General features: G+C 41.4%; 14 protein-coding genes and 2 long non-coding RNA genes across 31 annotated transcripts; 9 read left to right on the top strand and 7 right to left on the bottom strand.

The window, feature by feature from the left end:
- Positions 1 to 2,497: 2,497 nt before the first annotated feature.
- On the bottom strand, positions 2,498 to 6,498 carry chpf2 (chondroitin polymerizing factor 2). The gene is made up of 4 exons (XM_029528707.1): positions 6,089 to 6,498; positions 5,200 to 5,764; positions 4,881 to 5,063; positions 2,498 to 4,421 (listed from the first exon to the last, which is right to left on the bottom strand). Exons 1-4 carry the CDS (start codon positions 6,358 to 6,360, stop codon positions 3,150 to 3,152), a joined length of 2,292 nt encoding a protein of 763 aa, XP_029384567.1. The 5' UTR covers positions 6,361 to 6,498; the 3' UTR covers positions 2,498 to 3,149.
- Positions 6,499 to 7,159: 661 nt separating this feature from the next.
- abcf2b (ATP-binding cassette, sub-family F (GCN20), member 2b) lies at positions 7,160 to 14,033 on the top strand. The gene is made up of 16 exons (XM_029528708.1): positions 7,160 to 7,275; positions 8,869 to 9,022; positions 9,820 to 9,970; positions 10,089 to 10,301; positions 10,419 to 10,601; positions 10,750 to 10,921; positions 11,183 to 11,278; positions 11,377 to 11,479; positions 11,689 to 11,784; positions 12,082 to 12,201; positions 12,308 to 12,397; positions 12,478 to 12,588; positions 12,686 to 12,748; positions 12,905 to 13,033; positions 13,127 to 13,330; positions 13,431 to 14,033. The coding sequence occupies exons 2-16, from the start codon at positions 8,894 to 8,896 to the stop codon at positions 13,545 to 13,547; spliced, it is 1,977 nt and encodes a 658-aa protein (XP_029384568.1). The 5' UTR covers positions 7,160 to 7,275; positions 8,869 to 8,893; the 3' UTR covers positions 13,548 to 14,033.
- On the bottom strand, positions 13,934 to 22,382 carry LOC115060683 (uncharacterized). Of its 3 annotated transcripts, none has more exons than XM_029528704.1 (17): positions 22,242 to 22,382; positions 21,142 to 21,248; positions 20,880 to 21,019; positions 20,584 to 20,744; positions 20,288 to 20,446; positions 19,745 to 20,195; positions 18,998 to 19,099; positions 18,287 to 18,377; positions 17,710 to 17,933; positions 17,381 to 17,623; positions 17,198 to 17,296; positions 16,801 to 16,994; positions 16,535 to 16,709; positions 16,274 to 16,430; positions 16,029 to 16,182; positions 15,683 to 15,794; positions 13,934 to 15,587 (listed from the first exon to the last, which is right to left on the bottom strand). In XM_029528704.1, exons 1-17 carry the CDS (start codon positions 22,260 to 22,262, stop codon positions 15,412 to 15,414), a joined length of 2,766 nt encoding a protein of 921 aa, XP_029384564.1. In that variant the 5' UTR covers positions 22,263 to 22,382; the 3' UTR covers positions 13,934 to 15,411. The 3 variants fall into 3 exon arrangements, with proteins under 3 accessions (XP_029384564.1, XP_029384565.1, XP_029384566.1); XM_029528705.1 differs by having other exon boundaries at positions 18,287 to 18,350; XM_029528706.1 differs by having other exon boundaries at positions 20,584 to 20,693.
- A 9,068-nt stretch (positions 22,383 to 31,450) lies between these two features.
- Positions 31,451 to 55,294, top strand: slc4a2b (solute carrier family 4 member 2b). Of its 3 annotated transcripts, none has more exons than XM_029529600.1 (23): positions 31,451 to 31,671; positions 36,138 to 36,310; positions 43,112 to 43,277; positions 43,361 to 43,587; positions 44,452 to 44,576; positions 45,314 to 45,534; positions 47,485 to 47,621; positions 49,010 to 49,190; positions 49,283 to 49,418; positions 49,984 to 50,179; positions 50,295 to 50,403; positions 50,523 to 50,707; positions 50,854 to 51,070; positions 51,154 to 51,360; positions 51,504 to 51,652; positions 51,807 to 52,001; positions 52,319 to 52,546; positions 52,703 to 52,792; positions 52,891 to 53,057; positions 53,152 to 53,405; positions 53,508 to 53,677; positions 53,955 to 54,128; positions 54,698 to 55,294. In XM_029529600.1, exons 2-23 carry the CDS (start codon positions 36,251 to 36,253, stop codon positions 54,776 to 54,778), a joined length of 3,675 nt encoding a protein of 1,224 aa, XP_029385460.1. In that variant the 5' UTR covers positions 31,451 to 31,671; positions 36,138 to 36,250; the 3' UTR covers positions 54,779 to 55,294. The 3 variants fall into 3 exon arrangements, with proteins under 3 accessions (XP_029385460.1, XP_029385459.1, XP_029385461.1); XM_029529599.1 differs by having other exon boundaries at positions 49,984 to 50,185; XM_029529601.1 differs by lacking the exons at positions 53,955 to 54,128; positions 54,698 to 55,294 and having other exon boundaries at positions 49,984 to 50,185; positions 53,152 to 53,401; positions 53,508 to 53,658.
- A 10,207-nt stretch (positions 55,295 to 65,501) lies between these two features.
- On the top strand, positions 65,502 to 93,872 carry nrbp2b (nuclear receptor binding protein 2b). Its single transcript, XM_029528694.1, has 18 exons — positions 65,502 to 66,255; positions 86,375 to 86,497; positions 87,143 to 87,244; positions 87,337 to 87,426; positions 87,873 to 87,913; positions 88,008 to 88,102; positions 88,257 to 88,280; positions 88,378 to 88,464; positions 89,000 to 89,055; positions 89,142 to 89,237; positions 89,509 to 89,641; positions 89,756 to 89,858; positions 89,955 to 90,005; positions 90,106 to 90,241; positions 90,581 to 90,634; positions 90,833 to 90,896; positions 91,352 to 91,407; positions 91,577 to 93,872. The coding sequence occupies exons 1-18, from the start codon at positions 66,136 to 66,138 to the stop codon at positions 91,661 to 91,663; spliced, it is 1,518 nt and encodes a 505-aa protein (XP_029384554.1). The 5' UTR covers positions 65,502 to 66,135; the 3' UTR covers positions 91,664 to 93,872.
- A 644-nt stretch (positions 93,873 to 94,516) lies between these two features.
- puf60b (poly-U binding splicing factor b) lies at positions 94,517 to 102,286 on the top strand. Of its 7 annotated transcripts, none has more exons than XM_029528688.1 (12): positions 94,520 to 94,580; positions 95,158 to 95,254; positions 95,465 to 95,560; positions 95,957 to 96,046; positions 96,532 to 96,582; positions 97,753 to 97,914; positions 98,054 to 98,146; positions 99,417 to 99,630; positions 99,712 to 99,944; positions 100,532 to 100,646; positions 100,869 to 101,116; positions 101,203 to 102,285. In XM_029528688.1, exons 3-12 carry the CDS (start codon positions 95,483 to 95,485, stop codon positions 101,500 to 101,502), a joined length of 1,584 nt encoding a protein of 527 aa, XP_029384548.1. In that variant the 5' UTR covers positions 94,520 to 94,580; positions 95,158 to 95,254; positions 95,465 to 95,482; the 3' UTR covers positions 101,503 to 102,285. The 7 variants fall into 7 exon arrangements, with proteins under 7 accessions (XP_029384553.1, XP_029384552.1, XP_029384551.1 ...); XM_029528689.1 differs by having other exon boundaries at positions 94,558 to 94,639; XM_029528691.1 differs by lacking the exon at positions 95,158 to 95,254 and having other exon boundaries at positions 94,518 to 94,580; positions 99,712 to 99,902.
- Positions 102,287 to 102,709: 423 nt separating this feature from the next.
- On the top strand, positions 102,710 to 159,762 carry scrib (scribble planar cell polarity protein). Its single transcript, XM_029528677.1, is given in 45 exon segments — positions 102,710 to 103,486; positions 103,562 to 103,778; positions 126,040 to 126,157; positions 127,507 to 127,585; positions 128,244 to 128,333; positions 128,886 to 128,942; positions 129,260 to 129,323; positions 130,167 to 130,241; positions 130,418 to 130,562; positions 131,097 to 131,215; positions 131,344 to 131,543; positions 131,655 to 131,872; positions 132,100 to 132,215; positions 132,569 to 132,694; positions 132,859 to 133,044; positions 133,177 to 133,536; positions 135,275 to 135,337; positions 137,192 to 137,281; positions 137,377 to 137,454; positions 137,592 to 137,909; positions 139,244 to 139,324; positions 140,923 to 141,171; positions 141,634 to 141,744; positions 141,855 to 142,148; positions 142,419 to 142,607; positions 142,764 to 142,883; positions 143,485 to 143,541; positions 144,633 to 144,713; positions 148,305 to 148,376; positions 148,522 to 148,575; positions 149,152 to 149,202; positions 149,376 to 149,498; positions 150,171 to 150,281; positions 150,657 to 150,707; positions 150,867 to 151,055; positions 151,380 to 151,539; positions 151,623 to 151,842; positions 151,929 to 152,018; positions 152,103 to 152,285; positions 153,319 to 153,471; positions 154,066 to 154,205; positions 154,329 to 154,366; positions 154,839 to 154,913; positions 156,556 to 156,610; positions 157,752 to 159,762. Coding segments are annotated over 44 exon segments (5,745 nt in total). The 5' UTR covers positions 102,710 to 103,486; positions 103,562 to 103,619; the 3' UTR covers positions 157,889 to 159,762.
- Positions 159,763 to 160,047: 285 nt separating this feature from the next.
- Positions 160,048 to 165,441, bottom strand: kif9 (kinesin family member 9). The gene is made up of 19 exons (XM_029529652.1): positions 165,346 to 165,441; positions 164,715 to 164,886; positions 164,383 to 164,489; positions 164,070 to 164,300; positions 163,697 to 163,780; positions 163,516 to 163,608; positions 163,232 to 163,379; positions 163,084 to 163,148; positions 162,913 to 162,990; positions 162,686 to 162,754; positions 162,354 to 162,458; positions 162,199 to 162,254; positions 162,010 to 162,097; positions 161,769 to 161,887; positions 161,254 to 161,433; positions 160,973 to 161,181; positions 160,432 to 160,596; positions 160,257 to 160,336; positions 160,048 to 160,155 (listed from the first exon to the last, which is right to left on the bottom strand). Exons 1-19 carry the CDS (start codon positions 165,439 to 165,441, stop codon positions 160,048 to 160,050), a joined length of 2,253 nt encoding a protein of 750 aa, XP_029385512.1.
- Positions 165,442 to 170,774: 5,333 nt separating this feature from the next.
- LOC115060782 (uncharacterized) lies at positions 170,775 to 172,945 on the top strand. Its single transcript, XR_003842294.1, has 5 exons — positions 170,775 to 170,821; positions 171,677 to 171,745; positions 172,346 to 172,381; positions 172,562 to 172,630; positions 172,837 to 172,945. It is a non-coding gene; the product is annotated as an uncharacterized LOC115060782 (long non-coding RNA).
- Positions 172,946 to 173,713: 768 nt separating this feature from the next.
- On the top strand, positions 173,714 to 174,994 carry LOC115060783 (uncharacterized). Its single transcript, XR_003842295.1, has 4 exons — positions 173,714 to 173,760; positions 174,212 to 174,256; positions 174,584 to 174,658; positions 174,842 to 174,994. It is a non-coding gene; the product is annotated as an uncharacterized LOC115060783 (long non-coding RNA).
- On the bottom strand, positions 174,915 to 179,451 carry cdv3 (carnitine deficiency-associated gene expressed in ventricle 3). 2 transcript variants are annotated; one of them, XM_029528871.1, is made up of 5 exons: positions 179,045 to 179,451; positions 178,240 to 178,316; positions 177,303 to 177,439; positions 177,041 to 177,203; positions 174,915 to 176,910 (listed from the first exon to the last, which is right to left on the bottom strand). In XM_029528871.1, exons 1-5 carry the CDS (start codon positions 179,228 to 179,230, stop codon positions 176,784 to 176,786), a joined length of 690 nt encoding a protein of 229 aa, XP_029384731.1. In that variant the 5' UTR covers positions 179,231 to 179,451; the 3' UTR covers positions 174,915 to 176,783. The 2 variants fall into 2 exon arrangements, with proteins under 2 accessions (XP_029384731.1, XP_029384732.1); XM_029528872.1 differs by having other exon boundaries at positions 175,016 to 176,910; positions 178,240 to 178,313.
- An 816-nt stretch (positions 179,452 to 180,267) lies between these two features.
- On the bottom strand, positions 180,268 to 220,146 carry tmem108 (transmembrane protein 108). The gene is made up of 6 exons (XM_029528870.1): positions 220,018 to 220,146; positions 219,022 to 219,577; positions 196,762 to 196,845; positions 185,313 to 186,581; positions 184,283 to 184,434; positions 180,268 to 182,695 (listed from the first exon to the last, which is right to left on the bottom strand). Exons 3-6 carry the CDS (start codon positions 196,799 to 196,801, stop codon positions 182,579 to 182,581), a joined length of 1,578 nt encoding a protein of 525 aa, XP_029384730.1. The 5' UTR covers positions 196,802 to 196,845; positions 219,022 to 219,577; positions 220,018 to 220,146; the 3' UTR covers positions 180,268 to 182,578.
- A 712-nt stretch (positions 220,147 to 220,858) lies between these two features.
- topbp1 (DNA topoisomerase II binding protein 1) lies at positions 220,859 to 230,710 on the bottom strand. Its single transcript, XM_029529152.1, has 27 exons — positions 230,570 to 230,710; positions 230,282 to 230,416; positions 230,035 to 230,178; positions 229,609 to 229,790; positions 229,254 to 229,447; positions 228,937 to 229,113; positions 228,646 to 228,812; positions 228,367 to 228,530; positions 227,805 to 228,049; positions 227,376 to 227,710; positions 227,028 to 227,200; positions 226,656 to 226,867; positions 226,112 to 226,428; positions 225,805 to 225,987; positions 225,586 to 225,701; positions 225,379 to 225,502; positions 224,577 to 224,732; positions 224,354 to 224,450; positions 224,041 to 224,242; positions 223,729 to 223,958; positions 223,446 to 223,588; positions 223,205 to 223,295; positions 222,551 to 222,714; positions 222,031 to 222,159; positions 221,833 to 221,922; positions 221,377 to 221,538; positions 220,859 to 221,098 (listed from the first exon to the last, which is right to left on the bottom strand). Exons 1-27 carry the CDS (start codon positions 230,693 to 230,695, stop codon positions 220,970 to 220,972), a joined length of 4,587 nt encoding a protein of 1,528 aa, XP_029385012.1. The 5' UTR covers positions 230,696 to 230,710; the 3' UTR covers positions 220,859 to 220,969.
- Positions 230,711 to 231,995: 1,285 nt separating this feature from the next.
- On the bottom strand, positions 231,996 to 260,483 carry dnajc13 (DnaJ heat shock protein family (Hsp40) member C13). Of its 3 annotated transcripts, none has more exons than XM_029529149.1 (56): positions 260,333 to 260,483; positions 257,546 to 257,626; positions 252,616 to 252,691; positions 251,750 to 251,899; positions 251,249 to 251,290; positions 250,944 to 251,144; positions 250,597 to 250,803; positions 250,121 to 250,216; positions 249,836 to 249,927; positions 249,417 to 249,583; positions 248,780 to 248,859; positions 248,497 to 248,666; positions 247,163 to 247,262; positions 246,948 to 247,055; positions 246,676 to 246,831; positions 246,535 to 246,591; positions 246,325 to 246,446; positions 246,044 to 246,119; positions 245,751 to 245,846; positions 245,500 to 245,640; positions 244,493 to 244,510; positions 243,460 to 243,542; positions 243,220 to 243,373; positions 242,987 to 243,090; positions 242,732 to 242,891; positions 242,569 to 242,631; positions 242,369 to 242,470; positions 242,085 to 242,189; positions 241,571 to 241,773; positions 241,348 to 241,432; positions 241,102 to 241,256; positions 240,823 to 240,868; positions 240,559 to 240,713; positions 240,220 to 240,421; positions 239,992 to 240,107; positions 239,689 to 239,767; positions 239,469 to 239,604; positions 239,114 to 239,298; positions 238,934 to 239,008; positions 238,719 to 238,838; positions 238,116 to 238,511; positions 237,913 to 238,026; positions 237,513 to 237,629; positions 237,162 to 237,339; positions 236,967 to 237,058; positions 236,778 to 236,877; positions 236,602 to 236,676; positions 236,396 to 236,508; positions 236,138 to 236,307; positions 235,974 to 236,016; positions 235,712 to 235,885; positions 235,442 to 235,621; positions 234,896 to 235,036; positions 234,652 to 234,795; positions 234,439 to 234,538; positions 231,996 to 233,212 (listed from the first exon to the last, which is right to left on the bottom strand). In XM_029529149.1, the coding sequence occupies exons 2-56, from the start codon at positions 257,611 to 257,613 to the stop codon at positions 233,115 to 233,117; spliced, it is 6,786 nt and encodes a 2,261-aa protein (XP_029385009.1). In that variant the 5' UTR covers positions 257,614 to 257,626; positions 260,333 to 260,483; the 3' UTR covers positions 231,996 to 233,114. The 3 variants fall into 3 exon arrangements, with proteins under 3 accessions (XP_029385009.1, XP_029385011.1, XP_029385010.1); XM_029529151.1 differs by having other exon boundaries at positions 244,493 to 244,507; XM_029529150.1 differs by lacking the exon at positions 244,493 to 244,510.
- A 2,136-nt stretch (positions 260,484 to 262,619) lies between these two features.
- On the top strand, positions 262,620 to 267,349 carry lztfl1 (leucine zipper transcription factor-like 1). Of its 2 annotated transcripts, none has more exons than XM_029529332.1 (10): positions 262,620 to 262,860; positions 263,166 to 263,290; positions 263,432 to 263,626; positions 264,400 to 264,457; positions 264,810 to 264,881; positions 264,986 to 265,051; positions 265,141 to 265,218; positions 265,525 to 265,701; positions 266,072 to 266,175; positions 266,311 to 267,349. In XM_029529332.1, exons 1-10 carry the CDS (start codon positions 262,858 to 262,860, stop codon positions 266,327 to 266,329), a joined length of 897 nt encoding a protein of 298 aa, XP_029385192.1. In that variant the 5' UTR covers positions 262,620 to 262,857; the 3' UTR covers positions 266,330 to 267,349. The 2 variants fall into 2 exon arrangements, with proteins under 2 accessions (XP_029385192.1, XP_029385193.1); XM_029529333.1 differs by lacking the exon at positions 262,620 to 262,860 and adding an exon at positions 262,970 to 263,017.
- Positions 267,350 to 272,726: 5,377 nt separating this feature from the next.
- LOC115060902 (C-C chemokine receptor type 9-like) lies at positions 272,727 to 276,515 on the top strand. Of its 2 annotated transcripts, XM_029529044.1 has the most exons (3): positions 272,727 to 272,798; positions 272,978 to 273,037; positions 273,855 to 276,018. In XM_029529044.1, exons 2-3 carry the CDS (start codon positions 272,984 to 272,986, stop codon positions 274,905 to 274,907), a joined length of 1,107 nt encoding a protein of 368 aa, XP_029384904.1. In that variant the 5' UTR covers positions 272,727 to 272,798; positions 272,978 to 272,983; the 3' UTR covers positions 274,908 to 276,018. The 2 variants fall into 2 exon arrangements, with proteins under 2 accessions (XP_029384904.1, XP_029384905.1); XM_029529045.1 differs by lacking the exons at positions 272,727 to 272,798; positions 272,978 to 273,037 and adding an exon at positions 273,069 to 273,780 and having other exon boundaries at positions 273,855 to 276,515.
- Positions 276,516 to 279,747: the final 3,232 nt, after the last annotated feature.

The raw sequence follows: 279,747 nt of genomic DNA, 5'->3' as shown, positions 1-279,747 counted from the left end.
TTGGATGATTTCACGACGACCTATGCATGCTCCATGCACATGAATTACTACATCTGACGGGACAGTATGTGTACATAGAAACAGCTAGCATAGCAGTCTGTGTGAAGAGCAAGAGACTCACCACATTTGTTGAAATGCCTTCTGGAAACTTTTTTGCCAAAAATGATATGCCCTACCAGCAACTAACTGTAGGTGTGATTTTTCTGAACTGTGTTTTTGTTACTAGGACTAAGTTATATTAACTGCACTCACTAGAGGAGAATCAGTAGTCAATGGTAGTATCTTATTCCTGTGTCTGACCCAGAGTGATTAGTCTTTTTATCACCGGGGCATTCACATTGTTGTCACTGAGTCACTATCCCCCTCATGTGGAGGAAACTAGAAGCTGCAACAGCATCTGAGTATCTGGCAGAAACGTTGACAGACTTCTGCATCTCCTCTTACAACACCTTGGCATACAGTCAATATGTCTCTCCCAACTCCCTGCATGTGTTTCTGAAGAGCGGGACCTGCTCTTTCTCTCTGTTTACACTGTTGTCAGCGGGTCGCCGACAGGAGGATTATAATATACATAATACTGTATAACTGTAAAGAGCAAAACTTGTTTGGTGATTACATTTTACAAGAAGAGGGAATAAAAAAAAAGGGAAAACAGCTGTGACATTGTGAGACAGCCTGGATGTAAATAAAGAAGCGCTTGCCAAAGTTTGTAAATGCCATGATATCTGAAGTGTCTTTTTCTCCCCCTCACTGCCATTTTTATGTGCCGACGACTTCACTCCCTCTGTAGGGACGGGATGTGATTACATTTCTCTGCTTTGCTGCAAAAATTTGCATATCTCAAATTGTTGTAATCCGCTGACCCTCTCAAAGCTGCATACAGACACAGGAAAAAGTTTCTCATTTAACTCAGCAGCTCCAATAAACGATAAGATGTCATGGGTGATAAGACTAGCAGAAACTCAAAAGTGGGATAACAGTCCTTTTAATGTCAAAGATACAATTAACGTCAACTGTCACATATATTTTAAAGGAATCAGGGATAACATATATACAGTAAATGTCAAGGACTTAAGGTAATGCATTCTGCAGTCTAAATGCCCTTTATCTCCATCTCAAAAGGTTACAGTACATAGAAGTTTTTAAAAAGGTCATCTAAAAGTGAAATGAGCTGCATTTATCAACACATGAAGACACAAACCTCAGTGGGTGATTTTTTAATGATTATTTTACTGCATACCTCATATGATTATAAATATTGCTGTGTGAAGTGCCGCTGTAAAAACAAATTTATATATAATGAGGAGAATCTCTCAGGATTTAGCTTGTTTTTCTTGAATATTTTCATTCCAGCTGCCAACATTACTGTCTATTTTTCCTGTCGCTGCACAAATTTGTGTTTTATTGGCTTTGTTCGCTCTAACTTGGATGTTTGCAGTTATGGACAAATATCTCTGAGACACTGTCTAAGTTTTGGCTCTCTGTGGTATAGCTGGAGTTTTATGTAGCCGTAATTCTGCTGAAGACATGAAGAGTTGCTCTGTGTGTGGCCTGTTAGTTAAAAATGGATATTCAGCTTTAGAGGAAGTTGCTGTGCTGCTCTTCCAGCTTTGCTCAAACGGTTTCCCCTGTTATTGAAACAACAGGAACCTGAGATCACAACCGACCTGGTCCTGGATCATGGCAGGTAAAGGACAACCCAGATTTTCTGATTATATTAATACTTTTGCACTCTGCTACATTTCCCTTCCTCAGAAGAGCACACTCTCACATCTGCAGTGTGGATTTGGCACTCGAGCTCATCGGTGGGTTAAATTTTTTTTGCATGAGTGGGGCGTTCCTCAGAGGTGGCAGACAGGCTTTTTATTGTTCATTGACTTCACCACAAGGAAGCAGGTGAGGGCCTTTCCGCTGTGAGCGGCAGCCACGCTCCCACCTCAGACAGAGCCCCTTTCACTGCACTTCTCCACTGTTCTCCTCAGATGACAACCCCTCACATGGGGGAGGTTGGGGGGCCTCAGTGCCGTCGTCTCACCCTTTCAGAGCGGAGGAGGCCATGTGAAGTGAACCATTCAGCATGTTCGACCACCTCGCTGTGAAGGTTAACCACCCGCACCACGTCGGACCTCGGCGAGGTAGACACGACCCTCCCCCGGGCACTGGGTTCATTTCTCTCCCCAAAGACAGAAACCCAGGGAGGCCCAGGCAGGGGTGGAGACGAGGCGGGGTGGGCTGCGTCAGAACAAACTGGCTTCGGGGGCTGCAGTAAAGTTTCTAGCGTAAACTGGGAAAACTCTGAGACGCATTACTTTGAACACGAGCACCCTGTCAAGTGGCAACAAGGGTTTTCTGCCATATTGCCTTTTTTCAGCTCTGCCAAGCAGATAACATGTAACTCCAGGAATAACTGCCCAAGCATGCTGTATACAGATCCTATTAACAGCTGTCATTCTGTCTAATGAGATGAAGCTCTCAGAAGGATGAATGAAGAAGCGAGTCACGGCAGAAATATCAGTCTTTTAATACCTCTTTAAAAAAAAAGAAAAAGAAAGAACATATCTTAAAGAAAAGGCAGCCACTGGCTCCAGCGTGTCCCGGTATTATCTTAAAGGCCTTCACAAAGGAAGACTTATGGCTCAAGTTTCTGTCCCAGTTTACATTTAACGATAAAGGGCTTTTGTTCATTTATTACTTCAAAACAGAATTTAATTTATTTAATGGAGTATAAATATTGTTCCTCTGCTCAGGAAAACAACAGCTCATCTATATTCTGTGACTGTCTTTATTCCATGTTCAGGGAGCTGTGTGAGAAGACACTTTCATGACTCATAATTCGTCTAGACATGACAGAGTCAAAGACATGGATTCATAAGCTAGGAGTGCTTGTGGGTACTGAGAAGAGAGATTTTCCGTTGGAGAATATGACTGAGTTTTACCAGCTCTGTCAAAATGTCCTTGCACAGCAATTTTTTTTTTTTTTTTTTTGGGGGGGGGGGGTGTTTTGTTGTTAAGCTGATCACTTGTTTCTGACAGTAAGTTTGAGAATTTCAGTGTATGGTTCACACACGAGCCACATTAAAATTCACATTATTCTGTGTGACAGTGTGCAAGAGGCTTGGACATTCCCACTTGGTTCCAGTGATCCAGATCTAGGTGCTGTTGGCCTGCTCTTGCTCAAAAAGAGCCATGGCTAGATGTGAGCGTGAGCCCAGGCCCTCCAGGTTGCTGAGAACGCAGCGGTGGTAGATATCCTCGCTGAAGCGTGGGTTGCATCCCCGCCGTACGTATTTCTGGATCAGCGCTGGCTCCACAGCTCTGAACACGTGCAAACCAGAATACCGGACGAATATATCGTACACGTCCATGCTCTCCAGCAACTCCTCGTTGTCCAAGATATCAGCAGCCATCTTGGTCCGAGCAGTCATGTAATCCGCATTGTAGAAGCAGGCTTCATCAAAGACGTGGCGGTCGAAGTGGCCATCTCGCAGTGACTCTGAGGCAAAAGAAGAGGAAGCAGAGGGCTGCTGGTCGCGGTAGACGACGGCAGGGCTGTACTCCTGGAAGTGTATGGGGAAGAAGACCTGCCAGTTGCTGATGGCGTTCATTCTGCAGCGGTTCAGGAAGTCAGCGTTGACTTCAGTCCACACGCTGGACAGGAAAAACAGGGTATCAACCGGATGCTTCTTCGAGATGATGTCCATCAGCTTGACCTGCGATGGCACCTCCGTCTTCACGCTGATCCAAGGAATCTTCACATCGCCGTAGCGTTTCTCAACCTCCCCGATCATGGCCTTGATGCCGGCAAATACATCAGTCTGGCTGACTCGCTGTGCATCGAATGGGTCGTATATGAACAAGAATGTGAGTAAAACATTGTCATGGGTGTCAAGAGTGTTCATCACATACATGTCCAGGAAGTTGCTGACAAAGTCCTGATCCTGTGCAGTGACAGGTAGGATGACCTGCACCCGTGTTGCTTCTGTCACATAAGGCATGGGGATGATCTCAACTGCGCTGAGAGGTCGCAACAGGTTGACCCGTTTGATAATGACCTGACTGTGGCCTTTCTGAGTGTAGGCCTCCAGGGCGAGGTCCAGCATGTACTCCATACCACGTGTAGGATCAAAGCGCCGGTACCCGTTAAGTAGACGGCGTTTGCGGAAGCGCAGCTGGGGCTGGTAACGCTCGTTTAGACGCTCCACTGCGATTTCCAGAACTGCATTTACATCAGCACGGTCCACTCCTCGTATCTCACACTTTGGAGAGCTGTCAACACATGAGTAAATATGCTCCTCTGTAAAATACTCCCAGTTTATAACCTCAAAACGGGTTTTTGGTTTGAAGGGAGGGTTGATTCCTATCGGCCATGTGACTCCAGCCTTCCCCTCTGGTGTCAGGTCGCTCAGGTTGCTGATCTGCATCTGACAAGTACATGAAGAAATCACATGTATTATCAAAGTGACCAAAAAAAAAAAAAAAAAATCCCTTGAAATGATGCATGCTCTCAACAGCATAACAACATGTGCCTTCATGCCACATTGTGTTACTCTGTGTTGTCAGCGGCGTTTTAATTAAAGTCAATGCAGCCTAATTAACTATCATCAGCAGCTACTTTAACAAAACAACAGGTTTCTCATGCAGATCTTATTCATGATAATAATACTGGCAGATAACATTTCATGTCCCAATAAGACAGCCTACACTTTTCTTGGCTGTCAGTCATGTTTAAATACTATATCCATCAGGAATTTCAGTATTGGTTTAAAATGTAGGTGTGGTGGAGAAGATAACAAACAACACCTACAGAACAGGCTGGTTATACACCCTTCAGACAATTTGTTTCTAGATATGAATAAAAAATACTGTAAAGCATCACAAACCTGGAGCTGTTGGATCTGTTGGTAGGTCCATTCCAACTCGATTTGGCTGAAGCGTTTGTGTAGGCGGTACATGAGATTTGGTTCTGATACAGGATGGACTGTGAAGGCATTTTTGAACTGTGTACTGTCTTCACGCTCTGGATCGGCATTTTTCCCAAGTTCAAAGTAGTGATAAGTCATTTCCTGTGAGCCACAAAAAGATACATGTTAGATGCCAATGTAACTGTGAAAAACATTAAACTGATTAAAATATTTTTGTACTTTTATGTTTCTCGAGCATTTACCAATATTAATACCAATGTATTTTTCTTTTTCTTACCTGATGCACCTCCACACAGCTGAGACCAAGGTAGTCAATAATGCAGCGGCCCAGCCACTCATCAGGTCTCACACTGAGGATATCATTACGACAGGTGTCAAGGTGAGGCTGCAAACGGGCCAGCAGACTGCGAGACAGCAGATAGCCATAACCTCCGTGGCAATAGCGCGCCTTCTCCTCCCCACCAATGAACTCCTCTGCTCTGCCCATATACAGGTCCTGACCTGCACTGAGGTGGCCAACCAGCTCAGACAGTCGATCTGCCTGCATGTAAGTGTCGTCCTGAGCTAAGAAGAACCAGTCGTAGTCTGAGCCATAGTGCTGATGGAGGTGACGCACCGTCTCATACATCAGCCACACCGGGCGGTCATCGCCGTGGGCAATTACAGTCATGCCATGGGGCACTTTGGGGCTGCGTAAACCAGTGAAGAAAAATGTGCGGTGGAAGTGGTGGGCAACAGTACGGTTCACCGCCACGGCCAGCGTGTTCAGGGTGGCCCGAGATGTCAGCACACCCACCAGCAGCCGATCTCTGATGCCCAGTTCAGTGTGGATATATCGAGTTCTGGAGGACAAAGAAGTTAAAAACAAGAACATCAAAAACAAACAAAAGGAAGTATATGTCCTATAACAATTTTATTTCCATCACAAGAAACACAGATTGGAACAAAATCAAACAAACTATTTACAGATAAAAAATGATCAAGTTTGCCATCTATGGGATTTCAGCAAAGACTAAATCCCCTCAACTAAGTGTTCAAACAGATTTATCTACTTCTTATCTATAAACCAGCTGCATTTCAATCATTGCATCAGACATTTAAATCCAAGAGGTGGACAGTAAGGCTGTGCAGTGTTTCTAAGAGGAGATATCTATCCAAACACTCACCTGAGGACTTTCTTGTGTGGCTTGTTCGGGTCTTTGTGATAGGGCACTATACGTGGCTGGTAGTCTTCATCTCCAGCTCCATCCCTGGAGCCTCTCTGGGCGTCTCCTCTGCCCAGGAAGAGCCTCCCATTGCCCAGCTCGGACCTGCAGGAGTCATCGGTGTCCCCCTGCGTCCAGGACACCATCAAAAGGCTGAGACTGCAGCCCAGAGACAGGCCGAGGATGAGCGGTAGGGCAGGCCTGAACAGGGCCAGAAGCGAGGAGAGACGCATGTCTGGCAGTAACGAGCTGCTCTCAACGGAGCAACTTTACATTTCAGCCAAAATGAGCTCAGCACGTTTGACCTTTAACCCCGAAAAGACCTGCCGGGTTAACTTTAGCCTCCGATCGGAATGAGCTAGTTTGTCTTAAAAAAAAAAAACAACAAACAAAAACAAAACAAAAACACAACAACAAAAAACAAACCCAAAACAAAACAACCAATGACAAATCCGAACACCGCCGATCCCTCAAACGACTTCACTGCCTTCTAACACTTAAAGCTGCCCGTGTCATCTTTTTTTTTAAGTTTCTCTGGACGTGTTTTGTCATCTGAGCTAATGCTACGTTAATTAGCCAAACTAATTTTGACTACCGTTAACGGCTAACTGCTACTTCCTAAGCGAGCTAACCAGCGACGTCACCTCGAAAGAGTCCCCCGGTTCGAGTCCACTTGCATCCAGTTAATCGGCGATTAAAATATACTTGTGGATAAAAAAGCGAGAGGACTTCGGGGGTGTTTTGTTGCTCGCCTCATCGGAAACCGGACGGGCTGTCGCAGCGTTGGGTGTCGGATAAACAAACATCGAAAGGCGGGCTAGCATGTTAGCATCACGGCCGTCGGCGTTTAGAGCAGATCCGTCTGCACGATCGGCAGCTTGAAGGAAAAGATCCCACTCCTCGTCGTCGGTGCAGGTAAAAGGCTGTCAGGTGTGTCCTCCATGTTCTTCGGTTCTCTTCACTTCCTCGGAGAAGAGCGGACACACCGTCCCTCTCAGCCCGTCAGCAGCTGCAGCATCTCCTCTGACTTGGCTTTAAAAACACAACAGCCACAACGACACAGTAACACAATCAGGGCAACGTGCATGGCGGAAGTGTGCGTGTGAGCACGGATCGTTGGGATTGAGGGGTCGGTTTGACATCCTGAGGTACTGATTAGTTGATAACTAATTAATAAGTGATGGTTTTAATGGGCTGCATAGATTTCTAATTTTTTTTTTTTCCTGCTGATCAGACAAAAAATAAATAAAATCAATCAATCTGTATTTGTAAGAAAATCCTGATGTCCGTTTAATTAATCTGCTAATCATTTAAGAAAAATATTTTTCAGTTGCAGCCTCTTTTGATTGAATCACACTTCCTTGCCCGGAGTTTGCTGTAAGTTTAAGTATAAATGAAAAAACAGTATAAAACAATTGAGGTCTTAAACTTAAGTTTAACATGGCCAACCTCTTCAAAGATAGCCCCATAAGATGTATATTGATGGATGACTAAATGTTCCCAAAACCTGTAATCTGAAGTTAATTGATGTTTAATGAGTCAGTTGTTAGAACCCACGTGATTTCTTGTGCAAAACGACTGATAGCAAGTCCAGTCCTGCTCAACACATTTCCCGAAGTTCAGAGTTTGTTTTCACATTTTAACTGAGCTTTTCCTCTTTCAGCTGTTATTTTTTTCTGTACTGGTTCATATGCAAGATGTACTGTATGTAACTTTATTTAATTCAAACACAATTTTCTGGTCATGTTACATATATTATGAATAGCCCAAAGGGTTTTTTTGTGTTCTATTTAAATTCTGTACCCACATTACATTATTTCATATGTGCAACTTATGCAGATATTTGAAGCTAAATTTTGAGCTGGGAGACAGTGACATCTGTGCTTATGAGCTCATTTTATCTTAATTCATCAATGCAGATGGATGATTGAAGCAATACCCACCATGTTCCAATATTGCGTACATAAATTTGAGACTCAATCTTTGTGAAAAATGTCAATTCGGAGAGATGATTGTCTATCCATTATGGTCTTTAAATCATGGCCAGGATTATCAAAATAAAAGACAAGGCATTGCATAGAATATAATTACATACAAAGGGCCAATAAAAATGGTTTTAAAATACATAAATCAGTTTACCACAACTGTCTCACCAGCTGGGATTGGTAGTGTTTAGTACTAAACCTTGTGTTTGATAAACTCAAGATGACCTCATTTTTAGAATCATTAAACCAGCAAATAAATTTATACTTGTTATCTTAGAATAGATTGTGAAATAATCCCACAGCCACAAACATTTCTCTAGCTCTAGACCATGTAGGTCTCTGAAGTAACATTCCCATTGCTGCATTATAAGCTACTTGAAGTCTTTGTAAAGTTGCTTTTCTGTAGTTTCAGAATCAAAAATACTGTTTTAATCCCCAGGGGAAACTCAGTCTGTCACAGGTGCGCCAGTACAGAAATAGAAATGAGCATCGAACATTACAAGAATATGTACACACATAAGTTAGAATATTGATAGATAAAAAAATCCATTATAATGATATTACTATTAAGTTGAAAGTCAGACATAATTAAGGTGAGTGGGCTTATGTGAGGTAAATGAGTGGAAATATTAACAAAGTAGTGCAGTATGAAGTGATGCATACATCACTGCACATCATTGAGCCATTTTTTTTAATAAATAAGATCTTTTATAAATAAATAATAATAAATAAAAGTGAATTTATATTTTACTGCAGTCCCAGGAGAAGAGGGGGAGGAGTCATGTCCCCTCTCCGCCCCTTTTGTCCATATATGGTCCGTCTGGCGGTTTTGGCGAGCTGCTACATCCACCCGGCGAAAAGTGGACACGAGTCGTCGGTGTGCTCGGGAGACCAGTTGCTCTTTATCCAGGTAAGAGAACCCTTAATGGCGGCTGACAGCGGCTGGTCCGCCGGGTAACGTAGACAGGCCACCGCGGGGATAAACAGCGGGGTTTGAAAAACGCCGGTTAGCCCCGGAATTAGCCCCTTTTGCCGCCCGCCGTAGCTAACCCGGGCCTCGCGTCAAGCTAGCTTCAGCGGCTCAGGCCTGTTAACTGTAGCTATCTTAGCTTCGCGGCTAACGGGCCGGATTGTCTAAATCCTCCTGATTTATCTGTAATGTGTGACACTTTGTCCCGATCCGCCGACTTCATTTTATCGGTGTTGTCGGCGGCCAATCGCCGTGAGGTGACAGTCTGCCGTTTAGGTTTGCGGCAGCAGCTAAATTTAGCTGTTAGCATTTGGGCCGGCAGGCTTCATGATGTAAGGAGACCAACGTGCGAGCAGGTGGGATTGAAAGGAACTAAAATGCGGTCTTGGTTAGCCTTGGCACCATAACCATCACTGCTTTCCAGGCTGTTGGGCCCTTTTTAATACCTTTTTTAGTTCGTCTCTACGATCTGCTGTGAACTGAAAATACACCAGCACATTTTTGCCGAGGCTTGCTTCCTTCTCCCAACGCCGCTGTGTGAATTATTGGTGTTTTTAATCATCCGCTCGTAATGACAACGATGAAGTTAAAGTCAACTGTCAAATGCCTGAACTACTACGATTCTGGCTCCTGTGATATTGATCAATATTTATGATCTTATTGAGGAGGTGTAATGGTCGATCTATATTTGTCTTTCCTTCCCTTTTTTTTTTTTTTTTTCAATGACTCTTCAATAGCTTTGCACAACCATGCCATCTGACTTGGCCAAGAAGAAGGCAGCGAAGAAAAAGGAGGCTGCTAAAGCCCGTCAGCGTACTAAGAAACCTGATGAGGTAAATGGGGAGAGTGAACAACCAGAAACCCAGCCTAATGGAGCCGAGAGCAACGGTAAGAGGAGCACTGGTCTTTGAATAAACATTGCCATTATAGGTTAAGTTGTGAACTGTCATTCCTAAGTCACACACCAGAACGCAAGCAGGTGGTAAACTGTGTTTTTGTTTGACAGGTATTGCCAGCTTAACCAAGGAGTTGGATGAGTTTGAGCTGCGGAAGACAGAAGCACGGGCGGTGACAGGTGTTCTCGCCTCACACCCCAACAGCACTGATGTCCATATCAGCAGCCTCTCACTCACCTTCCACGGACAAGAGCTGCTCGCAGACACCAGCTTGGAGCTTAACTCAGGCAGACGCTATGGTCTCATTGGACTCAATGGGACAGGTAAATGGTTCCCTCTGGCACAGCATGTTCCTACTGAGTGTAATTTCCATACTGCATACTGACGGATATATAGTGACAATGTTTTCTGTTTTGTTTTTTGTTTTTTCTCCTCCTCAGGAAAATCCATGCTGTTGTCAGCCATTGGACATCGTGAAATTCCCATTCCAGAGCACATAGATATTTACCACTTGACCCGGGAGATGGCCCCCAGTGACAAGACAGCTCTGCAGTGTGTTATGGAGGTTGATCAAGAGAGGATTATGCTGGAGAAAGAGGCTGAGAGACTTGCCCATGAAGATTGTGAGTCACAGTGATGTGCCATGCAGTAGCACAAACCTAAGTTTCAGTATTGCTGACCTGAACAGAAATAGTATGTTTCATAACTTATTTACTATTAGAAATAAATCAAAATGATGGAAATTCTAAATTGTCTCCCATCTCCTGCTAGCTGAGTGTGAGAAGTTGATGGAGCTGTATGAGCGTCTGGAGGAGCTGGATGCAGACAAAGCAGAGGTGCGAGCTTCACGAATCCTCCATGGTTTGGGTTTCACCACTGCTATGCAGCAGAAGAAACTGAAGGACTTCAGTGGAGGATGGAGAATGCGTGTTGCTCTGGCCAGGTATAGATAATGGGCTTGGTATTACAGCCTTCATTGATACGTGCATATGCTACTTTGTACCAAGAGCAGTTAAATGTGCTGTATTCGCACTGACCTTGTTGAGTTTGGACTGCAGTGCAAAAAATGCCCATGTTTGCATATTTGTATAGCTGAATTTAGTTCTCTCTAAAAGAATAAGAAGATAAGCTTGTGGAAATGGTTTTCACATCTACAAAATAAGTTTTCTGTAAATTCAACTTAAACTATGAATTATTTTTGCAGAGCCCTGTTCATCAAGCCTTTCATGCTGTTGTTGGATGAACCCACTAACCACTTGGATCTGGATGCTTGTGTGTGGTTGGAAGAGGAGCTCAAGTCGTAAGTTTACATCTTGCTTAAATGGCCTGAACAGTCATGTGCACATAACATTTATACATGGAGATTCAGTCATTCATGTCTCTAATGGTTCTTCTCAGGTTTAAGCGAATCCTTGTGCTCATCTCTCACTCTCAAGACTTCCTCAATGGTGTGTGCACCAACATCATCCACTTACATCAGAGAAAGCTGAAATACTACACGGTAAGAAGACTTAGTTGACCCCCTGCAAAATGAACGTGTATTGCTAGAAAGGAAAACAGCATCAGCATTCCTTAGAAGTTCTTAAAGCATCTTGAATGAACTCTGCCATCTCATCATGCTAAATAAGGAAACCGAAGACTGGCTGTTACTAATTATGTGTCTGTGCGACTCCCCGGTGGATAACCATGCATATCTATTTTTATTTTAAGGGTAACTATGACCAGTATGTGAAGACCAGAGAGGAGCTGGAAGAGAACCAGATGAAGCGCTTCAACTGGGAACAGGACCAGATAGCACATATGAAGGTAAATGGAGGACACCATGTGGTGGAGTTTGACCACTGCAAGTAGCAGAGCTGTAATTTAATATATCTGTATCAGCTAAAACATGATTCTCTAAAGGTGAAATATCATACAACCAAAGCCATTCTGTTAAGTAATGTTTCTGGTGTTGTTTGACAAAATGGTTATGTGACAGTGGGCAACAAACCAATACACAACTTCTGGCGTTTCCTTTTGTCCTTAAAGGTCACATGCTCTTAAACTCATCCAAAAAAAATCATGAATATTAATAATAATTTTGTATGCATCCCTGCCATCCAGAATTACATAGCCAGGTTTGGTCACGGCTCTGCCAAACTGGCACGACAGGCACAGAGCAAAGAGAAGACACTGCAGAAGATGGTGGCGTCAGGCTTGACTGAACGAGTTGTGAATGACAAGGTACTGTAACATAGTTTGGTTACTGATGGGCTTGAAGCGGTTTGGGAATTGGCAACACTGGGCAAAACGCATGTATATTCACTTATAACGCTGCTGTCTCCCACAGACTCTGTCATTTTATTTTCCTCCCTGTGGGAAGATTCCTCCTCCTGTTATCATGGTTCAGAACGTGAGCTTCAAGTACAGTGACAACACAGTGAGTAATTTTGTAGCACAGATGGAGCTTTTCTCGCTGATATGAATTTCTGAGGCTAACTCTGTCCATGTTTCCTGTAGCCACACATATATAAAAACCTGGAGTTTGGTATCGATTTAGATACACGAGTAGCTCTGGTGGGGCCCAATGGAGCAGGGAAGTCCACGCTGCTGAAGCTGCTCATGGGAGAGGTTGGTACAGTCCAGTTCTTTGGTGTCCTGCTACACTTTGCAGTTATTCTTAGAATATTAAACTTCAATGTTTTTCTTTTTCTCTTCCTCTCTGTAGCTCCTTCCAACCGATGGCATGATCCGCAAACATTCTCACGTCAAGATTGGCAGATATCATCAGGTGAACAAACTTTCTAAACTTGCATTAGCCTTAAAAGCAACTGGAACATCACTGCAAATTTAAGTTCTCTCTGATTCAATAGGAAACATCAGTTTCTTCTTATGAAGTGTCTTACAACAGTAAAACTGACCGTCTCTGTATGTGGTCATGTTACAGCATCTGACAGAGCAGCTGGAGCTGGACCTGTCTCCTCTGGAGTACATGATGAAGTGTTTCCCTGAGATCAAAGAAAAGGAGGAGATGAGGAAGATCATTGGACGCTACGGCCTGACAGGAAAGCAGCAGGTGGGAACGAACAATTCCCGAGAACACAAGATGCCAGAGGAGTGTAAAATTCTCTTTATCTGTCTCTAAAGTGACATTTCAAAAACCTTCCAGGTCAGTCCAATCAGGAACCTGTCAGATGGTCAGAAGTGCCGGGTGTGTTTTGCCTGGCTGGCCTGGCAGAACCCACACATGTTGTTCCTCGATGAGCCCACCAATCACCTGGATATCGAGACTATTGACGCATTAGCAGAAGCAGTCAACGAGTTTGAGGGTGGCATGATGCTCGTTAGCCACGACTTCAGACTAATCCAACAGGTACTTATTATTGTTATTATGGTGTGTTTTAGTGCAAACGGCTGAAAACTAAAAGCGTTTAGTTAATCAGCTCACTTATAAATCTTGGTCTTTCCCTCAGGTGGCTCAGGAGATCTGGGTGTGTGAGAATCAAACCATCACAAAGTGGAATAGGGACATCCTGGCATACAAAGAGCACTTGAAGTCAAAGATTGAAAAACAAGCGCATGACATCTAAAGCAACATCACTTGAAGCCACTCCTTTATCTTGCATCATGTATTTGACCTGCAAGCTCCTGAAGGGATGAATTGGGTTTGCATTGCAGGAAATGTCCCAACAAGAACTGACACAATATCTTATGCATCTTATTGGACACGTCTCTTGTACATGTTGTACTGTATTTCCATCTTGGTTTGACAGTGCTGAACCCAACCCAATCTCTCCTCCCGTCACCTCAGGCTGCACTCTGATTGGCTGATTCACCCGAAGCGTCTCAGTGCATTTTGGAATGCATTCCATTGTGCTGTCTTCATAGAAAACTTTTATTTTTCCAAATGTTCTGTTTTATCCCAAAATGTATGCAGCAGCTTTTAGGTCATATTTTATGATATTTAAAAGTTGACTTTTTTTTTTTTTTTTTTGTCTGTGTAAAAGCAGTTCTGCCTTATTTAACAATGTAATGCAATAAAGGTTTGTCTGAATAAACAGAACATAAAAATGGCATATTTAGACTGAAGACTTTTATTGTTCATTTTAAATTTAATGAATACAGCGCTTGTATCCACAAATGAAAAGCTTTTAGGGCAAATAAAATATTTTACATCTGTTAACAAGAGGACAAACTTGGAAGTGAAAAGTTGCTTTGGATTCTGATTTGTGAGCCATCATGGCTGCATAGATCCTTTCTCATTACAGTCTCGACACTTTGCTGCTCACCCAGATTTCCAGGTAACCAAACAGCTAGGCTGCCCAACAAATGTTGGCATTTCTTAGCAAACTAATGTTAATAAAAGGAGGTAATCTGAAAGCTATTAATTATAAAATAAACTGAGGCCAGTACATCTCCAGGATGCTGTTAATTTCTTAAGTTACTTTCTTAAAATGAATAGCAAATCAGGTGCAAATCCAGAAGTTACAAAACTAGAATTCTGCCATGCTTTCTAAAGCCCCTTTAGAAAAGCAGTGTTCAGGTAAAACTGGAATGGAAGTGAGTTGTTCAATGTCCAATAGGAAACTCATCCAATCAGAATGTGCAGCAGCTTATAAACTAACATCACCTGACTGCTTTTGACATCAGAGCTCATGTTACTGTGCTAAACTGAACATTAAGTTGGGGAACAAATGATTTTACTTGTATGAAGTAAACTATTGGAACTCAAGTGTTTATGGTATTCATCAGATGACATCAGTGGAGCTGCAGCAGTGTTTGTTGCATGCAAGAACAAAAACTGAAGTTAAACATGTTAGACCTGATGGAAATTAACGTCGTGGTTTTCTCAATTCTTCTTGTAAATCCAATAGGAAAATAAATATAGCTCAAAATTCAATGTTAGTTCTAATACTAAGTGGAAAAATAATGATTGGAAGACATCTGTCAATACATCCCTTCAAAATATCAACAACCATATTTGGTTAAATTGACAATATGATAATTAGGCTGCCGTTCTATTTCTAGACATGTTTCTATTAGTTATTACAGTCTGAAAATACATGCAGCGTTACACATTTCCAACATTAAATATATTTCTGTCAGTTCAATAGATGCCAACCAGGAGAAACACAGTTACCTCCAACCGATAAGCCTGCACATAATAAAGCTTTAGAGATACAGAGTCAGGTGGACAAAGGGCTGCAGTGTATGCAAGTAAATACTGATTGAATATATGTAAACCTCCTGTTTAAGGTTTCAACTTAGCGTGCGTGATTGACAGATTAGTAGCACTTGCTGGAGTTGAAACAGTGCAAGTTGAAGGAGTGTTTCTGTCATGCTGATTCCAGGCGATCCTGGTGGCAGCATGTTTCAGGGGCTAAAAGAGGACAGCAGCAGTCAAAGGTGTGATCAGTTACTAGAAGTTTATGGACCAACCAAAGGTATCGAGGCTCACTGGCCTTCCCACTCCTCATCTGACACCTCGTCAGGGGGTATGACACGAGTGTTGCTGGCCCGAACGCTGCTGATGTTGGAGAAAGACAGAAGGCTCGCAATGCCCATCAGACTGACACCGGTGCCATCCAGGTTCACCTGAGCCAGGCGCATGTGTTTGAGAAACTTCAGACCTGAGTAAAATAACAAAAACAAACATTTACATTTTCATCCTCTGAGATCTTGCCAGACAAAGAAAAAGACCACTGGGTGCAGTGTGTGACCTCACCGTGGTCTGTGATCCGTGTGCGGCTGAGATTGAGCTTAACGAGCTGGCTGCAACGGATCAGGCCCCTCCGCACAACTGTGTCTCCCACCTGAGTGCTGGCTAACCCCAACACCTGAAAAGAAAGTCAAACACCAGCACATTATCATGCATACAAAATGTGTGCAACGTGGATCTGCGGTCTCTTTTGTAACTAAAGTATGTGAAGTGACGACTGTTCCTTCTATCAGCCTTGGGATAAAATAAAACCAGTAGAAAATGTGATTACATTGTAAGTCAACCCACATATTATTACAGGGGCTTCAAATTAAGCCCTTACTCAAACAAACGGTTTCAGCAGTTAAATCACCTGAAGGTGCGGCAGAGAGATGATGAGCTCCGCCACCCCTCGGCTGGTGACTGCTGTTCGGTCCAGACACAGCTCCTGGAGCTCCTTCAGGCCACACAGGGAGGGAAGCCCTGCATCTGTCACCTGAGTGTTGCTGAGTGACAGCTTCTTCAACCTACACAGAAGACACACATTATTTTTACCTCAGTTGTATTGTTTGGCTGAAACACAAAAGGTAGATCATTATTTGGCACTATGGCAATGACCTCGTCAGGTTGGAGAGCTGTTTGACTCCCTGGTCTGTGACTTGTGTGTAGTCTGTCAAGTCCAGTTCTGAGAGCAGAGACAGGCCAGAGAGGTGGGACAACCCGCTGTCTTTCACAGAGTGGCGTCCAGGAAGGGTAATGTGAGTCAACTTTAGACCTGGAGGCAGAGTAAAACTTCACTAAGACCTTAATTGACTCAACGCAGACTTTGACCATTTTGTTTCACTTTGTCCGCTCACATGCAGTTTCTCAGTTACAGACCTGAGATGATCTGAAGAGCATCATTGCCATCTGCAACAGGAATTCCTGCCAAACTGAGGGATGACAGGGCAGGGAGGGTGGCCAGGTACTTCAGTGACATCTCTGTCACACCAGTTCTATCCAGGTTGAGAGTCTGCAGGCTTGACAGCTCTGCCAACGCAGAGACATCCTCCACCTGAGATAATAAGACACACCACGACAGGGAAATGTCAAGAGACCGTTGACCACGACATAAGCTAAAAAAGATGCCAGTGGAGCTGAAGTACCTTAGTCTGCTTGATGCTGAGAAGTCGGAGATGTGGCACACTGGTGGGAAGGACCACTAATGTAGCTTCTGTAATTGCTGTCTGGTTCAGGCTCAGCTGGGAAAGGCAGGACGGAGCAGACTGGAGATAAAGCACCATCCCAGCATCAGTCACTTTTGTCTGGTCCAAGGACAGGAAACGCAGATGCTTCAAGTCTTCAAGACAGAGGAAAAATATCAAGAACATCATAAAGACAAAACTCTATTAACAAGTACTTCAGAGCAGACAGAGCAGATTATGTTGAGATCTGGCATTCTTGCACGTAAATGCAATTGCTGGTAAAGTGGTGTTACATAATGCATTATCCTCCTATAATAACAGTCTGAGCTTTGTTCATAAGACTCTTAGAGGTCCCAACCTCTGATGTGCTGCAGACAGGAGTCCGTCAGTTTGCTGCAGGAAGCAAGGTTGAGGTACTGGAGTTTGACCAGGCTGGGCAAGACTGAGAGACCAGAATCTAGACAGATCAAGTTCAGGAGGTTAAAATCAAAGTAGCACAAGAACTATTCTAGATGCTACATCCTAGAATAAAACTTTATACCAGTGATTAGGGGTGAGTTCACAAGACTGAGATGCTTCAGCACTGTAAAGGCCCTTAGCTGCCGCAGGAGCTCGTTGGTGGAGTAAGGGTAGCAGTTAAGAACAAGCTTCTGCAACGGGCAGCCGATGAAGAGTTCCAGAGTGCGTGGACGAAGGAGCCGCTCCTGGGACATGTAGTTGAGCAGAAGCTCTGCCAACTCTGGGGTCAGACCTGCCAGACTTCTGCTGTACTGCATGCTGGGAGCTGACAGAGTAGAGACGGTGAGAGTTCACAAAGACACACTTTCCAGAAAAAAGCCTTACAGCTGGACACTTTACGTGGTCTCTCACCAGTCATGAGTTGCACAGTGGCGCGGATAGCCAAGGCACATAAAGGGGGCACGCTGGGTGTCCTAAAGGGTCTTTTAGGTGGAGATGGCTGTCCCTGGGAGCCACGGGGGTCTTCTTGCTGAGCAGCTCTTTGAAGACGCTCCACTGCAGCCAGACCTGCAGCTACAGGGGCTACTCGACCATCTGCATCCTCAGGCTCTGCTGGATCCTCAGCTGGAGCCTCCCTGAAACAACAACTGTTACATGCATGCTGAATTTACACATAAACTACTCCTCTGTCAAATTATGGGAGTGCCGCTACTCCCTCTGCATCTGCCCACATACCTGTAAAATTCATACCATTCCCATCATCCTCAGCTGTACGTTACCAAATATATCAATTTAAAACAATGAACCAAGATGGTGATGAAAAGAAAGACGTTCTAAGCATTAGTTTAATAACACTACCATGATAACAGTAACATAGTTGCAATGATTTATTGACATTGCATAGTTAAATTTTTTCTGAGCCACCTGCCTGCTGCAGCAGTACAATTAGCAGCAATAAACTTGAGTGTTATTCTGTCTGGACACCCACCTGAGTCGATTGCCTTGCTCTGGCCAGTGGTGCCTGGGCTGAAATCCTCCTCGAATCCTGTTCTCTGGAAAGAAAGGCAGTCTTGGCATTCCTGTGAAAATTCCACAAGCGACAACTGTAATCCATGAGGAGTATCACCAAGAGAAAACTCAAAATAGTCACTAAGATTAAAAGAAGCCCATAAAGATCATTTGATCATTTTTATATTTACAGTGGAAATATTTGAATATTCAATTCCACACCTCTAATAAGCATCTCATGGACCTTTGATTCTCCTACGAGACCCTTTGACTGTGAATAATGCTTTCACTCTTTGGTCTGGCACACCTTCAGAAATCTGTATAACAACCACATGCTCTGAAAAACCAAACTTGAATGGCTGAGCGGCTGTAAGCTCTCAGAGAACTCAACCCTTCTCACTGGTGGGGCTTAAAAATGCTGACCCTGTGCAGTGTACATTTGACAAGAAAGGCCATTCACCTACATGTTTCCTAATCCTAATCTTTTCTGAGTATGACACACATTACTAGGGCAGTCGGTCTAAGGTTCTGTACACTTATGCAATGTACAGTAGAAAAATTGCAAAGCTGCTCAAACAGTAGTTCCATGTGAATGAAAAGAGGTGCCATGTGGCACCAGGAGGAGGGGAGGAGGGAAAGAGAAAAAGGTCAATAAAAGGATGAAGGGCCTGTAAGACAAATGGAAAAGTACTATTGAGCATGTGAGGCGGTTCTTCCTCTTCTTCTTGTTCCTCATCAACTTCTATGTCACCAGCTTCTTCGGCATCACCAGAAACTAGCCTCTGACCTCGGCCTGTTGAGCACATACAACAGATACATGTAGCTGCGAACTGTAATGTTCAAGAAGTAAAATTTCAAGTCACAATGTCCTCAGACAATGTTAGGTGACTTATAGTCAAAACACTTCTATGGCCTGAAGGGTAATGAAATTCTTCCAGCTGAGTCACCACAATAACAGATGAACAACTCAGGAAAATGTGCGTTAGTCACATAAAAAAGTCACAAGGTACAAGCCTGAATTCATGGTGATAAGTTTGCAAAAACTCCTGTCTTTTCAGCGAGAAACATCCAATCACTAAGCTTACATGTGGCCAAGCCAAACAGCATACTTACTGGAAAACTGGACAAGCAATCTGCAGCTTTAATTACATAATTTTCAGAGCTTAGCGACTATGGGAAAGTGTTATGTTGCCACCTATTTCACTGGAGCATTTTGAATTTGCTGCAGCTGATTCATTCCAAAACTGTTCAAGGGCTCCTGCACATTCGAGTTTTTTTTACTGAAATCTGCTTAAGTTAAGAATAAAACATTTTCTCAGGAGTAAATTCATAATGTCCAAGGTGTTTTTGTGCAGTGAAAATCGTTAGATTTTTTTTTTTGCTGTAATCCTATTTTTTATTTATTTATGCAGTTATTTACATAAAATGCAGTCCCTACCCCAAAAGTGAGATGGCCCAGACAGTAAAGGACCAGCTCCTGGGATCCCTAAATAATTCACTGCCTCTTCCCACAGCTGGTTGGGTAGGGGTGGGGGTACAACGGGGTTCTGCTCTCCTGCCACCTCCAGGTCTGGAATAGGAGGCTGAGGAGGCACAGCACACTGAGATGGCACAATCTGTCCTGCCACTGGTGAAACTGCAGGACTTGGTGGATCCTGAGGGGTTTCTGGTTGAGTGGTCTGAATACAGAGTGCAGCATTGGGTGTGAGGCCAAGAGATCGCAGAGAGCAAGCGAGCTCTGCCTCCCCAAAACGTTTCAGAGGGAAACCCTGAAGGAGAGAGAAGGAGGGTAGGGAGGGGTGACGTCCGGTGATGTGCTCCACAACGCTGCGCAGAGGGGCATCAGCTGGGAAGCGTTCACGCATTGACTCACCGGATGGCAGCCGAATCTGCAGTACAACACAACATGAAATTTAAAATTAAGTTCTGGAATTTAGTCACACACGTGATTCAGAAAAAGAAAAGATCGTTGCGGCCTCACCATGAGGACGCAGTTGTTATCAACATTTGTCTGAATCTTTCCTCCAAGCTTCTGGCCTTGGCCACTAGGAGAAGATATCTCTGTGGCAACACTTGTCTGGGTCTTTTCCTGCAAGCTCCTCCGATCTTCAGCTATCCGCTTTAACACCAACTCCCGCTCCTAGTCGTACAAAACAAACAAAACAAGATGTCCTCTGGTCAGATAAAAATTAGACACTAAAAAGATTTTGTCCTTTCTGTGTGATAACACAGAAAATGCCGATCTGGCTGAGTTAGCACTGTTCGACACCAGCTGACCTGCTTCTTTTGTCTTCTCTCTGCTCTGGCTTCCTGAGCAACACGTTGTCTTTCTTGCGCTTCAAAGTCACTCTTGTCTTGTTTGATGCGTGACTCAACTGGTAGTGGTTCTGGGGACAGGTTACATGATTGTGACGGTCTCAGCACCAATGAAGGGCATGCTGTCATAATCAGAAACAGTTCAATGAGATCAGTTTGATTTCTAAACCATCATTTCCTTGATTAACATACAACGTAAGTACATTTATTATCGGCGATCAACTCTGATAAGATGGAGTTAAAACTTTGTGCCATACCTCTACTTTCAGTGGTGGACATAAATGACTCCGAAGTACTAGCTGCCTCTTTGGGTGGGTTGAAAACAGAAAATGCTGTTTCAGCTGGCTGTGATGGCTGCTTGACCAACCGGTGCCGTGGATACTGACCATGTAAGAGCCTATTTACGTATGAGAGAGGGCAACAAACCTTATGGAAGGGTATTGTCTTCTTGAAAAGACAAGGACATCTCTGAGTGGTAATAACCAGAGGGAAGTGAGAAAAAATTATGGGACAACTCACCAGTCAGCTGCCTCTGGCACAGAGAAATGCCCTGCCTGCACAGCCGCCTTGATCTGCTCCTCTGTGAAACCCATCTCGCTGAGGATGAGGAATAGCTCCCCAATAGTCTGCAAAACCAAATGAACCACAGACCACTGAGCAGCTGTAAACAAAGGCTGACCAAGCTTCCTTTGTGGTGATGTGTTTTCCCTTATCAGTGATTGTAAAAACAATGACTAAAGTACAGTTAGTGCTGTTCAAAATGTCTTCATTACTCAAATAACATTCACTCATGATTTTCGGGACAGCCTGTGGTCTAGAGACAATTTTTATCATTAGTTGGCAGTTGTTTGTTGTCTGTGATGCATTAAAAATGCTTATTATAAACTTTTCTGTTTGCTAATGACATCTTTTGTCGTCTTTTACTGCTGTTTGATTAGGAATTTATTATAATTACACTATACATTCATATCTAGTTATAACATTCAGTGACAGATGATTATGTCTTCATCAACATATGTTGCCTCTTTACATCTTTGTCCTGTTTTTGGTGACTGAATCTGCTTTTTTTTATTATTTTATTTGTCCTTTGCTGTCTCTGCCTTTTCCAAACATGAAAGAAAAACTATTCCCAATCCCATATTGTATTTATAGCAATTTTACAGCTGCATGCTGGAACTTTAGTACAACATTGTAGTGCTGCCTTTACCTTTGAAATAATGTTATTACTCTACAACCTGATATTGTTATTCCCGTTTGTCCTTCAGTAAACAGGACTGAGGCTAAAGTGCAGCTTCTCCTGTTCCACCTTCATGTTGACTCATGAAGTTTTGAGTAGTTGGTCAGCTTGTGTCAGGGCAAAAGCGTTGATTGACGGTGAACTCAGTGAATTTAGTCTGAAGACAAGGTAAGGAGCCATCCTGCAGTCACAGTCCGGTGTGCTGTCATCTCTTTGGCACACTGAGGTTTGTCAACAAACGGCGTTAGCATGGCGGCTAGCGGCTAGCAGCTAACGGCGGCGAGGCTAAGCTAAGAGCTAAAAGCGGCTAGCCGTGGCTGGTATTTTATTTTTTAAGCGGTGTGGTGTCTCGTCAAAGTCAGCCTGGTGGGTTGCATCTTACCGGAGAGGCAGCAGAACTCATACCGCCGCTTCAACTTTACTCCGGACAAGACGACGAGTGGAACTAATGTCACTTTAGCAACTTTGTGGACTTCCTGTGTTGGCGGTGCAGCGCTGCCTGCTAAGCTAGCTGAGCGGAGGATTGACAGCATGTAAACAACGACCCGGCCTATCAACGCTGCGGACAAAAACGACTCTCTGCAGCCCGCAAATCCCGTCTGCTCCCCCGACATGACGGACATGTCCCGGCTCCAACCACCGTCCGGACTACGGACAAACAGCCGTTTGTTTAGGAGCGGTGATGGTGGATGACAGCAGAGGCCAAATTCAACGTGAAGCTGATTTATTCAGATAAAAAGAACGAAAGTGATGGTTATTATTATCATTATTATTATTAATAATAATATATGATAATAATGGATTTATACATCTGGTGTCATTAGCATGGGCCCGTCAATAGGGGACGCTGTGACTCTGTGCAGATAAATCATAAAGTGACCTTCATCAAATAAATAAATAACATTAATAACATAAATTCATTGTCCAGACAGTCTGCAGTCTTTCAGACAAGTGGGATTGTTTTTATTAATTACAGACGTCTCCATACAAAGTGCGCCCAACAAAAACAAAACTATATATATGTATATATAAAATGTTGGCATGAGAAGAATCTGCCTTTTAAAGAAGAAGATTTTTTTTTTTTTTAAAGATGAGTCAAGGTTGTCACATTGTGATTTCATGTGATACCAAACTAAGGATGTTGAAATCAGGGCTAGATAAGGTCAAACCATCTGTTGTAGGAGTCATTTTTTTCTTCTTATCGCAGAAAATTGTTCTTCGGAGCTCCACCCAAATGCCATGGGTTGTTGTCATGCTATATATACTGTATATATATAAAGTGAGCAAAAAGGCTGAATATTACTTGACATAGAATGGAGGATTTGTGTGTATCAGTATAATTTGTTAATGAGTTCATTTGGTTCATCATTTTTAACAATGCTGCAAGCAAAATGCTCATTGCAAGTGTAACATGTCATTTAGTGAGACAAGGCCTTTGTAAATTTTATAGTGAACAGTTTGACATGTGGGCTTCAGAAAAAAAAGTTTCTTCCTATAGAAATTGGAAAATATATTTCATATCTTTATCATTTTATCCAACTACCATTGGAAATATAAAATAGATTTTACATCCGGCATTTTGACATGTCAGAACAGGAGCAACACAGATATAATCAGCAGCACAAATAACCCACCAGTTATGTTTAAGTTGTGATGGAGGCCCCAATTTTTTTTTTTTTTTTTTTTCTTAAAGGCTGCTCACTTTGTTCAATACAAACTGGGCATCATGGACATGTTCAGAAAAAGCAGGGTAAGGAAGCAGGTTGAGCACCCTCAAAACAACAGATCATGTAGTACAACAGTCAGCTTGTGATTTAAAACTACAGGAGTTTGGACTGGTTTATAGGCGAAGGGACTAATTATGGTAAATGAGGAGCAGGTGTGCATGCAGGCGACTCCAGAACAGCAGGAAAGCTTGAGTACTCTCACCTGCCAGGAAGGGCAGGACAAGGTTATGCCCTGTATCTGAACATAACACAGTGGCTTTACTTATTTAAGTCTTCATAAAATGTAATGGATATTCAACATGTTACACCCCCCTCCTGACCTGTTAAGGATGAGTCAGTAAAGCAGGAACTGTGTTAAGTCTTGTGGAAGCTGCTAAAAAGGAAAAGGTAACACAAGGTCTAATGTAGATGTTGTTATACAGCCTGCTGCCCAGATTGTAAAGTGTTGAGTTTAATTTATAATTTTGTTGTATACTGTATAGACAACATTCAATGCACCTCACATAATCTAGGCTTGATGATGAGGGATTAAACCATAATGTGAATATTTCAAAGATCCTTTTCTGATTTAACTCAGTGTTTAGTTATGATGATCGAGTACAACACACAATGAAAAATAAAAATCCAAACTTTTATTTGGTGTTGAACATTGAAGTTCTTGTGAGGTCATGGTCATCATAACGGAATAACACCCACCCCCAGACTTTCATCAGAAATATGATTCATCATTCACGCAGGCGCAGCGTTTTTGTGTCTGAAGGTGACAAGGTGGCAGAAGTAAACGCGACACCGGAACTACATCTTAATCACCTTCAGAATGAAAGGTATCGAACTGACATACGACCTTTTGGTGTGTGTTGTTTATTCTAGCATCATCTTTGAATATCATAGTTTCACAGAAGCACATGCAAACTTGTTTTGTGTTCACAGAAATTAAAAATTAAATGAGGTGTTTGAATGAATTGTTCTATTTAAGGAACTCTCTAATGGTTTACTTTCAGTAGCCGATGTTTCAGAACAAAAACATTTAAATAAAGAAAGGAAAGAGATTAGAAAAAATTAGGGGCAATAATAATAATCTACTTTTTGCTGATAATATTCATGTTCATGTTTTTTTTTTACAGCACATCCTTTTTACATTTGGTTAAATAATTGAGTTGTTTATTTATTCATCAGGAAACTATTACTTCACCCTGTGGCGTTGAAGAGTTTTAATTTGGAAAGCCTTCCCCGGAAGTCAGAAACGCTTTAATTGCAGCACGCTGACGCCGGTTCAGCGAGTCATTCAGCGGAGTTGGAGGTGAGTGTCACCGCTGAGTAAGTAAGCGATGAACGGCTGTTTGTTTGTCAGATATGCATTTCTTTTTTTTATTTCTGTCATTATTTGACCCGGCCTCAGTCTGGAGGTCGTGAGCTGGTTTGGTTCTGGCTGTTGTCGGTGTTTCCCGTGAAGAGAGGCGGCGGTGACACCGACGGACCCGCTGACCGGGCTGCCGGTCCTCCAGCTGGGAGGACTCGGCTTTCTCTCTCTGCCTGTTGACCAGCTTAAAATAAATAAATGTTGAAGTAAAAAAAAAAAAAAAAAGGCGGAAATGTGCTGAAGATGTGGCTGGGCTGAGGAGTTTCTCCTCCTCCGGACAGGGAGGGATGTGATGCTGCTTTAGTTTTAGTCCGCCAGAGGAAGCCTCGGTGTCTCCTCTGTGTTTGGGTTTATATCCTCAGTAGCTGACCCAGACATTCAACAAGGCAATGTGGACAACCGGGGGTGTGGTCATCTTCCTTCATCCATTCATTCATTCATCCATCCATTCATTCATCCATTCATGATGAATGAGCAGCTTTGTGTGTCTTTTTGTTTCTGAGGTCATAGGTTGACATTGGCAGATATGAACGCTATTATTTACACATGTGGAAAGTGTAGATGGAGAAAATAGGACTGATGTATCTGTTGGCAGCACACAGTTCAGCAGGTGAGAGTGTCTCCACAAGGTTTTAATCACGATTAGTTGATTAATCGTTTCGTTGCTGAACTGGAATCGACTCAGCGACTGTTTTGATTTGTGATGAATTATTTAAAAAAAACAAACAAACAAACAAACGTGGCAAATGCCCTGGCTCCAGTTTCTGAAATTTATGTTTTCTGGTTTTCTTGTCCTTGTTCCTATAAACTTAATATTTTTGGAATTTGAGCATTTGACTAAGTCAACTTTTTTTTTTTCCCTGGTAATACCAGGAAATTGGTAAGGAACAAATGACTAATCAACAAAATAACAATCCCTTACAGCCCCTGGCATGTGTTCTGTTGTGTAGATGTGGCAAAACAGGAAATTAATGGTGACATAATACATTGCATAGTTCTACTTAGTATTCTCCTACTTTCTCCATCCTTCACATGACCGAGGGTGGGCGGCTGTGGTAAATAAAAATGGCTTTGACACAGGTGTGACTTGTGACACTATTGATTTGGTGCAGAGGAGTTTCTGCTAATCTCATTGGTTCTGCCTGCGCTCAGATTATGTGCTGTTTTTTAATTTTTTTTTAAAGAAAAGTACCAGACTGACAGGAAATGTTCGACAGAGAATGCTGTTCAGCTTCTCTTGCTCAATGCAGAAACTCACAGTCTGGCTCATATCGATAGTTGTCCTGCTTTATTTCGTTGGAAATTAAGAGAACTGCAATCACTTCAGCTTCGCTTGAGCTGATATTTGTGCCCATTTGAAACCTCCTATGGGGTCTCTGCAGTACCCCAGTTTGTGAGCTATGCTCCCAGAATTGTTTATGAGGCAAATGGATGTCTGGAAATGTCCCCAGGCAGGATGGAGGAAGGATGTGTCTCTTCTGCTGACTCATAACTATCATCTGCATGTGCGCTCGGGTTATCTGAAGAGACATTTTACTCAGAAATGCTGAGACACAGAAAAGCAATTATCTTTTTTTTTTCCCTGAGAATATTAAATCTAACCAAAAATAAACATCCTACTTTAAAAAAATCTATGCAGTGCATTGACTCATAAGATAGCGGAATCAGTAACGTTTACCTTGGTGAGTCTGACCTCGTTCAGCCTTTGAAAGATGTTTGCTTTGAAATGCCAGTGCCTGTTTATTTCTCTTTTCTTTGTTTTGTACAATCTGTTGTGACACTTGAATGCATCAGATAATTCCATCTTATCTCTGTGATCACAGTCTTAACTTTTATTTGTTTTTTGTTTGCCTCAGTGGAAATTGTCAAACAGACTTATTTTCAACTGATTTGTGACGAGACTGGTGTGTTTTCCTGGATTGGGGGGAAAAATGTCAAAGCACAAACGGTTGAGCAGAGCGTCTCCACATTCCTGTTATGAATTGCTTGGTCATGCAGAAGAGAAGGAAGAAAAAGAGCTGTATCGTAAGCATTATTTTTCATATCATGTCCTGTTGGTTCTACGTGTTTATTTTACCTTCCTTTTGCTGATAAACAGGCTCATTATTTTGTCTGTAAACACATCAAGCCACAAAAATCCATCTTAACTTAAACACTATTATTTTAGGCCTGTTTATTATTAGAGATTGTGGAGTCACATCATTCCTCTGCTCTCGCCAACTAAGTTTCATTTAATTACCATTAAGCGCTTTGGCATTACACCTTGGAACATGCAGTTTGGCCTACAGTCCTCTCACTGAGCTGTCTGCAGTTTGTAGTTTTATTCAGAGCATCTAATTATACACCAATTAACATAAGATGTAGTTGGACATCTTTTTTTATTCCCACTTTCACTGTTGTTGTCCATTCCCCAAAGGGTATAAGGTTAAATTCTCGTGCCTTTTCTCAGCCTTTACTAGTAGATCTTGTGTTCTCTGCCACACAAGCATAATCACATTATGTTGTTTCCCAGGAAATGGATAAATAGTAGATTTGTATTTGACTGTAGTATGAGATTGTAGTCCTTTGTTTGGGTCGTGGGAGCCCAGGGGATCTTTTATTCCTGTTCCAGTCTGAGTCCCACTGGAGTAAATACAGTTATTACAAGTGCAATGGATTTTGGATGCACAATTACCATGTTTCTGTGAGAGGACTCTCTTAACTTTTATGCTGCTGCTGCAACCTGAGCAGCTGTGGATGCAGTTCAGCACGTAGGTGCCACACCTTAACACTGCTGAATCTCCTGTTCGTAATATACAGGGAGGACTTTTAGCCATTTAGCTTTTTCTTTTATTTAAACTGAATCAGTCTCTTTTGGACAGATTTTTCTAATTTGTTCAGATAATTCATCATGGCCTTGTAATTCCTATTTATTAGAAATACAAGAGAAGCACTCTTAAAGAACACAGTATCAGTGTCAGTCAGGATTTTTTTCATGGCCCAGCTGATAGAAATGGCCGTGAATGATAAATCCACCCACCCCGAGACACATTACTAGGAAACTTGTTGCTGCCAACCATGTGGATTTGGCATTGAGATGTTTGACAGATGAATAATGAATCAGTATCCACCAAAATAGGCTCTGCCTTCTTCCTGTCCAGACACTGGTTTAAAAAAAAAAAAATCTGTGTCATGACTTGGAATCCATGCACACCTCTCTGCTAAGCTGGATAAATAAACCTGAATATGTATGCCCTATATTTCTTGGTTTACACTTTGCTTTGTCAGATCTATGGAGAGCTGTTGCTACCACATACACATGCATACAGCATTTACCTCTTCAAGGTATAAAAATGCCTGACTGGTGAGTGCTCTTCCTTTTCTGGAAGGCAGGACAATGGGCAGGCCTTATGTAAGCTGCTTCCCCAATCCCTCCTCACCCCAAAGACAGGTGCTGTGTTAGCCTTAAGCACCGCCATTGCTGCCTGAGGCCTGTGGCAGGACAAAGAGTGAGATAAAGATGGCCATACACTGACCGAGTGCAGCTGTCAGCTCTGTCAGACTGGACCTGCTCCAGCGAGTGCGTGCACATAACTTAGCATGGCTGTGTTGAAGTGCTAGACTGAGTGAAGCTGGTGTTGCCACTGCTCTGTGAAGAGCAGAGCAGAGCAGGGTAGGTAGAGATGTCTGCACGGTGAAAGGCTCTGGACGTGGCCAGGTGACCTCGAAACTGCAGAGCTATTTCAGGCTACAACACTCAGAGGCAACAGAGGCGCAGCTATCAACATACACTGCCTCCAAATCCCCACTGAGCTCAACAGACTGGGCAGCTGTCAGATGTACACAACTACATTGAAGTCAAGTCTGCATTGCCAGGCTTGTGCAGACATCTTGGCTGGGTGAGAGCACTAAGCATGATCCTGGTGAGTTTCTCTCAATTCAAGTTTTGGAAATTTGAAATTCAGCAGCAGCTGCACATGATATTTTATTCTCTTTTTAAAAAAAAAGAAAAAAAAAAAAGAAAAGTTTGTCCAGAGTAACAGCACTTCTGTGTGCTTTTCTTTACGTCTACAGATATGGCCTAGTTTTAGACATGAAGGGAGAGAAGAATAACAGGAAGCAGGAGGGAGAATTTCCAAGTTGTTAACACTTTAGGTAAAAGCTAGAAAAACTGAAGGGATTTTATATATTTAAAAGAAATCTTGTAAAATGTTATTTTTATATTTTTATTTCTCAGCACTGAAACAAGTTTTGAAATGTGCATGTGATGGGTTGGATGATGAACAAAGTGTTTTATTTCACCCCATTCAGCCAAGAGCAAAAAAATTTGCCAAATCCTCCAAACTGGAGGGCTCGACTTAATTTTTAAAGACAGTATATTTATTCTGTGCAGGTTTAATGCTGTGAAACAAGCATCTCATCTATTGTTCATGGTTAAAGGCTAGATGCACATGAAGTCATACCTTTTTTTTTTTTAAGTTGACCACAGTGGATAATGTTATTATCAGCACACAATTGGGATTGAGGACAACACCGGACTTTGAAGTCATGGACTTCTATTTTAGCTGCTCGTGGCTGTTGACTGTGTTTCTTTAACCCGCAAGACATGCATGTGACTCCAAAGTGAGCCCTCATCCCTGAGGACAAACAATTATATCTTACACACATGCAATTCAGGCTCCTCCGGGGGTCGGGTGTTTCTTTAGCCCTAAGACTGATTCATGTAAGCTGATGAGGAATGTAGCACTTGATTATTTGGTGAACGGGTAAGCAACGTGTTTAGATCACAGGACTGTTCTTTGTTCGCTGCAAAACACAATTAATCTGGCGGCTTTTATGACTTTAGGTGGGATTAATTGTGTAATAGAATTGATTCCTCTGTGACATGACAAGGTTTTTTTTTTTTTTTTTTTTTTCCCTCCCCCCCCCCGCTGATTGCCAAAATCAACCGCTGCCACTGAGAACCTTAGGCACGCCAGTGTGTATTTAATCCTAAATTTACCCCATAGCTGGTATTTTACCATTAGGCAGGCAATCCAGGTAAAGGGCAACAAAAAATTATTAAACAAGCCATGTGGCCATTTCAGCAGTCACAAAAGTATCAACTGTCCTTACAAGTTAATAATTAGACATATTAGGCAACATGCTATTGCTTTCCTGCTCATTTCATTAACAGGGCTGATGTATTAACAAATGAGTAAACATCCTGTGCAGATGTGTAAACATCCAAAAACATACAGATCCAAAAGTTGTGTTTTGAGATGTATGAAACTTGAGTACCTAGTGCTTATTTCAGGATATTCATTACTTAATCATGACATTAAAGATGCTCAAAAGCTTCCTGGCAAAGTTGCAGCGACCTTGATAAAAAGATCGTTTTCCAATGTTCTAAAAAAAGAAATGACAGAATGTGTCGCTCCTTGTCCTGCAGTCTGTGCTATCTGAAAAGAAGGCTGTCATTCATTTGCCTGCATACTGTATGGTGGCAAACCAGTCTTTTTTTTTTTTTTTTTTTTTAAATGCCCCCCTTCATGCTGCCCTTAACAGTTTTTAATGTTAAACTCCTGCCGTTCACCAGACGGTCATAGCCTGTGTCACAAGAGGAATCTATGCCACTGTTGGAGTAGGTACAGTTTTTCCACATGGGGAAACTGTGAGAATCCTCATGTGGTTAAAAGATCATACAACGTTTGTGCATGTTTTGGGGCATTGCTGCTGCGAGTGAATTTCCAGAGCAGCAGTTTCTTCAAAAGAAGGGATGACAACACCACTATGTCACCACAATCAAGACTGCAATACCTTGACATCTTGCAAGAGTCGCACAAATGAGACATCATGGTCCCTCCGTTGATGAATCATCAACACTGTGTTACTCAGATTTATGGGTTTAAGTGTATCAGTCTTTTTATTTATTTTATTGCCATGATAATTTTTCTGCAACATTCATGTCCCCCTCAGGGTGAAGTTTGATAACTTTTAGCCCTCTGATTTTTCTTCTAGTGCCATCTTCAGGACAAACTCTTAAACGGTCCAAAACTTTACTCTTTTGACCAAAACTAATCGCATTCCTGTGAGATGTTCATTCTGTGCTTATCAGCAGACATGCCAAATTAATATGTTTATCCTCATAAACATTAAGAGAAAATTCACTTTGAGTAAGTAGTTGAGATTTGTAACGAGTGATGGATGGCAGGTAGACACTGATTTTCTTTTAAAAGTGAATGGATAGACTGTTCTGCTTTGTCTATATGTAAAGTGCCTTGATGTAACTTTATGATTTGGCACTGTACAAATAAATCTGCTTTGGTTTATATACTGATGTTTATATTCACATAAAGCTTGATGTTGTGCGTGCATGGGTTAGGGAGAGAGACAGACTCCTAGACTTGTGTGTCTCAGCAGCAGCAGCCTCTGAGTCAGTGTTGAATAGGTGCTGGTGTCACATGGCTACTTGTCAGCAGACTGGAGGAGGAACATAATCCTGTGGAGGAAGGCTGCTGTTATCAGCTGGTGCATGTTGGTCTGAGAGAGCACTCCACTTGGAGAGAAACTGGACGGCACATCATTGCTCGGTACGCACACTTCACATCTCTAACTCTCACTTCTTTTGTCTCCCTATCTCTCTGTTTTCTCCCTCCTGTTTGCTTTTCTCCTGCACCCTGACCAGTCCCGGGTCGCTCTTCACGGCAGAGTTCAGAATTGCACTACAATGTCTGCGGTGGCTTCTCTGCAGTAAGCACACAAAGGTAAGGTTGTCATGTTTTTCAGTTGTCTTATTTGTCATTTTGTGCGTGTATTTTATTTATTTTAAAGATTTAATTGATTCTTTTTTTTTTTTTTTTCTGTTGATGCATGTTCATCCTTATTCAGGTGATCAGGGCTGTTATTCTAATCAAACTTAACCTGTTCGTGTCACACTTTCTTAAAATTCAGTTGACTAGGAGAAGTAGAGCTGAGTCAGAGCTTGACCATGATGAACTTTAACAGTAAACAAATCCTGATCAGTGTCACATCCTACACAGCAGAAAAACTTTTGGACAAACATGCTTTCTCATTGTTATTAATCCTGATTTGGAGCCTTTTAAAGCCATGGTTCTTAATGCTGTGGCTGAACATTTACAACTGCATCAACAGACAAACCTCGTTGGTTTTATTTATTTATTTCCCCCCCAGCTCTTGTATGTATCTGTAATAAGCAAGTGTTAAGTTTTCTTTGAAGTTGTGTTCAAAAAGCTAGTGTGTTATTGTATTAGATAAAAAAAAAAATAATAATAATAATAATAAAGTCCACAAATTATCTCCATGCAGCTGGGGACTATCACAACTGCACATTCATTTTTGTGGCCAAGTTTTATTCCCAGTTCTCTAATGAAACCTTCAGCTGCTCCTTTCCTCTGTCATTGTCCTGCTTTTGTAAGTAAAGGCCAGTCTGCTGGTTGAGGTCTGGATTTTGTAAACACGTTTCTATTTCTGGGCCAGCATTTTTATTGTCAGTTTTTATATTTTATTGAACTGTTCTTTAATTACGCCTTTTTTGATAGAATAGTAGATGAGCATGCAGACTGTGGTCAACATTCACGTGCCAAGCGTCCAACTGAAGCTGAGCCAGGCAGATTACTAGTTTTAGCCGTATGTGGGCTTGTGTCGTGAGTTTGAGCCTGGCTTCTAACCTCTGTCCAGCTGTCTGGCTGCCTCACTCCTTTACTGTCCACAGGAGGTGGAACCTCCACCTTTTTCTATCCATCATCTAAAGGTCACATCAAATGGCACACGCAAAAGAAAAATTAACCTGTCTTGCTATATAGGTTGTGTCTTGGGATGAGAAATTCTTGCCATTTGCAAGATTTTTAGAGGAGATTTTGTGCCAACTCATCACTTCTCAGGGCTCCTAAAGCGGCTTTTCTCAAATTTTAAAGGATAATGATTAAATATCAAGTTAGTCACTTGAAGGAAAACAGAGATAGAGAAACAAAAACTAAAGTGCCATGTATGCTTAAGAAAAGGAAGAATTCTCAGTTCTTACAGTGCAACCTCATCACTTTTTTTTTTTTTTTTTTTTGTGTGGCACACATACTGACCCCCCCCAAAAAAAAACAAAAAAGCCAACTCCCTGCTCTAATCAATCACTTCACTCCCTAAGATATGAAAGCAAATGTCAACATTGGGGATATTCAGATTGATTTAAAATAAAGTAGGTTTACCTCGACTTTATATGATCAGACTACATGCAATGGGGAAGTTGGTTTTGTCAGAATCACTGTAATGTTACTTCAGAAGCTATAAACAGCAGGCCACACACCAACAGCTGTCCTGTCAGTCACATATGATGAATTCTGACCTTTGAATGCAGAGATACTTCGTACTTAAGGAGAATTTGTTTCTTACATATATGTATACATATAATGTGATGTCTGAGATATACATTTATAGGTGATATGCTAGATCATATTTTAATTTAAACTGACATGGGCAAAATTGTGCTGTAATTGCTGTTTTCCTGCTGTGGATGTTATTTTTTTGATAGAAGGTAACATCGTTACATACATGAAATCGCTGTAAACTGTATTTGTAGTGTTTTCTCATAGATTGGAGAGGCCATGATCAAAATGACAGCTTGTTTTTCTGTTAATGTTAATATCACGTAGTAGACATCATTGGTTAATAATAGATTTTGGATGAACCCAAATTAGCTCTGGAGCATAGGTCCTGGTCCATGCATAGGCAAAGTTTTCAGTTAACTCTCTCAGAGGTCTGTCTTTATAAACACTACAGAGACTCCCATTTCCATTATTTTTCATGAAGTTTGTTGCTCCTCCTGATCGGCATCAGACTGTAGCAGTTACCTCTTCCTGTTTTCATGCTTACTTCCCCTGAGAAGGATAGTTTTCCCAAAACCTTGTGCACACACTCGAGGCTGTGGTTAAATCTAGTATGGAAAAGTTCTGAAGTCTGGGAAAATAAACTCGTTACTTCTGCTCATCTTCTTGTGTGAACAGCCTGTGATGTGCTGGACCTATGGAAAGACATGATTAACGTCTTCCAGGATAAATACAGAGCATCTTCTCCTCACTTCCTCTTGCACTGTCAGCACTCATCCTTGTCCTTCTCAGCATTTCAGTTCTTGCACAAGAACAAGCAGTTCCTCTAAAGTCAGTCCCCTTACACACTGATTGTACCTGACTGCAGTCAAAATAATACAAAGGGTTCGGTGCACTATGGTTTAGATACTATTTGCCTACCAAGCCAATTGCAGTTGGTATTATTATTTTCTTCTTCTGATTGTTATTGTTATCTTAAAGGTATTATTACAGACATGCCCTGGGGTAGATTAGCTGGTTCCCATGGTTTTTGCCCAGGATCCCAGGGATCTGTAACTTTATCCCTGTGTAGCCAGCTCTCCCTCTTCCACAATGGTGGCGTCTAGGTTTACTGAGAAAGCAGTCATCAAGCTAATGCCAGGAGACTGCTTTATCAAAATTACTTTGTGGATTGCAATGTCTTAAAGCAGCGTAAGTTGTTATTAAGCAGTAAAAAAGCGGGCTCTGATGAGCAGTTTGGAAGAGCAAAGAGGGGTGTTGACAAAAAGTGTGCAGTCAGGTCTCTTGGAAGGTAATGTCTTTGTTTTAAAAAAAAAAAAAAAAAAAAAAAAGTTCACTCTGTTAGTCTCCCTCCTTTCTTCCACATCTCTTGTCATACTGTACTTCTATGAAACATTCGTAATCCGTCCCTGCCACCAAGGTCATTGATGTGATTGTTTTCCAGCATCATTGAGGCTTATCTGCTCTTTGATAGCTGCTGTCAGAAAGCCAGAGACCTTTTGGCAGAGCGTTGTTTCTTACGGCGACTCGGAGAAGTGAACCAAAAGAGGGCCCTCCTGCCTGAAGACCTAACAAAAACCGCTGCTCTGCTCATGATGGTGCCCGTGAGACACATTAAGATTTAAGGGCAGTTTCTCTGTCAAATATTAAATATATCAGGGGAGGGGTTCTTGTTTGCTTCATTTAGTTTAAATATATCATGGCTGCTACCATTTGGACTTTAATTTCAGTGTGTATGCATTCACATATTGATCTCTGCAGCCCAGTGGTGGAGTTCAGTTACATCGAGTTATTTTCATTGAAGTAGAAACAAGTAATTGATAACGAAAGCAATACAACTGTGACCAGCATGTGTGCATTATGGCGCTCCTTGTTATACCCTTTTACATCTCAAACTGTCTCTGGTGGATTCCTGTGCTTATATGTTGCTTAGCTGAGACTGACAAATGAAAGAGTTGGAGGTGAGCTTGGGCACGTGCCACTGCTTATCAAAGGGTCCACTACACAGTAGCATTATGTTATCTGGCCCTTATCTGAGTAATGGTTAATGACCTTGAGTGGTGGTGAGGAAGTACCGAAGGGGCTTTTAAATCATGAACCACAGTAGTAAAAATTAAAGGCAACAAGTTGTAATTTATATAAGCCTGTTGGGAATGTCGGATAAATGCAGCTGTCCGGTTTTTCCATGTTATCACCAACATGATACGAGTTTCAGCCATTACTGTGCCTCAAGGGGAACCAGCAGACTACAAGGTCCTTGAGGCTTCCATTAAAGTTGATTACCTCACATTTAGATTACACATCAAAACAACGACAGTGTAAGAACAGTGAAGCGCTGTGTCTCTTGCTTCGTTGGTTTCAGCAGGCTGGCTCTGAACTGCAGAAGTGCTGATTCATGATTTTAATTGGAATATATATATATATATATATATATATATATATATGGACACAATATATTTTTAAACAAATAGAGGTGCACTGTCGCTGATCCATCAATTACAGCACACCTAGTACATTTCCAGGTGATGCTCTGAGACTTGAACTTCATCCATCTTTACTTCTTGGTCGATTCAGCAGGTTTTTGACTGGAGTTTAAACCTTCACATGATCAGTTGAACTGTGACCGACTAAGGCTGGTTTTAAATGCCATTCATTGGCCTACTTGTATGTTATATCTTTATGTATGTGATCATACTCCTGCTACAATGTCATGAAATGTATCACATCCTCATGTAAATGTGGATATCCTCTAAGTATATATCACCGTTTTTACTTTACGACTGTACTTCATATTCAGAGGTTATTTGCCCAAAGCTTTCTCACTCTTGTTTTGCCTCAAGTTATAAATTTTCATTTTTGTGTGTACTAACGTCTGGATTTGTGTTTGTCTCCAGGTTATGCTGCCCAAAAGCTGTCTGAGTCCCAGTGAGAAAGAGAAGGGCTAAAGCCGCAACTGATCCAAACCAGCTTTCCAGATCCTCTCCAGCAGCGACTCCACTGCGGAGCCATGAGCAACCCGGGCGCTCCCAACCAGATTACAGATGCCGTGGCAGCGGTTATTCACAGTGTAAGTCCACACGACCACACACAAAAGTTCAGTTTGTCCACTCATGTCAGGCCTCTGTAGCCTTGGGGAGATAAAACACACGATGCAAAGTCTATGACCCCTGTGGTGAATCAGGTTCAACACTGCTCAGGAGGAGATGGCACTCTCCTTTTAACAGACTGGGGTATTTTTATTTATGAGACTGTAGCTATACGGCACAAATATTTCACTTACTTGAATTCACATTCGCCCACATTTTTGCTGCATCAGCTTTCTCTGTCCCCTCTGGCATTAGAGTGTGTATTTTGGATGTACCAATCCCTCCAGAGCCATGTGTGTAGAAATCAAGTCGCATCTTGGAGCCAGCTCCCTGCTTCTGTGCTTCTGACAGCAAAAATAAAAATGTTCAGAATAGCTCAAAAACACTTGATCTGCTCAGAAAGCTGCTGCTGTTCAAAGCACAATTTCTCTTTATGGTATTTTATTTTTTATGATTTCTTTTTTCAGTGGCATGCCAGTGAAATCCAAAAATAATGCTGGAACATGAAAATACAAACTTTAATTGCATGGCTGCTGGTAGTATTGATGTGATAAACGGGGCTGAAAAAGCTCGCGAGGGCAGCTGGGCAGCAGCCCAACAAAGCTGCATTCCTCGACTCAAGAGCTCCTGAGTGAGTTCATCTCAGGATCATTGAGATGCTGAAGGCGAAAGTGTCACAGGCTTGACGAAAAAAATCCAAACATTAATAGTTTCATATTGGTAGATATCCAGTTAATATATAGTTTTTACTGATTTGAGCTTTTCTGATTTACTGAGCAGAAAAGAGAAACAAAAACTCACTTCCCATCCAGTAACATGTGATACTCTGCTTGGATGGACCTTTCATCAGGTTCATGTTTTATTGGACTCTGGAGAGATAAAGTGAGGGTAGGTGTTGGTAGCACCCGTGTTGCAATACCAATATAGGAAACGTCTGCTTTTCCTTAGTTTTGCGTTTCTGTTGACGCTCAGTCAGCTGCTTCCTTTCCTCATATTCGTCCAACTGTGACAACCACTGCACGTACAGTACCAACGTGGAAGGGGCTTCCTCGCTCAACGTAAACAACACAAGTGTTGTCCAAGTTTGAAACCTGATCTCAGCAGCTAAGGCAAAGAATGCAGCGTATGTAGCAGGTGGAAGTGACTCCATGACGCAGAACTACTCATCCATGAAGGATGTGCAGTCCATTTTACAAAATAAAGCCGAAGTGATTGAAATGTAGGATTAAGTGATGACATAGCATTTATCTTGCTTCCTCATTGTCCTTAATTACTTTGAACAAAAAACAAAAAAAAAACAAAACATTTTTATTTTTATTTTTTTTATATACAAATACATAAATCGATTAAACTAGTAATCCCTGCTGGGTTAATTCAGTTGACCATCAACTTGTACACATATACAGCTTAAACTTTTAAAAGGTAACAGACAACATTAAAAAAAAAAAAAAAAAATTGGATGTACAAAAATAGTGTCTGTTTTCTGTCAAGCCTGTTCCGAACTTGCATGTCTTCAGTGTTAATTATAAGCAGGATGACAGTTCACTGAGGCATACTGTACTACAATATAATATTATAGAAGAAGATTTGCCAGCAGCAGGTAGCCTGCTGATCAAGAGGCACAGTAAAGATAATAATGTTTGCTGTATGACTCCCTTGGCAGTCATTGGCTGCTCCCTACGCCTCCAACACAACCAAGTTAATTATTGTCACCTACACAATGTGTGTTTGTGTGTGCGTGGCCACGGAGAGTTCAGGTGATCCTTTGTGGATTTTTGAGGGCTAACATTGTGAAATGTATGTCTTCCTCCTGCCCCGGAGATCTGCCTGGTCATGTGACAGGGGCTAAGTGAAACCGGGAAACGGGTTCCATTTAGGTGGCCATTGGTTTTACTTTTCTACTTTTTCTTTTTTACTCCAAAAAAGACAAATACAGTGTAGCTATCTTGGTATACATGAGGCTTCATCAGTACTCCAGTGTGTAATTTCATGGACTATCTATATGCATTCAAGGTGAGTTTGTTCAGTTTGTGCACTGAGACTCAACATAACATGTGAGTCCATGGCATGGTTTGCTGTCTGTCGGCGTGTGTTACAAGTCGACTCACTCTTATCACCCTTAGTCAGTCATTAAACATAATAAGTTGAATTTGAAGGTTTTCAAAGCCTAAATGTAGCTTGTCTTTTCTACCTTTGGTAAATTTAAACACCTGAGGGACTCTATAGCTGGTTAATGTTCAGACTTGTTCTTGAATGGCTGAGTTCCACTTCGACTTCGTCAGCTGCTCAATGACTTTAACCAATTATTGCCATCCGAGATAATAATTACAACCCAGTATAATCTTAATGTGTCACTTGTTACAGATGCTCATCCACTAATGTCAACAGACGGATTACAAAATATTTTTTGACATATTTTTTTTGGACACTTCAACTTGTGGTCATCAGTTTAAAAAAAAAAAAAAAAAGTTCTTGCACAAACTATATGGTGTTACACATTAATCAGTGAGTGGAAGGGATGCTTTTGGGAGGGCTTTATTTTTGTATGGAAGTTTACTAAATCCCATTCCTTTTGTGGTCCTTATGCTAAGCTAAGATAACTAGCTTCTGGAACCAACAGCAGACGGATTCAGTGCACACATATGAGCGATAACCTTTAATCCAACTGTTTGAAAGAAAGTGAGGAAGAGAATTTACCAAAATGTCAGCCCATTCCTTTGAAACAGAATCATATCCAAAGCTTATCACAGGTTTAATGTCTTGTTGTTCAGTCAAAATCAGTTTCTCTATGCAAATTAATATTTTAAGGCCTGAAAGTGTAAAACTGTCCATTGAATTACAACGTTTTAGTTAATCATCTTTTACCAGTCATATTTCTGAGGGGAGGGTGGACTCTCCACCTACAGGTTTAGAAATACTGGCTCTAATTATGTTGTGTATCCAAAATATCTTGCCGTCATGTCCCATATTTTATGTGCATCTGTATTTGCAAGTTTTGAAATCAGTTGTCCTACAATAGGAGGATCTGTACAGTACAGTTTACACCGCTTTCCCTAATGGATGTTGGACCAAATGTACAGCCTATGACGTGCGTCTGGTTTCCTCCTGCGAAAAATTCCTTGGTAATGCAGATTTTCAACCAAGATAAGGCATGAAAACACAATAACATACATAAATAATCCAAGGGCATAACCGAGACAGAAATCAGAAACAGTCAATCAGAGAAATGTTTATCCACTGTCAGACTGAAGAGGCTTTTATTGTTAAACTGTGAGAATATGACAGCGTGAATATTTGTACAATTTTAATTTCAGCAGAGCAAATGGTGGAAACCTGCCCCTTTTTTTTTTTTTTTTTTAAATTATGTCATAGGAAGGTTGTGAGAATCCCTGCTTGCATAATCCTAAATGCAGTCGGCTGAGACTTCAGTATAATCGGGTTATAAGATCCTTTGCTATGATCATAATCAGAAATCCTGAGCATATCATCTACTCACATCTCCTCGCACATTCACGCTAGGATATGCAGGAATGCACCGACTCAACAGCCACACTGACATGTTCGCTACGGCGTTCCCAGCCTGCTCACCATCTTCCCATCAATGCTGACTGTGTGAGATTTGAGCCTGCGTCACAACCCAGATAATCTTCTCATACACACAACCTGTGTAATACGACATACTAACAGGAAGTCTTACTGTAGCTGATTTATCTCATTTATCAACTGCATATATCCACACTACAGCTCTTCCTACTGTAGCTGGAACCAAACTGGATATGGATATGTTTCTAATCTCCAGCACACACCTTTTGTGTCAATTGTCTATCATAAGAATTAACTTTGAATAAATATTGGTAAGCTTTTTCTGTCGAATTAGCTTCTGTACAGCCTGAATCTTCTTGATGGAAGGTTTTGAAATCTCTTCGCGAAAAATTCCACACAGCTGACGTGTTTTTGTACAATTCATCAACCTGAAATATTTAGTTTTAGTCATTTGTCATAATGGAGTAAGTTGTGTGTTTTTTACCTGAATGGGCCACACCACAATTGAAATGCATTTCTCTCCAGCCTGTTGCTTAATACATCTTTTTCAGGCTAATATTGACCAAAGTTTTTAAAAAGTATGAGATGTTTGGTTCCTTTTGCATTTATATTGCCCTTCAAGGTGCATTGAATAAAAGCACCTTTAGTCAATATTTAGGCTTCATGGGGCAAAGTTAAAATGTGGGGATAAATGTCAGTGAGGTTTTGTTCATAGCTGTTCAAACACAGCTTGTCCTTTCAGTTGCCATTTGTCCTCAAAGCGAGAATGACAGTCTTGTTTATTCTGCACTGGCACAACGACCAGGCTGGCGAAGGTGGCAGAATAGCCGATAGGGCTCTGATTAAGGTATCACGAGGCTTTGATAAGCAGAGGGGAGCAGGATATCTCCTGCCTGCAGTTCTTAATAGAGGTGTCGAGGGTCAGAGCTCCAGTGTTGTCATGGTGGAGGCTCCTGACACTTGTCACCAAAATCCGCTGACTTTGATTAAGCTCACGTTGCAATGAGCGAGGTAAGTTTCCTGCTGAAGCCAGAAATTATTACTCGTATTCATTGTCTGGTCAGTTGTGTTATTTATTTATTTATTTATTTAACTCAGTTCTTGGCTTTTTTTTTTTTTGTTGGGGAAAATTCTCTCACCTGCTTGAGAATCCCTCACACGTTGCTCCCACCTCTAGGGATTCACTGTGAAACCATGATATGAATGAGAGCTCTGTGAAAATAAACTGCTGGATTGTGTAGCAGCGCTCTGAAGGTTTCAATCTTCTGGCGAGGGTACGTGCAGTATTGATATAGTGAAACTGGTGATACTTCATGTTCTTTTTACTTTTGATATAACTCAGTCAGAAGTTCACAGATCCACGCTCAAAGCACTTTACTCATACTTTCAGTGTCAACTGCTGCAGTGAAGTGCTTAAATGTCTTTGCTGTTTGTTCTGGAGGTCACTGAGCTAAATGCAGAATTTGTTCACTCCTCCTGTTGAATCTGCTGTCAGAAAAAGAAAAGGCTTGATGAGGAATTGCACCTTCAGTAAATATTGAATCTCTGCCGAGCTTTCTGATCCGTCTCTCCTTTTTACTCATAAGTTTATCGGCCCACAACCCTAACCCAGCCCAACACCGGGGTGTCTGCTGCTGTCACCTGTGTGTGGCATGTAAAAGCAGGGCAGAGTAAACGGCAGCGGTCAGCGTGGGTCATGGGAATCAGTTTTTCACACTTTGTGATAAATTAGATCACATCCAAACAACCTGTTGAGGCTAATGTTTGATGGGTTCTTGAGTTTCCAGCTCATGTATTCTTATCTTGATGAATCTGAGCTTAATGTGTTCGAAATGGAACAGACTGGATGGCTGTGCACAACACTGGTTGCTGAAGCTGTGTGGTTTCCATTGTATGTGTGTGTTGGGCCAGGTTTTTGGTCTCAGTGCAATGTGTCAGTTGAAGTTGATGGAAAACTTTATTTGATTTGATTATATTATTTTTATTTAGCTAGTTAGTTTAGTCCATTAGTTCTCTTTGGGTACTGAGCCCTCTGATAAATCTGATGGATTGAGAGAAACTTAATGGCAAACAAAAGGGGAGACAAAAAACAAAGTCCTGGTGCACACATTTTGTATCCAGTTCTTTACTACAGTATTTGGTGACATTTATGTTACCTTAGTCTAAGTTTAGAGGAGACCTCTGAAACATGACACAGGTCCCCAACCAGTCCTACACTCCTATTTTCATAAGGGCCAAAAGGACTTGTTTGTTTCCTTATGTAATAACATGAAATGAAATCAGCAACTACAGCAATCAAATAAATCTCATGTGTGAGTAAAAAGGTTTCCTGTGAAATGTTGAGAAATAAATTTGCATACAAAAACAATGAAAATACAAATTATACTTAAGGGGCACTACAATTGTGAAATTAATCTTGTTTGTGTGTGACCAATCTGCCGTGCGTGAACTGATGTGCGTTTGATGCAGAACTAAGCAGCAGCTGCGTGTGGAAGAAGAGAAATTATATTTCATCACGTTTTCGGTGGCTTCCTGCAGCACTGAAGAAAAACTGATACATGTTGGTGCTTTTGAGAACTACCTGAGGGAGAATCGGATGACCTATGGCCCTCGAGTTTTGGCACAGGAAGGGTTTGACGCAGGGCCTGAGGCACCTGCGCGGTAGCCATAGCAACATTTATTCTGCCGTGAGGTGGCCACAGTAAAATCATGCCAGCCAGAGTTGATCCACTTTCTGTATCGCTCCAGACAATTCCTATCATAACATCCCACCGGCAGAGACGGAGCAGCAGGGTGCCATGTCCTGCTGCAGGAAAACAGATCTCTTATCACCCACATGATCCTTGTCACACCACAGCGTGGAAAAAGAGTAACTGATCAAAGCGTGCGGCTATTGTTTCCAATTTAAAGCTTATTTTCAAGAATGCATGAATGAGGGGAGCCGTCATGTGGTGCCTCGTCTGTGGCATATTCACAGAACCACAACTCCCTCTAGTGTTGTTTTAAGGCAGAAACACCGTCTCCCAGATCCACACACACTAAATTGTGAGCAGGTTTGTTTTTAAGATATTCTGAAAAAGACAAGACAGGATGATACCTGCAGTAGTGAAAAGAATTATTTTACTGTGTTGTATTAGTTCCACCATGTCTTGTTTATTCACTAATGAATGTACATGTCTGTAGTGATTCAATTAGCACAGTTTCTATTTATCAATTTGTTCTTCATGTTTGTGTTGCAGCCAGAGGCTCCTGCTGCCTCATCACTACACGGGACTCCACGCTCAGAAGACGATGATGGGGACCTGAACAAAGCTCTGGGCGTCCAGCGCTTCCAGCAGATCCTCACCCAGGCCGCTGCTTTACCTGACGAGCAGCACCACAACTACCATGAAGAGGACATCGAATGTAAGCGTGCAGAAAATGAATGGTTGTTGTCAACATCCAGCCATAAAAACAGAAAGCTAATCTTTCTGTTGTCTTCTCTGCAGACCGCCGTCACTCTTCTCACCACATCCACCGACCTCTGTCCAAACTTCCCTCTGAGGGACGCAGGAAGAAGGGCAGCAAGAAGAGGAAGAAGGACAAAGATCACAAAAGCAGCCACGTCCTCAGCAGTGGCCCCATAGAGGAAGGCGAGGATGAAGAGGAAGAAGACGAGGAGGCGACAGAGATGACGTCTGCTCCATCTGAATCAGAGAAAGCCAAACACGTGGAGGTGAACATTTCATTTGACTTAATTATTTTAGCCCAAAAATATTCTAACACAGATAATGTTTTGGATAATCTAATGATTCATCAATGATCTGAGTGTGAAGTGTGAAAAGTGTCCATCAGCCCAAGACGAATATTTTTTTTCCCTTTTGAGTAGTTTAGTGCCACACTTTCTGTTGAAAATGAGAAACGCCTGTCACTGCGGGTGTAAATGAGGTCAAAGCGGATGTTTGTCATTTGGCTGTGACTAAACGAGTGATCAGGAATTTGCTCTGATACCCAACACGATCAGTCACTGTTCTAACCTTACCATATTTTCCTCTATGAATATTTCAGCATAGCGTTAATCATTAATCAGTGGTTTTTTTGTTTGGCTTTTATTATGATGCGTCACAAAACTGGACCAAATCTAACCTCATTAGAATGTAAGTGAATAGTGTCCACTGTAACATCATTTCCTGATGTTTCATTGACTGGCTCTTGTTCTTTTGCTTAACTGTTTTTATTTTCTCATTTTCTTCATTATAAATATAAAATGGATATTAGCAATGCATGTGAATCAAGTGGGACATGTGTGTCTTGGTCTTTTGGATTTTTTTTTTGTCCTCAGACTTACACACATCTAAATGCAAGTGTGTCCTTGCAGATGTGATCTGTTGTCCCCATTTTTCTGTGTCACAGTGCCACAATTTTTAAATGCATGTCACTTATTAATTTGACTTCTTTTGTTATCAAAGACATGTAGACAGAGGACTTTGTTCACATGCCTTTGTCCATTGTTTGGCTCTCATATCGATGTTCTTCATTAGATTTGTCAGTTCTTCATTAGTTTTTATTCCCTCTTATTATGGCTTTATTCCCTCCGCAGTTCTTTGTTTCAGACGACGAAAAAGTGGACAGTCGGGGCAAAGAGAGCCCTCGATCACCCCGAGAGCTCAGTATTGTACCGCAGTCTGGTGTAGCAGCAGATGCTGAAGATGCAACTTCCACAGAGTGAGTGCAGTTTTTTTAAAAACAGAAATGATGAGAAGGTTTATAATCATGCTGAGATGATTGCATAATACAATTTTTGTCACGCTGCTGAAAGGTTCTTAAAGCGACTCCTCAGGCACATGTCTAATTGGTCAGCGAGGTACACACTGTACGTTACCATGTCTCAGGCATCCAGTGGGCCTGCTGGGCCTGATCTGATGGACCAGAGTAATCCTCTCCTCAGACCCATATATCACCTCTGGCTCTAGACAACACAACACACCTCAGTTGCCCCAGGCTCCACCTGTGACATTTGCTTTTCCGTCGGGGTTTAATCAGAGCTTTACGCACTTTTCTCGATTCCAGTTTGCTGTAGGACGAAGCAGACACAGGATTTTTATTTAGAACACATCTTGATAAAAGACGAAGAAAAGTCAAGTACTTTACTTTCTTTGCTATCTGGGGAAAGGACAGTAAGTTCATCGTATTTACTTTTAAGGTGCTTAGTTTTTCACATTTTAGCAAGATTTGTTTTTGTTTTTTTTTTTTATTAAGCTGAGAGATGCACTTGTGTTATTAAAGGAGCAGCAATAAAATGGTCTAACAAAGCGCAGAGAGAAATAAAATAGAAAAGTAAAAGGTGGGTTCACACTTTTAAGCCAAGTAATTCTTTGTGTAAAATCATCTATTGTCTGTAGAGTTTCTGAATTAGCATTTTCATATAAATAAAAATCTGTGTTTTGCTGTTTTTGATCTAGTAAACCTGTTTCATCCGGCACGTCCAGCCCCTCTCCTCAGTCAGGGCCACCGGAGCACATACCTCTGGCCCGGGTGTCGTCAGCCAGCCGAAGCTACGACCTCCAAGAGCGCCGGCGTACGGGCAACATGACGGGTGCTGAGGAGGCGAAGTACCAGCGTATCCCCACTGATGAGAGTGAGGCTCAGACGCTGGCCTCTGCCGACCTGGATGGCATCAAGAGTGAGTACAGATAATGGCACTCTGGAAATTTGAAGCTCAAAATAAAACAAAATTTTAAAAATTTCCAAACTCCATTAGATGTCATTGTTGACAGAGATGCATAGAAATGCATGTGCTTAGTTTGGAGAGATTATTGTTATAAGTCTGTCGTTAAAAAAAATAAATAAATAATAATAAACTTGAACCTTTTTTCTACCCATCTTTTATTAGTTGTCCTCTAAAGCCTTTATTCAGCAGGGAGGTCATGTTACCTCTTGGATCTTGGATGTTTTTTGTCTTCATTACTACTTGAATGTGAAAGTTGTTTTCGTGTCCTCCTTCTGCAAGTTCCCGTACTGTTGCTAAAAATACATAGCATGCTAGCAGCTAGCTGCCACAACCATGACAATAGTTTGCTTCTCACAACAGTTTTTTCCAGCATGTGTGGTTTCCTGTTAGTGCTTTTCTGTTTTTTTTTTTTCTTTTATTTAATAATATCTGCATTTTTATTGTGAGGTTGGACAGTAACTATAATGCATTCTTGCCCCTGGCTTCATCCAGAAACATCAGTATGAGGGAAGGGGCCACTTTGAGTCCCTTCCACATTGCAGTCTGCTCCCTGCTGCCCTGTGACGTTCCCGGGCCCCCGGCCCAGCGTGGGGTTGTGTTCAGGGCTCAGGAGATTAACGTTAGGGAGCTGACCCTTGAGCAAAGAGCAGCAGCTTATCAGAGATTGTGGCAGACAGGCCCACATTATTAAATTAGCCGTTCCCGTTGTCAGCTGAGGCCCTGGACTCGGGCCCAAGCCATCATGTTAGATAAACTTGGATCTAAGTCCTAAACCTTTCATATTTGGTGGAGAGAAAGACAAGGAAGAGAAAACTGAAGGCTTTGTGGCACAGAGTCCAGCCTCCCTGCTGGTTCATTACCTGTAGCTGTATCCTCTTTTATCTGCTTCCCGCCACCAGAACTCATCCTGGGAAAGTCTGTCCCTGGCTGCTGCTCAACAATAGGAATTATTAGATCAGTCCCTCCCCTTTTGTTCGACCTGAGCAAATTAACACCTCTGCTCACTGAGGCATTCTGAGAGTTTCTGCCTCTGTGAGGTCAGATGCCGGTCAAGTAATTGCAACTTTTTCCGAGTTGTCACAACTTTAGTGCAAGTCACACACTTCAATTTGAGAAGGGGGTCACGTAGTCAGATGGCTGTGCCAACACTAACCCAATGCCCACCTCCTTCGCCTTCAAGAGCTACGTGCCAAGCTCAGAGCTCATTTGACTCAAGGGGCTGCCCTAAACTTCACTCACACACCAGTGAGCACATCATGGAGTGAACTGGAAATGGACCTACTCAGTAAGAGTTGAAGAGATTGTGCAAGGAAAGCGAAGAGATGAGAGCAGCTGAAATTATTATTTCTTTTTTTTACCTCAGTCAGGACCACCTGGTTTTTAGTTAAAGAGGTAAAGTATTGATGAGGACCCTCAAAAGCTTCCCTACTTGTTACATGGGAATCACAAGTAGAGACAACGGTAAGACTCTGATATTGGCAAATTATTTGTACTCTCATTCAGTGCCAGCAGGTCCATTTATCTTTGAACTTCTAAGTACTTTCTAGTGCGTTTTTTCCACATCCTTTTCAGCGTCTGCTCTTCTGTCAGCATGAGTAACTCTACTCTCTGCTGTGGGACTATGGAAACAAAAGAAAAGTGACCTGCTCCTTTGTACCTTGATGGGCTGAGATTTGACCTCAGGGTGAAACTTTTAGCAGTCTGAGGGCTGTTTGTTACTGTTTAACAAACTCTGCAGTATTTGGACTTTGGTTCTGTGTGGATTTGATGTATACCAAATTTTCTGTCCAGTTTCTCTCTAGAGGTATTTTTGAAATGGCTATAAATTGTTGAAAGCTATTTCTCCCCTGCCTCCTCTGGATGTCCTCAACACGTCTTGCCGTCTTCTCTTTCCTCCACCAGGTCATCGTTTTGAAGATGTTCCTGGTGTGCGCAGACACCTGGTCAGAAAGAGCACCAAGGGACAAGTGGTGCACATCAGTAAAGACCACAAAGAGCCGACCACTCGCAGCCGCAAGCAGGACCGGACCCCACATGAGGTGAACCTTTTACTCACTTATCTGTCCTCTCCAGCTTTACAGCAAGATGTGCATTACTTAATGTCAGCTAGTGCAGAACGTGGTTGGAGCTTCTGTAAGCCTGAAATCCTAAAACTATACCTGAGAATGTTGGAAAAACATTTTTTTTTTTTTTTTTTTTTTTTTTTAATTGTCATGGATTGCACGTTTTAAATTCTTTTACATCTGTTTTGGAATATAAGATTGCCAAAGACTTTTGCTACCAATTTCCTGTTTGTTGGAGGAAAAAAGCCAGATAGAACCTTTTTATATAAATACTGAAGAAAGAGCCAATCATTACTTTTTTTTTTTTGGCTTATATCTTAATATTTACTTTCAGCTTCAAAGTCCGATTAATTGACTCAAAGAATCATAGTTAATGCAGCGCTCCGACATCTATGGATGGGATAGGGAGGGAAGGACAATTAAAAATGAATGAATGGGTTCTTACCTTTCACACATGGAAAAGAAAAAAGAGAGAGAGGAGCTTAGGTAAGCAGACACCAGGAGCTTCTGGGAGAGGGAGTGTTATCTTTTATCAACACACAGCCCCCAGCAGACTGGATAAACAACAGGCCTGTCAGATGTGTTATGTGCCTTATGGGTGTAAACGTGTAGGTCCCATCCTTTGTGCCACTGTCAGCTGTATCAGTGTTTGAGTACTCTCCTGCACCGTCTCGCTCCTCCAGCCGTTACCGGTGGGTTTTCGCCGCTCTATCTTGCGGCCAGGACGCCTCCTGCAGGACATGTGCTCTGGTCAAGTGTCTCTGTACCAGCAGGTGAGGCTGGGTGACCAGCCGGAGTCAGGTTTGACTCGTGTGAGCGTGATTTCACAAGCATGCAGAAGGCGTACAACGGCACATGATGGCAAAATAGTGGATTTTTTTTTTTTTTTTTTTTTTATTTCATTATATTTTATTTATTTACACAGGACTTGACTGACATGCATGGTGTTCAATTTATAACCTGTAACAGATATTTCATGCTGTAAGAACTGAGAAACACAGAGAAGATTGTCATTTAAAGTCATCATTGGCAGTTTTTCTGTGTTTTTGTCGCATATACTTGTGTTTGCATACTTGTGTTGAGTGAATTAAAAAAAAAAAAAAAAATCACTTGGGTTCACAGGGAGCATGGAGGCTGTTATCTGATGTTGACATGCAAAAGGCTCCACTGAAGCCACTGCTGTCAAACCAGGTTTGATTGTTTCAACTGGCAAAGTACAAAAGTGCTTTTGCCATGAAATTGAACACTGGGCTCAAACTGAACATGCATGTTGTGTGATCCAGACCCAGACAGTATCGATGCTGTCTGCCACATCTCACCTACGTCTGTGTGTGTGTGTGTGTGTTCCTGTGTGGTGTTCCCAGGTGTTCGTTGAGCTGAACGAACTGACCATGGACAAGAACCAGGAGATGCAGTGGAAGGAAACGGCCCGTTGGATCAAGTTTGAGGAAAATGTAGAGGAGGAGACGGACCGCTGGGGGAAACCTCACGTGGCTTCTCTGTCTTTCCGCAGTCTGCTGGAGCTCAGGCAGACCATATCACATGGTGAGAAAGATGAGCGTTGAGTCCATGTGTAATTTTTAAAGGTCAAACCTCCAGTTCATACAGTACTGAGGCCAGTGTGTGTCTGTTTGTAGGTGCGGTGCTCTTGGACCTGGACCAGAAGACCCTCCCAGGCATCGCCCATCAGGTGGTCGAGCAGATGATCATCTCCGACCAGATTAAAGCTGAGGACAGAGCCAATGTCCTCAGGGCCCTGCTGCTTAAACACAGGTGACTTGCCTTCTGGACTTGAGATGATGAAGTGACAAGTTGAACACAAAAATACTGGCAAACATTTTGCTAATGAGTTAATTTGTCATTTTCGAAATCATGATTTGTTTGTTTTCAGGTATCTTTCTCTTAAAAGGAGCATATGTATGTTTTCTCTGCCTTAGGTTACAACAAACTGAATATTTCGGATGAGTGTTTTTGGACATTTGAATAAATATAAGACATTTGAAAATGTTGAATATAAATTAGCAAAATATATAAACGTTTTGACGTTTCTGTGGTTCATGTGATATGCATCTTATCCTCTAGGCCGCCGTGACGCCCCTCATGCTTTCATCAACAGTGTGCATGTTGACTAAAGGCCACACACTGACTCTCAAACCTAATATTGGTTCATGCTGCAGATTTTTGCCAGTGAAATCTTCTCGACTGTGAACAAACAGCTCTTGAACAGTTTTTTTTCCTCTCACTGCTGCGTACTTCCTGCTACTAGGTGGCTTCATGCCTGGTCACTTCCTCTCTTCCTCCTGCTCAATCTCTCTCTGCCTCCCCCTACTTCCCCTAGTCACCCGAGCGATGAGAAAGAGCAGAGTACCCCTTTCCCCAGGAAAATCTCCGTAAGCAGCCTCAGCAGTCCGATCGCACACCACCACAGCGGCAACCACACCAATCAGCCGGAGCCGTCTGTCACCGACCCGCTCATGGGCACCACCCACGTAGTGGGAGAAACGGACACACGCATCGACGTGGAGAAGAACGAGGTACAGGTAAGTCCAAAAACCCATTCATTCATGTTTTCCAAAAATCACCAATACAGTTTTTCATCTAATTTTTTATTTTTTTTTTTATTTCACTTTCTGTGCTGCTTGTTTTCAGCAGAAGGAGCCGACCTTAGTTCCTTGCATGCACAAGTCCAAGTCCAAACATGAGCTGAAGATGCTGGAGAAGATCCCTGAAAATGCAGAGGCCACACTTGTCCTCGTGGGTGAGTCCTTTAAAAGCCAGAAAACACCTCATTTGAAGACAAGCTTACAGTAAGACAGCAGCACAACTTCAAATCAAAATCGTCTTTCATCTTTGGGTCATCATCTCGCTGTCTTCTAGGCAGTGTGGACTTCTTGGAGCAGCCCACCATGGCATTTGTGCGGCTCCAGGAGGGCGTGGAGCTGGAGTCCGTCTTAGAGGTCCCCGTGCCTGTCAGGTTCCTCTTCGTTCTGCTCGGACCGGCCACTACGAGCATGGACTACCACCAGATAGGACGCTCCATCTCCACGCTGATGTCTGACAAGGTAGCAAGGGATTTCTCTTATTTGAATACAACGTGAAGCAATGAAATTTCCCTTTTTCCTGCCACCCTAATGATTCATACTGTCACTTTTTCCATGGCTCCTTATCGCTTTACAATTAAGAGTCAAATTATGTTGTATACTTACAGCAATTCCACGAGGCTGCCTACCTGGCGGACGACAGGCAGGACTTGCTGAACGCCATCAACACCTTCTTGGACTGCAGCATCGTGCTGCCACTGTCAGATATGGGAGGGGATGAGCTGCTGCGCTCTGTTGCTCGTTTCCAGAGGGAGATGCTGCGCAAAAGGGAGGAGCAGGGGGGCAAACTGTCAGCCAAGGTGCAAAAAAGCTTTGAAGAAAAAGGTAAGCATCTGCTCCGATACCTGTAGCTTTATCATTTCATCTGATTTTTACATGACCAAAATCTGTTCTTCCCCGACACACAGAGGCCCTGCTCACACCCTCCAAAAAGTCAGACGACCCTTTAGAACGCACAGGACGCCCCTTTGGAGGGCTGGTACGTGACGTGCGGCGACGTTACCCAAAATATGTGAGCGACTTCAAGGACGCCCTGAACAGTCAGTGCATGGCTGCTGTCATCTTCATCTACTTTGCTGCCCTTTCCCCAGCCATAACATTCGGAGGCCTTCTGGGTGAGAAACCGGAGAGTCGAGCAGCTGCCTTAATTCTGTCTCGTGTGTCAAATCCCATTCATGATTTTGTAATGATGTTTCAATTAAGTCTACTGAAGGAGCTTTAAACCCCTTTTTTGTTTTCATTGTGTTGCTGTTTCTAGGTGAGAAGACAGAAGGTCTAATTGGTGTTTCCGAGCTGATCGTTTCAACAGCAGTGCAGGGTGTGATCTTCTGCTTGCTCGGAGCTCAGCCTCTGCTGATTGTTGGTTTTTCTGGACCCCTGCTAGTGTTTGAGGAAGCCTTTTACCGCGTAAGGCCTGCAAATGAAAAATCATGTTGAAATTCAGGTTGTAGGATCATATCCGGCATTCAGATGTGATATCCATTTTCCCGTCCAACTACATGCAAATATCCACTTTTTCCCCTAAAGACTAATAGTGAGTGACGGCTCTGTGTCTCTACAGTTCTGCAAAGCGAATGAGATAGAGTACCTAACTGGCCGAGTCTGGATTGGGTTTTGGCTCATCATCATTGTGATCGTCACCGTGGCCTTCGAGGGCAGCTTTCTGGTCCGCTTCGTCTCCCGCTTCACTCAAGAGATCTTCTCCTTCCTCATCTCCCTCATCTTCATCTGTGAGACTTTCCTCAAGCTTGTCAAGGTACACTTGAGACCTGAAATAAAAACTCCTGATTACAAAAACTTTTTGTCGGCACATTGGGGGATTATGACCCTGATGCTAAACTGAACAGACTAATCTCTGGACGATATTCTTCTGTGGTTGCCTGGCCACAGAAGCTAAATGGATTGAGAGTTTAACTATTATCCAGGCTTAGGGTTTTGGAAGGTGTTCTATTTTTAGAGTTTTACGGAGGCTTTTTGGCTACAGGCAAATTTTAATTTCCCAGAAAGTGTGTTTGTGAATACTCAGTGATGAACTGTTGTGTATTCATTTGAACCCTCTGTGTCACCGGGCAGATTTTCAAGGAGCACCCACTGAAACGCTGCTACCTTGACAACAGCACAGAAGTGGACACTGCAACGGAAAATGTCACCCTCACGTTCGGCAACAGCACCCAGTCTGTGCCAATGAAGGTCCTGGGCGAGCCCAACACTGCGCTGCTGTCTCTGGTGCTCATGGCTGGGACCTTTTTCATTGCTTTCTACCTGCGCAAGTTCAAAAACAGCGCATTCTTTCCAGGCAGGGTAAGCGGCTGAAATTACTCTGACAATATCAACATATCTGTTTCCCATTTCAACTTCCCAACGTCACAAGCAAGGATACATAATTAGATTCAGTGCAGTCTTCTTCGTTGTCCTAAAGTATGAGAACAAATAAGACAAAGTGTTCTTGGTGTTTAGTTTCGCAGGGTGATTGGAGATTTCGGGGTTCCGATTGCCATTCTAATCATGGTGCTGGTGGATTACAGCATAGATGATACATACACACAAGTAAGACTCACCAGACTGAATCGTTCTCTAAATGTAATTGTGTACATTATTACACAGTATATTATATATAATATATTATATTGCCATCCTCTGTCTAGAAACTAAGTGTTCCCAGAGGTTTCTCGGTGACCAGCCCTGAAAAACGCAACTGGATTGTTAGTCCTCTGGGTTCAGACGGTGAATTCCCCATTTGGATGATGTTTGCCTGCTGTTTACCTGCTCTGCTGGTGTTCATCCTCATCTTCATGGAGACACAGATCACCACGTGAGCTCCGAACCTGCCTCCATCTCTGATTTACAGCATTAAAGTCAATGTGTGTGACAAACCCTGCCGTCAACATCTGTTCGCCTTCCCGCAGCCTGATCGTGAGTAAGAAGGAGCGGATGCTGGTGAAGGGCTCCGGTTTCCATCTGGACCTGCTGCTCATCGTGGTGCTGGGTGGGAGCTCGGCTCTGTTTGGCCTGCCATGGATGGCCGCTGCCACCGTCCGCTCAGTGACCCACGTCAACGCCCTCACTGTCATGAGCAAGGCCGTTGCCCCCGGAGACAAGCCTCGAATCCAGGAGGTGAAGGAACAGCGGGTGACCGGGCTGCTGGTCTCCATCATGGTTGGTGAGTGGCGACTTCTCTTCATCAGCTGCGTTTTTCTTTGGGTTGGTCACCTTTAACGTCGTCATGGTAACTGTGTTGCCCCGCCCCCGTCGCCCTCTCCAGGCCTGTCTATCGTGATTGGTGACCTGCTGCGTCAGATCCCCCTGGCTGTGCTCTTTGGGATCTTCCTCTACATGGGGGTGATGTCTCTCAACGGCATCCAGCTGACAGAGCGGATGATGCTGTTGCTCATGCCTCCCAAGTATCACCCTGACCACACCTACGTACGCAAGGTGAGACGCAGGCTGATCGGTGTGTGTGTTTTTTTTTTTTTTTTTTTTTTTTTAACTTTACTAAATAAAGTTTCTTAGATGTCAAAGTTGGTCAAAAAATAGAAGAATAAAATTCTAATTGTGTAAAAGTTATACAGCTACCAATGAAAGCTTTTATTACTTTCTGGTTTAGTCAATTAAATGATGTTTAATTGATGTTTTATTAAATATCCATCACAACTTTGTAAAACCCTAAACGTCTTCCTGATGTCTGACCAATGAGCTGTGTTCTCTGCAGGTCCGTACGCTGCGCATGCATCTGTTCACCTGCATCCAGCTGGTGTGTCTGGCTGTTCTGTGGGTGGTCATGTCTACACAGGCTTCTCTGGCATTCCCCTTCGTCCTCCTACTCACCATTCCTGTCAAGATGTTCCTGCTGCGTCGCATCTTCAACCACAGAGAGATCGCTTGTGTAAGTCAATCACAAGAGGGCGCAACGACGCCGAAACTGCAGCCTCAGCAGTAACACAGAGCTACAATTTTTAGGACGGCGGTTATTGAAGGCATTATCCTTTTTAAATCCTGTTTTGACTTGATCCAGAAACGATCCCTGTAACAGAGAGACAGATCTAAAAAAAAAAAAAAAAATTGATTCGACAGTTTTATACAATATATTATACTGAATTTCACTAACTCATCAGACTTAGAGGAATAGATGACAGGAATAAGTCATTTTTATTTTGATTATAATCCTTTTTTTTTTTTTTGTACATTTAGTCACATTTTATGATACATTGCTTGAATTGTATTTTTGTAAGTTAGTTTGATATGCAGTTCTGATTTGGCTGTCTTTTCGTCATGCTGTGACAAATCATCAGACTGAATTAATCCGAAGGTATTTTAATATTCATGTAATTAAATGTGCACAGCTTAAAGCAGCTGCTTTGACGAGGCCATTGTTACTGCTTAGACCAAAAATGAGGGATTGGAAAGATGAAGAGGAAACAGTCGTTAATGGTAACATCTCTGTGCCTCTTCCAGCTGGATGCTGACGACGGAGAGCCAAAGTTCGACGAGCGCGAGTGTCAGGACGAGTACTCGGAGATGTACATGCCTGTGTAGCCCCCGACGAGCCCTCAATCCACCACTTCAGACCGAACCACTGACGAATGGAGCCCTCGGTGTGAAACACTCACAGATATTTGATGCCACGTCACTGTGCACCACCAGCCTCCTTCATCACCGTGCGTACAGTGTAGTACATCAGAGGTTTGTTTGTTACCTGGGTCAACGTTTCACTGTTTAAGTAGCTTTTTATTGTAAAGTAGGTGGCTTTTCGGATGGTTAACAGCACTTTGTGGCACAAACAATGAAGTCCTACTGAGGAGCTTAAACTCTTGTTAGTTTGTATTTACGCATTATATGCTTTTTAAAAAAAAGTATTTCAGGGGACACGAGATTCCAAATCCTACGATGTGATCTCAAGCTCAAAGTTAAACGCGATAAAGGTAGATAGATTTGCAAGACTGATTAATTTTTAGCCCTGAAAGGTTGCTCTGATTCACATTGAATATTTGGAGAATATATGGGATACATTCCTTTATATTGTCATGCTTGTAGGTTTTGCTCTTCTGGTTTGCTGCCTTTTTTTTTTTTTTTTCATGTTTTAATCTCACCAAGCGCCTTATGAAGGAAATGAAAAAGTATGAGGTGTTAACGTATACAGCCGATCACTTTACCCTCCTGCGAGTTAGTAGCACCTTTTTAAAGACACCAAATCTGAACTATGACTGTATTTTATGGAACCATTTTATCGCCTTAGCATCCTCGTAAACAGCTCATTTATCAGTGTTGCTGTAGTGTACTTTGTAATTGACTGCTTTTGATTCTTTTTTTTTTTTTTTTTTTTTTAGCCTGTCCTTCTTTAACTATTACATTTTTTTTTTCTACTCAAATGCAGCCGTTTAGACAAAAGTTGGGCTTTTATGTGAACTTTTGTCGCATCAGTGAATGAATATGACCATCAGAGGGCGATCTTGAAGGATTGTGATGAAGATGTACCACAAAAAAAACAGTATAGAAAAATGCATTTTCTCATTACACTAATGCCATAATATGGTAATAGCACATTTAAAGTATAAGAATAACACAGTGGCGTATTAAATATAGTCTAAATTTCTTCACGCACATGCTTAGGGGCAATAATGATACTAATGTAATGTTTTGAAGTCTCACTTGGTGTGGTTCATTTATTGGGAATCGCTGTAATTTATTGGTTTCTTTGTGCCAAATCATGTCTCGTGTAAATATTTTCATGGTCAGAACAATAAGCTGCAGTTCAGTCATCTCAGATCTCCCAACTGTTTAGTTGGTAAAGAAGTTTCAGCCTAATTGACAAATTTTTCAAATCATTACATTCCTTGGTTAAGCTTGTTTTCTTTTTGGTCGTCGACTATCTGTTCTAACATTTCATTCGTGAACTTGGTCGACCGGCTATCCACACAAGCTGTGTAGACAATTTCAATAATCATGCAGAGGGAAGGCTTTTAAAAATATAAATATACGTGTCTTTTTTTTTTTTTTTTTTTTTTTATGTCATATTGTATCAGTGTGACATGATTTGGCCGGCTGAAGCTTTAACTCTGTCAATTACCTTAAATTTTTGTTACTTAAGTGTGTATTTGAGATTTTCCCGTCTGAACTGCTCCATCTCTCGCAGTGATCTTGTGCCTGTTTGGTGTCACGAAATTGCACAAAATCAAGTGCCTGTGGGACCATGAAGTGACCAGCTACAAATGTCTGTTGTGTTTGTTAGAACAACATGCATCGAAACAGCTTGCACTTTTGAGACGTTCATTTAAAAAAAAAACAAAAAAACAAAAAACAACTCTTATTTATCTGTTGTAACATGAAGCATTGTTTCTGTTTTTTGAGAGTTTGTCACAGGATGTCACAACCTTTTTTTTTTTTTTTTTTTTTTTTTTTTTTCCTGGTGTACACACACATCTGGCTGCATCATGGCCATGACAATGAAGGGGGATATTTATGAGAACGATGATGTTGGTTTTATGTCTGCTTATTGTGCCTGTGGATGACAATGAAGGTCTGTGCGTGTGTTTTAAGTATTTGTCAAAGTTGTGAAATGCTGATAGATTTTGTTGATCAATTTTAAAAAGCAATACAAAGTCTGAGAAGCTATTGCTGATGTTCCCATGTACAAAAATGGCTCAAATATTGATGACAAATAAAGGTTATTTTCTATTTATCCTGGCTGTTGTTCAATTCACATTCAGCCCCAGATAAAGTCTTGGATTGTTTAGACCTGCTCGCTCTGATAGACAGTAAAAAGGATATTAAAGCAGGTTACAGATGTTCTCATTTGCCCTGCCAGATTTTCCTTTTTCCCGTTGACAGATAGATAAATGACTTCGAGGAAGATGGATTATAACTCTTTCCAAGGATCACAACGAGGGGGAAAAACACGTCTAAGATCCTCGACCTCGGATTTTGACCTCCACTGTGAGGCAACACCAAAAGCGGTTTGTCTGGATGGTTTCACCCACAAAAAAAAAAAAAAAAAAAAGCAGAACTGGGTGTACTGTCCTTGAAAGCAGCACAGAGCGGGTGTTTCGCTGCACTGTCTCACCACCCCCATTGTTGCAGGCTAAGGAGTTGGAGATGGCTGCTTTGTTGTTGCTGCTGTTCAGCGTTGGAGCTTTGTTTTCGTCCTCTGATGCGCAGGACAGTTACCGAAAGCTTCCTGATGTCTACCGCCAAGGAGTGGATGTGGCTGTGGACAAAATCAACACTCGGGATGGAATGCTGCACCATTTTCTCTTCTTCAGGACTGTCACAAAGTCAAAGATTGAGGTATTGTTGTTCAGCTTGTGTTTCCAATTTGCTGTTGATCACGGGGTCTCTAGTGAGTAACCTCAGGAGACACTCCAATGGTCTAAGAATGAGGTGATTTTATCATATGTATTCTTTTTAATCAGATTCAATCCTCTTTTGTCTCCCCCCACCCCCCCCCCCCCCCCCCCCTCAGTCCGGGTTTGATGTGAGCTACATTTACCACAACTTCTACCTTAAAGCCACAAAATGCAGAAGAGGAACAGCTGACTCCTCAGCCTGTCAGTTCAGGAACGACAGAGTAAGTTTTGTCTTTCTTTCTTTTTTTTTTTTCTTTTTTTTTTGGGGAACATGACTAAAAACAGAAATGGGGGCGACAGCCTGTCCTAACTTGTCTGTGCTGTTTTGTTTGTGTGCGCTCATGCAGCCGCTGATTGACTGTGCAGTCTGCTACAAAACGTTTGGAGGACAAATTGAGCCAGAGCCCGCTCCGTATGTTCACTGCATCCACAAACCGGTCCTCACAGAGGTCAGTCTGTTCCACATACGATTTCAGTTAACTTTATTATAAATACTAAAACCACACTGTGAGGTTTTGTTTTGTTTGTTGTTTTTTTACATTTTGTCCCATTTTACATGTGAAATCCAGGAGATAAAGGCAGAAAGAGTGGAGCACTGCAACAGAATGGCTTACAACAGCGGAGCCTTAACTCTGCTGGCATCAACTGGAACCAACTGAACTTTCTCATGATAGAGTTGTCTCAACAATCCTGTTTGTGTGTCATACTTTAACGATTTTTGTGTCTTTAGCAATTTGTTGTTCAGCTCTCACCCAGTTGATTAAAGTGTTGACTTAACTGCATATTGAAGAAATAAAGTTTGATTTAGTAAACAAACAAAAGTTGAATGGAGTTGTCTGACCTAATCTGTCTCTTAAAAATCAAAAAAATCCCTCTGCCTGCTTTTATCCTGTGTATTTCCAGCTTCTTACGTTTAACACATTTAACAGCCAGAAAATAAAAAATGTTCCAGAAAAATCAGAAATGATCAAATTTCTTGGGAAAAATTTTCACTTGGATTAATATGCACATTAGTGCACAAAAAAAAATGATGTAACACAACAGGAGTTTTGGTAGAGTGTGTAAAAATACACCAAATCAAAGACAGCAGCAGTTCTTAAAATAAAATAAAGCCATCATCAAGCAAAGCCCTGTTGAAACTTGCCTTAGTAGTGGTGGAGGTGATTTCCCAAAGAGTTTAAAATATTTAATATTTCATGAAAAAAGTCTAAAAAAAATAAATGAAAATGTGTGTAACGGATCTACCATTTGTGAACCCCATTTTGGGAAGGACAGATTTAAACCTCGTGCAGGAGGTGTCACCTTTGATGACGTCCAGTTGTCCCACATTCAGCTTTCTCAGTGCAGACAAAGCTAAACCAACAGGCTGCTACATGTAAAAGAATGAGAACGCGGCTTTTTCGTATTGACATTTTTACTGAAGTAAAACATTTGCTTCCTCTACAGAAGCTCTGACTCACATGGATCCACAGATGTTTGGACACAGGTTCCTTAAGCAGCAGTGGAAAGTTGTTTTGTGACTCACTGCGTAGTCACTGTCATTTCATTAAGTGATTCGTTAACATTTAAAGAAACATTTGATTTCCCATAAATGAGCTGCTAGAGAGCCCATGAAGCAGAGCCAGATGAGTTCATTCACCTCCCTGATTATCTCGCTGCGTGTTGGGCTCATATCCAAAACTTGGATTATTAATGTAATCTCCGATGTATTTAGGCATTTAGGAATATGTGGGTAGTTCTACCTCTACAGGCGGTTTTCCACTAAAACCTCCCTCAGTGTCTCTGTGTTTAGTCCCATGCTGGTATTACAGGAAGTGGAGCACAATAAGTAAACATTTGGATGAGGAGGCCTGAAGACAGGGAGCAGATTTAGTTTCACTTGCTACTCCAACAGCCTTAATAGGACTTGTTTTGTTGGTGAGCTCTGGTGTTTCAGAGCGAGGGGGGAGCTGTCCGTCTCACACACACTCACAGGAAAATGGCTGCAGGGCTGCTGGTGCTGGTCTGTGCTGGAGCTGTGCTGCTCTCCGCCGAGGCCCAGGAGCCTTACGAAGACCTGCCTGAGAGCTACAGGCAAGGGGTCGATCTGGCTTTGGAGCAGCTCAACTCTCATGCCGGGGTGCGCTTCCATCTTCGCTTCCTAAAAAGTCTGGAGAAGAGAGAAATCGAGGTAAATTTGTCATCTGAGTTCATGATTTTATTTTGACTTTAAACGGGTGGATATATTTCTTTATGAATGTGTGTGAAATCTTTTTTTTTATTAGATTTAGCTATTTCATTATGGGATATATGCAAATTTCACTAGACATACCGTCGTGAAATGATTTCACAACAGTCCCAATTGTTAAATAAATATAAACCCCAAATTCAACATTTAATTCTAATCGTAAAAAAAAATCACTTTTTGGATCTGCAGTCAGGATTTACGTGGCTCAGGGATATTCTGGTTCGTACTTGTTTTCACATCTGCTTCAGGTCAATGACACTTTGAGTCATGAGATGTCTGCATGTTTTTCAGGAGAGATTTGGTTTTGGCAAAGTGGAAAATAAGAACAAAGTGTGTTTTTGCAGAGAAGGACCACATTCATGCAGATACTTTCAAATTCAGCAGCATGAAAAAAACAACTATCCAGTTTTTACGGCTTTGATATTGAAAGCTTTTGGTTCTTTTGGCTTGAAGACAAGATCCATGTGAAATATGAAACAGCTGCAAATAGTTGAGTGAGGCCGACAAATACAAGAATGTGAGCTTAAAGAGGTCACTTTTTGTGGAGACATTTTAGTGAAAGAACAGATTGGAGAGAAAAGTGCACATTTTAATTCATCAGTGAACTGGCAATGTTATATTAGCAGTTCATAAACATGAGAAAATAAATATGAGCTGGTATCAAATGCAAAAAATGTTGAAAGACCAGAAGACAAACTTTCACCAGCCTTTGGGCTTTGTTTTCTATTCCTATCTATTTCTTTCTATTTCAATTTTATTTTTTTTTTTGGTGCATGTATTGAATATAGACTCAAATCTTGATAATTTTTTTTCACAGTTCAGTGTCGTCAGAGGATGAACCCGAGCATGTGGTGCAACATCCATTTTCATGTTTTCTGACTGACTGTTGTTCTAAATTAATCTCCAATAGCAATTATTTGTTGCAGGTATAATTTAATTATTGTAAACACTGAAACATAATCATTTGTAAGGTCAAATCATTTTTAATTTTAATTTTAAGTCTTGCACGTTAGTCCTTTTACAACTGCACCTAAATTTAAAGTTTCCACACTTGACTTCATTGCAGCTCACATTAAAATGAACGCCTGCTCTCTTCCAGCATGGATTCCGGGTTAAATACCTTTACCACCGCTTTCACCTGAGGCCCACTTCGTGTCCCAAAAATACCCCTGACCCGAACCCTCAAAGATGTCCCTTCAACAAGAACAGAGTGAGCGGATGTGAAAAAGAGAAGCGTTGGTTTCTGATTTCTCAGAAGCATCCTTCAGCCCTGACCCTTCCTGTGTCTCTTTGGCTCCTTCACAGCCGCTGATGGACTGTGCAGTTTGCTACAAAACCATAGCGGACCAGATGGAAGCCACACCGAAGCCGTACGTTCACTGTATCCAGAGGCCGAGACTCACACAGGTGAGCGATGCTTTTTAAGATATTCCAAATTATTCTGATGACATTTGTGTTGACATATAATTGAACTCTTGCTTCTTGCGTCGAACTATTTCTGATATTTCTGAGGGTTGTACTTCAGCGTGGATAAACTCTGACCTCCCTCTCTGTGTAAATGACACGACACACAAATGATGCCTGACCAGAATCCTTATGTGGGTTGTTTTTTTTTTTTTCAGGATATGATAAGAATGAGGGAAGAACAATTCAGCAAAATGCATTACAAAACTGGAGCTCCAACACTTTTGGCTTTGTCCTCTCGCTAAATAAGATATTCTCAATAAAAGTGACACGTTTAATAAGATAGCCGCTTCACCACATAATGTACCTGACAAAACTTTCAAGATGCTGCATGCTACAATGATGATATCTGCTATGTTTTTGTACGTTTTGTTATATTTGTTACATGAGGGCAGTTCAGTCTCTGTTTTCATTTACTGTAATTCAGGTTCATGTCTAGTCACGTCTACAGCTTGGCACTATATATTTGTTGGCAACAAATTGTGTGACTTGTATTAAACTCGCACAGACTTGTCAGAGCTTTTGAACTGGTTATTATCCCGGCAGTTATTGCATTAATATAATCCACTTCTACAACTGACACCCACTTTCAATTCAAAGCGTGACTCAGTGTGGCTGGATAAAGGAAATTTGAGCCTTTATTTATTTTCCACCATAAAAGCAGCTGCAGGGGAGCAGCACAAACACAGACCCCAGACACTTTCATTCATATTTAACTCTTCTATTACAATAGAAATCACTCGAAAGCATCAAAGCTGCTAAACGTAAATTAAGTCTGTTAATTCAGAAAAAGCAGCAGTACCACAAATTACGTCTTATCCTGGATTATTTTTGATGCCATCGAGCGCTGACACAGACAACGTGGCTCCAAATGACTTTAACAACAACACATATTTTCAATCCTGAAACTACAACGGAGGCTTTTTAGCAGCTTAGCAGGCCTCAGTTCACTTCACATCAAGAGGGTAAGACTCAAGACTCCACTTTTTGTTCAGCCACAAAGAATACATCTTCTCCTCACATTTGATTCTTAACTTTTCATTTTTAATTTTTAATTTATTTTTTTGCTCGTCCAAAAGCGTTAAACAATCACACACACATTTTTTCAATCACAGAGTTTGCATCCAAAAGTTTATTGCTGTTTGTTTTCACAGAAACTTAATGGCATCCTTTGTGGACTTGGCAACCAGATCTTAGCAAACACTATAAAAAAAACATTTCCAAGACTTTTCAAGACATGATTTCTTATCTTCTATCTGTGGTGAAGGAAACAAATGTCACTGAGTAAATATGGTGAATTTAATTCCATATAATAGGCCTTGGTGCTGATCCGCTGCTCGGAGGTGATACTTTGTACACTGATATTTAGATTTTTACTCGGAAATCAATTTGAAAGTTTGTTCCTCATCTTGTTTCACTTCTTCAACTTGTTGTGTAACATGTGTAGACACTGCATTTTGCAATTGAAATCCGAAAACGCTGAAGATGCAAAAGCTTAAGTTACACTAGAATAATCCTGACCCAACAATGGAGAGGAGATAGGCATCTCAGGGAAAACAGCATGTCTGAAATGAAAGCAGAAAATCTAAAGCTGCACACGTTGGAGACGGGCTCCTCAGAACTGGTCTGAACCGACAAATCAGTGCAAGGTGCACAGCTTGTGTAGAGGGAGCACGAACATGCTGTCTTAAAACGTCAACATGGCAGAGAAGATGACTTTGGAGTACACGGGAAGGTTGAACAAAAAGTAAGAGAAAGCTCACACCCACTACACTCAGAGTTTGAACTCCTTTCCTCTGGCCATCGATTCTGGGTCACAGAAATGATACAAGATGTTGTTTATTCCCTACGCCGTACAAGATGTCTGTTACTTGTCTTGTTATCTGTAAGACGTAACACAATCTGCTCCGACAGTCTGTTTAAGTGTCCTGGGTGGAGGTTGTATCTGCTGCTCCTTTCTAAACGTAGGAACACTGTTTTCTGCACAGTCCATCCAAATAAGCAGCTGTTCATGAAGGCTGCTGCTAATTCACACAATTGCTGCAGTATTTGCTGGATTAGTTGAAAATAATAATAAAAAAAAAAAAAAGAAGAAGAACTTGATGATCATAAAACTGTTATTTTTCAGCATTCAAAGACATTTCTCCTCGTCCAACAATCTGAATCGACCAGAGTTTAATTGCAGATCTTTGAATTATATAATCATACGGGACAGGACCAAAGAGTGAGAGTCAGTTAAAATTAAAGAAATTATTGCAGCTGCAACAAATTACCACAAGATGTCAGACTGATCCAACTGTAGCCACGTGCACACACTGACCTTTGGATGTCTGGAAGAGCTGCATTAAGAAAAGTGAACATATCAATATTCCTCAATGAAGGAACTTTTGGATTCAAATGTTCTCCGAATCATCCAGGATTCAGTCTGTATCCTGGATGATTTGCACATCTGCAAATGTCAACCCAGCCAACACAGTGAGTTGAAACTGATTCTCACAGGGTCTGAAATATTAGGTGGCCTGCGGTGAAATGAAAATAAAGATTTACAGATTTAGTTGGACGAAAGCCTTCAGTTAAAGACCATTTGTTACTTTCAGACGTTTTTCAAACGCTCCTGCATGAAGACTGAGAGAAAAACAATTTGTCCTTCGCACTACAAAGTGACAAAAACCTCCGAATCAAATGCAACTTATCAGCTATGAACAGAAAATTATTCAGTTCAATAAAGAATTTCAAAAATGTTTTAATCAGAGCAGATTTTCGCACTTGAGGCCTGCAGAAGGAGACTGCAGCGGTTGTTCTTTATAATGGAGGTGCTATTTCTAAAACAACCATTTGGTGTCCTGGACGTCTAGACAGCACCATTGTCTGCTGCACTCCTCTCCTCGCAGCATCAGTAAATCTCATTATCAGTGAGTGGGATTGGCAGAGCACTCACTCTGTATGAACACTGAGCGCTAAAAATAGAGGAAGGTTGTGATTATTATATGGATCTGTGATTAAACCTGAACTGAACTGAAGCCAGTTCCACTGAGGTGCAGATGAGAAGTTAAAGTAGAGAAACACAGTTTTGGTTTTCACATTAAGTGCAAATACAACTGTGTGAGTACACTTTGAATTGTGCTGCTGAAGTGTCTCTCAGCTTTTTCTCTGGATGACTTTTAAAACAGAACCACTAGATGGCAAACTGGGATTTTACTAAAAAAAAAAAAAAAAAAAAAAAAATCTCATGAAGTAATCAAACCCTCATCCTGGAGACTTGGAGAGACAGACAGTACCGTAATGTTTCTTGTATGAGCTCAAGGGGATTGAGGCTATGGAGCTGTGGGCCTGTTGAAGGGATTTATCTGCTGATTTCACTTAAAAAAAAAAAAAAAAAAATTTAAATCAGTGCTGCCAGCTGTAATTCCTCCCACTGGGCGAAGAAAACTCCTCAGACTCAGGAAAGATTTTGAAGAAGAACATGTTTTTGATTGGAAACAATACCAAACTGAACTCTTGACATCGATTAAAGACGTATTCAGCTGAACACAGCCTCACCAGCTTTACTGGCACAGAGATAAGAGTTGGTTTGTCAATGACGTGATCCGTTTAACTGTTTTTCAACTAATTATTATGAATCATATAAAAGATACTGGTGTGTAGATTTAAAGTAATTGTTGATCCGTCATCTCAGTGATCCTTCAAACTGAGCCACATTAGACACCAGGCCTTCCTTATTAACATACAAAGGTGCTTCTGGTTTTTATGATCATATAAAGCAGCTCAGGTGTCCTGTTCTGGTTTGTCTAAACATACCTGTCACAAAACAGAAAATAGGGAAAGCAATGGACGCAAATTCATCGTTTCATTCAACCTGCAATACAAAAACCAATCACACACAGATTAGTGATCGGGCTGACTGTCTGAAGTGATGTCACATTTTTCCTGAAAATAAAAATAAAAATTATTAATGGCTAAAGAAAGTGAGATAAACCAAACACTGAGTTACATAATTTTTTTTTTTACAGGTTTACACTTTTTTCCAAGCATCCAAATCTTGGCTCTGATTTGGGCCTTTGATTCTGGATTCATCGACAACAGGTGGAAGCGAAATGTTAAAAAGTGATCGTGTTGGAATTAAACAAATATATCAGAGTGATGTTGTCTCATATGGACCAAAACTCTGGGCTGGCTCCACAGTGAGGTGGCTGTCCCTGCTGCTCTGTGTGCGCATTTAGCGGGGTGTTTACGGTTTTGTGCCCCCTCCCTCTGCGCACTGAGGCTGGCAGGAGTCCTGCACTCCGGCTCCAGATCCGACGATGACGCGTGCGGGACGCCGTCCAGAAATCCGCTCAGCTCCGTGAAACAGCCGAGCCGAGCCGAGCCGAGCCGAGCCGTGAGCGCCCTGGACGGCCCGGGGGAGCGTTTTTGGTGCACTGCTCCGGTCTGAAGGGGGGAGAGAGCGCAGGGGAAAACCTCGGAACCATTTCTGCATGCAGCCTGCAGGGCGCATGAAGTCTGGGATTTAATTTCCACCCAGTCCGGCTCCTCCGGGGAAACGTGCTGTGCGCACACCCCCTTTTTGTTTTTTTATCCTTATTATTTAAAGGTTGGCTGATTACTGACTGAGAGCTGACTGCTCTGTTCATCTTTTTACAAGATGTTTTGAACACCAAGGTTGGTGTTGTCGGGAGGAGTGTGTGTGTGTGTGTGTGTGTGTGTGGAGGGGTTTCTTCATTGCGCAGACCAGCGGCGGGCCGTCTCTGCGCTGCCGCTCCGTCTCGTCTCCTCCGCCGCAGCGCAGAGAGACACTGACTCCCGGGCTCGGAGGAAGGAAAGGAAGTCCGGGCTGAAAATCTAGAAATATACCTTGGAAAATGACGATGTCCGTCCCGGAGAGGAAATCAGGGTCGGAGGGGAAGGAGGAGGAGAGCGAGGATGAGAGTGAGATCCTGGAGGAGAGCCCGTGTGGCCGCTGGCAGAAACGGAAGGAGCAGGTTGGTCTGTTTGTGTTTGTGTGAGATAATCAGCCTGCTCATTTTCACCACAAAGGGCAGTTTGACTGATGTAATGTGTGTGTTGTGTGTTTCACCATCCTCACTCCCTGACACCTCCCTCCATTTACTTAGCCCCCATTAAAATCTGTTTCAGATGGCGACAGGAACAGTTTGCTTATTTCACCCAGGATTTCTGTTTTTCCTCCTCATTCCTCAGTTTGAGCTCCATTTTACAACCCAGACAGACACTTGAATGACACGCTCAGTGGTGAATGAGATGAATGAGTGAGAGGCAATGAAAAGTTGATAAGTCAGTTGTGTTTAAGGACCAAGCTGCAGTTCAGACGACTGCTCATGAGATAATTTACTTAAATGCAACCGGCAGCTAGTTTGATAACTGATCCGTGATCCAAAATATCAAACTGCCTTCTTTGGTGTCATCTTCAACTGCTTATCCATTTCTGGGTCACGGGAGCTGCTGGAGCCAATCCCAGCTCACACTGGGTGAGGGGGGGGCGGGGTCACCCTGGAGAGGTCAGCAGTCCATCGCAGGGTCAACACACAGAGACAGACAGGGACCAACAACCACGCACACTCACACTCAGACCTACAGACAATATAGAGTCACCAGTTAACCCAAACGTGATGTGTTTGGATGGTGGGAGGAAACCCAAACACATCAAACCCCACACAGAAAGGCCTCAGGCCGGGAACCGAACCCACAACCTTCTCATACATTTGAAGGCTGGTCATTGCAGGGAAAGCACGTCACATGCGACAGTTATTGTCCACACATAGTAGCCTGGCGTCGTCTGTTAATCAAAGCACTGATGAAAAGATCGTGAAAATCAAGTTGCAGCTGCCGGACTGATGATTGGTGAGCTGCAGCGTGACATAACCTGCTGGCCTCGTCGAAAGGTTCCTCTCATAAATAATCCTCTGCTTGTTTCAGCAGCAAACATATCACACGCAGCGTGGCAACATTACCAGCTGAATTTTACAGCATCATCGCAGCCGGCTTGGAGTTGTTTGCAGAAGTTCGTTCACTATCAGACATAAAAAGCCAACGGCTGTTCTGAGGAGCAGCGGGTGTCGCCTCCGCTTACAGCTGCAGATAAGGTGAAGAATTTAAGCTGAAGGTTATCTTCTGCGAGCACACAGTGTCTCTGCCGTGCTGTGACCACCCGACCTTATTACACTGTATTCTTCTTTTAGAAAGACCCCCCCACACACACACACCCATACCCTCCTACCCTGCTGTTTTTCCACCCATTGATTACTCGTCTGTATTTTCTGGGCTGCCACCGTCTTTTCCATTTACCCCCAATAAGAGCGTCAGCCATGTCGGGCAGTTTGCTATCGCACAAATTCATATTAGTACATCCTGAAATGGAAATTACAAAACAATAAAATGCCATTGTTGTTCTGCATTACATGTGACATGGGCCCCCCCCCAAAAAAAAGTCACCATCATCAAGACTTTTAGACCTCAGAGAACGAGCGTCTCGCCATTTTTTTTTTTTGGATTGATTGGCACGACCATAAAGTGTTACTGTAATCATATCAGGCCATTTATGAATAGCAATATTGAATTACAGTCAGTTCATGTTACTACTTCTGTTTATGCTGTTATTGGACCTTCTGCCATTCTCACCAGTTCAAACTAAATTTATTGTGGGACGGCGTATTCGCTTAATGCTCACCTTGATGTGTAACTCAAGGCCAGACATTTGTCCGACTTCTCACACTATTTGTTTTTCTCCGGACCACCATAAACAAAATGAACCTCTCTAATATGACACCCATGTGCAGATGTTTCCCTGCTTCAGCTCTCGCTGTCAGCCCTGCAGGCTTTGGGTGTGTCTGAGTGGCAGGCAGCTTGAGATTCATATGAACAGTATGAGTAAATAAGTCAGTAGGTGAAAGTTGAGGATACATGCTGCTGTATCTGTTATTCAGCTCAGCCATTAAAATAAACCCGGGCCACAGTCACATGGTCAGCACATGGTATTGTTTTCTTGCATGGCTGTTTTTCTCAGCAGCTTTAGATTTTCACACTGGAAGAACGTGTTGCCTTTTATAGTCGGCGTGTCCCTCTGGACGCGACACACCGAGCATTTATTTTTCTCAGGTGCTGCTTCTGTGATTGGAGGGCACAAGTTCTGCTGAAAGTCACGCGGTTTTTGTGCCGGTGAGACTTCAATGTCGCGCAGCAAGATGACAAAAACTGACACATTTTCTTCCTGGGAACAAATGTAATACACTGGATAGTCATTTGTTTGCACAACTTTGGAGCCTCCTGATTGTGAATGCAATAGCTCAGCAATTTCTTCATATTTGGCACAAAGATTAGCTGATAAGATTTCGGTTGTCAAAAGTCAAGTTCATGGTGACTTCAAAACACATAGTTTTGTTCTTTTAGACTCTTCACATTATGCGCACACATTGACTTGGACTCGGGGAACACCTGATTAGAAAGGTCAAAATTTAGACACAACTTAAAAATCCACTGAACAATTATGATTACAAGTACAGTTATGTATTTCACACAATTCCTCGGTATGCAATAAAATGAGTATGCAAGCCAGAATATGATTTGCAGTCTACTTCTTGGATTGACATAAGACAGTCAGACTTCCACATAAAATTACACAAAGGTAATGCTTTGACTTACAAAATGTCGCTGTTGAGACATGAATCTGGCCAATCCAGTTCGTATGTTTGTCTAATGATTCAGTCCTGCAAAATATATTGTGCTCAAATGTGGAAACTCCGAAGTTTTCAAACACTGCAATGAGGTGTGAGGGCAAAGATCTCTTGAGAGGATAAGATGGCCGCAACAGCAGCAGCCTGAGAATCATCACATTTTGAAGTTTTCTTCCATATCACTGATAGTTATCTGCACACACACGGGGACACTGTAAACAGGAGAAGCTAATATCTAAATAAATATCGGAAAAAACAATAAGGCCCGTCACAACATGACGCCATTTGTCTGGCTCAGACAGCTCAGAGCAGAGGGAGGTGGCTCCATCAGAGAGATTGTTTACTTGAAGTCCAGCTTGGACATCAGATTATTACTGCCCCTGTTCTGATCTCGGCTCCATAATGCAGCAGGATAAGCCCCCTGAAGTGAACGCTACGGCCCGTCCTGCTCGTGGTGCACAGGAACAGCTCAGCACTCATTCCAGTCTTTGTGCCATCTTCTATTCCCCCGAATCTGTCTCCGTCTGCTCACAGACAGCATGAAACGAGACAAGACTGCGTCCGTTCATCATGGTGTTAATGCACCGATGAATGTGTCGGGACGAACTTGATGGGCAGATAATGTTTTCTGCGTTTGCACGTTAACCCAGATCCCATGCATGTGTCAGCGCTCACATGGGGCTGAGGAACCGAGTGGCACGCGTACAGCAACTAGAGTTGGTAAACACGGTGAAATCTATTTCTATTTGTTAGCATTGCACTTCAATATTTACTTTGTGGAAATGTTCAAATTCAGGGTCGGGGTATTGTGTGTTTGTACTCACTTTTGTAACTGTTGTACACAACTACACAATACTCTTCTTCCTTTTCTGACATGATAGTAGGAAGTTAAATGTTCTTTATTAATAGCAGCATGATTGTTGATTGTGTTGTTGTACGATCTGGTAAGATATCTTCATCAGACTCTCTCTTGATTCACTTAATTCGTCAATTGTGGTCAAAAAAAAAAACTTGTTATGCTTTTGCATTACATGAAATGTATGTTTTTGTCATGTTTGCAGAGATTTTCTTTGTTTTACATAATTTTAAGTAGCCTCTGCCACAAAATATAGAGATTTAAGGGAAAAAAAGAATGATGATTAGAATGATATCCAAGAATTCAATACAAGAGAAAGTTGGAAACTAGTATATGCAGCTCTGTCTTCCAATAAGTTACCGCCTCTCGTAACGTGTGATTTGTGCGTCGTGTGTACATTATGGGCTCTCTGTCAGTTCTCTGTCGTGATCATAGTAAGAAATGGACAAAAGTAAAACCAGCCCCAGTGTGAGGTGAAATAAAAACATGTAGAAGCTTCATTTCTTGTATGTGAAGGGTTACATACAGTTCACCATTCATATGTTTTTTTTTTTTTTGTTTTTTGCAGCTTGTCAAAAGGGTGAGGGCTCGGGAGAAATACCGTGTTAAATATCAGAGGCCTTTGGCACTCTCTGTTGGCACACTGATTGTGCACTGATGTCATTGTGTATATCGCTAAACCTCCAGCAGTTTTTGTATATTTTCTGACTTTGTAGAGATGGCGCCATTAAACTGGGCGAATGCCCCGCAGAGCACTGCCCGTTAAAAGCCCCCCCGTCGGGCTGCCTTTCCTGCGGGAGCCTCTTAATGACCCACAACACAGTCCTTAATAATCCAGCAGCACAGGCATGCCCGTCGGTTTGACAGCTGCCCTACGAGGAATGACATCCACTCAGATTTCCCTGGAGGAGACACGAGGAGCCGACACAGTCAGCCTTGATCCACCTGTTAACATGCTGCCCCCCCCCTCCAGCTTGTTGCTTCGCGATTACAGGTTTTCTGGGAAAATCCCTTGATTCTCCTCATTCTCGGTTGTTTTTAGCCACACTTGTGCCTGTCTGCGGCTTGACTGCTCCCCCACTTTGGTTCATACAAAAATATCTTCACCTCTGATAAACCGGCTTGTGCAAATATAGATTTTTGCCCAAGGAGGAATTTTAATAATTTTCAGATCTGCTGACTTTTTCTTCCATTGTTTTTAGTGAAATATTTCAGTAATAATTGAGGTTTCGTCATAATTCAGCACCGTCAAGCTTACCTACATATCAAAAAGAAATATAAGTCTTTAGGGATAGGACACATACATATCTGGGATATGTATGTAGCAGTGCAGGTGTATCGCTGAAACGTTAGCACGGTTTCATCTATGTGACAGTCAGATGAACGTTAAAGTGGTCTGATGGTGGAAATAGACCTGTAACTGATTTATGAATGCTTTAATGACTCTGTGTAATTTACCTTGTCACATCTGGTGGCATACTTTGTTTTATAGCCGAGGTGTCTTTGACCTCGCCTGTTAGATTGGACTAAAGATAGCATTCAGTTTTTAGCTGTGCATTTTTACGACTGCTGTTGTAAAGTTGCACTACACACCTCTGAGCCACAAGGCTGTTCAAACTAGAACAGCAAATTAATGGGGTCACGCATTGTTGTGTTTACATGAATGTTTACGTAATTATTGTCTTTTGTGCTTTTGAGCGCACAAAGAGCGAAGATGTCAGGGTCACACAGACGAAAAGCTCAATACTTCCTGGTGTTTACATTCTGCACGGGTTAACTCATCAGCCGACATCCTGACAATGAACAGCAGCTTGCTAATATCTAGAAAGAAGCTTCCACCCACTGATGTTCTGTTAGTAAGGAAATGTGTGGTTGTTGCAGCCAGTAATCCAAACCTGTGTATGATTTTTTTTTTTTTTTTTTTCTCTTCATGAGACGATTTCATCATAAAGGTTTATATCTCAGCATGTCAGACTAAGTAGATCAGCTCTCTCTGTAGATGACTGGCTTATTGACCCAATGACTGATTTCCCCAAATCATGTGCTACATGTGTCCTATAATTTAGTATGTAAAAGCTTTATTTGTTCCTACGTTCCCTTCCACCACAGCTATGGCATGTTGGCTAACCCCTAACCAACAAAATGGTTTCCAAATGGCTTCAAAATGACCAAAGAGTACTGAGAGTGAATTAAAGTGCAATGCTATAACAAAAAATAACAAAAACAACACAATTGAGTACATTTAAATGGAAATGTGCAGCAAAGAGGAAAGCTGTCAGGTAAAAGTGGAGGTGTGTTGAAGTCTAAGTTTGATATATTAGCTCTGTAGCAGGTTTATGGTCTCGATTTCTCGAAGTCTGGTTAAGTGCAATATGATGATAGTTTTTCAAATTGTGGTCACATTTTGAGGAAAATAGATGATAAAGCAGGGTATGCATTAGTGTGTGTTGACTGTGATTGACAGACCTGCGGGATAAAAACACAGAACAGGTCAGACTGCCCCTCCCCCGTTTTTCCAAAAACAAGATAACATCCAAATTGCAGTCTTGAGGTTTTAACACGGCAGAAAAGAGAAGAAAGAAGAAAATTGTCCACAACCGCCTTCCTAGATCAAAGGACAGTTTCTTTCTGTGTGTGACAAGTTGTGCATTGTTGGTATCTGTTTTGGACAGGGACTGGATGGTTGTGGTGTGTGAAATGTGATGTTTGGACAGTTGAAAACAACGAAAGAATAAGCAGCTAAACATTTCAGGTCACACAGTATATTGTAACTTTTTTAACTTTTTTAGGGGGGTTCTCAAAACCTGCTGTTGTGATCTTCAGAACTAGGTGACAAGTTGTGAAGTTAGGCCTCTTGGGGGGGTCAACAGATATTATGGGATGTATGGAGAGGTGACTGTCAGCATTTTCCAGTCCAGCTGTGTGAAATCGAGCCACCCAGATTTTCTGCCAGTTGGACAAGAAGCCTGGCATGAAAAGGAATCCTCTAGGAATAGCCGACAAGTCTGCGGGCTTTCAGGAAACTGTCATAGCAGTTCACGTCACATGACATCATGCCTCTGAGGAATAATGCTGTTCACTTTCTTAAGCAGGCTCCACACTCAGTCAGCAAGTCTTTTTGAAGGACATTGGTTTCTTAGAGCCATCTTTTGCCACTTCTGGGGGAACATTTGTTCTCAGGAGCAGGAACCTTGCCAGTTCCATTTTGACTTCATGATACAGACTGTGTAACCGCCCAGAATTATTCATCCCACTTCGATTCTCAGTGTCTGTTGCTGAGTTGACCTTTTTGTCGACGTGCACTAAAATGAAGGAAAACACTTCCCCTCAAAACGCACCGCTTCAGCTCGCTGACACTCATCTTCTGTACTGCACTGTCTGCAATTTATCACTTATCAGTACATGCATCACCACCTCTCCATCGCTGCAGTTCCAGCATCAGCTGATTATCAGATATTCTTTTTTGTGTCCCCGTGTGGAGCCAAATGGAGCGAAGCCTGACTGAAAGCGCCTGCTCTGACCTCAGTGACTCTGATGTGCTCTTATTCACTCGGTCCACACTAACGGTCATATAAAATCTGTACATCCCCTATGCATGTTTCCATCCATAACCTGAGCTCGAGGAACTAGAATAGAAAATTTTTCCCTTTCCCGATTCAGAGTTTTGCAAATTGCCTTGTGACTATGATCCACACAGAAGTGGAGTTATAATAACACTCTGAAATCACAGTTTAGTTCCTGTCATGGAATGTGATGTAAAGCCTTTAATACTGTAAGTGCTTTAGCCCCTCTGCTGTCTGCACTAACTCCTGTCTGATTCCCATAACTTCTGATTTAAAAGGGCTGATGTCGGAGCAGGGACACCATAAAATCAAAGAAGGTGCAGCTCTGGTCAGGTTTTCACGCCCGTCCCCACCTGCACTGCTTTAAGACAAAGGCCAGCATTCTCCATCAGTCATATTCAACTTTGAACAAAGAACTTGACTACCAGCCCAAAAACATTACACAAACCCTTAGTTTGGCTCCACAAACATGACTTTCCTGTGTTTCATTTATCAATAAGGGAGGGACACTGGCATGCTTTTACAACTTCAGGGGGAGCTTTCGTCACTCTGTTGATCAGCTAATACAGAATCTCCGTGTTGGTTCATTCCTTTGTGCCTAACATCAATATCCAGTGTCTTGACCTTTGAAAGCAAATATGGGATAGCTGCGATATCTGTGTGTGTGAAATAGGCACATAAAAAGGACAGTGTGTACACATTCAAAGGTTTTAATATGAGTGAGAGCACTGGCAGTTTCAGGGTTGCCTCGGCACATTTATCATATAAAATATGGTGTGATATTCTGCAGTACATTCATTTATCTGTTAAACCAACATTCACTTGATTTGTTTCACTTGTGAAAACACGTTGCCATACGTGCTGTACTCAATTCTATCTTGTATCTGCCTTTGTTTTTTTTTCCTGCTTAATCAGTAACCAAGTGAGAAGATGCTGGCAGAAAAACTGAACTGTTATATCTTCAACTGGACTCGTTTGTTATCATTTGTGACAAAAAAAAGGGCTTTGTCTTACTCACATTACCTGTCTCTGACTGAATAGAAATAACTTACAGCTTGTGCTTCTCAACCTGAAAACAGACCTTCACATTCTCATAAAATCAGCGGGCACCTAATTTGCATTCAGAATTTGAATGTGTTTTTGTTTTGTCATGCTGAAAGCAAAGCAGGTTAGTCTGACAGAGGAGCCGCAGCTTAGTTGGAGGTGATTCCCAGCAGCCATCAGTCAGGGGCGCGCCTGATGAATTAAATATAGAGACCGTGAATAAAAGTCCCCCGCCCTGCTTCACACTAATAAACAGGACTATAGTATTAGGTACAAAAGGTCACGTCCCCTGCTTTTATCTCAAGGAATAAATCTTTTGCACCATGAAAAATGAAGAAAAACTTAAATAATATCTGATCTGAAATTGAAGCAAAGTGTCCTCGAACCATTGGAACATCTGAAGAGTTGTTATTTCAGTCAGTCACTAGTATGTTTCTCATGTCCGGTATTTGCCATTTGTTTTATTGGCATGTTTCTGTTTCCATATTTGTAGTTCTGGAAAAGGAACATCATCCATCTTGGTCCAACCTTCAAAACCCTGACTGACTGATTTTTCCTTTATCGATGAGAACAACTAGACTTGTATGAATTGTTCCAAGGACGCTATTACACACAAACATTTGTCCAATGATATTTAAAAGTTTACTGCATTTTCTTCCTCTGGTCTGGTCAGAAAAGAATTTAAAAGGGAAAAAGTCCGCATTGCAGAGTCATCAGGCTTTCAAATACTTGGAAGCAGATAACCCTAATTGGAATGGACCCATCTCAGCTATTGATTGCATGGTTGTTGTGATTAAAGCTGAAACAATCGCCGCCGTGATAACACTCCATGTTGTGAAATCCTACCTCAGAGGTAGAGTAAACCGCTGTGTGGTGGATTGGCGTAGAGAAGCCTTTAATCAGCCTGAACTATCTGGATGCTGTTTCATCATTCACAGTTACCTGAAGCGGCACACTCCCCACAGACAGTGTTTGTTCTTCGGCGTGCACGCCTGCTCCAGTCTGCTAATGACAACACATTATTGTCCTTGCTCAGGATGCGTTGTGCAGGAACTGCGGACAGGTAGGCAGGGTTAGAAAAGCAGACGGGAACCCTCCCCTGGGTGACTAGTATCTATTCAGCTCTCTCTGTGGCAGCGTTATGTAACAGTAACAGACACAAAAAGCAGCTTGCCGTCTCCATGCAAGTCTGCCAAGAAGCTTTTGTTTGAGCACGTGCTGAAATGCCGGCTCAGGTTGACTCTCACTTCTCAGCTTAATCTTCCTGGAAGATAAACACTACATGATAAACACATTTCACTTTTGCTCTGCCATCTTATTCACAGCTTCTCCTTTAGGCCTCTCTGTTTCTCCACATGGGGCCGACTTAACAAGCTCAACTTCAGCCTCTTGACTAATTGAGGCCTATAAACACAACAATAGCTGCGAAGGAGAAACTTCTGCCCAACTGCATTCTCATGCTTTTCTTAAGTGGCTTCTCCTGCTCGGCAGTGTTGTTTTCTTACTCCTGCTTCCTCTAATGGAAGTGTTAGAAGCTAATGCTCCAGTTCTGCGCTCATCCGAAAGCTTTTAACTGTTGCTGGCTGGCTACTGTGGTGAAAACTCAAAAAAAAAAAAAAAAAAAAGCCGCTTCACTGGTTGCCAAGCCTTTTCAATCTTTACCCTGAGTCACCTCTTTTGCTTGTTGGAAATCTGTACTGCAGTAACCTCTCCTGGAGATGCAGCATGTGGGGGGGCTGTTGCTGCAGCTCACATAACATATTGCTCTTCCGCTGGTTATGTAGTAGCAATGAAGCAAGCAGTGTGTGTGGATTTACAAGCATGAGTTGGGTAATCCAGTGGGCAGAAACGACCCTGCTTTATGGAGTTTAATACTCAGGCAGGCGCTGCCAGACTTTGTTAAGCTTCTCCAGGAACACAGTCAATTGCAAATGTTTTTTAAAGAAGCAGGAACGGTGGAAGGAAACATGCGTGCCTTTTTAGCAGCTTAGTGAGAACCACCACCTCTGTTGAAAGAAGTATGTGAAAATGTGTTACCGACTGCTAAGTGGTCCATCTGTTTCATAAACCTTACCTGTTTGAAGGACTTCCTTTGGTGCTAGAGTTGCAAATGTGTGAGTGAGTTTGTGGGTAACGCAAATTGACTACAACCAAAATGTAGAGCCAACTTGGGCTTAGAAGCCTCGCAGGTCAGCAGTTCAGTCCCAGTGCCTCTGCCTAAACTCTGAAACCTGGTGACCTTTGACGTCGTCTCATTCCTCAATGAGGAATGAAACAGCACTTTGTGAAATTACAGGCATTTCTGTGGCCAGTGAGGTATGACGGGTGAGCATAATGCGTAGTTTTATCAAATAGACGGTTCCTTCTCACTTTTTTAATGAGCAAATCATTAATTATGTTGTTTAATTAAGAATGAATGAAACCCCGTCACCATATGAGTGTATAGACTTATAAAAGGTGCTTTTGTTTGATTTTTTTTTGATTTCCCTTCACATCCAACATCAAAAACATCAAAAATGTGTGCCTCAGAATTCAGAATTTTACACAAAGCTTCTACAAGTAGAGTTTTATCTTAACAAAAGCAGAATAAAGAGCTGCTAATGTGAACTGTGTCTCTGAGGAGCCAGATTTTTTTTTTTTTTTTTATCTCCAAGCTTCTTGTTTTGGCTTTATGGGACAATGTTCATCAGCGTTAATTCTAGCGGTTGCAAGTTCAGTCACCAGGAATCTGCCGAGGATAAAAAGGAGCATTTAGAAGCTCATCAGAGGGGTATTTTCATCTGGGGTGGAGGATACCAATGCAAAGTGAAGAGAGCAGTCGATATTTAACATGCAATCACCAAATGAATGTGAATGTCTCTCTCTCTGTATCTACTCAATGTGCAATTATACAGCTCTTTTTATTTTATTTATTTCTTTGGTAACTGGTAGGCTCAGATTATTGCAGTGTAGTTATTATTGCACAATCTTACTTTGAAGCGAAGCAAAATAAAAAAGTGCACAAGTAAAGTATAAGTTGAGTAAATGCAGTTACTTTCCACCACTAACTGCAGACTTGTGCATAATAGGTCTTAAAATCTCTGCATGACAGCGCATAATAATCTGCCTTTCTCACTGTGGGGAAACCTGGAGCCGTTCTGGATTTGAGTCAGAGTCTGGAAGAGGTTCAGAGGTTTATAAAGTGCCATCTCAGGATGGAAAAGCAGCTTCACCTGATGGCAGTAGAGTAGAAATGTGGTTATTATTCACTTAGATGAATGTGATATGAGTGTGATGTAAGTGTGTGTATGGCGAACAGCTGTGGCATCGGTTATTTCCTCAGAGGAGAGAAGAGCTGTTGATGAATCACATGGATTTTCTACAATCATGACTCAGCACTGGATCTATAGCTCTGCAAGGGCTTTGCAATTAATAAATCAGGCTTTGTGAGATTATATAACAATGCTGGCCTGAAGGATTGTTTCCTGCACTTGTATGAAGCTGCATGTTGTTGCTGCTGCACAACTGAAGAGTGAGATAACATCTTGAGTGAAAGGGTCAGACTACTTCAGCATATTGGATCGATTTATTACTCTGGTAACACACTGGAGGTATACTGAACCCTTTTAAAGTGTCAGGTTTGATTGTCATCAGCTGCTTTTCTCTGGCTTCAAACAGTAGCACAAACTTTTTGTGAGTTTTACACAGCTTCTGCCTTCAGCACAAACTAACGGTCTGTGCTGACAAGACTGGACCTTTTCACCTGAGGAGCACACGATTTATTAAAAATGACACAGCCGACTGCTCAGCCTCATTAACCTCGGCCTCCCCAAGAGCGAGAAAGGAAAGGAGGCATTTGGCCTCACCACAGGACAGATCAAATCTGTCCCAGCATATAATTGAGTGTTGTTTCAGGCAGTGCATTTTATTGCTAAGGATAAATTTCAACTCGGGCCCAAATGCGATTAAAATAATTTTCGGTAATTTGATGATTTGATGTTGCTGACAAGGTAAAGAGGTTTGCACTGATGCTTTTATTATGTTTTTAAAATATGGTCACACCATACAGCATTTATAATTAATACATACACAGTAAACTGACCACAAATGAATATATACACAATCAGTGCGAAGCATTATTGTAAAATTTATATATCATGATCCAGATGATATCTTTTTTAAATGGCTTTATCACATATGTGGCTATTGTTAAGTCAAAGTCACTTTACAAACAAGTTTACTTTCATCTTTCAAATCAGAGAAGCCGATCAAACATGCTCTTTCATCTTGAGTGTTTATTGTGTGTTTAAAAAGGTGAAAGAAATGTCAGAGTTTGCACAATTTTGTTTGAGCTGCCATTGTGTTGAATGTGCATATATTTTGTGCTCAGCTGTGATTGTGACATTGTGCCTTTGCTGCCTCCTGTCCTTTTGTTCTTACATTTGTCCTGTGAAATGTCTGCAGCAGATTAGATAAATAAGTGCAGCGCTGTCAGAGCTCCCGCTGCTTATTTGAGGAAAAAGCCAGAATATAGAATCGTGTGGCGATAACGGAGGCAGATAATAATTTATCTTGCTGTTTTATGCAGGTTTAGCCTCACACAGTAGAGGAGAGGCAGGGGGTTAGTGAGGCGTGATAAGGCAGCCTGTTGCTCACACGCAGGCCCATTTTATTCACTCTCTGAGGCCATGATACAGGTTCACATGATGTTTGTATTTGTTGTGTTAAATGACGAGAGACAGACGGACACCATCAAATGCTTGAATGAAACATGATTTGTGTAAACATGCTTCTTGTCTCTTAACGTCATAAGAATCTTCCAATCAGTGAAGGAAGTTTTAAGAGTCCTTAAGAGGTTGAGTAGAAAACTGAGTAAACACGAGACAGATAACATGGCCTCTAAGTCCCCTGACCTTGTGTGTGTGTGTTGAAATGGCGCCAGAAAGGTTCAGAGGTTTGAATTTTGACAAAGTTGTGTTCAGCGTTCAGAGCAGGCAGATTGGAGCGCCTTAATGATGCTCTGAAGTGGAAATAGATCTTCATCTGGGCTGAAATAATGAATAGTTTGTATTGATTAGTGGTGACAGAAGTGTGATGGAGCAAATTTTCTAAATAGCTGTTTCCATGTTAAATACTAATATCTACTGATTGTCTCTTTTATACCAATGTAAATGGAAAATCTTTGAGTTTGTGACTATTTGCAGATATTACTTTGGGGGTTTGGGAATATTTTTATTGGAATTTTTCATTAATTGAGTTTTAGCTCCTAAATATATGTAAATGGATGATTGCAAAATGAAGTAAAATGATGTAACTTAATGAACAAATAAATGTATTACAGTGACCCAGAAGAAAGATGGTGTGCAATCCCCATTAGAAGGAAAATAGCCTTGTAAATGGCAATTATGAATATATAATGATATTTAATCTTGAGAAACATTGGTTTGTGTTTTTGCAGATGAATAGTTTCTCCAATGCTCTTCATGTTGTGGTCAGAGCAGTATCTTTCCTCTTGAATGCCGTTGTGGTTTTGCCGTCTCTCGTCCTCTGCCTTAAAATTCTGCAGCTTTGTCACAGTGACAATGTGAGTGAGGACAGCGGACTGACTGTAATCTTGCAGCCTTGGTACAGACTGAAACAAAGACACAGTTGATTTTCCCTCTCAACTGAAAACACAGCTCCTGCAAGAAGGAAACATTTTCTAATCTTTTGTGGAGGCATCACAATGCAGAGTAGATGATTTGGTCGAATCTGAGTGTTGATTTCTTTCTTTCCTTTTTTGCTAAAATTGTGATTAAAATCACAACAAAATAATCATTTCCTCTTTTCTGCTGCAGTGGAGCTTAAAGATAAAGGTTAAATAAGTTTCTCTGTCTTTGGCTGTGTTTTGACTGCATTGGTTCCCGTTGCTGTTTGTTTTTCTGCAGCTGTCCTTTCTGTATCCATCTGCTCAGCTAACCCACCTTGCTCTCCTGCATTCCTCTGTGTGGGTAGCTTTAACTGCTCCAAGAGAAAATGAGCAAGTGAGACGTGAAGAGAGGCAATCAGTCTAATATCTGCTCACGAGGTGGTGCGACCCTGTGTCCCTTCTGGAAGAAGGACACAAGAATCCTTCATGTTGTGGAAAGTGGAGGTCACGGCTGCGGATTCATTTATATAATGTGGGGCATGATTGGAACTAATCAGGGAAATGCTTCAGAAAATCCACCATACACGAACATAATCTGTCATCTAATTGAGAGTGGAGAGAGTTTTCCCGGGCCCCCTGCTTGACTTTCCCCGGCTGGTGCCATCACGTTATTCGTCACGCTGTGTGGAAGCGGGCACATTATCTCAGACACTGACCTGTAACATCCTGAGGCGACAGAGAGAAAGATGTGGAGGTGGGCAGTAGAGCGGTCAGCAGTCGGTCAGTGGCACCGACCAGATGGGCAGAAACAGGAGAGTGAGTCTGCTTTTGAGACTGATTCAGTCTGAGTGGGTTCTCTGTAGATGGGTGGTTGTTTCAGACAGTTCCCCTCAGGATGAACTGTAGCTTCAGTCCTGCTGCTGCAAAACAAAACTAACGATGCCATCAGCTTCACTAAATGTATTTAGCAATCTGATGGAGATGCTAAACCATCTTTTTACTGTGTGAATGAAATTAAAATAACCATTTTTTGACAGCTTGCAATGATTAACATTAGCTGCTTATCCAGATTTAATAAATTTAGATATTCTGTTGCCACAAATCAAAAACATGCTTTTAGTTGGAATAGATTTTATCTAGAAGACCAGATATATATATTTTAGGCAATTTTGAGGCAAACTCTCAAAGGTGCTTATGAAAATTAATATTTTTTTCTGCAGGATACATTGTGGCAGAGGTGGCATCTTTTCCTCTCTCTCTACCGAGAGAGTTAGAGATGATTTTCTCTACCTCTCCCCTTTTCTGCAACATTTCAGTCAAACTCTTTGATGCTTCTGCTCTTTGATGGCAGCGAAATCTCAGAGCGAGAGAAAGCACAATGCAACAGTGAAGGAAGTCTGTGCTCATTTACATACAGTACACCAGCCTAGCAAGTTGAAATGCAGATTTCTTGGGTGTAGCCTTTCCTCTATCAGATCTAGTTATTAAATATTAATACTGTGCAGAGTATAAGCTCATCGTCAAGGTATGAGATGTGGGAGGAGGACCAATAGAGCTGAGATTCTGACATGTAGGAGACAAAGCTCTTTGTCAGGATAATGTTTGGACCCACACAGTCTTAGACAAAGGCTCTCTTTCATTTAAGATGGCTCAGTTGCAAAGAATCATGGTGATAGAGCTGCCATACTGTTTATTCCTTTCTTCTAATCCTCCCTCTGTCTGTTCTGTCTCCAGCTCACTCAACAGACACCTTTTTCATTTCACAATTATTTTCCGGCCTTGTAACACCAATCAAATGCAAAAGCAAATTTTATCTGAATCTTCATAAAGCTGTCACTGCAGATGGTGTGACTGGTGTCTGAAATCCTCATATTGTAAAGGAGATGGGTTTTCTTCTGCTGGGATTTGGATCACAAACCAGTTTAGTTCTGCACAAAGAGCTGGGTGTGTCTATAAACACACTCAGATGCAGATTTGTTCACATGGATATAAAATGGCTGAACAGAAAGTCTTGCACAACCCAATTCATCAACGACACAAACTGCCTCCAAAATGACCATAGTATTGGCTTCCTTTTTTATCAAACATCAGCGTTGATTACCTAATAAACTGGTCACTGAGTTTATGACAAGTTTGAAAAGTCAGTTTCTGTTAATGTGTAATATATACAGACATATTAGCTCTGCCTGTGAGAAATTTCTGTCGCGTTCTGTTATTTTTTTAATGGCTATTTTAAAAACATTTAACAAAAGATAAGGCACATCTGCATTTTTTTCCCCTTTAAAATATAAAAAAACAAACAAACAAAGATTGAATTAGGTCTGTCCCAGCGGTCCAGGGGTTTAAAGCATCGACTGCGAACCAGGTCGTCCTCTGTTCCAGACCAGCTGGGAACCCTGACTGCATTCTGTTCCCTATCTGTCTATTTCCACTCGTTTCCTGTCTGATCTCTGTTGTCTGAAAAATGCATAAAATGCCTGAAACAGCCTTAAACCAACAAACAAATACATAAAATACACAACTCACTGAACACTGAACTGCGATTGTGGTTAATATGCTGTTCTAATCAAGGAGGGTTTAATGTTGACCGGGATGATTTGGCTTTAAGGGACCTTCTTGGAAGTTTTGCTCCATCATTAACATTAGCATTAACAGCTGTTTATTTACCAGTCTGGAAAAACCTGTACGCGATTATTCCTTTACTCACCAAGAGCCGTATCCAGTAGTGCAAAGGGCTGCTAGTGTTAGCCCTTGTTTATCACATCCCGGCCCTTGTCACTTAGCGAATTGACTCCAGGCTGCCTTGACGATAGAAACCAATCGTTTCTTAGAGGGCACATTGTAACTTCTTGTCAAAGACAAAGCATTTGGCAAGCAACAATCACCTTATTCTAGGAAGCAACCATGCTGACCAGCAGAGGAACAAATACTGATAGTGCCTTTAAATTGGAGCTGCATAATGCTGTGTGTATTACTTATTTGCTATTAATAATTTTCCTACTCGCAGTGGAGTTATAAATGCTCGGTAAAGGCATTAATGTGTGTAGTCACAGTAAAGAAGCTGACCAAATGTCCTGTATTTAGTCATCCATAGTCTACTGTACTGATCATACTTAAATTAGTCGTTTTTCCTTACAAACCGAACCTTTTTCCTAGAAGCAACACATCAGCATGGAGTCAGTGAGACGTGTGCGGATTGATAGTGTGGTAAGGTAATTAGGGGTTTGCAGTGGATCCAGTTTTATCCGGCTCAGACGCAGATTTCACAAACATCAGAATAGAAGTTGGTGTTGTTTTGAAATGAACACAGGATCCCCTGAATCACTTTCCCCACCCTCTTCCCACCTCCCTGCCCAAGTCCAATCAGAGACCAGCATCCAGTGTGCTGTTTACAAGTCTCATGCTACAGCGACCAGGCAGTAGCCCCTGCTAAAACCCTGCTGCATTGGCGACGCAGGGACAGGGGAGCGAGTGTTTCTCAACATGCAGGAAAAATAAACAACAGCCAAGCCCAACGCAACTGACATGAGTCCTTCCTGACAGCTTTGGAAGTGGAGGAGTTCCTGCTGCTGTCAGCAAGTCACAGTAGCTCTGTAATGCCAGTAATCAAGTGATCATATGCTGTTGAGTGGGAGAGTGGTGGGACTATATATGATGTCTCCTCTGCTGCCCACCTCGTCTGTAAAGAAGCCGAACTATAAGTCCAGCAAGAAAGAAACCTCGTGTCTGGAAAACATTTCTTTCTCCAGGGGTTGTATTGCTTCATGAGGTGTCTGAAATGTCAAAATATAATATCTGAATATTTATTGCAGCCTCTGTGGTCGCTCCGGTTGCTGTTTGGCACAGTTAATAAACCTCGTCCTGTTGAGCCGAACAGCGAAAAAAGCTGTTTTTGATTCTGTTCGTCGGTGAGTTAAAGATGGTGATGTCACCGGGCATGGTACAAGTGGAGCGCTGTAGGAAAATATCAATGGTTAGCATTTAGCAGTAATAAACAGTCATTTAGGGGAAAAGAGGAGCTTCAGTAAAGGTCATTCAGATACTCTCCTGTCATTAAGCTCTGTGCCAGCTCTCAGCTGCTCATCAGAGATATCTGAAAGACTCCATGCAGGATGGTGATGAGAGCTGTCAGGCGTTCCTGCAGGTTTTATAAATGACGCTTTTTTTTTAAAGCAGGTCCACCCACAAAATGTTCACTCTATGTGCAGATTTGGACTACTTCTTCATGGTTTTGGACACAACTCTTCCAGTTAATAGGAACCTTTGTATTGCAGCTCTCGGTGATATTTGTGAGGGAACCTTTTGGTCTGCTTCAACATGAAATGCCTCAGAGTTTTCCCAGTTTGGTGTGGAAGAACTTTACTGACCTCAACCCAATCTAACACTATTTGGGAATAACTGGAGGGTTAACTGCAAGCCAAGCTTTTCTCTATTCAGTTCACTTCCTTGTGTAGAATTTGCAGCAGTTTACCACTCAGGTCAAAACACAGAAAACACACAGAGAAAAAGCAGGTTATGTTGAATTGTGCGTTTGGTGGCCCATCGGTCAACATCCATGGTGAAGCCATATAGAAATTTCTAAAAATTAAGTGAAGCAGATGTGATGGAGGATTCAGAGAAAACAGAAATTCTTAAAAACAGCAGAGTTCACTTCCTAAGATGTGGTTTTATAGCTTCAGCATGCTAATTGATTCTTTGTCACAGAGAGACCACAGATCAGTCAGAACACCGCTGAATTGTTCAGACAGCTTCTGTCCTGACCTTTCTTTTATTTCCTTTTAAACCAAGAGTAAAATGACTGAATCATCCCACTGTTCATATTTCACATCAGGACACAACGTAACAAAAAAAAAAAGACAGATTGGGATGTCAGCACCACACAGGTGGACACGTCATACATGCCATGTACTGCTGATAGCTGAAAGATGCTGATGACAGGCTTGTTATCTCATGTACTGACGATAAGTATGTTGTCAAGCGTGTTATTCCTCAGGACCTGATCGGGAATGAAAAACAACATTACAGTTTAGTCTGTCCATACTAATATCAACAATTCTGTGTTACTAACTACAAACTCATAGTTTGCTGATCCTCAGAAGGCGTTAGAGAGAACATGTATGTGCATGTGTTTGTATCAGAAGCTGAATTAGTTCCGTTTGGACCAAAAGTAGTGGACTGCAGGCTGCAGACATTACTGTTGTTGCTGGTACAGCTAAATAAAACACGTTGTGAGACAGCCACTGTGTTGAGCTCTTGAAAGCAAAGGCTGGAAAATGACAACTCTTGGTTTGTGGGTGAAATGATTTTCTGTCACTTGGGCTAGTTAGCAACGTATTTTGAACCCAATCCTCTTGGTTTCCTCACTGCACCACAACGTCTGCTGCCCAGAAGCCAAGGTTACATCAGGTCCACCCCAGCTGAGGCAGCAATATCCTCTGATGAGCAGTTTTTAGCCCTTTGCCGCTGTTGCATTAACGCCTTCTCATGCAGTGATGGAGCCTCAGGGTGTCAAGGTCTGTCAGATTACAAACCCAGTCTCGGGTTCTTCCTTCTACACCACTCAGCCCCTTTCTTTTTTTGGGCAGTTCTTGGAGCTCTTATGCCGACGACTCCATCTTGTGTCCCGTGTCTCATCCCTCTAAATCCCACACTCGCAATCCCCTCACTTCGCTCTCTGTCTCCTGCTAATCCATCTCGTCCCTCCTAACACAAGCTGCTGCTCATCCCGCCGCCCCTGTTCACTCTTCATTATCATCTTATAGCTGATGTAACCTCACCGGGGTGAATTATCTTCCACATTCATTCCACGTCATTTTCTTTCCCATGCATTAAACTGAAACTGGTGACGTTTATATGTACGCCTTGTGTGCTGGCTTTTTAATACATATATCCAGATTCAGCTTTATTAAAGAAGCTGCCAGTGTCAGAACTATGTGAATGGATTAGGTGACACTTTTATGGTTATTGTTGTCACAGCAGTGGTTGGGGAAAAAAATGTTTTCTTACTGTTTTACAGAGCACTTGATGTTCTGCTGCTTTGTTTTGCTGCATGCCAGAGCTTTTAGGCACAAAACACCATGTGCTGTTTTGGAAAACCATGATGTTCCTTTTCATTTGTCTTCATTCTCACTGGTTAGTTGTTGGACTATATGTTTGGATTTGAACTGACTGCAGTGGGAGTGTCGGTAGAATGTCTTGGAATCAGTTGAACTGTCCTCATATGTTCATGTGCAAAATTCAAATTTGCATCTGACAAATTGATTTTTTTTTTTTTTATATTTAATCTCTGCCATATAAAATTTTGGTCAATAGTTTCTTACAGCTCCTTTCTGCCCCCCTCAGGTCAGCCAAGGAAATGTCCCAGGTGTGGAAAGTGCCTCTCTGGCCATGGACACAGAGGAGGGTGTGGAGGTGGTGTGGAACGAGGTGCTCTTCCTGGACAAGAAGGTCTTTAAAGCACAGGAGGTAAAATGGCTCCTCCTATCCAAAACCAAAAGAGGCTGTATTCACATATTTTCTCTTCATTTTGAAGCTGAGTTGACGCAGACAACACAGTACTTATATTCCAGAATGACTGAGGTTTCTCCATGTGGTGTTATTTATTGACCATTATTGCCCAGTTGGTCTTTGCTTAGATGGTTTACCTGCAGTCATTCTCATGTGATGGCAATCTTGCTAGAGAGAGAAATCCAGTTTAATATAATAGAGAACAATTTCAACAGCTTCTCACTGCTTTCTAATTTTTCATGACCTTTATTTAAATGCTCAACCTAAACCTGTATGCAAAATATCGTATCACTCTCTCTCGTGTAAACTGCCACCAGGTATTCAATGATTTCATGATTGTTTTTCTTCTTATTCATATGTACTTTTCTTAATTAAATCTTTGATAAAAAAAAAAATCCATCACAAGGTGTTGAGTTAATTCTAGCAGACTAATGAGATGAACACATATTGACTAAAGAAAATTTTTAGTATTTTTTCTAAAAATGGATTTAACCAGTTATCCATCTAAACTGCTGATGGCGTAACTTTAACTGTATTGGTAAAGACCCGATGGGGTCTGTGAGGTTATGAAGATGTGAACCAGTTTGGACGTATGTTTTCTAGGAGAAGATCAAGGAGATGTTTGAAAACCTGATGCAGGTGGAGCACCCGAACATTGTTAAGTTCCACAAGTACTGGCTAGACATGAAGGAGAGCCAAGCCAGGGTGAGATGTCTTCTTTTTTTTAACTTTTGTTTTTCCACACACACTGGGACACACGTGTGAATGAACTGCGGTTCCCTTCTCCATCTCCACAGGTTATATTCATCACAGAATACATGTCGTCGGGAAGCCTCAAGCAATTTCTGAAGAAAACTAAGAAGAACCACAAGACTATGAATGTGAAGGTCAGTGTTTTAAACTGCGCTGAAACTTTTACTCATTGTCTGTCTGGTGTGTGGTGGTGACACAGTGCTGCAGTGCAATCGCTATTCAGATCCATATTTCCTGCATGATTAGAGGTTATGTAACTGGATGCCCTGGTGGCTCAGTTTTCCCAGACACGCAGTATTTGATCTATATTATTTTTGAAATTTAGTTAGTTGGAAACCTGGAGTTTATCCAGCATCTTAGGTTTTTCTTTTAAACTGTGCTATGAATAAATTTTCAAATTTGATAATTCAATGCCAAAAATATATTTTTAAAGTGTTGTACATATAGCATTGCCCTATATCCTTTAATCCCTGAGAATGAAGGAGAGTTAATGCACTTTAATGTATTACAGGAACTGAAACGTTTTTATGTGAGCTGCAGAAATACTTTAGAGAAATTCATGCTGTTTTCTGTAATTTAGGCCTGGAAAAGATGGTGCACTCAGATTCTCTCTGCACTCAGGTACTGACTGATTTATTCCACACAATTTTAACATTAATTAAATGTGTTACTATAGCCCGAGCTATTAACACAATGTTTAATCGATTAATTGCAGCTATCTACACTCTTGTGACCCACCAATAATCCATGGAAACCTGACATGTGACACCATTTTCATCCAGCACAATGGGCTCATCAAGATTGGCTCAGGTCTGCTCCCAGCAGGGCTTTATCTGTTACTACAACCAGCTGTGACCACCGATATGTTATCTCACACTGTGGATTTTTGGATTTACCTATATAATCTCTTCAGTTTTACAAAACTGAATAAATATTTCAATTATGCTTAATTTTCTTTTCACAGTGTGGCATCGGCTATTTGTTAATGGTAAGAAATAATATAAGATCATTTTGTTGTAGTTACATGTGTCATATCAATCTACACAATCTTATCTATCTACATTATCTGTTTTCTTTTTGACCAGTGTTTCCAGATGCCAGTGTCCATGGTAAAGGGAGGCAACATCGTGACGAGCAGAGGAATCTTCATTTTTTCGCTCCAGAATATGGAGGCGAGTGTACTGGAGCAAAGATTGTGTGTTGTTTTCCACAGCTTGGTTCTATCGTCATGCATACTTAGCTGAAGCATTTACCCCAAAATTGAATCCAAGCCATTACTTACAGTTTAACATCACTGCACATCCATTTTTCTGTAAGAATGCTCTGTAGAAATTGTTTGTAAAGCAAGTCAGCAGAGTTTTTCAGCAGATGACTGTGTAGCATAATGAGCTAAATCTAGAAATCATTGGACTCACAGTACAATTGATGGGCCACTTAGTCTCCTAAACACGTGGCTGGAATCATCAATCTATTTACAGATGGTCTGTGCTGCTTTTTGAACAGATAGATCAGTTAATTCTTTGTTTATAATAAACGGTTTACCTCATTCAATTATTTTTAATAATTAAGGGATTTTTGATTTTATGATGTTTGACTCTTCTCCTCCAGTGACCCAATGAAATATAGCAACACATTTTTTTTTCTTGACCTTTTCTATTTTCTTGTTGGTATTTTTAATTCTTCTCCTCTTTACTTCTCTATCTCTAGCTGGTGAAGATGATTATGCCATAGACATTTTCTCCTTCGGCATTTGTGCTCTGGAGGTGAGAGAAAGAGAAAGAGATAGTTGTCGTAAGAATCCCATCGGTGTGTTCATGTGTGCGTGTTGACAGATTATTTGTACTTCTAGATGGCTGTTCTGGAGATCCAGGCAAATGGAGATACAGCTGTGTCCAAGGAGGCCATCGTCAATGCAGGTCAATCTCTGGAGGACCCTCTCATGAGAGTGAGTGTCAAAAATACTTGTCCTAAATATACACCAGTGCAACCTAGGAAACAGAGAAAGAGACAAACCATCCCACTCTTCATCAACACTTGGCTACACAATCTGAGTTATTTCTACGTTTACAGTATATCAAAACATCTTACGCGCACTGTGAACACGTTTCACTAAAACATGAACGAATGAATCCTGAGCACAGACAGTTGGTTGTTAAACTGGGCCACGGTGGGCACTCATGTAAGTGTTGGTCTCAGCATCTGGTTGCTTTCCACAGGAGTTCACGCAGTCTTGTTTGCGACATGAAGCCAAACTCCGTCCTACAGCTCATGACCTCCTGTTCCACAGAGTCTTGTTCGAGGTCCATTCCCTTAAACTGCTCGCCGCGCACTGCCTCATCAATAACCAGTGTGAGTTTCTCACCTTCAGCTTTCACTCTCATCTTTTAGAGATGGTTGCACGATTCAGATCAGTATGGTTGTGAAATATGAATAATTATCCCTGAACCTCTGTTACACCAACAGACCTGCTTCCCGAGAACTGCGTGGAGGAGAAAACTAAGTCCTTTGACCCCAGCGCTGTCATGGCAGAGATTAAACATGAGGGCAGACAGGGAGTTCAGCTCAAGTAAAATCAGATAACCTGCATCTTGTATCTTTGGTTGCTTGTGGATATCTCATACGCATCAAGCATAACCACGACTGCGTTTTTCATATTTCATAGATATTCTCATGTGTCTCCTTTGGAACTTGACAAGTTTCTGGAGGATGTCAAGTAGGTGATTTTATGACACTTGGATTGCTTTGTACGTGTAATTACTTCATTTTGTGGCAGCAGCATCAAATTAAACACATTATCCTTTCCTTTTCCTCAGGAATGGGATTTATCCGTTAATGAACTTCGCTTCATCGCGGCCTCATCCAGTCCCCCGTGCGCTCTCGTTGTCTCAGGAGCAAGTTGAGACAGTTAAGACGCCAACTCCCGAACCGCAAGAAACAGAAACAAGGAAGGTCAGCCCTTTAGACATTACCACGTACAATCTGGGTGACTTTACAGAGAAAACATGCTTATGACGAAACACATGAAGAAAACAGTACATGTGAAGCTGAGAGTGTAAAAGGAGGATATGTTTACACTCTATTTTCTGCAATACGGCAAAGATGGCAGTATGTGCTCACGCTAGGAAAAATCTTTTTATTGGTACCAGTTGAACAATATTTTTTGTCAATACATTTTCCATTACAGTGTTTTCCATGTCAGAACTTCTTATGTTGTTGTCTGCTTTGCTTGCACGAGCTTTCGTGCATATTTATTTATTATCCTTTTTTTTTTTTCTGCTGATGTTGTAGGTCATTCAGATGCACTGTAATCTGGAATCAAACGAAGAAGGGACCAAAACTCATGTGAGTGAAATTGTATTACAGGTACTTTGCCCATTTCAGTATAAACACATTTGTTGGGCCATTTAATGATCAAGCATATTGATATTTTTAAACCTATTAACCTTGTTCTGGCAGCTCTGTACTCACCAGGTGCATTTATGTTACAAGTTCAACACAAATGAAGCCTTATTTAAAATTGACTTTGTACTTTCTCCCCAGCTTTCTTTGTTTCTGAAGATGGATGACAAACTTCACAGACAGCTTAGTTGTGACATCCTTCCAAGTAAGTCAACTGCTGCTGCACCTGTTATAAGGCTTTCGTGATTTAATATTTTTGTTACTGTCAAAGTCTAAACACCTAAAAGACTGACATCAGTTTAGACTCTCAGCCCAAAGCCTACTGGTTCCTACTGAATTTGTAAATCTTTAAATGATGTTCATGAATACTTAGATTTTTAAAACTCAAAAATGAACTTTTTAAGCACTTAAAAAACAGCTGGGTACTGTAATTTTTTGCCATGTCTGTGGGAAGGAAAGAACATGTGATAACGTGGAACCATGTGGTTCAGAGATTTTTATACTGAGTGAATTGAGGACAGAGGAATAAGATAAATCAGGCTAAATGAGCAATACTCTCCAACTATATGCTTTAAAAATTGACATTGTGCATCCTTTGTAGGCTTATTCTTATTACAGGTTACTGTTTTGTAATTGAAATATTTAATGTGAAACTTTCAGCTGAGACCTCCAAAGACCTTGCCAGTGAACTTGTTCACTACGCCTTCATAAATGAGGTAAATAAGAAAGTGTCCTTAATTTTGCCTTTGATCATCAACAGTGGATAAATGATTGAAATTAATCGATTTTTTTTTTGTTTTTTAAACAACTCGCATGAAGTAATGCTGGCATTTCATGCTGAGTCTTGAAAATTTCACACTTAACAGTCTTGTGGTTTTGGTACAGGAGGACAGTGAGAAGGTGGCGGGGTTCCTGGAGGACGCCATCTGCCGACACCGAGTCCGAGCACTCGCCTCTGGGAGCACACAGTGAGGAGTGGTCACAACAGCAGCTGGCCCAGACAGAGGGGCCTGGGACATTGACCACATGGATCAAAAAAGGGAGAGGGCAGCAGGCGGGATCAGACAGCTGGGAACAGAGGGGAGTGGAGGGGGCTGACCCAGCTGGGGGTAAAACGGGGACTCATACAGAAGGATGCTGGCTGTGGTCAGCCAGTAAATCATCCCAGACAGAAGGAGGAATCGCTAGCAGTGAGAGGAACCAAAAGCACCTCTGGTTTGAGGACCGGAGGCATCATGGCTGTGTTTAGCACTCCCACAAAGCAGTGGAAGATTGACAAACCCCCTGCCTAAAAGGGCTATCATGCCTTAAGATATCTTGACAACTTTTCCATAATGCCACTAACCAGAGTAAATTTGTTTTCCTTACAAATGCAGCAGCTGTGTTTTCAGAAGGACGTTCTTTTGCTCATAAGCCTCGGTTTGCACTCCATAGTCCACTTAGATCAGTGAAAACTCGCTCTCCGTCCTTTCCTAACCAGATCCTTCACTTTATTACTGTTTTAGGAATTCCATATTCCATCCAACATGCACTGTTATATTGCATTCACCTGACTTATTTATTTCTGTTCAACTGTGAACAAATGAGGTGTTGCACAAGCCTCTTCTTTATTTTTGTTTTGTTTTTATACAGAGTTAACACACCTCACAGCACTCTTGGGTTAAAGTTTATTTTTGCCAGAGATAAACACACCACGCCTAAATGTAGTGATGAGCAATGATGGAATAATGCCTCTCTTATATCCTGTAGTGCTCTTAAGGGTTTTCCCTGCGGAAGTGTTCTGAAAGCCAAAGACTTGCAAAGTGCCTGATATGGCAATGTACTTTGGACAAAGTTTTACAGTGAAATTTTACCCAATTTAGCAATCTGGAGTTTAATTTACTAGAGCTGATTTTAATGGTTTAAACCTATGGATTCAGACTAGTTCCAATCTCTTGTTATGAACTCAAAGTTAGTCTGTGTGAATATTAAAATAAACTTACCTCGGGGTAATGGAAGCTCCATTAAGAGCTGCAGCTACTCTATATTATATAAATGGATTTGATGGTAAAGCTCTCAGATGCAGCTTGTATTAGTTTGGGAAGAATTTAAAAAAAGGAATACATCACAGGAAGCCTGTGATTTAAAAGCATAATCTTATGTAAATTGGAGTAATGTGACTGTTGGCGACGTGATCTCAACTCTTATCAGTAAAAATGCCATTATGTTGATAAATGTTGATGCTAAACCTGTTTTTGCTGTTTTCCCAAAACTATCTGAGGACATCTTTCTCAGGCTCAGTTATCTTTGTAAATGTGTTCAGAGGTATTTCAAAGGCAAAATCTCACCAAATTTTCTGAAGACTTAATGTGTACATATTTTGCCACATCTGCAATCGATAAATAGAGCTATTATGGACAAGCATTTCGCAGCCTCCAAGCAGATTCCCATGGACTGCTGAGGCTAAAGCACGATCTCTGATAGGATGAAGGGAATATTTTTTGCTTTGAACACATTCATTTGCCAGAAGTTCATCTTATTTCAGACAATATTAGACTGACCCTTGGAATTGATTACACTGCAGCCCACACAAACAGAAAATGAAAATTCATCCTTTCAGCTCTGCTGTTTTTGTTTTTTTTTTTCAGACTACCATTTGAGTGGCTTTTTCATTAACAAAACTGGACAAATAAAAAAAATAATCAAATGTCCGCTCAGTACTCAGCAGTATACTCCTGTTTGTCAGACTCACCTAGCTCTGCTTCATTTGTTTCCTGGGTGTGTAAAATTGAGGTTTCATAGGTTACACTGCTGTATAGTCATTGCTTAAAGTGCTTACTTACTATACTCTGTATCAAGCCTTTTTATCAATGTGTCTCTGAAGACAGGAACCCGGAATTATCCCAGATATTCACCTACTATAGGCTGTGGTGTACATATTTGTTTGTGGCTATTAAAAGGGTTTACTTTACAGAATTTCAATGCAAAGCAGTGCCACTGTTGCTCTCATTTGATCTAGTGACCTGCATGTCTTAATAACCTGCAACAATTTTGAACTTTGCATTTTGCTTTTGTCAGTCACAGTTTAGTTACGGATGGGGACTTGACCAAGAAAATGAATGTTTAGACTGTACAAAAAAAAAAAAAAAAAAACAAACCCAAACATCTATATCAGTCTTACTTTATGTCAGATATTTTCCCCCGTGACTGTTGAATGAAACTTGCTTTTGGATGTGTTCCAATTAAACCTTTGTTAAATATTGTAGCTACTGCAATTAAATACATGACAATAAACTATATGTAAAATGTTGGTTATGTCTGAAATTATTACTAGATTAGATTAGGATTTTGCATTTCTCATTGCTACGCTACTCTTAAGACTATATTTTGATTTTCCTCCCTACTAATTAATTCAGTATTTCCTGTTTTTATTAAAAAATATATACTTTATATTGGCAGCAACTCCAGTCTGGTAACATACATGATAATGCAAGTTATGTTCCCTCATCTCTGTCCTTTATGTGATATTATAATTAGAATATCGATAGTTGTTTCTTGTTCTCTTAATTAAACAGCTCCTAAGGCTGTTACAGACTTTGGCTTTGGATTATGACTTTAATTATCCAGATCAATTACAGGCAGCAAAGTTTGTTTGTTTTTTTTTGCATTATCCCACTATAGTTACTAAAGAGTTATATTTGAACCTTTGCTGTAACATAATCTTATTTCGTAGCGTGGCTGTAAAAGATCTCTGGACGATCAAGGTCACCGCGATGCTTCCTTTTCTCTCGTCATCGCGAGAGTTCTGCTATCGCGATATCTCCCGCTGCAAACGTCGAGACATCCGTTAGCGTTGAGGTGTGCGGCCCTCTCCGAGAAGGCGTGCTTCATGGCGGTGACGGAGACTGCGGTAAATAAATTCCTTGAAAAAGAGACACTTTGACAGGTTTCAACCGCGCTGGTCGTCGCGTAAGTAATACGCGATGTCTGGGAGAATGCAGTTGCACCAAATGTGCCGTAAATTGTCGGTAGATATCACCGGGGAAGATGCATGTTACTTACGCGCGCCACGGTAATGAATGGCTAATACGAGCTAGCTCCGTGCTAGCAACAAAGATAGCGCCGTCGTAAGATAAAAAGAAAACAGGCCTCGCTCATCATGCAGCAAATTTTGTATGAATTGTGCGCTTCAGGTTACTGAGCCGTAATAAATACGATTCATTTATAATGTTTCTGCCGACATGAGTGAAACATTTCTTCAACTGAGCTGTAACAGTCGCCCGTTGTTGCTATTTTTTTTTTACCTAGCTTGCGTATGCTACGACGAAAGTCATCATTAGCATTCATTTGCATCGAGCTAACATTAGCAGATCAAAATCTGGAGGAAAATGGGGCGGCTGTATGTGGACTGTATTGTTAAAAACATCAAATACAAGCTGCCTGTTTCTCTTTTTTGTTAGTCTGAAGGCATTTTTTATTTCCCCTAGAATTTGTTGAATTGTTAAAGCTTCCCCATCAGTCCTCTTCCCCTTGGGGGCTTTCCTGCCTCAGTCTGGTGGACCCAGCGATTAGCGGGTTGCGTAGGTAAGGAGACTGTCCGGTCCCACCTGGTTGAAATCCGGGTGTATGATAACATATTTAACGATAAACTGTGCTGTGTGAGGTGATTTGATTTAAGATTGCTATCCAGGAAGTTTATTATTGGGAATTATAATCATGGAAATACATAAAAACGGTATTTTTTTTAGACTGAGTTTCTTACCTTTTGAGTGATTTGATGTTTCTTAATTGCAGGGAGGTGAAGCTCTGACGATGGAGAATGGACAGGGCACAGGCTCCAAGCTTGGCCTGCCGCCTCTCACTCTTGAGCAGCAGGAGGCACTTCAGAGGGTAGGAAATCCCTTAGCTGCAGGTCTACCTGGATTCACACGTAGTGTTAATGCTATTTGGAAATTGAAGCATAACTCTTAATTAAATCTTCTGTTGATTTCTTAAACCTCTATGAAAAGCCAAATTCTTGGCAATGCATATGCCTACTTAACACACTTGGGGCTATAATTTAGACTTGAGAAAGAGAATGACCAGATACTGATGCCTTTTCAGCTTTAAAATAACTTCAAAGTCAGAATAAAATTATTGGATTGTCCTGTTGATGTTTAAAATAGTTGGGTGGAACATTTCCTATAGGATCAAGTCAACCTGATGCATAGGCTAAGAAAGGGGTTTCCAGAGACCACAGAATATAGGCTGTCATAAAAATTTTAATGCCTTTTTCTCCTTTACCAGGCAAAGAAGTATGCCATGGAACAAAGCATTAAGAGTGTGTTGGTGAAGCAGACCATTGCCCATCAGCAACAACAGCTCACCAACCTACAGGTGAGATGTGCAAACTGGGCCAAACAACACATTTGTGATGCGGCTGTCACCTGTGAGCCTAGAAAGACTATCTTAGCCTTTTTATACATCTGTTTCAGAAGTCTCTTTTTGTTTAGCTCCTTTGGAAGTCTTACTCCCTACTCTCCCATGCTCGGGGAAAAAATAAAAAATAAAAATCCACATGCAGACCATGTGCCGTTGCTTTTGTTTCTGCTCTTTTTCAGATGGAGAAGATCGTCATTAAGGACTTGGTTATCATGTCAAATGCTTTGCACTTTTAAATGGGACTTGTTTATGTTTATTGCTGTGTGGTGATTTGTAAATAAGATAAGGGAGGCAACTTGTTGTTTAGAGGGAGGGTTTGAATATCGTTTTAGCCTAACCGCTTTTGTCTATCTAGCAAAGCAATTACCTTTTTGAAAAAACAAAGCTAAGGGATATCTAACCTACTTTTCAGCACTTTTTTCATCTTTACTGTCTTTCAGATGGCAGCAGTGACAATGGGCTTTGGAGATCCTCTCTCACCTTTACAATCGGTCAATAGATTATTAAACTTTTTTTTCTGTGCGCATTCCCAATGGAAAAGGACTGTTACCCTTCTTTTACTGGTTGCTTTGGCAACAATCCCTGCCTTTTTATCTAACCCAAGAATGCATATTTTGTAAGAAAACATGGCTCTCTACTGCTAGTGTAACAGCGACCATGCTCGTAATTAAGTGAGAGATGAAGGACCGTTGTTAGTCATTGAAGCACTTGTTCAAGTTGCAATGGATTCATTTGCATTGTTTTTTTTTTTTTTTTTTTCTTTTTTCTTTTTTTTTCTATACGATAGCCAAAGTTCTCTGGCTGTCAAGGGGATTTTTAACCGATTTTCTTAAAGGTTCCTAAGTGAGAGAAGTCACGTCTCTTTGAAAAATATGCATTTGCTTTATTTAAGAACAGAATGCTTGGCATGGGACGAAAGAGGGATAGCAATCCCTTTAATGGACCAAAATGAGAGAACTGCTGGAACAGGGATCTTTTTGGCCATCTCAAAGTCAAGTTGTTTTTGTTTTTTATTCAATGAACTAGTCACTTTCCCACTATGTCATTAATCAGGCACATGCTACATTTTGTTGGTAATAGAAAGAAATGAACAGAAGCAGACTGACTTAAAGGCATCAATAAACACAGCAACTTCTGGTGGTTAAACCATCCCTCCCTTTAGACTTGAGAAGAAAGTTTGAAATGCTTTCATCAAGACTTTGTATGGATTTCGTTTGAACTCCACGATTACTTTTGTTACCTTACTTGCATCCCTGGACTACAGGTCAGTTACTGAAGCCAAGTGTTTGTGAGGGCTGTGCATGTCAATCACTTCAGTGTGTTTTCCTCCATATGTCTGTTCCATAGAAGCAGAATAGAGGCCATATTATTATTATTATTAATACAAATGGCCGCATCAATATTTTATTATTGTTATACATGTTAAATTTTTTTTTTCCTCTTCTCTCTCTCTCCACAAACATATTTTCATTAATTACAGTATCCCATTATTAGCATATTTATCTGCCCAGAGCCCCTAACATAGAATTGGCCTCTAACTATTTTTGGGGAAAGCAAGCACAGTAGAAAATACACATTTATTATTAGTGGTTGTGTGTTTGTATTTCTTCCTTTCTTTTACTCTCTAATGCTTATCGTGTGTTGTTTTTCCTGATTGGTAGGTGGCAGCTCAGCGGCAACGTGCTCTAGCCATCATGTGTCGGGTGTATGTGGGTTCCATATACTATGAGCTTGGTGAGGACACGATCAGACAGGCCTTTGCCCCATTCGGCCCAATCAAGAGCATTGACATGTCTTGGGACTCTGTTACAATGAAACACAAGGTAAGTATCATTTTACAAATGTTATGCCTGATGCAAAGTCTGTTGTTCAGCTTTGATGTAAATGCAGAAGATTACAACCAAAAGGTGCTGCAGTGTTTGTACAAGATCTGTATTTCTTGTGTTTTGTTTGATTGTGTAGGGGTTTGCCTTTGTGGAGTACGATGTACCAGAGGCTGCTCAGCTGGCACTGGAGCAGATGAACTCAGTCATGTTGGGGGGGCGAAACATTAAGGTAATTTATCTTAAGATATGAGTATCTCTCAAGTTATTAGGAAGACTATAACAAAACAAACCAAATGAATATCTTCTTTTCTACACCAATTTCTTTTTTTCTTTTTTTTGGTGTAGTTTGATTTAACAGGAAGTTGGATTCCTTCTTGGAATTCTGGATGCTAAGTCAGTTTGATAATTAGCTGCTTTTGTGGTGTTTACATTTTTATGAAAATAATTAACCAATTAACTAATTTCTCTCTTTGCTTGTCTGTCTGTTAATTTTCAGGTGCGTGTGTGTGTGTCTGAGTGTGCGCTAAGTGTACTGTCTGCTTGTGTTGTGTGTTATGCTTCCATGATTTCATCAAAGTTTTAGTGACCAGTTGCAGTAAGATGCCCAGCGGCGCATGGCGTTGCTCTGTGTCCATGGTGTGCTGATGATGGGCTGCGCCTGGTTGGTGTTGCTTGGCCGCCCCATCTGTAGTACAGATCCCAGTCCCACTTAGATGCTCGTCTTACACAGGGAGTTGGATTCTCTTATCCAAAAAGGAAGTTGTTAGAGTGCGTAGCCATAGCCTGAGACATATATTGCTTTCCTCTTTCGGTGTTGCCACCAGCTCAGCTAGTCACACTGTGTGTAAGTCTGGTAGTGTTGAGAGAAAGCTACACTTCATTAAATAGTCTTGCAGGTACTTAGAAAATCAACTTTGTACATGGACTGTATTGACATTTAGTATTAATTACAAATAAAGACACTTAGTAATCATTTGGTACTAAGCGAAAGCTGAGAATTAGTCAAATTCAAATTATTTCAAGATTTAAAGTGAAGAAAAGTGACCAGATAAGTGCCAAATCTTAGTGCTACATTAGGGCGCAATAAGAAGTGCAAACGATCAACATAGGTGAGAACATCCACAATTAAGTATTATAAACTTAGTTTAAAGTTTGCTTAGTTTGATACCACTCCCAATTTTTTTTTTTTTTTTTTAATGGATTTGAAGTTGGACAATTTTGTACCTGGTGGCTAGGATTAGGTTCAACACAGGTCTTAGATCTAAGTAACTACTCAATCATGTCTCCAGGTGCATTGATGGCAATACGTGACAGTATAACTAGAGTTTTTGACAGGGCAGCTTAATGTTATTGTTAGAGGTAAAAAGTGGCTTTGACTGAACTCGGTGGCTGCCGAAAGTTAGCACTGGAGGGACATATAGATTTTCGGGAGTGCGTTCCGGGGGTTTGTACTATAAACCCCTTACTCAGTAGCCCTGCTGGTATGATCTGTGCTATAGGTTGGGCGGCCAAGTAACATCGGTCAGGCGCAACCCATCATTGACCAGCTGGCAGAGGAGGCACGCGCCTTTAACCGGATCTACGTGGCATCTGTCCACCCTGACCTGTCAGATGATGACATCAAGAGTGTGTTTGAAGCATTTGGAAGGATCAAGTCTTGCACGTTAGCCAGAGACCCCACTACAGGGCGACACAGAGGCTTTGGCTTCATTGGTGAGCGGGCAGGCCCTCATTCGCTCGTACTCCTGTCTTGCTATTGCTCTGCTACTAACTACCATTTTCATCCCCTTACAGAGTATGAAAAGCCTCAGTCAGCCCTGGACGCTGTGTCTTCAATGAACCTCTTTGACCTGGGGGGTCAGTATCTACGGGTGGGCAAAGCAGTGACGCCGCCCATGCCCCTACTGACCCCCACAACTCCTGGTGGTCTGCCACCAGCTGCAGCTGTGGCTGCAGCGGCAGCCACTGCTAAGATAACGGCCCAGGCAAGTATGAATCCCTTCCAAAGGGATTTAATGGCCTTCCAGGTAAATATAACCCAGATCTAGCTAGAATTGACACCAAAAGCACAGATAAAATGGGCATATAACTTATATTGATGTGACTGGGAGAAGGCCAGTTTTGTTCAGATAGCATAAAATAGTTGCCCTGATGTGTCAATTTAACAGAAAAATAAGAATTTCTCGGCTTAACTGAGTCCAGTTTAATGGGATGAAATCAAAACCTAAATCACAAGATGAAAGATCTGTTTCCTTTTTGCGTAGTATTCATTGTGTAGTAACATTAGTTGTCAAAGCTCCTCCCATTCACTGATTGGGTGTGTAAGCTAAGAGTCCTCTCTTAGTTAGCACATTGACAGCTAACCAGACAGTTTTGTTCATTATAGAATGCTTTATGGTGTAGAGTTTTAACATTACTGCTGTATACTGATATGCTAAGGATAGTCAGTGATTGTTTAGTAAACTTGTATTGAAATATTGTTGGTGACCTTAATTCTCAGTAGAGAGGCAAGGTTGAGCTCACTGTGCCATGCTGTATGATCGTTGACTGTGCTGCCTTGTGTTGTGTTCTGTGTGTTTCCCTTACCTAATGTCTTCGGCCCCCCTCTCTTAAGGAGGCTGTAGCCGGCGCATCAGTCTTGGGGGCGTTAGCTGCGCCCCAACTACTTGGTCAGCAAATGGGAATACCTCAGGCTGTTATGGCTGCCCAGGCACCAGGGGTCATCACAGGTATGTATACAAAGATGAGTTTTGATAAAGTAATTTAGGAAAGAAAAATGTTCAAAAACAGAAGAATAAACAGCAGGATTAATAATTTACTTGACACAGGGTGACTGGTTGATTATCAGCTCAATTCTATTTCTTTAAATATATCATTAGTTATTTGAATTATTTTTTTATCAAATATCTGTACTGCTAACTTCACTGACTGCATGACTGTCTTCTCCACAGGTGTGACTCCAGTGCGCCCTCCCATTCCAGTGCTTCCTCAGGTTGGTCTTGTGAACCCAGTGCTCGCATCACCACCAGTCCTGTCTAATCAAGCTGGTGGCTCCAACCAACAAGAGAAAAAAGAGGAGAAGGAGGAGATGCTTCAGGATGGTACAGGTCAAGAGATGTTGAGTGACCAAGAGCACATGAGCATATCAGGCAGCAGTGCCAGACATATGGTGATGCAGAAGCTGCTTAGAAAATCAGAGGTGAGACTCAAGAAAAGGTTTGTTGAAAATTACTTTTTGACCAAACAGAATTTTACTGATTGTGTTTTTGTGTTCCTATTCTCCAGTCTACAGTGATGGTTCTTCGAAATATGGTTGGACCAGAGGACATTGATGATGACTTGGAGGGCGAGGTCACGGAGGAGTGTGGCAAATTTGGCTCTGTCAACAGAGTCATTATTTACCAGGAAAAGCAAGGAGAAGAAGAGGATGCAGATATAATTGTCAAAATCTTTGTAGAGTTTTCCATGGCCTCAGAGATGAACAAAGCTATCCAGGCTCTCAATGATCGCTGGTTTGGAGGTCGCAAAGTTGTCGCAGAGGTGTATGACCAAGACCGTTTCAACAGCAGTGATCTCTCTGCATAAAATGTGTGAAATGGTACACCAGAACCCATCCCCAAACCTGTTGCCCAAACTCATTTCAGCCACAGTCATTGCAGCTAGAGATGTGGGCTTCTGAAATTTGTAATTATGTTTTTATTTTCCTTTTTTAAATTGCTGTTGATATTAATGTTAAATGCCCCATTCGAGGGATTCTTTCAGAATACTGTCAGATTTTGCTTTGTGATCAGTGAAGACTCCTTTTTTTTTTTTTTGTGCAAGTTAAAAAAGAATTTTTGTATTCCAGTCTTGTATAACATTTTACGTTATCTTCTAGTTCCTTTTGTTTTTCTTTCATGGAAATGTTGGGACATGTAAACACTTATTTCTTTTGATTAAAGGTTATTGTTTGTCCTCAAAAAAGTGTGATGCTAATTTTTTTGGGGAAAGTTGTAAATGGGGAATTCTATTGAACATTTATTTGCAAATTGCTTCTGTGTTCTGGTTGCAGAACATAGTATTCAAAGCAACCAATGCTTAATTGGATTAGTACCCGGGTGGCCAACTTCTCAAACACCTTACAGTTATCTGACTTTGAACAAAGGTGTTTTTGTTCATGGAAATTTGTGAGGCATTAGTTTGTAGAGATTGTAAGCAAATACTGTGTTTTACCATTATTTCAATGATGTTGCAGGGACATACTTGTGACTAACCTTACTAATGCAGTTGTTTCTCAAACTGCATATTCATAGGATGTCTTTTTATACCTGCACCTCTGCAATAGCTTTATACAAACACTTCAGGGAGAGAGTACAATATGGTTATTTGACAAAATGTCTGTATTATCACCTTGATGAGAAATGTAACTGTTTTGACATTAAACAAAAAAAAAAAAAAAACAACAATCACCTCTTGGTTTTTGGTCAATATTAGATCTTGGCCTAGATGTGTGGAAAATATTACTTCACACATCGACACAAAGCCACGAATAACAATTTATTGGACACACCAGAAAAAGTGAGCAGAGCGCAACTTTGCTGAAGGTAATTAACCTTAAATCGATAATTTACGGATACAATGACTGAGAACAGCTCAAACTCTCAGGTGAAGCGGACTCTCCGCCTCCAGATGGAGCCCTGAAGCCACTTGCGGCCTCCGCTTCGGCGGCGCTCCGGCTCCGCTGTGGCCCAGCCCCCCACCCTCCACACCGGCCTCCCTCTGCTCCACAAGGGGAGGGAAGTGCTGCTGTTGGCTGAAGCTCCTGGCATATATATATATATATATTTTTTTTTTTTAAACCTACGTCGCACCGGACGAGCGGTCACCGGGCAGTGTCCTTGGCGTGTTTATTTATTTTATTTTATTTTATTTTATTTTGGGGGAGGGTGGGTGTTGTTTCCACAGTCTCCGGTGAACGAGGTGCTTTTTTTTTCTGTAGCTTTCGTGATACAGGTGTTAGCTAACGGCAGCTAGCCGCAAAAGCGTCCAGCCCGCTAGCTGTTAGCTAACGGTTACTAGCCTGCTAACAACACAGCCGGTGGGGACGAGCTCATCCCTGCGCAGTAGCCGCCGGGTTAATCTCCGCGGATTCGCTCAGTGGGGATATGCTATCTGTTGCTGTTGTTGTCTTTCTGTGATACTCGTTTATCTCTAACTTCAGCGAAGTGGTGGTGGTTAGCAGTCGCCACTCATGACCGGGCCACCTCAAGCAGCGCTTCTGCATAGCTCGGTCGTTGGCCGCATGATTTTCGGCGGCGGAGCTTGGCACTGATTCGGGGATGGTGGCGGAGGCAGATCGGGCTAAAGTCGCTCCGGCTGTGTGAAGAATTGAGGAAGCAGCTTCAGCCGACTGGGAGGTCTGGGGTTTTGTTTATGTTAATTGTAATTCCGGGGTGGATGACGCCGGGACGAAGCTGACAATCCGTGAGCGCCTCCGAAGCGAGCTGGGAATATTGCTAACAGATCGGAGAGATTATTTTAGTCTCTAAGTGGATTTCGGCCTCCTTTTCGGGGACGTCTTGGGGACACGGTGAGTGCTTTGACATTGACTTAGCCCACTCCTGCACAAAAATACTGTCTGACCCAGCGACCTTCCTTGCCTCAGCCTCGGATGCGGAGATTTCAGTAGCACCGGCAACCAGATCCCCCCTCGGCGGCCGGACATGCTGAAGTGTATCCCCCTGTGGCGCTGCAACCGCCACGTCGAGTCGGTGGACAAGCGGCATTGCAACCTGCAGGCTGTCCCCGATGAGATATTCCGCTACAGCCGCAGCCTTGAAGAGCTTCTCCTCGATGCCAATCAACTCAAAGAGCTACCAAAGGTATGCAGGATTCACACACACACACACACACACACACACACAAACAATATCTCTGCGTCAATCTGTGACTGCATAGGTGCCATGTCGACGGGTTTCTGTGCTGAGTTCACCCTGCACCACATCACACTTCTTGCACACAGTTTGAGTCACATGTGTAAAAAGGGAAGGTCACTGTCGGGTGACATGAGAAATAAACAAGAAAATAAAAAAAAATAGCTTGCACAATGTTACCTGCTCGGGTACTTCCTTAGCACAGGTACCTCCTTCATTGGAGGAGGGTTTGGTCACTCTGGCCTGCAGCACTTTAACAGCATTACATGATGATAATAGAAATTAAGGTTTGGTTCATAAATATTCAAGTGGAAGAAAGCATTAAAAGTGCTGAGCAATGTAAATAATATATTTTTTACTCTGTTTAGACAATAATCCTCTTGAGGAAGTCTTGGTTAACTTGATTGAATGAAAATGTGGATCATGGTGAAAAGTGGGCCAAAGAGATGGGATGTGGTGTCAGTCTTGGGCTTTGTGGTTGTAAAGTGTATGGTGGTATTAAAACAACTGGCTCACACCAGGTTGCCTATAGTAATGGCATCATTTGCTAGTTGGAGTGGATCTCTGTGGAAAGGCATGTGTGGAATGAGTTGCCATGATGTCCACACCCGCAATCCCACTATTTCAAAAATGTCAAAGGTTCTCTTTGCATGGCCAATTTTATTTTAAGGGGAACAGGGCTGTTGTCAGTCTATAAAACAGTAGAGCACAGCACTTGTTCACTGGAAGTTCCCCTGTGTTTCATTGTATATAAGGCATTGTTCACAATCAGGACAAGGAACTGGCTGTGATTGTGATGGAGTTGGGATTTGCCAGTAGCAGACATTGTCAGTGTCTCTCGTGTCATGGCTTTAGGCTTGTGGTGAAAGGAACAAGTGGCACATTCACTTATAAAGTTTGTTAACAAGTCAAGGTCAACAGAGGCTCAAGTGCTGGCACAGGGCTGCCTGTTACCTTCTGGGAATCATAAACAACACAGCTTATTCTGTTCATCATTTGGCAGTGTATACACATTTGTTACATTTTCGGTGTTTGGTAATAAAAGGTCATATTAAGAGCAAAGAAAAGACCACAAAGTTAGGCTAATATGATCATGAAAAGAGTTGTTTTTTATTGTTTTTTTTTTTTTTACAAACACATAGCGAAGTGTCCGTGTTGATTTGATGAAAGAGACGGAGAAAGACACGTATGCTCCATAACCTGCCACCAATGTTAATGGGATAGGGCTGTTTTATTGGCACAAAACCTGGAGCCTGCTTTGCTTGATGAGGCTTAGCTACAGACAGACAGTGCATTTCCTCCACTTACTTCATACCACAGTCTATCTGGTGCATGGCCTCTGAAATATTGGCTGTGATGGATATACAAAGACAATTTACCGGCTCAGTATCTCTGTGTGGTGGCTGGATTCAGCCAGGAGACACAAATGCACGGTGACAGAATGTCTCGTGCGGTTGTGGTGAATACATAGCGTGCAGACACAAAGCATATGGGCTGTCTCTGGTCCTCAGAGTCAGCGGGGTTTCATCGAGGGAGCAGTGTGAGAGGTCAGGCCCATACAGGGTTTCAAACAAGACTACTGACTGTATGATGATGGTATTGCTATAATGAGCTCACAAGTTAATGAGGATCCAAATGTCTATTACATTGAGTCTTCCCTCCTTGTCATGTCACTGTGTATTCAAGTCAACGATGAGTCTGAACCTCAGTTTTCTTTTGGCTATTTTTAGATGTCAGTCTAACATCCCAGGCCATTTTCTTTGGTCATCTGTTCACTGCATACATCTATAATTTAAGCCGCATTCCATGACAAACTGTCTGGACAATGTTAGCATGTGTGTTTGGCTGCACCTTCATGCGCAGCATATGCCATAAAGTGAGAGTAACCAGCTCAGAGGAGACACCTCCCCAAACTGTCACTGCCACTGTCTGTCACCTCTTCTAAAGTGGTGCTGCTTACTGTCCTGGGACTTGTTTTTTGTAAGGTGAATTTGTGTGCAGCAACATTTTTAAATGGAAATATACAATGATATAATCTATTCAGTCATTAAATTGTGTTTAACATATTTAATACTCTGTGAATAAATACAGAACAATAAAGAATGACTTGTAGCTGTGTTAAACATAATACTGTTGGGTTGGATGGCCTGACTCGTATTTGAAGGGTTTTAACATAGTGAACAGATGGAGATTTAGATGTCCTGACAGTTTCTTAAGTTTGCTGTGTGCCACCCCCACCGCACTGCCCACCAATCTTAGATTATGCTCACTGCAGTAGCAGCATTTCCATTTGCCACTTGAACAGTTGAGGTCTGTAGAGAAAAAAAAAACATTTAAAATGATTGCATTTGTCCAATATTTGGCATTACATTGAATTGTAATATGTAGTACAGTGTACTTGATTAGAAATGAGTTTAGGGAACGTGTTAAGTGTGTAGTTTGTTAGGAACTCCCCTCATGTCCATATACCCTTAGCCATAGCTCTTAATGCTGCATTGTGGCTGTTATTGGCCAAAAGCTAATTTCAGATAGCCCTCAACGGGTTTTTCATTTGGTTAGTAAGACATCTGTGTGTGCTCTCCAGGAGTTCAATTACAGGAGTCATACTGATAATTAAAACACTCAAAACCAAACAGTGCTGAGGAAAACTTTGATTATTTATTTTTTTTCTAATTATATAAATTGGCATACTTTTATGTCTTTTGAATAAAACCATTATTTTTGCCCAGGTTTTTCTGTCAGTTATTGTTTTTCTTGTGAAGAATTAAAAGCGAACTACACAAAATACATATCTCTACACTTATTCTGGAATTTCATTCGGACAGTTTGCCCTGAAGTGATCTGAATTTCTTTTTGGTTTTTGCCCCTTTTTGCTGAAAAACTAACCCTGCTCTAAATATTCTGTAGAGGAAGAGGGAATTATCTTTTTAGCCATTCTCAAGTCCCATGACAGGTTACAAAGAAGTCCATTCACCAGTCCGATTGCCCCCCCACCCCTCACATATCCAATATCATGGCTCTTAGTGTTTCCTGTGTACATTGTACTGCCTCGATCAAGCTTACATTTAGCGTATCATGACTCAAGTTATCTTTTTTAAGATTTATGGTGGACCAGCTCCAGCTGTTTAAAAGTACAAGGAGAGTCTTTTTTTGGAGGAACCAGATGAACTGCAGGTGTAGTCAGAAGCAACCCAAATAACAGGTTTAACACAGACTCAGTCTTTCTACTTGTTCTTGTTTTGGCTTTTCCAAAGTTGAAATAGGGAACAAATCCCTAAAGGGTGTGTCTCCTAAGCCTGGTGCAAAACAGGTTTTATGTCGCTCCTAGTCTTATTGCTTAATAAGACCTTTTAGGTACTGTTGGGCAGTTTTGCTACAGTACTAATTTCCTGCCACAACCAGAAATATGACAACTGTTAAAACCAATAAGTGGCATATAAGGTTGTGTATCAAAGTGTACACATGCCTGATTTCACAAGTTCAAAAGCTTTTGGTTACACCCCATGATTGGTTAGACTGAATGAGTGGAAGTCAGGCTTTGTCTAAAAATGATGTTTACATACTTTGTAGTCTGAGTAAAGTGGAAGTATATGTCCATAGTAAAGAGGAAGGATGACTATGCAGTCTTTTTAATCCTCAGCTGTCACCAATGCCTTCTCTGTGCGTCCTAACAGATCTGTGGCTAAAGGGCAGATTAGGGCTTCACCCGGCCATGAAAACGCCCCACAGCACCACAGTTTTGACTCACTGCGTATAGACCAGTGCGATTCAGTGAGTGTCTCCTCTGGGACTTGCTTTTTCTGCCATGTGGTTCTCTGTTCGAGCACATAAATGCCCCAAAAGAAATCTGAATGCTTTTCTCTCGGGTCCCTCGTGTATGTTCAGCTTCAGGTCAGGCCATGTCAAACCAAAATTAGGCCCCTTCAATCAGCTCTTGCTGAATGTGAATTGGCCTACCATTGTTTACCCAAGCTTTAGTTGCGTTGTTGAGGAGGATTGGGAGAAAGTTTTGTCTGATTTGACTGACTGATTCGCCGCCCATTTCCTGTGAAGTTCCTATTAAAGATGTCAAGAAAATTTGTTTGTTACGCCCTGAGAAAAGTTATCCTTAATAATCTAGGCCATGTACACTATACACTATATCCTTACTGGCTTACTGTTGAGTTCTGCCTTATGTCTTCCTCCCTCAGTTTCAAATGAACTCTGCAGAAAAGCCCTGGTTTGTCTGTCCCCAGCGAATGGCTGAACTAGGCTGGGACAAAAGATAAATTACACCTGCTACTGGCCTCTCTGCAGTAAAACCACATTGCTACTTTGGATCAGCTCTTTGTTTCTGTTGTGCCTCTCTCTCTTCTACTTTGGTAAAGCCTGTTGAGGCCAGCAGCACTATTGTTCACAAAGTGTAAAAGAATCTAAAATAAGATTTGTGGTGTGAATGTTTTGACGTAAACGACTGCTCCTGAGGATTAACCCTACTCCTATTGTGACTGTATAGTAGATTGCATTCATAGCAAAAACAAGGCAAAAGCTTTTTAAAAAATAGTTTGGTAACCAGTCTCCCCCGATACATCGCTCTGTCCCAGTCCCTGAAAACAGAGATCAGGCTAGTAGAAACAACATTGTGAGAGATGTGAATTTCTTTTTGATGCAAGAGCACATTCAGCAGGTTTCTTTGTCTGGGCTGATGACCAGCTGGTCTCACATCCTGCCCCCCCTTCCCCCAATCTGGAGGGACTAAGGGGGTAATAGGAGGTGTGTGTGTGTGTTTGTGAGTGAGAGAGAGTGAGTATGATGTGGTGGTGGTGGTAGTGGTGTATTTCATTCTGGAGATGGATTAACAGCAGAAGGGAGTGGTTGGGGAGCTCCAGCACCTCACCAGTGGAGCTCAGCTCCACTGATCCTCGGTCCTCAGGGACTCTGGTGTTGGATCCATCCATCCATCCATCCATCCATGAACAGTGCAGTCTGGGCTGACATGCAGTGTCAGGTGGGAAAGAAGAAGAAGTCAGAGAACGGGCCACAGCGCTAACAGCTGGTACCCTGGAGTATTCTGCAGTTTGTAGATAAATCTTTTGCTTTGCTGTATCTGACGAACTCACATTTAGTTTTAGAAATGTTGTGTCCTTCCTGGGAAATGGCAGCATGCCAACCGTATAATATCAGGCCTACAGTGTGAAACACAATGCTGCTATGTGGCAGTGATATAGGCAGTTACCCATAGTATTTATATAAACCTGCTCATCAGCTGTGGCAACGTCCAGGTGTGTGGATTTCATTTTGTTTAATAAACAATGGCCTGTTGCTCAGCGACTTTGCCCTTGAATTATTTTTTCCCCCAGAATTCAAACCCTGGTTGACACATTAAATGGGCAGATGACTCAATAATGGAAATTATCACTGCTTGCAACTTTCCAAGGCACAGAAATAGAAGCCTCCAATTACATCATTGTTATTTGTCTCACCTTGTCTGGTCCAATTGACTTTCAGTGATGCATAATTTCCTGTTCAGTGTATCGAGGTCAAATGATATATATCAAATGATTCCTACCTCACTGAAGTGGCAGTTTGATTTTGACCTTGCATTATCTCACCACACTGCCATGCACTCTGGCCTTGGTTGCCAGTCTCAAAGGTAAACACGGAGGCAAAGCTCTGGTGAATAATTGATGGCGGTGGTGACGGTGGCAGCTGTTCGTGATAAGGGAGAGTCTGTGGTTCTACTGCATGTCCTGCTGGAGCACTGTGATAGGACAAAAGATCTGTTAGTACTGACATTAAGTGCACACAAATAAAATGAGCAAGTTCATGCCACAGCTCATGCCTGCCTGTGGGAGTGGTACACTCAAACTTATTTCAGACATTTCCACCTTTTTCATCTTAACTGATACAAATGTCTTAAGTTGGCTCTTAGTTCAGTCGTTATCAGATGATTCACTCTTATCACAGTAAATGTCTGAAAATAACAAACAGTTCTTGTTGCAATTCCAAAGTGAAATATTTCCAAATTTTTTTGTCCAAACATTTATCTTTACTCTGCTTGCGTAAACCCCCTCTTTGTGGTATTTGCAGATATTCATCAGATGGGATCAAAAAGTTATCACTGCGATGAAGACATGAAGCTTAGACTGGTTAAATTCATCCCTGACATTTCCCTTGGGTTGGGTGCTGCTCCTGAGCCTTTTGATAGTACAGGAACTCAGGAACTACACTCATAGTCACAGAAATGGGCTTTCTGAGGCAAATCTGTCAGGGTGCTCATGTCCCTGCAGGGGAATAGGTCACCTGGGATGGCATAAAAAGTGACCACAAACAAATGCTGCCCTTTATCTGTTGACCACACACAGTCATTAAAGGCCTCTATCTGTCACTGTAAAACCTGATTGACTTCACAACCTCAGCCTGATGTTCTTTGTCTATGAGTGGCTTTGGGATTGCCACATTTAGCTTTACAGTAGATTTGAAAGTAGTTTTTGAACAGTGCTTCAATTCAGTAATAGTAGTAGTAATAGAAATTTCAGTTAAACTAATCAGCAACCACATCTTCCAGACAACAGCTACCACAACAGAGAAGCTCTGCTTTTATATAGTGTTGATAAACAGGTGGCCAGTCCAGACTAACGTTTTGAATGGGACAGTCCCTGCTTCACAAAGCTCTGGTTTGTTTTTCTGTGGAGCAACCCAGCTACTCAGGCAGTGTCTAGGTTGGGGCTCGTCTGTTTTTTTTTTTTTTTTTTTTTTTTGTTGATGCCTGTGCTTTTCTTGTTGATTCCTTTTTTGTTGGGAGCGTCTCAGTGAGCAGGAAGTGGGAATAATCAAGTGAGCCATGGAATGCCCTGTTTTGTGGGACCATCTCTACTCTGGATTTTTTTTTTTTTTTTGAGCATTCAGGGATGTTAAAGTTTAGGCACAAAAAAACGGGAGATTTGAGAAAAACTGGTGCTCGTTCTATTGTTGTGTTCCCCCACAATCCTCTCCCTCCTTAAACAGCACTGTTTTTATTTTGTTCCCTGCCCCTCCCTCTTTCCTGTACACACACTCCAAAGCTCACAGCATCTCTAACTGATAGTGTTTATCATAAGTGATGTAAAACTCCTTGTTTCTTTGCAATCCTACAATATGTTGTACCAACCTGCAGAGGAATGTTAAGCCAAAGAGCTTTTGAGTCATGATAAAGGACAACAGTAGTAAACTTCAAGCTGCAGCCATGTTTACTTCAATGCGCTTTACTTGGCTCACTGCCTGTGAGCTACTGGACTCCAGAGGGGAAACACTTGGTTTTATTTGGGGAATATTTTTCCCAGCCCATCTGATTTGTGATTGATGACTGTCTCTAAATTTCTATGTTGTGCATTTCTGATGACCAGAAGTGTTTGTCTACTATTGAACAACTGTGTCACCCTATAGTGCCACAAATATAGAAAAGAAAGAAATTATTGAATTAAAACGTTCATAAAATGTTATACTTGATCACCAACATTGATCCATAATGACCATGAGCTAATGTGGCTTGGAATAAATTTAAAATATGTAATAATATATGCGATATGAGATCTTGGCTGTGGCTATCCTAAAGAGCTTCCTAGTGGCAGCTGGGCAGCCTTGTATATGTTTCTATAAATACTTAATCCACACATGTATATCTTGGATAAAATTGTGTTTCAGTATCTCCAGGCCTGTCTGACAAATTACAATTGGTGTACTATGCAATGATGGGCCCCAGGGCACAGCTCAGTGTTCCTAATTGCTCAATGTATTAATGATGGATGGATTAAAAAGGCTGTATTGATGGATAATAATTTATAACTTATCTAAATTGCTGTGTTGTGTACTTCCAGATTGATCTCAGTATTGATTTTTGCCTAACCATGTCTGTATGTGTTAGGGCAAGGTCATGAATGGGTGATTATGTGGGTTATAACAGCTATAATAATGTATTTACTATTACAGATGTAATTCCCTGGCAGTGTTTTCCAGTCACTTGCTGACTAACAGTCAACTACCCTGGGTTCTATCAAGCTCACTGTCTCCAGTGTGAAATCACAAAAGCAAGGGTTTCTATAACTTTTTCAACTTGAAAAAAAAAAAAAAAAAAAAAACCCACATATTTTTCAACTTCCAAAGATTGATATGCAACTCAATGCATATCACACAAAATAATTGACATACATTTCTTGGATGCTTGCTTCAGTCATAAAGTCACAGAAATGAATGAAATCTGTAAATATCCACCCTTGAATACCTAATGTGCCTAAAATCACAGCCAACAGCTCTGTGGCAGTGTTGAAGCTCCTCCAAGAGGCAGCCTCCATGTGGGATGGGAATTGAGTACTGGTTCCAAATTGTCCAACCCATCAGGATCACATGCCTCGGGGCTTATCAGTTCCTTTTATCAAAGCCAGTATGTTTCTCCTGACAGCTGCATAATGCAAAATGATGCCAATGCAGTTGGAAACTTACATCAAGGAGTGATGGCGGGCAGGGAGCAAGAAACCTTCCAGTGTATTAATTTCACAAAGAAAAACTGTGCCAGTTGCAATATCAAGTAAGAGTGGAACCACCAGCAATATCCTGAAACATTTTTCAATATATCAGGGACTTGACTTTGGGAATACCATGTATTTGACTCAAAAGTGTTGTTACTGGTACCAGTCATATTTTATAATAACATTAGCGCCACACAGCGTTGATATTGATAACCTGTATACTTAGTTTTTCCCCTTTTAAGAAAACTGATCAGAAATTGACACCAAACTGAACCAAAAACAGAATCAATTATCAGCAAAAATTATGCCACATGACCAGTTTCAGGCTTCAAACAGTGAAGGGCTGATGGGCGAATGTTTATGTGCATGACGGAGAATAGATGTGAGAGGCCAATAGAAAGCACAACAGGGGTCTTTGGAGACAACAAAGCAGCACACACAATCATACAGTGATAAATAACAAGCGAAGCAGTAACAGGCTTGTAGGGGAGAGGGAGATGTGTGTGTGTGTGTGTGCGTGCGCGTGTGCGTGTACATCAGCGGGCCTGTCAGTCAGCTAGCCCATGAACTCCTCCAGTCTTCTATAGTGCACAGGTCCAGATTTATTGTTCACTGGCCGTTTAACTTTATTTGTGTGTGAATATGATGGCCTTAGTGATTAACCCTTCTCTGCCTTGTCTTGTGTTGTGTTAAAGTCTCAGCTTAAAGATTAGTTAACATGGTGCCAACAGGGCAGCTGGAGCTGATGACTGATTCAGTAAGTGTTAATAGTTTGGGCATTGTTTATGGTGAAAGGTCAGTTATTTTAAATTGTGGAATTGGAGCAATTCACAGTGTAAGTCTGTGTTCATTGTCTCTGCTTTTATTCTCTCAAGGGGCAGCTTCTGAATTATATTTCGTCCACCATGGATGTATGAGTTCAGCCAAACTTCACAAAACAATATTTAGGTTCCTTGGGCATTACAGAAAATTAAAACCTTTTGTGTTTCAACTTGCACTTGTGTTTTCTAGTCTTTAATTTAAAATAAAGACAAAGGATTTCCCTTAGTTGTGAGACACTTAATATAACTGCCATTTTAATCAAGTGCCCCTCCAATTTCCCTTAATAATGGTTTTTGCTGAAGTGTGAACCATTGAGGGAGTAAGCAGCTTGGTGTGCTCTGTGTAATTAAGTCAGCATTGCTGTGTTTGCACTGGAGCACATGACATCCGAGGAAATGCAGGCATGCCTGGAATCTCCAGGAGCTTGCCCTGCCCTGTGGAAGCTCCACTCAGTCACCCACATACACTTGAACTCATTTTACGTTCCTGTTGGTGAAGCCCGCACACAGGCCCTATACATAGACTGACCACTGAAGCATGCATGATTTGCACATCTTGCCTCAGTTGAATTATCAGGCTTAATTTCAGCCTCCCCTTGTTAAATATGAGTCCCATCTCATTCTTACAGTGTTGTAATTAAGCCAGCTCATATACTTCTGGGCCTGGAAGCACAAATGGGAATACAGTAATAGTGCTCAGCTAAAAGGCTGTTCATTGAGAGAAGCTTTTCCTACAGACTCTCCCATTAAATCCTGATGAAGTGATAATTTGGCTGGACTGATTTCTATGGCCTCAAATGATAATATAATGCTATCAATGCATATTGCACAGCAGAAAAATGCTGATATGAAAGATGTAGTTCAGAAACAAGATATCCTGCAGATACCAACTGCATATCAGCCGAAGTCACAGTTCATTATGTTTTTGTTTTTTGATGGCAGGAGTGTTTGTCCTTTGTGTTAATTATCCAGTTCACATTTCTGAACAAACACCAGACTTGTTCATCAGCACGATATGCATTGAGCTTGCTGAACTATCAATAATGGTTCCGTTTGCCTGTCTTTCCCACTTCTCTTTGACTGCAATATGCTTTCACTTTTGTGTTTTACAGAAGGTAAAATTATTCCATTAGGCTAGTTGAATTTTTGAATTTCCCCTCTCGATTCCAATTTAATTTTATTGTCCTATAATGACAATAAAGGCCAGCCAACTATATGGAAACCTAACGATAAACTCCACCCATTGCAGTTATCTGGTTTGACCAGCTAAAGCCATGACCAGTAATTGTGTTAAAATGATCTGGTTGTCACTGCCAAGCTATTCCTTTAACCCAGTGCTTCACCTACCCTCTGCAGGTTGACACTTTGGCACATCCAAACAAATCAGCCAGAAATTCTCACAATTTGTAACCCCCAGCTGTAAACATATGTGGACGTGTGATGATGCCACAGCTACAAAATGTGATATCTGCAGTTTTTAACAGCTTTCTCCAAAATGTATTTTTAGGTAAACCAGGCTCATTATGTTGGGCATGCAAAAGAGTGCATTTCACACAGCCTCTGGGGATCAGCATGTGCTTGCCTGTGGGCTTAGGGCTAGTGTTTTGGTCGTTCCTGGCGTTGATCCTCTCTGGAGTCATGTGGGAGGAGTGTGCAGAGAAGTCTGTAATTATTCTGTCTCCCTGACATATTAATGGGGGCTGGCTCGTAATCCTAAGTAATGGCATCCTTGTCTTGTATTAAGGATAAGAGCATGTGCTTAAGTGTCAAAGGCTATTCAGAAATCCACAGAAAAGAAAGGAAATGATGGCAAACATAAAATCAGATAACATTACATTTTAATGGTTCTGCAGTCTGTGATGATAAAATGCAGATGTTCACTTGCTATTTTCTGTTATCTTATACAGATAAATTGCCCGAATCAAGCGTGGCTCAGCTTTCGTTTCATTGTCAGTCGAGCATCACTAGCATCACATCACTGCTTCCTTGTTTCCATGGCTTCTTCATTAAATAAACGCTGGTCTCCGAGGCAGTGGATCTCCCAGGGCCAGGGCTTTGCCTGATGTGGGAGAACATTTACTCTGTGTTGACAGGGAGAGATACCAGATGGGCCAGGGCTTCCCCTGTCACTGCAGAGTTACTGCACCTCCGTGAATGCACAGAGGCTTGAGCGATTGCTCTTCCATATCAGCGTACAACACAGTAACCCAGGCCTCTGCCCGAGCCAAACAGGTCATACAGGAGAGACAAAGGGCAGACCTACTTGTCTCAAAGTCACAGTTTATCCTCTGGTTCTGAAAGAGCTACAGGCAGTAAGGCAGAGAGGCGTTATAGCAACACCTAAAGTGGAGCAGTTATTTTTCCACACGGGCAAGGATGCCAGATCAGTGAACTAGATGGAGGTGACTTTGTTGCCCTTGTGGACTACTTACCGAACTTAGTCTGATAACCTTATGCACTTTTCTGGACTGTGCTAGAAATGTTTAAGATGTGACATTTAAGATGCATGATTCTGTGCAAATACCACATGCATGAGGGAGACACTACATGTGATAAATTAGCTAAATTATTTTGATTACTTATATTCTGTCTCCCCAATATTTTGACCTTTTTTAAAATGTGTTTTCTCCAGGACAGTGGTAGTCCTTGTGTAATTCTCATCTGTTGGATCCAGCAAAACTGACAGAAGTTTCTTGGCTCATCTCTGTACAGCACAAGGCGAGATCTTGATCCCTAAGAGGGTTACTTTAATTCGAGATTTGTGGTGAAGTCATAAATATATGCAAATGAATCAGTGTGACAGCCAGGATTCACACTATCTGTCAGTTAACTTCAGTGGATGGAATGAGAAGGCACTTTTCTGATTTGTATTTTTAGCAACATGCAAGTATTTTTTCCATTTTTTTCCCCCTTTACTGTTATTATAATGTGAATTCATTAGTCCTTGTCCTTTGCTAGTCTTGCTATGTACTCTATCAGCATTGTTGTGCAATGACTTCAGCTAAAATATGTTGTAAAACAATGATCACTGTGCGGCATTTCAGAGCTTGACAGAATTAAAGCTTAGCTGTTTAAAAAATATCTGGCCTAATAGTTCAAAATTTCAATTGGCCTGCTGCCATCCAACTGCCACAAGGCACCCAAATATGTTTGAGAAATATTTTGCACTCTGTGGTATGTCAAAAGAGAGAGAAACAGCGAGAGAAAGACCTGTGTGAAGCCTGCTGCAAGAGGGAGAATGCCAAGACCGTTACTGGAAAACGATAGACACTGAGCCGCATGATCCTGTGAGGGAGGTCACAACCTGAACACACACAATGAATCAATTGTAGTTCAGACTGCTTGTGCACTCATTACACACACAAGTACTTTCACTAAGTTTCTTCCCAGGTGTAATGCGCATTGCCCTTTTAGCAATAGCTGTTAATTAGCCACACGGTGCTACTCAATTTACTGTTTTCTTTAGCTTGTTACATGGCTTTAGATAAAAGTGCCTGCCAAGATGTGAATGAATACAGATGATCATAAAATATGTGTATACTGAGTTTGTACAAATTGACAAGATCTTCTGTTTTCTGTCTGAGAGTCTTGGTACGAAGGTCTGAATTTAGTCTCTTTCCTCATTACCCTCCTTTCCTGTCTCTGTATGAATACATGTCTTCCTCAGAGCCTGCTTAATGCAACTAAGTGTTCCTTTTACTCTTGCTAATGCTCTATTTGTGTTAAGTGTTGACAGTTTGCTAAGCATCCAGGAAATGACTTTAGATTTTTATATATAGTGTGTGCGTGTGTATCTATCTATATATATATATATATATATATATATATATATATATATTGCCTGAGACCTGGCAGGCAACACATACCGGATCCAGCCCATCCAGGAAAGAGCCAAACGTCCTCTGGACTATAAACAATAGGGCTTCTGGTTTTGTGTCATGTTTTTTGAGAACAGAAAAAGAATAAGAAAGCATGTGATGAAGTTGGGGAAAGGGGTGGAGATAGGAGGCCCTCTCTACAATTCCTGAGTTGTCCCCCCCCCCCCCCCCCCCCCCCCCGTGTACTCCTTTATTCCAGCCGTGTGACAGCATGGCTGGAGAATCTGAGGCCATTAGCTCACTTAAAGTCTGAATGTGCACTTTGTCCATTAACATATCGGCAAATAAGTATTGCAAACAGGCATTCCGGCCCTACCCTTTGTGTTCACTTTGTGGTAATGCTTTGCTCCCTGACTCTTCAGGCACCTGCAGGACCAGTCATCCTTTGCAGTGTTGGTGTTGATTAAGCCACGCCTTCTTTGGACAGACCTTTAGATTTGGTTCCTCACTGCAGAAAGCTCCCAATGTGTTGCTCTTTAGTTTTTCACTCTTCCTGAGCCCATAGTGCAATTTGAAGTTCTAAATAGTTTTCTGCTTTTTCAAATGTAGAAGGGTGGTGTTAACAACACTCCCTTGATTGTCTAGCATTGGCATTCTGATGGTCAAGTGGAATATAGACTTTCCGAAATGTGAACCTGAAACAGACTGCAGGTGTAAAAGCTCTGAAAAGATCAAGTTCAAGGCTTTCAGCTCAGCTGCTGCTTTGAATTTGGTTTGGATTGCAAATCTGCACTCGGGCTCCAACTAACTCTATCCCTCTCTGTCTGTGTGTTTGTGTTAATTAAGTTCTGGACATGGTGTCTCAGAACTGGTGGTGCAAGCTTTTCTATGACTGTGACAGTTTTAGAAACCAAAGCAGTGATTACCCCACCAATATGGCAACAGTGGAGGGATTACTTGTCTATTTTTAAAATGTTGGATTAAAATCGCTTTACTGCACCAAGCAATTACTATTCTTGGTTATGTTGCCATATGTGCCACATTGTTCAACATTATTATACATTAATCGTTGGAAGTTAATATAGTTTAATGCGCTGAACCATTTACACTAATAAAATATGCCTCTCTTTGCACTCATTGTACCTGGATGGAATGAGTAGCACAGCTAACAAAAACTGTCCTTTTTTCTGTTGTGCATTTTAAATAGGAATGTGAGAAGCCTATAGGTTGTTTGAAGATCCTGTTAAGCATTTGAACATTTGTGTGTGGAGGAACCTCTTAACCATGTCCACCTGTTACCTCTCAATCTTCTTTCAGCTCTCTGGAGCTGACATTAACAGACAAAAGTGTGATATATGCTTTCTGTTTATTTTACAGTGCATGTTGGTATTGTATGTACAGCTGTCATGTGGCAATCTATAAGATGACTACTCAAAGAAAGGCTGAATTCAGACAGGATGGTCTGAAACACAACTGTTTTGTCAACTCAACAAAACGCCACAACATTCCCAGGAGGCAAAAGGGGGAAAAGCTGTTGTAGTCACTGTGGTTGTTTATTAACCATGCTGACTTTGGAAAAGCATCTGGCCTTCACAGTAGCTGAACAGAAACACAATTTCACAGTAGTTTTATTTGCAGTGGTTATTTTGACGTGTTTTAGGCTACAGTATTGTCTGTTATAGTATGTTTGCTATAGTTTGTTAATGAAAAGAGTGAAGGAATACCATTACAGTTTGTGTGTTGTTGTTTTTTGTTCGTTTTTTTTTTTTTATAACTTGGCACATCTTCCAAATTCCCCTGTTTATACAAGCAATTATGCTTTCAGGCAGCAAGCATAAATAACCAAGTTGGTTCACATATACATGCACAAACTGTGTACATTGAAACCCCTTCAGCGTGGGCCATCCATCCATCCATCCATCCCTTCCTGACTGAATCTTTCCTGACTCATGCTCAGTGAAGAAAACATTGCAGCACAACAAAGCACAAGATTTTCCAGGGGCCAGAAAAGCTGTTTTAAAGCTGAAGTGAGTCCCAGCTTTGGGATAGGCAGAAACATATTTTAATGATCAGTTTATTACATTGCCATTGTCATTATTAACTATTCTGATGGGGATTAATTTATTTTCATATGTTTTAAAAACGTAAAGAATGTAAAGAATTTGATGTGTTTTAATGTCACAAATAATAGACAAAAAAAGGTCCCAAAGCAATCTACTTCAATTATGGCATTATCTAAGTGGTTAAACACGATTTAAATGTAAACACTCAAACGGAGGATTGATAGAGAAACTGTGAGTACATTAAATGAAATCTGACAACAAACTAATCACAGCTGTCTGAAACCAGCAGACTTTTCTTTTGGATTATGCTGTTTTCGAAGTAGCTCCTTTCATTCGGGAAATCTCAAATAGAGCACACTTTGTATTTTTACCTCAGCATGCAAATTTGAGTTGTACTGGCATGAACATAGTTTATGGTTTGGTTTTTTGCAGCTTCAGCTTTTATCTCCTTTCCTTTTCTTATTGTCAGAGCAGATCTTAGCTGCAGCACTTCAAAATGGCTAATGTGCTGCTTGGCTTGACTTTTGGCTCTGTTTGCTCTCTGCACAGATCAAAGTCACCAGAACAGGTGTAAGTAGATGGGAGTTAGTCAGGTTGTCAGTCATACTGGCTTTACCACGCCCGTCTCTCTGTGTGGCCTACTCTGCCTGGGGGACTGGAGCCAGATAAGGGTAGCGATGACTGAAAGTGCCACTTAAATGAAACACAAACACTTGTGCACCTATACACGCTGTTGTATAATAACACACCAATACAAATAAATGGGTGTAGAAAAATGGATTTTAAAATTAATAGAATTAGCTGTGCCACTTTGAATTAAGAGCACATAACAGACTGTAAGTGCACTTCACTGTGTGCTGTTTGTGGATTTAGATGCACTTGGTTGTTTCTTTCTATTCTTTGTCTCTCAAATATAGAAGCATACACATCTAACTGTCAAGTAGAAGAGGAAGAGTGTGTGGGAGATGTAGGGTGAGGGCAGAGGAAGTGGAGTGTAGGTTTATGTCTGTGGGTAGGTGGATAGTAGTATTGTTGGTCTGATGTGTGTGGGGGGGGTTCTGATGAAGCCAAGGGGAGCTTTATGTTCCACATTGTTACAAAGCAAAGTGGAACAGACAAAAGCATATTAACGATCTGTTGATTTGCTGTGTGTTCTGGTTATGATAAATATATTGCCCCACTCATCTGGCAGGGAGAAGGGCAGTGAATTTACAGTCTGTTGAGATAATTTTTTGGTCAGTGGCTTAAGTCTCTGTCCCCATTAGTGGAGCAGAGTGTCCACAGCACTGTGGGAATCCATTGTTTACCCCCCATTCTTCATTAATAATCCACCATCACTCCCTTTCTCTCAGCTCTCATCCTCTCTCCTTTTCTCACAAGCTTCCTTTTCTTCTCTATCCTGTTCTCCCCTCTTGCCTGCTCTATCCCTCTTAGTCATTCCTGCCTTTTGTTATCCTTTGCCACTCTCCTCTTTCAAGACTTCATCCTCCCAATTCTAGCCCTCTCTCCTCTCTGTGGTGCCCTTTTGGACAATGGAGGAATCTTCTGGTCTGACTACAGGGTGGGGGCAGTGAGGGCTCTCCTGTGAGTGACAGCCCTGTGTGGGGCTGGCTGTTTGGCCTTTGTCCTTCTGCCAAGGAAAATGGAGGGAACCCAGGGGGGTGGAGCAGTGGGAAGGAGGAGGGGGGAGGACCTGTATGGGTGTCATTCATGAGTAGAGGTTTTGGGAGCTCTGGTTTTCAAACAGCGCTCTGCACAGGGAGGGGGGGGGCTGGAGGGGGGTACACTTTGGCCAAGTAGAAGAGCAACATCAGTCCATATTTGCTGCATTAGAATAGACCTTGAAGTGACTAAGCATGTAGTCTTGCAGGAACATGTGCTTTTGGTTTCAAATAACTGTACACTGCAGATATTTTTATCAGTACAATGATTCCAAACGCACAGCTACCTTCTGCTAGAGTCACGCTGTGTCTGTGCTCATTCATGTACTCAAGTTTATACCACAACAATGACTCCAGCTATCTATAGAAATGAGTGCACTGTAATGAGGCTCACCACACGAGTGACCAACCAAGTTACTCAGTCATCCAAATCCTCTCAGCTTTTTATTTCCCTGGACACTGAAAGAGTCCAAGCCAGCACCAAAGCATGTGCTCCCCCCTCCCCTCTCTTTGAGCCCCTCACCCAAGTTGTGTGCACACAGTATGTGTAGTTTGTGAGCATTGTGAGGGAATGGATATTGAGAGGAGCTGGGACACAAGGACTGGGTCAGGACTGGGCAGATTTGGCAAAAGACTAAGAGGCTTGGGCATTGGTGAATAGGAATTCCAGAGGAATGGCAGAGGAAAGGAAGTGTGTTAGAGTAAAACAGAAGAGGGGAGGAAAGAATAGAGAGGAGTTTAATGATGGTGTGTAATTTGACTTCCTCTTTGTAGCAAACTTGGAGATGAGTTTGTCCATTGATTGAATACCTAGACAAGCTGAGACCTGATCATGTTGGTTCAGCCCTTTTTTGTTTTTGTTTCAGCAAATGCCAGGATTTTATGCCTTTGTTTCTGCAGAAGTTACACCACCCCCACCACCCACCACCCCTCAGTTGCCAGAATAAAATACTTGTGAAAACTTTGAATATTTATACTGTAGTTTTAAACAATGAATCTGGCCTTAGTTTGATCATTTTAGGACCAAGATGGAGTTGTGTGTCTGTACTTTCTCCATGGTCTCCTGCACACTAAGTAGACCCTGTAAGTAGAAGGTTGAAATTAGTTATTTGTGTAATAATGTGTGTGTGTGTGTGTGTGTTTGTTTGCAAGGCAGCAGCTGCCTGTTCTGTCTGTAGTCTGATGGCATGATTGGAGGGAAACTGCTAAATGGAGTCACTTGACTGGAACACTGGGGCCTCTGTAAAGACTGGACACCCTGAACCTACAGCAGAGCGTTACTCATACAGGGAGCATACAGTTTACTCGTTTCACAAACACATCCACATACACACTTTGCCTCTTGGATATCTGTGCTCATATTTTAATTAGTTTGTCTGGAGTAACGTCAGGCCCACAAACATTAGCATTCCGTTGCGAATTTATAGTCTCTTAGAGGGCATATAAACACACCCATAAACACTCAAACACACACCTACTCCTGCTGACACACATGTATGTTAATTTGTTGCATGTTGCCCTCTCCCCCAGACGCACACCTCAAGTGCTAGAGTTCTGGGCACCTTAATCCAAAGTAAAACTAAGACTATAAGACTTCACACCAACACCAACACCATCGGAATGGGATCTCCTCTGCGGGGACTTAAGCATGCGTGCACACATACAAACACACATCTCAGGGAAGATTCAGTCACTCTGAGTGGAATGTAAGCTTAGCAGGATGATGCAGAAAAGATAAAACAAAGCATTTTACTACAGTGTTTCTTTTGCCACAAATTGCTCTCTCACAGGTTACACATGGGTGACTGTACTTCATTTACTGTATAATAATGTCTGTGTGTGTGTGTGTGTGTGTGTGTGGGGGGGGGGGTTGTTACTAAGTACCTGCACCCATTTCATACCAACTTGATTTGGCCATGTTTGGATGTTAGGCAGACCCAATCCTCCCCTTTGTGAAAGCTAGTCAAAGTCCAACTAAATCTTTCCCTCTGTGTCAGTTCCTAAAATGCCTTGATGTTTTAACCCCCCGAATTGCTCTGAGGAAGAGAATCACTGATCTAACACTAGATTTCACACACTTATCAACAAGTGATTAGTGCTGATTTCTCAATGTTGATGCACCCCTTTTTGTTTTAGAAATAAATGCCAATTATTTGCCTTTTAATTCTGTTCACTGAAGTGGCACAAGTACTTTAATAGTAATTATATGCCTTCTTAATGCAAAATACTTAATACAAAATTTGTGTGTACCATTTTCATGACTCTTTGCAAGTGGGCTGTGCTGACTAGTATGGTATATATTAGTGTAATTGCTCTGAAACCCCACACTGCCCTCTGCTGACATGGCTATAATTTACCCACCTCCCCCACCTCACTCCACAGTACTATATCCTCCTGTTCACAGCTTCACTCCCTTCCTTAACCAAACAATTCTTGCAGCGCTCTCATTAAAACATCCCAGTTGAAAGGTTGTAAAGGAAATGTAGCGCAGGCTCTCACCAATGTGCCGCCTCAGTCTACAAATGGTTATACAAGCACAGGTCTGTAAAGGCTGTCTGAGTAACTGAGCAGGCTGTCGTGGCTTACTAACACAACGGAGAGGCGGTGACACTGCTCCCAGTTGTTATTCCAATTGACCTATTGATCCGTATAACACTTTGTTTGTTTTTTTTTTTAAAGTACATCAGTTGGTGGGAAACGGCAGGAACATCAAATCCATTTTTCATAAATGAAATTTGCCATTACTGATTTTTCTCAAAGCAGCTGAATGCATCAGAGAGCAGATTGATGAAAAATATCAGTCTTTATTAGACAAGTTAATTTGTTATGTAGTGGTCTCTGAGAAAGGAAAATGTTACTGGGTACACCGGCAGCTTCTCTGAGAGTAGACGGAGTGAATGACCATCTTTGTGAGTGTTCATAATTGCTTGTGCACAGGCATGATTGCATTACTGTCTAGATTTCCGTCATCACTAATTGGTCTCTGGATGATATCAACATTGGAGAGGAATGCGCTGGTGATGATGCTTTTATTGCTTAATTGGTTTAACTTGAACAGAAGAGTTACTTATTTTCTGTTAGTAAAATGTCATGTTGTACTTAAGTTTGTTATCCTCAGCCATAGCAGGCTTTTTAGGGAGTTGGACAATTTTCTTCCTTCGTTTCTGTGGTTGGATTTTATTCAATTTTTTTTATCTCTCTCCTCCATCCAGTGATCATGTGTCTTCAGAACACACTCAGCCTGAGCGTCACCTGTTCTCCTAGTGAGGTAGTCTCCACTCCTGGAGGCCAGCTCCCATCTGGGCCTGGCCCGAGTCACATGGTCGCCCTCAGCTCCTATTTCTTATTCCTGCCATCTAATACCTCTCACCTGCTACTCATTGAGCCAACACCCTCTTTATCTCAATCTGCCTGTATCCCTTTCTACATTTATCTTCTCATTCCTCATCCTGTTTCACACTCCCATCAGGTGGGAACGCCAACTGCTAGGCTATTACTGGGAAATTTTCACTATTGGGAAGTCACTGACATTCCCTTTTGTGCACTGCCAGCGTAACCCAGATAAGAAAACACTACAAATCCAAACAAAACACACACACACAAAACTTGTTAAAAGCAAGTGTCTGTCATTGTGGAACAGAGGGGAGCTGAAAATCAACATTCTTCTCTTTGGCAGCATAATTGTAGAGCTGTCTCCCAGCATGTTGTATTGAGTGTGTACATGTGTGTTGTCAAGCAAAAACTTGACAGTAGACATCAAAGGCGTTTTTTTGTTATCTGATTTATAGCACATTATACAACAGAGGACTGAAGAGACCGGAGTGCATCAGTGCTTCATTTTGAAACTTAAATCTGAATGAAGGAAGAGAGCAGAAAGTGTCTGGATTTTCTAATTGAGAGCATTCATCTGTATGGTTGTTGATGAACTAAGGATTTTTTTCTTTGCAGGACACTGCTAAAAGTCCGATTTTAAATTAGAATTAAGGTTTAAACTCCAACCATGCAGACATTTGTATTCAGGCAGCATCACTTAATAATGAGTTTATGCAGAAAGCAAGATTCTCAAGAGTCTTCTGCCTTACAGCGGCTGAGAGGTTGACTGGCTTTTGACACTGCAGACAGTGAGTGCACTGTGGGCTGCAGCACTAGGGGCTGATTGAGGGGTTAATAACTGCATAGTTTCTTCCCGTTATCCTGGCTGCTCCTCGCTAGCTTGTCTTGTCTGTCCATCTGAGCTGCAGATGACACACAGACACACACACAGCTCTGCTGGCGGAGGAATGTTTCTGAACGCTGTCCTGTCCAACAACCAGCCTCTTGTGAAAGCACTTGGCACAGCCACAGCCGGAGCACTCTATCCTCGGCTCTCCTATCGAAAGCCACTTTGTTTGGTTGGTGTTTCCATGGTGTGGAGGAGTTTTTGGGGAATATGATGATGGAATGTTGAAAAAAATATGGCCATGTAGACGACCCTCTTCTGAAAATACAGGACAGTTTGTGTTAACTCAAGAGTTACGCTCAGGAGACAGAAGACTGTCCACAACATTTAGAGAACTACTGTAACACACTTCGTAGGTTATTGGGCCAAAACCAGTACACTATTTCGTTTCGTTTTCGCTTTTATTTATCATTTGAACAGCAAGCAGGTCATTGCCTCTGTGTCGTTGCTGCTTTTCTTTGTTTTATATCACTGCAAATTGAATGTATCAGTTTTGGGCTACTGCACAGAAAATACAAGATACTAGTAAATGCCATTCTGGTTTTGCAATTGCAATTTTTCACTATTGTGTATGTTGTAATAATCAATCAAAGATCAGCAGTTGAATGGTGAAGATCTGTAATTGAGAAGTTTGAGTCTGCTACTTGCTTTTTCATTGATACTTAAATTGATTTACACTGCTGTATGCAGGTAAAATTTTTATCTCAAAAAAGTTAATTTAAAAGCAGTCTGCAGCTATTTTGCTCATATTCAAATTATATTTTTGAGTTTCAAGTGATGCATTCTCTGGTTCCAGCAACTATTTGAATTTTTTGTTCTCACTTGCCTTACATCTAGTAAATGAAATATCTTTTCATTTTGGACTATTGACAAGTTAGAATAATAATAACTGGATATCCAGTTATATCCTCATGAGCTGTGGGAATTCATGATGGGCATGTTTCCTGTCATCGTTAACATATTTGTTTGTTTTTGTTTGGATTAGATTTTTTTACAGCCAGCATCTTAGTGTTTAACACTGATGCTTGTTACTTGATGTAACCTGATAATATCAAATATTGAAATTGAATCATTATTCAAAATAGTGACTAGGAACTGAAGTGTTTGTTCTGATTTAACTAATGTGGTGTCATGTGTCTCTACAGCCTTTTTTCAGACTACTGAACCTTCGGAAGCTTGGCCTGAGTGACAATGAGATCCAGAGACTCCCGCCTGAGGTGGCCAACTTCATGCAGCTGGTTGAGCTTGACATCTCCAGAAATGGTACAGAAATACCTAAACCAGTGCACCATGCGCTTCTGTCAGTGCTCTACTTTATCTGCTTTCAGGACCACCTATTAAGACACAGTGGGCCCAATGACATGATTCAAAATAACCTCTCTTGTTCACAAAACAACAAATATCTGTAGAAGAAATTTCTGCCATGTAGTGATAAGCAGCCTGACCGTAGGCAAATCAGTAGGAGAACCAACTATCCATCAGCAGCCATTAGTTAAGCACTAGCTGGCTTATCTGGTTCTCTTTGCGAAGATGCCAGTTTGCCCACAGGCACAACAGACTATTCACACTTTTCTACGCCATTGTAATATGCCTAAGATGAACAAAAGGAAGAAATTCAGTGATACCATCTATATCACAGAACTATCTCGCACCTTCTGTGTCCTTTTAAGTTGCACTCACACACACAGAGACTCAGAGGCAGGAAGGGCCGGCATGGTAGATAGGAGACATCTGCTCTGCTACACACTGCATCAAGTGCTGCTAGAGCAGTGTGCAGTGGCCTTTAAGGGCCTTACCCATCTGTCTGCCTGTCTGCTTCCCTGCTCCTTATGCAGGCAAGGCCAAGCCAGATGAGTGTCATTGGCTGCTTGGCTCAGTAGGGATTTCTTAATGTGCACCTGCAGTGTCCAGTGGTAGAAGAGCCAGATAACAGGTCAGATTTCTACTTAGGTTCTGTATGTGCACCTCACTGAGCAGGCAAAGCTGAATCTGAGCCTTTACTGAGTCTTAACATCTTTATCAATTATATGCCACCAGTTCATAGAGTAAGTTGTAGTGGTTGACTTGCCTTACAGTAAGTGTTGCCTTGAAAATTATTTTACTTCAGTTGTGCTCTGAAAGTTTAAAATAAAAGTGAAACATTGAAGAATTGATCAATTTAAATGAAACCATCTCTCTATATTTATATATACTAGATGTCTGATGTGTTCCCTTTTGTATGATTTGTCACCAGCGTACAAGGCTGAAGCAAGACGAAGACACTTATGAAATACTGTTAGATATAGAAGTGTGGTAAAGAAGGTTTGACTGTGACTGGATCAGGGAAAAAAACAATTCAATGCAGAGTGATTTCACATTTTGACAGTTTATTTTTTGGGGGTTGAAAGTGTAATCTACACTATGAACACATCCCTTGTTACAGCTTTTACCTTTTTCTGACAACCTTTCCTTTCTCTCATTTCTCTGCTTTGCCCATCTGGTTGTGATTACAAAGAACTTAAATGATTCAGTTGATAGACTACAACAGCCCTCCGTTTTTTTTCTACATCTGTGTCTCCATGGTTCTGACTGCTGTCCTCCCCAACCCCCCCACCTCCTCTTTTCTCCTGCAGAGATTCCTGAGATCCCTGAGAGCATTAAGTTTTGTAGGGCCTTAGAGATCGCAGACTTCAGTGGAAACCCCCTCTCCAGGTAGGTGGATTGGAACAACCCGTCACTCAGTTCATCGCTGTGAGAAAATTCTGTGCTTGCCCAGATAGAACAGTGGAGGGGGGGGGGGGCAGCAGCACTGACAGGAAAAATGAAACAAAGCATGAAGTGTGTCATTTGTCTGCTCTGATTGCTTTTCCTTACCATTTTAAATGTGTAGTGAGTCATATCGTCTGTGTGTTTGAATGTATAGTCTACACTTCATGCTGATTTGTGACTGCAATTCTTGGAATCATTCAGATGCTAAGAAATTATTATACACAACAAATGTCTGGAGGATAGCATGCTTTGTGAGACATCACACTCGCTCACCAAACATGGATGTGAATGCAATCCATGTGTTGTTAGCCTAGGATGCCAATGATAGCATCTGCATCTTTAAGTTAAGTCACTTTTGAAAGGTTCCAAGTTAAAACCTTTCCAATTCTCACAAGGCTCTTCATAAGCGAAGTCGAAGTCGGTGCGTAAAAAATGAGACTAGCTTTGACCCTGAATACTTAAACAGATGGGACTATCCAGACAGCCAATTCAGGTGATCCAATGCATTTTACAACAGATCCCAATGAGACTCTCTCCACTGATTTATAATTTTTTTTTTTTCTTTTACCCCCCTTCCCTCGCCCCTCTCTTTCTGCCACAGATTGCCGGATGGTTTCACTCAGCTCCGAACACTTGCTCACTTGGCACTCAATGATGTGTCATTGCAGACGTTGCCCAACGACATTGGAAAGTATGTGCACATATACAATAGCTACTTTCAGAAAATTTTGCATTATAAAAAATTTCCTTAAGTGCTGAATATTTAAAGAAACTGTAATCAATTTATAAATGAGTAGGTGGACAGCAAGCTGTCCACTTGCTCAATTAGTAATTGCACAATTACTCAATTATGCAACAAAAATACCAAACACTTAAGTGCTTTTAAAATGTGAGGATTTCCTATCTTTTTTGAATATTTTTATTAACTCTTGGTTGGAGAAAACAAACAATTTAAAAATGTTACCAGACTGAAGAACTAAGACATGGATAGATCTGTGATAATTAGGAGACTGAGCAGTCTTTCAAGGAGTGTGATTCTGCTGCCCAGTGGGCTCCGAGGCAGCTGGGCTGTGGGCCACTGCTGTGTTCAGACAGATGGAGGAGCCCCTCACCATGCCAGGCGGCCCAGAAGAACAGACCTGCCATCTGACTAACCAACCTGCCTCTCCTCTCCCCCTACCTCTCCTCACGCCGCCTGCCAACTGCAACCCCCTCTCTCCTTTTTCCTTTCCTCCTTTCATAGCCTGGCAAACCTGGTGACGTTGGAGCTCAGGGAGAACCTGTTGAAGTCTCTGCCCACGTAAGTGTCATCTCCCTTCAGTGTACATGTGCTGATCTTCATCTCATCTAATTTCCATCAAGCGCAGTAGGCATCTGTTGTGTGTGTCACTTCCACCTCTCCTATTGCAACAGTTTCTTTTTAGTTGCAACATTCACAGGTTGGCTAAAACATCTCTCAACTGCAATGGTCATTTATTTCTTATACTCTTAGTGTCATGCAGCCATCAATGTGAATGAGTGGTATATTGCATAAGTTTGTAAAGCTCTGCTCCAGCTTCTTTCATGGTCCATATTTGTGTGACTGAGAACTTGTACTATTTTCTGTTATGTATTCAGGTCACTGTCATTCCTAGTAAAACTGGAACAACTGGACCTGGGCAGCAATGAACTGGAAATTTTGGTATGTGAATAACTTGTATCATTTAATATTTCCAAATATAACACATCATTAATTAATATCAACATTTAGAGCTCAAATTTAAACTCGTAAAGCTGTACCTTTTTAAAAAAGAAAAAAAAGTAATTTGTGTTGTCACTGCTAGTGCTGCGTACACACACAGTGACATGACAGGTTTCTCAAAAATCTTTGTCACGTTCCCAACACAATAATTATGACCGAAGCCATGTTTACCGCAAAGAAATACAGCCTGTCTGTCAGACCTCTGAAGCCATGCCTGCACTGAACTCCAGGGTGAGCACAGCTTTTAGTGTGGGAACGCCCACCTGTCACAATAGGACAGGGTAAACAATACCTCATGACTTGACAGGGGCGGAGGCTGGACAAACAGTTGACATCATGATGAAACATTGCCTGCCTGCATGTTTGTCATGAGCCACTGCTCCGCTTACTTTGTTTTTAGTTTAAATCATCCCTCAGACTTTAAAATGAGTTTAACTCCAATTTTGGGAGGACTTGAACTCAGTGTGCCTGTGATTATGATGAAGAGCTGCATCTAAGCGTCCTACTTTGGTAGCTAAATTATTTAATTGAAGTCTATTTCAATCATAGTCCTTAAGGAGTCTCCTTGAGAATGTGATTCTGTGGTTAAAAACTCGAGATGAATATTGCTGTGATCTATTACCATCAGCTGTGTTTCCTACAGTATCTGTCTTCTGTTTGCTTTGTCTCTTGGTAGTTTTCCGCTGGATCAGATTTCTCATCACTGTGTGTTTCGGGCACTCACCTCACTGACTTTGCACTGCAAATATTAACAAAATGTAACACTCTGCTCTTATCTCTTAGCCGGATACACTTGGTGCTCTTCCCAACCTGAGGGAGTTGTGGCTGGACCGTAACCAGTTGTCCTCATTACCACCAGTGAGTACCATTTTGTAACAAATATGTTGCAAGAACTTTTCAGTAGATATTGTTGCGCAACTACACATTGGAAGAACTACTTCCAGATAATGTCTTCATCATGTTTTGATGTGAACATAATAGTTCTATTGTCTCTGTGGCTCACACTAAGCATTATAAATTTTTTGTCTGTGCAGGAGCTGGGGAACCTCCACAAACTGGTGTGTCTGGATGTATCAGAAAATCGTCTGGAAGATCTTCCCTCAGAGCTCAACGGCCTCCTTGCTCTTACTGACCTGCTGCTCACACAGAACCTGCTGGAGGTCATCCCAGACAGCATAGGTGAGAAATAATTACTTTTGGCATTTAATTTTTTTCCAAAATATGTACGTATATATTTCTCTCCACCCATGTGTATGAGAAATCACAATTTCTCATTTACGACATTTTATCAGCAGCTACTATTATCGCTCCATCCACCCTATCCCTGCATCGTTTCTTTTAGATGCCTCCAGGGTATGATATCAGCTTGTTTTTAGGTTCATTATCAGTATATACCATCAAGCAACATCTTGTTCAAGTTCATGCAGGGACTTGGCCAGATACTCTTGGCCAGCTAAATAAGATCAGCACTGCTCTCTAGTGGAAAAAAGATGTCAGTGCCATGTGACACAAGAAATTACAAAAGCTTGACATCTGTTTTTGACCTGCACCACTTCACTGTATTTAATCATTTAAGATTATCTTGATCACTCACACATAAAAAGCACATTAAAAACATAATTGGATACAGATAAGCGATCACATTAAAAGTACTTCACACTTTTTCTGTTGTACTGCTGCAGCTTGTTAAATGTGGTTGTGTTTTGTCTCCAGGATGTCTGAAACAGCTGTCTATCCTGAAGGTGGACCAGAACAGACTGACCCACCTGACTGATTCAATAGGAGAGTGTGAAAACCTCACAGAGCTCGTCTTGACAGAGAATCTTTTACAAGTAGGTAGATGCAATCTGACCCAGTTGGGATTTATGCATTCCCATTAAAATGTGTGCTCCATTAACAGCATTATGTTTCATTATTGATTTCGATGAGTCTTAATGGTCCCTGTCTCCCTCTCTTAAAGTCACTTCCACGCCCGCTGGGCAAGCTGAAGAAGCTGACCAACCTGAATGTAGACCGCAACCGTTTGGGCAGTGTGCCCAAAGAGCTGGGTGGCTGTTCCAGCCTCAATGTTCTCTCACTGAGAGACAACCGTCTAGGCAAACTGCCTGCTGAGCTTGCTGATGCCACTGAGTTGCATGTGCTGGATGTGGCTGGAAACAGGTAACCTCACTTGACACAGTTTAAAATGTAAAAGGACTGAGTGGATCAATATCTTATTTTTGTTGCTGAAAAGGAACAGTGGTGGCTCATCTCCTCCGATCTTTTCTCCAGGCTACAGAATTTGCCTTTTGCCCTGACAAACCTCAATCTGAAGGCCATGTGGCTCACAGAGAACCAGTCGCAGCCAATGCTCAAGTTCCAGACAGAGGATGATGAGCGAACGGGAGAGAAAGTGCTGACCTGCTATTTACTGCCTCAACAGCCTTCCCCGAGCCTTGGTGAGCAGCACTTAGTTAATGCCAAGCAAAGTTACAATGGGCTTGTTGTTGGTTTTCAGTAGAGGGGAAATTTTAATCCCTCTTTGAGCTTCTTTTTGTTGTTGTTGTTTTTTTGTTGTTTTTTTTTTTTTTGGTGGAGGTTTTTGCCAGTTAGTTGAGTGCTTGCAGCTCATCAAACCACAAGTCTATTGTTGAAGCTGTCAAATCAAAAATAATCTGCTGCCATTACCTCAGTTTGACGTCCTCCTCTACCGGTACTTTTCTTTCCTTTTCCACAGAGAACTTGCTGCAGAACAGTGTGGATGACAGCTGGACAGACAGCAACCTGAACCGAGTGTCAGTCATTCAGTTCCAGGAAGAGACCAAGGCTGAGGAGGAGGATGATGAGACTGCTGCAGAGCGTAGGGTGAGGAAACTAAAGAATGCATCTTCTTCTGTTGAAAAAGTTTTTATGATTTGCACTCTTGCTAATGATCAAGATAATGTTTAACTATGTTATTGAGCTAATTATGACTGAAGCTTTGGTGCTCGGACTGAAGAAGCTTTCAAGTCCAAAACAGATAGTTTTTTTCTTTTTGTTGTTGTTGTTTTTTTGTTTGTTTTTTTTGACAAAACAATCTTACTCTATGCACAATGAAGGTTATAAATTTGAGTGTTTTTTATATATATATATATTTGTTGAGCATACCCATACTAATTCACATTTGTTGTCAAACGCTGGTAAAGGAAAAGTTTCCTTTGCTGCAGGGTCTTCAGCGGAGAGCAACACCACACCCCAGTGAGCTGAAGGTGATGAAGAAGGTGATTGAGGAGAGAAGGAATGAAGCTTATACATCCAGACCTGATGGAGAAGAAGAGTCCCCTGACCCACAGGTACGTCAGACAAACAGTCATATGATGATGTCAGGTCTGCAAGTTGTGTCGTTAATTTTTAGCAAGTTGAGTTTTAGAAATGGTCCATTGCAACTTAACAATAAGTAATTTTATATCTGTGCTGTTGGTCCTAATCAACTAAAACTTGCGCTGTTGGTTTTCAGGAGAAACGGTTCAGCGACCTCTCCAACCAGAGCCACGACTCCCAGGTCTCCAACAGCACACTATCAGCCACCTCCCACGAGGGCAGACAAAATGTGACTGCCACCTCACAGAGGGAGGACCTTGTGGATGGCCACTCCCCTCAGGATGAGGAAGCGCTGGATGAGATGGAGGTGGAGTATATCGAGGTGAATAGAATATTAATTCAGTCTTCAGACTTGGCTACAGAAAGAAATTTATATTAGAGGATATGTTTATTGAGATGATGGATAGATTTAATCAACCTTTCTTTTTAAACTGTAAAATCTTCCCTTCTCTAGCCCACTGTGCACTTTGCAGAGGAGCCTATCATCCGTGGTGGGGATGAAGACGACGACGAGGATGGGGAAGATGGCGAGAGGAGCGATGAGGAAGACGAGAGACCGGCTTTTCCTGCAGAGAAGCAGCGTCTGATCAGGAAGGACACGCCGCATTACAAGAAGCACTTCAAGATCACCAAACTGCCCAAGCCAGAGGCTGTGGCTGCACTGCTGCAGGGCTTCAGTCCTGATGGCCTCAACTCCTCAGCACAAACTGCTGAGGACGAGGAGGAAGAGCAGAGTATTGGCACCTTACAGCCCCATCACAGAATGGAGGAGCTGGAGGACAGCCGACAACAGGCCAACTCCAGTCAAGTAAAGGTAAAGGAGAGATACCAACAGGGCAAGGACGCAATTCAGGGATGTGGTAGGTTTATCTGGGAAGAAATAGGCATATTATGAGTACAATATCACTCTCACAAATACCCCACGTCTGTATTTCCCAAAGACAGACATACAACAATATGTAGACGTTGTATCATAGATTCATAACACACCAAATCAGTTTATTAGTTCATTTTTGCCTGAGGTTTTCTATTTGTAATAAATTAAATATAATAAGTTTATATTTAAATTGAATATATTTTGGCTTGTGCCTTGCCTCTATGCAAACAATTAATACTGTATGCATAGACTAGCATTTTGCAATTTGCAATGGGAGTGGGCTGCTAGCACTAATTAAGGACATGGCATTGCATGCAGGGTCGTGGTGGAATAGAGTCTACATTTGTGTTGTAAAGCAGGCAGATATCCCCCCACTCAGGAGCTGATTTTGTGGTTTAACCACAAACTCACCAGGTTTTCAGCTCGGAATGGCTTCCTCAGATCTTTGCTTCCTCTTTGCTCTGTCTTGCAAAGGCAAGATGTCCTTTTTTGAATTCCTAGAAACACTTAGCAAAAACCTTACAACATTTCAGTAGCTTCAAGGGATGAAGTCTCTTACATGGAACAAAGATAAGACTTTGAAGTGTGCAAGGTTGCCTCTTGTCCAAATTGAAATAAAACACATGATAATGCAAGCTTAGCTCAGCTTTTCTTGCACAAACTGGCCCAGTTCAGTACTAAACTTCTCACCATGCTATTAGCCATCTCCTGATTTAATTGAATAATTAGATTTCCACGTTCTGCTTATATAACATTGGGCGTGTATGTTTGTGTGAATGGAGTAAGTGAGTTCTGCTCAAGGAAATCACTCCCCATATTGATCTTTTGTATTTGGGGAAATTTAATTTCTATCTCTTGATTTATCATGCTAATTCTACAAATCATCTTTTTTCTGATCATAAATCATGTCAACCAAATCTGTTTTGCATATATTTATGGATGTGGGTTTCTGCGTGTGAGTGTGTGTGAGTGTGAGTGTTTGTGAGAGTGAGTGAGACTGACTGACTTCAGGCTAACCGGAACATGTATCGGCAGAGTTGGAATATAAGATCCAGATCAAGATATTGATCCCTTATGGGATGCTTTTAATACAGAGGGCACAGCAATACATGTTATTAATAATTATGAGTTATTACAGAGGATAATATTTCTCATTGTTATTTAAAATTTCAGCATTTCTTGTATAGTTTTGCATTTTTTAATTATTATAAATGCCTTTTTAAATGTAAAAGATAAGTAAATCTGATCTTTAACACCTCACAGTCCTTTATTTAAGTAGGACTGTCGTCTAAATTGGGCCTTGCTCCAGGAGAAAACTGCTATTAGTGTTTAGAGGCTGGGTTTATTCAGGTTTGGGGAGCTTTCGCCTTCTCTTGTCTGCTCTCTCTACACTGTGTGTTTTGCACTATAGCTGAGCGCTTTGGTCTTGTCTTTCCATCTCTGCCTGTATTTGCTTTTGGTGGCTGGGGAGTGAGTGTGGGATTGCTTCTGCTTCAAGCTGGTCCCCCCCAGTGGACTTGTAGGTCCCACAACCTGCAAGCAGACAGTGGAGTGTTTGATGCAATTGGAGTTTAATGCGAATGCGAGAGTGTGTTTCTGTTTTGTGCGTGTGCAAGCGTCATTTTATTTTGGCCTGACTAATCCGCATGCCTCTCGCTGGTTCCTGTCCTAACAGGGGGTGTCATTTGATCAAGTCAATAATCTGCTGATTGAACCTGCTCGAATTGAGGAGGAAGAGGTCTGTACCTACTGTTTCCCGTCCAGTCTGTTTTTCTGTCCCTCACTCACCCACCCATTTCCCCCCACCTGTTCTCAGAGGGAAAGGAAATTTATGGTTGATTCCAAGCCAATCACTAGGGAGGGACCCTTAACCACAATTCATTTATGGGCAGTGTGGCAAAACCTGGTGCAAGAGCACAGAAGATGAAATGTTCCAAACACTGGAGGAAAAGTTCTGCTGATGGACAGCATTAATTGTCAGGGTTGGAGTGGATACTGTGAAATAAGCTTTACTGAATAGCTGTTCACAAAAACGTATATTTGTGTAAATTTAAATAGATAAACTCCTGAGGCATTGTTTCTATCTGTGTCTGTGTGTCTGTGTCAGTGTGTCATCAACCAATGGACAAACTTTCATAGACTGTAATTCCGAGTGACTGCTGCTTCTTTTACTTCTGCATAAACTGTAAAGCAAATATATTAATATTACTATATAATGTAGGTGCAAACATTTTTTTTCTCTTGTGAGGTCCAATTTTGAGGAAAAACCGATTTGCAGATGTCACAGCACTTGAAACAAGAGGGCCTTCCTCTATGTTGCCTGTGTTTAATTTTCCAAGTATTCATTTGCCCTTATTTGCTACCCACAGTTGTGTTGTCCCCTTTAAGTTGAAAATGCTTGAACATTTTTGGTTCCTTTGTTCAGTTAGTTTTTCATCCAGCCATTTTGTTAAGAAATGCTGACAATGCCTCACAGATCTAAAAACATATTGTACAATTTCAAGTGTCTGGTTCTGCCACACTGAGCCTCTCCTGCCTCTGCTTTTGCTGCTTTGCTCCTTTTCATCCCCTTTCAGCAATGTGTTGCCCTGGAGTGAATGGGCTGGTTACACTGATAATGATTTCTGTCACCTGCTCCCTACAAGTGTTCATTATCATTATTATTATTATTATTATTATTATTATTATTATTACTAGTAGTAGTAGCAGTAGCAGTAGTAGTAGTAGTAGTAGTAGTAGTAGTAGTAGCAGTAGCAGCAGTAGCAGTAGTAATACTACAGGTGTATATATAACGCTCTTATTGCTGTTGTATATATCATTTAGATTTGTTTTCAACTTCTGTTTTGCATGTCTTGGTTTTTAAAATTGAATGTGATTGTGCATGAATACTGCACCTTGTGGTGTGTAGTCTTGATCGAGAAAATGAATTTTCCTTGTTACAGACCAGTCAGGGATTTTAATGAATAATATTACAGTACATTACAGTACTCAAAAATGTCCCCATCCAGGACAGCACAATCTCTTCATCTCTGACTGTGAAAACTTCCCATTTTCCCTCCACATGCCCCTCATTTGACCCTGTCCCTCTTCCTTTTTGCATGGCTTGCAAGTACACAGAATATATATAGTCTCCTTTTTAGTATTTATCTCATATTTTACAGCTTTTTTTTCCTACCACACATATGCATCATACATAGTACAGTATGTAAGGGTCCAGCTGCTGAGGGCTCCAGACTGTTCCTTCTGTACTGACAAAAGTTCCAAGTCTAATGTTAGTCACGTGGTTGACAAGTGATTAGAGCGCATCAGATTTTGGTTCATATTGACCCAAACAATCTCAAATTAGAATCATTTACATCCTACTTATATTGACCTTTAGGCTTCAAACTAGTGTTCTTCCAGCCATCATCCCGATAAGATCGACACCACTTTCTGGCAGAATGAGGGAAATCACTTAATCAAACAGTTTAAAGTTAATCTGAAAATGCGTACAAACTAAAAACCTAACCTTCCGTCCCCAATTTGTCTTGAGCCAAATGGTGATTTTGCAAATCTTCAATTGTATTTGTCCTGACTTCCCCCTCCTTTGCAGCACAACCTGACCATTTTGAGGCAAACAGGCGGCCTAGGTATCAGTATAGCTGGAGGGAAAGGATCCACGCCTTACAAAGGAGATGACGAAGTAAGAGCTTAACCTGGAATAGGAATGTGTTCAGTAAATCAGAAGTTGTATCATTTAAAATAATTTTATTTGCTTTGTTTCAACTGTGTCTGCAGGGGATCTTTATCTCCAGAGTATCTGAGGAGGGTCCTGCAGCCAGAGCAGGAGTTAAAGTGGGAGATAAACTCTTAGAGGTAAAGACCTGAAGAATCAAACCACCAGTGTCTTTTTTGTCTTTCACAATTCTTTCCTCTGTTTCTCAGCAAGATTTTTTTTTTATTTTTATGAAGAACCTTGTAATCAAGTTATTCCCTCTATTGGTGTATCCTAGGTGAACGGGGTAGACCTCCATGAAGCAGAACATCACACAGCAGTGGAAGCTCTCCGTAGCTCTGGTGCTTCAGTTTCAATGACGGTGCTACGGGAGCGTATGGTGGAGCCAGAGAATGCCATTACCACCACGCCATTGAGGCCAGAGGATGACTACTTTCCCCGGGAAAGACGCAGCAGTGGCATTGCCTTCAACATGGAGTCGAGTCCTACCGGACCTCGGCAGCGGCTGTCCACCTGCCTGATCCGCAATGACAAGGGGCTGGGATTCAGCATCGCAGGGGGCAAAGGCTCCACACCCTACCGCACAGGAGACACGGTGAGACCTGCCATGCCAGAGTGATGTTAACTGCACCTATTCTCTTTTCTTACTTGTGACAAAAGAAATCTTTAAAGACATATAAGATCAGGGTGTCAATAAAAACCGCTTTCAGTGTATTACTGTGTATTCATAGGAAGGGAATTTTTCACCTCATCTTTTATATCTTTACATACAATTTTAAAATGCGCTGTTCCCTTTAGTCTCAGGACTTTGGCTATTCACACATTGTTTAAAATTTCCCATTGAAGTGCAAAACTGCATTCGAATGAAGTCCATAGTAGATTCAGATCACAGGTTTCAGTTGAAGCAGAAAGATGATATGAAGAAAGCATGCAAGGTTGCAGACACAATCTGTCAGCCAGTAACTAATGGGCCTATTTATATGAGGTATGGTCTTGAGTTTGGGAAGGTGGGTCACAAAGTGTTTGCAGTAACTGTCTCAGCCACCAGGATCTGCGTTTAGTCATCACCAGGGAGACGGAGATATGAATAGCCAACCGTGACACTTGATATGTTCGCAGTAATTGGGCGGCGTGAGGTGTATATTTGGGCCAGTGCAATGCTACATTGCAGCTCATGCAGCTCACCAAGCCTACATAAAGGAAAGGACTCATAAACTTATGACTTAGGCGGTTCTGACTGTGTAAGTCTTGCCTTTTGAAATGGACGCCATGACTTGATTGCTTGTCGGCTGATGTGAGGAAGTAGTGCTGTAGACTTTGCTCCTGCATGTGTTAGCACATTATGGTTTTGTGTGGCACTGTAGGAGTTCAGCTGGATTTTATTTGGTTTAACAAATTGTGTAATTTAGCTGAGCAGAGGGGACAAAGTTTTTCTGGGCTTTTTAATAAGTGGTTTGTGCAGATGAGTCTAAATGATACTATCATGATACTACACGCATCAGTAAATGTATGTATGAGTTTATTTGTGAATGACCTAATATCAACATTAGTGGAGCTCTGGGTTGCTGTGGGTTCTCATAATTGTCTATTTAGAAGCTACTGGCTGTATTGAACAAAAGGATCTATTTTTGCCTGAGGTCCTCACTGTGGGATATGACATGCTGACTGAGTGGTAACTCCCTGACTAAACAGCTCACAGTAGGACACTGATTCATCAAAGGATTGCAGCTTGTTGCACCAGCCCCCCCCCCCCCCCCCCCCCCCCTTTTTTTTTTTTTTTTTTAATACGAGCAGGTCAAATTAGCAGCTCGTCTTTTATCTGCAGTCCTCCCTTTTAAAATGGAATGAGAAAAAGTACATTATGTTATTCTGAGGTGTCCGCAGATGTTCATAAAAGTCATAAACATGCTTCTTTTCTCTGATTTTTAGGGAATCTATATCTCTCGCATTGCAGAGGGTGGAGCAGCACACAGAGACAGCACACTGCGTGTAGGCGACAGGGTGATCTCTGTGAGTACTACCATTCCATCCCACATCTCCATCTGGGCCGTTGTAGTACATCGGATGATTAGTAGTGAAACCTTTCCTTTATGCTGTTTTCATAGATATGGGAATGTTCTTTTGCTTTTAAGACTTTACATTTTTCATTTGGTGTTGCCTCATGTTGGGAAGTGCAGTACATTTTGATTAATTGTATGTTGATATAGGAGCTATAGTTAATGGTGTTTTGGCAGGCTAAAGAACACAACCTGATAATTTATTTCATATTAATCAAGATCTGGAGCCTGTTTCCTGCTTTTGTGGAGAAGTTAAAGCAATATAAACTCACTTGGGTTTGAGCCCATGTTGAACACATCCAGAAAATTAATCAGTTTTTGCATTGATGCATCAAAATTCATTCATTAATAGCTGAAATAGTATAATAACGAAATACTCATACCAACCTTGCCAGACTGAGACTGTGTAGCTGTATTTGTTAAGTAATGCAGCGTTTAGTTTTTTGTCCCTAAGGGCTTCCTGCCCAACATATCTATGCTCTTTGCTTAGTTTCCTTTTTCAAACTAAGCTTGGCTTTGCTGTCCATTATATGTTCCTTTTGTGTTGCATGTTTTTACCCATTATTGTTCACTCACTATTATTGTAAATTCAATGACGACGACTCCTCAACTACACCCAACGTGAATCTGCTCCTTTGTAAACTGTAACTCTGCTTTCTTTCCCTTCTTTCTTCTGGCAGTTTTTCCTCTCTCTCTTTATTTTGTGGCTATTTTTGTAGGCCGCCTTTTCTCCTCTCTCTTGCACACGCACTCTCCGTCTGCATGCCCACTAATGCATTAAGTGCATCTCTTTGCCTTGCTTGGTGATGGGGATGGTGTAGGGGTGGAGTGGGCTGAGCCTGTCGGCCTGCTGCCATGGTAGACACGTGTTACTATGACAGCGGCCACGGCAGCGATTCAGCCGATGGTAAGAGCTGGTACTGTCGGGTCAGTGCTGACCTCTGCTTGTCAGTTTGGTCAAGTTTTATACAGTTTTTACAATTGTGCATGCCTGAAATCTGACCCTTCTTTTAATTCCATTAAACAATGTTAACAAGACTAATGACAGGCACAGAAGGGCTCTCCTTCATGCCTTTGTTGACTTAAGATCAAACTTTGTGGACAAACTACATGCTTCCACTGTTTTAAGTAAATAAAGGCAAGAAAGGGTGGGAACATATTCAGCCTTTTCCGTTAAAAGATGCAGGGCTAGTATTCATTTACTGATTTTAGGGAAATAAATGGAAACCATAGCCTTGCCTGCTCATAACTTCTCCCTTAGGGAAGCTCTAGTACCTTATATTGCCTGCAGCAGCCTGCTGTTACCTCTGCTCCCTCTTTTTCTCTACCTGTTCCTGTTCTCTGTATAGGTGTTGGTTCTTCTTTAAATAAATGTACTTACTTTGGTGCACTCATAAAATCTCTGTGGATTGAAAGCACAATGTGGTCGATGTTAAATAAATCTTCTGATGAGAGACAAATGTTCATCGTGCCAATGGCGAATGTGGCCAGCTGTCACTGAGTGTCCTTGTAGGCTGACTCAGTCCGTGACTGGTTTTACTGTCAATCCAGATCAATGGTGTAGACATGACAGAGGCCAGGCATGACCAGGCAGTAGCGCTCCTTACCGGCACCTCCCCCACTATCGCCCTCCTGGTGGAGAGAGACCTGAATGCACCAGGGGGCTCTCCGGGTCAATCCCGGGCACGGGCCCACTCTCCTCCACCCCCAGAACCCTCAGATTCTCCAGACCAAGAGGAGGAGGGCCTTTCCCTCCATGGGAACCACCTGAGTCGGATGGAGGATGAGTACCCCATTGAGGTGAGACTTCAGTGACAACATTTATGCCAAATAGCTTTTTAGCATTAGAGCATGCTGTAGGTTTACTCAGTGGTAATGTTTGTTCTTTTGGCCCCTGCCCTACCATTAACGCTTTCCAGTTCCAGAGAAGATGGTGCATGGTATGAAGACATATCCTAATTTCAATAATGGTGTAATATAGATGGTAGACTATTCATACCAGCATCATCCCCAGTCAGAGTATACTGCAAAGATAAAGCCATTCAGCTGCTTAGAGCATTAGAAACAGCTTGGCTTGTGTTTGTTGGACAAATTATAGAAGTAGGCAACCCCAGATGGCTGACTGCTACAAACATGACAGCTTGCTGATTTATTTGTTCAATAGTTGGCAGTAGAATCACAGCCTGATATTTAGTTCAGTAATTTGTGTAGCTCTCGTCTGCTCTCGATAAAATCCTTCTTTACTGCTTCTAATCCTAACAGGAAGTGACTCTCATGAAGTCAGGTGGTCCTCTTGGCTTGAGCATTGTGGGAGGCAGTGATCATGCCAGTCACCCATTTGGCATCAATGAGCCTGGGGTGTTCATCTCAAAGGTATTGTTATACAGCAGATATGAACTTGTTTGTTTTTTTTGTCTTCCTGAATATTTCTTTCTCTCTGCTGTTGGCTTGCATCTCACTTTCATTCCCCATCTCATGTTCAGGTGATTCCTCATGGTCTGGCATGCCAAAGTGGGCTACGTGTCGGGGACCGAATATTAGAGGTGAACGCCATTGACTTGCGTCATGCTACTCACCAGGAGGCTGTACGAGCCCTGCTGGCCAACAAGCAGGAAATACGCATGCTAGTGCGGAGGGATCCGTCACCTCCGGGGATGCAGGATATTGTCATCCAGAAGCAGCCGGGAGAGAAGCTTGGCATCAGTATCCGTGGAGGGGCAAAGGGTCATGCTGGAAACCCCTTTGACCCAACAGATGAGGGAATCTTCATCTCAAAGGTACTTAAATTTCAAACTTCTCCTTTCATTGTTCAACATTTGAAGACTTTTTGAACACGTTAGGAACAACTGAGAATTTTTTTTTTTTCTTACTCGCTATAAATGCTCCAGCCACCAGGTTCACTCACATTTATTCCAAGTAAATCAATGTAAATCATCTAAAAAAAAAAAAAAGTTTTGAAATGTGATTTTTGGGCCATTAAATTACACCATTAATGTTAAAACCGGCAGCATTCAATCACAGTCTGGGTAAAACTTATGTTCAAACAGGTGAGTTCAAGTGGAGCTGCAGCAAGAGATGGCCGACTGCAGGTCGGCATGCGGATCCTCGAGGTGAACAACCACAGCCTGCTGGGGATGACGCACACAGAGGCAGTGCGAGTCCTTCGTGCTGTGGGAGACTCTCTGGTCATGCTGGTGTGTGAAGGTTTTGACCCACACAAAGTTGCTTCTGTCGAGGTGAGACTCTATAAAGAGTTCATTTCTTTACCCTTACAGATGAACTGAAAGGAAACAACACCGTATAAACTAACTGATAACTTGCTGTAAAGCATCTGAAATTTTGATTTAAACTGGAAAAGTTGCAATCAAAACTCTGTTTGGGTCTCTTTTCAGGCATCTCCCGGCATCATCGCCAACCCATTTGCAACTGGCATTGTGCGTAAGAACAGTATGGAAAGCATCTCATCTATAGACCGAGACCTGAGCCCAGAGGAGATGGACATCATACAGAAGGTACAATTTGAATTGAGACTTTTGAAAACAACATGCACATAAGGTTGGGTACAAGCTGTCATGACCTCATGGAACTTGCCGTATTAAGACTCCTCAGGGCGCCTAAAAAAATACAGTTCTGTGCTCCGTCACTAGCAGCCACAGAACTGCTCGGTATCATCCACATGCCATTCAACACAACACATGAATCAAATGTTTTGTTCAGCAATTACATTCCACCACCACTGTGCTTCGACAGCAGTTTGGTGTCAGCAGGTGGAGTGGCGTTTGACTCACCCCAACCATGCACACACCACACATACCCATCTTTCTACCGGAGCAGCCAGAAAGCGCCAGCGCAGTTGTTTATTTTGCTCAGATTAGCTTTTGGGAGGCTGCCCGTACCAAAGGAATGTAGCGCCCTGTTAGTTTATCAGATGCTAGTTTTTGTTCCTCGACACACTTTTATCAGTTGTGTGGTTTTAGTTGTACAGCCTTTTAGGGCGCACGTGTATTTCATGTTGAAATTTACTCCAGCTAGCAGCACTGTCACCACGATTTACAAGACGAAGAGTAACTCTTTATAGGTCATGTAAGGATCTTAAAATTTGCTCTTCTACAGGAATCAGAGATGGTGAGAGAGACATCACAGTGGGAACGAGAAGAGATGGAGAAAGTGGTAGGTGACAATTATTGCTAAGACATATCAGAAAAATGCCAAACCTCAGGCTCAGGTTTGCCTGTCATTGGATGAATGAAGCTTCGCCTCTGTGGGTTTTGTGTTTGACAGAACTATTCCTGCAATGTCCTGCCTTGCATGCTTTTTCTGCTCACATAGCTAATGAATAGAGTACTTTTTAATCTGTGTGGATTCTATCCTTTCTTTCCCTCCTGTTTCTCTCTAATCTCTCCTTTACCTTTTGGTGTGTTTGGTGTCATATGGAATCATACAATCATCCATCTCCATACCACCTTTTCTTCTTCTCCTCCCACCCACTGTAACGCTTCCTTTTCCTCCTCTGTAAATCACCCACCCTCTTATTTCACCTCTCATTGCATTACTGTGTGGCTGTGTGGTTGGGTGGCTTCCCTACTTTTCCTCCTCCCCTTCCTTTCTTGGTGAAGGAGCGAATGCGCTTGGAGCGAGAGGAGGCAACTCGCCTGCTAGAAGAGGAGACTGAGGTGAGGAACTCCTCAACGGCAGGTCCTTAGACAAACTCTCCTGTCTCTACAAAACGGCAGCGTCACCACAAACACCCAATACTGCTGCCACAGGATTTCACCTTTCCTGGGTTATTCAGAAAGAACTAGAAATGAAATAGAATTTAGTCTTTTCTATTCCTTCAATAAATCATTCTTGATTGTTCAGATTGACTTAGTTTTACTGGAGAAGGCCCTGAGTTACACACACATTTGTCCAGCTGACATAAATGAAAAATACACCACATACTGGGCTTACAAACTGGCAGATATACCTCTGGCTTGTGAGTGAAAAGCCAAGTGGAGCAGGTTCTTACAGTTCAGTCCTGCTGAATATCAGTGTTGATACTTAAACACAGTTTAACGTCTGGAATAACTTATCAGAGTTACCCTCACACATCTATATTATTCCAGCCAAACCATCAGGAAGAATCCACTGTAGTCCTTTTTATTATGAGAGGGAGTGAATTTTGACACATGGCCTGACCCAGTGAAGCTGATTCACTTTGAACAGATGCCTGTTGTGTAATAAGCCTCCTCTGACCTCTGTTTCTGTGTATTTCCCTGTAGAACATAGGCACTGGACCTCTAAAACTTGACTACAAAACCCTTGCTGCCCTGCCAACCACGAGCCTGCAGAAGGTCAACAGGGTGAGTGTCTCTTTGCTCCCTTAAGACACGTTTTGATGCTAAATTCTTCTATTACAAAAGGATTGGTTGGCACTTTACAAAATAGTGCAGGCCTCTCATAAAAACTCCTTTGAGTCGTGAATTGTTTGTATGCTGAGAGATCTCTGCTGGAAATGTCCTTGAAAACTCAGAATAGAGCTCGTCATGCAATCCCTCATGTTTATGTCTGTGTGAAACTCTCGAGTGACCCATACCCGACCAGCTGCCGCTCCAGGAGCAGGAATGTGAACTCCCCTTCACATGCACAACCCTTAGTCAATGTTACGGACTAGTAACCTCAAGCTCCAACGCCAAACTCTTACAACTCTGTCTTACATCAATCAACAAGAGCAGAATTAACCAGATTGATGACATCAGATGAAGATCAAGGACCTATTGAGAAAGAAAAACAATGGGAAGACCAGAAGGTGAACAGGAAAGATGTTCCTTTCCTTTGTAAAGTTCAAAGGAGGCCAAAGGACAGGCGCTGTCCTGGTTGATTGTGTGTGAGAGAGATGTGGCATGAAGGGGGAAGGGGACAGCTGCCCTCTATCACCCAGTCTGTCCGCTGTGATATTTTAAACCTGCATCTGGCTCAGAATTGGATGGCGTCTCTTGAGTGGGTGGGGCACCAGACCGAGGGGGAAGGTGTCGTCAAAGAGAATCAGACAAGTGTCTCTTAGTGTGGGTTCTCAAAGTCGTTGGAGGAGTAAGTTTGAGTGGACATACAGCACTGTCCTGTTGCCGTCCTACAGTGAGTATAAAGCAGCTCACTGAACAAGAGTTGGTTTGTTTTAGCTTTTCTTTTTGTTTTGCTTTGCTCTTTCCTGTGTTTTTTTTTTTTTGTCTGATTTCCGTGTTAGGTGTGAAGATTACTTCATTTATTAGTTTTCAACACAAATTGTTTTTTTTGTTTTTTTTTTTGTTTTTTTTTTTGGTGAAGTTTTAACAAAAATTTTTTAACAAACGTTTTTACATTCAGACATGAAGCAAAAAATGCTGAATGGCCATTAGATAAAAGTTTGTACTGGATCTTGTTGTGGAGTTTGCTCCATCATGCTACCAATGAAGGCTTGACTTGACTTTCTTAAAAGAAAAGAAAAAAAAGCACGCAGAAGGTCATTTAACACCAACTACTGCAGTTTTGAAGGCATTTCTGGAATTCCCCAAAGACTATTTATTCACCTGGGTTATGACGGAGGACAGTGTTGACAGAAATTTCTAAAGTGATTAATGACTTCTGGAAAGAAATTCAGCACAGGATGTTTGTTCAAGCTAAAATTCTGCCAGTTTAAACTAAAGACTGGAAGCATGCAGTGTTCACGTGAGAGTATCAGTTGTTTAGCTCCCAGTTCCATGGACGTGCAGCCTTTCCCGGCATGGTTTACTCCGTATGGAGGCATGTTGGCGAGCTGGAAGCCTCGCTTTCCTCCGTCACACCAGCAGCCCAGCTGTCACTCACAGTCTGTGCCGGAGCCAAAACGGCACTCAGTCACATTCCATCCTACTGACCCTGATCCCAACGCTGACTCTGACAGTCAGCATGCAGAGACACATAAGTGCTTCACAATGCTTGTATTTGCATTTTGAGTATTCTTATCATCAGCAGATATGTCGAGGTCACGTCTGATAAATTCCAACATTTGAATATTTGTTTGTCTGGATTGACTCAAAGGTTGCCCCCCCCCCCCCCCCTTTTATAGGTTGAAAACATGAGACCTGTTGAATTTACACATCAGGTTTCTTGGCATGAGTTGGGTTCAAACGTTGTATATTTTCTCTTCTCATGCCACCAGCTGCCTCACGTCTGTCTGTTATATACAGTAGGGGTTGAAGGTGTGCTGGAGTCTGGTTGTCTCACTGCTCTGATAATATGGTTATTTAAGGCTGAGGCCAAAAGGCCCGAGCTGCAGTAATGTGTCCAGTGGCCTCCAGCACCACTTTACATCTTGAATGATGAGCAGTGAAAAACTCATCTTAAAGCCTTCAGGAAAGATTCAGTCATGTCACTCCTTAACAGCCAGAGGCTTTAGTCAGATTTCTGGTTATCAAAACCACAAACTGAGACAGTCTAACCTTATTTTAGTGATATGTGAATGGTTAGTTTTATTACTGTTCTCAAAATCGTCAAACTAGCAGCCCTAGTTATTAACAAGCCTTTTCAGTTTCTCCTCTTTTTCTAAAAATAAAATAATCCAGCCTTTATTCTTTTAGCTTCAATCAGCGATCATTTCCTTGGTGTGAGTGATGAGAGCCTTCTCCCTCCTTTCATAATGTTTCCTGTCCTCCCTTCTTTCCTTTGCTCCTGCTCAGTTTTCTACTTCTGAACCTCTTACTGCTCCCATGGAGGCCCCCCTGCCGGCTCAGTACGGAGCCCCTTTAGAGCCTCTGGGCTTCAGCTTAGGTCACTCCACAAATCCCCTCAGCCACATGGATCCTGAGTCCTGCCCCGGTCTAACCACAGAGCACGATTACCTTCTGGGATCCCAGTTTTCCCCCAATGGGACCCCCCGTGCTGACAGTGCTGGCTCATCAACAACCATAAATTCCACAACATTTGCACCTGAAGAAGAGGAAGAGGAGTGCCTGGTGGACTCCCAGCCCATCTCCTTCAAAGAGAACCCCTTCTTGGTGGCCAATCGCAAGGGAAAGGGTCTTCCCCCGGGGGAGCAGCTCCTGTCGGGGCCTCCTGTGGGCTATGGGAGACAAGGCCAGCTACAGCCATGGTTGTTCAGCAAGGCAAGACGCCTGTCTGAGTTCTGAGTGTGGTTTGGAGGCAGCATGGTGTGTCACTGCACACAAGTTTGTTGTTCTGCTGTGTTCCTTTGTCGTTTTAACAGTCACGCTAACATGATGCCAGAAATATCTTGAGTGTTGTGTATCTAAAGCTCTGCAAAGTAACAAGAATGTGAACAATGTTGAATTATTATTTAGCGTCTTTTTTTTTTTTTAAGGCAGTACTATAGAACCCCCCCCAACTTGATTTTTAAGGTTTAGTTAGTTTTCTATGAGCTTTATTAGTCAGACAAGTTTTTATTTTATTTAATTTTTTTTTTTATGAATTGGAGTTGGGGGTGGGGTGCAATTTGCTGCTCTAAATGAATGGCCCTAATGCATCGCAGCACGTGGGGTTGGTACTGTTCACTGCAGTGTTTTCTTGAAGTGGCAGTTGTGGTTAAAAAAGGTTTTATGCGCTTCTCTTTCTTATTTTTCTTGAGGAAGTCTGTCCAGGGTTGAGACAATTTGTCTCAGGGTAATAAGGAGCTGATATGTTGTGTGGTTTTTGCTGTGACCACAGAGCTTGTGGCACCTTGTGAGTACTTGTGCTCAAAGTCAGGACCGACTGGCATGTGCGTCCCAACAGCTGCGAGCAGGGTCATAGGTCACCAAGGAACACGACCAGCAAATTGCACAAAAAGTGCATGTTTATCAGCAAGAACTTGTTGTTGGTTGAAATTAATGGAGGATTAATTTGCTACAGGACTAACCGGCACAACTTGTGTTTGTTCTTTCTTTACTGTGCATTTTTCAGCATACTCACTTAAAGTTCTGTGCTTTGTTCTGACTTTCCAGGCTCCTTCCTCCGATTTCACCAGGACAGACAGTCCAATCAGGGACACACCCTATTCTCCTTCCATCCAGCCGGTGAGCAGCTGAAAGACCCAACACATGATTATAGAGTATCTCTTTTCATACACTCTTTCATTTCTTCTTCTTCCACGAGTCACTTCCAGACCTAAATAAGAGGCATTTAAAAGGTGACCCTTTTGACCTTTCCTCCCACCCTTAGCCCAGCCACCACTCCTCCAACAGCTCCCTGTGTGCAGGCAGGGAGACCCGCTTCGTAAGTGGGTCTCTGGCCCTGTCTGCTCTGGCCTGGATTTTTTTTAGAACATGTGTCAGCTGCTCTGAGCCTTGCACCTCTTAATAAAACACAGAGCCTCATAACTAGCTCAGCTATTATGTTTGCCAGTCTGAAAAGCATGTGACTGCTTCTCTGTGACCAGCTGATTACAGATGCTTTGCCTCATGCAGACTCTGTGCATTCATTGGCGAGGGAGGTTTTTGCCTGATCGACCTTCATGTCTCTAACTGACCAACTGTGCCTTCATATTCTCTAAAAGAATCATCACAAAATTGAAAAAAAAAGAAAAAAGAAAAAATCTGAATTTTCCTTGAGTTAAGTTATTCTATTTCAATGTCATGCACATCTTTAATGACAGTAATTATAGTTTTAGGTTGTGTCTAAAAGGTAATAGTTGGAGATCAAATTGGCTCAAGGTAAATCCTGGTGGTGTTGCATTGTTGGCCTGGCATTGAAAACAAAATTTGTTGAATAAATAAGGTGGAAACACATCCATCCATCTTTTATTTTATTGTCATTATTTTGTTTTGTCATTTTAATTTATTTTTTCCACAGGCAAACATTCATTACGCCTCCACCCCCATTGCCAAGGACAACCTTTCATCAGTGAGTGTCTCTGGAGCTTGAAAATAAATGATAAATTAGTCCAGTAGATCACAGCACTTCATTAATATAAACTCCATCATGCTCAGCTTCTTCTCCATAATTATCTCTATTCATTTGATCCTGGAGTTTTCTTTACAGACTTTTCATTTTTATAAAATGTGTTTTCTTTCCAGACACGACCGGGTGCCATCCAGCCAGTCGGCCGTGTGCGCCCAAGTACCTCTCCAGCTACACCGGACGGCCACAGTCCCAACCCCTTCCAGCATGGCCCCTCCCCCTTCAACTCCCAGACCTCTGTAAGACCCCTCACCACCACGTAGGGCTTCTTTTTCCACCAGTCTCTGCTTGGTGCCATGTGCTGTGACCACACAGCCCCAAAACGCTGCAGCAGATGAAGATAATTATGGCACATGTTTCTAGATGAGGCTAGAACCAAAGAAAGGAAGACTATTTGAATTCCCAAGAGAGGTGCATCCATCCAGGCCTAACAGCTGGAGGTCATCAGGTCATCAGGTCAACTTACAGCATCCCATCCAACTCTGAGCTGCTGAATGAAATCACATTCCTCACAATTACAGCTCTATCAGATATTCACTGGTTCGACTTTGGCAAACAGAATAAATGAGTTGGTAAATTATGATGACGCTGTAACGTCACCTCACATCTTCCTTGATTATTTCACAAAGGTGCTCATACCAAAGAAAAAAAAAAAATCTGTCCTGGCTTTAAACTTTCCAAGCCCTACTGTCTGTCTGTCTCTGGCATACTTCGTCCTATCTCACGGGAAACCAGCGGCCATGCTGTTCACCTGTTCTCCACAGTCTCTTCAACTTTGCTGGTTTTTTTCATAGTCTACCCTCTCCTCCATGTCTGTGTGTGTTTGTCCTCCCCACCTCCTCTTCTTTAACCACATGGACTACCCCATCCTCCGTGACCCCCCCACCCCCCCTCAGTCCTCCCCACTACAGCCTCGTGCCCCCTCCCCCACCTCGCCTGATGAGCTCCCCATGAATGTGAAGCAGGCATACAAGGCGTTTGCCGCCGTGCCTCGCTCACTGGCAGTGCTGGAGCCGCCGCAGGTAGGCCACGCTGCCCGGACTCGCCCGGGTCACAATCACACAAGCATGCTCTGCTGATTGGTTGGTTTCGCGCCCCCCCCTCCCCCATGACTAGAACAGGCTGTCCCTTGAGGAGCCTGCGCCCTGTTGGGGGCCTGTGACGTGCTGTGACGTGTGGAATGCCTTCATCGTTGGTTTTCGTACTCCAGTGCCATCATCTGTCGTTCATGGTGTTGACTCTTGATCCATCCGTCCATTTGTGTGGCTCGTGTACTAATATTCAATCCTCCCATGTGTTCATCGTATCCCAGCTGCTGCCTGCTCTGTATCTCTGTCTTGTCCTGTTTTAGGCTCCTTACATTTGTTAACACTATAATTTTCTGCTCTGCCCAGCAGGACCTGTATGGTGTGAGGAACAATTTGCACCCAAAGCAGCCTTCTCCAGAGGTGAGCAAAACATAATAAACGAGCAAAAGCTCACTTGTCTGTTGCAGTGTATTGACCTGCTAGTTTTTTCATTTCAAAAAAGAGGTGACTCGTGTTTGAGGGATAAAAGGTTATATATCTTTTTAAGTTTATAGTTAGTCTTTTAGTCTGACGGCCCAGTGACAAGCTTTGTGGCTTTTTCAGCCTGAATTGAAGGACGAAGTGTTTGATGACATAGATGGTCAGGAGGGAGTTGGCAAGGGTCTGAGTGGCAATGTCTCCCCCCGGCCCTCCCTCGCTTCTGACCGTCGGGAGTATATAAGCCTGGCAGCAGTGCCTCGCCTCTCCAGGCCTTCGGTGGACCTGCAGGTACCCACCGCCTCCACCACAGCGAAGGCTGAGCTGTGTTGTTCTTGGCTTGACCGGTGGTGGTGTCTGTGCTCTCTGGCAGGACTGCAGCTAAACTGACCTTAAATCAGCTCAGTGGTGCTGGGTTCAGATGAAATTGTTTCTCCTCCTTCTCTGTGGCGCCGCTTGTGAGATCTGATCTTTCACCTGATAGCTCTGCACATCAAGCTTTTACCAGCAAATGCTGGCATTTCTCTGGCTGTGCCCTCTTTTGTGAATAAGTCACGTGTTCAGTTCTCAGCGCTCTAACGCTGTTCATTTTGTGTTCTGGCCTTGATTTTTCAGAGTCCCTCTCCTGGTGGTAAGGACAGCCCGGAGCAGCGCTCTTTCAGGGATAGACAGAAGTATTTTGAGATTGATGTGAAGCAACAGACTCCAGAAAAACCCAAACCGAGAGTCTCTCTTGTTGGAGAGGATGATCTTAAGAAAATGAGGGAGGAGGAAGGTGAGTCATCCAGTATGTTTTCTCCAAAGTCCACCAGTAAAACTGGGTGAGCTGCTCTCATCCGCCTGTCCATCTCACCCCAGCAAGGAAATTTGAGCAGCGAGCACAAGAGTACCTGCTGGATGAAGATGAAGAGGATGAGGAGGAGGATCTGGCTAAGCAGGTGGCTCAGATGAAGGCCACTGGTAAGGTGTTGCTGGATGGAGTGGAGTATAAAGTGGAGCCGGTTTCCAGCCCATCTCAGCATTGCTACACACCTCCGAGCTACAATGTCACTCCGCCAAGTTACTGTGGCAGCTCTGTGTAAGAGACTGTGTATAGTCGTATTTGAATTTTATTTGGAATTGTACTTTTTATTTCTTTGGCTGACTGTGTGACTCCTGTCTTAGACCTTCCCCAGTTGATGGTAAAGGAGACTCTCAGAGGAATTCACTGGAGGACAGCTTCAGGATGGAGCAGAGGCCCAACTCCATGACTGGGTAATGACAACTTGCAGTGTCACACGTTTGAGTGTGTGTGTGTGCGTGCATGTCGTCGTTTTGGTCACTGTTTTGTCTCGTCAGGCTGATCCCAGTGTACCCCGGGGAGGCGGCGGCTCCCATCCGCACAGCCAAAGCAGAGCGCAGACATCAAGAGAGACTTCGCATGCAGAGCCCTGAGCTGGCCGTGGCCCCCGACAAGGACCTGTCCCCTGCTGAGAAACGGGCTCTGGAGGCAGAGAAGAGAGCCATGTGGAGAGCAGCACGGTAAAATAAAGATTTTTTTTTTATTCTAAAAATGTTTTTTTTTGTTTGTTTTTTGTTGTTTTTTTTGCTTCTGTTTTGCCTTTAGCCTGCGCTGGCCTGTGATTCTATCGCTGATCGTATCAGAGATGTGTGAAAGATAAAATGAATCCTCTTCTGTACACGCAGTCTGTAGTTTACTTGTTGAGGAAAGAAGTGGTAAGCACAACAAGTCAGTCATGATAATGAGGACGAGTTGCAGCAGGATAATTATCACTGCACCACTTCCATCGATCATAACATTTACATTCAGCTGATTCTTGATAAAAGACATCAGGACTATGTTGCACTATATTTTCCAAGAGTTTAGAGTTTAATGTGCTTCTGTAAATTCCAACCTGGAAAATAATTTGTCATCTCTCTGGCTGATAGTGCTACTGCAGCGTTTTTGGCATAGTTTAGGATGACTCAGGAGGAGGAGGCGGGTCACTGTACACATGACATGAACCTTGACTGGTTTGATAACCTTGGCAGAGTGAAGCACGTGTGCACTGAGGACACCAGTAAATACATTTTTGGATCGGTTTCTTGAATGAGCTTGCGTTTTATCTGTTTGTTTTTAATTTTGAGTGCAAATTAAACTTTGAAATTAAACACTTCACTGTATGTTTTTTTTACGAAAAGGGTTAATGACACTTGATGATAAACACACAGGCCAGTAACAGGAATCCAGGTTAATTTAACCAAAAGTCCATTTATGAGCCATCAACCCAAATAGAAGTTCAGAGTTTGTGTGTGTGTTTTGTGTTTGGTTACTCTGCCTACTCTTGCTTGATATGTGAAATTTAAAAAAACAGCAAAGAAAACTCCTAAAACAGGATCTTTTTTTTTTTTTTTTTTTTTTTTTTTAATTGTGTGTTTTATCTTCCATTCTTTGGTTTTTCTTCTCTTTATCTGTCCGTCTGCCTTCCCTTTCTTCCTCCCTGTCTTCATATTTCTCCTTCATCCTGTGTGCGTTTCATCCTCCCTCCTCCTTCCTGTGGCCTCGCTGGCACAGACCCTATGGCCTAGAGGAGGATGTTAGGCAGTATGAGCAGGACCTGGCTAAGAGGCTCTACCAGGCCCGAGTGAGGGCATCTCACGGCACCGCCGCAGCCCCCCAGCCCCCCACCTCCTCCTCTACCTCCTCCCAGCTCAGGTCTGCTCCACGGTCCCAGCCACCAGGGCCAGACGCACGGCATCGTGGGGGGTGTGCTGGGGTGCTTTGGCGTTGGGGTATTTTGCTAGACGCCAAGTTGAGAAAGGTCTAAGCAAGCACTCACAGCAGCGACACTGTGCCAGTGCTTCCACCGCCTTTCTAGTGTCATGCTTCTGCACGTCGTTGTTTCCATCTCTAGCTTCCTCTGGTTCTTTCCTCTCTGTCCTCCGTCTCGTCCACCGCTCTCTGCAGCACTTTCATTTGTGCCTTGCTGTTCTCTGTATTTTCATCCTATAATTTGTACTAACACACAGCCTGCAGTAAATTAATGAGCTACCTGTGAGTTAAGGGTAAGCCTACGAGCTGTAGGTAGTCCTTTTCCTGGAATGCCTTCCTTTTTTTTAATGTTCAGTGAAATTTAACTGGTTTGTCGCAGCAAACCAGGACAAGGAGCGCCTAAATTAGTAGTGACTGCCGCTGCACCCCACAGCAGCGAGCGGCTCTGTATTTTTATTTAAGGCTTTCAGTGTCACTTATTTATATGTGTATGTATATTTCTTTATTTATTATTCAAGATTGATCTGATGGTGGTCATTTCTCATGCAGAATGAAGTCTTTGGAGCAGGATGCACTGAAGGCTCAGATGGTCATCGCCAAATCTCGGGATGGGAAGAAACGGGGGACGCTCGACCAGCTGACAGAGTCGCCTTCGCCTGCCCCCACCCCCTCTCCTACGCCTATGGAAGGTACTTTAACCCTAACCCGAAATGACACTGAACATTTACAGTGGTTGTCCCCGATATTAAGATTTAACAGCCCAACTGAAATGTACTGACTTCAACTTCACATTTTCTGTTTTCCTCTGACAGAACTCAGCCCCAGAGGAGTGACCTCACCAGGCCGGCTGGTAAGCACTAAGCTCTTTCACCTCTTAGATTCCCACTTTGTGTCCTATTCTTCGTCTTCGCTGGCCTTCGTGTCAGCGTGGAGAGCTTGAATCAAGAATTATTGCCAGTGACTTTGCAGTATGATGTTAGGAGCTTTATCTGAGATACAAAAACATTAATACTGTCTGTTTACGAACAGAAAAAGGCAAATGTAGATTTTCTTCAGAACACGTTGTCGTGAATCCGTCATCTTGCTCATTGTCACTCCAGCCAATCAGATGTGAGAAAACACACGGCTGTCCCACCGTACGCCACAGCTGGCTGTGTGAATCACCCATTAGCCTCTCTCCCTTCCCCTTCTTCAGTCCTTCCTCTCTCACGTCGCTTCTCTTACGTTCCTTTCTTTGTCCCACCCTCCTCCTTCCTCCCTGTCCTCATTTCTCTTTTTCCTCTCCCTTGACCTCTGTTCATCCCTGTTTACTATCCTTCTAGTCCCTGTCGTCAAAGAAGTTTGACTACCGACAGTTTGCTGCCATTCCTTCTTCCAAACCCGTATACGACATCCAGGTATTGGCTGCATGCTGAGCTCGGGCCCCCCCCCCCCCTTCCCCCATGGCTTTCCCTGCTGCCTCTCCCCTCCTGTCTCTCTGTCGATCAAGAGGCATCAGTGCAACTGCAGTCTGGATCGTGGTTCAGTGATTGATCAGTACTTCCTGTTCTGCACTATTATGGCTCACTAACTTTCACTTGCAGTATGACGAGAGACTTTTCCCTTAAATAAGGACACACAATCGGGCGTGTCTCTCACCACTCACATATGTTAGAGCAGCTAACTAATCGATCACAGTCAATAACACCCCTTAGCTGCAGAGACGCACACAGTTTTGAATCCCACTAACCAGAATTGGTTCCGGGGAAAAATGGCACAAACTCATCTTCTCTCACTTCCACTCATGGGGTCGCACATCAGACAGAGGAATAACATCATCCTGAAATTTTCTTCTCATGCTCTGATGTGCTGGAGGCTTTCCTCCCCTTTCTTCCTGTTTGCGTGGAGGGGAAGCAGGGGAATCCTGACATGGTGCTGGAGTGAGCGGTCTTTCCTTTTTGCCGTCAGGTATATGTGGTTGTCTGTCAGTCTGGCTCCTGAGTGTCGGGCTGCTGTTTGGTTGTTGCTCAGTGACCTTTGCGTTCAGATCCTCCCTCTAGTTGTTGTAATTTGTAAATGTGTTTGTTCTTTCTGTGTGAGATTCCTCCACATGAGCAGATGTATGTAATGTTTAAAGACGTCTGGGTACTCACATGGCTGTTGGCACATTAGTTGTTGCTGTATTCACTCCTCCTGATCAGACTGATACTAAATTAACCTCTTAAAGAGATGTGGAACAAAATCCCGTCCTCACACCACTAAAGCTGAAGCAGAGGAAGGTCAAGGCAAGCATGTATTTGGTTAATATGACAGACGGTTGCAGTTTCTCCATCTCCTTTACAGTTCCAGGTTCCCTTGGATTATATTGTACAACATGTGATGACGTCCCCTGCTTTATGGTCTTTCCTCTAAATGGGACCACAATTAAAAAAAAAAAAATAACATTTTATTGAAGATTCGGAATGAGTCCATAAACTGCCAAGGAAAACGACCGAGGCGATAAATCTAATGAGAAGTAGAGACATTTTCCCATAGACTTCAGCACAATCAGACCTCTCTTCACAATGGCCATTAGACAGACTGCAGCTGGTGGCTGTTGGCTGAGAAGTTCGTAAGTGTGTTTTTAATGTTGGCGAGGACAGAGTCAGAACGACAGCGAGCACAAATGGCCATGTGAGTGTTTTTCAGCCCGTCCTGATTGTTGGCGTTCATGAGATGACTATTGGTCACATAGAACAGCCAGTGTTGGTAAATAAAGTACAAACACAGACAACAACATCTTAACATGCTGCTTTGTTTTCCTTCGCGCATTGGTGACAATGTTGATGCCGTACTGTTTGCCATTTCTTCGTGGATGTGCATACAGAACGCAACAAACCCCGGAACTGATGCCCTAACTTAACCTCCCTTTCCTTTAACATGCCGGTGTGTCCTGGGGGAGTAGTTGAGTAGAAGTACTGTGACAGATAGGGAGCTGCCATGGTGAAGGCTTCCCTCGGGATGAAGGTGACTAACACACGGCTGCTGCACAGTCACTCACCCTCTGCCCTTTCCTTCCAGTCCCCGGACGCAGTCGACGACGTGCAGTTCATCGACGACGGCTCCAGCAACCCAGGTGAGCAGCGGAGCCGTTGGGTTTGTGTGAAAACAGGAAGTGCAGTCATGCATTCATCACTCCATTATGTTGTATCCCTTTGATTCAGGTGACTACCTGGGATAAGCAGCTCCTTTTGGTAGGATCCTGTCCGCATGTGTTTGTGGCTCTTTTTTTTATTTGGCTGAGGGGGTATGGAACGAGTGACGATTTGTACTCTAACCCACTTGTGTTGCAAACTAGCATAGCTGGAGGAGTATTCATCAGATACAGTGGCTTACAAAAGAATTCATGCCCCTCGAACATTTCCACATTTTGTCATGAAGTACAAAGAAAATGATACATGATTTAATTTTTCTAATGAATAAAAACTGAAATGTGCGTTACGTTTGTGGTCGTAACGTGACAAAATGTGGAGAGGTGAAAGGAGCGTGAATACTTTTGGAAGCCACTGTATGCTTCGCCGACTTGTCCCCACCAGAAAGGACCAAAGAAGAAGAGAAATAATAATCCAACTAACCTTGATCCAGAACATGCATGATTCTCGTTTAGAGCTTGATAGTAAAAATATTCACGACAGTAGTTTTTCCTGCGTGCTGTATTTGCATTGAATAGTTTAAACTGTGCAGACATTCCCACAGGTCAGTGACCAGAGCTCTCGCCCACCTCTGACTAAATATCAAACATAGTTTTACTAATCGTGAAGCTTTTTTAAGAATCGACTGAAATAGTTCCAAGCAGTTGCTGTCTTGATTGAATTAATTAGTCTGACTTTGGACGGACTTTATAAATGACGAAGCACTGCGACGCTGCCACAGAGACTTATTGTGTCTTACGTGCATGCAAACAAACGTTTGAAGGGAGGGTTAGACTTTGGCTCTTAAAGTAGCTTCATGTGTTGTGCGTTTGAATAAAGGGCCCATTACTTGGTGCTTTACGTGTCTGCTTGTTTCCAGCTGCTGACTTAAATGTGGGGCTTTTCTCGCAGGTTTAGGTGATCCAGCCACTTTCTCAACACAGGAATTTTCTTAGCAGTTGCCCTAATCGTTTTTCTTCTCCACTGCTGGTGTTGGGGATTCAGTGTCGGCTGAGATGAAGCGTAACTGCAGCAGGTTGAGCGTAAAACTGTGATGAACGTTCTTTCCAATGTGTTGTTGCTCAGGTCCCACTGCGCACCCGGAGGCTGAGGTTCCCACGTCACTGCCTGCCACCTCAGCTCTGGAGGAAATGGCCTTGTACAGCAACAAGCGCAAACTAAGGCAGGGACGCCGCAGCCTGGAGACGGCCGTGCCCACGTAACACCTCACACTGAAAGAACACTGGAGGCGTAGGGTCACTACACACACACTACACAGTCAGTAGAGATTCACTCTCCTATATAACCACTGAAAAGACTGCAAAGCTGATAGTCGCCATACGTACACACTCACTTGTATCCTGCGTGCCAGTCTTGCCTTTACAGCCAGTGAGCTGGCTACGGCAGTGTGGTTAGCTCGGATTGCTTCTTACAGACTTTTTTGGTTCCACGTTCTGTTCTGCCTCGTAGAAGCTCATCTATTTGAAGCAAAGGTGACCGAAGTTTTTAGTTTCGTTTTTTTATTTTCCATGCGCGACGATTTTGTTTTTATTCTTTTTTTACATACTGGAAGATAAAAAGAAATGGGTCATAGCTATACTAACTTCTTGAATGATATTTTTAGGCTTTCAGTGAGTAGATTGTAAAATGTCAGGGCTTTCTTTGGGTGGTCAGGAGTGTATATAGAGGGAACATCCTGCTACCTTCACTGTCACAAATTGTGGAGGGCTAAAAAGTAAGAAGAAAAAACAGAACAGGACATATCGTTTTTGCACTGCCACTGATCAGCTTTTTAAGAACATGTATATCTTAATTTATTGTTTTTATCATTTTAAATTGAAGGCCTTGTATTTTACAGTGTTCTAACAGATCCAGTCTGTTTGGGCTGTCATTAAAACGTTTTCAATTATAGTCATAAATGAAGAAAATGAAGATTTGAACTAACATACTGCATATTACTTTATCATCAAATCGACTTTAGTAACTCTTCTGAATTCAGCAGAGGCTTTTTCAGGCAAACATGTCTACCAATTAGATTGCTAGCACAAAACGTAAGTATCGTACCTGAATGTCTGTGTCTTATCTCAGCAGACTGTCCAGATTTAGAGCAGGAAGAGCAAATAGAGTAAAAGTCTGAGGCCACTTTTTTTTGTAGGTGGACTTTTGGACTCTTCTGTTTATTCTGTTACATTCCCCCTGCATGTACGACCACACGTGAGCCGGCAGCAGCATTGAGCAAACTGCTTCAGATGTTCATTCAGAATACTAAATATCAATATTACTCACTAATTAACGGTACTTACCCTGCCATGTAAGGGTATGTTTGTTTGTTGTTTTTTTCTTTTGTTTAATCAATGTGAATGATGAGTTTCTAGCCTTCCATTGTATGGAGGAATTTCAGAGTGACGTGAAGGTAGCAGGTGTTTTATTTTTCTGTCTATGGTTAATTTAAATCTGATGCCACTGAAAAATCATTTATTATTGTGTGAATAATGTACAAATACTGAAAAGAAAGCAAACGTTGGGTTTGAAACTGAGCCAGTCTTGACCTATAGCAAGCGAGTGTCTGGACTGCTGACATATCTGGGTTTGGACAGGCTTGGTATGTATATTGGTTTGTCTCAGAACAGATCAGAAAACCCTCTGAAGATATTGATCTCATTCAGACATTCATACTGTCAGTTTAGGTATCTGACGGGTATTTTTGCAGAATCACAGCATCGTAGCATTTGTGTTAATTTAATGTAGGGTCTTCTAATTCTAGCTTTCCATGTTGTGCTCACTGACTGAAATTCAGTTTGTTTGATAACATTTGCAATGGCTGATATCTTTTTTTTAAACTTACAGTAGTTCATTTTTTCAGGTGGGTTTCACTACATTATTAATGCAGTGTTTCAAGTTTTTGTGTTTATTCTTTTGTCCTCAGTTCTGTTTGGGGGCTTTTACTTGCAAATAGGCTGAAGGGAAAGGGTCAGAGGAAGTCCTAGGGTCAAGGGTTAGAGCTCATACAAGACTGTAACTAGTGAATTTGTACAACCAAAGAAGTCTATTTTGTGGTTCAGGAATAATAAATTTTACTTTTCATTTAAGAAGTTGATTTATTGTGTAGTCCTTTTTGTGCTTCATTCATGTGTAAATGTTATACAAGCAACAATGCAGCTATTTAAACTGGTGGATTTACAAGACAAACTACACTTCACAGTTAGCATTTGAGGAACTCATTCATTTAGATAGAACTCACTTAACTAACAGGTAGAAAAGGAAGTGGTCTGTGTCCAGACGCTGCAGGCGACTTTCTCTGCACCGGAGTACAGGGCAGCAGCCTGCTGTTCCTCTGTTCGAGGAGAAACTGGGTTTTAATAGAGTTACTGCTAATATGAAATCAGGTCTCTAAGTAGTTGCCCAGATCACTCACCCGTCTCAGCAGCCTGCAGCGAGCACTGTAGAAGGACTCGGCTCTGGGGTTGTCAGGAAGAAGCTCACACTCGCTCTAAGGACATGAGAGAGGCATGTAACCATTAAAGACCGCATTTTCAAAAGCCAAAAATGAAGCAGAAAGTTTTGTATATATACGCCAAACTACTCACTCACTTGTTGAATGGCCTTATCCATAGATGTGTCTAGCTCCTCCTCAGATAACAGGAAGGTCTCGTTATACCAGCTTTCAAATTCTGGGACACACACACATAAGGAAGTCTTGAGTAACTTCAACACAACCAAAGATGTTGATGCTGTGAGCACGTCTAGCAGATTTGGTGGCACTGACCAGAGAGCAGGAGCACCCTGCACTGATCCACAAGGTGTTGACAGTAGTTGACCTCTGCCTTCATGCTGCAAAGAGCTTCATATCTCTGTCGGTAGATGTTCTTCAGCTGTTTGAGCTGCAACAATAAAGGGGCATCTGGCTGCTCCTCCATAACCAAATACTGACCTTCATACAAAGACAGAAATGCATGAACCTTTTCAGTATTGTAGTCATTTCAGTGACCAATTTAAACACATGCTATGCAGACACAAAATCTAAATTAGATTCAAAGTTTAAATGAGGCCATATTAGTCTTATTGGGGAAAAAAGGGACTAATTTGACCAAAGTGTCTGTTTTGGGAAGCCACACCAGAGGTTTTGTCTTATGTTCTGATTGGAAATTCGTTTTCAGCCAATAACAATATCAGCTGTGTAATGTTAAAGAAAACCTCTCAGCTCTAACTGATGTGCATGTGTTGACAGAAACGCAGCAGGGAGGTCCAGATTTGTTTCAGCAGCTCCATTAAAGCCAATCTCAAACCAAACATGCTCTGTGAAGTACCTTTGGTTTCTCCGCTCTGCTGGTGCTGCTGTATGGTAGCTGTTTTGCAGTCGATCTCCCTCTTGACAGCGTTGACCTCCTCGGTGAGCTGATGAAGAAGACTGCGGCGTTCCAGCAGTATAGCCTTGTTTTCCTTCAGGATGCAGTTGATCTTGCTCCCTTGTCCCACCTTAAAAACCTCAAATGCTTCTGCTTTGGGTGGATTAGCTCTGGGCACAGAAAGCAAACCATTTAGTAAGGTTATGAAACATTTCAACTTTCTCATCCCCTCATCTACTTACTCGGGGTGAAAGGGTTCACCGACAGCTGGCTGTGACTCCTGTGTGTCCTGACTCTCTGTATCTGGTTCTTGTGTTTCCACTTCCCTCGCAGACATCTGGATAGAATTCAGCTTTGATTTGGAGGCACTTTCCACATGCTTCCTTGAAACTGGACTCCCGTCCTCCTGTCTCTTGCTCGGGCTAAATAATCACAATGAATGTGCTGTCAAGAAAACCAAACTAATGCATTTAATACAGTCCAGTCAGGAGGGCTTCAATTAGTACAAAATCAATCAGGTAGACATCCAAATTAGATATTGATTTAATCAAATCAATCACATGAACTCCAATCACTTGGTACCTTCTGTCATCTAATTGACTGATGTATAAACAAAGTGTAGTCTAGAACTGCTGTCCCACTTCAGTTAAGTAAAAAAAATGATTTCTCAAAGGAAAACTAAATATTTCCCCAAAGAGAAAAAAATACCCTGAATATTGGCACAGTTAACTGGTTTCAGTGTAAAATGCTCACTCACGTGTGTTTCTTAGTTTTGGATTTGGTCGAACTTGGACACTGGGTCTGTTTCTGTGACTGAACTGACACCCCACAGTTGCCGGACTCCAAATCCTCAGTCCTGCTTCTGGTATCCTGCTCCTAAAGAAAACATCTGCTCAAAGCTCAGTCACATGATGTTCAGTTAACAGGTGCATTACACTAATTATAGTATAAGTAGTGTCCATGAGAAACCATTAATCATGAATTAGATGTTAACAGACCTTGAGAGCAGATATGTTAGCACTCGGCTCTTTTTCCACCAGGGTGTAGGTCTTCAATAGCTGAGACATCACCTTCTGCTCCTGTTCTCTGTTCACATACAAACTCAGACAGGCTTAATAACTTGCTCACAAAAAAGGCAATGTGTAAAAAAAAAAAAAAACAAAGAGTTGAAGGTAGATGATACTCACTGAACAACACGCTTAAACTGGCCAAAGACTGCTTGGACCTGTCTGATACTCGTGATCTGTAATTAGAGTTCCCGCAGAGACGTAAAGCCTCAAATAAATAAAGTCAAAGCCAAAATATGGTCTGACATTAAGATTTATGTTCTTTCTGTTCTCACACTGATTTCTTTTAGGCTTCCATCAAGGTACTGCTGAACCTGGCTGCCGATCTCAGACAGCTGGGCTTCAGATAGTGGCTCATAGGTGATGCTCGGCCTCCTCACCTGTCAGACATTTAAATTCTAATATGAAATGGGTTTGATATTAACGTGCAATTTCTGAATGATTTCCATTACATTAAAACATAATTGTTGCTTGTGATCAAGAGTGAAGACAGAAGTTTAGAAAACCAAAAACCTACCAAATATAAGTGTGAAAATGTATATTGTTCTCATTAAAAATCTGTTTGGTCATTAATTAGTACAGATTTTTGACTTTATGAATAACTTACAAGAGTATTGTAGATGGACAGTTCCTCTTTAAGCATCTGTACCTCTTTCTGAAGTTTCTTGATCTGAAGCTATTCAAAAACAAAGAATTTAAGATCACTGTGTTGTCTGATGGCAGACACTGGCAGCACAGCACAATAGGCTGTAAATAAAATGTTTATTTTAACTTACATGTGTGACTTTCCTAAGTATTTTGTATTTTTGTGACATGCGTAATAGGTGAACTCACAGCTGGATTTATGTGTTCATTTATTGCAGGGGAAGTCCTGACACATTTCATTCTGCTTGCAAAACGCAGAGTAGAAAGCTGCAAAATAAAATCAATTATCCAGAAGTGTAATGAAAACAGACAATAAAAGGAGGTTGCTCTTTTGCTTAGATCATCTATTTTATTCCTTACTGTTTCGTCTATGTGTGCAGCCTCACCGTAGATGTTTGCCACAAGCACAGTGTTGCAGTTTCCTCCTGCAGAAACAGAAAAATTCATTTTGTCACACCACACAGACTACCAAGTATCATGTATCAGTGTTGTTTAAAATTGGCCTAACCGAGGGAATCTTTAAGAGCATGAGTGAGCTTTGTCTGTCTGAAGGGAATGTGGTCTCTGTGATGGTCTGCCATAGCCAAGATAGCCTGCTCCAGGAATGACAAGGACTTGTTGATGTACGTGGCTTCTTTTAACATCTGACCCTGCGACTGGAAGAGCAGCAGGATGAAATGAAAAGGTACACTTGTATAACAAATCACACACAAAAGAATTTTACATTTTTTACTTTGTCCAATGGATCAAAAGCAACACAACTTGTTGATTTTGAAACATTCACAAACTCACCCCAGTCTTTCCCAGCCTCTCCGACCCAGCCAAATCAACCAGACTTAGCTTGGACGTAACATACTTGGCGTCAGATAAAGTCTGTGAACAAGACTGATTAAGAAACAATTGTCATAACAGGTTAAACTAACAAAACTACAGTTGCTGCTTTAGAAAACTGTGAAGGTTACAGGATTCATACCTTTAGATGTACAGTGAAGATACAGTGTGACCTAGAGGAATTCCTGTTCAGGGTATGAGATCCAACATTGCGATTCATTTCACCCTGAGAAATGATAAAACAGTTTTGTTGAGGCTCAAGTTTTACACTAATTACAACGGTCCCATTCCAGCCAACCAAAGCTAACCAATGGATTCATGCTGCTGACACTCAGGTCTGACCCTGTAATCTGCTGCTGCAACAGAAATCCAAAGTCCAAAGTCATCACAAGTGGATTTGGATCACCGGTTTAAAGCATTAGAATTTTTTTAAATACAGACATGAACCTAACAATTTACCAAATGACACATTTTGAAGCTTTACTGAAGCTTGACTTTCACAGCTGTTGACACACCTCAAAGAGCAGGTTGAGTGCCTCTTCTTCGCAGTGAACTGGGTGAAGAGAGAGACCTCTGATGACCACCCCACTGCCTGGCTCCTCCATCACCACCATGCCCTGAGGAGACAGGTGAGGTGTACTTTGTAGCGGTGCCAGCAGATCCACCAGGATCTCATTGTAGATCTCCAGGTAAGACAAATGCACTGAAAAGGAATGCTCTGTCCTCTTCTCCATCTCCTGGAACACCTGAATATATTAGAGATTTATAAAATTTTTTTTTTTTGTTTGTTTTTTTAAAGGCAGGTAGTCAGGCATAAAGAGAAGTTACCTCTTGAATGGCGCGAGGAATGATTCCTCTCTGTTTGTATGATTCTGTGGATCCTGTCATTGTGTATGTTTTTCCTGCACCTGTCTGCCCAAAGCATATTACAGTACCTGACAGATACATAAAACAAGACAGTAAATGAGACTATTAAATTCTTTACTGGAAGTTTACCAGCTCAGTCTTTAAAACTAGACTTTCATCAGTGTAATTAAGAGAACTGGGGGGCTCTTACTGGCTGTGATGTCATCACAACTTCACTGTAAAACAGCATACCTGACATTAACCCGAACTCCTTGACTACTAGTTGTTGGTTCTATATAGACAAAAAAATGTACCGTTATAGCCATTCAGTGCTCCCTGTACCACCCGAGCACACACTCGAGTATACACGTCCTCCTGGGACACATCCTGCAGGACTCCTTCCAGCCGGAACGACCAGGAGCTCGGCTGCCCTCTTTTGGATTCCTGGAGTCTCTTGGAGTGTTTTCGATGGTGGATGTTAACCGTCTGTTTACCAAGACACATACAAGACTTAAAAAAATCAGCATTTATTTATTTAAAACATATTTTTCCTCTGTAGATTAAAGCTGTGATAAACTTTACTGAATACATCCAACACATGTGAAGTAAAATGCATTTTTATTTAGCTTCATATCTGGCACAATGATTCAATTTCTTACCAATAATTAGACTTTAAATGTGTTGCATTAAACTGTTGAACTGTATTAACTGTAGTATTTTAAATGGTTTAAATAGTATTAAATTGTATTAAATAGTTTTAAACTCAAACTGTTTTGAACTGTATTAAGCTGTATTAAACTGTTTTAAATAGTTTTAAACTGTATTATTTAGTTTTATGTAGTTTAATGTAGTATTAAACTGTAATATTTGGTTTTAAATAGTTTTAAACAGTATTATTTAGTTTTATTTAGTTTTAAGTAGTTTTAAACAGTATTAAAACTTTACCTTCCCATCAGGGGGACACTCGATGAGGCCTGAGGCGAAGTTGTCGGTTGGTCTGATCCGGACAAACACGACGGCTTCCCCGCTGTGAGCCTTCATCCCGGCGGCGGTGGTCCCGGTTCTCTGTTCACACAGAACAGTTAAAGTTAAGATTTAACTGGTTTCATTGTTGTTGCTGTCGTTATTTCTTTTTTTTTTTTGTTTTGTTTTTGTCTTTTAGGGTTTTAATGTTCCGTTTCAAATGTCGTCCATGTTCCTTTCCGTTTACCTTCTGCGGGTTTTCACTCGTCGTCATGACAACCAGCGCCATCACGACCGCGCATGCACGAGGTGTATATGAAAACGGAGGTAGAGCGCGTGCCCGCGTGGAGCCCCCGGATGGTAACGTAAAATAAAGTCTGATTTATTAATCTCTTATTTCCACGAAAATCTGATGTAGAAGTCATTTCTAATGCCTCCACTCAGCCAGATTTCAGAGCGAAATATCCAGGTTTTTATTTTATTTTTGTAGTCACTTCCGGATTTAAACACTGGCGAATGAGGGGGTGACACAAAAGGCCACATAAAGTTATTTATAAATCATCTAAATAAATAAATAAAGTTAGTATTTGACACAAATTAAAAGGACACAAAAAGACCACAATATGACTAAGGAGACAACCACAAACAAAATGACTAGAAAGAGACACTTATTAATTAATAAATAAAAGATCATTTAAACAAACTAAGACAACGTGTCTTAAATGTTGGGTTATACTATTTGTAATTCTTTGAATTGTTTTATTGTTTTGCTACTTCAGATTCTGCCATTTTAACCTTTATTATATTCTCATAATTCATGAAAGCAGACAAATTTATGATATATGATGCCAAAACAACTTTGCACAAACTGAGTAACTACAAATATCCTTTATAGGACAGTCCTGAAATGTATTATGACAGTAAATGAACTTTGAACTGACAAATGTTTTCAAATGATAAATTATTCATTTTAATTGAATAGCCTTCCAATTACATTGGAAAAAAATTACACAGTCAACAATTCCTACCAGCTCAGAAAATACTAGCATGTCTGTAGTTAAACATGAAGACAGAAGAAACAATAACATTACTACTGAAACCAACTGAAGTGCAACATATCAGGAACTTTTGGGGATATGCTCACCAGTAATACAGCAACTTTCTCAAATACGCAGCAGTTGGTTACACAACAGTGTTGACCAAATTCCACCTACTGACATGACACATGATAAAACCCACGTTGGTGGAGACAAGAAGCTATAGACGTTTAAGATGAGAGCGCTTACACTACTCTGTTTGTTGGGATTCATTTTCACAGTGTCAACAGTAAAACCGGTAAGAATGATTACATTTTTCTCCAGTTTGATTGATTTTAAAACAGACAATTACTTTTCAAAGAGTAAATCTGTAACTTAGTTATTTACTGAAATTAATACACTTATTTAACTTGCCTAATAAAACCAATTTGTGACGCCATCTTGCAGGCTCCAAATTGCCATTTTTATTTTGAGACAACTCAAGCAAAGATAGAAAGACAAACCAACATTTTGTGCTACCAGTCTGTGATTGATTATGGAGGTGCTGAGTTTCAGTCCAATGCAAATATCCTTGCTGTCTAAATGTTGTGACATTCATGGATTTTTTTATTTTTTTTTTATTGCAATTTCAGTGGCCCAAGGGCAGCAGGAGACCACTTGTAAATGAGAATGGATTTAATATAACAGCCAACTCAACAACAGTGAGTAGATTTTGTGGATAAACGGCATTAATTCTACCAAATATTTAGGTTTCGTAACTGTAAATTTTAGGGGTTTGTACTTTGAGTTAAAACATAAATCAGAATTAATGCACAAATTTGACCAGTGGGGGAAAAAAAAAAAAAAAGTTATCCAAAACAATGAATTTGGCATGACCAGACACTACAGGAGGCTGACATGCTCTGGATCTTTATGGAACCAAATATATTACATGCGGGCACAATACAAATTTTTGATTTCAATAAGAGGAGACGACTTGCATTCAATTGACAAAAATGTTTATTTAAGAAGATTGGTAGTTAAATAATTTCTGGTGGAAATCCAGAGAAGGGAGGGAAGCACTTGTAATTTGAAGGCAGGGAATTTATGATTTAAAAAAAAAAAAAAAAAAACAACTTCAAAAATGTACTCCAGTATAAAGTGGGGAACTAAAGTTGAGTCCTTTCCACGGGAGACTCTATCCAAACCATCAACAAGCAAGCACGTGAGCAACCTACAGTCCAATCCTCACTGCAGCTTACACTACAGGAACACAAATCCACAAACAGAGGACCAACATCCTACCACACTGCACACTGGGAAGTGGAGTCCACAATTACTCTCCACAGTGTTCTGAGGCCTAAAGGGAAAAAAAAAAAAAAAGAAATAAAACAGAAGAATGAGTAAGCTCAGTTTCACAGCATGATATTCTTTTCCAATCAGATATTATACTAGCTGCTAACAGCATCAAACAAACAGCGCACAGTTCACACCAAATCATAGTTTGGACAATTTAAGCCAGGCTCATGGACGAGCCTGGCTTAAGTAAATCAGCAGTCTGGCACTTTGTCTGTGATGAGGGGAAAACATACTGAAAATTATTTATGTAGATAAGGAGATACTCAAAAGGCCTCCCACATTTCCACAGTAGTTAGGTCACCTCCCTCCCCCTCGGCCCTGACTAGGAGAAGACAACAGCGGGGTCAGCAGACGGACTACAGAGGAGGGAGGCTGGATTTCCTACAAGACTGAATCATCACCAGTATTTATAAATCTACAGTTCAAATCAAATCAGATTTATTTATATGCAAATCATAAGAAAGTTACATCCAGGCACTTTACATATAGAGCAGGTCAAGACCAAACTCTTGATAAAATGACTTAAAGAGACCCGACAGATCCCCCGATGAGCAAGAAAAAAAACTTCCTTGAAGAGGCAGAAACCTCGAGCAGAACCACAAACGACTTATCCACGGCCAACCTGCTCAATATTCGATGGCTCAATCAGGACACAGCTCCACCGCAGCTAAATATATGAAAACCTCCTTAGCTGTCTGGTCAAACCATATAAGAGGTGCCCCTTACCTGCACACACCAAGCAGTCCTACCACATGAACACTCTGACAAAGAGACACTGATTGCTGCCACCTGTGTTTATAAGAGCAGAAAAATCTCTAACTCTGCCTACAGAGGGCGACGTTCTGGATTACTGATTATGGCGCTGCTGCTAATATAACGTCAATATCCTTGTTGGTCAGATTATTCTGTATATGAGATCTTTGGATTAATGTTTTTAATTGTAATGTCAGGAGCCAAAGGAAAGCAGGGAACCACTTGAAAACAAGAATGGGTTTCAGAAGCCACAACAGGTAGGAAGACTTTGTGCCAGAATGGCATTAATTCCAACAAATGTTAGGGTTTAGTCATGCTATATTTTAGGACTTTGCATTGAGAGCTGAAAAATATCCAATCAGAATAAATGCACTGACTTGATAAATTTATAAAAATTCCTATAATAAGTTTTACTGAATCTTTACTTGGCAATTTAATGGAATAACTTTCTATTCACGAATTTATATTTTGTAAATAAAATAAAATTGCTTTGTCTACACAGATGTCAATGTTCACTTTGGACTGAGGTTAACTAATGATTTTCAATTTCATTTACAGAAATTGAATTTTGTGAAATTATCAAAGTATTCAACACCAATGCATAATCCAGACGGATTTAACACAACAACCAACTCATCAGCGGTCGGCTCGCCAGAAGACCAGATTCAAACTGATGGAAGTGAGTCAGGTACTCCATCTGAGGTAAGAACATTTACACTCAACATGAGGTGTCCATGAACATTTTTATTTTAATTTTGACACAGCTCTGGTCTGTGAGACTGTAAACTGTATGCTCTACCTCTACATATCTGAAACATACATTTTAACAAATGTAAACTTCTAATGTTTTTGGGGGGATGTTCTTTTGTGTTTTTGTTCACATAACCAGTTTTTGAAAATAAATTTTTTATCTTCTCTTTAAGGCTTTCTTGTGTGCTACACTTAAACATTTAACATTAAAACTAGAATACATTTTATTTCTGATAAATATATCACTAAAAAAAAGAAAGGAGCAGAGTAACCGTCATGTGGTTATTTCTGTTTCTAATTCAGGTTCAAGTAAAAAGCAGTAAAGATAATCAGATCCCACAGGTATGTTGCCTCAACTTTCACCCTAACCCTAACCTGATTATACTTCATGGGAAGGTCGAACAAAGTTTCTGATTTTTTTCTTTTCAGTGGAAAGACAAAGAAACATTGGAAAATGCTTCTGGGTTCGAACCCTCACCTACTGAATGAGCAGACATCCAGGTTACACAGTTTAAATACGGCAACCTTAAATGTTTATGAATAATATTGGAAATCCAAATGAAGTGCTGTGAAATACAACTGTGAAAGGTGATAATCTTTGTTTGTTGTTCGATCCTTCAGAGAAATAAATGAAAGACAACACATGGAGGAGGGCTCAACAAATACAAGCACATCAAGTCAACTGGAGGAGTAACACCAACAGGATGAGCGTCCAACCCCTCTACTTCTATTAAGCCTTTAGGCTGATATCACATCAGTCCAGCTGCTTTCTCTGCTGTGTTTCATTCGCCTATTCTCTGCCTGTTCCCACTGTCCTATAAATAAACATTTCTCCAGCAAAACTGCATGAAATTATTCCTTATTTGTTTGTTTGTTTTGGGTTTTTTCCAAAGAAATGTGTTCAATTGTAATAATATATTTCACATTTAAAAAAAGAACCTGTACGGCTGTTTTATAATATTTATGCAGCTTGTTTTTGAACTGCCTAAAAGTGTTGCTGAGATATTGTATTCACAAGACCAATAAATCAGTTTGAGGTAACTGGAAACTTTTCTTTCTTTTACCACCAAAATCTAATAAGTTTATCTTTCATGAATTTTCATGTGAAGTTGCATTGAGGTGGTCCTGAGATGTTGTGTCCAACCTTGACCTTTGACCCCTTAAATCTGATTGATCCAGTCCACCTGAATGTTTCATGAAGGTGCTGCTAAAATATCTCATCCACATGAATAAAACATACCGACAGACGGATGGATGGACTACCTGTAAACACTGACTGGAAACCAGCTTTAATTCACGACTTCATTCATCATTTGAAGATAAATAAAGTTAACTAGCAAAGGTAACAGCTTGTAAGAGTCGCCAAACTGTTGGTTGACTTTCACATTTGTCAACAAATGTGCAAAGTTAGACTTTGATATCAAACTAGAACTGGAGTTTAAAAACATTTGGCTGTTAAGAGACTCCACCTACTGACATGAACACTATAAAACGAGTGTTCGAGCTTCAGGAGCTGATCTGTGTTCAAGATGAGAGGGATCATACTGCTCTGTTTGGTGGGAGCCATTCTCACAGCCTCGGTAAGATCCTGTAGAAAAATTCCAGCGAAAATAACTTTTAATCATAAATTATCAACAGATCTGTTAGTCCATAGGTTTTGTGTGTGTGTTTCTGATGTCATGTATATTGAAATAATTACTACCATCTGCTTAATTCACATTTTACTTTACATTTTAGTCATGTTGTTCAACTAACGCATGAACAAAATTTAAACACTGCTGAATATGGCTATGAAATTTTTTATTTTAAAACCCATCGATCTGAATTAATGTGGGTTGAATACCTCTAGTTGATATTTCAGGGTCATAGCTGTTAAGTTATATCAATTTGAATAACATTTCTTTTTAAATTCATAATAGATATCCAGTGATAAAACAGTAATCAAGCTCAAATTAGTTCCATAATTTTTTAGTTTAACATGCTATGTACACAAAGAAGAAAAATGAAAAAACAAATTATCTCAGTAATGTCTTAAATGCTACAACTGAGGAAAAAAAATTGATAACTGGATCAATAATCTGTAGTGCATTATCAACTTTAAATTTGCCAATTTAAATATTCTTGATAAAATTCTTATCTCATCTATATTGATTTTGATTGACATTTTGAAAATGCTGACATTAAAAGTAAGCAGCAAAAAAAACAAAAAAAAAAAAACAAAAACAAAACAAAACACAATATCTTTTGTTTGTTAGTTTTTTGTGTCAAGAAACTGTAAATAAACCAATAGAGGCTTAGAGCATTCATCTTTTTGCAACTGTGTCTTTCAAAATGATTTGATTTTAGGGACTCAATAAATTGTCAAATGTATATTTATTAAACACCATTATGTCCTTGGACTCAGGTTAAATAATGATTTTCAACAAAATTTCCAGCCATATTCGAAGTTTTCAACCCCGATGGGGAATCCAGATGGATTTAATGGAACAACCAACACATCAACGGTGGGTAGAGCAGTAGACCCGGTTCAGTCTGTGATAGGAACATTTGGACTCAACATGAGGTTTCTATGAACACGGCTGCCATGTGTTGTTTTTTTTTTTGTGATATTTTAAATAAATATAATTTGCTCTGATTGCGTCCGATTATTATAACACCAATAATTTTTTTTTCTCCCCTGCTGAACAAAGGCTTTTGCTGTCTTTGTAAAGGTTTGATTATCATCAGAGTTTTACTTTTCAGGCTTTGATTTAAATCTAGAACAGCTATAAACAGTATGTTCTGCTTCTACAGTTTTTATGACAGTATGACAAGACTGTACTATTTTTAATGTCTGTCAAACAACACTTGCACATCCAGTTTTTGGATCTCAATTTCTTTTCTGAACTAAACAGCCAACACACAGACACACACACACAAGAAAAATGTGTACAACTGAAGATTTTTGATCCCATTTCAAAGACTCTCTAATATGCAAGAGTTAAACACTAAACAAGAGTAAAAATACATTTTACCCTTATTGGTGTTTCCAACTTCCAAGTTTCAGAAAGACCTCAGGGTCTCGAGTGTGTATTACACTGTTGCCATTTCTGTTTGTATTTCAGCCCGTGGAAATTGAAAAAGATAATCTGACAATAAAGGTAGGTCCCCTCAACTTTCATAAACTAATGACTAAGGGTGAAGTGTCATACGATTCAGAAATCAAAAATACTAGTTTATTGTCTTGGACACAAAGCTGGAGACGATGTGTGAACATGTAAGAGTGCAAACGCCAGATAAGACTTTAAACACTTCAGTTGGTTCTGATTTCTCCTTTTCAGTGGGCTGGTGCCATAGACAAAGTTGAAAATTCTTTTGGGTTTGGACCCCCTGAAGGAGAGGACACCCAAGTAAGAAACTATTCAAGGATAACTACCTGACATATTTATGAACCTCACATTGAAAGTTGTAAGTCAAATATCGAATTAAAACAAACAAACAAAGAGAAAATGTGAAAATTGAAAACATGTAATAATCTCAGTCATGTTTTTCAGTGTGTGTCTGTGCTTTTAAAATGTCTCGCAAATAACTGCAGATATCCGTCTTTATCCTTCAGGGAAATAATTGAAAGCCAACACATTGAAAAGGGCTCAACAGACACAAATACATTTCAAGACCAACAGGATAATAAATATTAAACAATAAAGATAAGCTGTTGAACTGGGAGTCGTGTTCTTTATTTCCATAAACATGAGCACTTGTCAGTGTTATATACTCGATCCTGTATAAACTCACTGAACATCCAATTACTGAATTTGTCTAAGAAAGTGCTTTATATATAAATTGATATTCAGACACATCATGAAACAATGTTTGGGGACATTCTACCAATTTACATGCCAATAAATAATGAGACTGGAATTGCATCCTCACAGCTGTACGTCTCTTCCACTTAGATTATTCTGAGTGGATATTTGGGCCAAATTTGAAGAAAATTCCTTGAGGCATTCAGGCAAACATCATGTGAGGCGACATTGACCTTGACCTGATATTTCACCACTAAAATCTAATGTGTACCAGTAGAAACTGTTTGTGGTCACTTACATAAACCTTGAAACCTTGACCATGAAAATCTGATCGATTCAGTGTTCCATATTCCATGAAGGTGATAATGAAATATCTCATCCCCACCAATGGAACAACGCCTCTGTTGTCCAAAACAATGCACTGAGATTAGAAACCAGCTTTAATGCACTACTTTATTCATCATTTGAAGTTAAATAAAATTTACTGGTCGTGGTAACAACTTGTAAATGTCAACAAATTGTTGGTAGACTTTTGTTAATAAATGTACAAAGTTGGACTTTGATATTAAACTGGAATTGGAGCTTAAAAACATTTAGCAGCAAAGAAGAGTAAGAGACTCCACCTACTAACATGAACACTATAAAACAAGCATTCGAGCTTCAGGAGCTGATCTGTGTTCAAGATGAGAGGGATCATACTGCTCTGTTTGGTGGGAGCCGTTCTCACAGCCTCGGTAAGATCCTGTGGTAGAATTAGAGAATTCCCAGTGATTTCTTTGATAGAAAACAAATTCTATCTGAATATAAATAATCAACAATGCTATTGTTGTGAGGGTTTTGTCTGTTTGTTTAATCTGTTAAAATAAAATTTATATTGATTTTATGATTTTTGCTTTGTAAAACTCTGCATTAGTATTTTGTTTGCCGTAGCATACTTTTTAGTAATTGCTCAAGTAACTGGTAAACTTAACTGTATAATTTCTTTTGCAAGAGTAAGTGAATAAACTGGAGCACGTATCAAATGGACTAAATCAGACATGCCCTTTTATTTGCTTGACCGCTAATGTCAATGACACAGAAACTGTATAAACAAAAAGGCAAAGGGATACTTCACAAACATTATGAAATCTGTGTTTTCTGTTGTAATTCATTCTCGAATTCACGTGGTATACATTCCAATTTTAGACTGCAAAGGATAATCGGAATCAACAAAAGCCCAAGTCCAATGAGGTAGGTAAACCATTTTGCAGGTCCAAAAACTCACAATGGGGAGAGAGGCTGATTTATAGTACATACAACATAACATGAAGGGCCAGGCCATTAAGAACATGATTGTTTTTGTATCGTGTTGGCTCCAAAATCCATGAGGTGCTATAAGAAGTGAGCTTTTTTTCAGTATCAAGTTATATAGATTCCAATGATGTGTCGAGTTAGAAACAAGTTACTATCTTCAATGATCTAATGGAGATCGTGATCCCTCATGATCTGAGGGAATACATTTCAAATTTGTCTGCATATTTGTGAAAATTGGTGAAATAATTTCTTTTTGCCATTCAGGACAGCGATTTCTGGCACCTTCTTACAAATACGGATGGTTTTCCAACTGAAGCACCAGATGGCAACGTCATCAAAGTAAGAAACTCTTCCACAGTAACCAACATTAGCAATCATATGATGATGCAAATACAAAAAACATTAAGTTAATCCTAAATTGCATGTTTTCAGTAGAATAAATTGTGCAGTATATAATTAAAACTATTTTGATTTTAAGCTCTATATTTAAATGGTGGTCATCAATTCTTACTGTATTTTTAGGGAACGCAAACAACGGGACACATCCAAGGGACTCAGCCTGGCATGAACATTTAATTACTCGTAATGGTGTTATGACCTTCAAATAAACATTGGAAATCTGTTGCCTGAGAAAGGTTTCCTTTTTTTTTTTGTTAATCTGGTCATTTGAAATGTGCTTTCCCAAATAAAAAATTTCTAAATGAATACCTTCTGTGACAAAGTGAGGCATCAGTGGAATTTCCCCATTTTAAATTTTAAAGATTCAGACAAGACTTAATTCACAAGGATCACTTTATTTTTTGTGTTAGGCTCTTCTCTTTTCATCACAAATATTACCTATGTCCACTCAGTGTGCGTCCCATCAGGGACCAGTACTCCATGACCTCTTTTTTGGAAAGGACAGAAACAGAACATAAATCCAGTTCTTCACCTTTCTAAACATAACTGTTCTCATAGTAAAAACCCATTTGATTTTAAGTGGGTGTACCACTGTTTTGGAAGTGGAAAGTACTCTGTTGGTTAAGTGACAGTTTCTATTTACAGACCAGCAGTCGCTGTAACTCTGGGAATGAAGTTATGCACAAACTACCTGTTCAAAACAACTGCAAGTGTGGCTGCAAAGCCTTCATTTAAAAAAAAAAAAAAAAAGGAGATCAGTTTTAAAATTTGAGGCTTACACCACTTTATGACAATCGGGGCAAGCAACCTCAACCAATATGCTTTTAAAAGTGGTTTTCCAGTCATTTTTGTTGGATTTGTAACACCTGTGACAAATGCTGTCAAACCACAGAAAAGCATTTGTTACCAAAAGAATTGTTTCAGATTGGAAACAAGCTTTAATTGCTCTTTTTCTGAAGTCTAAAGACACCAAATTAAGTCAGGGCAGCAAGAATCAAACGGTGGATATGAAAGACAGTTTGTTGTAATCATCAGGGAAACTACAACCGTACTACATTCTTGAACAGAAGGATATTTTTCATTTGTATGTTTTTCTTTTTCACAAAGTGGTGAGATCCAGAGGCAGGCAACAGCCCATCACACAACAAGCAAAGTTCTCTTTAGATGACAATGCAGTTTTACTCTATCATTAAGGCCACTTAATATAGAAATTCTAAATGAGGACCACAACTTATCGTTTCTTGTCCATAGCTCTTTGCAGAATGTTGTCATCATCATCATCACAAAGAAACAACAACAAAAAAAACAACAAAACAAACCCAAAAAAAAAAAAAAAAAAAAGCTTCAAGTTTATAAATCAAAGAGCTTGATGGCCAGCTTGTATGTGGGGGGGGGTTGGTGTTTGCCCCGTTCACCACCACAGCGGGAAAAAAGCTCAGTCCTCATGGTCTCCACCAGCTATGCTGCTGAGGTAGTTTCCCCACTCCCGAAGCCCCAACCGCAACTCAAACACACCCGAAAATAACCTTGTGCAATTGGGTTATAGCAATCTTGCAAAAAAATAGATATTTTCACATAAGTTTGTAAAATCACCTTGCCTAAAGTCTCCTTCGATCCTCTGTGGCTTTATCAAAGCAAGTTTAAGTCCAGAGAGAAGTTGCACCATACAACTACTGCTCTGAGTACAATCCATAAAGGACAACTACGTTGTCGTTTGTTGCTGCTGCAGTGTTGTACGTTTGGGTGTATTTTGCTATTTCCTTTTCAATTAATCCCTCTTTCAACAGCCCCTTCAGATGCAGTCCCTCAGGTTTGCCAACCAAATATAAGTGAAGGGTATGGGTGGTCTATTTCAGGGGAGTTTCACTGTATATGCTGTGGTGGTGGTGCTACTTTGTGTGTGTATGTGCGTGTATCAGTGTGTGTGTGTTTGTGAGTAACCAGTGTGGTGATGGTGGCAGCATGAGCTCTGTCAGGACTGCAGTCCACACAGCTGGATTTCAGCTTCCTTCAAGGGACTGGGCAGGACCGAGCTGGAGGGGCCAGGGGACGGAGGGGAGTGGCTCTACTTGTCCCCCAGGATGGCATACTGGTTATCAAGCTGCAAATGCTGCATAGAAGCACTGCTGGTTTCCTCTCTACCACGGTTCTTGTGTTTCACAACCTCAAAAGTCTTCTCCATTTCTTTGTCCCTAAAAACACAGGTATGCAATGGTTTTAGTGTTTGCTTGTTTTTTTTAAATTGATTTGTCATTTATTAATTTATAATTTATATAAAATTGCAGGGAGACCATCTTAAGCAAACCCTTCAATTCTACTCACTTGCGTGTCTCCACGTGCTTGGCTGTGGCCATTAGAGAGGGGAACTGTGTATCGCTGTAGATCTCTGGTGGTCCCTGGCTAGGACCTCGTCTGGGAGTAGTCAGCCGAGCCCCTGGAGGACGATATACGCCAGCAGGCTTTGCCTCAGGGACCTCTACATCCTCTGAATACAGAGATTACGTTATTTAAACAATGACTCCATTTCTTTTTAATGTTTTTATAAATTTACTCTTTGAAACAAATGGGGGTTTGGTTCACTCACCCACAGGAGCAGGAGGAGGAGGGGGAGCTGCTCCAGATTTGTTCCAAGGTCCAGACACTTTATCTCCACTGACCAGAATGATCTCTCCATCCTCTCCAACCTCCTCTTTCTCATACTCTTCTTCCTCTTTCTCATCACTACAAACCACCAGATGGACAGTTGAGGACAAATGAACACAAGATGAGATGTAGTGTTGCCTCCACACAGTGGAAATTTTGAGGTTATAATAACATAATAATGGCTATATTGTAAATTATCTTCTGGGTAATTAAACTTCTGTTAGACTTATGTGTATTTCACTTGACATTATTTGCTTCCTTACCATCTCTAAATGTCTCTGTGTAGTTTAAATGTACCTGCATGGCAGCAAAGGGCATTTGCTTTTAGGGATTATGTCTAACTGAGACATTTGGAGTTTTGTATCCATCATTTCCTGCCCACACTCCAATCATGGCTCATTTATTCTTCAATTTAGACTGACAGATATTTGCTTGTACATTTCTGCTTACAGTTAATTTTCAGTCAAATTAGGTTTGCACAAATTCTGAGTACATGAAAACATAAGTCATGTATTGCAAATCAATTCAAACAGCTCAGTAACCTCATTGCAGCTTGTTAACTGGAATAAAGTGTCCAACGCATGTTTCATCTCAATCACTGTGGAAAAAAGCCAATATGATTTGGAGCTGGGATAACTAAATCATTATTTCCTGAATCTGCTGGTGCACAATGACAGCTACATAAAAGCCCTGTGATTCAAATCTTACAAATGTTGCCTTTATTGCTCCTGGCAGTAGAATATCAAATAATGCCAAATTTTAGATGACAGATAAGAGATGACATGGCCCTAACTGACCTCCATCTGATGGCAAAGCACTGGGATGCAAAAGACAGCGTGACCCTGAAACATGGATGACAACCAAAATACTTCACCCACCTTATCTGTAAAGCTTGGAGCCTCAGCCCGCTGTAGTCAACTTCCTTCTGTTCAAACTCTTTCCATTCCTCGTCCTCCTGGGCAAATTGAAACATTAACTCCCAAGAAGAAGACAATAACATTTCATCCACATCTTCTGAATATTTTTTTGTTTTTCACTTTTTCTTTAAAACACTTTGGATCAACGGTACACACCAGTGTTGCCAGCTGTGAACCCCATAATAGATTAGAGAAGGTTATTTCTGTCCTTCTGTCAGACCTTCGTGTGATCTGAAACCTTTTTTCTCTGAGGGTGTTACCAAGAAAAGAAAAAGGAGAGAGAGGAAAAAAAAAAAAAAAAAAAAAAAAAAAAAAAAAACTTGAGACAAATGGCGGCCCGGCCTAGCTAGAGAGCCACGATTCAGAACAGATGACAGCTACTTCAGTCACAAGGCCGGCGTCAGGGTGATGGCTAACTTTAAGGGGGGGGGGGTTACATTTTAATATCCTGTCATGGCCCGACTTTAACAGCTCACAAACTGAAGGAGAAGCTCGTGAGAAAAAGGCCAAGAGACGTGTTATCCTGAATTTGGTTTCCCGTTACAAAGTGCGCCAGGGTATAGCACCATATGCTAGATGGCTAGCTACCGGCGTCGTGCCCTCATGTGGGAGACCTTCACAAGTTGGATAAATATTAGCAGAGCTGTTTAGCTAGCCGGCTAAACGTGAGCAGGGGGCAGTTTGTGACGAGGGGTGCAAAATTTGACACGACGCCGGTGTGAGGGGGGGGGGGGGGGCAAAGTTGCCGGAGAGAAGCGGCGGTTACCTTCTCGATCTGGGCGTCCTGGTTCTCGTTTTTGGCCGATTTCTCTTTCTCCTTTTTGGTCTTCTTCAGCGCAGTCGCCGCGGGCCCGGCGGCCGACTCCTTGCCCTTTCCTTTTTCTTTCTTCTTCTTTTTATCCCGCTTGGCAAAGAAGTCGTCCAGGCTCTTCTCCGCTGGCATATCCGCCATTTTCAACGGCCAATGTGAACAAGTTAGCTTCGCGAGGGATGAGAAATGTGGGAAATGCGCCTTTTCCGGGTGAAGACAGCCGCTTTGATGGGAAGGAGACTCGGAGTTACCCCCTTCTTGGGGCAGTTTCACTTCTTTTTCGGGCTGATTAAAACGTCCACCCTGGTCCCCCTCACCGAGTCGTTAGCTACCCTGTCAACCATGCCATGCACGGGCTATGTGACAAATCTGGACCGTTACCCGGAAACACTTCAACTCTCACCCGGAAATACTGTGTGTACCAAATTAAAAGTCCCAATATCAGCAAAGTCAAAGTCACTTTATTTAGATTTTATTCCAACTTTGAGACAATCAATATTCAATAACAAAAAAACAAAAACAAAAACAAAACAAAAACTTGAAACGCAATTTTAAGTACTTCCAAGCACTGCCTTTTGCTGTTATTTAAAATCCTCAATCATAAAGTCTGCAATTTGTGCCACTCTTTTAATATTTCTTAGTAGGATGTATAACTCAGTTCAGTAAAAACTGTATGATCAATTTATATTTTTATTTGAATAAGTTTTGTTTTCCAAGTGTTGTGAGTTTAAATACAACAGTCACAACAATCTCGAAACAAAGATATAAAAGTAACAACAATGGGTTTTTATTGTATTTTAAGTCTAAATAACTAGAGTGAGGAAGACTGGAGAGGATTGGATCCGTATACATGGTTGTTTTGAAAAAACTTTAGTTCGGTTTATTAAATTTGAGCACACACACAAAAAAACCCCCAAAACCATTGAGGTCACTTGATGCAGCACAAAGAGATAATTCCAGCTCACTGCATCAATGGAAGTGCTGTGGTCAGCAGGTTTAAGCAGCTTTGTTACATAACCAACAGGTGTGATATCCAGCTCATTTTGACTGCAGGTTTGCTGCTTGAAATCTCTGCTTTGGACTTAATGTCCAAAACTGGTGAGCTACCGTATGGCAGCTATGGGAGTTAGCTATGGCAAAAATAATTTTCAAAAACATGAATGAGACAAACAGAATGGTCAGTGTTTTTGTTTGTTTTATTGCTCAGCAGTAAAAAGTACAGTGTATACTACAGTACAAAAAATACATAATGTTGAACACTGCTCCACCGCGCCACTGTACGTTTTTGTAAAATATCCACTTTTTTTGCGTGCAAAACAACAAGCCCAGCTGTGAGCATCCAATACAGGAAATATCAATATGTTTAACCGCGTTATTCATCAACACCGCAAATCAGTGATTTCAGAGTAACAGCTCACAATGCAGAAAATTTGTAGCAACAATAGAGGCAGGCAGCATTGATTATTGAAGAAAACCGCAGCGATGCAAAGTAAAAACAGATGATCAAAGGACCACTGGTTCCATAACTGAAGAAAATATTCAAACGCCTCTGTAGGTGCTCACAGTAAATATTCAGCATACATTTTCATCTCAGTATATTATGTGGTCCAGCAACTGATTCACAATCATTCAACATTTTGACAAACACGTATTTGCATTAATGGGCAAACACTTTATTTATGGAGGGAGACGCTTCTAATAACAGGGGATGGTCTAATCATTTCTTCAAGGGCTGAGAAAGTCTTTCTCAAACTGGACTATAACCAGTAACCACTCCACAATACAGACAAGAGACAGAAAGACACATAAAGAGGCACACACAAAAACAGACACACACATACTCAGCTGAAAGTGATGCAAAGTCTTGTTTGACATAAAGCAACAGTGCTATTTGGTTCAGGGGGCAACACATTTCAACTCATCCATCCACCCCTACACACTCAGAGTATGTTGACATGCACAAACAAGGCTTTTGCACAGACATACTGAAATATAAAGGGCCAACATAAAAAATTAAGACATCTATGTGGTCCGCCTTAAGAGAAGCTGGTGACACATGAGGGCAAAAGGGATTTCTAAGTCAGTGCCGTCTGACTGACAGAAACACCATCATTCATAACTATCAGGTGTCAGCCCATACCATCCAAACAGTCTCAAATTTACCATTAAAACCTGGGCTCATATTTATCAAACTGCTGAGGGATGCAAGTTAAAGTCCTTCTCTTTTACTCCAACATCCATATTTTTGAATAAGCGTTTCAATCTTTTCTTTTTTTTTTTTATTTAAATCATCATTACTTGAAATGCTCTCAACTCTAAACGGTGACTTTGAGTCTAAACAATTTCAGCTCAGAAACAGATTTTAGCACAAACCTTCTGGGTCATGTTTTAAAGTTACTGTACAAAACATTGTTGACCATGACCAAGTATTTAACTAAATTTAACTAAAACTAAATTATTTTCCAAGCATCGTTATTGCCTGTGCTAAATTTTTCAACTCTGTTGTCTCTAATGTAACTTCTCTAGCACCAGCAAAATTCTCTCCTTCTCAGATTTTGCTGTCCTTTTTGTTTACATTTAATATGATTTCATTTGTATTTGTAACATTTTACAACTGCTTTACAAAAAAGAATAGTTCTTTCCTCACCCAGTTTGGATATTTCCTAATTCAAAAGGAGGTATGGAGGAATGCTTTTAACTACGTTTGCCTGTTCTATTCAATTCTGTCAGTCTATAAATAAAATATATTATCTTATAAAAAATATTGTGTACTATAAAAATATGAGACTGTTCACATTAATTGCTGACGGAGACACTAAGAATTTAACATAAAGAAAATCAATGTAAAATCAAGTATATGTCTAAGTTAAATTAGATTAAATCCTGTTCTCTGATTGACCAATCCTGCCCTGAGCATATTTAAGATTATTCATGAGATCACTTCATAGTTAAAGATCCAGCTTTTCAACTGTCTTAACTTCCTTAGAAGTTTGATAAATACAGCCCCCGATTTCAAATACAGTGTTCTGCAATTACATATTTTAGGTGTTATATTCAAGTTCAACAGGCTATAAGTATTTTGGGATTGATTTTAAAGGAAAAATAAAATTACAAAGAACAGCTAAAATGCTTCAATAGGACATTTCTCTCTCTAAAGCAGATTTTAAATGTGGAGACATCCACAGTGCACTCACCATCAAGCCACTGTAATGAAACAAAACCACATATACTCTGTATTTTATAAAGACAATAAAAACCTTTTATCACAATTAAGCCTTTTGTAGAAAATGTACATCAGAAAAATATGCAGGTGCATCCTCATAGTAAATAATGTCTGTTTACATCACTCTCCTTTCAGGTTGCTCTTTGTGTTTATAATATACAGTATAAAGTCAAAAGTCTCTGAATATTTACCACATATATAAAATAGACAACAACAGCAGGGGGAGTGGGAGAGGAGAATCCAAAAGTGTCTCTGGTTTTCTGTTTCTAGATGGCAGAAGCTTTGTCTCTGTTGATGAAAAGGGTCTCCTGGCAGAAAGGATTGACCAGGACCACACTGCTGCCACTGTAGTCTCCATTAGGGGGTAGACCGGTGTCAAGCTCCTGCAAATGAACACACACATCGAGAAAGAAAAAAAAATTAATGCAGGTCCCTAGGTATTAAACTTCAGCTGTTCATTATTCGGACGTGCTGCAATCTACTGCATCTAAGTCAAAGGAGATGGTGAACACTGAGATCTGACAAAGCTAAAGGAGATATAAAGGGATGTGGACAGGGAGGTGTGAAAGCTTCATAGCTGCAGAGACAAGGGAGGGACAACTCAGAAGAAAAAAGGTAATAGAGGGACTTAATGTAGGGTGTTGGTGGAGGGTGATGTAGAAACGGTTGTTTATGGTGAGTCAGCAGTAATGAGGCAGTGCCAGAGGAGGCAAGTGTGAAAAGCTCAATAATTTGTTTTACAGAGGGAATGAGGCCATTTTATCAGCAGGATCCAATCAAATCAAATTAATACTGTCATTTAGGTTTACGATCATTTCTCCCACAGCTCTCTCATTTACCCACAGCGCAAAGCAAGCTATAAGGCTGCTGCTCTAGATGGACATGAAAAACAGTGGCAAACAACACCTGGGTGTCACCAGGGGCATCCTATACATGATCCAACCTCAGCTTCCTTCTCCTGATGCCCCAGAAGGCAGCAAAGGAAAGCAAAAGAAAGGAGACAGACAGAGTGAACTGGTCAATAGATAGAAAATGATGTATAAAAAAACAAAACAAACAAAGATACAAAATGAACAAAGAATCGATAAATGAAAATATAATAACAAAGAAGGAGATGGGAGATGATACTCATTATAATCCATACCGCTGTTATATTCTACATCATCCAAGAGATGGCGCTGTAATGCACCAATAAAAGTTCCCCCGCTGGGGTGTCTGCAACTGGGCAAAGATTACCTTTACAGCCTTTTAAGTTAATATGAAAAACAAAGTCTCTTAAGGAAGCCAAAATCATCAGGAGACCACAGACACACACACACAAAATCCAAGAGGACTTTATACAGTGCATGCAAACTATGAAAAAAGGACTGGTGAAGACAGCTGGTCAGTTTGTTATTTTACATTTAAATCCATTCAATATCATATTCATGATGAATTAACTTATATTTTACTAACAATGAGTCATTACAGAAGCCAGATAATACTGCCACATTGGCCTGTATGAACTGATTTAGTTGATTTAAGGGTGTGGTAGATGTGCCTTTCACAAAGTATCCAATAATGACTAGATGTGGCAAAACTGTCAAAGAATCAGTAGAGCGGCAGTGAATCGTCACATGGTAGGCACGTATGCCTTGTACTTGCAGTGTCCTTCCAAGGCACCTATACTGCAGGTCATTCCCCTCTCTCTGTCCTTGCTTCCTGTTGACCTCTGATAGTGTGAAATAGCACAGCACTGTAACATTTTCCCTGGATGGATAACATCCCTATAAATCACAGAAATACGGCATCATGCTCACGTGCAGTTCAGCAGGCCTCGGGACTTTGCTGACAGGGAGGACTGAACATGGCTCCTCTTGTTCTTTCCATACTCATTAAAACCATTCTGCTGACTGAAACATCAAGTAAGTGTCCCCACTTGAATGCGCAGTGTTGTATACTAATAAAGCCACTGTGCCAGTAGTTTGTACCTCGCTTTCCAGAGTGTGTATCTCTCTGGGCAGCTCCACGGCGTGCCTGCTGAAGTAGTCCATGGTGATGGCGTTGTTCCAGTAGCTGAGGTTGTTCTCCTGACTTGATGACTTCTTCTTCCTCCTCATACAGCACACGGTCAACAGCACAGCTACAGCAGGCGGAGGCAGGAAAAGGAGAATGAGGGTTAGTACAGTAGTCGGAAGAGATTCTGCTTCAAATAGCCTCAGAAAGCGCCCACACGAGCTGCTCAGGTAGAGGCTGTCATGTTTCTGGAAAACATGTCACTGGTAAGTGTGCTGTGAAAAAACAAAAACATGGGGATCTGCCACGTAGATATTTTGAGTTAGAGAAAGAGGAACAGTATCTGTGTTTCCATTTCAGAGTGACCAAAAAATTGTGTTCTGCCTACGATCCTTGGTCCTTGATGCTCTTCACAAATAACAAATGTTATTGCAGTTTGATGCATCAAGCTTGGGCCCCTGAAGGGCATCTGGTGTCTGTCAAAAGTAAGAAAGCAAACACTTTCTTATAGGAATACTGCGGCTAATATATTTGGTTACTCTGTCTTTCCAACAGTTAAATGATAAGCTCTTTTTTTCTGTAAATTGTGAATTTACAGCTAACATTTTATTAGCTCAGTCTATCTTAGAGTAAAAGGCTAGAAGCAAAAGGAAACAGCTGGACAATCAGTCCAAAGATAACACAATGCTCCCACCAGGAAATCCAAAGTGCGGTAATACACATTTTATCTCGTTACATCCTTACGCCACATCATAAAAAATGTCAAGTTGTTAATTAATTTTCTCCAGTTTCTAAACTAAGCAAAGCTAACCTGTAGGTGGCTAATGAATCAATCATCTCATATAAATCTCACAAAGAAGGCAAAAAAAGAAACAAACCTACTTTCAGAAAAAGTCACTATTTCCTCCGCATAGGAACATTTCTTTCAATCAACTGAAGGACAGCCAAAACACTTAGATTATTTCAGTAATGAAATCCTTTTTAAGATGCTCTGAATTTACTTACAACACGAGGAGACAGGCACGCTGATGGCCAGCACAATCCACACAATGTCCATCCTGCTCAAACAGATGGTCATGCGGGACGGCGGGGAGTCGACGGTGGGGCCTGAGCTGTTGCCGGTTGCCAAGGGGTCATGCGTGGTGGTGGGCACCTGTCTGTTCAGGAAGGTCCTGCTGGCTGTGGAAGGGGCTTCTGAGCTGTTCCCCCCCTGAACAGGTGCCTCCTCCAGTGAGCTGCTGTTGGGGAGCAGCCCTCCAGGGGTAGTTACATTCCCCAACCAGTGTCCCAGATGACGATGGTCTGTGTTGTTGCCGTTAGCCACCTGAGCTTCAGCCTGCTTGCTGGTGGTCTCGTCGGGTACAGTGTGGTTGTTTGTGACTGTGTGCATCTGAGTTACGGGGTTCAGGTCTGTGGACAGGGCCAGGGAGGAGGTTTGATTCTCTGCTGGGCTCTCGACTGAAGGAGCAGGCTTTTCAGTTGAGGCTACCACCCCATTAGTGGGGGATTCATTCGCTGCGTGCACATCCCTCAGGGTGATGGTGTGCTGTGCAGCACCGTCTGCAACACTCCAAGCATGCTCCCTGAGTCTCAGGCCAAGTGGAGGGTCACCATCTATCAATGAAAGGGATTGTGAGGAGGCCTGCAGATCTGCAACATGCTGGCTGGGGTTGGTAGGTTCCTCCCAGCTCATCTTCTGAAGCTCTACATGGTGTGCAGTGAGTGTCTCTCCTCTGTCTGAGGCAGAGCTGGACATATGAGCCAGGGGGTTTGGAGCACCTCTGGCAGTAGATTCCACATCTATATTTGGGACCACTGTGCTCAGAAATGCAGTGCTCCTGCTGCTGGCCTGCTTAGTATTGACTGTAACTGGGTTATGGACTTGAGGTACCCTGGCCAATTTGTGCATGTGGCCTTGGGTTACAGTCTCAGAGCTCAGCTCCTGAGACTGCATAACCCAGCTTTCAGTGGTCACAGTATTTGTGTCATAATTGGGAGGATCTTGATGAGCCAGGTTGGAGATTTGGGTAGTGTGGAGCCAGGCTGAAGGGTGGAGGGCGACAGTAGGGAGGATGATGTTTTTGGGCTGAGAGCCTCCTTTGGATGACCACTCCCCACTACTGGAGCCTTCCTGCCAGTTCAGGGCTGGCGGTTCAGCAGGGGATGAGGGGGTGCTGTGGTCCGCTGCCATGGAGACAGAGTCCTGGGACGTCTGGTACAGTTCCTGTGCTGATGACACCAGTCCTACTGGCAGTGCTAGGAATGCTAGGACACCTGCAGAGAAAAGGCAGGAAAGCTGACAGTTAGCGGATAGTAAAAAAAAAAAAAAGCTTCATCACCTAAATGTGTGTTTACAGCATGTCGTATACCAATGCATCATTTCTCTCACGAATCCTGCTTCACAAAACTAAACAGAAGCGCAGACCGGCAGCTGAAATTGACTGCTCGTGTGTTCAGAAGAGACATGTAGCCTTATCTTGGATTCATTACACCCTTCAGCCTTTAATCTAATGAAACACTGTGTTTGTCAGTCACCTAGTTGAAACCAGATTGCTTTATTAACTCATCATTCAGTAGACCAAGTCCGCTGTGTGTGTATGAGCTGGAAGCTGTCTCTGTCTTTGGATGTAGCTCAAAGCCGTATCAGTTTTGTTTTTGTTTGGTTTTTCTTACCATGCAAAAATGCTTCATTGAGCTTATTTTCCAACAGAGCGATGAAATAACAAGCATTTATTTGTTTATAATTTGGACATAACACTGCACAAATTCACTGGCTGCATAATATTTTGTCTTCACATTGAGATTTGATTAATTTATTCCGCAGACAGCTGTAATGGTTCTAATGGTTATAATAGTCCATATTGAAAAATAAGGTGTTGCTAAGATCCGTTGATACTAAGAATATGTCAGTTTTCATGGCCAAAAGGGCACAAAATCATATTTTTGCAGTGTACACGGTGGATACATTATGGCTATTTTGACACTCACTGTGTCAAAATAGTCACTCAGTGTGTCAAAATTGGCTGTTTAGCATGCTACAACCGTTTCTGAGAGCGTGACAGGTTCTCTTTCGTGAGCTCAGTCCCGTATGAAGACTGTGTAGTAACAAGCCATTAGCAGGTGCCTGTGGGGAATATCAGTCCAATCATATTACCCAGACAGCAAGAAAGTCATAGAGAGAAGGACGTGGAAGGGTTTATTAATTTCCCTCCATGCTTTATTGACACTGTTAAACACGACTAACGTGACCCACAAGAGGGCCTTCCATCCAATGCATTCATCTGAGAAAAAAAAAAAAAAAAAAAAAAAGTGCAATAACAGCATTACTATCATTTAAATTCCTGTTTGTTTGTTCTGTAAGCCAAAGACAGTCTGAGACTACAAGAACAGGATTTCAAAAGGTGTCTGCGGCATTCAGCCCTGAAGCCAAATATTGTAAGTTGTTAAAATTTGTTCACAAATAAGCTTTGTGTATTTATTCTTGTCTTGACACGGGAGGATATAGCACATTCTTCAGGGACCATTTTCATCAGAGGAATAATACACATTTGGTTTGTTACTGGGTGTTAATGGCAGCAGGCCGAAAAAAGATTAAAAGAAACTCAATAGGTTGTCCGTGGCAGAATATGCTGCCCAGTACACCACCGGAGGCCAATGATGTCTTTTTTTTAATTTTTTTATATTGAGACACATCGAAAACACTGGAGCTCAGTGACACAAGGACATAAGTATATATTAGGCTTAGGCTTCACAGACATTATCTGTTGGTAAAAATCACTTTTTTGTTGGTTTTACCTGTTTTTTTATGTAAAATATCATTGACCCTGCAAATCTGAAGCCAGATTAAAATCCCATCACGTGTGGCATAAATGCCACAATGTGCCTGTTGTCAAAAAAGATATGATAATAAACAACAGCCATACAGATTCATTTTAATTGAATGGGCCTGTATGGATATCCTGCTTACATCAAAGAGAGGCCTCAATACAAAATAAAATAAAAAGTAGTCTGGATTTGCAGACAGGTAAATTCAGTTGGCTCCGACTAATAAGACTTTTACTGATCGATCAAGTCTGCAGTGCTTTGGCATTCATAAATCCACCCAAAAAATAAGAGTCCACCAAAACAAACAGTCTAAACACCCATGTGACCCAGATATTGTGGCCATCATTTTTCTACAGTGCTCCCTCAGTATCCAAGTTCCTGTGTCCATGCGGTAAAGAGAGGGATAAGGCTGAGGAGGTGAGAGGAGAAATCCATTGAACATGTACTAAGAGAAAGAGAACAAATGGACAGAATATACAGAAGAATTATTCATTTTTAAAAACCAACAACAGTCAGTTTCAGCAATCTCTAATTTTCCCTGCCATACAGAGCGTCGCCATCTTTTTGCTCTTTGTCTGCTGGGGGAATTAAATATCAGTACAGCAGAAGCCCAAAGCACCGACTATTTAAACTCAGCCTCTGAATCATTAATCATATCCCTCCATACTCAATCACACAGACTACCAGGATAGAAGGTCTGGGCCGGTCTTCCATTAACCAAGCCTGTCACGTCTCTAATCCATGGAGCCCACTCCACACCCGTATGTGAGGAGATAACACTCATGGCCATCCTTGATTTATGGCTGCTTGCCTTTCCTAGGATGATCCTTTGGAGCGGAAGGTGGACAAAACCAACCGATCAAAAGCTTAAGTTGGGTTATTGTTGCTTATTGGTAATGTCACATTAGGACAAATTCTCAGGATAAAGCATTTTGATTAAGAATAATCAATCAAAGCACCGACATTAAAAAAAATAAAAAAAAATAAAAAATTGTAAACACATGGCACATTAACTTGTAAGACAAGAAAAATACCTCACACGTCACAGTTTCATCATGCAGAGCTTTACAGCTACAAGCAAGGTAGAAATAAAAAGCATTTCCTTTCCTTTCATTTGTGATTAATAAAGTATCTTTCTATCGCTGCAAAAAGTAGATAAAACAGGTCATTTAAGCCATTTATGAGCAAGGATGTTTTTCATGCTCCCTTCAGGCTTGCATCAAATGTTCAATCAGTACCCAGACCTCGCTGTCACAAACTAGGAACCCGACACTGTGCTGCTGATAAATAAAACATAATACCCAGACTCCTTTTGACAACCAAGTTATTTCAGATATGGGCTAACTGAATGCTGAGGCACGGACATAAACAGGAAACTTGGCAGAAAAGATTTGGTTTCACCCTGATCTATAAGCAACATGGAGATTAATATTCAGCTGGGGCTTTGCAGTTTATTTTATTAAAGCTCACATCTAAAATGTTAAAGGGAGATGCTCTGCTTTTCAAGCTCGCTTGGACTCAAACATCTGACACTGTGTTGGGCACAAAGGTTAATAAAGCGTAAAGCAAGACTCTTTACTTGACTTTAGCAGGAATCGCTTGCTATACATTTAGTTATTTTCCCATCGACTTCAACAAAACCTGATTTATTTTTACAAGCAGTGGAGTCGCCCACTGAGGCCCATTTTTAAGGCTCTTCAGCATTGGCTTCATTGGTCTTTTTTTTAGGTTTATTCTATTTACTTATTTTTATTCACGCGACATAAAATTTTCTCTAAAAGAAGCTTAAACCTAAGCAATACAGAAGAAATTCAGAAACACGGAGCAGACAAAAAACAAAGAAACAAAGAAACACAAAAACCTTATAATCTCACTCAGGTTACTGTGACTTTGTGGCTGTGGATGCTCCAACTCCCAGTTGATATTGTTCCTAGGCAGACAGGCATCCAGTTTGACCTATACAATATCTGTTATAGTGCTCAATTTCTCTGTGTGTGCAGTGACTACATGTGTATTTGTGTGTTGTTTTTTTTTTTCTACATGCACTGTGTTGCACACTGAGGCAAATGGGTGTAATTTGTCACAGCATCTGTGCGCCTGGCTGATGGAGTGAGAGTGTAAGCAGGGTGAACACAGACAGAGAGCCTGGCCCTACCTCCACAAAGACATGCCGCCGAGAAGCAGGCGCAGGGAGTGAATTAACAAGAGGAAGGATTGGAAAGGCCCAAAAAGTGAACTGAGCTTCATGAAGATCCATTATTGACTTGAACCACTGGGAAGGACATGACAAAACTGGATGGAAAGGGGGAAAAATAGTCCTGGGTGGACCGGGCGAGAGAATGTGAGAAGAGGAGGCCAGAGCCTGAGGCGTTTCATCTGTGATAACACACGGACAAAAGCAAAAAGCCCAGATTAGACACATGAGACCAAAAAGGATTTCCAAAGGAAAATAAGGTGTGAGAACAGAGGAGCCACTTTTTGTAACATTTGTGTTGCTTTGAAAACCCTTGGCCGTTTTCTTTTTTTTTTTTTTAAGTGTCGTCTGGTGGCTGTTTTTGGCCTTTCATGATATTTTCTCACAAGAATTAAAAACGCCCACAAAAGGAGTTAGCTAACTGTTAGACTTTTCTCAATTTCTTTCCTCAAAGCAGGACAAAAAAAAAAAAAAGACGACGCAGAAACCATTCTGAGGAGATTTCAGAGATGACATTGAATAGCAAGTCTTCCTCTTTATCCTTCTACTACATGCTCTTATCGGCGGGGAAGGTGACATGCAGCAAACATTGCTATCACTCGTGCAAACCTGTTGCCTTCCCTATCTGTACCACCCAACAGATCACCTCAGAGCAGCACATGCTAATATGGAGACAAATAACCATGAGGTAAAATTTCTGTGAGATTATGCCCCTCTTTATTTGACGAATGGTGTCACCTTGTTTTCCATCAGCTATGCTCAGGGTGCAAGAAGGGAGGAGCGATTTATTCAGGAAACCTGCTGAATTAGGGCTCTTTTGAATGAATAGGGAAGCTGGTGACATTCGCTGAAGTCCTCCATTGAGGCCACCAGGGACATCAATAAATCATGTGGCAAACCAGGGTCCTGCGCACCGATCCAATGCTGGCTTTGTCCCAAAAATTGTTCACTATTAGACTCAATGTCGTTGGACAGGAAGCACCGTGGCTGTCACTGGATACACAAAAATCACACAAAACAACACTGACTCCTGCTGATGAAATTCTGCATACATTTTTTTCTCCCCATTCATCTGTTCATAATATATGACCTGATTCAAGAGGAGCAGTATTATTGAGGCACGCTGCATCATGACTTGTCCAGCCTCATCAATCGTACTAAAGCACTTGTAGTATGTAGTTTGCATGTGATCAGTGCTTATGCATCAACCAGACTGCGTGATCAATCGGAAGGAGGTGGCCAACTTGTCACTGAGGATGGGATATTTATCTTTTTTTCCAGGGGTCACCTCATCCTGTGCAAGTGAGAACAATCTGGCTTTAATGTCAAAAATCTCCAGATGAAGTGAGTCCCCGAGCCAGGCTGGCTGTGCCGCATCGTCAGTGGGCAGCTGGCAAAAGCTCCCTTCGAATTAGAGACTCCACAGGAAGCCAAAAATAGAAGCTGCAAAATCATCCATCAATAAGGCTTGTGATGGTTCGTCAGGCCGTTCCTCTGAACTGTTACTGCTCTGTCATCTCCCTGTTCAGGCAGCATGACAGGGAATAACGAAAAAACTAACACGTCAAATGAGGCTTTGGCCAAGGTCACCTGAATAAACACAGTGATAAAAGGTGGAGCGAGATGAAATACACAATGTCCTGTATCATTTATTAACTGAGATGAACTCATAAATAATTTACTTATTATACTTAGCACTTATACTTTACTTAGTTATATACCTATCAATAATTTGAATAGTTGCCTTAATTTCAATTTCAAAATGTGTCCAAATGAATATAAAAAAATGGCATTAAAAAATTGTACTTCATTAAAGTTTGTTAATGTGCTCTATTTAAAACTTTAGGATACGACTTAATGTAACGTAAGTGGATCAAAAACAGTAAAGTAACAATCAGGACAGTCTGTAATTAAGTGGGGCGAGCTAAAACTGTGCAGGCAGCATGGCGGTATAGTGGTTAGCGCTGTTGCCCCGCAATAAGGAGGTCACGGGTACGATTCCTGGGCCTGGGGCCTTTCTGCGTGGAGTTTGCATGTTCTCCCCATGCTCCAGTTTCCTCCCTCCATCCAAAGACATAATCTTTTGGTTAATTGGTGGGTCTAAATTGTCCAAAGGTCTGAGTGGTTGTTGGTCTCTGTCTGTCTCTGTGTGTTGGCCCCGGTGACCCCACGCTCCCTCTCTGTGAGCTAAAATTGGCTCCAGCACATTTGGACATTACAATCCAAATATGTTTTCCTTTACAGAAACATTTTATGAAAACTGTTGGCTTCAAAGTACGTTTTTTAATTGCACATTTTGAAGTCCACACAGGTTGCTGCAACCTCCAGATTTGGAGAGAAAAGACAAGGTGTGAAAGACCCATGCAAACCTTTCTTTACAGAAATGTATTAAGAGCACTTGTCCTTCACGTTACCAGGAAATGTGAAAGGTGACTTTTGGATGCACCTGACCCATAACAAAAGGAAGATATTTGAATAATAGATATATGCTTAACCACCGTGTGTCCATCAATTATGTGAAATTGCCCTTGAGCAGGACACAGATCCTTGGCCTGTCCTCTCACTGCTTCGGTCTGGTTAAACCATTAATACTTGATATTCCTTAAATTCGTTAGATTTAAATGTCAGAAACCCAAATGGAATTACTATATGTCCATCTCATTATCTAATGGGATAAACATACATAAGCACTGTTTTAGTTCCCCTGAGCCGTTAAACCAGAACCAGTAATTAAGGATGTCCTCACCACCCAGTCGGTCCTCCAGAGATCACGTTTAGCCTCGTTTATGCTAATACCAAACGCTCTATAGCAGCAGACCAACCTCCATGGGATTCCCTCCCAAATCCCTCAGGGCAAATGGAGATGGTTTTATCAACAGCGCTCATCAGAATACCAATAAGCTGATATCACATAGCAGCACACAGACCAAGGCGCCGCACCCTTAATGCTAAACTGAATCCATATTTCACTCTTGAGGATAAAGGCTGACAGATCCAAATCAAAGTAATCGTAAGCCTGAAATAGGGAGTTTTGTTGAAGGTAGTCCAAGGCTTTAATTTTAAGATTTGAAATAGTGCCAGAGCGAGCCACAGAAACAGATCTGACCCATCAGCTTCGGGCAGACCAAACCCGTTATCAGTGCCCGGACTGTCTGGAGAGCTGTCTGACTAACTGCTGGTAACATTTCATTATCACGCCTGAAAAGAGCGATGTTGGCCCAGACCGACTTCAGTGAACTCTGCGCTTCAGCAACAAGTGCCACTACCAAAAGGAATACTGCCACACCTGCAACTCTGTACAACTACTAGTACTACAACTTACATCAATATCAGCTGCTAATGATAAAACTAATGGTAGTTTTATCTAAAAATAGCAGGCGCCAGGATTTCAGGATGTGAAAACGGTCTTAGCAAAGGAGCTGCAGGTTTGATTCCCAGCTGGCTGGACTCTTTCCTGTATCTCATTTAAAATTCAATCAAGAAATAAAATAGATTGCAAATTATTATACTATAAAAGGTACTTTAAAAACTGATGAACAATACCTTTGATCGAAGCCTCTATTAATAGTTCTACGAATATAGCAGAGGCTCAATACCACAAGGCCCAACGAACTGACATAAACTGGATTATTATAAACATATTTATTGGAAAATGTCCACCAATAAAGCAGAATGTCCAAGTTCCAGCATTGTCTGGAAGCAATTTGAATTCATGCTGTTACCTGCCAACGTAAATAATGCAGTAATCATACAACCACGACCTCATCTCTGATTTCAGGGCGGGCCCTGCTTGCTCTTCTCTCATTGACAGGATACTTCAAGGAGAAAGGACCTGTACCATCGACTGCTTCAGCTGAGCTGAGTCAACATACAGATTTTAATGAGGACACAAACTGTCAGAAAATTCCCTGTAAGTAAAAAAAAAAAAAAAGACTTCAATGAATCCACCTCCTTTTTCTCTTCAACACTTTTTCCACGCAGGAACATAAATTTGCACCTGTCACGAGATGAATCATGCGCCAACTGCTGCATCACTCCATGAGTAATGGTGATTTCATCGCCTAATTGTTGTTGATCATTGAAATAGCTCGGAGTCGCGGTTTTAAATGTGGTGGCACGTCACCTGTACATGAGTGCTGCTTTCGAGTCACTCTCACTGCGTCTTGGCATTTAAGAATAACTCTCTTCATCCACTCTGCTCGCTTGACTAGTTATAACCAAATTCAGGGACAGAGCAGTTTGAACGATGGAAAAAAATATATGGGTGCATAAATAGCATAATCTTTAGAGCAGCATAAACAGACATTCTTTTGGTCGCCTCTTGGGTGTGTTCCCCTGCCACCCTGGGGAGAGCGTCTGTCCCGTGGGGGGTGGGGTGTACAGACAGATAGGGCACATCCTGTGGACCACTGGGAGCGCTCCGGAGGAGGACTGAATGGACAGAGTGGTGGAGAAGGTGGAGTGGGATCTACAGATGTGAGCCTTGAGATAAGAGGGAAAGCTTTCGCAACAGGATAATGGCTTCCTGTTTGCATGCTCCGTAGATTGTTTGTCAGGTTACAGAAGCTATGAACAGAGGCGTGTTTATCTGAGAATCGGGCGGAGGGAGAACGCAAAAACAAGAGTAACAAAGAGTCCTTTTGGTGCTTGCTGCGGTAATGATTTAGCTACAGTAGCTGTGACAGCAGCAACAGATCTGACAGGAAGGAGACACATTAAACAGGAAGTTGCCAGGAATTTGAGGGAGAACGCTGAATTGCAGGCCTGCAGTTCAACAACTCCAACTACAGTCCCTGACACTGGCAATCTTTGAGAGATTTTCTAGACTTTTACTGGTGTTGGCAACTTTGAAAATACCCCATATGGTTGCAACAGCAAACTTTAATCTCATAAGACAAAGTCAGATAAAAAAGATTACTCAAATCTTGTGAAATTGTTTACTTCACACCAGCCAGCCTTGGAAGCAACTCTTACTTGTCAGCCTTTGTTATGAAAGCTGCCAGGAAAAAAAAAAAAGCTAATTTAATTAGCATGATACAAATGGCTGACTTAAGTGTCAACACACCATGTTCACACAAATTTGAAGCACACAAGGAAAATGGTGTTTTCAGTTCTTTTGAGGATGTTAAGGCACATCTGTCTGCTGCTGATGAGAAATGTTTCTACGCTGCACAGAGACAGAGACCTCAGGTCAGTGCGGTAGCTCTGTGTACTGTAAAAAAAAGAAAAAACCCAACAGCCCCTGATGGAAGAAAACAGAGAGCTCAGCTCAATCTCCAACTGAGCAATTGAAAGCAAAAGTGAGCAACTTCGACTCAGACTTCCTCTCTCTAGATTAAACCGCTGCAGAGTGACCTTGCTCCACCTCTGCTGGAGCTTAGCACTTCGTTCACAGCAGACCAGTCCGAGTTTATCACTGCTGAGGGATTGAGGCAGATTTGTCAGGCGCAGCCTTTGGGTCCACTGCCCCGAGGTGGAGCTTTTGGGTACAAACTAGATATCATCAGCCTGTTTAGCTAACCGTCAAGGAGCCTGGTGGGTCCCAGCCTGACCCCCATGTTCCATATTCATGTGACATTCTGTCTTGGTAGTCTGCCAGACTTTTGTACATCCACTCCCAGAGCCGTGATCCTGTCCTCTGAATCTGAAGCAGCAGGGACTCATAGAATAACAAGAAATACTAGGATTTAGCGCCATATGTATACTGTGTGATTTCTACAAAGTAGGGCTGTCTGAAGACATTTAACGGCAGAGGAAAGATGTTTCATTCATCTACGGACAGGCCACCAAGAGAAGACACCTCATTTTACCATTCATGACTTTCCCCATCTGATCAATGAGCTAACTAAAACATCCTTATGTGTTTATAAACTACTAATGACCAGATCTACTGAAAAAATAATGTCAATTTGTGCACTCTTTTCTTCTTGCACAGCCAATCAAAATCAGTTAATTACTATGATTACCATTTTCTGATTGCTACTGCCACAGCTAAGGTTGGAAAACAGAAACGGCTGAAATGCAAATTCTATATAATGCCAAATTTAATTAATATAATTCTATATTGTACATCATACCAAACAGCAAACTTCAGTTTGGAGTAAGATGTTTTCCTTCTCTACCATCTGTTCATGTGACGACGAGAACGCCGAAGAGTCAGTAAATCTGTGAGAACCTGTTTGCATCCATCTCTAACCCCCCTTGTACGCTGCAACACTGCAGCTCATATCTTTTACCATTTTATTAATGTGGCGCAGTTATTATACCAATGAAAATTGCATGAGGCCTGTTAGACTACCATTTGCAAGGCTTCCACAGAAATGTCCTGTTTTCTCTTTACACATGCAAAGCCTGCTGGCATGCAGGACCCCTGGTGGCACACCGACGACACCCTGTTGATGCTCTCAACCCCTCCCCTCCCTTTGCTCCACTCACTCAGCAGCTGGCAGCGCAGGACCTGCAGGCTCGTCTTCATGGTATCATGTGATCCGACTCCTCCTCCACAGTGCTCATGGTTCTCTAATAAAGAGAGAGAGAGAGAGGAAAAAGAGAGGCATCAAAATCACATTCATTTCATGGCCACGTGTCAGAGTGATAGGTTGTGATTATGTCTGGGCAGGTTTAAGTAGACGTGGAGAAAGAGGACAGGATTGTCGACTTTGATTTTGGAGCTTAACCTTGAAAGTTTAATCCCCGTAATGACTTCAGGCAGCAGCTACAGTCCTCACAGCAGGTGATATGAATTAATATCTCATATTAACTAATATTTCACAATAAAAGCCAAAGTAGAGGCTCAGTTTCAGATCAGCTGTGGCATTCAACAGACCGGATTGGTCAGCAAAACCAATTGCAGAGCATTAAACATTGACCAGTAAGCCTCGTTCCGAGACGATCGCTGCATGTGTGTTAGCGAGACAGACACCCAGGGGTGCTCTTTAGGAGAGTGACTCACTGATGGCCTTGTGTTAAATGAAAGGCCACACACTCACTCACACATCTTCTTTCACCCTCACAGGAGGGCGTGAATGTGTTGAATGTGCATCTGGCTCTTTACCTCTGTGTGCCCAAGGGCACCTCACATGCCCACGCCACTCACCCATGCAATCCACATATAAAGAGACAAACACACACACACACACACACACACACACACACCTATGCGCCCTTCACCCCACTGGCATGAATAATCTGTTGTGAGTGTGTTGTGTGAAATTGGATTTGCAGCTCCCCGGGTGAGGGGTCTGGTTGCGGGCAACCTGCGTTCTCTGTGAGATGTGTGAGATGAGAAGGACGGCAGAAACACGGGGTACTGATCCCTTCATAAGCTTCATTTCTTATAAATGTCCAATGTTGAGGAGGCAACACGCTGCATCTGAGTCATCCAGTTTATATCTTTGACATTGTGGCAACCTTTTAATACTTGTAAAGTATGTGGCGCTATAAATCCGCACAGAGCAAGCACAGAATATCTATTTATCCATCTATCTGTCTCTGTCTGTCTGTGCGTGCGTCAACTAATTTGGCTATTATACTCTTAGATGACATGTAGACATGATTCTGTTCTTGTTCCAAGTATTTAAAAAGTGCTCTGACACTCTTAACTCACAGCTCTGACTATAATGGCATGAGCTCAGACATAATATAGAGCGAGTAATTGCAAAAGAGATGAGGCTGCAAGAATATAGTGGTAGCAGAGGCAGAAAATTAGTTTTTCCCTGCTTTACATCTTAAGAAATGACACCAGCTTACAACCATCCCAAACCCAAAACATCCTCTCATACCAGCATCATGATTCTGCAGTGTTAGCAACTCTGTAGTCTCGCTATGCTTTGGTTTTTGTTTTTTTTTTGTTTTTTGTGGGTGTGTTTGTGTGTTTGTTGTTAGCATCATGTTCTTGGCCTAATGAGCTCAATGGGAGCGTGTGAAGAAAGCAGCTGGGCCTCTCCACAGTGATTGTACCTCATCAATGATGCCAGGCCACCAAGGCTAATAGAAACACACTTTAATTTACAGGGAACAACAGGTGAGGCTGTTGGGCGGAGGAGGGGTGGGGTGGGGTGGGGTGGCGGGGAGATAGTGACGGGGAGTGTTTCATTTATACTTGTCACGGAGCAGAACAAGGATTTTGTTGATGTTGAAAAAGGAGGACAAGCTGTGTGGATAAAATCCAGGCTGCTTGGGGATCCTGCGGGGGAGCTGAATCATTGCTCAGCTGTGCAACACATGCAGGTAAAAGATAATCCGGGGCGACAGTTAGGCTCATTGCTAAAACCCTGGATGGCAAGAGGGGCTCGCTGACAACAGCTGAATATTTTGTGAATGCAAGGCTACACATTTAATTATTATGGCGGACACATGTTTCAGATGGTAAGCTGTTGAGGGATTTTATGTCTATTGATGCATTAGAGATTCGTACTGGGTGAATGGAGGTGGAGGCCACGCTCAGACAGACCTTAGAACTGATAAAAACATGAACGTATTTCAGTGAGTCCACAATGTCAATAAACTCCAGCAATAAAATTCAGGGTCTTCTGTCAAAAGGCTCAACTTTTGCTGTCACACAACATCCTCCTCAAGTTGAGCGGCTCACAACAAATTCTTCTTATTCTTATCATGCATCAAAAGTTTAAAAGGTCGGCATATTTCCAATTTGTTTTTATTATTCCATGTTGTTGAGATCTGGCCTCTGTTCATACGTTTATGAAACCTATCAGTGGCAAGTGATAAGAGACTAGATGATTGTCTCCACCCTCTCCAACTTAATAATAGCAGCAGTAGCAGTGAAGTCAAGGAGCTGCTTTAACAGTTTAACAATCTGAAGAGCTTTCCAGACCTTCTGTCCTTAGACGCCTGAATAAGATAAGGACCCCCCCCGCCTCCCCGAGCCACAGGCCGCTTCAAATTATGTCGCAAAAAAAAAAAAAACCCCCCAAAAAAAAACAGGAACAAAAGCAGATATCACAGCTTCAGCTATAGCCGACAGATTCGCTGATAAAATATGCTATCGGTTTCAATGTTGCACTTTGCAGACCAGCTTTCTGTTGGAGCGGGGAAAAAATAAAAAATAAAAAAAGTTGCATGGCAACTGACATGCACACAGTTGGCAGCCATCACCATAGCAACCCTGATAGTACATTGTATTAAAATTCATTCACAAGGACACTTTGGGGCTCAGACAGAGGCGGGAATAATGAAAAGAAGGGGGGAGATTTTTACAGGAATTATAGAAATTGTCACTCACATCAGGCGGACTGAGAAATTCCGTCTCTTTGTCTCTGGGATTCGGTAGTATGTCTGGAAGTGGGAGGGGGCCGGGGTCACAGACTAGAGGCCAAAGCCAAGGTCACTCAAGACTGCACAATGAATTAATCCCGTCACTTCATCTCTCAGCAGCCACCGGCCGCGGGGGTAACAATGCCTTTAATTTTGGACTTCCCTCCATTCTGCAGTTATGTATCGGGGCCGTGGCAGCAGGCTGGCTGCTTGCCCACGGCGGCTGCAGAGAAGAAGAGGGAGGGAAGGGAGGTGTGGGAGCTGACGAGTACGGCGACGGTGCAAACTACAGTGTTGTGCTCTCACAGTCAACTGATAAATGGACCCCCCAATTGAAAACGTTCTCACACTTAGGTTTATCTCTTTTTATGAACTGGAGATTTCTGCTGGCTTGAGTCTGAGGAGGAAGGTACAGAACAAAGGGAGGGGATAGTAGAGATTTACAAAGACCAAGAACCTGGAAACTGAAGCTACAGCACTATCCCTGCTTTCATGACGTCCTAACTTTTGGGAAGCCAGTTATTGAATAATGTTGCTTTTCATCTCTCGGCATTTACAGCAGACTTACAGTATGATCACAGTCGCTCTATGGCTGTACTGTGCCCTATGAGGAACAGGTTATATGAATGATTTCAGACTTGATGGGCTCCATTTCCAATTTAGAGCTAACTTTCATTGGGCCTGCCTTTCCACAGCCACCCACAGAAAGCGTCCAATACTCAGCACACAGCCACTAACAGCTCTGTCCACGTTTCATGTGCTGATGGTGTTGATGAGGCCTGAACCGTACTGTGACTCAGGAGTAAAGCTTTACCTTTGGATGCCATCTTCGTGACTTTTCAAAGCAACCAGCTGCTGGCCTCCAGTGACGGAAGACTGTGGGCTTATTATGAAGATGGGAATCTGATTAGTGATTACAACTGAACAATTCTGTTATGAAATCATTTTATGTCAGTGGGAAGGTTAAAAGACAGAACATGAGACTCCTGGGCTCTGATAATTGAATTATGCAGCCAGGATACACACAAGAAGTGATTGATTAAGAGTATTTACAGAGAGCAAGAACAGACCTAAATTAAATGTGAGCAGCAAGATGTCCAGAACAGGAAAAGGTTTCCTGGTAGACCTCTAACCCGCCCATCCTGGAAGACGCTCACATAGCTGAGTCACTGTGTCGCCTTCGGTTGTGGCCTGTCATGGTAAAGCTGGCAGGATGAATTGCTGATGCTGCGTCATGAAGGCTGGCGGAGGATACGCGAGTTATCAATCAGCGCCATCTTTCCCCTGCAGGCCCTGCACACTGTACAGCAAGACAGCAGCCATTAGAAGAACATTAGACTGCCAGCATGCAGTTCACCCTGCCCATAACAGTAAAGCGAAGGTGTCAGCCTCCATGTCCAAAATGGTGAGCACATCTCAGATTATTTCACAACAGCAGTGGCACTGGTACACGACGCATGAACCTGGAAAAGGCAACGTGACATTTGACTGTCTAACACTGAAGAGTTTTCCTTTAAGTGTTGATGAAATAATTACATGTTGGCTCAAAGGGACACCTCGCACTTTGAACTATTGCTATATTATCGTTCCCTGGATCCTATTGACCTACACAGACTAAGATGAAGGGCTTGTTTAAGAGCTTACCACTTCTCCATAAAGGATAAAAACAAAACAAAAAAAACAAAAAAACAAACTACAACACTCAAGGCTGTCACGTACCAAACATTTTTGGTGGGTAGAAGGCTGAAGTTTCCTGGTTCTACACCTCAGACCTGAATCGCAGCTCAATTTACAGACTTTGAAACAGATGTCTTACTTGCCTTTAAATGATCAGGACAGAGACATAATCTCAGAAAGAGTAACGAAGTAAAACTAAATTCTGTCTCACTATAAGAATTGAAATCTCTGTGGCCGGGGAGAGGGGGGATGAAGTGATGATTAACCTCAGTGTCTGAAATGCCGGTTGTTATGTTTATTCTTCGATTTTCTGTGCTTTGTAAGCAAGCTGTCAGCTCATATCCATGTCTTGGCTAGAGTCCCAAGGTTCACGTATTGTGTATGTCAGTTCAGAGAAAGCAGAACAGTGTAGCATTAGAGATGATTCACTTGTCAATAGACTTGGATGATAAAAACACTGAGCTCGATAAAAGAAAGTAACCCATTGAGAGCGTTAGTCACAGTTATCTGTTGTCGTAGATGCTTTTCTGTGTGTGTTTTGCTTCTTTCACACGTCAGGAGACAAAAACTCCTGCTTCCAACTCACAGCACATTTAACAATGAAGAAACCCACAGCAGCTCTTGCAGGATGAATGAATTTCTAAGCCGTTCATGGGAGAACTCCCACTCAGGAGGAGTGGAGCACCTGAGCTTAGGGACAACTGAGGAGGTGTGCAACAGCATCACTAGCCTCTTCATTACTCAACATGCACACACGCATCCAGGACCAATGACTGAGGCAATTTATCAAAGCAATCGTGGCTAACGCTCTACGTGTGGGCGTGTGAACACATGCGAGACAGACAGAGAGATAAATGCTGGCCAAATAGAAGACCTGCAAAGCCACCGCAGAGTCCATTTTTAGGAGCTACATTTTACAGTAGTTCCCCGTTTACTTTGGAGCTTATAAATCTTCTGGAGTGGATCCAAGTCAGCTGTCAACTCTGTTAGAACAAGAGTCTTCAGTCCTGCAGGGCCAGTCCAAGCCAAGTCACTTCATTAGCAAATTGCCAAGACAGAAACAGAAACTGTGCAGCCAAGTCAATTCAAAACTTTACACAGTTCGTTCTCAAGTAAGTCTTATCCTTTGTGATACAGTCTCAACTAAATATCTCGTCTAGTTTCACATGAAATAATTCCCACAACAGTGAAAAACAGCAAATCCAACTCTGAAGTTTTCAGTTTCAGGGTCTCAAGAAAGTCATGTTTCAAGTCTGTGGCTCAGGGGGTTGAGTATGAAGCCCACTAATTGGAAGGGCAGCAGTTTGATTCCCAGCTCCTCTTGTCTGCTTGTTGAATTGTCCCCAAGCAACATGCTCCAATCTGCCTCTGATGAAATGCAGACAGTGAAAAGGTGCATATAGGAGAATGTGTCTCCTCTCTGAGTGATTCGTAAAACTAGAAAAGCTCTATATGAGTTCGGTCTAACAAATGATAAGATGTCCTCATGGAGTAAAGTCCAATTACCTGCATTTCTATGCTCTTTGCGCTGAAACACAAAGTGACAGGCAGCTTCACTGTATCACACTCAGCAGCCATTAAGACTCGAATGAGCCCAGACTGTCTGACAGATTCAGCGGGGGGTTGAATCGGTGTGTAACGCACACCTGGGGTCAGGTTTGGAACAAAGAGCGAGACAGGTAACAGAGCCCCAGGGAAGGAGCGGTGACAGACGTGTTACATCACTGGAAAAAGGACACCACAAGCTGAATATCCAGCACTTGGGAGTGATAGAAGCAGAGGGTGCTGCCAGCGAACGGATTTGATTATTGCCATCAAAAACGGTTCCCCTGTGGATCGATGTACAAATTATTGTTTAGTTTGACATGTCGTCACAACTTCAGAGCTTATTATTTTGGCCCCAAAAAAAACAAAAAACAAAAAACACACAGTGACACTGAAAAGCATCACAGATTATGCATGGCTGTCAATTAACTGAAGTCTACATCAGCACTAAGGCACTACATCAACAGAGGCAGACAAAGAAGAGACAAGTTGAAAGAGATGGTGAGAACAGTTAATAGCTTTATCACAAAATACTCCGATGTACTGAACATCACAGACAGATGAAGTATTAAATAACATCCAACCTAATGGATGTCTCCTATAAGACGTTTTTTTTTTTTTTTTTTAAAACCAGCACACAAACACTTAAACACTAGGAGACCTCTGGACCTGCAAATTCTCAGCACTGGCTTGCTCCCTCTCTCCGGACCGCTATCGAGCCAGGCAATGAAGGAGCAGACATTGGGATGCAGCTCACCCTCTCTACTGTCTGAGTTGTAAATATCCTCCCCTCCATCTCCGTCCCCCTCTCCCTTTCTCCCCGCTTTTTCTTTCCGTCCTTAGGCGACCTTCTTCTGACTGACTGGCTCCCTGTCAACGAGGAGCAGCATGAAACTACGGCTTGTCACGTCTCTCTACACTTGTCACAACCGGTAACACACACACACACACACACACACACACACACACACACACACACACACAAAAATAACGCCGCCGTAACATTAACAGGGGTTCGGACGTCAGGTAAATTCACTGCACTTACTGAATGCATAATGACATTTACCAGAGCCACCAGGGATTTTTTGAATGGGTCTGAACCAAATCCAAACACTGCAGAGAGATGCATGTTTTAATGTATTCCAGCTCCACAAAAGGTCAACTTAAAGCTGTGCAGCATTTATAAACTGTTCCTCACTATAATAATGTTGTCTTTTTTTTTTTGTTCCCAACGTAGGTTCTTGTGAATTACTGTTTCATAAGACAAGGTCTGACACACATTTGTGAAATATTAAAAGAACATCTAAATATAATTGTTATTGTTTTACTGTTACTGTTCCTTTTGAGACTGCACACACAAAGTGAAATGAGGTGCGGCATTGAGCCTATTTATTTGTTGAACAAAAAACAGGACAAGACGGATGTAGACAGAGCAGGTCAAAAGGCAGGATGAATCGTGGAAAAACAAGCCCGTACAAGGTGTCTGATCAGAATCCTTGAGAGAAAATGAATAATTAGACTGGATACTGAACTAAATTGTTTTATCCAGCATAAAAAAAAAGACAAAAAAAAAAAAAAAAAAAAAAAAAAATCTGTTAACTGAAATGAAAGCAAACTTCTTTGCACCTTTTTTTTCTGTCAGATCGAAACAACACATTTTCCAAGCCTGAACTTTGGCGTCTGTCTCACGGTCAGATCTCCAGAGCATTACATCTCACCGTGCAGCAGGAAACTTGTCGGGCTCATTGACAGATTTATATGGAGTCTGCCTCCCCTGCCTGGTTACATTGATTATCGAACCAGCGGCGCTCAGCGAGTGAGGCCACAGAAACGAATAACAGGCACAAGATCCTCAACGTAATAGCTGTCAAAGATCTAAATTAAAAATACACCAGGAAAATAGGCTGGACGACCTCTGATGAAGTCTTTAACCCCATCGATCAACGCTGTGTCTCTGCTCCTTCTCTAACTTCTGAAGCATTATTTTTACACGTGGAAACACTATTTTTGGAAGGTGCTTTTAACTACAGCTCCAGATTTAGCATCCAAAAAGTGTTAATAACAGGTTTAGCTGGGTGTCTGCTGGGGGATAACATTTATCTCCTCCAGACACGGAGAAGAGCATGGCCGCCTGTCTCCCTGAAGCTGGGAGGCTTTTAACGCTCTGTGGAGGGGTCTCCAACATCGATTACTGTACAAGACTTGATGTTGGAGAAAAGCGTAGAACTGCAGAACCTTTCCTCTCTGTTACATTTCTTTAATGTCACGTCATGCTTTCGCCCGAATAAGGTATTTCTGTTCCCTCATTTGTACTCAGTTCAGTAAGCTGGAGCTGGAAAACTGGCCATTTTTTTGTGATAAAAGAAATTTGAAGGCTTCCGACCAGTAAGAGCAGCAAATTTTGGTCTTTATTTGATTTCTTATTTAATCTTATAATTATTTGATCAAACACGGATTACATTTGCATATCCTCACACTTTTGAGTTCAGAAAAAAGACAAACTGTTCATCCTGCTTTGTTTTGCAGCAACAGGATGATAGCGGATTAATGTTAATCAATTTTTAATTAATTTATATTTTTAAAAGAACTAACCAGGAAAATGTGAAAATGTTCGCCTCTGTTAAAACTGAGAAGTGTGATTTTGACACAGCTCATAATCTTGATATTTGCTGGAACAACCAGAGACACTGAGGAGGTAGTCATCCTATAAATGAGAGTTCAAAAAGGTAGAAATTCAAGCTTATCATTAGATCTAATTAGATTTTATTAGAGCTAAAGAAAGGAAGAGTTTTTAAAAGAGGATCTGTCAAAACATAAGTGGTTCTTAAGCGCCAGGAAGAGCCATAATTGACAATCCTTTGGCAGAATGACACCGAAGTCAGATGTTAAATTCAGTGTATTCTGCGTGTGTAACAGCAGACAGCTCGAACAGGCAGTGTAAGAAAATGTCCACTTTATCCCTGTGAACCTCTGATCCCTGAGTGCCTCTGGAAAGCTGCTTAGCATTAAATGATAGAAAATTTATCTGAGAGCGCACCTGCCCTGCTTCACCTCCCTCCAACATTCAGCCCAGTGAGAAATATTCTGCATTTCAAACAAAGCGTTTTGCATTTTATATCGACAGGTTGAAACAGTGAGATTGTGACTGCTGCCGATAAGAAACAGGAGTAATGCAAAATGCAGAAATTGCGATTCTGATTGTATACTTTGATTTGTGGATAGTTCTAAAAGTTATGACGACTAATCAAACTAACTACATGGTGTTCAGACCTCCGGTGGCCTGAATAGTGTGCGTACAGGATTGTGTGGCTGAGCAGTGGAGGTTAACACAACACAACAGATTTGCAGGTGACGCCCGTCTGCAGCAGGTCGTCCACCTGTCAGACTTCATTGTCTGCCAACCTGCCGGCGGCCAAAGCTGACACAGTTTGGGAGCAATTCAGTGATGGAGCGCCTCTCTAGATGCTCAACATGACTCAATGGACATCAATTCACCAAAATGGAAAATGAGTCATTTATTAAAATTTGATCTAACATCCAAGTGGGGTGTTAATATGAATTTATTGAAAGTACACCAGGAAAAATTTCACAACTTTCTGAGCTTGTGCATTTGTCTAACTAAAGCTGAGAAAAATGCAAAAAAGAAATGGAAAAAATTTATATCTATATATATATATATATATATATATATATATATATATATATATATATATATATATATATATGATCACTGAGTCTGGTCCATTTTTGTCGCACATTTGTCGCATATAGTTCTGGCTGCAGATACTATAACTATTTTTTCAGTTACAACTGCAATTTTTGCTATTCACTTTCAATTAATAAATATAGAAAATAGAAAAGATGCAACCATGTTCCCTCGTGTCTTTACAATATGATTTGTGTCTGTGGCTCCAGTGCTTCATCGTTAATGGTGTTTTTAAAAAAATTGCAGCTCCTGTGATTTGGCTCTTGCACTTGACCATGGTGTGATTTCAACAGCATCACCATGAGGTCAAGCCTTATTTTCTAATTCCTTTTGAAAGATTCACTGAGTTGAGAGTACAGTGAAACTTAATGGACAAATATTTTTCTCTTGATCTTCATCAAAGAGAGAGAACTATGCAGACTAGTCTCTGAATAAAGAATAAATGAATATTATCTTCTTTTACAAAGGGAATTTATAAGATAAGGCCATGCCTGAAGTGTGTATTTGCAACTTAAAATCCTGATTTGATGCATTAGTATTGCTTCTTCTTCCTCAGTTTTGGATTCATCAACTTTACTTATTTTTAGCAACATACAGTATATTCAATATAATGCAACACTTTAAATCCTTTTTTAATTCAAACTAAGAGACAAGCACAGCAAAACCGCGGCAAAATATCATGACACAGCAGTGGCACTGGAACACCAAGGGTGCTGTCAGCCGCCATCCATCCTCTTGCCTCCCAATGGGCATCGCAGTTAGCTGGAAGCCTCCCTCAATGCAACTCACCCTCTTATGCTGAGCAGGTAAATCGTTAAGGGAGTCCGGGGATACTTCATCACAGAGGGCTTTGATACGGCGAGGTAAACCTTTTGGTCAAGTGAGAGTAGAGGCACCATTAGAGTACTGCAGGACCTCGGCTGCAACGCTGCACTGAGAAGATCCATTTGTCAAAGTGCTTCCCGATGAAATTTGAGGGGAGGAGGGCCTTAAGATTCCTCCACAGGTCCCACAGGAGGCAGAGACTCATACATCGATGGAGGTTAAGTGAACTGCGCTCACAACCACACACACAGACACACTCAGTTGTTGGATAGATATTAAGAAAGTTCACGCATGAGAGGAGGACAGAGTTTGCTGTCGAGTTGTGAGACTAAATGATTCACGTCATCTAACAAAGCATGAGTGGAAATTTCATTTGCCTTGCGCGTGAGAGATTAAAAATGTAGCGGAGCAAAAATGACAAAATAAGGGTTGTTAACCAGACGCTTCTCTTCTAGGCCTCAATTAATGCAAAATACGACGCCTGGTGTTGCCATCAGTATACCATAAACAAGCTTAATCCCTTCACATCAACAGGGCAGGACACTCTCCTTATTTCAACATGCTGAGTGGGTGAGAGCAAAAACAGACTCTTGTTTTGTCTGATGGGACTCCAGTGGTTATTATTACCAATGATGACACTTTTATAGACTAATGCAACAGAAAATTGGTTCCCAACCAACATACAAGTTGTCAAATAAATTGAGTTCCCTGCTGTGAAACACTGTTTTATGGGCAAAATAATCAACGCAACATCGGCTTTATTGGTGTTGAACATGACATTTGGTTAAAATACAAGCTCTAAGCAGTGACTAAAGGTTGTAAACCAGAAATGCTGAGAAATAAAGTGAGACCTGAATGCAATCACGGACAGTAAGGAAGCTGATGCGGCTGAAATAGGAAATAGCTACCATAGGAAATCCTCTCGTTCTAGAACAATGCTGCCGTATGAATTTCAAGATGTAAGCTAACAAAAATGTGACAACAGACAGTGGAATTCACTCTTTCCTGCAAACATACGACATGATGATCCTACTGAGAGTAGAGCCACACAGGAGTTATGTCGGGAGCAGGAAGGAAACGAGGCCTTTTGGCACATACAGGAATGTCCATGAGGTAGACACAGCAATCCTGTGCTGCACACAACAATTTGCATTACAAAGACAGAAATACATTTTGCTCCCAGTGTATCTCTACACTTCCCGTCTCAGCTGGGCTGCAAACATGCTTTCTATAGATGCAGTAAATCACTCAATTTAGCAAGGCAAGAATGAAAACTCCAGGAAGTTCCTCACTATACACACGCAGGCCTAAGTTTACCTCCTGACGCAGCCTCTTGTCTGGTGACAATGGCAGGAATGAGAGTCAGTGGGTGGGAGGGATGTTTTTTGGAGTGGGGGGGGGTGTATTGTACCTCATTTCCTTGAGTGGTGCGGCAGAAACGGCTGAAAGCCAGCTGGGACGAGTGAACGAGGGGAGCAACATCTGCGGAGAACTTCCAACGTCCAGAGATTTCCCGCCGGGTGACGACCACGTGTCGGTGAACAAGAGAGTCGGGAGGAGAGATGCTGTATTGTTCTCCTGTCTCCTCCTCCCCCCATCCACCCCACCCTCTGCTCCAACCCTCAGTATTATTGAGACGGATTAACTCCAAGAGCTGTTGGAGTATGTCTAACAATGCAGACATATATATGCACACACACACAGTGCGTCAAGTAGGGCCTATGTGATTCAGGCAGACAGATGAAGGAGGACACACCAAAAATATGAAAATGACTGCTGGTCTCCAACTGGAGACTTTACACATGGGTGAGCAAGCCTACTTGCTCAATTCTCCAAATATATATATAAAACGTGATTACGTCAACAGAACACATTTCATGTAGCACCACACACACACACCTGCAGTGGGGTGGTGGATTCAGGGGACTGAAACTGATGGAGCCGGGGGTCTTCTCCGGACGGTGGTGGCCTCACATCTCCAGCCTCCGCAGGACAGAGCAATAATTCAAAGAGTACTGTTTGGTTAGGAGGTAGAAGTGCAAAACTTTGTGGAAAGGCAGCAGTGTTAACTGCTGCTGTAGTGATGCAGCTCTGGGATCGATGTTTGCCTGGAGATAACAGCAGATATGACGGTGTGGGGACTTGACAGGGCTGACATTTTAAAGAGAGATCCTACTAACACCGGTCGAGTGGGTGTCCGGTTATCGTGGAGGAGGTGATAGAGGGGCAGAGTTATGACACGTTATGCGAATTAATATCACAGAGCCGACAGCACCATGTGGCGCAGGTACTGCTGCCAGAAAAGAAGAAAATAACAAACAGGATGTATGAGAAGTGGTAGAATCTGAACAACCCTGTTCACAGAACAGGAACCAGGTATGAAGCAGACAAACTAAATCCAGCACATATCCAAAACCTTACGTGGGAGTTTTGAGTTCTGTCTGTCTGCGTTACAGGAAAACACAATTTCTTAGCTACAACTAATTACTCCATAGCTTGCTACCCCCTAATCCAAAAGCCCAAATAGATTCAAGGGACAATGATACAAACGGAGTAAAGCTGGACAAAGCTGAAAACACGTGGAACAGCTTTGCTGGTCACTAAATGTGGCGAAATGAAAATGCCAATAACTCCTGTTGTCACCATCCTACTTTAACTAACTTAGCTTGCTAAGAAAAGCACTTCCGCTAATGTTTCTGAACATAGTCTTAAAAATGTAACGTAATCAAAGTGTCGATGGGTTTTCTGAAATATAATAAATCTGTATATCTCCTCAACACTGAAGCTGCAGGGGGTTTATTGCGTATCTTGAAAAAGTCCTTCAGAAACATCTAAACGGTCCAGAAAGACACAGATTTAAATGATCTTGGTTGTGACTGAAGCGCGTAATTTCTTGTAGCGAACAAAAACAATCCACGCCTGCGAAACTGGGCCACAAGGCTGATAACTGCAGTGTTGCTCACAGCATCAGCCTGAGAAAAACAAACCAATTACTCCGATTCATTCAAACAGAGGAGGAGCTGAGGCCTGCTGATGTGATTTAGAAACCTCTGTTTCAAAAAAAACTTAAGTCCCCTCCCAAAAAAAAAAAAAGAAAAAAAAAAAGAAACGCAGCACAAGTTCCGACAGGATTCACGTGTTTATGGCACCCGCAACAGGATGGTGGTTAATTGTGTCGAGCTTTAGTTGCGTTGAGAAAATGTGATGCAAGAGGCTCAGGGCGTAAGCTCTTTAGAGGTGTGAAGCAGCCTTTCAGTCCGAGGAGCCTGATGTATGTTTAAATAGCTTTAGCATGGATTACTGTCAAACACGCAGCATCCATCAAACATCTCTCAGGGACGCCTATCGGACAAATAATGAAGCAATCAGTGCAGCTACTCAGCACACTAATTACCAAGACCGGCCCGGGATGGCCCCCAGCAGCATCTCAGAAAATCTGTGTGTGTGTGTGTGTGTGTGTTAGTTTTTAAAATGCTTTCCAAGGGGGAAAAATGTATCACCACCAGACGTTTAATTACCACAGGATGGAGAGCTTTGGTTTGCCTGTGCCATCACTCATGGCTGAATTAATGAATAGGTAAACAGCAGAGGTACAAGCCACACTCAGCATGATCTGGATGAGATCTGTGACACCGCACACACTCGCAGAGAGAGTCAGCAGTGTTGGATATTATGGATGAAGAGGGGGTTGAGTGCCGTGGCAGGGTGGAGATGGAGCCCAGGAGAAGAGCTGAGCTTTGGGTGATTTGTTTGGGAGGCTTCACAGAGCCTGTGAGTAAGTGATAAGTAATACAGAGGATACACGCCCTCTTGTTCCGATTCGCAATAGGTCGGAAAATAAATGACACAAGGGAAACAATCACTGCATGACATCCAAGAACATCAGTCTTAATTCCCCTCACTAATCATTAATAACAACAACAATAATAATGATAATTCACAGATTCAGGAATGCTTTTCATTACGCTCCAGTCTTGGTGTTGTATTATACCCAAGCATGTAAAATGTCCTTCACCATTTCCCGCCATTCAAGGTAACATCAAATTGGCTATTTTGTACAACAGCCTAAAACCTAAAGGACGTCTACTAAATATATTCATATGAAATAGTTATTCATGAATCATTTCCTGTTATTTAACTAATCCTTTAAGCAGCAGACAATGGTTAAGCGTGAAGTCTGCCTGCTGCTGGATCATTATATATTTACAACATTTTGGCAAGACAGAAGTTTCCTCCCGGTGTTGGTGCATTCAGACGCCGACGCCGAACAGAGAGCTGACGAAAAAAGAGAAATAAATAAAAAACTGTGCCAGACAAAATGAATGTCAATGGCATTCCAGTAGCCCGTTTACGGCTATCGTAGTTAAATGTCAAATGGTCGGCCCTGCGGGGAGACACAGCCGGCTGGGAGAGAATTTGCAGATGTTTCTCCTTCCATCACTCTGCCATTACATCTCTTCTGTGTGATGCCGAGTGTGGGGACGGGACAATACGGCAGTATGAGCAGCCGTGTCTATTATTATTGAAAGAGTGAAGAAGAGAATGAGTGCCAAGGGGAAAACAGAGGAGCCAGCCAAACCTCGCCGACATTATTTTAAGAGTTGCTGTGGTGACAATTTCTGCACATTACTTGCGTACCGCAGACAACAAGGCGGTGCGCGCAGTGCAATTTACAAAAGGACCATTCCAGTGGTTTTGCAAGTTGTAACTAATTTACAACGAATCACTTTGCAGAGCGGTTTTTAATTTTAGATTCATTTTGTCTATCCAATGGCTTCAATTTATTTTGTGAATAACAGGACCGGCTCAACAACCTGGGCCAAAAATGTGTTGACCACATTTATTCTCCTGCTCGGGGTACATTCCATTCATCTACCAATATAAAAATCATAAAAAAGCTTCTATCTAACATTTCAGGTAAAAATACATATTAGTTCATTGACAGTGTAGAGCAGTTTCCTCACTTTGCCAAATTTATTTATCTTTATTTATCTTCTTTAATGGACACACCCACAGTTGATTATAGCACTTTGTACTGGAAATGATAAGGAGGAAAGTAACGCCAAATCAACAAGACATGAAAAAACACTGATATAGCACTTTAAGTCGACATCTGTTCCAGTCGCACAACCAAATGCATGAGCTCAGTGTTGAGAGGGAGGGAAAACTCTTTGCAGTTAGTACAGTGTGTTTGACATATCGTATACTTCAGCAGGCTGCAGTGTTTTTACAGCATGAGCAGCCTGCGCCGTGACCAGTGTATGTCCCATTTATTTGCAGCTTCCGACAAAACCAAAACATCGATTCATCTCTGCGACCCAAAGGACAGTCTTTGGAGAGCGAGTAAAGGGGGGCAGTCGTTCCATCAGCTTCATTTGGCTCCTGCTGTCACAGTACATGTGTGATAATCTGGTGGGGAACATGGATCTTGTGTTGTTATTGATCCGGGCCGCAACCCAGCGAAAGTATGTAAGGTGGTGAACGACACTTAAAAAGAGCAAACACTTCCAGACCTCTTCTGTCTCAAAGCCAGATTTCTGTCCGCTTAGATTTTGTTGTTGCCATGTCACTCCACTCCACTGCTGCCAATCCTGCACTCACTCCAGCATCAACGTCCTCCCTGCACAATAACGCCACTGTCTCCATGGTGATGTAGCGGGCACAAACCACCACTACTAGCACCAAAAACTGGCTTTTGCACAAACAAACAAACATACAGATGCCAGGCAAAAATCCCACGGTGCAGTTTTTTTTTTTTTTGTAGCACGCTACTCTGTGTATGAAAATGTATTTGCAGCACTGATGCCTCGTTCCATCTTATCCAGTATTAATGCTGTCTCAGATTACTAGACAGCTTTCCAGCCCCCCTGGGGCCACGAATCTCTTCGACCATAGAATGAGACAGAGGAGGAGAATGAAAGCAAAACCATATAAAACTGCTCTCTAATTGGGGGTGACAAGCACTGATGTTTTATATTTACTGAGTTCTCTGAGAGGCGGTTAATGTCATGATTACAATAAAATGTCAGCTCCCATGACACCTTTGGAAAGGAAGACATGTGAAACAGACCGAAGCCTCTGGCTTCTGGTTGGCTGTCTTTCAGAGTTCATCTGTCTTTCCAGTGTTTTTGTTATGAAGGGAATTTTGGCCGAAGCACAACTTTGTCACCGTCTGATGAACCCTCGTATGTCTTCCATTTCCTATAGATTACCGTTTACCTCGTGTGACCTCGCCGAGGTCTTGCCCAGAAGTACAGATGAGGAACCAGCCCTGCTGCTCTTCAACCCATCAATCAGAGTCTCCAGTCTCCATGAAATGAACCATATGCGGCATGGGTGGGGCACGGAGAGAATACAATGGTTTTATATACTCAGGAGCTCCACGTGTCTTTTCCTGGCTGACTCAACTGGCACATAAACAGTTTAAATGAGGGCAGTTCAAACGCTGGCTTTGGCTTTTAGGTGATTACAAATGCACAGGGGAGGGGTGCATGTTTGGAAAAGGAAATGCTTTGATTTGAGGAGCAGAGAAAAGTAGAGATGACTAAGCATTTAAGACAAGACAGGAGAGTTGTTCTCCCCGTCACCTCAATCCTCCACAACGATTAGCCACCGACAGTGACATAGGAGCCCAATAATAAGCTCTACCTTGGTGGGGGGGGGGGGGGGGGGGGTACTATAGTCCTCAGCATATGGTGCCACTTTAATCTGCAGCCTCTGTCACGACAAATCTTGCTGGTGGACAAGGTTTGATTTGAACTGATTGTATGTGCTACACAACATAAAACAACATAAAAGGTTCTTCATGCCTTCACTGTTTTCAGACGTCCGCAGCGGCATTAAGAAATATCCAGCTTTTAGAAGTTGCCAAGGAAACCTGAGACAAGAGCGTTTCGTTCTCTCTTTCCCCTTTTTTGATTTGATAGACCAACACTTTTCTGGGTGACAGGGAGGTGATTTGCGCCCTTGTTAGCCGGGGTCACACCCTGCCATCCATTACAGGCTCTGAGTAATCCTCATAGGTGAGCCCAGCCTCAGACCTCGTAATCATCAGGCTGACACCTGCTCGCATTGTCCCCTTTCATCACATGACCCCCCCAACCACGGGCTCAGCCAGGCTGGGTTTGCAGGGCTGAGATGCGGCTCCTGGGAACGACTTCTCCTCCTGCCAGACCTTCTCATAATCCTATTAAAGCCAGTCATCTGCACTGCATTAAAAAAAAATGTGCTGATTGATCCTAAAACACAAACCGGTGTGTCCCGTGGATGCTTACGGAGGCGACCTTAACTCACCTGTGTTTCACTTTTTACAAATGGATAGAATACAACACACAACTACAACAAAATTAAACTAATGGCATTTTTCTGCAAGAACTTTTTCAGGCATCTGAAAAAACAAACAAACAAACTAACTAACAGGGGCATTAAAGGGACTGTTGGATGGGGAAAACACAAAGAAAGTGCCCACACAACAGGGGAAAAGTCACTGTTGACTTTCTATTAACTGTCAGGCTCAAAGGACATACCTGTGGAGAAAAAAAAAAAAAAAAATAGTTTCATAGACTGGAGGGGATAAAGTGTTGACTTAAACCCAGCCTTATGACATGCTTCCACAAAAGGCACCAGAGATTTTGAAGTCTTGGCACTTCAGTGCATTTAATCTTTAAATACATCCACAAGTTGATTTATTACACGATTAGAAAATATTACAGCCGATCCAGGAATTATGGTGCAGAACTGAAGGATCAGGCTGTAGTTTAACTTAAGCAGGTGAAATATTTGGCCACAGAGCAGCTTTGCTAAATTTAAAGCCAACACACACACACTTACTTCTTTTGGCTAAATCTCTATTGTATAAGTCGAAGCAGTAGACGAAGAGTCTGCAGCGATGCTAGCAGCTCTGTTAGACTGTAGTTATATTAACACAGGTGCTTGTTCATTCATTCATCTTCTACCACTTATCTGTTTCCGGGTCGCTGGGGGGGTGAAGCTAATCCCGGCTCACAATGGGTGAGGGGAGGGGTCACCCTGGACAGGTCAGCAACACACAGAGACAGACAGAGACCAACAACCACTCAGACCTACACACAATTTAGAGTCACCTGTTAGCCCAAACATGATGTCTTTGGATGGTGGGAGGAAACGGGAGAACCCGGAGGAAACCCACACAAACTCCGCACAGAAAGGCCTCAGGGAACCAAACCTGCGACCTTCTTACTGTGGGGCAACATCGCTAACAACTACGCCGCTGTGCTGCCTGTGGTTACATCTTATCTTGATCTCTGATCACGCTACCTGCTTCACTTACGATGTTCTACCATTAACACTTAAATGACACTCAAAGTAAGAACTCCGCCATTTTGTTTGAATGTGTGGAAAACTACAGAGTCCGGCTTTAACTGAAAAGCTCCTTTGTTCCCATTCAAATCTGACAACAAGCCTTTGCGTGGATCAGCTGCAGTAGGTATTAACTCAGCGTGGCGCATTAGCTCTATCAAATAACACCTAAAAAATCTCAAAAAGATCGCCTTACATAAACACATTTACCGCAGCTTCTTGCTGCGAAGGAACTCAGTGGGGCCTTTCCGGGGCTTGGGTCCCTCTTGGCACAGACAGGGACCATCAGTGGGTGGAGGTGCAGATCGGAGTGGCATGGCTGCAGCTGTGGAATGTGAGGAATTCCCCTTGTAAACACCTCATGCTTGGACGGTCACCACACTCTTATCTCCCCGTGCCCATCGTCCCCTTTAATCATCATAATGGCTAGTTCTTCATTACCAACGCCGGCCCCCCCTTCTTCTTCTATCTGCCTTTCCTGTGGCCTCTGCTCAGTCGGATAGGTGAGGTCACTCCACCACCAAGAACTGAAGCCTTTTGTTGACCTGAGGCATCTCATGGTATATTATTGACCGATACCCCCCAGTGAGCAAACAGAGCCCGCTCTCATACTACTGTATATGGTACAATAGCTTTCAAATGTCAACACCTTGAACAATTTAGCTTTTTTTTTTTGTTTGTTTTGTTTTTTTGCCGCCAAGTCCTGGCTCTCCTGGCTCCTTCTGGTCCTATGGGAATGCTCTTAAGCTGATAGGATCATAAGTATTTGATGTGGGGGGAATTTGTTTTTCCTCTTGAATAGAGCAGCTTTCTCTTGTTTTCTATTCTGGCTTCTCCCCCCGTGGCTCCTGTGTGTGAGCACCATCTCAGCTTCAGTGAAAGACATTTCGAAAGCAGCTGAGGGCCTTGGCTAATGCTACGTGGCATTTAGAAAACACAGGAAAAGAAACCCAGGCACAAGCTGGCTTTTGCTTGGGCCCAAATCCTGTTTTGGCAACGTGGTCTTTTGTCAGGCTGGAGGAAGGTGCAAAGTCCATCCTGAGCACATACTGTGTAGCATGAGGGGCCCGTGGGGGCTGCATTCCTCCTGTACCACTCTCTACCAGTCATGATGGTCGCTTACGTACAAGTATGAAACCCGCTTACAGCTTGTAGCCACATTCCCCAAAAACTTCCCATCAGCTCAGACTTTCTGTGTGAGAGTCAGAAACCAGATTTTCCCTTTTCCTGGAACGTCCCTGATAATTTTGTTGAAGGGAGGTCTGTCGCTCGGGATGGGAAAGCTGATATTTTCCGAGTGTTTTTCATTGTTAACATAGGCTTTTCCTGACATTGGTGATAAGAGAGCAGCTGCAGAGATTGTTCTCCCGCTGTCTCCTGAAAATCCCTCCTACTGCTGACAGTAGACAAGGCAGTGAAATGACTGACAGATACTTTGCCCTTCGTCTTACCGAATTGAGAGATTTGCCGGAGATACCGTGCCATAAATCCTGTCCTCTTCATATCATTCATTCAGTCTCGACTTGATGAGCAGGTGTGATATTTTTGGAAGGTTTTCCTTATTCACATGAACAATCTTTTAAACCTTCTAAGACTGAGGGGACAGACATCATCGGTTCATCGTTCCATTAACTGACTCATTGCTTCATCTATAAAAATGGCTGCAAATCTTGAAAAATACCCATCAAAGAGACAGTGATAACATCTACAAATGACGTCTTTGGTCCAATCAATACATCTTAACAGCTCCAAGGCTGAAACCAAACAGAAGTCTTTCACCATCTTTGCTAAATGGCTTTAACGTCTCCAAGAAAGATCTCCACAAAGTCGTTGGATGGATTGCAAAAAAATAAAATAAAAATAAAAATAATAATAATAAAAAAAATGGTGGCACAGACATTCAAGTTCCCCAGAGGATGAATCCAGCAAACTTTGGTGATTCCCCAACTTATCTGGCAGCTTCACATTTGTCACTTCCACATCTACCAAACAGACAAACATTCATGTTCCCCCCGTATGGATCGTAATAACTTTGTTTAACTTGGCCTTTTTCTAAAGCTATCGTCAGAGTTACTTCAACAGAGAGTTAGGTTGAAGCACAACAACCTCCAAAACTAAAACAACAACACTGTGGTCATGGAACTGGACGCGATTTCACACCACACCAATGAAATGAAACAGATTCCAAACTGCATCGCACATCCGCCACCGAATATTTTCAATTAAATAAAACATGAGAAAGATGCTCGGGGGATAACAAATCCAAAACTAAACGGCAGAAGTGTCAGCATTGTTTGATATCTCTCTGGACTTGTGACTGATCTGTGCAGCCTGTGTGCACGAAGCATAAATGTCCTCATTAGCGCTAAGTGCTTTCCTCATATGTTCCCTAATACCCATTCATGGTATCACAGCATGTCAGCTCACCCCGAGGATGCTGTCAGCTACAGATGTCAATACCCCTGCTGACCCCACTCCCTCCCCCCACCAACGCACACATGGCACTGGAGGATTGCCCCCCTCCAGAACAAAGGCGTGGGGGGGGGGGGGGGTTCTGTGGAGAGCATGCAGCCAAACATTCCCGTCACAATGGGGAGACGGGCTGGCAGGTTCAATCAGTGCACACTTTAAGCTGTGGTCCAACACAAAGCTGGAGGTCCACATTGAAAAGAGGCATTCGGCCACGCCGGGGTGTTCGTGGTGGTCGTGGGTTTTAAGAGTTTCTCCTATTGTCTGCCTTGTAGCTGCCATGTTGCCTGAGACATCAAGCACTTGAAACTCCTTTGGATCGACATCTTCAACTTAAGAGACTGACGGCTTTCTCCATTTTCAAAAACTTTCACATTTTCATATTAGGGAGTAAAGATGCGCCCGTCGTCAAGAACCATTAAATTCAAATCTTTACCACCAATCTCCACAACGATTGTGTCCACCAAAGTTCAGGACACCGTTTTCGTTATTTCATCACAGGAGACTGTGACTGTGTTCAATCCCACACAAGAAACATGAGCAAAGCAAAACGGGACCATTTGTTCTCTCTTTCCCAGTAAAACTGAGGCTTTCTGGGAAGCTTCCAGAGAAATGCCCAGCAGCAGCTGAACTTCTGGTGTCGCCTTCCTCTAATCATGAAGCACATGGATGATGCTCTGAGCTCATGGAGCCTGGCTTCATGTGGCAGCGTTAGTTGGATGGATGGAAGCTTCACCAACAAACAACAAACAACAACAACAACAACTGAAGCCGGGTTTCGGATCAGGTGCAGGATGTGTCGTTACCAGTGAGGGGGAAATACAGCAGAGGCGCAGCAGAGCCGGATAAAATGATGGACTCACCTATGAGAGAAGGTGCGCCGTAAACGTCGGGTACTCGGCGTGTCCCGGCAGAAATGCAACCTGAACGCCGCCGCCACTCTTCACACCGTCGGGGCGCACATGTTTCCGGTGCCCGCCGGGAAATGTCACAATCACGCGCTGCAGCCGGGAGCCGGTGGAGCTCTCCGGGCGGACCGTCCCCGTCTTTTCGCCCCCCCCCCCGGGGAGAAGCGTCACGGTGCGCGGGGTGCCACGTCTCCCACCAAACCCAGAAATCTATCGGAGCAGACACCTTCCCCGTCCTCTCCGGCTGCGTGACCGGCTGCCGGCGGCGCTCCTCGATGCGTGGTGCGCAATTAAGAGGCGCGCAGGACGCCGGTGCCTCCCACCACAGGAGGCTCCGGGAGGCTCCGGCTCAGCTCGGTGGACGGACCGGGAATTTTAATGAGGACTGCTGCAGAGTGTCGGGCTCTCTGCTCCTGACGGGGAAACCTTAAAGTTACCTCACAGGAGAGGAGGCCTCCCTCCCACACTGTCAGTCAGAGAAGTGGGAGGTTAGTTCGCTCTGGGTCGACACCTGTTGGTTAAAAAAAAAAAAATAAAAAAAAAAAAAATTAATTAAAAAGGTGTAAAGAGATATTACAGCTGATGGCTAGTCGATTAATTGTGCGTGTTTCAAATCATTAACTTATTAAAATATTTCTCAAATCTTCCAATCTTTCTTTGCTTGTTTCATTATCATCCAAAACGTTTTTTTATTTCAATCAGACATTGAGGATATAATTTAGTCTTCGTGTTTAATTGGTGCTCGTATTTCTAAATGGAGAAGATAATGAACACGGTGGCTGCAGCTGCTCTTTGCATGAGCATCACTTGAAATGAGGCAAATGTCCTTGCACATCTTTTACTTTGACCATTTGATAAGATCAGTTTTTTAGAGACCAATTGATGAGGTCTCAAGAAGTGTTAGCATAAAAAAAAATACTCCTTTTTTTTTGTTGTTATGAATCACTTTACCTTTCTAGCCTTTAAATCTGAACCTATTTCCAGTTGCATTTAGGTGACCTGTGCAAACATCTTTGTTATTCACGGTTAGGGTTAGTAGTATTAGGTAGTATGCATTGTCATGCCATTGTTTGGTCTTTCTGTGTGGGTCTCTACAAGGGACCTCGGGCAGTTCCTGTGGCCCCTGGAGTCTGAGTCATGCTCCTCCTGTCAGCACAGCTCAACCCGGAGTCTGTCAGCTGCTCCATCTATTCTGACCTTAAACCACTTCTCCATCCATATGGGAGGGGCCAGGGGCCTCCAACCTCAGCTGGCACCCTGGCACGAAACAGCACATCACTGCAGCCAACGCCTAAGCCGACAGTGGGTAAACAAAATCTGGTGTTTACGGCCAGGGGAGCTAAAAGAAAGAGCCAATACGAGAAACTCCCGGGGACTGGGAAGGGAAGAGGTTGTTTGTGTGATCCAGGCGCACATCAATTTCACATGCTGGATGACTTCTGGTTTAGAAATGATTAAAGACAGTGGTACTATAAACACAGGAGCTTCTGCTTTGTTTAAATGTATAACATATAAATAATAATCGTATTTCTAACAGGAAGCCATTCCGAAGCTTTTTACATCTTATCTGAGGAAATTAGACTTTTTCTCTCAGATATGATCTGTAACTCCAGCCTGAATCATACAGTGACTGTCTGCTGCCCCGTCCTGACCAGAAAACATCATTGCACCTAATTACAAAACGTGACTCAACATTTTCTGCAGACCTTCATTGAGTCATGCATCAAAGCTACTGCCTACAGTGCAGGCAACAGCAGCTGCAGTGGTCTCACATAAAAATAACAGACAGAACCAGTGCTACATTTATTTTATTTTCATACATGACATAAAAGAAAATCTCATTTACACAATTTTTTTTTTACAGGGAGGAGAATTATGGCAACAACATTCAAGATTTACGGTTTCACGTCAGACGGCTCTTTTTCAGCCTGGAGGTCTCAGCTGCTGCTTTACGTTTACGTGACGGAGTGCCGAGAGTCTCCTCAGGAGGCGCTTCACTCAGGTAATACAGCTCAATAGGAGGAATCGGCTCCTGGAGGACACAAAAAGGACAGCGTTGTAAATTAAAGCCACTACTTTCACCTGATAAAGAAACTGATATTACCACACAGAGAGATCTGACTTCTTTCAGAAGAAGAAAGTGGAAATTTCTGTGACATAAAAAGTATCTCATAGTATTCATTGACATCTTACACACATAGAATTCCTGAACAAAACATTTGTTGGAATCCATTTCTGTCATGTTTTGTAGCTCTGTCAAAACTAAAGCTTTAAATTAGACCAATGATGTTTCTGAAGGTCTCTGCTAACCTGCATCAGGTAGTCTGCAATGTACTCTGGCTTCAAGCAGGTGACGCCTTGAGAGGTAGCCTCAGATACATCGACTCTGAAGTCTGTGGGCTTAAGCCGACTGAAGTCTGCAAACAGGTGAGTGGCGTCTTTGTACAACAAGGGAGAAGGACTGGGCAAGACCTGGAGAGAGGAATTAAGAAAGAGACGTTCAGCTTCAACATCTGAAAATTTTGTGGGGAGAATTCTGTCAATCAGATTTTTTTACATTTCCATGCCAGCTCTTCATTTTATTAGAGAAGAAAAATTCTCAGTTTCAATAATTGTTTCAAGGATTCATGCAGCATTTACAGAGGTCAGCCACTCTGAAACCACACGTACAGATATTCCCTCCACGGTTCAATGTGCTGTCTAAATATCTTTTGAATGATGAACACCTGACTTTACATTTAGGACACCAAATAAAGAAGAACCAACCTTCGCTCCACCAGACTGCAGTAACCGCCTGAAGCCTGATTCTCTGCTCTGGTCGATGTTCAGCATCACTGTCCAACCGCTGAACGCACCCTGAAAAATAAAGGATAATTTTGAGGAGAGAAAAAGCCCATTTACATGCTCAGGAAGTGCATGATGCAGTAAGAATGCCATTAACAGAGAACGAGCCCTGTAGTGTACCCCTTCTTCAGAGCGCCTCTGGAGGGTTTTCCTCCAACGCATGGCAGCCAACGCCAGTCTCCTCTGCTGGGTGGTGATGGAGGGCAACGCATCCAAGATGGAGCTACTGCCCCACTCATACTCATCTTCCTGGAACAATACGACAGAGATATAATCCTATTCAAATTTAAAATAACCCTGTAATTGAGTGAGGATGAGTGAAAACCTGCGCTAATGCAACATTTTCTACATACAGAAACAAACCTGTCAAAAATCATTGACTGAACGCAGCACAAACTTTAAACTTCATATACTGAAGATCTGCTTTAATATTATTCCAAGTGGTCAGTGAACAATCATTCACATATGAATATAATATTGAAATAACATTATTTAAAAACATAAAAAAGATTGAAAATATTGAAAAAAAATATTGAATATTGAAGATATTTTTATTTTAAAATGTCTCCAATTTCGATTCTCTTCTAAAAGATGACTCATAGTTGCTTTCTGTTAAGGAACAAAATTTGAACATTCTGACCTGAATGAAGCAACCCACAGATCGACAGGCCTCCAGATACGAGCGGTGCAGTATCCATTTACCGGCTGCCATTGCTGCCAGGTACTTTTCGTTGCGCAGAGGAGTCCCAACGATGATGTGGGAGCAGCTGGGGTCAAATGACTGCTTGTCCAGGACAACACCACCTAACACCAAACAGAAAGAGACAATGACACTGAAGGCACAAACATACACAGGATAAACTCCATCTCAGCAGGAGCTAGATTATTGCAGTTCCTGCCAGATTCCTCAAAAAGCTGAATGTCATCCAGGCCCTTGAGCAATACATTCATCTCTACCTGCTGAGTCTGCATTGGCTGCTCTGCTTGAACACTGCGACCTTTCATGACAAAATTACATAATGAATCTAAAAGTTTTCTAATTTAGGAATGTATTCAAATGAACTCCTCTGATGCATGTTGAGAGAATATACTCTGCAATATTCAATAATGTTGTGAGCAGTGACTAATTTGATGATGTTGAGCTTCTGCTTGGAGGAAATATTCACAGACCCCCGAGGCAGATCCTGTTTTTTAGTCATCAGGGTTTAGTTCATGTGACTTCTGTGATTTGCTGCCTTTTTTTTTTTTACAGCATGATGAAACACTTTTAGCTCTAATTAGCTATGAGACTCACCAAGTTCCTCTACGAGATGACTGTAATCAATGCGCTCCTGAGGGCTGAGGGAGGAGAGCTGAAATCTGGGAGGCTGCTTTTCTTCCTCTTCCTGAGAGAGAGAAACTACTTTTTAGCTTGATTGAAAGAATAGACAGAGGGTCCATAATACAAATATGTAGTTTTGTGATACAGTTTGAGTTGAAAAGGCCAATTTCTAAAAATTAATTTAGATCAAGACCTTGCTAATATGAATCCTTACCTGTGGCTCTGGTGCTACTGGGGGGTTGGCAAGAGGGAAGGCGATGCTTGGGGCTTTAGGAGTGAGGATGACATTTTCTATCTGTTTTGATGGCGGGGTTGGGACTTTTTGACCCATATGCTGGTCAATGACATCACAAGCAGCTGGAACAGAGTGAGTGATTTATTACCACTCTTTTCTCCATTAGACATATTTATTTTGTCATACAGATAAAGAAGCTGTAGCAAATGTGAAAACTAAGATAAGTGTATATTTCCATTTAGTGCAGATGGGGATCTCTTACCCATCTCCACCAGCTCAGAATCTGTCATGGAGACCCTGTTGTTGGGGCTGTCTTCTGCACTGGGGGGAGGAGGAGGGATCTGGGGCTCTGAGTACTGCGAGGGACTACCAGGCCACTGTAAATTGTCAGCCAGCTTGGCCCTCTCCTCCCTGGCCGTAGGGTCATCCCAAACTATTTGCTCACTCTGGGATGGCTCTGTGTTCACGTCCATGGCTGCTTCTCTGGAAACCCTGGAATCAGGACAGGCTAGTGGGTAAAATTTAACTTTGCAGATGTAGAGTCAGATATTAGACCAATCTTTGGCTTCTTTACCTCAGAGCCTCTAGGGTACGTCTGCTGCCAGCTCGACTGCCTCGGCTCCCGTCGGGTGTGTTAGGCCCCGAATCAGCACTTCCAGTTGCCATCCTGCTGAGTCGGACTGAGGTGCGCCTCCCTGTCGTCAATTTAGTGGCTGACATGATCTCCTGGAGTTGTCTCTGCAGATTTTTTCTCATTTCCAGAGTCTCTGAAATACCTGGAAAATGAAAATCCAGAAAATTAAAAAGCTCTATATGTGTATAACTCCATTGTGTAGCCATAAAAGCTTTAGTGGAACTAAATGACAGCTGGAGAAAAAAATACCCACCAGTCCTTTCTGCAGTATCATTCATCTCATCTTGATCTACACTTCCATCACTTACACGACGTAACGTTGTAGCCCCTTCTGTGGCATTGTGCTCAGACTGAGGAACAGATAAAAGAATGAAATGGGAAACATAACCTATATAAAATATTGATTCTCATGAGAAATTCTATTGTACTCCAACAGTCCTGAACTTGCAGAGAAAACACTCATTTATTACACTCACTTTGCTGTCTTTGGCTTCAGCGATGTCTCTGAGTTGTGTTCGTGTTAAAGGCGGAGACCTCTGAGAACTGGGCACCTGGCTCAGGTTTAGGCTCATCTTGGGGTTGTAATTGAAAGGATACAGAGACTCGGGGACATGCCTCTGCTCCTCAGCACACTGCACAAACAGCAGGGGCTGATTGTTAGTGTGTGCAACACATAACTGCAAACAAATGTGTAAGAGGTTTCTCAAAAATTAATTGAACAAAACAACCATGAGGGGAAACGTGTCTGAAACTCCCGTCTGACCCCAAAATTTGCATATCAAAGCAGCTGCTGATGATGGAATGATAATTATTTACTCCCACTGATCTGAGAGAGGAAAAGAAAACTGAGGCACAAATATGAACCTAAATTAAATCAAGTGTGTCTTAATGTTACCTCATGGACCTTTTGAAAGATAAGATTTCTTTACCTGACATGATTTAAACTTTTTTTTAGGAAAATAAAAATGTTTTTACTTTGCAAAGAGGCTCAGGGACAGTTCTGAAGCATTGGCCCTGATCCTTTTTTAATCTGGGTTTATTTACTCAGGTTGTAGAAGAGCAGCTGCCGGGAACTGAAGGCTGAAATACACCTGAGTGTCAAAATGTTTTTCTATATATTATATCTATATATCTATATCTGTATATCTTGCCTCTTGCCAGATTGTAGTGAGACAATGAATTGTATTTAAGCAAATAGGTGGGACTCTACACCATAGATTATTAGTAGAAGTCTCTCTTAGTTTGAGCTCTATTTATATTGTCTAGTGGGAAACGTACAGCTTCCAGCCAGTACTGGGAGACCACATGCAGTCCTCTCTCCTTCACTGCTCTGTATTCCCGGGTGTTGTCCCCCACACGGCCGTGGTAGATGTAGTGAGTCACTGTATCATCACAAGCCCACCTAAAAACATAGAGATGTGTATTATTTCCATTCATATTAAGTACATTAATATCTAAGAAGAGTTTGGAAAACTTTTTGAATACCTGAAATCAGCTCCAAGCGAGGCAGCTATAGCATTTAGTTCACTCTGCATTTTGCTTAGCTTCTTTCCAACACAAATCACAACACCGGTCAGGGGCCCTGCCTCTCTCTCAGGAGCCTTTTACACAAAATCAGTTCAAAATTTGCATTAACTTAAAAAGCATTTCATATACTGTGTGCTAGTTAGAGTTTGTGTAATGTATCGTGGCTACTAAGTTTACCTCCTCCGTTGTCTTAGTAAACTGTGGGCTAGCCGAGACTGCTTGCATATCTGAGACTGTGCTGCGGCTGCTATTGGCCAAAGCCACCTTTAAGTTCCTGTTGATGACATCAGTCAGTGGAGTCTCCACCTTTTCTCCTGGCTTGGATCTCCCACCTGGAGTCTCCAAAGCTCCTAGTGCATCCTAAAAAAATAAATAAAATAAATCAGACCATGTATTATCCAACAGATGTTGGTGCACATTTATTGCAATGAGTCTGAGCAAAACACCTAATTCCATCACTCTGAAGATTTCAGTCAGTCCTAACCTTGATGTCGAAAGAGGGCCTGAAGAGCTGGTCTCTGCTGAGGAAACGAGAGGGAGTGTCCAGCTGCAGTGAAGCCTCCTTTTGAAGTGGCTTCCTTCTGCCTGCCTCTTCAGTTTGTTTAGGGGTGCTGATATCTTCTTTGGGTTTCATCTCATCCAAAACAGAGCGGAACACTTTGCTTTGAAAGCGACCTAAATCCAGCGGGGTAACGGCCTTCCCGCTCTGGACACCCAGCAAAGGAATCTCTGGGGACAAGCTACGTGGAGGAGGCATGGTTGGCTTCTGAGAAACACCAACAAAACTCTCTTCATCTCTGTCTGTGGAGGGGAAAACAGACATGTCTAAATACAACATATCCGTGGGCAACACGAGGTCTGGACTTTAACTACTTGAAATTTGACTTTATTTCTTCAAGTTAGTCAAAATAATTTTTAATAATCAAACGAGCTATTGGATAAAGACTAATTTATATATGACATCAGGTGATGAAAAGATCAGGATCAAAAAGCCTCCAGACAACACAGTTATTGAAATAGCTTCTTACCCGGAGAAGGTGGCAGGTCAACTAGAAATCGCTCTTCTTCCATCTTCTTGCCAGCCAGAGCAGACTCAAATATCCACCTCATGGTGACAGCAGGAAGCCCCCATTTCTTCGCCGCCTGGTACTTTGTGCCTTCGGGGCTCTGCAACACGAGATGAGTGCTGGCCAGCATGCCTTTCTTTTGATTAGCCAAGCGCACAAAGTAATCCTGAACACTATGGGTGGGAGCAAAGAAAAGATGTAAATTTAGAGAAAATGTGTAAGCCACTTGAGTGTAAAAGCTATGCAGCGGAGTGTGATTCTATGACTGTGCAATGTTTATACCATGTAGATTAAAAATAGAACATGGCTTGTGTGTGGTCAAGATAGTCATACTTGGCTCCGAGGTGCTTGGCCAGCTCAACCAAAGACTCTCTCTCTGCTCCAGTAAACTGGCTGACAGAAAGAACACAATCTTTGAGAGGTAAGCGCCCTTCCATCACAGGAACAGGGGTGAACAAGGGGTTGGAAGAAAGCTGCAGAACACACTCCTTCTCCACACACATGGCCTAAAAAAAGAGCGCCACATAGCAATTAGCTGTCAAACTCACACAGCTCAATTTCTGAGTACACAAATTATAATCAAACTTCCATTAATGTATGAATCATTCAGTTGATAAACACATGTTTTGTCCACTTGTCTTCTCTTTAGACGTCAAAAGAAAACTGTATAACTGATCTTACCAGCCAGGTATCAGTGACCACCTCGTCCACTGTGGCCTCCACCGAACAGCCCAACAGTGGCACCACAGCATAGTCGGCTACAACTCGTACACGACCCGTCAGTATCCTCCCTCCATGTTCTGTCACCAGCAGAGACAGCTGGTCTTCGGCCTCACTTCCAAAGCCCACAAGAAGGAAACATTTCCCAGCAAACAGCCCCGCTTCACTGGACTCATGCATGGTTGAGTCTTGCTCTGGTCCTCTGGTCTGGTTTGATGCCAAGGGTTGAGGTTCTACAACTGAGCTACTCATAGATTTCCTGCTCCTGCTCTCTGTTGCTGGTGGGGGCATGTCAACTGTTGAGTTATAGCCAAAAAAGATGTAATGACCAGGCTTCAGCTGACTTAAACATTAACCGATTGAAATATAATCACAGAGACACCTACGTACCTATCGTTGGGTCATCGTCCATGTACTGTGACAGCAGATCCTCCTCTGCTCTCTTTTGCCTGGGAGTATTAGGACTGGCCACTGGGGGACCATTTGATGTTCTGGAGTTGGAAATGTGATGGGTCGACACAGATACAGAAGCCACAGCAGGGGGCATACAGTCAGGATGGAGGTAGCCTGATTCTGGGAGTAAACTGCCTTTAGTGAAGCTGTCCAGCAGCCACTGCACTGTTACGACATGGGGCCTGGAAGTAACACACAGATGTAGCATCAGCCACATTTAAATTATGTAATGTACTGTTTTCACTCAAAGAGCTCTGCATTTTCTTGATGTTGTAAACCACATCAAAGATACATTCGTCTCAAGTTATTGCTTTTTTTGATTGATTTTTGATACAAACAAATACATTTGAAGTTACCTGAGATCTACCAAAAGGCAAAGTTTTTTACAGTTTTTTTGGTTTGAAAAGGTAAAAAAAAAAAAAAAAAAAAAAAAAGGGCCAAATCTTGAACTCAGAAAATGATTAATATTATCAAAAATAGTACTCTCTTGATTTCAGACCTGTGAGTCACTTTAGAGAGAAAGTTCTTGAGGTCTTGATCCATCTCTCCCATGACCACATGTGTTAGCTCCTCACTGGGCTGGTTGAAGCGCAGACCTCCAGCCGTGTTGACAAGACGCCGCAGCTTCTCCAGTTTCTTCCCTGGCAGGCCGCACAAATACAGCTGTGTAACATTTAACAAATTAAATAAAATCAACGATTATCAGTCAGCAAATTTTTCCATTCAATTTGAGCAATAGGAATTCCACAGCCTCTACAAAAAGAAAGCTTTTACATACCTTGCAGCCATCCAGTATATCATCAGTAGGACAGACGGTGAGGTCCAGACTGTCTATAGGGTCAGGAGCCTCAAGACGGCTGATTGTTCCATTGGTGAGGGCTGTGTCATTTATTGTCATGCTAGCATTGACAGAAATGTGGCTCACACCCAACAGGGACGGACCTTCTACAATTAAAATAAAACAGGCTTCACTGAAATATGCTCAATTTCTGATGTGGCAAATCAGAAACACTGGCATAATGTAATTATATAAAACATAAATCAAATGGTCCACCCATCAGTAACTCACCCTCCTTCTTGCCGGTGCCGGTGGGGGTGGAAGTGTGTGGTCTTGTGGTCTTTGATGCATCGCGCTCAACAGTGTACCTGCTTTCGTCTTGACAAAAGCCTTTCTCTATACTGTCAAACAGCCAATGCAGGGACACACAATACACATTCCACTTCCGAGCGCACTCATACTTCTGTCCTGCAACGAATACAATTAAGAATCCAAGTAAGATCAATGAGTGTCTAATGTCAAGGAAAAAAGCTAAAATTACAGGATTTCACAGTCCTATCACAAACTACAGAAAGCTTTAATCTTAAAAAAATTAGCGGTTGACCTACCTGTTGGTTCACTAACGATGAGATGTGTACACTCATTCATTTTGAGCTGACCTGTGTAGTTAGCTCCATGCAGCTCACAGAGCCGCTGCACCTCTTTACGTTCTTGGCTGGAGAGGCCTGTCACACACACAGTACAGCCATACAGCACAGGACACAGATAGTCCTCTATGGGTAGATCTGTATACCTGAACAAACTGAAGGATGCAGAGAGAAGAATCGCTCTGAACATTTTTCATATTTTCAATAGCCATATTTTTTTTACGATATATAAATAAAACTGCTATGAGGCAACCAGGTTCCTAAAACATGTCATGCAAACATTAGCAAGGACATGCAAGTGCCACTAACACAGTACCTGTCCTGAGATCTGTCCCAGCAGGCTTTGACCCATGTGGGCAGCAGAATGGGTTTGCCAAGGCTGGCAGCTACCAGGTATTTCTTGCTGCCCACCTCTCCTGCTATCAGGTGTGTGACAGACACATTTAGGTCAAGATACACCCGTCCACCCATCAGTTGCACCAAATCCATCACTTCTCCCTGCAGAGAGTCAAAAATTCAGACGTACACATACAAAAAACCTTAAGACAATCCACTGGCTTCTGAACCCAAAGCCAATTAAAGAAGTTGGAATGCTTTTGGAAAACCATTACCTTCATTACATTTTATCTGTTCATTCTAATTATACTTTATCGTTCACATCCCAATGTGCGTGGCATTTATTCAGCTAGTGAGATTTTCAAAAGAGCATCAATCTACAAAGAAGGAGATGCAGTGAGCTGACCCGTGCTGTTTTATCCAGACTGGTGCAGGAAATGGTGATGTCAGCCATGGCCATACTATAAACAGGCTTCTCTGCTTTGGGAACACATCGCTGATGCTGCAGGCAGTACAACACCACTAGTGGACTCACAACTCGGCAGCCAAGCTACACAACGAAAGACACAGTGAGAAAGATAAGACTCCATCTCCATGATTGCCTTTTAACCAAGTCCGCTGAGACGCTGCTGAATGGATGTAAGAGGTCAGACCTTCTTGCAGTGTAGAAAGGCTGAAGAGGTGAAGCTGCTGAACACAAACAGAGACCTATCCTTCTGGTCCATCTGTAAAACTTCATCCTCATCGATGGTTCTGAAGTGTTTCTCAGACTGCAGCTCCTTAATGGCCTGAAAACATATATATATATATATATATATATATATATATATATATACACACACACACACACACACACACACATACGATCAACCACAACCACAATAAAAGTAAAGCAATGGCCAAACATCAACAATACGTTTCAGATAGATTCAGTAATTCACCTCATAAGCCTTGGCAGCATATTCTGTTTGTTGTCCTTTGCTATCCACAAACTTCACAACGAAACCTTCTCTGTCTCCTTTAGACATGGTGAACCTGTTTAAGCACCAAAAACGAGACTTCCCCATGAGCAGCTGCAGCAATCATAGTTTGTGACTGCAATTCTTTTTGTAAAGATTCATTTTAAACATCGAGCAGCCAAATACGAACCTACCGACAATCACTTTAACTGAAGGATACCTACCACCTCTTGATGGACTGTGACAGGAATCTGTATGAAGTCTAACAGGTCATTTGTACAGAAAAAATCATCAGGATCAAAACAAACGATCAAATTTTTTCTGTCCGTATCGGCGCTAACTTCCTTGAAAGGAACCGGTTAGCTAACATAAAAAAAAAACAAACTAAATATAATTTAGGATTTAAGTTAAAATACGCAACAAAAACAATTATTTACACAGTCATAGAGAAACTGCTACCAGTTTCAACTGAACTGACGAAATAATTCAATATTTTTTTCATTATTTAATGATAACTGCTCGGCGAGACTGAAGCGTATGCTTTATTATTCGCGCCTCCAGCGTCATTTCCGGTGCTCCCTCTTAATGCGACCGTGTGGAACCAGCCTCCAGTGTTTAATATATCCGCAAAAAAATAAATAAATAAATAAACACAAAAAACCGAGTTCCCACACATGGAGAGGATATTATGAAAGTAAACCAGAGAAATGAATCTGTCATCTGTTTGGTGCAACCTATTTGACAGGAGCTTTCTAAACGCTTTCAAAAGAAAAAAAAAATCATGCAACCAGTTATTGTAATTTAAGTAGAGAATATTAAATCCTCTCATGTGAAATCCAGTGATGTCTGTGAGCAAAATTTATTTTAATTGCACAGCCATAGCCAGGATTCAGCCTTATGGCCTGTTCTAAAATAATCTTTAATGTTGTTAAACTCTGTAATTATACTCCCTTTATCTTGGTGGAAATAAAGCTGTTGAGATTTAAGGATTTATTTTTTGTTGTCCCAGAAGCAAAGGTAAAAAATGTATATATTTACAAAAAACGCAAAAGATGAGAAAGGATGCTTTGTACTGAACGCAGCTTCTGGCTACTTTCCATCGATAGTCCCTGGGCAGGTAAATGAGGACATTATAAGTGAACCAAATGTTTAATGCTGTAAAGCCATAAAATTCACAGAAAAAAAAAATATTGTCCTCAGTGGTAGCTATAGGCCTGTTGTCAATTGAAAGTCATGTTTTCAATTTGTTGACTCCACTCAGAAAAAATACAAACAAATAAATTCACGAATTAATTTTCTTCTTCAGCTGATGATCATTTTAAGCTTCTCACTTCTTTTGGGAATATCCAGCTCCATTTGTTAAAACGTGTTACCTGGACAACAAAAATTATATACAAATAGAACAACATTGTGGGTTCCCTTTTATTCTTAAAATTTTATGTACAAGTGCGACTGATTTTTTTTTTTTTTAATGTACATTCAATATAGAAAGTTTATATACGTAATATTACATTGAACATTTCACAAATTGCACTAGTCTTTCACATAGATTCATAATCAGTAAACGTCATTCATCACATCTTAGCAGAAGCTCATTTCTGGTGGTTATTCATTTATAAATATTCTAGTGCTTTTTGCATTCTGGGTGGGGGGGGCGGGGGAGAATTACTTTAAAAAGTGTGAGGCAGAAAAAGGGCAGCCTTCAAAAAGAGAACAGTATGAAGGATGAATTAAGATCAGAGGAATCAGATGCGGGAAGTTTTGCAGACCTAGGTCAAACTTGAAAGAGTGGGAGGAGCTAGATCCAACCAAAACAGACAAGATGTCAGTGGGTCATTAAAGAAAAACGATCGATCAATCGTCCATATTCCATTACTAGTTTCCCATTTAAAAATGTTTCCTTTTCCTTGTCAGAATCCATTAAATAGACTAGTAAAGGAAACATTGATGGGAGAGACGGATAGGCCCTCTGCAGAGATGTGTCATGAATGTGACCACAATAGTTTGACAAGATTTAGAAGTAAACGTAGCCAATCGAGATGTGATCCAAGAGGAATGAGATAATGGAGAAGAGGCAGTTTACCTATAACGAGCCTCAGTTTTCCAATATCTTTCTTATGAAAAGAAATCTAGAGTAAAAAATATATTCATACAAAAAGTAAACTCTTCTGTGTCATTGGAAGAAACAAGAAAAGTAGCACAGAAAAAAAACAAATGTGGTCATCCGTTAAAACAATTTCAAAGTGTTTATGAAGACTTGAGTGCCATTTGTAAGGGGAGAAGAGAGTAATGTTGGAGGAGGTGTCACAGAGATTTCAGTGACAGTCAATGACGGCCTGCTTTTCCTCCGGCTTTCTCTCTCTCCATCCCTTTGTGTGGGGGAGCTGAACAGTCCCTCGCTGAGCTGCAGCCATCAAGCTGCAGGGCAGTCTGGGTGCCTGAGCGTGACTCTGTGTGTGTGTGTGTGTGTGTGTGTGTGTGTGTGTGTGTGTGCGTGTGCGCGTGTGTGTGTGTAAGAGAGAGTTCATCAGCCTTGGTCTCCAATATCGTTGTCCACGGGGGGTGGGACGCTCGGCATTACCGTGGTACCAGTTCCTGCTGTAAGGTAACCCGCGACTCCTGGACCTATAGGTGACAGAAGGTTAAATAAGATACGGTACAGCAGGTGGGACTTAAGAGGGAATCTGGAACACTGATAGTGAACCACAATGATGTACTAAACTACAGGACATAAACTGTTGTATGCATGGAGGGTTGAACACTACAATGACTAGTCTCTACTTTGGCCCAATTACTAGACACATGCAACATAAAGTGCCATGTAGCAATAATTTGACAAATTCATCTTGTGAAGGCACCTTTGGTTCTTGAGCTTCAATTTAATCGCAAGACGCTCAACAGCACACAAGTCATTCTAAGCAAACGTCAACAACCTGTAGATGGGGTGTTATAATTCATTAAATAATGCATTTACATGAACTGCTTTATTGCCGTCATGTCGCTACCACCCTGGATAAAAGAAATCTTGGTTTGCCATCATAGTCGTATTTTCTATCAAAAGACAATTTCACCTTAACTCTTAAATTAATAACGTATTTTCTGATGTGGATGGTCAGTTGCAGGACTTCACCTAAATTTTTTCCTTTTTTCTTTTATTTCTTCAGGCTTTATTGTTTTCCAATTGAAAACAATCTTGTATTTCTTCACCATGGCTGAATTCAAATCTCAAATACAGCACAGTAATAAAATTCATATCAAAGCCGTGTCCATCTACCAAGTTTTAATTCAAAACTTTCCAACCTGAGTGTGATGAAGAGTTAGTGAATGAAGATGGAAAGACTGTTTTCAGCGCTGCAAAGATGGAGAGGTGGGAGTGCAAAGTTGAGTATGGGGTCACAGATGGTGGTAGAAGGGGAAGGAGTGGCATTAGGAGTGAGCTCAAAGTCTACCTGCATCAGAGCAAGAGAGAGGAGGGCTGTGAGGGCCCAGCTCAGGAGTCTAGAGCCCACCTCGCAGTGGGCTGCTGGCAGCCAGGAGAGAAGGAGTTGAAACCCCTGAGAAGGAAATATGGAGGACAACGAGGAAGGGAAGGGCAGAGCCAGGAAGTTTTAGGACGTGGAGAGAAAAGGGTCGCTGGGTTTAAGCAAAAGTGAGGAGTCAGCCACAAGGTTTGTTTTTTTTTTTGTTTTTTTTTTGTTTTTTTTAGGATAAAGCAAAGCATTAACATCCAAAAATAGCTCAGAGAAAGACAAGACTTACCTCGTAACCACTCGAAAATATTTCATAGGTTTGCTTGTTAAGAAACTGTCAGAAGTGTTCATTGGCAGGTTAAAACCATAGAAATAATTTACCTGTCAGGTAGCCTGCGGTCTGAGACTCTGAGATGAAAAGATCGTGTTTCTGGTCTTTGAAGGCACTCCACACTGAGGACTTCGCAAGAATTTCATTCACCTGTACAGCAGTGATGTGTACAGAAATACAAAGGAGGTAAATAGCCAAACCCATGGAAGAATTAACAGAAATAGCTAATCACTTAAGTATTTTGAATGATAAGCTTGTCATACCTGTTCGCCGTACTGCAGACTGCGAGTCATGGACTTGAGAGCCTTTACTATCTGGGCCTTGGTGGCTGAAGGGTTGTCTAATGTCTCTAGGCCAATTCCTTCCAGTAACTTCAGGAGGTACGGAACCAGCTCCACTCTTAGCGCCTGTCCAGATGATTTACAAGATGCAGCGTTAGTCAGGCTAAAAGATCACTATCTCTGACGAATGACAATTAAAGGCAATGCAATAATGGCACCAATTTACCTGAGCTACCAAGTCTGTCTGCTCTTTCTGGAACATACGGTTCAGAGCTTCACAAGCCAATCCAGCCATGTCTGCCCGCATTTTCATCCCAGTCATCAGGGGTCCGATTGTCTCCAGAGAGGCCATAGAGCGCACACACAGCTACACACAAACAAAACAGCTGAATCTAATGCATCATTTAAAAGGTTTTTAGTCTGATGTGTTAGCACTGTTTATAAATCTGGGCTTCATTGATACATTAAATCAATGGATAGTGCTGAAGTTAGCCCAGCGTTAAGAAATGCTTGTTTACAAAGCCCTTAGTGTACAAGAGTCATGTAGGTAACATACCGCTGTACACTACAAGGATATTTTCAAAAAAGGCCAACGCAATTTTAAATTCATGGTTTTTTTAGGTAACTGAATATGATTTGAGACGAAGAAACAAGGCAAAAAGTATATAAGTATATAATTAAAAAAAAATACATTTTTTAAGCCTTTCCACCAAATTAGCTGTAAAATACAGGATCTTGTAAATAAAGTCAAACTAAATTTGTGTCTCCTAACCTCATTTTCTGATAAAACGTGGATCAGTCGGATGGAGCTCTTGGGTACGGCATTGTTCTTGTGGTTTAGTGCTGCCAGAATACGAGGCAGGTGACCCAGAGGAGGAACCTGGTCAGCCAGCTGACTCTGGGTGCTGAACAGACACACTGCTGCCGTGGTAACCGTCTCCAGGGCCTCACCCTACAGGAGACCAGATGTGTCAGTAAGATGCGTTAGAAAACAGTAAAAGAGAAAAGTATTTTGTTTCTGCTCCTGAAAAAAGCTGCTCACATTGGGGTGGTTCTTCTCCAGCAGCTCAGTCAGAGTTTCCAATAGGGAAACAAGGAACTCGCGAGGCTTACGTAGCACCCAACCTGGCTGAGCGATGAAGATCCGCAAGAAGACACCGCCAACTTCAAGTTCACCCTGTCCTGCTCCATAAGCCACTGTAAATTCTTCTGGTAACTGAGTACACAGAACGCCAATCATTTATTGGAACATTACAAGTCAAACAAATTACTGTATTGCTGAAAAAACTAGTTAATGCACTTACTTTCCAGTTCACGTCAGGATTATCCTTCTGTTGTTTAAAGTGCCTGAAAACGTTGTAAAATAAAGAACATTACATTAGCTATAACGGCAAAAGCTACAATTCTCCCCCATTCCATCCCCACCCAACTACCTATTGCAAAAGTACGGTATTGTACTATGTCATACTCAAGCAACATCTCCCGAACAGTGGTGGACACTTTCTCCCTTGAACTGTCATTCCAGATGAGTTCAGGGTTCTCGTGTGTTCCCTCAAATATGTGCACTGCTGCCTCAGCGTTGTCTCGCATGGCGTCCATGAACACTCCAGGAAGGAAACGCATCAGAGTCAGACGCACCTGACAAAGAATAAGAAAGTAAGAATATACAACAGCACATAATAAATGTTTTTAATTAATTGTAACATCTATTTCTGTTCAGACTAACCTTTGGCCCAACCAGCTTGTCTGAGGTCATTTTGGAGAAGAGCTCTGCAGTCTGTGTGCGAACCTGAGGGTGTGTGCAGTTACAGAACAGGTCCAGCAAATATATCAGGGCACCTGGGGGACAGACAGATTAAAATGAAGACCAGAACGTTCAGAATTCACAGAAATATTGAGTCTAACACAGAAAAAAAGCAGGCTTTCACTGACCTTTGGCCATAGCCTCTTTGACTATCTTTGTGTTAGAAGTCAGTGCATACAGGGTTTCCAGTACCATTTGCCTGCCTAGAACACGCAAAGGAATGTTTTAGTCCAAAGATAAAACACTAAAATAAGTTCTACATTAAAGGAAACAAATAATTGTGGGTTGTTGTTTGTCTCCTTACTGGAGGGGAGTGAGTGCAGCAGCAACAGAAGGTTGGACAGCACCAAAGACTCAGCAATATTGCTCACGCATTCCTGGTTTGATGTCACAGTATTCACAACCTGCACAAAAAAAAGTATGATTAAAAATACAGGAACTTTGGTTATCAAAGATATTAAATTAAAATACAAGGACCAGGAATCTATTTTACCTCCAAAACTAGTTGCTGGACTCTGCCAGCTCCATGAACCCGCAACAAAGAGAAGAGCAGCTTGAAATGACCAATGCATTCTGACTCTGAACCTGTAAATACACAGACATGAGTGTTCTGATAAGTAACACATTATTTTAATCAAACATAAGATGCAGCAGGAAGAGGACGCTCAGCGGAAGAGCTATGTTTCACCTGGGTTGTTCTTGATGACATTGCGAAGAGCTTCTAATGCCATCTCAGCAAAGCGAAGCCTCTCAGCATGCTGCTGGGACTCCACCTTGTTACTCTGACTCATGGCCAGCAGAGTGTGGAGGTACTGGGCCTGAGATCCGACATAGTCCAACAGACTGGCTGCAAATGCTTTGGGATACTAGAAAGAGAAAATGGTAAAATATTATATAAGGTATAAGGTTTTTCTCTAATTCATGGTGAAAATTACCCTAAGCCTGACCTGATCTTCTATTCTATAAACATCTCTAGTGAACAGGAGGAAAAGGACATCAATAAGAGGCAGATTGAATGGGTTTGTAACACTCTACTCACCTCAAGAGGAAATGACGGCTGCTCATTGTAGACCCTCACAAAGATCTCTCCGACTATCAGCTCTTTGCTGTGATCACTGAAAACAAACTCTGCACCAAAACTTTTATCGTTTTCTCCCTGTGTAGAGACAAACAGATGCACGAATTGATCACCAATTCATATTAATACCTATAGATTAAATTCCCTTCATATATAATCAGGGTTTACCTAAAACCCCTGTTGGGAACATGCTCAGACTAACCACATGTACAGGTTTAACCAGTATCAATGATTTGTCTTTGATCTGATCATTGTAATCCTTCTATATTGAAGGTCATTGCAGTGGTTATTATATTATACTTTTTGTGTGGACACTGAACAAATAAAGTTTGGAGAAGAAAAGAGGACAAGTCTCTCCTACCCTCCTGATGTTTCCCTCCTGTTGACCCTCCAAGAACTCCAGCAGCTCAGCTCGTGTTCCATTGTTCCATATCAAATATGGGTTCTCTGAGTTGCTATTCAGCAGCTTCAAGACCTAAATGAAAAATATAAATGTAGAACTCAGTCTGAAATGTCTGGATGAGTGAAAGCTTTGTGCCAGTCCTTTCCACCTGTTCAACTGACCTCAGCAGGAGATCCTGTTCCTAGTTTTCTTGAAATGTATGGAGTTAACATGGCTGCTAAGCTCTTGCGAATGGTAGGGTTCTCAGGCGGTGTTGCTTCGACGCCATTGGTCTCTGAAACGGGATTGTTGCCATCTGGGGTGTGTGTTATTTGCGCGTAGCCTCCCAGGCGGCTGAGAGCTACGAGGCTGAGCTTGGCCAAGCTGTTTGCAACCTCCTGCTGGTTTGTGTCCTGGCTTGCTTGCACGCCACTCTCCTCCAGCGTGTAGTCATAGTTGAAGAGGTGCACAAGCAGGTGCCAAAGTACACCAGCATGATACAGATGAGTTTGTAGGAAGAAATCTACTGCAAAAGAGCTGATGCACTGTACAGACAGGGCTGCAGTCTTTGGAAGACCCTGAGGAAAGGAGACAGGAGAGACCGTGAATTAAGGCTGAAAAAATTACTTTTGTGACTTGACAAGAAAGAAAGAAATTACACTTAACTGAGGATGAATGATTTTATAATATAATAATACATTTAGGTTTCCCCTTAAAACTTATTCTCAAAGGAGAAACAACGAATACTGGGAGGAATAAAGGAAACATAAATTAACAATCCTCACCTTTCCATAGTACAGGATATGACATAGGTCCCTGATGATATTCGGCAATTCAATCATCTTTTCTCTGCATTCTTCAAATTGAGCTGCTACACTATAGCACTTACAGATGTGCCCGCACACCTGCGGAACATTCAAGTGATGGAAAAGTATTAGAGAAATCATACCAAGTAAGACACTCATTCAAAGAGGGTGGTAACAACAGGAGATCTTTTTACCTGCACAGCCATGTCGTCAGGCTTGCTGGATGCAGTTAATACAGCAACACATCGAGAAAGAGCTTCCAACAAGACCTGATCAAATACAGGCAACGATTTATCATTAAAAATGTCGCAGTTACCCAGATACACTGGTCCACATGTACATTGGCAGGGACGTATTTCAGGAAGTGTACATACTTCTATGCCATTCTCACGCCGCAGCTCCTCTGCATTAAGAGCGGAGCAGTTGACTGTGTGGAAAGCCAGTTCAGCAGCAGCCGGGAGGAGAGGGGAGGTTTTTGAGAAGAGGAGCTCATCTTCTGTCTCCATTGTGATTGTTTTGATGAGCATGGGGTAACCGGCGTATTTGTAGGGTTCCAGTTCTGTTTAGAGGCAAAGTGGTGCTCAGAGGTCTCACAATATTAATTAAATACTTGCAGAAGCCAAGACATTCTTCCTACAGTTATCTTTTCATTTTGATAACCTACAAAAATGTCCTTCCATATGATAAGGTAAATAAAAAGAGAAGATATTGAATTTTGAATGTGGATACCTTGTTTGTGTCGGTTGAACAGGATGCTCTGGGCTTTGAGGATGAGGATGATGTTTTCTGGGTCTGGACCATCTATGATACGGGAGGACTTTGTGCAGAGGAACTCGTAGGCTTTGTTGACTTTCTCAAACATATCCTGAAAAATGACAAGTTTAAAACTCATGAAAATATTCTAAGCCTTTACGTACAATGCATATCATATCAAGAGAGTCGTACACACCCTGCCCTCTGGGTTCTTGTCAGGATGATACTTCTGAGCCAGTCTGAAGTAAGCTTTTCTGATTTTACTCTCCTCATGCCTGAAGTGAAAAAAAGCCAAACGTAAGGCAGAATTTATTCACAGCAACTCAAAAACATGTGTCACAATAGATCTATTTAATATGTGGAAGATACTAATTCTACACTAATTTTATAAAATTAAAATTTACTTTGGTGTCTATTCCATCATGATCAACATTCTTTCAATTCTACCATTTAATAAAAATACTATTGAGAATCTATTGATAAAACAATGGCCACTTACTGTCCCTGTCCTTTCGGAAGGTTGAGGACTTCATAGGCATCATCTACAGACATGGAGGGAGGTTTCTTCTCCACTTCCCTCTTCCAGGCTTCAAGAGTGTCTTTCAGCAGCTTCACCTGTAGGGATAAAGGAGGTGGAAGACACAGTTAAAAGAAACTTTTCTTCAAAGTACGAGCAGGATGTTGATAAAGTCTTAGAGGGTTGAATAAATAAGTAACAGGGACATACAGCATCTCGAATAGGCCAATTAGGGAAGCGGGTGGTATCACACAGATGTCTGAGGTAGTAGATGTTGCAGAAGAGCTCATTGTCCAGCTGAGGGAAGTTTATCACAGGAATGGGGCAGTACTGGTACAGGGCCCGTGTGTTGCTCTGCAGTCTGGGGCTGAAGTCAGCTACATGGGCTGCTATCTTCTCAATCATCATGCGCCTGATATGTTATAAGAACACAAACTCTAAAAACTCTCCCCCCCAAAAAAATCAGTGGCTTTCATTGCTTCAATTCTAAATCTCTCTACACTGTCTTTGAGAGTAAACTAATTTAAATGTATAGAGATTAATTTCTACCTCATCTCGCTGCTCCAAATGGCCTCAGGCGTGTCAAATTCTCCGAGGAATATCTCAGAGAAGCGCTCAGCCTCGTAGTTTTCCAGATAACAAACCATTGCTTCAGGCAGCACTGGTCCCAGAACACTACGCTGCACAATGTCCTGGCCCTTGGCCTGTGGAGACACAGGCAAATGCAATTTTCAAAAGAGGAAATGATTAATGAAATAAAATGACATTTCATTTATATTGCAGCAATGTCTGTTGTAAATAAACAAAGTTTACCTCCTCTGATTTGAAGGCTTGCTTCAAATGAGTGTACTTCAGGAACCTAAAACCACAAAAACATCTCAGTGGTTTTTGTCAGTAGCACAAGAACATGCATGACTGCACGCACACCAGACAACCACAAACATTCACGTTCACAAACAAATACATGCACACTTCCCTTAAATAAAAAACACTGCAGTGCTCTGGCTCTTGACTTTTGGCCACACAATTTAAAATATACTGCAAAATCATTCTTTTATATTGGCATGCTCATGTTGTGTGTTGCGTCTTCACCTTGCTACAGGAAGCACGTTAGAGCCTGTGTACATCATGATGAAGAAGAAGACCCCAGTTAAATAGAGCCGCTGCAAGTTGGGGTTGTCTTGCATCACAAGGTAGAGAACATTGGCAACTTTCTCTACCAGGATTGGGTCAAAAGTTAACAGCAGCTGAAAAGGACATGATTTGTGAGTGTATTCAGCAATTCATTGGAGTTCAACAATTTTAAAAAGTACACAAATATTGGATTGAAGTAACTACCTGTACAATGTGAGGGAGAGAAGCATTGTCACTGATCATCCTCTTGATTTTAGGCAAAGGACGAATGATGGCATTATCTTGGTCCCTGAATAAAAAGAAAATGACCAGATATATCAAAGTTGTGGTCTGACAACCGCTCTAAATATAATGCATGAGAGAAAGTTGTAAAACAGGTGGTATTTTCTGTGCACAAATGAGACCAGAAGTTTTATGTGGTCCCCACCTGCTTGGGTAGTAGGAGCACATGGTGATAAGCATGTTGAGGATTAGTGTAGCCAGGTCCGACTCATTCATCACTGCCTGTCCTGTGGCCAGGAGGCACCATTTCAGCTGGGGGATGGCCTGCAGGGGGCGCCAACCATCCATTCCCTGAGCCCAGCAGCGAGTCTTTGCTGTCAGGACGCCTGTACTCCAAAACTCCTGCATCTAGAAAAGTCAGAGTACAAAACAAAGGAAAAAAATAAGCAGGAGTGGTTGCTGCAATAGAAAGAAAAAAAAAATTGACTGCAAGGGAGCAGCGAAAATGAAACCAATAACAATAACTTGCAGAGTGCAATAATGAGATGTTTACTTACTCTATAAAAGGTGCAATTAGTAAACAAGATGTTACTATATTTGTTAGAAATGTTTAAATAATATTTTATGACTGTTTTATTAACATTTTAACAGGATGCTCTTTAAAGGAGCACATTCATACAATAAAACTGTTTTCCAAGTGTGTGAATATGATCACATACCTCCTCAAAACTGAAAGGTCCTCTTCTTTCCTTGTCTGCGTTCCCAAAATACCACTCCTTCTCGCTCTCCCTCTTCATGTCTGGTGCTGCCTCCAGCACATTACTCTGTGAAAAGAAGAAGACCTCTGTTTGACACTGCAGCCAAGGTTGTATTATAAGAATCTCCTGCTTTTGGTATCGGCAGAATTGAATGAACATGAGGCTTTCATCTTATGTTGTTTGTGATGGATCAAATTGATGCAGCCATTCTTTTCATGCAATAGAACTTGAAAACCATGTTTTACCTGTAGCGGCACCGTTGCCCTGCTGGTATGCAGATGGGCCAAGGTGAGCAGGTCCACCAAGATGCGAACACCATTCGAGTCCATTACCTCCTTCACATTTTTCTGCAGACAAATGAAAATGATTACTCAAGATCCAAAGAAACACGAGGGGTCAAATGAACACATACTATCAAAAGGACATGTAGCTTTTAGTCATTCACCTTGTTGAGAATGAGCTTGTTGAGGAAGAGGATGAGTCGATCTCTTTCCAGTTTGTCTGTGCACTGTACACAGCAAAGCATTTCAGGATTAATGAAAGTCATAAAGACCATTCCGTTGCCCTAACCACACAAACACTTGCACTGAGAATCTGCATGTACTCACTCGGTCCAGCATCCCCACAATGTATTTTGTATCTGTGAAAGGTCCAATCTCCTCATAGCACTTCCCGTAGACTATAGCAAGTGCCTGTAGGCACAGGCACTTCATCGTAACTTTGGGTGTAAGCAGAAAGCGATGGTAGAGCTCGTTGAAGAACTCATATCTAGGGGAAAAGAACAGGAGAAATGCCTTCAATCATCTGTTGGGATTAAGATCATAATCGGTGCCGTTGGTTTGTTCGTTTTATTGTAGTCTTACGATCTTTTGATGGCACTCGATTCTTCATTTTCATCTTCCTCGAGGAGCAGACGCAGATAATAATCCCCAATCCTGATCTCATCTGAAAGGCACTCATATTTCACCTGAAAATGGTCATATGGACATATGCAATGAAATTTATTTAAGAGGATGTATATTCATTTTTGAAATAAATGTGTATCGGGCATCAATGGAGCCACTGACATCCAGAGTATTATTCTAGTCAAGCAAACCTCAAACTCCTGGTGGTTCCAGGAAATGACACTGGCATTTCCAAGTTCACGGTCCACAGTGAAGGCACGCATCTCCCCCTCCAGAGCGTCCCGCAGCTCCTCCCTTGTCTTTAGGTTCCAGATGAGGTTGGACCGTGCATGGTCAAGCTGGAATCTTGAAAGGACAAACAAGGCAAATTAGGACGGTAACTATTAAAATAAACTCAAGGTGAAATCACATGGTTGTGTAATAAAAATTACCTGTAGTAAAAAAGTTCCCAGTTGCACTCAATCTTTATTCTCTGTCGTCTTTTCCTCAGGATCACAGGCTTTTGGTTTGGGTTCTGAAAATAAGCAAAAGTTACAAAACTATGGGAACCATGTCAGTTCATCATTAGTCAATATTTGTCCTTTTTTGGCCATGCCATGAAGAGCAGTGAAGTTAAAACGGTGACATGAATGAAATTTTACACAGACAAGAACATCAGAAAAAAATGGCACGCGTGTGAAGAACAACTTAAACACATTTTTCAGAATGGAGAACGTTAAGTACTAGAATAATTGGACAAATGAAACCACCTCATCACACCAACAGAGACAGTTAGTTAACACAAAAACCAAGATGGGATCCCAAAAAGCCTGGGTGTGTTCTGTAATTCTGGAGAGAGCGAGACAGGTTATTCTGAGTGTGCATATAAGAGCTCCTGAGGCATTTATTGCTTTTTTAGATTCAGAATTGCAATCCCAGAAATCTGGTGGTTATAGGATGTCGTTAATTGGGCCCTACAACTGTAATTTGTGTGTGATTTATTACTTTTGCATTAAAGATTTTCTCTCTTTGATTGCATAAAGCAATACAACAAATTCCCTGCATTGTCAAAATAAAGTGGTGTGAGCCATGTATATTAATGCTGCAGATGTTGGCACAAGCTGCTTGGCAACAGCCCGACTGTTTATGGTAATTACACTCCTGTCTCAAATTAAACGTGGCCATTATTTATTGATACAAAGGACAACAGGCACTGAAAGTGTCCTTCTGACAGCAAGAAGAGAGGAGCTGCATTCCAATCTATATTTTCATTATCTATTGTCTTGCATAATGAGTTACTTGTTTCCTAGCATCTATATCAAGGCACATGTGGAAACTCCTTGTAGATGACAGCAGGTCATAATCTGTCTGAATTAAAAAACACACTCAATATGCCACATGAAGACAAAAAAAAAAAAATGGCTTGGTCAGGAGAGAGAATATGGGTAGAAAACAGCATGGATCCCGTTGGTCACTCCTACTTACCAGGTTATTTCTGTCCTGCTGCATTGTTTGACAGCAGAGAAACCACACAAGACAAGGGGAGGGTAGGGCAGAGACAACAGAGAGATTATTGTTCCTTGGATCAAACAGTTGTATCATAAAAAAAAAAAAAAAAAAGGGTCACAGGTCACTAAACTATCAATACAAACACAGACTTACAAATCTAACACTAAATCCTATTGATTTATTAACTGGCAGTGCATAAAAATTATGAATTGACATAAATAAAGGTGGAGTCTGTGCTGCAAGCATGAAATAATGGATGATTCAGTGGAAGTACGGCAATCAAAATAGATAGGATCAGCTTCAGCCATTTCGAGAAGAGCAGAAAGGAAAAAGGGAGATGAGTTAAATTCAGGAGAAGAAGAATTGGAGCTATAGCTTTGTTTGACATGAAATTAGATTTTGTTGAAAAGCCAGGCAGCAATGGTCCAAGGTTTTAATGAACCATCATCCTTCAGCAGTCCACACACTGAGTAAGAATGGCCCACACAGGTCTAAACTGACATTTCTGACATGTGATGTGTCATTGCATTAGCAACCAAAAGAGAGTATTTTCATAAGAAGGTGACATTTAAAATTCAACTACGGCTATTCACATTCACCAACTGTGGTACACAGACAAAACAAAATGAAATTGAAAATGATCGTTATACCTAAATCGAAAAATGTCTGTTATGTAGACCACAAAAACTACACATGCTGTTTCAACAGGAAATGCAAAGTATGGGAAAAAATTTATATTGTGTTCCGACATATACTGTCTCCACGAGACAACAAAAATGCTTCCATGCCAAAAAAAACAAACAAACAAACAAACAAAAAAAAAACAGAAGCAACTGAAAAATGTTTTAATGAGTTGGTCTCTGGACTATGCACAATAGTTCAGCATCAGCAGGAGGAGCAACCAAGACAGCAGCGTAGCAGCAGAAGCTTTTCTGGGAAGAAATACCCCTTTAGTCCCTTTGTAAAGGAAAATGGACTCTCACCTCTTTCTGTGCTATTCCCATTTTATCTCTCCAATGCATTAACACCAGATCTGCCTTCTCCTTGGCAAACTTTTCCACCTCTTTGGCTGCTTTGCCTGCTATCCGCTGCCACTCAGGCACTTTGTTTCGGTTTAGCTGGTCCTGTCAAGACAAAAATTGAAGACAACTTTTAAATTCAAAAGAAAGAAAATCATACATTGGGGTTTTGATTGGTTTGCAAAAATGAAGATGCGATATGTTTATCCGGATACCGTGGCGATTTTCAAGTTATCACGGATGTGCATTCTGTCCACATCTTTCTCTGGGACTGGGTCAGGACTGTCCAGGTAAGCCAGCAGGCCTGTTGGCTAAAAGCACAGTAAGAGAGCAACACAAGGTGAAAAAGGTAAGGACTGAAACAGGGTGTCTCAGCTGCCAAAGAAAACACTGGATTACATCCTGGAACATTTTGCCTGCATAACCATCATACGAATAGCTCCTGCCACAAGTATTGGGCAGACATCAAGTGTTTGTTAAAAGTGGCAACTGGGCTTTGGAGGCATACCAGTATCCTCTTGAGGAGGTTCATGGCAACAGGGTTCTCTGCTGTCCAAAGTCCTACCAGGTGACGACTCAGTTGCCTAAAAAAGAAACATTTGAAGTAAGCAGCTGAACATTTTTTCAGAAAAATGTTTATGTCTTGGAAAAAAACTCAAACTTTTTTCCTTATTATTTTTCACTGTTATATGCAGTTAGTGTTTTTCACGAATAGAAGACTATCAGTGAACTGTAACTAGTGCGTATCCACTTGCAACTGGAGCCAAAAGTATTAGATTGAGCTTGGACCTGTTGGTGAGCATCCTTTGGTCAGCACTAATGGTGAACAAAGATGTGTGGAGATGCCTTGGAAGAGCCCCTTCACTCAAGGCCAGCTCCTGCATCTTAGTGGCTATTTCCTTGTCTCCCTCCTAAAAAAAAATATATATAAGTTTTTTATATTATCAAAAAGCACAAAAACAAGATTCTGTTGAGCAGCTAACTCAAAGGAAGGCTTACCTCAATAATGGCCTTCATTACCAGCCCCGCTCCCTTCACTATTGCCATGGAGGGATGCTAGAGACAAGACCAGCACTCGAGTCAGTGTACATGAATGTAGTGACTCATATCAGTCATTCAACAGTATGTGAAGTTAGCTACCTGGAAGAGTTTGAACAAGGTGCGTCCATTGGATGCAACCATCTCAAGCAGCATGTCAAACTGCTGCCCTTCAGTGGTTTCGCTGTAGGGGGCGCAGAGGGCAAATGTTAAGAAGTCCAGTAAGGAGCTGATGACCAAAGCTCCTGTCCCATGGTCCTGGGGAAAAAAAAAAAAAAAAAAAAAAAAACAATCAGAGTGAGAAAGGTACAAATTTCTTAATGAACCCAGACCAAGGCTGAAAGCAGCTCACTGAAAATACAAACAAAATGTACCACATTAGTGATGAATTTTTCAAGGAGATTTTCCAGGAACTTCTTAGATGACAGCAGTGAGGCCTTGTTCAGCTGCTCCTGCCTCAAGTCGTAGTCGTCATGCATCGGCTGGAGTGAAAATATGAGAGAAAAGGTCTCAGCCAAAGGTGAAGAAATATCAAAAGATCAAAATTTCTAGATTTAACTGATGCCTTGATGCTCAGGGTAATACTTACACACATAAGGGCACAGAGCATGTCTATAGCAGCATGCGTCACACCATTGTTGTTCTTTTTTAAAGCTTTTACCGTCTTTACTCCCAATTTTTCCCGAAACCTAGAAGATGGAAATATACATTCAAACATTCAGTGACACAGCTATATGTTTTGAGAGAGGTGAAGTATATAAAGAAAAACATATGCAGACATATCTTCATGGTTGTTGTTTTGCATACATACAAATATTATATTCAAAGAGGTCTGGGGGTTGGATACACAAATAATTCATTGCTTAAGAGGTGGATGATTTTTTGCAGGTCTTTCCCTCACCAACCCTCACATCTTTTTTTTGCTGAACTACTAAGCACAGCATCATTAAAAGGGCTTTCCTTCAAGGATAAAATAAAACTTTTATGTATGTTTATAGTAATCCACATCTTGTGAGAGTGTGAGGGAAAAAAACTACTGCAGCAATGAATCTTTAAGGAAAACCAATTCTGGCTCATTTGCTTCATAGGAACAAGAAATAAACAGTAAATACAGTTCCTCTCATACATCTCAGTGACCCTGAAAGATTGCTGGTCTTTTGAATATATGTGACTAACAGGAAAGCAAAGGACAGAAAGACAAAAGCAGATAATAGGAAAGAGACAGAGGCGCACACACACACACACATATATATATATATATATATATATATATATATATATACATATATATACATATATATATATATACATATATATATATATATACATATATATATATACATATATATATATATACATATATATATATATATACATATATATATACATATATATATATATATACATATATATATACATATATATATATATATATATATATATATATATATATATATATATATACACATATACATATATATATATATACATATATATATATATATATATATATATATATATATAAATATAAAAAAGAGGAGGAGAAGGTGAGTGAGAGGTCAAGATAAATCAAGGCAGACAGCTTGACTGAACTGACTGAACTGCCTGAAGTGACGTAACGTCCCCGCTGAAGTTCCTCTCTAAAAGGCCATGAGATAAACACTGACTAAAGATAAAAGAAATAGGCTGACCAACACACAACTAAGGTGGACTATGAAAAAAAACAAAAAAAACAAGAGGGATAAGAAGTACAGACAAACAAAGGGCAGACTGAGATGTATGGATTCATATTTACGTTGCATCTGTGAGTCCAGACCCTTGACCAGACCTTGGAATGACAGAGCATGCCTGTTACCAGCAGCTCTATGACAATAAAGTTGAAGAAATAAAGCAAAGAGACAAAGCAATTGGCTCCATCCTTACTTAGGGAGCTGTGTGAAAGCCTGGAAGCCAGCCTTCGAGGCCACCAAGCGTCGGATGGCCTGGAAATGGCTCTCCAGCTCAGCATTAAGAGCTGGCAGTTCAGCCTCCTGAGATAAAAGAGCCAGGATGGCATTGTTGATGAGCTTCTCCTTGTTCTCAGAGAAAAGACCCTGAAGAGAACAGAGAGAGAAATGGCCAAAGAGTATGAGGGAGAAATTAATATGAATCCTGCCTGAGCAGACTGGCATCACACAGACAACACACAAGAGGCGAAGACACTCACATCTTGGGTTACCGCATGTAGCACTCCACTGTAGGATATGTTGGCGTTGAATCTGAACACTGCATCTGCAAAGTTTCCATCTGACAAAGAAAAGATAGATAGAGCAATTTAATATCAGAATAAATCTCCTAAAAATATTAAAAAGACTAGGTCTACAGCTCTGTGATCCCAAACTAATCAGCATAGCTCCATTTTGTGTGCCTGATTTATTACCAGATTGTTATATGACCTATGGTTGCTTCATTTTTAACAAACTGATTGCATACGTCTGTTACTGCAACAAAGGTTATTGGAGGTATGCCCATAATTTCTGACCATGTAGGTGAAATACATTCAGATCAGAAGTGTTGTTAAACAGTATTCTGGCTTTTTCACTGTATTTATTCTTTAGTTAGCCCAATGCCATAGTAATACATGAGAGTTAACCATGGGAGAATGAGAATTCATCCTCTGGGGCCATTATGTCTTAATAAATATTTTATTCTGGGCAAAGCTGCAGGAAAAACAATAATAAAGTAGTTACCGATGTGAATCGATTTAAATTTTAAATAAATCTGCATCTTAACAAGGATGAAAACATGAACAAAATATATGAAATATATTTAGCTTAATGTTGATAAAGGGGGCGTGGACTAACTTGGAGGTGCTGCCAGGAATTTCAGATGCAAACTTTCCACCTCCTCATCTACAGGCATGCTTAGCAGGCCCCATCTTTGCCCTCGTTGTGTGGGGGCCATTTTGACACACACATCTCGATTTCCTGATGCACGTACTCCATCGAGTAGGCTGGCTAATAGAGAGTCCCTACAGACACATGCAAACAGTTTTAGTTAAATGCATTATATTATGTTGTGGTGGTGTGGAGTAATGGAAGTTGTTTTACACAATAACAAGAAAAAAATTGGCTAAGAGGGAGACACAGGCACATTGACAAATTACTCATGTAAACAAGCACAGAAATAAGGTAAATGAGGTCATAATTACAGCAAAGAAATGGACAGGGCCTGAAGGATCACGATGTACATAAAGAAAGGCATACGTGTTACATCTGTGTACCTTTCTGTGGAGGAAAACTTCCTGATCTGACCTCTGATGAATTCAACTGTAAACACCTGAGGGTTATCTACGTCACAAATGAGAGCAAATACCTGAGGGAGGAAAAGAGAAGACAAGTGAGGAAAAAGGAAGGGGAGGCATTCAGTTACGCAGTTCATGCATAATGAAAGGCAGTTAACAATTTTCTACACAGGAGGACTACAACACAGAACAAAAAGGTCCTGAATAATCATTTCAGCATCAAATTTTAATGTCTTGGTGTTCCTTTAGTTTCTGTTTGCTGACCTCTCCGAAGGGTTTGATGGTGACTATATTGTAAGAAGCTGGGTCTCTCTCAACTAAACATGTCTCTGTCAGTGCCAGGATACGCTTAACAGGTTCCTGGAAGAAAAAACACATTGATTAGTGTTAATATAAAACAAACTGATAAAAGCAGAAACAGGCACTTCAATAGCAGACTGCTTGAGAAGTTAATCAAATGTTTATTCATTAATATCAAACTTATCAATGTATGCGACCTAGTAAACTTATGCCTCCAAAAATATCTGTTATAAATATGTATATTATAGTGTAGTCTTATAGTGTGACCATTTGTTAATTTTTAAATATATATGTCTTCATAGAAGAAGGGTTAGAAAAAGTCAGAAAACAGGACAAATTGTTTTAAAAGTCTAATTTATTTACAAACCAAATTGTCACGCTCTTTTTGTCAGCAGAGAAAGTGCTTCTCCAATGAAGAAGAGAAAGAAGTGTGCACTGACCGGGTGTCGAGGGGTGATCTTCTGCACCACAAACTCAGCCAGTGATGTGATGCTCTCATCTGAGCTGTACTTCCCCAACCTGTCTGTCACGAAACCCTCAAAGGTCAGAGATTCCTTTCGCAGTCGTAGTGTGATGCCAATGAAATTCCCAGCATGCTCTATTGCGCTCCGGATGATTTCATCCCGGTGCTCCGAGGCAAACAGATGCTGAGGGAAAAGAGGTAATATGACAGGAGAAAAGGGAGGGAATGGAAATATATGTGTGTATATGTATTTGAAGATACAACTTGACAGACACACTAAAGCAAAGGTTTATGCACACACACACAGTGTCCATAAATACATACCAGCCTGCTGAAACCACCATAAAGGATGCAGAACCCTCCCTGGTAATCAGAGACCTCAACAAAGCCTTCTACATTCCTATAGTCATAGGAACACACCACCCGGTTGGTTTGGGGGTCGATCTGATCGATACCACCAGGCGTCACCTCTAAACACACAAGCTTTCGTGTGTCACTCCAGTGGTGCTTGTAGCAATTGTAACGCTGTTGAGGAGCAGACATGCAAAACATAGTTTAATTGGGTCTTAAACACATCTAAAGTTAATATTGTGAACTTGCATTTTCATTTTTATGATCTTAGCACTTACCCTGCCAGTTATCTTTCCTTCTGAAAACTCTGTTCTGAATCTCTGTTGATAGGAAAAGATAATTTATAACAAACTTACACAGCTGCTGGTTAAATTATTGCAGTGTTGCACCTTTGTAGTCATGTAGGGTGTCATACAACATTTAATTGGTTCTTTGGGGAAAAAACATTTCTGTTAAGTAGAAACATCTTAGTATAATGAGTTTTTTACGTCAGTATATCTGTGATCAACACAGAGCAGAGAGTCATCAGGTCAGTGATTTGCAAGCAACACATTCCTAAACAGTATGTTGGACATTTTGTGGCTTTTCTGCAATTTTTTAGTTTTTTTAGACAACACAGCAAAATGTTCAGTCATGACGTTATGAAAAAGAATGAATGTGCCTCATCAAACAGTACTACATCAAACAGACGACATCTTTAGGAAATATGTGTTTGAGGTTAGCCGAGTCAGTATGAATGACAGTGGTGAAGTGGTGCAGCTGTGCATGTTTTTCCTCACCAGGGCTTCTGTGAGCAGCTCTGTCCGGTGCTCTGTTGAGAACTTGAGCGTTTCGGACTTCTTGCCACTACCTTTGCGGAATGTGAGGTTGAACTCTGTTCCCTGACCTTTTCCTACTGGACCAATAGCACAGATGTCTCCATAAGGCCACTGGCAAAGATAGACAGCAACAACACAGAGATAAAGACATTGTTAATGTCACACGAACAAAGTGCAAAGATATCGAAAGAAGTAACAGCAACATTTTAGTTCCACCCACTTCACATTTATAAACAGCATATACACATTTAATAGATGTTTCATATCATGTTATGATGTAGCTGTAAAGACATATGAATGTTAACTAATACATTCTTTTGCAACTTAAACTGACATATTTAACCACAGTTGCATTAATATAAAGTAGGTGATCACATGGTGCATTAATAAGCACTTGATATCATCATAAACCATTTATGTTTTGATGGTGCTAGTGTATAGAGTAATTTGTTACTTTTATAGTTGTTAGTATCATAATCTTAAAAAAAAAAAAAAAACAACAACCATGAAGATATGGCTTGTTTTACAATTTTTTAAATTTAGAGCATTAATGGATATTTATAATGACAATTTTCATGTACTCTTCATGTAAAAGCATGCTGTGGCATTTGGCTCATTCCCTTCAGTTCTGATAACTAATGCTGAGGAAATAGAGTAAGAAATGCTGTATTTTAGCAAGAGAAATGTGTTTTAAATTAATTGTCAATAGTTGTATGTAGTGAAGAACACATCAAAAAGTTAACCTACAGCATCCTGACAGCTACAACAAAGGTGAAGTTCCTGTAAGATAAGGGAGTTCCTCTTAAACAGGCTGCACAAACACTGACCTGATTTGTTACTTCTAGTGTGGTAGGGTTGTAAGTGGTGATGCCATGTGTCCCCACTGAGAAGACTCGCTTGTACCTAGAACACAGAAGGATGAGTCAGGGATGAGTCATGCAAAAAAAACCTACCAATCACCATCTGCACTTGGAAGCAACACATACAACAGCACAACAAGTCACATAACGTTGGCAGTCAATGTGAGTAACAAGCTGAATGTGTGGCATGTTTTGACACAGATCCAGTTTGCTCTGATATCTCCCAACATCAACATCTAATAACTTGGGATCTCAAAATGTGCAAAATATATCCCATGAATGATTGTAGCACACAAATAAAGCTATGCCACATCTAAGAGAGGGCTGGATGGTGTAAGAGGAGCAGATCCATTTGCAACCACCGTTGTTGCCCTCTCCGGGGTTGATGATGAGTCAAGGACAGATGACATCACTGGAGCATGCTTATCTAATCCATTGTCATTCTTTATTAGTTTTGTTTACAGACATTTTAAGGGCTAACGGTGGTGATGAAGAACAAAACTGGTGAAGTGATGATTAGAAAGGATTGCCAACTGGCTCTTTTAAAGCTTCAGTGGCTATCCAGTAAGCAGCAGTAAAAACCTTAGTTGTTGCTGTTAGTACTCTACTCAGTAGACGTGTACTTTATCAAATCAAATCAACCTTGATTCTCATCTTGCAAGAAGCACTTGTGCAATGCAGAACTAAAAAGAGATGCAGCATTACTGCTAAGGAATTTGGTATTGTCCAGGCATTTAATACATTAGGATATCTACGCTAGGTAGCAGTTGTGTAATGGGCAACACTAATTTGAACTGCTACATGAGGAGGCGGGGTGGTTCCTCACATAGTAGTGAGGAAAAGTGAAATTTTGTTTTGACAGTCTTTCTGCATATTACGCTCTCTGAATGTGTCAGTACAGGCATGTCCATGTGTAGCTTGGACTGATCACTTTGTGATTTGGCAACAGCTGTAGCTGGCATTTTGTGCAAGTCATGCCATCTTGTATGAAATGGAGGGCTTGTTTAGTTTTTGGTTTGTTTTTTTTTTTTTTTAAAAAAGGTTTGGAGAGATTTTCAGATTTAGGGAAAGTTTAAGTTCAATCAGGGAGCGTGTGTAAAATGTAAGGGTTTATTTGTGCCTGGTGTCCATGTATGTTCATACTTGTACATCAGGATCTTTTAGATCCATTACTGCCCACTTAACATGCCGAGTTGTCTCCTCTCTTCCTCATTAGGGGTAAGTAACAGTAAAAGGGTCTGGTCATGTTGACGTATAAGCAACTAGTCTCATCAAAAGCTGAGTGAACAACATGTCAAACTGAGATGCTGTTTCCATATAGTGCATTTGTACTCATGTCAACACGCATTCTTAAAACTAACAGACAGGACAGACAGAAGCCTGAGGCAAGGCCCAAGTACATCTCCTCCACAATTATACAAATGCCATGTCATTCTTTGACACCTTCTGTTAGAACGCCTGAAAGAGTGTATTCACTCTCTCTTGCACCAAGACTTCCTTCCCTTGCTTATGCCATCTAGGGACATACACAAGTTATCAGACCATAACGCTGTTTCGATCTCAAGGCTTCCTCTCTGTATAGATTCTGACCTTGCTGCTAAGTGGCTGGATTATCTTGTCAGCACAAACCAAGTAAATTATTCATTCTCTGAGGGCTGGTTTTTCTGCTTTATTCTGTGTTAGCACACGTGCAATATCCAGCCAACACCACTGTGTTTGGCTAACAATACATAATGTGTCATCTTTGCTGTATGTCTTTTTGTGGCGACATCAAAACCTCAACAACTAAGAGAGTGATTAAAGTTATGATCATATTTAACAAGTGTGTAGACAATCATGAAGCCTGACTAAACAATTCAATTCTTAAATTGAAGACAGATTAAAGACAAATGTTATATAAGAAGTCGTACTAACTTCCTATCCAGACAACTTCATAACCATGTGATCCGGTGATCACGTAATCGTCACCATGTTTTACTTATTTTGACCTATCTACAACAAACCCCAGACACTTTGAAATTACTCTGGATCATTTCGTAACTCTAACCAGTTGTGGCTCAGATTTACAACCATATAAAGATAAGAAAACCAGCATTTAGAGTCAAGATTGCATTAGATAATCTACCATTACTCCTTATATCGTCTATTTTTGACAAGAATGGACATGATGGAATAAACAGAAACCAAAAGCAGCCATGAAAGCAAGATTCACAAGAACAGTCACAAAAGAAATAACTAAAACACTCATGCGGGCCATGTAAAGTAATCAGCAATCATTGGATTTGTGGGTTATGGTATATTACAGAAATATGAGAAGGAAAGAACACAAATATGTTTTGTATGTAACTTTTAACTTGTAATTTATATATATGATTTGAGCTAAGTTACAGGTTAGTCTTCATTCAGTCAAACTGTACAGTGTGTATGGCAAAGATTTTCCTTCCACTTCCAAGGTTTCATAATGAAGCATATTAAGCAACTTCCCATATCTGACTAAAACCTCTTCACAACTGCCTCTGTTTTTCCAACAAAGTATGTTGAGTTTCCCACAAAGACGACGGATTTGTATGACTACAAACAAACATCTAGGACAACATGCATAATCCTCTAAACAAGATCCAACAGATGCAGAAAGTGTTTGACAGAGAGCTGAATGTTAGAAACACAAACGCTGTACAAGAGAGGACACAACTGAAAGGATTGAAGCTACAAAAGACAGTTAAAGCACAACTCATGTCAATACGACAAACAGATGAACACATTTTGAAAAATATTACTTGAAATAAGTGTAGCAATGATGTTTATTGTTCAGGGAGCTATATAAAGACATATGAAGGCATTGAAGGAAGAGTCAAAGCAGATCCTGATTTGCATTGTAATACTCTGAAACAGAGTATGTGTGTAAGAATATAGTACTTGGCAAAACAAAACAAAAGCAAAACCTTTGAAATTGCAAAATGACAAAAGCAAGAGAAATCGTATTTAAAAAAAAAAAAAAAAAAAAAAAACTCCTTAAAATCTCTTTATTGTTAGGACATACACTAAAAATCCAATATTCTCCACAGCCTGGAGTCACAAGACTCAATAATCATAATCATGAGGAGGGAGTGTATGACTTACAGCTGGACACACACAAACACTTCAGGTCTACCTTAAATTTAATGGATGCAGATGGCTTCCAAGGCAAGATCTGGGTTGAACCCAACTAACAATTTTCATGAACAAGACTAAATGTGAAAAACGAAGGAACACTTGGTCCTACAAACATAAAAAGCAGAACCCAGACAGAAACTATTAAGCAGCACCTCATTGTTCTGGCTTTAGAAAGAATAAATAAATAAATTCCCTTCGACTCGCTGCAGCACAGATCACAAATTACTATCTGAATTTAAATTAGTGTATAATTTGACCTTTCTTTTAAAAAAAATATATGCATTTGATACATGAAAGAATAATCCTATACAGAAGTCAAGTAATACTGAATATCATCTACCATGCTGAACAGCAATAGTTACAGAATTACAGAACAGGGTAATTAAATCTTGCATTTGAGGATATATCCTGTAAGATCACCCTTGCCCACTTTCATCTCAGACACAGCAAATTTAACAGTCAGAAACAGGTTTCTTTATCAACTCTCTGACTCTTAAACCTTCCTCATACAACAGAGCTGCAGGAGAGGCACATCTACTGAACTGCATTTGGCCCACACATTGAACTGCATATGATCACTCAGAGGTCAAAAAATGGTCATCAACATTTATCCGTTTGTGACTGCAGTTTCACTTCATTGATAAAATGAACAGTACAGAAGCACTAAATTAAGTTTCTGTTTCATTTCTGTATGCTCACTCATGCTCTTTCTACTGGCATTGCACAGGTTGCCCTGTCTGTTTCAAAAGTGAGTTAAATAAATTACATGCTAATATCAATAAATAAAGTTTTGGACTCTTGTAACACAGGTCAGGGGGACAACCAGGGAACCAAGTCAGCTGACTGATTCAGATAAAGTGCCAATGTCCGTTTATCAACATCTGTCTCTGCAGGACACCTCAGGAAGCATTAACATGATGAGGGTCTGATGATGGCTAATGCTCCACAGCCCTGCTTAAGTTACCAAAGCCAATAGCAGGTCTTAATGGGACAAAGACATTTACAAATCAGGTATTGGTAATGTGATCGCACTGGCTTACTGTGCCCACTACAGCTTATCCAATATAATAGCTTTGAGAGCCACCAGTTACAAACAGTCCCATCATTTTAGGCCTATACCAAATGATGTAAGTAATTTAACAGTAAGCTAAAATCTATGAAATGAAAACAAACAGATAGTCTTTGCACTGATAGGATTCAGATACTGCCTCATACATTATACCTTTGGCCAGTATATTGACATGGTGCCTTTCAGACACATTTCACATGACTGATACAGTATATCAGCCTAGTTTTACTGTTATATAATATGCTAGCTCACATCTATTCTTGTAAATATATCGCATGACATAAGAATATGGTCAATGTGAGAACAGCTCAATTAAACAGAAAAAACCCAGCCAGTTTATGCATATCATCATGCTAAGATTAGCTCTGTTCTGTATTCACAGAATATAAATTTTTTTGGGGTTCTCTCTAAGACCTACTGGTCAAAGAACTGCTGATCAGCGTTAACTGAGATAAGGAAGTCAACACAAAGGCAGTGCTGAGTCAGGATTTCAAGATTATTCCAACCTTCCTAAAAAAAAAAAAAAAAAAAAAGAAAGGTGATGAAGCAAAGAGTTAAGGTAAATATTTGCATGTAAACAGATGCAAAGAGATGATAAAGATGATACCACCAGCCCTGAAATCCTACCAGCCATGCTTAAAATAAAATAAAAGAAAAACATGTTGTGGGTCTTACTTTCCCCTCCAGGAGTGTTTGGTGGTGTAAAAACAGGCCAGGTCTTTGTTTTCTTTGATGACATTCATCTTTTCAAAGGACCTACAACACAGAAGATTCAATATTAGCTTTTCTATGTATTCAACACAGACAATTAAAAAAAAGGTAGAAGAGCAGCTACATTGCAGAAGGGAAGTTACCAAACAGCCTGTGCCCAGATCTTGACAAGTCATTACTACATGAGGTTTATATAACACACATTCCACCATACTGCCACACACTTAACACAGCCATTCAACATTTTGCAGCTCAGAGGAAGAGACTCACACCAAACAATCCCTCTGCGACAGAATCAACAGTGTTAAACAGTGATTATCCACCACTCTGAGACTGATTCTTCAGTGTTATAACCTCAGCCGTGAACCACAGCCATCAATGAAGTCGATGGTACATGTCTTCAAATTTATCATAAGCCTCTCTTCTTGTCCCCACTCTCTCCTTTATGGTGTCATATTTTGCAGGCACAGTTTGTAAAGACATGACAGAAACAGAGTATGGTCAGCAAAACAGAGAGGAAGTTAAGGTCTTGCACTCCATGTTGATACCACTGGCACAAAACAACACTACAGTAAGCCATCTGAGCATTGGTCAATAAAGTCTGATCCAAAGCCTGTGTAGCTTATTGATCCCCTTTAGTTAAACACTGGCTTGTCTTAGTATCTTACCTTGGTGACTATTTTGAAAGAAAAATCATTGTAATCTAACATTAAAACAGCTGGATGATTTTTTAGCATTCTAAACATAGGATGCATAATTGTAATACTTGATTGTTCTGCACAAAGTAGAGATTAGAGAGTTAGAGACTACAAAGACAAACCAGTCACCAGACCAGAACTGAGAAAAGAAGGGAATAATTCCCTCTCCTATCCTTAATGCAGTAATTTGCCAGCAGCTGCTCTGTGACAAGGGGAACCTGTGTCAGCACTCTGCCAAGATCCTGGAAAAATCTGACTCCAGTTTTCCTTCCTCTCCATTTCAGTGAGCATAAGAAACAGGCAGAAAAACAGGTTCACATGATGGAATCCAGCAGTCACTGAGGGAGACAAATCTCTGGTGTGGGCCAAGAGTGGGCCATAAAAATAAGCTAGTTTCAAGTGTCACCACAATGGACAAGAAGCTTTATTTAAAAAAAAAAAGAGCCTGTTTCAGTATTTCAGTAATTGATGTCTGTGGTGGAGAAACAAAGGTACAAGGAAGAGTCTGGACCCAAGTTTTGAATCCACATCGGCATTTTTCAGAGATGCATTCATGCAGCTGAATAATGAATTGATGCCAAAGCGGGAGGGCTGATGGAAGGCACAATAAGATTTGTTAACAGCAAGCAGCAAACAGTATGCTCTTTGCTGCTTTAAAAGAAGGCAGGGCAGTTTTCATTATATTACTTTAATGAGGGCAAAAAAATTAATCCACTTCCTGGATTCGGTCATGTGATTATTTCTCTTGGCCCTTCCTGCATATATACAGATGAATAGCAAATTATTCATGGGCTTTCCTTAGGAAAAAATGAACAGACAGGAAGTTTAGCAAGTTTGAGTGGAACTCAACCCAAAACAAAGCACACAACCATTTACATAAAAACTTGTTCTAGACAGGTCTCCCAACCCATTTAAACCTCATATTAATAAATTAATATTTACCTAGTTGCCATGATGTGGCTAGGTAAGTGTAATTGGAAAATCCTAGTATGTACTGCTCTTTACTCTCTGTTAATAAGACTGTATCAAACTGTAACATACTGCACATTACTGGCTAGATATCAACCAAAAGGTTTGCAGCCAATGGTAAAACTGCAGCAAACTGTGCTCTGCCTGCTCTTTTGGCTTTATAATTTCAGTCCTGTTTCTCAGCTGTTGAAAGAAGTCAGATCACCTGTCTGCTTGAGAAAAGTGAAAAGAGGCAGAAATCTCTGGGTACAAAGGTCAACCTATCATGTGCCACTACATCTAACCTGTTTTTCATCTGCAGTTAAAGCTGTGTTGGGCATAAAGCGATTCTGAATTGGCAGTACATGAAAAGTAAAATAAAGTGAACAGACCAACAGGAGGCAAATTCAAAGTCAGACATGAGATTGAACAAAGACATAAAACAACAAAGATATAAGAATTTGATCCTGTTTTTTTTTCTGTCCAAAGACGTGTTGCAAAACATTATGCCCAACTACCAGTTATATGAAGCAATCTTCCCACCAAGCCAGCAGTTCCCGAAACTCCACATCTCATCTCTCGTGGCTGCAATTGAAATGTATGGACGACTTGCATTCAAAATACATTAAATGTGTTTATTTTTTATCCACGTGACTGCAGACATAAAAGTGGAAGTTAAACGGATAACGGTGGATGTCAAATCCCATTGAGGATGTGCGCTGTCAACTAAATCCATGACAAACGGCATTAACGTTACCAAGCAGCTAGCCAAACTCTGCCTCACTGCAGCGGGCCTACGCGGTTACATATCCGGCTGAAAACAAGCACGACAGCGCCTTTTCAATGATGTCGACGCTGCTGCTCCTGCTTTTGGAATGCAACAGACACTAACAAATGCATCTGTTTTCAGCCACCGTTTGCCAAATGCAGGAGGAGGGGAAAAAAAAGGCTGTGGCAGGCTAATGTTGGGTTAGCCGAAAGCTAGCGGCTAAACTAGACCATCACTCAAGTCTGATGGAGAAGCTAAGCTAGCCGCATTAGCAGCGGGGTTCAATCAAGCAAACATGGCTTGGAGAGAGTGGCATGTGCTAACGTGTGTGTTTACCTGTAAAATCGCAAACGGGTGTTGTTGTTAGCCGTCCCTCAGCCCCCCACCCTCCTCTGAGTGCGGCCACTACTTCTCAGTTCTGCCCCTGTGATGCTGAAGGTGTTCAGTTACGCCGTATTCCCCCCCGACGGCGCTCAGGACGCTGCCATATTCCTGATACCAAACGTTTGCTCCTGCGCATGCGCGAGGCCTGCCTGTCATGCGGCTGTCAGCTGATTGGTTTGTTCGGACGTAGAATTATCGCGACAACTGATCCGAGATCGGTGTTTTATTTATTATTTCGCCTGTTTGAATGGATGAATTTAGTAATAACAGATCTAGGAACGGTTTAGTCGGAAACGACGCTGACGTGACAGGATTTCGTTGCTAATTTGAAAGTTATGAGTAAAACAAACAAACAAAAAAAGGTGATGCCAAATTTGTCTTCAGAATAAATTTCATAATGTTAAAAAGAGAAGGTAAAAATGTGTACACGCACTCGCACAAACGTAAAGTAACAAAAAAGAAACCCACGTTAAAAAAAACGAACAAATAAAAAAATTGACAGAATCCATTACTTTAATTCTGTAACTTGGAAATTGCAGTATCCGTTCAAATACATAATTTTAACATGTTTACAATTATTTGAACTTCAATAGTCAATATTGAGTATCAACTGAATAAGTTTGCATGCTTCATAAACAACTGTCTTACTGTTTCTCTTGTTTGTGTTGTTGAAATTTTTATTATACATTTGTGCACATTAACCCTTGCATTAATTTGTGAACCAATGACCCATATTTTTATATATTTCATTGACTTTCACAGATTGTTTAAGTATTTCATAGACCAGCTGCAGGACATCAACCAATTCAGGATCTCCCAAAAACGTTCCAACATATGAATGATGTAAAGTAACCACCATGGTCTAAGCAAACCTTGTAAAGCAGAGATATTTGAATCTTGCAAAACTGAATACAGTTTAAAAGAAGTGTTTTCTAGTCCCTCTCTCAAAATGCAAGTGACTCACCGTGAGTGATGATAAAAGGGAAACATCTTAGCCTCTGTGACTGACTGATGTGACAAAGTAAACTTGAGCAGGACAGCATGAAGTGGTCATGTTATGAATCATCTGATTAGGTGACCACTCATGTGCTGTCTGTTAGTATAATTCGATTACTGCTAGAGTGACATGAGCCGGGACAAATGTTTCCTTTATTTCTTAGGATCCTCCTGAACAAAATGGATCGTGATTTCCTATAGACGTCAGTGACAGAGGAGTAAGAGACACAACATTGTCTCTCTGAAGTTTTTATTTGGCTCACATGAAGTCAAATTAGTTTAGCTGATAGAGAAGCAGCCATGTTTAGTCCCCTCTACTGATAAACCGAAGCATTGAAAGAATGCTAATAGGTGGAAGACTGTTGAAAATGTGTCGATAAAAATACATAAATACAGAATTACTAGTTTACCAATTTGCTGTTGGAATTATCCAGAATTAAGAGACATGGATTTTTCGCAATCACAATGTAAAATTAACAAGTGTGAAGTTAATAGAGAACAATAATAACACTAAAAAACATAATAACAGTGACTCTATGTAACTGAAATATGCAGTCACATATATCACCTTGTTTTGGCCAGCAGCTTCTATCTTTATCTAAAAGCTTTTGGAACAATTAATTATCATTTTACTGTCAATCTATATTATAGTACACTCACACACAGAGTACTTTGTTTGATGATTTGTCTAAATTAGAAAATTAAAAAACAGAATGATCATAATGACCAATGTCAAAGCAATCCAAAGTTAAATATCTGCAAAAGTGAAGTATAAAGAAGAATTATGTTGCTGCACCAAGTCGTTATCCTCTCATGGCCCGTACTCATCTTACACCTCTTGCTCAACGCTGCCATCTAATGCTTGAAATTCAAAAGTATAAAGAGATGGAGACAAAATTGTCTGATCTGATGGTTATCAAAATAAAAATATATATACATGACAATATAAACAAATATACTGTTCAAATCACATGAACTATGGATGGATGAAACAAATCATTTTCTTTCGACATGAGTCAACGGGAAATAACGATTATGGTTGATAAAAAATACAAAATGTTAAAAAAAATATTATATATTCCATTAAATATTCGGTTTAATTTATTCTATTACATCAAATTCTATTGTGTTTTATACGATTTTGTTAGGTTTGTGTTGTACGTGACGCCGCTGAACGCACCTCCGGTAACCAAGGTGATGACGCTATTCTCCGTTACCAAGGCATTCTCGGGAAAACACTAGCCGTCTAGCTAGGATCTGTCTGATAAGCTTTCAGCTATGATATAAATCCCCCTGTTTCACGTCAGCCTCTTCACGGTGTCGAAATCTAAGTTCAATCGCGTTGACCAGAAGAATCGACTCCGGTAATATCACCTTCAGCTTGCAGCCCGTTCTTCGTGTGGCCTAAATCAGAGGCTGTTGGATCAGCACAGTCTGCGAAGCTAGCTAACTTCTCCTGTAACGTTAGCAGCACAGCCACGATGGTGAGTAGCCGCTGTCCTTTTGCTCTTCGGGTACCCAGGCCACCTGTTTGCTCCTGTAAGACAGCATGTGAAATATTTAGCGTTACTTCTGCTTTCTAAACTGGATTCACAGATGCTAAGTTAGATACAGACGGGTGACAAAAGCGCTCCACGTTAGGTGTGCAAGCTCATGTGGATGGGCCCTGTCATATATTAGCAGGGGGGGAAATCCTCCTCAAGTGAGCTTATCAGCTCCTTGTCATTGTTGTCACCGTCTTTGTTGTCTATATCTTGGACACTAATTTCTTGCCCTTTTCTCCGTGTAGGCTGAATTTGGCTTTAACGAACACCATCAGAATGAAATAATCAATTATATGCGATTTGCACGTTCAAAAAGGGTCCTGAGGCTGAAGACAATTGACTCATGTTTTGAGGAGCTCAAAGACAGCAGGTGAGGGATTATTTATCCAAGCTTCCAGTGGTTTTGCTTGTATGTAAATGTATCTTCAATTTATCTTTAGATTCAAGATCTGGATGGCTGAAATGTACCAGAACAGTTCAGATGGTTTTGTATGTATGTTTTTCTTTTAAGGCTAGTGGAGGAAACCTTCACGGTGGATGAGGTGAGGGAAATGCTTGATGGGCTACAGGTGGTGGTGCGAGGTGAGGTGGAGATGGAGCTTATCAACACAGCCCACACCAATGTGCTGCTGCTTAGGCAGCTCTTCTCTCAGGCTGAGAAGTTTTATCTCAGACTGCAGAGCGATATTTCAGAACTAGAGAACAGGTGAGCAATGAGGAAAGAAGCATCCACATTATCTGGCCATCATCAATGTCCATGCCAAAACACATAGATCTGAAAACTGCTGTGTTCTTAAAACAAGATAATACTGTTGACCAATATGATAATTGCATACCTGAAGGCCACAGTAAACCTGCACAGGTTTGAATTTACGCCTCGTCTTCTCTGACATTCAGATGAACTTCGTGTAACTTTTGACCTTTGGGACCTTTCACCTCTTTAAAACACTGTGTTTTTGGAAAAGTTGTTTTTTGTGTTTTGTACATGGTGGGCGGATAAAGAGGCTCAAAAGCTTTTTGAGCTTGAGCAGAGGAAAATTATACGTGACTGTTATGGTGTCTAAAACAGGCACGCCCCATGTCAAAGTCTACGTGTGTTTAGCTGCTTTTTAAAAACCACATTTAAGATACTGAGAGAGCAGATCTGTTCACCACAGTAATGCATATTTATAGTTTATTTGTTAAACTGACTTGTGCAAGAAGGGTGTTTATTTCCCTTTCCCACACATTCACAACTGCAAAACACTAGTTTATTGTAATCCAAAAAACATCAACTTTGCAGTGACAAGATGGCAGTCATTTTGTATCTGTAGAAAAGATCAGATCAGTCAGTTTATACAGTATTGCAAGAATAATGTTAGTAATAACTTGGCTTTACTTGCCTGCATAGTAATTAGCAGGATTTCAATGTTTTGTTTGTCTTTATTTTTTCTTCATTATTTCTCTGTCCGTTTTTTTGCCGCTCTCAACCCCGTATAGGGAGTTGTTGGAACAAGTGGCTGAATTTGAGAAGACTGACTTTAAAAGCGCTGATAAGGTGAGTATATGTAGGCCTTAAAACATCACCATCAATCTAATTATCATTAATTACATGTTCAAAGCCTATATACACTCACATAGATTTCAGGAACCAGAGAGAAGCAAAACTGTCCTGTGCATTTTCAGTAGTTTTTGTATGTATGGCCACCTGCCTTTGACACGTACCAATGTGGTTTAGAAGTCACTCGTCCCTGAAGTTAACATGTGGTTTTTTAGCAACGCAGTATAAAAGAAAAACAAATCAACTGTGAAATGCAATACATGCTGTCATTCATTTTGCTACAACACTACTAGAGTTTTTAAGATGATGAAAGAACTCTCCTACCAATTTTTATTCATATTATTAACAGATAAACCAAGAAACTAGCAAACCCAAGTTAGCACCGCTGAATGAAGGTGGAGTGTCTGAACTTCTCAACAAGGTAGAGAAACATATTGCATTACATTTATTGAATAACTGTAATAAGTTGGGCTGCCATTACCAGGTTATTGCACTTATGCAGATCTATGTGAAATATGTCTTCAGGAGATAACAAGACTACAGGATGAAAATAATAAACTGAAATCCAGACTGCGGACCATTGAATCCCAGGTATAGAACAGTCATATTTTTTAAGCAGATGACACTTTTCAGTCTTCTTAATTACATTATCAATTTCACATTGTATTTACCTTCTTTAGGCCATGAGCGCACTTGATGAGAAAACCAAGGCAGAGAGAGCTCTGAAGGACCTTCAGAAGGTGCAGAGTGAACAGCAGGTACTATGACATGTTTGTTGATCCAGTAACATTATTTTTATTGTAACATTTTGAGCTTTCTTTCTATTTCAAAGTTTTTATTTGTATATATTTTCTTACTCTTCATTTATCATGCTGCATCTGAATGCTCTCATTATTCTTTTTTGCTAACTTGGATCTGAAATGGTATGTATCTAACTGATTAAAGTTTTGTTTGTCACTGTAGGTAGAAATAGGAGGTGTCCGTTCTGTGGTATGCACATGTAATAGCAATGTTGCCATTCTTTCCATCAGAACATACATGTTGTTTTGCTTATTCCTTCATAGCTTGCCGCTCAATCCCAGGAGATCAGCTGTCTAGAGGACACAGTGGCAGCTCTGAAAGAGGACTATGAAAGATCTCTTAGTGCCAATGCTGCCTCCCATAAGGATCTGCAGGAGAACCTGATATCTGCCAAACACGAGCTGCTTCGAGTGCAGGAGCAGCTGGCCTTGGCAGAGAAGGTACATCACTGTGGTCTTTACCCACAACTGACATCTTAAGTTAAATGCCCCAAAAACCTATTTTCTTAGTTTTAACAGTTGCATGGTTTGATTTTTTCCGGTTGTTTTTCTTACTCACTTTTAAAAATGACACCACATACCACCGATCAGTATTTACCTGATTTAGCTATGGCAGCTAAGTCTGATCAAGCCACAGCCACACGGTTCTGATTATTTTTTTAATTAATATTTATTAACAGTACTAACAGGACTTTTGTACAGACAAATAGAATGTTGATTATTTAAAAAATCCAATCTTGCTACTGGCAGATAAGTTGAAAATGGATACTAGCCAGTTTTCATGTGTTCATGTACTGCATGCTGTGTGAAGGAGCTGGAGAAGAAGTTCCAGCAAACTGCAGCCTATCGCAACATGAAGGAGATCCTGACAAAGAAAAATGAGCAGATCAAAGAAATTAGAAAACGACTGCAGAGGTGAGCAACAGTAAGGTTAAAAAAAGATTGAAAAATATCTGCTCTGGTTTTTGTTTTTGTTTTTTTACTCCTTAAATTTGCTTTCTTCTTAAGATTTTTGCCTAACATCAGATTTGTGCTCCGTGTCTGTTTCAGATATGAGCCCAGTGAATGAGTTGTATCTAAGACAGCTGGTTAAAAACATGTCCAGAGAGTGGACACCACCAACATTTATGACTGTGGTTTGGACAAGAAACCATCAGTTCCACTGCTCTAAGACAAGAGAGACAGAAAACAGCACTTCCATGAGGAATTGTTTATTCATGCTTTATCTGGAATCTTCAGTAGTTATTGGCTTCATGAAAGAGCAGGAGCTGTGAAGTTGACATTAAACACAACTCAGAACACAATGTGAAATAGTAAGAAATGATAGCCTTCTCCAGCTGTGCTTTTTTTTTTTTTTTTTTTTTTCTACGTCTCAACTTAGAGCTTACTTACAGTAGCTAGCAGACTTCCTTCAGTGCTCTATGCAAGTACTATCATGTCCCTGTTTGAAGAGGCCTTGTCCATTTTCTGAACTGGACAGATACATACTGTTTAAAGCTTTGCAGTTTTATCAATCACATGGGTATGGCTATAGGGGTGGACTTATTAGACCTGGGTTATTAGTAATTAATATTTTGCTGATCAGTCCTAATCTTTGTAGCCCTTTTTGTAGTCAATATCCAATATGTCTTTGAGAGTTTCAGGCAGTCCCAAGCTTCAAGTTGTTCTTCCAAACGGTTGAGGGCCCTTGCTTTAATTTTATTTTTCCACAAAATATGTAATAGCATTTTCCAAAATTCCTAACTATGATCAGACATTCTGTGAAAGTCTGATCACTGAACCTCCACTACATTTCTTGCAATTATTTTTTCTGCTCTCGCATATTGAATGACCTTGATAATGACCTAGATCCATTTCCCCATTTCCTTAAACAAAAGGCATAGAATATTTTTGTCCGGAAACTTTAACCGTGTATTTTTCGTATTGCTGTGGATGATGGAATGTAAGAGAAAAGACAACAACCCAGAAACAAACTATATACATGATGTTCATGAGGTAATGCTCTTGTAGAGTATGAAACATCTACCCTGTATTTCACTAGATGTGCATTTGTTTGTATTGTGCAAAGTGTGGGGTAATAAAAGCTGTTACCAAATATATGTAAGATTATCATCATATTGTTTTTAATTTTTTACTTTAGGGTATATTAAATCATAAACTTAAAGTTCTATTTCATAAAGTAATAATGGGAAATCAGAGATATACAAATAAATTAACTATGTTTTCCTCATATGCAACTTAAAAACCTCCGCTATAACACAAAATGGAATTTAAATGTATTTCATTACTAAGATATATGACTGCTGTGTGACTTTGCAGACCACGACCCCTGTGAATACCTTTCTCTCGTTATCTGTAACATTTTATTATGGCTGCTCGATCGGCCAGAAAGTAGTGCGCCACACATCCTGTCTTACACTTTTTGACTCAGGTGGACTTTGGCTGTGTGGAGTAGACTGAGAAAATGTCAAACAAGCTAAAGGTGAGATGTTTTTCATATATATATATATATATATTTTTTTTTTTTTTTTTTTTTTTTTTTTTTGCTACATAGGATGAGTAGGGATAGTTATAAGCTAACAATGTCAAATAGCTTTTTCTATTTAGCTGCTTTAAAACAGAGAGATGTTTTTGTCTTTCCTGTGTTAACTAGATTGAAATCTGATGGGGAAACAGTGGCCAGCAGTTTACACAGCTCCTCTTCCCCTACTGTTGTTTTGAGTGAAACTCCTCAAGCCACAATCTGTCCTTTTTATGTTTTTTTTGTTTTTTTTTTTTGTGCCATGCTTTTGTGTTGTTTTTTTTTTTCAACAGTTATTTTTACTTTATTTCCTATGCCAGGCCAAAAGTAGTTACGTTAAGTTATTAATGACAACACTAACCCTAACCCTTTTCTTCTTGCTCCATGGGGCCAATGTCTACCTCCACCACTGCAGAGAACTTAGTGCACCTTCAATAGCTGCACGCTTCTGTGGTCGTTCAGCAGGTTATTTCAGGAGCTATCAGGGTTAGGGGTGGGTTGTTTTTTTTTTTATCCAATAGAAGAAGTCTCTGTACCTAAACCCAATTTACATTTTACTTTCTTCCCCAATACATCCAAGTAATGCGCATACCTCCAGCCAGTGAATGTGAGCACCGTAAAAAGTAAAATTATTACATCATTGGCCATTTATAATCACCTTTTATGAGCACATTTATACTTACATATGCAAAGCTGTTTCCTGTGAATAACAAAGCGTAACAATCATGGTAATATGATCATTTCAGAAGATGCAAACTTTTGACTGGGTGAGAGAATCAAAATAAATCACAGCCAATGCACAGGAAGCGGTGAGTATTCTGTCAGTTCCAGGCTCCGTGTCACACACTGCAACAATGACAGTACTTTCCCACAACATCGGGCAAATCTTAATACTTGCTAGATCGATGTACTTGTCTACAGCTTCTTCCTGTTCCTCTTTCATCAAAGGGGTTTTCTTTATTTCAAAAACAAAACCTTGTTTTGTTTGTCTTTTCTACAGAGTAATTTCATGAATGTTACGTGTATTTCCAAATTGTAGAGTTCTGTACTGTGTTTAAAAGTTACAGTTTTGTGATGCTTTCCTTTGTTGGAAATGTGTAGCGACTTCTCTTAATCCATACTGTTGTTTCACTTATAGAAACATGATTCCTCCTGAAAAAGGTAGACATTCAAAACTCCAAGGCCAACACAATCAATGACATTGGCATGAGAGGAAAGGTTGAAAGTCGTCTTGAAACCTTGAATCTCTGTAATAACCTCATTCAAAATCTTTCCTTCTAGTCCTTCTACTAAAGTTAACAGACTAACCAACCTTGGTTGGCACTTCCATCGTCTCTGTAATGCAGTTTGTCCTAAGAAAGTAGGGCTCTGTATCACAGCACAGTATACTGCTGAGAAGTCATATTATAGCTGCTGTGTAGAAAAAGCAGAGTATCAAAGTATCAGTTTTGTACATTTGCACCTTTTTTTTCCCCGAAAGAACAAAGATTCAGTCAGAAGCCCTGGAACAATTGAGTTAGGGACTTTTCTTCCAGCTGCCAACGGCGAAAACTGCAAAGGACAGATCTATATATCTGTAGTTTGATATTTTATACAGCTCTTTTAGCTCTCCATTTGATTGTTGTTTTCCCTGTGGTGGCTTTCCTCAGCTTTGCTGCTAAGATAACATCTCCTGAACAGTTTATCTGTGAATGTCACATCCCTGTGGTTTATGATGGTTATGAGGCTTTAGCTGTCAGTCAAGATACAGTAAAGGTTTTATAAGGCTATGTAGAGCATGTTACTGCCATCAAAAAGTGCACAGTATCATTTTATATTCTGTCTGTTATCTAAAGGAAAGTGTCACAGATCAAGATTACCGGATGCCAACGGCATCTTTTAGTCCTTTCTGAGAATGAATGCCTGCTTTATGCTCATTTTTTTATATAATTGCCATTGAAAGATCAAAGTAACACGCAGTATACAAAATGTTTTCAATGTAATACATGATGCTGATTGAACTGATATGGCTTCCCCTTTTGTCATCATTGTATAGCACCCTGTTTCACCCTAACAGCTAAACTCATTGGTATCTGCATTTTTTCACTCTTCTGACTAATTCATGGCTTTTCAAAACTTTGTCATCAGTCAGCTTCCTTGTAGTTCTCACACAAAAGCAAGACCTATGCAGGTTGAAGGCAAAGTCTTCTTTGCCTTCAACCTGCATACTAAAAGTAGTATAGTATAGTTGTAGTAGTCAAAGTTTGATTGTAATCCATTATGTACCACTTTTTGAGAGACTTCCTGTTTCCTCCAAACTAACTCTGCACCAAGTCAACAAATCCAAACACACAGCAAGAATTACAAAGCTCCGTCTTCAGCAAGAAGAAAAACTACTGCTGAATGCAATCTATTATATGTATATACATATATACTAAAACTGAGGTGTCATAACACCTTTTGGTGCTGCTGAAAGGGTTGTTGCAAGTCTCTTTCTTGAAAAGAAGTTGTGTGACTTGTGTCTGCCAACCTGTTGTTGTTGTTGACAGCCCAGAAGCAGCTATCGACTGAACAGTAGCAAGTATGTGAATTTAATAATTAGACCTAGAGGCGATCTGTTTCTTCATCACAATTGCTGCTAAGGTAACATTATCATATAACACACAATGGAAAATCATCAGAGCTCATGCACAGTGTAGCAAAAACCAACTTTAAACAAAGCAACTTTCTCTTTGCCAAAATCAAAATAATTATTTGCTGTCAACGTGGGAACGGGCATGACACTGTTTTCAATTGTTATGAACAAATTAATGAGGTTTCATGTTGACTCTCCTCACTCTCTTCTCCACGCAGCCGGCGCTTCAGTCAATGAGCTGCTCTGGCAGTTGGTGATGAAACCCCTCTGTTCGCCACTTTCTTCAACAACTGGTTTCGAGGAGGAAGGCAATAAAAATCATCATGACATGGCATCGTTTCCTTTCACAAATTCAACATCAAAACCGAGAAATGCAAGCAGCAATTGGTAGAACTCCAAAGAGGTAGTGGCACGCAGGCCTCTCCTGTGTTTTCAAGACCGAAAAAGGTCATATCAAGCCAAGAAGTGTGTCAGTGTGAGTGAACACATCTTCGAAGTCATGCCATTAATGGCCTTACAGACTTTGTAGACGTGGATCAGAGTGTTTTCCCTTATCCGTACAATATATAATGACGTAACAATAACGAGGCTGCGCTTTATTGTATATCAGTCTAAAGATGCTTTTGGTTGCATTCCACTTGTCTTTTCAACTATCAGTTTTGTTTACGTGTTGAGTGACCCTGTCAGGGACTTTCCCCTTTTATCAGCTGAGATTGACGTGATTTCTATGGTAATATTAGGAAATTTTTCACTTCCCTGGACTCGACAAGGTTTTTTCTCACATGGGTCACATGTTTGCCTTTCACATTGGCAGCAGTTGTCAGTTATACACTGAGCACTTTATAAGGATACTTTAAAAATACGAGGCGGGTTCCTCCTTTGAATCTCACGGCTCAGTTTATCTGTATTATGAATGTTTCTTTGACATTTGGGTCCATTTTGACATTATCACTACATTCTCGCTGGGGACAACACGGTGTTGAGGTGGTTAAGAGTCACCTGACAGTTAAAAGGTTTAGGGTTTGATTCCTGAGGCTGAGCCCTTTCTGTGCAGAGACTGCCAGCACCCTGGTGACTGTGATGATCAAGTATAAATAATGGATGGATGGATATTCATGCTCACACACTCTTTTCTGTCTTGCCATGAATTTTCTTTGTGACATGAATTATTATAATGTTGGAGGTCGACATTAAGGGATGGTAATCAGATGCACATAGGCAACAGCCTCAGACCAGCACGACTAGTCTGGACACTGGGATGTTGACCCTGGATTCACAAACTTGCACACCAAGATCCCTCCGACTATTGCAAGTTTTTTTTCAGTCCTCATTGGGCCCCACTGCAGTCTCAAGTTTCATTTCTTGGCTGACATCAAGCCTGACATAATGCTGTGCCATAGTAGTTGATCTCTCTCAGATGATTTCTGAAATACAGTATTTCAGCTCCAGCCAGACTCTCATCTGAACTCTCTCATCAAAAAAGTGACTCCATGCAAAACTAACTGCTAAAATGATATCAGTCCTTCAAGAAAGGAAACACTTTTTCCAACTTTTCACTTTAATGCAAACCTAAACATGTTTTTTCTCCCTCAAAATAAATTTAAATAGGAAAAATTTCATACTAGAAGTTCTTTTTTTTTCTTTTTCTTTTTTTTTTTTTTTGGATATAATCCAGGCAACAATTACGTTTTTCACAAATGTCATATGATGTGCGACTTCAGCAGTTTTTGAAGAATGTCTAGCAGAAAGTGTTGTATTATTTCACCATAAACAGGATATTACTTTATGAGGAAGTCTAAGGTTTATTTAAATTTCCCTGAAATCTCCCAAAGAGGGTTAGGGCGTTCTTATCTATACTTTCTGTAAGACATCACAAGCCACACAGTCTGAGGTATGTTTATTACATGGGATATTTCAAAGAGCAGCACCTACAGTGTCTCCTCCAGATTTGTGCTTGAATCACATCTCATGATTCTCAGTTTCACGCATCACTCATCTGTAGGGTTAAGTGCACCACCTGTGCACACAAAACGTGGTGAAAACCGGCTTCCCCTTGAAACTCAATCGGCTGTGGAGAGAATGTAGGTGTATTGTTTTCTCTGAAACCTGATGGACATGGCTCATTCGCTGAAATCTGAAAGTCACAGCTGTGCAATTAAAACACACTGCTTCTCATACCTAAAACCAAGGTGCTATCCGTTTTTGATGCTCATTTAGCTGGTATGGATATCTGCTTTTAAAGAAGGAGATGTAAAGCAGAGTGCTGTGATGTTCTTCCCTTCTAGAGCATGTGATCATGTGGTTAAAGGGAAGCTATAAGTAAGTGAAGATGGGGTTGGCTTTTTGAGTTGACACCAAAACTGCAGTGTAACATAGAGACTGCTCTCAGTTATTACTCATTGGGTAAGTGCTTTGCTGCTCTGAAGAAATTTTTACATTCTATTTTCTGTTTTACCACTAAGCTTTTTCATTAAATTCAGATTTTCATATTCATCAGTTATTCATATTTGCTACATTTGCTAACATTACAGATGAATAAGTTTTGATGCTGTTTTATAGTAAAATATTTTGGTTCTTTGTAGGCAACAATGGATGATGAATTAGGAACCACAATGACGACGGTAACTGTTTTTATGGAAAGTGTAAGTATTCTTAGAGATAATTATCTGACAGTGTAGATATATTTATTGTTGTGTATATATTGTATGATTGAGAAAAGCACGGGAGGTGAGATTGTTGCTGTTTAATCTGTATGTATGACAGCACTTAAAATATGATTTTAACAAAAACAATCATATTTAAGATTTAGATATCAGTTTAACTATGCAAAATCAGTGTCACTTCATAGTGTAGGCTTTTTGTTGAAACAATTTATACGTGTAAACCAACACACACACATATATATATATAGGGTGTATATATATGTGTGCGTGTGTATATGTGTAAACCAAAGCACTTCATGATCCAGGTACATTAGTGTTATCTGAAACTGACATCTTTTGGATTTTCAAATGTCACAGCCAAAGCAGTGCCAGCAACAAATTTTCCACTCTGTGAAAACATGAACTTTCCACTTCACCTCACTGTATCTCTGTTCTGCATCTAAACCTGGTGCATCTGGGGTACTGAGTTCTGCTTTGCGGCCCCCTTTCTGGAGCCCCTCAGGACCGTTTACCCCCTCTAAGGCATGGATAGGAGCAGGAAGTTATGCAGTGGTGTGGTTTTTTTGCACAGACACAACACCTGCACCTGACAGGAGCTTAATGCACGCTCTGGTTAGCATTTTACGTCAGACAGTGTTTGATGTCTTGCCAATATATTCCCCTCTAAATGATGCTTGAAACTGTTAACAAGTTCTTGGCATGAAATGAAGAGTGAGAAAAAGGTTTGTATCCTTGTTGCATTCAACTCTCTTAACTAATGCATTAAATAATATATCTTCTTTGCTTTTCAATGCAGGAGACTCCTGACTACCAAGACTATGATCCAGGGCTAACTGAAAGCACAGGGCTGTGTGATAGAACGTGGGTGAGGAACTTTCGTGGCCAGTTTGAACCCCCTTTGTTTGGGATCATCTTCTTGCTCGGTGCTGTGGGTAACCTGTTGGTGGTTTGGATTTACACCACTGTGCGCAGCCGTCTGAAAACAATGACCGATGTGTATTTGCTAAACCTGGCCGTGGCTGACCTTCTCTTCCTGTGCATGCTGCCCTTCTGGGCTGTCGATGCCATCAGGGGCTGGAACTTCGGTGGCGTCATGTGCAAAATGGTTTCTGCTGTCTACAAGATCAACTTCTTCAACAGCATGCTCCTGCTCACCTGTATTAGCGTGGACCGCTACATTGCAATTGTGCAAGTCACGAAGGCCCAGAACTTGAAGAAAAAGAGACTCTTTTACAGCAAACTTGCCTGCCTGGGTGTTTGGTTTCTCTCCACTCTCCTGGCGCTCCCAGAGTTCATCTTTGCTCAGGTGAAGGCAGACCAAAGGGGGCAGTCTTTCTGTACTCTGGTCTACTGGAACAACTCAAACAACTGGACTAAGATCCTGGTGCTGTCCCTGCAGATTTCCATGGGCTTCTGCCTCCCTCTGCTCATCATGTTCTTCTGTTATTCTGTCATCATTCGCACTCTCCTGCAGGCCAAGAGCTTCGAAAAACACAAGGCCCTGCGTGTAATCTTTGCTGTGGTGTTTGTGTTTGTCCTCTCTCAGCTGCCTTACAATGGTTTGCTGATAGTGGAGGCCACTCAGGCTGCTAATACTACTATCACAGAATGTGACATGGTAACTCGTTTTGATATAGCCGGACAGGTAGCCAAGATGCTGGCATTTACTCATGCCTGCTTGAACCCCTTCCTTTATGTCTTCATTGGGGTTCGGTTCAGGCAGGACCTCCTGAGGATTGCGAAGATGTGTGCTGGTATGGGAAAAGGAGGCTACAGTAAAACAAATGCAGTCCCCAAACGTCCCTCTGTTATGTCAGACACGGATACAACCCCAGCCCTGTCTATTTAAATGCACATTTCCCCAGTCTTTAACCTGACACTTGAGACCATTTTCAACATGTCCCTACTTTTATTCATGCATTAAAAACAGACAACAGTAATCTTTGAAAGCAACCACAGGCGAGTCTTTATGACAAATTTATATTCATTCATTCCTCATATTCATATTCAGGCCGTCACAAGCACATTTTTTAAATTTTCTGTATATTGTGTAAATACTGATAATTTTTTTTACGTTTGTACCATCATGTGTTTGTTGTGTGTTGTAACTAAATGAAAACTTTTTATTTTTTTATTTTTTTATTTTTTGGAGGGAAGTAATAAAAAAAAGACAAAACAAAACCAAACAAAAAAACTAACATATGCTGCAGTTTTGTTCATTGCTCTTACATCCACTCAGCAAAACAAGCTGACGAAAGGTTCAATAACTGCCAATTATAAACAGGAGTGATTAGATCAGCAGTTTGTGTGTATATACATGTGGCATACATGGGAAAGTATTTCAGTGCCGTCAATGGTGTAACGAACATGATTTTGTGGGAGACACGGTTGTGAATGTGGTAAGTCCAATCCACAATGTTTTCAGTCTGACTAGACAGCCTCCTGTTGATCTGTCTATTTTCTGGCTTTCTTAACTGTAGAACCTGACTGTTTTATGACTTGGCACAGTTTCACACTAGATGTTAACGGGTGCTCATTCGAAGTGGCACCAAAGAGGTTTCCCACACTGGTCTCACAATGGTAGTTTTTCAGACAGGGTACAGACAGACAGATGTGCATCAGTGCCTGAAAAACAGCGTGCAGACATTTTTCATTTGAAGCAGGATCTAAGTGTTTTTTTTGTGTTGTTTAAACTGCACAATCTGCAAAATCCAACACAGGAGGAATTGTCTTCAGATCTGGTCTGTGTCACTGAAAACTGAGAATTTCCATTGCTCTGTGAAGGGTGAGCTTTGAAGACGATGAGCTCTGTGTTGCATAATCAGCTGTGGGACCCCCCCACCCAGCCTCCAAAACAGAAACTGATGTTTTCAAAGTTGATGTAAAAATTCAAAATGAGATTTGAAATCAAAATAAATGATATTGAACAGAATCCCCATCAAATACTGTTATATGTCACATAGAAATCCAAAGAAAAAAGAGATGCAGGATTAAACGGAAAGAATGATGGCATTTTTATCTTCAGTCTCACACCTTGTCTGTACAAAACCAAACCTGAGGTGTTTTTGTGGCTGCTTAGTACAGGTGAGACCACAGATGCATCCTTTTATTTTCCTCTGTACATGTTTCTTTCTCTCACGACAGGAAACCATCAGTCAAGTCAATAACATCATGTTCCTGCTTGACTGCATGGCTGAGGCCTCACTATGGATGTTCCCCCGGACCTCAGCAGATGTCTTGAATTTGCCTTAAACAGAGAGCACTGATGCTCAAGCACAGCTTTTGTGTATGCAGAGTGAGTTTCATTTACAAACCTCATCCTGATTTGTCTTTGATTTAAATCCTTTTGAAGATACAACCCTTGATCCACAGGTCATATCGGGTGCACCAGGGTGAAGTGCTTCTCACGCTTCTTTAAAAAAAAAAAAAAAAAGAGAGCGAGAGAAACAGTCAAAATGTCTCATATCATACTGCAAAACATCTTTCATTTTCTTGTTTCATAAACAATACCTTACAATAAATGTTAAAAATGGATGTACTATTTATTGGATAAAAACTTTTCGTAAAAATAAAATTTTGACGCTTAATAAAAACAAAATCATTAGGAGAGTTGAACAGCTGATTCTGATCATTAATGGGGAGCAACAGAAGAAAGTAAAATTAAATCTCTGCTCATTTTTGTGTGTGTGTGTGTGTGTGTGTGTGTGTGTGTGTGTGTGTGTGTGTGTGTGTGACAATTTGCCCTATTTGGGCCTGAGGTGGTTACCAAAATGAAACCACCCCAGTTTAGAGTTGTCTAGTGAAACTCATAACTAACACATGAAACGTGACATACTGAAGAGGAATTTCCCTCTTCGCTGCAGTAGAGTAGAGGCCAGTAGGGCACTACTCATGAAAAAGACAAGTTCCTAAAATCAAGCTTCACTAAATATATGATGACTAACTCAGCCACCATTAGAATCATCACTAATTTCCATCCCATGTGTGCATTTGTTTCTCCTAAACACAAATGTGTGGGTAGGTACAATCATCTCATATCTATTTTTCAGATGTAGGTGAGTTTACAGTCTGTCATTGTTTTTGGTCCAGGCTGCTGGCATTTTATGCCACTAGGTGGTGTAGCTTGCTCAGCAGATTGAGCTGGTGGTTTGGCTTTCAGGGAAATAGCCCCATCTAGTGGCGAGGCCTACCTGTGAGCAGGAGGCCCCTATCGGTGGGGAGCAGCATTGCTCATGAAGTTTCAAGTTCATGAGAGGTTGCCTTGCTCTTGTGAAGAACTGCTAATAGACAGGCAGACTGATCGCATGCTTCATTATTGAAAATCCATGTTCCTCATTATGCCACAGATCCCAAGTTGCACCAACAGGACCGGAAAAAAATATGTGTTTAAAAAAAAAAAAAAAGCAAGAAAAAACCAGCTAACAAGTCTGAAGTGTGTTGTGAAGAATGTGAAAGACTCACAAGTAGAGCAGCACCTGTGGTTTGGCAAGATATCATCCATCTTTTCTGCACAGGGGGAATTGTGTGTGTGTGTGTTTTATGTGTGCGAGTGAAGCGGTGTGTGAGAGAGAGAGGAAGAAGGATAGAGGGAGGATGTGGCAGAGTCTATGAGTAATAGGAGAGACACAGTAAGCATATGTGACCCGTTGACATTGAATGGGCTGCAGTCTGGTTTCAGCTGGCCTATGGTTTGGTTCTGGGGGCCACAGAAATCCTCAGGGACGGTGGCTCATGTATGTAACTATGACCCGCTGGCTTTGAGTACCATTGTCTACTTTACCAAGTCACAAATAGCTCATCACGAAAGTTGGCTCATCTGTAAAATATGAAACATGTTGTGAAAACAGTGAAGTAATGCATTAAAGAAAGGGAATGGAAAAGGAACGCAATCCTTTATCCAAGCAAACAGGATCTTCATCCCACTCTGTGGTGAAAAAGAAATGTAATAGAACTTGGACCTCCACAATTCCAGCCCAAACAGGGAGCTTCTTATCATCCGCCATCTCTCCCACAGCTAATATTTCACTTCAGCTCCGGAGCCCACAGAATGAGAGACGTTTCCATTTCATGTCAGTCATTTCCAGGCCTGTGTGTTACCTGCGCGGTGATAAGTGTTTGACTGACTGGGAGTGTCGTTAGTCACTGTCCGGCGCCGAGTGACAGCCACAGATTGACGCTGATGATGAGTGGAGGAGAGGTGTATTCAGGGACAACAGAAAACCACAGTTAATGTAGGAAAAGGGGAGTAAACACATTTACACACGTACCATGACAGAGAGAAAGCAACGCACAAACACACCGAACACATCAAGGCGAATTAAATAAGAGGGCCATTCGTCGTTCGTTCAAATAGAAAAATATCTGGAAGTGAGCAGCATATAAAAGGCCCTTTTTGGGGAGTTGATCATTTGTGAGGATTAATTAAAGGATGCAAACTTAGAACATGTGGTACTTTTGTGTTATATTGTGCCAAACCCAGCCCTCAAATCAAAAACATCATTACTTTATATCATGATTTTTCTAGTGATTGCTTTGGCCACGCCGTCAGTTTAAACGGTATCACCTTGTATCCAATTTCACTTTGGTTTAACGTTCCCCCTCATTTAGATTTGCATTGAGCTGCTGATCACTGTCATACAAAATGACCAGCATGGTCACTCATGGCCCCGGGACTTCTTTCAAAACCTGCCAGAAATATGTAAGTCTGCTGAGTCATGAATCAGTGAACCCGAAGGTCATCATTCGCCGCAGGCATTACAGAGTCTAGTCACACGAAGCAGCAGATTTGTTTGAACGTGAGTAAAGCTGATGAAAATGCAGATGCATTACAAAATTTTAACTCCTTCAAAGTTAAAGTGCAACAGCCTCTGTTTGCCTCCACCGTTAGCCTTGCTATGGACCAACCCGGGGAGAAAAAAAGGAAATAACATAACACTACAACACCAAGAAGTTCAATCTCTGGGCATCTGTGGAACATGTTTTCACCCTCCCAGTCTCTACTCTTCCTTTTACCTCCTCTTCCAAAAGCGAGGCAGTAAGCCGTAAGATGGATGGGCTGAGCATTGCGAGGCTTCCAAAAGCGAGCAGAGTCTGACTGTTGCTCTACCTGAGGAGCAAAAACAAAAGAGTCCTCTCTACCTATAGGACTGTGGGAGTCGAGGCTTTGATCTGGACCAGAAAGAGAGAGCAGTTTGATGAAATATTGATGCTTTCTTTTTTTTTAACTGTGTCCTGTGGGAGCTCTGTCTGCTCTCAGGATGTGTGCTGATCCACAATACTGCTCCGTGCCTCACCGGATGAAAATGGACTCCACTAAGGAAAACTCAAGGAGGCTTATTGCTCCTAATGGGTCTAATGATGGCCCCCCATTCCGGGACTCAATCCGTCTGGGACTTTTTGTTGTTGATCAAAAGAAGACGTACGTTTAATCAGTCGAGATCAATGGCAAAATACACACATAACCTCTATGTCTCTGACAACATCGTAGATGCTTGACAGCAGAGCCTGTACCTGTCTGAAATCTGGACTGGAGAATGCTTCCTAAAAACAATGCATGTGTTAATTTACCCAAGAAATCATTATTTAATGCTAAAACATTCAAGGACAGCCCAAATTTCAGATTAAAAAAATGCATTTCTGAAATTGAAAATAGAAAATTCGCTGCATATATTTACATGAATAGTGAATTC

This window comes from Echeneis naucrates, chromosome 20 (assembly GCF_900963305.1).
Source record: "Echeneis naucrates chromosome 20, fEcheNa1.1, whole genome shotgun sequence".
In the NCBI taxonomy this organism is placed as follows: Eukaryota; Metazoa; Chordata; class Actinopteri; order Carangiformes; family Echeneidae; genus Echeneis; species Echeneis naucrates.
This window is presented reverse-complemented; position numbering and strand designations above follow the sequence as displayed.

Bases quoted from the DNA above. Each gene is read 5' to 3' on its own strand.
- LOC115060902 (XM_029529044.1), top strand. From the start codon at position 272,984: ATGGATGATGAATTAGGAACCACAATGACGACGGTAACTGTTTTTATG. The intron at 273,038-273,854 runs GTAAGTATTCTT...TTTTCAATGCAG, and splicing joins TAACTGTTTTTATGGAAAGT to GAGACTCCTGACTACCAAGA.
- lztfl1 (XM_029529332.1), top strand. The intron at 263,291-263,431 runs GTGAGGGATTAT...TTTTCTTTTAAG, and splicing joins GAGGAGCTCAAAGACAGCAG to GCTAGTGGAGGAAACCTTCA. The intron at 265,052-265,140 runs GTATAGAACAGT...TACCTTCTTTAG, and splicing joins TGCGGACCATTGAATCCCAG to GCCATGAGCGCACTTGATGA.
- topbp1 (XM_029529152.1), bottom strand. From the start codon at position 230,695: ATGGGGAAGTCTCGTTTTTGGTGCTTAAACAGGTTCACCATGTCTAAA. The intron at 224,451-224,576 runs GTGAGTGTAATA...TCTGTTCCTCAG, and splicing joins CTGAAGCCAAAGACAGCAAA to TCTGAGCACAATGCCACAGA. The intron at 221,923-222,030 runs GTACACTACAGG...TTTATTTTTCAG, and splicing joins AGAGGCGCTCTGAAGAAGGG to GGTGCGTTCAGCGGTTGGAC.
- kif9 (XM_029529652.1), bottom strand. From the start codon at position 165,441: ATGAAGGCTCACAGCGGGGAAGCCGTCGTGTTTGTCCGGATCAGACCA. The intron at 162,255-162,353 runs GTGAGAACAGAA...CTCTAATTACAG, and splicing joins GAAGCCTAAAAGAAATCAGT to ATCACGAGTATCAGACAGGT. The intron at 162,098-162,198 runs GTGAGTATCATC...GTATGTGAACAG, and splicing joins CAGTTTAAGCGTGTTGTTCA to AGAACAGGAGCAGAAGGTGA.
- tmem108 (XM_029528870.1), bottom strand. From the start codon at position 196,801: ATGAAGACGAGCCTGCAGGTCCTGCGCTGCCAGCTGCTGA. The intron at 186,582-196,761 runs GTGAGTGGAGCA...TTTTCTCTGCAG, and splicing joins CCTGCGCTGCCAGCTGCTGA to GTGTCCTAGCATTCCTAGCA. The intron at 182,696-184,282 runs GTACAAACTACT...GTTCATTTGCAG, and splicing joins TACACACTCTGGAAAGCGAG to GAGCTTGACACCGGTCTACC.
- nrbp2b (XM_029528694.1), top strand. From the start codon at position 66,136: ATGACGATGTCCGTCCCGGAGAGGAAATCAGGGTCGGAGGGGAAGGAG. The intron at 89,238-89,508 runs GTGAGTGTCAAA...TGCTTTCCACAG, and splicing joins TGGAGGACCCTCTCATGAGA to GAGTTCACGCAGTCTTGTTT. The intron at 90,006-90,105 runs GTAGGTGATTTT...CCTTTTCCTCAG, and splicing joins AAGTTTCTGGAGGATGTCAA to GAATGGGATTTATCCGTTAA.
- chpf2 (XM_029528707.1), bottom strand. From the start codon at position 6,360: ATGCGTCTCTCCTCGCTTCTGGCCCTGTTCAGGCCTGCCCTACCGCTC. The intron at 5,765-6,088 runs GTGAGTGTTTGG...TTTGTCCTCCAG, and splicing joins CCACACAAGAAAGTCCTCAG to AACTCGATATATCCACACTG. The intron at 4,422-4,880 runs GTTTGTGATGCT...TGTACTTGTCAG, and splicing joins AACAGATCCAACAGCTCCAG to ATGCAGATCAGCAACCTGAG.
- dnajc13 (XM_029529149.1), bottom strand. From the start codon at position 257,613: ATGAATGTCATCAAAGAAAACAAAGACCTGGCCTGTTTTTACACCACC. The intron at 243,374-243,459 runs GTAATTTTTATT...TGTCCTTTCAAG, and splicing joins TGGGAACTTTTTTACTACAG to ATTCCAGCTTGACCATGCAC. The intron at 238,027-238,115 runs GTCAGTTGAACA...TTTTTCATTTAG, and splicing joins GAACAGGATCTCCTGCTGAG to GTCTTGAAGCTGCTGAATAG.
- cdv3 (XM_029528871.1), bottom strand. From the start codon at position 179,230: ATGGCGGATATGCCAGCGGAGAAGAGCCTGGACGACTTCTTTGCCAAG. The intron at 177,440-178,239 runs GTGGGTGAAGTA...GGTGGTTTGTAG, and splicing joins CTCCAAGCTTTACAGATAAG to TGATGAGAAAGAGGAAGAAG. The intron at 176,911-177,040 runs GTGAGTAGAATT...CTGTGTTTTTAG, and splicing joins AAGCACGTGGAGACACGCAA to GGACAAAGAAATGGAGAAGA.
- slc4a2b (XM_029529599.1), top strand. From the start codon at position 36,251: ATGAGCAACCCGGGCGCTCCCAACCAGATTACAGATGCCGTGGCAGCG. The intron at 43,588-44,451 runs GTGAACATTTCA...TTCCCTCCGCAG, and splicing joins AGAAAGCCAAACACGTGGAG to TTCTTTGTTTCAGACGACGA. The intron at 51,361-51,503 runs GTGAGAAACCGG...TGCTGTTTCTAG, and splicing joins AACATTCGGAGGCCTTCTGG to GTGAGAAGACAGAAGGTCTA.
- puf60b (XM_029528687.1), top strand. From the start codon at position 94,560: ATGGCGGTGACGGAGACTGCG. The intron at 96,047-96,531 runs GTGAGATGTGCA...ACTGTCTTTCAG, and splicing joins AACAGCTCACCAACCTACAG to ATGGCAGCAGTGACAATGGG. The intron at 99,631-99,711 runs GTGAGCGGGCAG...ATCCCCTTACAG, and splicing joins CAGAGGCTTTGGCTTCATTG to AGTATGAAAAGCCTCAGTCA.
- abcf2b (XM_029528708.1), top strand. From the start codon at position 8,894: ATGTCCCCTCTCCGCCCCTTTTGTCCATATATGGTCCGTCTGGCGGTT. The intron at 11,480-11,688 runs GTAAGAAGACTT...TTTTATTTTAAG, and splicing joins GAAAGCTGAAATACTACACG to GGTAACTATGACCAGTATGT. The intron at 12,202-12,307 runs GTACTGTAACAT...TGTCTCCCACAG, and splicing joins AACGAGTTGTGAATGACAAG to ACTCTGTCATTTTATTTTCC.
- LOC115060683 (XM_029528704.1), bottom strand. From the start codon at position 22,262: ATGAGTTCTGCTGCCTCTCCG. The intron at 16,710-16,800 runs GTACTTCAGCTC...TTATTATCTCAG, and splicing joins TCAGCATCAAGCAGACTAAG to GTGGAGGATGTCTCTGCGTT. The intron at 16,183-16,273 runs GTCATTGCCATA...TCTTCTGTGTAG, and splicing joins CAGCTCTCCAACCTGACGAG to GTTGAAGAAGCTGTCACTCA.